Genomic DNA, 273,437 nt, shown 5'->3' on the forward strand with positions numbered 1-273,437 from the left:
CCTTCCTCCCTCCCAGCAGCATCTCAGCTCCTTGTCCTGTCCCCCGTGGGTCCTGGGGTGCTGGCTGACCTTGGCTTCTGGCTGGTGCTCATCTGCTGAACCATCAGGGTACCTTCTACTCTCCCACCTTTGACTTCAATTTCCTCAAAACAAACATGAAATGGGGAGAGCAGGGTCTGTCCACTGAGCCCTAGAAGAGGCCTGGGCTTTCTCATGGTCCACCTGAGATCACCCCTATGTCCAGCCATGGGGAGGAGTTGTAATAGGTCAACAACAAACAAACAGTGGAGCCAGTGGGGAGTCCAAGATTCTTGACAGCTTCAATCTCCTACAAGGCTGGCTCCACACCAGCAGCCCCTTTGACCACCCCAAGCCACCACTTTCCTTTGGCCTCTGCTATCTTCTGCCTGGTCCTGGCTGTGAGGACACAGCCATGGAGCAGGTGAAGCCCTGGTCCTGCTCATGAGCAAATAAATGGAAAAGGAGAGCAACAAACCCAGCAGCAGAAATCCCCATGATGCCCTGAGATGGGATGATCAAAGTCCTTTAAGGTGACCCCAGGGAAGGAAAAGGAGCTGGCATCTACAGCAGAATCCTAAGCAAGAGAGAGACAGACTGAAACTGACCAGTCCCTGTGGTGCTGTCCCTCACTCTGCCATTCTCTTTTTCCCTTCTTAGTTGCCTTAAGGATCTTCTTATTTCCCCTGGGAGCCCACTCTCCTTCTGCCCGCCCCCCCCCACCTCCCCATGTGGCCTTTGTCCTGTAGGCCCAGAACAGCCTCCCAGGGGCTACAAGGTCTACTTCATTTCACCATATCCCCCAGAGCCTCCCTGATGCCAGCTGCTGTCCCAGGGCTATTTTGGGGGAAGGGAGCCTTCTGCTCCAGGGTGCCAGTCCCAGGGCCAACCTGAGGGCTGGAGGGAATCAGAAGGCCACATGGCAAGCATGGGTCTGATGAAGCCCTGCCTTCCACAGAAAAGCTGCTACCATGGCCACAGGAGCTCGGTGGGGGCAAAAAAGATGATGCCAACCCTCTGTTCACATGGTGGACACCAGGTGGCCCTTCTGGACAGGCTGAGAACATGCCGGGCCCTGGGCTGAGTTGGGCATGGGGGTGAGGCAGGCACTCGAGTGTGTCGTTAGTTCTCTCTTTATATAGACTCTGGTTCTACAAACAGCTCATCACAGCCAGCCAGCCGGGGCCAGCACACCAACAGGCAGGGTGGACTATTTACAGGGCCACTGAAGGGCTGTACCATGGCCGCATCTGGCTTGGCGCTCAGCCATGACACCACAATAAGTTAGGGCTGGCTGGGCAGGGCGGGGCGGGGGCTGTACATACAAGTGCTGGGGGCTCAGGGCCTCAATACTGTCGAGGGCCGGGGCTGTAAACATGGCCGGGGCGGCCCTGCCCACCCCTAAGTGGTCTGTAACGACTGGAAGCAGAGCAGCCCAGGCAGGGCCGGGAGGGTCAGGCGTCCGACAGGCAGCTCTGGATCCGGTCCACCCACTGCTGGGCCGAGGGCACGTCCTGGGCACAGAAGTTGTAAACGCGACGCGTCGTCTTCACCTGGGAAGAGCAGGTCACTGACTCCACGGCTCCCACAACCAAGAGCCCCTCCTCCCATTGCTGAGCCCCAGCAGAGGCTCACGTCAAAGAAGGCCTTCTCGTCCACAGTCTTGGGGGCACCCATGGTGGGCGTGCCAGGCACCACAGCCTCCACCTCCGCCAAGTCAATGACACCCTTGCACTCTGTGTCCACACGGTGGTCATAGTAACGCAGCTGGGATAAGGGGTGGGGATACACGGTCAGGGGCAACTCCATCCTATCAATCAGTTATCTCCTCCCCGCCACCCATCACTCACCTGGTGCTTGGTCTTGTCTAGCACAAACCAGCGGGCCTTCCAAGGCTTCATGAAGGCCCCCTTCTTGTACAGAGTACCCTCATAGGACCTGTATTTCCACCAGAACCAAGGCCAGGCTAGACGTCAGGAAGGGGACTATCATCTCCAGAAAAAACGGTCCCTCCTATACCATCACCCCCAATACCAAATACCAGCCTTGGGGTCAGAGAAGCAGCCCCATACAATAGGGCAAATACCCCAAAGATGAGGAACACTCAGCTGTGACCCAGCCTCACTTGGTGCAAACCTATGGGTGCCCCACAGCCCTGCTGCCACACCCTGCTGTGATCACCAGTTAGTTCTACATCCCAAACCCCTTCCAACACTGGTTTATGCTTGGGCAACCTGTCATGGGCTCCCTCAGAAGTCTTTCCACCCAAATACTAGAACCTCCAAAAAGGGAACCTACCCCCTCATCTGAGAAATCACCCCAGGTCCCAGCCCCTAGCCCAGACATGTCCATGCAGCAGTGTTTCTCGTACCTGTTCTCGCTCTCAGCTGTCTGGAACTGGCTGTACAGGGTGCTGGTGCTTCGGCGGGCAGCCTGGCGGGAACTGGATGTGGTTGAGCCACTGCTCTGGTCACTGTCCAGGCTGAGGCTCAAGGTGGAACCCACGGGCCCCTCCTGTAGGTACACACCCAGCGAGCGGCGATGGTGTGGCACACTGGATACTAGTAGGGAGCTGGGGGTACTCTGGTGGCAGGAGTAGGATTTGTGTCAGGGCTGGGCAGCCCTTGCCGCCTCCTGGAAACACACCCACCTGGTCCCTCAGCCTAGCCCCCATGTCCTCCCCTACTCACACGTCCATCTGGCCGGCCTTCAAGGCACTGTGCAGCCTTCACTCGGTCCCAGGTATCCTTCCAGCGCTCAGGGGGTCGACCCAGCTCTGTCTCCAGCCGCTGCAGTTCCTGGGAAGAAACAGCAAACAAAAAGGCAATTCAGAAAAAAAATATCCAGACTGGAGCATAGCAAAGACAAAAGGAAGGAAAATATGGGAAAGAGATAGATAGATACAATTTTTTAAAAAGTCTAACATGGAACTAGAGTACAGAAGGAGGGAATGTGCACAATCAGTATTTGGAGACAGCAGTCTTCCCAATCATCAAATAACATAATAGGAGGCACTACAAACCCCAACTAGAGATTAATCACAATGCACAAACACACCAGGATGTTAACAGAAAAACTGTTGGAAAAAAAGAAAATCCCAAGACCGGGGCTGGGTATGTAGGTCAGTATCAAAATACATGCTTAGCACATATGAGGCCATCAATTCGATCCCCAGTACCACCTCCCCGCCACGCACAAAAAAAAAAAGAAAAACCCAAAACCTAAAACCAGTCAGAAGAAAAAAAGACATGCTTTCCTCAAGAGCATGTCTGACTTTGAAACAGAAACATGGGGAGGGTTTCTGCTTCCAGCCATGACAAATTAGTCTCTAGCTAGCTCTCCCTTTAGATGCAACTATGAAACTGAAGAACAGGAACCAATTGCTTTCAAATGTTGGACAACCAGCAGGGCAGCACTGAGACCCTGAGACAGGCCTACACAAGGTAAACCCTACAATCACCCCCATTTTCTGTCAGGGAGGGAGTCAATCAAAGCACTACACTGTAGCCTTGCTGAGTTGAAGAGGCAGAAATAGAAAATTCAGGGCCCCTAGTGCAGGGGATCTGCTGGGCAGCCTACAAGAAGGGAGGGAATACTGCAGAGAAGCAGTTCCAGAAATCTATAGAAGCTGCCTTGAGACTTTGGCTGATTAAGCTGCCCGTATACAAAGCAGATGTCACAAGAACTGGCAGAGAATAGCTATTAAGAGCCTACATGGTTACATAAGGTGGAAGATGTAGAAATTTCAGATGGCCAGAGTGGTGAGGCCTCACTGAAGACACAGAAACTTCACCTGAAATCCTGGAGAAGCCCTGTTGTAGGAAAGGAATACGCTAAGCCTGGAGCCCAGAAAAGATCAAGCTAAGCCTACAAGGATAAAACCCAAGACTCTAAAGGAAGACAACATAATACTAACCCTCAGCAATGTAGGAACTCTCAAGTCCAGCTTGTAACAAGAGATTAGAAAAGCAAAAAGATAGGAAAATGAAGAAAAAAGTTAAGCAAAACACAGCCAGAAATAAAACCAATGTTAGAATTAATATACAAGAAACACAAAACTTACTGTAAATAAGATTTAAAGAAAAAAAAACAATGGTTGAAAATTTAAGGAAATCTCTAGAGAAATGAAAACTGTTAAAAACAAGACAAAACAAAACGGGCTAGGAATGTAGTTCAGGAATACAGTGCTTGCCTAGAATGCGTGAAGCCCTGGGTTTGATCCCCAACACCTCAAAAAATTAAAAAATATAGCCAGTCACTGGAGGCTCAAGCCTATAATCCTAGCTACTCAGGAGGCAGAGATCAGGAGGATAGCAGGTAGAGGCCAGCCCAGGCAAACAGTTCTCAAGCCCCTATTTCAGGAAAAAAAATCACGAAAAAGGGCAGGCAGAGGGCCTCAAGTGGTAGAGTGCCTGCCTGGCAAGCCTGAGGCCCTGAATTCAAACCCCAGTACCACCAAAAAAAAAGCAGTGGCTTAAAATGTATTTAATAAAAATGATCATCCCAGCAATCTTAAGAAGCTTAAGCAGCTCCAAAGCAGGATAAATACAAAGAAAAAAAAATACACTATAGCCAAACTGCTGAAACCAAAGACAAAGAGAAAATCTTAAAGGTGGAGAAAAAACAGAGTGGCACTGTACAGTTCATAAGAGTTTGAATGAGCACTGATTTCTAGTCAGAAGCAGTGAAAGCCAGAAAATAATCTAATGATATCTCCAAAATGCTGAATGTAAAAAGCTGTTAACCTAGAATTCTGCATCCAGAGAAAATGCCCTTTAAGAAAGAATGGCAGCCAGGTACCAGTGGCTCACACCTGTAATTCTAGCTAGTTGGGAGGCTGAGATCAAGAGAATTGAGACTCGAGGCCAGCCCGGGGAAAATAGTTTGCAAGAGCAAGATCCCATCTCCAAAATAACCAGAGCAAAATGGACTGGGAGAGCACCTGCTTTGCAAGCCCAGAAGCAAACGAACAACAACAAAAAAAGAAATATACCTATAATCCTAGCTACTTGGGAGGATTGAGATTTGTGGTCTGCCCAGGCAAACAGTTCAAGAGACCCCCATCACCAAAATAATCAGAGCAATATGGACTGGAGGTGTGGCTCAAGTGGTAGAGAGCCTGCTTTGCAAGCACGAAGCCCTCCTGAGTAGCTCAGTAACAAGGTGTTTGTCTAGCATGTGTGAAGCCCTGGATTCAAAAAATTAAAAAGTATAGCCAAACACTGGTGGCTCACACCTGTAATCCTAGCTTCTCAGGAGACAGAGACCAGGAGGACTGTAGTTCAAAGCCAATTTTATACAGCCATGAAGAAGAACGAAATGTTATCATTCGCCGGTAAATGGATGGAATTGGAGAACATCATTCTGAGTGAGGTTAGCCTGGTCCAAAAGACCAAAAATCGTATGTTCTCCCTCATATGTGGACATTAGATCAAGGGCAAACACAACAAGGGGATTGGACTTTGATCACAAGATAAAAGCGAGAGCACACAAGGGAGGGGTGAGGATAGGTAAGACACCTAAAAAACTAGCTAGCATTTGTTGACCTCAACGCAGAGAAACTAAAGCAGATACCTTAAAGCAACTGAGGCCAATAGGAGAAGGGGAGCAGGAACTAGAGAAAAGGTTAGATCAAAAAGAATTAACCTAGAAGGTAACACCCACGCACAGGAAATCAATGCGAGTCCACTCCCTGTATAGCTATCCTTATCTCAACCAGCAAAAACCCTTGTTCCTTCCTATTATTGCTTATACTCTCTCTACAACAAAATTAGAAATAAGGGCAAAATAGTTTCTGCTGGGTATTGAGGGGGGAGCGGGAGGGGGTGGAGTGGGTGGTAAGGGAGGGGGTGGGGGCAGGGGGGAGAAATGAACCAAGCCTTGTATGCACATATGAATAATAAAAGAAACAGAAAAAAAAAAAAAAAAAGAGACTCTATCTCGAAAATACCCAACACAAAAAAAGCTGGTGGAGTGGCTCAAATGGCAGAATGCCTGCCTGGTAAGCATGAGGCCCTGAGTTCAAACCCCAGTACTGAAAAAAAAAAAAAAAAAAACAGGAATGAACGAAGCAAGATGCCATGAAGACATTTTCAAATAAACAAAAGCTGTGGACCTGCATTACAAGAAATACTAAAAAGTTCTTCAGGCTGAAAGGAAATAATAACCAGACCTGATCTACACAGAATAGAGAACACTGGGAATGGCCAAAATAGAAAGCTTCTTCCTTGTTTCTTAATTTTTTTAAGACAAAGTTAACTAAAACAAAAATAGCCCATGCTGTGCGTACTTTTACATTTTAGAAAGACTAAGTGATTCTTGATCAGATCAAGATGACTCCAAGACACTAGAGATTACCAGAGATATCACAGGAGTTTCTTCTGTCTGTGCCTAGATCAGCAGGCAGTTCATGGTGGTGGGGAAGGCAGGGCCAGCCCAGCCCCCAAGGGTACTGGACTGACACACATTCATGCACACGTGCACACATGCACTGCACAGGCATGCCCTCAGTGTCTGAACAAGTGGGAAGAGCTGCCAGGCAGGTGCTACGCACCTCTAGCAAGCGTGAGATGGCATCCGGCTGGACTCGAGGACGGCTGTCATAGCACGGCCATACCACACGGCGCCTGCTCTGGGGAGCGCCTCCATCAGGTCGTTCCTCCTCTGGTGGCTCAGGGGGCCCCTGGGCCAGCTCCCAGTCATAGGGAGGGCCCTCAGCCAGCGTCTCCTCAGTATAGAAATCCCACACTTTCAGGTTGGACACATTGCTGTAGGGCCGCAGGACCTGGGGGCGAGCCTGATGTTGAGAAGCTGTGCCAGGCAGGATCTGCCTGCCCCAGCCAGGCCTCACTCACCTCCGTGTCCTCGGGCGCATATGTATAGTTATAGAACACAGGAGTCCTCTTGCTCAGTCGGTCCACATACTCCCACACAGATCTGCATGCCAGCTGGCCCTTGCGGTCACCCTTCTCTTCATACAGCAGTCCTGTGCAGGGGCTGTACTGAGCCTGGGCCCCTCCCACCCAGGGAGCTGATCAGACACACAACCCCCACACCCCAGCCACATACCCAACTCAATACGCTCATAGTCAGAGTCCAGCAGAAAGGTCCGGAAACGGCGGGATGCGTGGTGGTAACCGAGGAACTTGAGGTAGAACTGGCTGAACTCAAACTCCATGGGGAACTGCAGGTGGACCTACATGTTGTAGGGACCAGGGATCAGAGGTCAGGTCAAGGAGCACAGTCCACACCCACCCACAGGGCCAACTGCCCACCTGGTATACACAGTCCAGAAACTGCAGGAACACAGGAGTGAAGCCACTGCTTTGCCCAGCCAGGGTGTGGGCCCCACGGTGGCTAAAGCGATGGCCAAAGGATAGCCACTCCTTCTCCACCAGCAGGCGGAAGCCTTCCAGAGTGCGGTAGAAGGGATCTGAGAGCAGCTGCACCAAGGATACCACCTGCCAGCACCACCAGCTGTCAGGAAGGCACCCAGGGACTCCAGCCCACCCTACCTACCCCTGCACCTGCCACATACCTGGGTGGTGATGTCCCAGCCATCCTCCAGGCTCACCAGGACAGAAGAGCCTGAGTCCAAGAGTTCTACTACCAGCACCGATATCTGCAGCAGCTTATGGATCTGCAGGGACAGGTAGCCCGTGGACCCCATCACCTACCAGCTCTCAAAGGCCATGTGTCTAGAGCACCCGTGTGAAGCTGGCAGTGTCTCCAGCCATTGGGTGGGCAGGGCACTGGATGGACACACGCTGCTTTGGTCATCAAAGCCCACTCCCTCCCAGGCCCCCCAGGACCTGGGGAGGAGGCCAATTTAGCAGAAATCCTGGCAGCCCTTTCCCCAAGCCCTCTAGCATTCATAAGGCACCAGTGATGTAATGCCTAGCCCCACACTCCAAAAGACAACAACGCAGCAGTGGAGGGCCCCGTTCCATAAGCCACATTCCACACTGGCTATCAACCACCTAAGCTCAGCAGGCTGCCCCAGACACCCGTCTCACTGCTGGCCCAGGTCCCCAGCTGCCTCCCAGGCACCAAGAGCCCACATGGAAAATGACCCAGCACTTAGACACACAAACTCAGATCCCTGCCACTCAACTCCAGCCAGGTGGTAGGCCTAGCACTCGTGTGTGGAGGGGCAAAGGGCAGTGGAGAGACCTGGATCAGCCACTCTGAGTCTTCCAGTGAGCGCAGGAAGGAGGCTGGGCTGGGCTCGGCAGCAGGGTAGCCAGGGACGCAGGCCTTTAGCAGTTTCTTGAAGCTAGCCTTCACCTGCCTTGCCTCAAACACCTCGATGGGCACCAGTTCCCACTGCTGCAAAGGATCTGGTCTCACACCCTGGGAAGAGATCAGTCAGGTGTTGTGAGCCACGGCCAGCCCTGTGCCCTCACCTGGCCCCATGCCCCCTATCCCAATCACCTTGAGCTGTGCTTTGTCCCCAATGATGTAGAGGGCTGCACGCTGGGGCCGCAGAAAGCCTGGGTCAGGGGGGGCCCCATTGGCCTGGGGGGGGCTCAGGACATCTCTGCCAGCTAACCGAGAGCCCACATCAGTGCCAAGCCCACTGCTGCGCCCACTGGCCCGGACGCTGCCCCACTTCCCTGCAGAGGAGAGACTATAGGTGAGTGCTGGAGTAGGGCCAGGGCACCACTTACCTGGGGCTGGCTGGGCCTGGCCTCCAGGGAGGGGCTGAGCTCCCAGATAGGGTGGGGTGGTCGACAGGCAGTGCAAGGGAGGGCTGGAACACACAGATGCTGAGGCACATGGGGAGTGGCCTGTGTTAGTGTCTGGGGTGGGACTCAGGTGTCAGGCAGGTAAGTAACCAGGGCTGGAGGGAGGGATCAGTTATACTGGTCTGTCACAAAGGGACCGTTAGTGCCAGGTGTGAAAACAGGTATTAGTGCCCGAGACACCTCAGCTCACACTGGGGACCATCAGCGCCAGGTAAGGGAGGAGCCCCCAGTACGGTACCTCGGGGCGCGGTCCGTCTAGAGGCCGAGGCCGCCATGGGGTTGGACAGCGTGGTAACCCTGGCTCTGGGGCTGGGCACTGGGGGCACAGCAAAGAGAAGGCTCAGACCTGGCCCGAGGCCTCAATTGCCACCAAGCCCCACTTCCAGGGACCCTGGAGCCAGAAGAGGTCAGTGCCAAGTCCTGAGTCTCAAAAGAACAGAGCAAGACGAGCTCTTTCCAGTCCAGGCAAGGGGTGGCCTGGGGACAGCCAGGCAACAGAGGGTTCCATGGTGCTAGCAAGAGTCAGAACCTGGAACAGCTCAGAGCAGCCTTGTCCTGAAAGTCCCTCCTCAAGAGCCCTGCCCCTCAGACCCTCCTCCCTCAGCTCAGGCTAGACCTGTCTAACCCGCTGTGCTCAGACATGCTCAACACACAGTCACACCATGGCCTTGCCAGGACCCGGTATAGGAAGGATCCGAGAGCTGCAGCCTGGAGGCCTGCAGGCTTCTGGAAGAGGGAGACAGCAGGCCCAGAGGGATGGAAAGCAGTCCTGTTCAGAATGCAGGCAGATCTAAGCCCTGGTGCAGCACTGGGAGACCTACAGGCTGGGACAATACGGCCCAGAGGCCTAGCTGTGTGGCCTGAGTGGCAAAGGCTGGGAGGGTCTGGGTCACATGGTGGTCTGAGCACTGGCTTACCTGCCTATGCAGAGGCCTCATGAGAGAGAGGGGCCCAGGTGACACCACCATCTACCACTGTTACTACAGCCAAGCACAAGGCCAGTCAGTCCTGCCCTGCCTTCTCTGACTCTGCGTGGCAGTCACCCAGCTTACAATGAGGACAGCATCGGCCTGCTTAGGATGCTAGCTACAACCTGAGAGTTGAGCTGTGCGCAGCCAGCTGCCCCTCCATTGCTGAACAACAGGGGACGGCCCTACTCCCTAAGCTCAGAACATGGGGAGGCACACACATCCCGAGGGGAGGGCAGACGGCTACAGGCAAGGACTGCAGACCCAGGTGGTCAGCACACAGGAACCAGGTAGGAGAGCAGACTCAAGGACATCCGGGCTGCAGGATGACTCTGCCCATGGGAGGTGCTACCAGTCCATGAAAGCCATCAGTGCATCCACTGTGTAACCAGGAGCTGAGGAAAACATGGCCCCCACACCCTTGAGGGATGACTGAAGGTGGAAGGTAATGGCTGACATGCAGCTACCACCTGGCTGGGCCAGGGTGACTCATTCCCCACACCAGCCCCCAAGGGGATAGGTCACCAATCAGCGGAGTGGACAGGCTTGGCTTGGTTAGGTGGGCTCTGTAGCCTGCAGAGTAGGCTTGGTGCCAAAACAGACATCTAAGCACAGAGAGTTACGTGGGTGGGTAACACGAGGCCTGGTGTGCGAGGTAGCAGCTGGAGTTGCAGTAAGCCTGAGACCAGCCCTCAAGAACCCCAGCATCTATCAGCCAGGCCAAGAGGATCAGCCAGACAGAGCAAGAGCACCAGGACAGAGCTGAGAGGGAGAAGGGGACAAATTGAGGGGTCAGATGGGTCAGTGTTGGAGGAGTCCAGAGGGGGACAAAAGAAGCTGCCCTGGAGATCTCCAAGGAGGAGGACCTCCTTCTGCCCCACATAACCTTCCCTCCACCATTCAGAACTGCCCATGTACCCACCTGCCATGGCCTGGCAGGTCTCATCTCTTAACTGAAAGCTTCTCCCAGCGCTCAGCACCCATGACTCACCTGCTAAACACCATAGGACATGGTGCTAAAAGCAGGACACGTGGCATCATGCTCTCAGCTCTGCAACCTAGCCTAGCCATGAAGACACTGTCCAGTCCAGGGCAAGTACCAGGTATCAAGGGCAAGGCCTCCACCAATGACCTGAACATACACCTGACCTCTGGGCCTGGTTCCTCCTTTGCAAGCTGTGACAATGACCTTATACCACCTTCTAAGGATAGATGGTATCTCACGGGACTATGACAACAGCAGCTCCCAGGCAAGATAATCGTGGGTATCTCACAGGTAGAGTTCAGAATAGAGCAGACACTGGACTAACTACCCCTCAGTGTGCACAGGGCACCATGGAGGTGTGTGTGGAGGAGGGGATGACAGGGAAAGCAAGACCAGCACAGACAAGACCCAAGGAACCAGGACAGATGAAGATGAAGGCCAAGTAGTGGGCAGTGTGATACTCAGAAGTGGACAGGATGGAGGAGAGATAGGAGGGGTGAGTCTGAGGATGTTCCAAGGGCTGCAGGCAACACCAGACACAGCTGTGTATGAACACAGAACCTGGAAGACCTGGAATCCTCTGATGAGTGTCTGGTTTAGAGAAGGTGAGAAGGTGGACAGGCTTATGGTCAGAGCAAGCAGAGCCTCAGAACACTCACCTGATCTGGGCAGGCTTCCTGCCTTGCACCATGGCACCCAGAGGGATCCCTCTCCTTGTCCCATATTCAAACATTCCTGATCAAGGTCACTTCTGCCTATCACTTGGCCTTCCCATCGTAAATGCTGCCACAGTCCCCCCAAAATCCTTTCCCCAGGCCCACTTTCCACCTGCAAGCACCCTCTTACCATGACCACCCATGTGGGCTGAGGAGAAGCCACTGAGCGTGTTTCGTCCCGATGAATCAGCATAGCGGGGCATGGAGCTGACCACTGCCTGCAAGTACTTCTCCTGCTCCAAGCTGCTGGAGTCTGCCTGGGACTGGCCTGGGAAAGGAGCAGGAGCTGGAGGGGGGCAAGTAGGCAGGTGGGACGGGCAGATGCAGGGCAGAACTGAAGAAGGGTACCTGGAGAAGGTGCGTTCTGAGCCTTAAAGAGGCCAACAACACCCTTGCCATGCAGGCCTCCGGAGCGCAGCAGCACAGCCTTGGAGCGCCCACTACGCCAGCAGACCACAGGGAAGCGGTTCTGGCGGTAGCAACGAGACACACGCTGTAGGGCATTGTCCTGGATGCTCTGGGGGACAATCAGCAACCCTGGGTAGCTGCAGGAATTGGAGGCCTTGTAAGGACAACTTCAAGACCCTCCTTGGTCTCAGTCCCATCCTCAGAGCCTCACACAAGGCAGGGAAAAGGAGTCAATGGGCATGGACACATAGGATCAAGTTCATGGCTCTTAGTGGAAGGCCAAAGGCACTTTCCAGACCTTTGGGCTCAGCCAGGTGCCCCCACCAATCCTCTACCCTCCTCCCCTCCGTGTTCTTTGGCCTGGAGCCGTAGTTGGGGCCCATAGCAAGCAGGGAAGGTGACCAAGCACTGCCTACCACCCTAGCCAGCCCTGACCAAATCCAACTGGTATGTCCTAGCCAGTCCTTACCTGCGACAGATGGCATACATGCGGTTGACAGGGGAGATGCGGAAGGGCTCAGACTTGGCCCGGCTCAGGCTGCTGCTCAGGGTGCCCAGGCCAAGGCGCTGGTAGTCACGGCAACATGCCCGTTCTACTAGACTGCTCATGGTCATGCGGTCCGAGGGCTTCAGTGCTGAGGACGGGGTCAGTGTACTGGGCTCGAGCTCCTCTGACACTATAGGCCAATACATGGGGGTCATTACCTAGAGACCGCCCAGCTCAGTCCCCATCCTCTATGGGGGTCATCACAGAAAGAGACCATCCAAGCTGGGCGCCAGTGGCTCACACTATAATCCTCGCTACTCAGGAGGCAGAGATCAGGAGGATTGTGTTTTGAAACCAACCCAGGCAAACAGTTCATGAGACCCTATCTCGAAAAAACCCATCACGAAAAAGGACTGGTAGAGTGGCTTAAGGTGTAGGCCCTGAGTTCAAGCCCAAGTACTGGAAAAAAAAAAAAAAGAAAGAAAGAAAGAACGAGACCATGCAGGTCTGCTTGAGCCTACTCCCACCTGAGATCTCGTCCTCCTGGTCCTCAGGGGGTGGTTGGCCCCGGTGCTCCCAGCTGGGGGGGTTGTACTTCTTCCGAGTTACATATTGTCGCCCGATGGTCTTCTTGGCATTCTTCACCAGGTTCCGGGACAGGGTTCTGGGTGTGAAGGGCCAGCAGAAGTAAGAGGAAGAGACACACGGGCCCGAGTACAGAGGTCTGGGCACAAAACTGATGCCTGGCTGCCCTGACCCTAGGACCCAGCTCCATACCGGAGAGAAGGACCTTTGTCCTTGGCAGCGCGAGATGGACGGCAAGGCGTGTGGGCGGAGCCCAGGGTGAACGCAAAGGTGCCCCTAATGTCTGGTGGGTACCGAAGCTTGTGCAGCTGCTTGCGAAAGAGTTCAGCACTATCAGACCCCACCTCTTCATCAAAGGCCATTTTCAGCAGCTGTATCAGACAAAGAACCTCTCAGGGGTCTGAGTGGCCCCCAGGCCCCTCCACAGCCCCAGTGCTGATGGTATGCTTCTCATAGCAGCTACACCACAGGAGCAGACAATCCGTAAGGAAAAGTCTAAGGCCAATGTAACGCAGAATCCAATGTGTATGTAAACTGTAAATTTCAGTGGCTGCTTGGCAAGGTCTTAACTCAGGCAGTACGCCCAAGACTGGACTCCAAGGAAATGGTAAAGGCAGAAAACAGTCATGTCAAATGGGCAGATTACACCACGTTGAGAACCAAAGTGAGGGCCCCAAACTTAACAACCCATTTACAGGGCCACAGATGGAAAACAGCTTAGAGGGCTCAGTTAGTGCAGTGGATAAGAGCCCCTCCCTACCTGGAACGTGCAGGACCGCAGCTGCAGCCCATCCTGCAGGAGCTGGTCCACAGGAGTCTGAACACTGATGCGCTTCTCCTTGGTCAGAGCAGCCACTGGGAAGGAGCGGACCACCACCTGTTCTCCCACTTACAACAGGCCAAGGAAAGCCAGAATAGAGGAGGAAAAGGAACAAGATCAGTATCTCAGGGTACCACTGTTATGGGGGTCCTTGGTGAATGAGGAAGGAGTAGACATGGTCCTAACTCCCACAGGGTCCCTACATTCCTGAGAAGGGTAGGGAAAGTCCTACCCAAAGATCTGGTGTGGGCAAGGGTCAGGCCAGAAAAAAAGTCTAAAGGCTCACCGAGAGGGTCAGTAGGCATCCCTGTGAAAATGACCCGGTATGTGGTGAGGAAGACAGCACCCTCAGCTGGGAGTAATGCAGGGCCCCCTCCACTGCCCCCTGCACCTTCCTCACGCCCGTCAGGCAGTAGGTAGACTCTCAGGCCATCTAGGACACACTCCTCACCAGGCAACAAGCGTGGCCGCAGCAGCTTAGGCTACTCAGGAAACAGGAGCAACATCTCAGAACACAGTCCATGCCTCTGGCACTAGCAACCCACTGGGCCTCTGCTCACCTTCTGGATGGGGGGCAGCCTCTTGCTCTCACGATGCACGGCCTCCAGGGTCTCAATATGCATCTGGACAATGTCTAGGGGAGAACAGTTCTCATACCCAGGGCCCTAAAACCAGCCACCTGAGAAAATGCTTTCATACCCAGAATCTCCATACCTGGCACCATGACATGCAGCCCCTTGAGGTGGTCGCTGGTGACCCCACTCTCTGTGCAGACCTTGTCCACAAAGCGGTTGATAAAGCGGACCACGGCCCCGGCCACATCACAGGTTTCTGCGTCCTCAAAGCCACTCTCCGTGTCATAGCTCTCAGCCACACTACCCGCCATGCTGGGCCAGGAGGGGGTATGTGGGCACCGGCCCCACCCCCAGTTCCCTCCCACCTCCCTGCCCAAGCCCTACTCCCACCTGTTGGTGACCAGACTGTTACTGGCGCTCTCCAGGTCTCCCAGTCCCGCCCGCTCCCGCAAAAGGCGACTCTTGCTACTGTCCAGAGGCAGCAGGAGGTAGCTCATGCGGTTGGCGTAGTGGATGGCCTGGCTGAACACCGTGCTCTCCTCTTTCTGCACCAACTCCTGCTGCTTCTCACGGCTCAGGGTTGGCCACAGGCGCCGTTGCTCTGAAGCCACATCCAGGGCAGAGCGCTCATCCTCCTGAGTCTGCGTTTCACCAACCTCCTGTCATGGCACCACAGAGGGTGAGCTGGGGCTACGCTGCCTCCATCAGGACAGCAAACGAGCTGGGCCACGTGGGCCCCCATCACAGTGGGTGAACCAGGGCCAACCACGCTGCCCCACACCCTACCATAGCAGGTGAGCTGGGACTACACTGGTCCCCCAGCCCCAGGACATCCTGTTCACCTGGAAGGGGCTCACTGAGTCCTCAGAGGGCTCCAGGTAGAGGGCCCGGATGTGGGTCTGTACATCCCCGTAGAACATGGCCTCCCAGAACTGTGGCGTGCTCCACACCACGTGCTCCTGCACGCAGCTGTATGCAAACTGTGTCACCCCTGGGCTCAGCTTCTGCAGAAGTGGGGTTGGAAAGGTCACATGCATGCGGTTGGAGGGGACCAGAGGGGAGACCTGGGGCCCTCCCAGTACTCACCCGGCAGAAGGCGGTGACCAGAGGCAGCAGGGCAGCAGCGATGCCATGCTCGTCCAGGGAGGTACAGTCCTATAGGCAGACCCGTAAGTCATGAGGACACCTCTCTCCCAGAGAGCACCCATTTCTAGTTCTGTTTCTGTAGCCACCACAAACTGGTGCCTCCCACCACTGTCACCTAGAACCCACTGGCTCAGTTCCCCAGCGTTGCTTCAGGTTTCAAGGTCAGCTCTGAACCTGACTCCAACAGCCTGCTCCCCTGCTCCCCATCATTCCCTACAGACTAGGGACCCTATTACCACAGCAGAGCTCCCCTAAACCCCCGTCTTACTCACCTCAAGATCAAAGTCTCCCCCAACTGTTAAAAGTACCAGGGAGATTCGGGAAGCCTTCCCATCCCACCCACACGCCCCATCACTTGCAGTACAGGGGTGGCCTTACCTGCAGGCAGCAATTCATCATGCGGACGACAAAGTCAAACTGCTGGTGGTCCAGGACTGCCCGGTTTTGCTGCACATGCAGGTGCAACTCCTGGGCAAGGCAGCGGCGGGCAGCTCGCCCCTTCAGGGCCCTGAGCACAGCCGGGAGCAGCTGGGGACAGGGGCAAGGGGAACATGGGGCAGGGGGCAGAGGGCAGCACAGGGGAGATCCCCACCTGGAATTGAGGGAGGACTATAGCAGGTGCCCAGCTGTACTCCAGGCCAGAGCCCCAATTCCAAACAGAAGAAACCCAAAAGTCATACAGGTCAGATATGCCCAGGCTTCACTGACCAAAACAGACAAAAGACTCCAGCAGACCCAGCAACTCCATAACAATAGTTCGTAAGGACAAGGACACAAGGTGCTCATGCTGCCTGCTCCCAAGCCAGTGTTATAGTGGGAAGCCCTCAAAAGCCTGGGAGCTGCTCAGCCTGCCAGGGCTCAGAGTCTGGAAAGCACGGGCTTAAGCAGTGCAGGTATCACACAACATTGGTGGTCTCCAAGACTGTTCTTTTGTTACTCATTCATCATAAAACGAGGGGGAACCCCAGAGAGATATCACACAGCTGTGAAAAACTGAGACCCAAACTGGCTGTGGTGAAAGCTCCACAGGTGTTAAGTGAACACCATGAAGGGCAGAACGGCATGCAAACAGCGTTTTTTTTCTACAAATTAAAAGAACATGACACGTACGGGTCTACACTTTTTTTAGGAGAAGGATGCAGAAGAAACTTGGTAGTTAAAATCTTTAGGATCTTCTAATTTCTAAAAGTTGATGTGAACACCCCCTTGCTGAGCCTTCCCAGAAGGAAATGAGAACTGGGGCTCCCGCCCTCCCTCTCCAACCCAGCTAATGACAGCTACCCATAGGTGAGCAGGGGTCCCAGCACAGGCTCAGCATCCACAACCTTGGAGCTAAGGCCTGAGCCTCCTCTGAGAGCTGGTACACTGACCCAAGCCTCACCTTCTTGGCCTCAAGCATCTTCCCCTCAAACACATAGGAGATGCAGTTCCGTACCACTTCCAGCCGGCGGGCACTGTTGACATGTGGCCCACTGCACCGCTCTAGTATGGCCGCTGAGGAGAGAGGACATGTTCACCCTGACACCATTTCCATCCTGGACCAGGCTTGGAGCCTGCCCTCCCCTCTTCATTACGCACTCATGGGAGGCCCAGAGGGCACGGTGGTCCTCCTCTCAGTCTTTACAGCTGGAGGTGCACCCTGCATCTTGGCTGCAGCCTGGTCGACAATCCACTGCACAGTGCCCTCATCCAGCCGGGGGAAGGGCCGTGGTGCCCGTCGCAGGTGACTAGCTTCACCTGGCCTCTGCACCTTGTGCATCGCCACAGCTGGGTATGGGTTCTCCTGCCGGGGGAACACAGACAGATATTGGCCAGTGAGCAAGGGCTAAGATGGTGCCATGCCCGCCCCGCCCCCCCCCCCCATGTTATCCACCGTACATTCTTATAGAGTTGCTCTGCCAGTTCTTGGACATGACGCAGGACACGCTGAGGGTGGTTCTCATCTGCACGCATCCGTGCCACCTCATGGGCCACCAGCTAGAAGGCGGGGAGAAGGGAGGTGGGGTGAGAGGGATGGTGCGGGAGGGAGGGGTAGGGGTTCAGGTAAGGGCAGAAGGTGCACCTCATCGAACAGGTCTGTGGGGCGATAAGGGACCCCACGTTCTGACACGAAGCCTGCAAAGGCCATGCCCTCCAGCACCTTCATCAGGAAATCATCCTCCACCAGTCCACGCTGGCCCAAAAAGGCTGCCTGGGGGAACACCAGGAAGTCAGGCCCTCAGGGATACACCGAGTATTTACCTCCTGCCCGCAACCCAACCCCCAGGCAGCCCACCTTATGGAAGCGGATGACGGGTTCAGGGTGGATCCGCACGATGTGCAAGCACCAGCGGTAGCCCTGCAGGAGCTGAGCAAAGAGCCGCAGAAAAACAGCACGCAGCTCCTTGTCCTGGGAGCACAGATAAGTGCAGGTGAATGCCTGGCCCACTCACCCCTCCCAGGGACCCAATCCTACCAAAGCCAGGAACAGAACTTCCCAGGAACCTCTGCTGTCCCCTCCTGCCCCTCCCACAGTACTCCATACACAGTCTACAACTGTGACTCCTACAGCTGCTGAACAAGTGGCTCCTGCTCAGGATCCTCAGAGGCCCTCCTAGCCAATGCCGAGTCCCAGTTCCTTGACTGGCTCCCTGCAGCCTGGCATGTGCCCACTGCACAACTGCCACAAAGTTGCTGCAAACAACTCCCAGGCTCCTTTCTGCTTGTGCTGCAGGGGCCTGAGACAGGCCTGGAGGTGGGGCCACAGTGTGCCTACAGCATCAGCTGGGCCATCAGCAGCAGCAGACCTAAGTGAGAGGGCACAGAGGCATGGAGGTCCCCACACCAAAGCAGCAACAACCCCCACCTGCATCTTCAGGGAGGAAGAAGATGTTGTGGGGGGTGGGAAAGCGAGGTCAGCCAACTCCAGCTCTGGATCCAGGACCTGCACAATCAGAAGGAAGCAGAGACAGCTGAATAGTGGTCTTAGGCTTTGGGTACTCTGCCAGAAGATGACTCCCACTGGCCCCAGGCTCCAGCTTCACACTGGCTCCCGCACTCACCATGCTCAGAACACTGTGGGTCTGGCTCTGTAGCGGCTCCGGAAGGGGTGGAATGTGCACACACTCAGGGACAGTAACTGTCCCTCCATCAAGATCAGCAATAATCACGTCCAACTGTGAACCAAACAGAACAAGTGGTGAGGGACCAGCAGGCCTGGGCAGCAAAGCAGATACAAACCATGGTCCTTACCAGCTCCTGGGTCTCTGCCTGGAAGGCTGCGTTGACCCCAATAATGAAGGGTGTGGGTGTGCTGAGGACTTCCAGCAGCTGCGCCGGCAGGATGGGCACATAGGTGAAGCTATAGCAGGCCCAGAGGACACAGTGAGACCCAGAGGACAGGACTGGGTGGAGGGGCCAGGAGGGGCCAGATGAAGGGGCTGGGTAGAGGGGCACCTGTATCTGAGAGGGAACAGCAATGCCAGGAGGCCCCTGCAAGCATCTGCAAGCCGCTGGTAGCTTCGGGACAGGAAGAGGACCTTATGCTCCGTGAGGGCAGCACAGAACAAAGACAACACATTGGTGATACCTATAGGAACAGGAGAGGCTTGGTGAGGGTCCCACCCTGGGCACACAGTGAGAATCCACACACTGACCACCAACCCCAGGACAGGAAACTGAAGGGTGAGTAACAAGAAAGGCAGGCTCACCCAGCTGGCGGAAGAGCAGAGCCACACTACAGCGACTGACAGGCAGCGAGTCTGCCAGTGGGGTCTGAATGACCTGCCGGTCACCAGCCCCCAAAGAGATCGTTCTCTGTGGGAAGAAAATGACCAGAGCTCAGCAGTTTGACCAGACCTGAGTCAGCTCAGAGCTTTTGGCTCCAGGTGGGCCCTACTGGACTGACAGACCCCAGATAGGACTGGCTGGGATGGCTGGAGGGAAAGGCCACACCCTGCCCGTCGGCTGAGCAATGCTGCAGAGAAAACTCAAGGCAGGGGGGTGGCTGCCTCTGACCTGGGTGGGGGAAAGGCCTGGGTGGGCAGAAGAAACAAAGAATCCATACCGCTCCTTCCTCAATAGAGTCCAGCTGCACAGGACAGACAGGCAGAAAGACACGGTTAGACAACCTCAACACAAAGGGCTAGAGCAGGGAGTGGACAGATAAACAGACACCAACATCCATAGACAGGCACACACCCAAGGATTGAGAACACAGAGACTGAAAATGCTACACTCAAAGCCACAGATCAGGAACCAGGTGAGCAGGCAGGACCAAGAACACAAGACAAGTGATAGCATCAAGAGCAGAAAGGAGTGTCCAAAGCACTTGGGCCAGACTCCAAGTGCCAGCTAGGCATGCCCCCATGACTGCACCAGAAGGGTCTGTGACACCAGCTGTCCCCAAGACCCACCTGTGAACCCCCAGCCAAGGGGACAGTGCATGTCAGAAGGTTCCCAATCACATTCTCCAGGCACACATTCAGGCCCTCCACGTGAATAGCATAGATGAGACCAAGGCTATTCTGCAATGACAAGACAGGGAACAATGGTACAGCTGACAGGAGCACCCCACATCCTCTACCTTGCTGCCACGGAGGTCTATCTCACCCTGAACACCTCCGTGTGGTCCAGTCGTGACACCAGCACTAGAGTCTTTGGAGCAAAGAGCTGGCCAGACTGGGCTGGTGCTGTGGGCGACAACTGTGCCTGGCCTCGGTCATCTGCCTCCTCCTCCCTCTCCGTAGCATCCTCGGTGCACACCACTTCCTACAGATAGAAGCCCATTCTGCTGGCTCTCATCAGGTTTGTCGCATGAGCCCAGGTAAAGAGCACAGGTGACTCAGACAGATTCAGTCCTCCATGATGGTGGCCACTACTAGGCAGGAGACCCTCAGAGGGAGCTGGCCATAGCCTGAAGCTCAGCTCACACATGCTGAACCCCAGATAACCCACTGACCTGTGTAGGTTCAGCTGGTTCCCAGAAGGTCAAGCAGGCACAGTAGTGACGCTCGGAGTTGATGTCAGTGAGGACAGCAACAAAGAAGGTCGGTGGGTTCCTTTCGGGACACAGCTGCCACCCACTGGGCTGGCAAAACTGCAGGGAGGGCTCAGCAGTCACTGCCTACGCCCACACCTGCAGCAGGAAAACAGCCCACCTGCCCCCATTAGCTGCCCTCAAGCATCTGCACTGCCAGGGCCCGGAGTTCCAGGTCACATAAGCAGCACCTCACTTTGTCACCCTCGTGGACACCTCACCTCCCAGCCTCAGCCCTCCCTGGTAAGAGGAGTAAGCCTCTGGCCTCACCATCTAGGATAAAGACCAGAAGGGGCATGGTGTCCTCCACCATGGGGAATGACAACGTGAAATAGTGATGTAGGTACCAAGCCACCCTCCATGAAAACCTAAAGCGTCCTATCGCGGGCGGATGCCTCCCCAACTCACCAGCTCAATGCCCTGAGGGAAAGGGTTGTCCTCCCAGTCCTTCTCTGGGAAGCGCTGCAGGATCTGTCCCTGGCCCTCCCCACTCCCTGAAAACAAGAGGAGGTGGTCAGAGCCCCCCATCCTCCGCTCATCTGACACCAGACCAACCTACCTCTGGGTAGAAGGCCACTAGGCAACCACAGACCCCCAGAGCCACCAGAAGGCAGAGATCCCTGTAGGCCCTGCTGCTTCCATCCTCTATCCCAAGCCCAGTTACTGTGTCAGTATCATGTGCCCAGAGTCCTCTTCTCTCCTTCCACAGCAGCCCAACCTCTCACACAAAAGGACCTGCAGCAGTTCTGACTGTTCCACAGCACACTCAGCATCTTCCCCCAATGACCAACCCCTAACTTACACCCTCAGTCTCACTAACTCTCAAAACCTGCTGGGCAGTGAGTGCCATGAAGTGTCTGGTATACAGGACATACTTGGGTAGCCCGGAGCTCCGTCACCTGCCTGCCCTGGGCCCATGCTAGGGGTGCATAGGACTCACACCTGTTATCTGAGTGGGATTTAAGAAGCCTCAGCGCCTTGTGCCTGGGGGAGACCAACTATAGTCTCAAACTGCTACCTATCCCCAGCACCTCACTGACAGCACCTCCCTCAACACAGGTCTCAGAAGACAAGGATTTATTAAGTGTCTGATCCTTGGAACCCCAGAGCCCCCTAAGCCCACTCTGTCTGCACTCCCTCACTACCATCCCAGGGAACTGCTTCTAGGTCCAGTACATATGAGTGGGATGGAGGCCCCTGCCTAGGGCTCACCCCTACAAAGCCAAACAAGAAGGCATGATAAAGGGTACAAGAGTGGCCCTGGGTGGCTCAGGATCCAGTTCCGGCTGGATCCTGAAGCAATGACTTCATTTGCCTCACAGATATGCAGACACCAACATCCGTGTCTCATGGGGGACTCATGAAGGATAAAGCAGAGTATGGTGGGAAGGACAAAGGCCTCCTTACCTTCTCCCATGCACACAACTCAAAGGTCCCCAAAACACATTGCTCCAGTCCTCTGTTTAGACCAGCTTCAATACTGCTGCCCCCACCAGTGGAAGAAGCAGGGGCAGTGAGAGGAGGATGCTCAACATAAAGTCTCCATAGACGCCTATCCTTAAGTTCTTGAAAATTGCAGTGTGCAGCCCCTGAGAGCCTACCAGGATGAAGTCCCACATCCTCCCAGTCTGGTGCATACGCAAGCTGAATCCAGCAGCACAACACCACACAATCCCCAGATTCCTAAAGGCAGAGGAGCTGCTGCAACCTTGGGAGACCACCCAACCCTTCAAGATCATGGAGGCAATGCCAAAGATGTGAGAGCATTGAGCATTGAGCAGGTTGCTGGAGGTGGTGGGGCGTTGAGGGGCCAATTCTGACTCACAAAACCTCAGCTTCCTGCTCCTCCCCCGCCCCCCCCCACACACAGACACCCTGCAGGCGACAGGCGGCAGACAAGGAGGGGACAGGTGTCTGCTGGTACCACGCCTACCTACAACCCCCCCTTCTCCCAATGCATCTGTCCCATCAAAATGAAACCCCTTTGGGGTCCCTCGGGTCCCATCCCCAAGGGCCACCCTTGACAGGCCCAGACAGCTCACAGGCACACACTTGCTGACTCGTGGCTCCTCCCCCTACACCCACTCCACCAAGGGCCTCCTTGTGCTCTGCCCTAAACCACCATCTGGGCCCAGCCCTGGCTGGCACCCAGGGCTCACCCAGTTCTTGCCACGAGGCAGCAGGCAGAGGAAGGAAGAGGGGGTGTGCAGACAGGGACAGCAGCCTCTGCTCTGTAGCCTCTCCTCCAAGGCCAGGCAGGGCCAGCATCCTTCAGAGGGTTGCTCTCTGCAGCCTCTCCTCTAGGGAGTGGGCACAGAGAGGACAGTCACCATCCAGTGCTGCTCTCTCCATTCCACTCATGTGAAATGCAAACTCTCACTTTACACTCAGTCTTAAAGTCCTCTGAGGGCAGAGATCAACAGCCTCATTGGGGTGCATGGATTGACCAACCCAGCAAGCATTCGTCCTGAGCTCTGCGCCTCCATGACTCCAGACTTGGCCTTCAGGTCTCAGTCCATTGTCCCTCTTCTGGGAAGCTCTCTGGTAGATCATGGGGCCTGCAGCGGGACCATGAGAACCAAAGTCCCTCCAGGTGCATCTGTCGGCTGGCTGGGCAAGACGGCAAGCTCCAGCGCACAGCATAAACCACAGCCTAATTAGGGCTTGTTGGATGTATACAGTTGGCTACATCACCATCCTCTCCACACCCAGTCCTACTCACACCCCACAAACAGGTTCCTCAGTTACAAGTGCAGAACAGCTTCCGGACCCACAACACACACCAGGACACAGCGGGTGTTTCCAAAAAAGGCACAGCGTGAAGAGACCCTCCAGTTTCAGCTTGTGAAACTGAGACCCCCCACACACACACACCTACATGTCAGCTCTGTACTATCAGGGACCAGGATGCAGCCTGGATGGCAGGCTGGGCAGCAGGAAAACACAGACCATTCATTCTGCCATCTGCTGGCAGCATCCCATCATCAGTACTGGGCTCTGATGCCTGGAGGACCAGCGTGGGCCAGTGTGCGCTGCAGGGAGGTTAAGACAGCTTCCGCTGCACAGCCTACCATATATGCTGGACTGCACCAGCCAGCTGCTGCCTAGGAAAAGCCCAGCTACAGGAAGAGGGAGAAGAAATGAAGGACAGTACCTTCCTGCTGCTCCACCCACACCTCAACATGCAGGCACACTCCCTCAAGCCAGCTGGAGCACAGAACATGTGTAGAGGGCCTACGGCGTCTTCAGTCATTGTCCCTGACCTACCACCACCCCACAGTCAGACCACAGCAGCTCTGATCCAAGGTCTTGGACCCCTTCAAGCTCACAGGTGAGGGTTGGGAGGTAACTGAGGCCATCTCAAACAGCCCCAACCTGCTCTAGAGGGAGAGTAGGAACATGGGTGGGGACAGTAGATGGGGCCCAAGAATGTGGCCAGCTCATCACCTTTAGGACTGAAAGAGGCCAGGCCACAGGATAGAAGGCCTTTCTCTCAGCCCTTCCTTCCCAGCAATAGCAGGAGAGCTGGGGACCAGGTACCTTAGTATTGACATGCTGTATTCAACTAGCTGACTACTGTTCGGAGTGAGCAGGGGTGATCTATCTGGTCCTTAAGCTGGCCCAGGAGCCAGGCCAGGGCACAAAGAAAGTGCACTCTTAACGCAGCAGGTAAGGGGCCTGCAATGGGCCAGCTGGTACCCTCTGAAATGAAAAGGTCATACACATTCCAGGCATTTACTTTCTCCAGACCCTGTCTACCTTCCCTTACAGGGCACCATCTGGAACCACTAGCAACCAGAATGCTGCCCCAAACAGGACCCTGAACACAATCCAGGCAGCTAAGACAGATACTCAGCACCCAGCAGCTCCAGACAGGATGTTCAGATCAAAGTCAAAGACATCCTCCCACTCAATCCTCAACCTAAAGGACCCTGCATTTCTATCCTGATGACCTAAGCCTACCTACCAGTACACAGAGTACCCTTCACCTCCCTCAGAGGCACCTGTTACATCTATGTCTAGAGGGGTTCACACACATGCTGCTTGACATTAATAAGACACAAAACATTTCCTGGAGCTTCTCCTGTGCTACAGCTTCACACCTGAGTATTCATCACATCCTCACAGCAGCCTAGGAGGTTAGTGTAACTCATCCCATCTCCAGATGAGGAAACTGAGGCAGAGAGAGCCCAATAACTGGCCCAAGGTTGCAGAGCTATGGAGTGGCAAAGCAAGGATAACTGACCAACCACATCGTGCTCCTCTGTTTCAGGTGCCTTTTGGTTCACTGCACCTCCACCTTTACCCTACCATCTAGCTCTGCCTTCAACCCATGGCCAGGCATCCAGCCTATGGGCTTATTCCTCATAGGGATGGATAAATCCTTCTAAGGGATACCCTAAGGCTCAGTGGTCAGCCAGCAGTTGGTCAGCCCCAAGCCCAGAAGGTAGTGGTTAGGGGGCTCCAGGGTCCCCTACCCCTATTGCAGTGAATAGCCTGGGAATTACTCCTTCATACCATTCAAGGTGAGCAGGTACCTTGGACCCCTGCCTTCTATACCCTGCCCTGCTAGAGGCTGGGGATCCTTACCCCTGTGTGGCTCCAACAGTGAGACCACATGTGTTACAGTCAGCTTCTCATAGGGACTACCCTTGCCTCCTTATGTCTCCCTCACATTCTCTCTCAGCTCTTACCCCCACTGACACTGTGCCACTCACCTGGCCTCTGCCTGCATGCTCTGCTTCACAGGCCCTCCCTCCCCACACTGCCCTCACCACCATGGGCCTCTAAGTCAACTGTGCTCCTGCAGCCCTTGTCCTGTCACCCAGTCCAAGGTCCCTCACAGCAGAGCACCCCTCAGTCAACCTAGCTTCCCTGAATCCTTATGCAGCCTCAGGTAGTACTGGCTTCTCACTATTCCCCACATGTTCTTTGGAGCAGAGACTTTCCCTCTGAGGATCCGTATAACACTGACAGCAAGCCTGCTGCCCACAGAGAACATGGGGATGAGGACAATGCAGTCTTTTCCCTTGAGAACTCTCTCTTTGGAAGGAAAGGCAGATGCTTGTGATTGATGGTACCAGAAGACATATACTTAATAGATGAGAGCAGAGAGAAGGAGCAAGTGCTCAGTGAGAAGGCATGAAGAAGGATCTGAAAACAAGGAAGATGTTGAAGAAGCTTCAGAGAGTGTGCAGGGTCCAACAGGTGGACACTGGACAAAGGGACAGTTTAGGTGGAGGCTCAGATTCAAGGAGAAAGACAAAGAGGAAAGTTCAGGTCTTAGATGGTGACAGTGGTAACTGGGCTGAAAAAAAGCACAGTAATGGGGGGAAGAGGACTCAACCTCACCTCTAGGTATTGAGGGCTCGCCCTAGCCTGATCACACAACTTTCCCCAGTGACACACTGCCACTTTGCAGTTGGGATTTGACAGCCTGAGTGCAAGTCTCTGAGCTGGCTTAGACCAGCACTCAACCTCTCTGTGTCTGATTCTGCTCTACAGATAGGGACAACAGCAAGACAACCCAGTGGGTTGTTGGAAGAAGTGAGATCATGCACACAAAGGGTTGTGCAGGGCCTGGCACACTGAGCACGCTAGCCAATACCCCAACACTGCTGTCTCCACGGCTGTTGCTGATGTCATTGTCAGCCTCTGTTTTCTCCCACCCCCGCTGAGCTGAAGGGCTCTCAAACACAGGTGCTGACCCCAAGCCAGGACCTCATAGACATTAGCACAGATCACCACAGGGATCTTCCACTCCGGCAGACCCATCACCAGAAATACTCTTCTATGCTTGACACTTCCTCCAGAAGTTCTTGCTTAAATACCACCTCTCCATGAAGCAGCTCCTGAATCCCTCCGTCTATACCCCACTAAGCCTGTTGAGGCTTCAGACCCAGCGCCTGATCAGAGGAGAGGCTGACAAGTCAACGACCCGCTCCCCCGCCCCAGTACTCCCCAGGCATTAGGCCAAGGCGGGAGCGTCCATCCCACCCAACTGAAAGTCAAGGAGGCTGAGCTACCTCAGAGCCCTCCCGCCTCCCAGTCCGCAGACACACGCCCCTGCCCACCTCCGTGGAGAGACGCAGGTGCCCAGGGCGGCCTTCGCTCAGGCCCAGCGGTCTCGGCTCCTCGTGGGCTGCCCCGGCTGCCGCCTCGGCCAACAGCCACTGCACCTACTTCCCGGACCCTTAGCTCTCGGCCCCCGGCCCCGTCCCTCAGCCCCAGGCCCCATTCCTCGGCCACCGGCCCCGTCCCTCAACCCCAGGTACTCAGTGCCTGTCCCTCAGCCCCCGGTCCCGTCCCTCAGCCCTGTCCCTCGGCGCTCAATCGCGGCACTCACCGCGCGGGTGCGGCCCGAACGCCACCAGCACGAAGTAGTCCGCGAGCCGCGCCATGGCGAGGGGCGCGAGGCAGCCCGAGGGGCGCGGGCGGGCTCCGCGGCTCGGGGACTCGAGGGTGGAGCGCTCATGGCCCGGCGCCGGCCTTGGGCCGCGCACCCCGGACACCCCGGGCCCGCTTCGCCTCGGCGCTGGCCAGGGCTTCCGCCGCCATCTTCCCAGCCAGCCGGCCCGCCCGGTTCCACCGTGCGCCTGCGCGCCGCGCCCCGCCTACGTGGGCGGGGCCCAGGACGACGCGCCTTCATTGGCTCACCCAGCAGGGGCCGGGTCCATAGACAGATGCCCCGCCCACCGCCTCCTGCTCAGGGCCGGGGCACCGCCCCTTGGGCAGATGACGCGGACGGCGGCTCGGACGGGTCAGCGGCCCTAACGCGGCTGAGACGGGAACTACCCGAGGCGCTGTCCTGCACCGGGGCGGACCTTGTGGTCTGGAAGCTCGCCCCTGGGCAAAAAGGTCTAGGCTCAGACCAGTGGGAGATCCCAGTCTTGGAGTTTGGGGTGGGGCCCCCAGGCTCCCGTGCTGTTGGACTGAAGCAAATAGGAGAGTCCCAGACTCTGCCCACTCGGACTTCCAAACTGAAGGACCGAGAAGGGAGGGGGCAGGGCCATCGTCCCAAGAGCTGCCAGCCTTCCATGAGGAAGAGGGAGAGTGCCCAGCCCTGTTTTCGGGCTCCCAGTCAGAGGACGGTTCGGCCCGCCTGGGAGGCACGTTATAGTGGGGTGAGACATCCAACACGCCCCCATCCCTGCGCTGCATGTCTCGCTGTAAAGAGCAGGTGTTCTGAGAATGTGGGGCACCTTCCCAGAAGGCCATCCCTGCCGGGATGGGCAAGGGAGACACATGAGCCAAGGACAGAACATGCTAGAAGGGTCCTTGATGCAACTCCGGAGGCCAAGAGGCAGGGCTGGGCTTGTTAGTACATGAGTTTGGCAGCAGGAACTGACCGGGAGCTGACTACTGGCATCCCAGTTCCCTCCACCTCCACCTGCAGGAGCCAAAGGATGAATGAAACCAAACTCAGACCAGAGTGAGAGAGAAGCCCTTTGTGGTGGTACATGCCTGTAATCTCAGCATTCTGGAGGCTGAGGCAGGAGGATTGTGGGTTGGAGGCCAGCCTGGACTACATTGTGAGCTCCAGGCTAGCCTGTGCAACATAGGCAAGACTCTCCCCCCCAAAAAAGGGGGAGTTGGGCTGGCAGAGTGGCTCAAGTGGCAGAGTGCCTGCCTCGCAAGCATGAGGCCCTGAGCTCAAGCCCCAGTACTGCCAAAGAAAAACAGGGGGTAGGGGGGAAAATATAGACCCCAGGCACCCTCCTTGCCCCTGAAGCACAACTATAGCAACTGCCCTCCTCTGTCACTGTCTAGTTGCATGGGCTGAGAAATCCTCCTTTCTGCCTGAGCTAGCTTGAGTTGCCTTCTATCAAATCACTGAAGGTCCTTTCCACACCATTGAGTATGTGTAGGGGCTGACAAGTATGGTCTGGTGCCTGAGCCCAGGGTTGGTTCTCCTCCAGGAGACTGTGAGGGCCCTGCACCGCATTCCCTCCATGCCCTTCCAACAGGGCCGGTGTCCTTCACCAAGAACCCTTGGCCACTGCTCTACCCAGGCTACCCTCAGGGGCTCCTGTTGCTGGCCCAGCCTCGTCCCCTTCTTAAGGATGTGTGATCTCCCCAGAGCCTCCTACCCACCCAGCAGGTTCAGGCCTCCTCCAGAAAGCCATTCTCCTCAGCCCACAGCCCCTTGGCAACCTCCATCTGTCCTTTGCCCGTACACCCCCTCCCGCTCCCTGCTGCTAGCCACACATACCTACATACCTCCCATGGCTTGTCATCTTGCCAATGCCTGAAGTCTCCTGACTCTCTGAGTTTTGTTTTTTTTTTTTTCACTGTCCCCATCTGGAAAAACCCAGCCACGTACAATCCTGACCATCCATATCCTCCAGGCCTGTACCCACCACCCAGGGCCAAGTGGTCTCAGCCTGGGATGGATGGACAACTCCCATCCCACCCCATAAAGCAGAGAGACCCACAGTGACATCATGGCTACAGCCTGGGATGAATGAACACTACCTCCTACACACTGCACAGCCAGCTGATGTCTGGTCAGCACTTTCCTCCATTCTCTAAGCCTACCTCTTGGGTCTCAGAGATAGTAGCTGCCCCTCTTTCCTAGAAGAAACATATTCATTAAATAGGAGACTTATGGCCCATCACCAGGCCCCAAGTCTGTCTGTCCACACCTGCCCCTCCTTCTCTCCTGTCCACCTTCCACTGCTCCCTCAGTGTACCCACCACACTCAGTCTCTCCCTCTCTTTAGAATCCTTACCATCAGGATCAAACTTCACTCTCCCCACCTTGTAACACTCGAACTATACTTACCTTTATGCAGCTGCCACCCTTTGGGCCCTAAACACACTTTCTAAAGTGTTCTCCTATGTCACCAGCACCAACCAGCCTAGTCCTGGCTCCCCTAGCAACACCTTGTCTACTTTTCACCTGTTTCTATGGCCCATCACTCCCAGAAGCAGCTTTTCCAACTAAGGGTATGAAAAAGATGCTTATGTATCCCCTTGAAGGGAATATGGACAGCTGTATACAAGTACTGTATGGTATCTTGTGCAAGGGACTGGGGGCCTCTAATCCATTGGGAGGGATGGGACAGGGACAGAATAAGCAGCCAGGATGAAGTCTGAGGTTGAAAGGACATTCCCCTATCCTCCCCATGGGCTTTGGGGAGATGGCACTGAAGAGAGAGTGACCAGGTGATCTCTTAGTGGGGGGATGAGGAGATGCGAAGGTTCTCTCAGGCTGACAAAGGAGTAAAGAACCAGTAACACCATATCCATTATGGGTGGACAGTAGATTGGTGCAAACTTGTGACGAATAATTTGGTACATGTATGAGATCACAACAGCAGGGTTCTTGTTCATGGAAAGACTGCACATCACCTAATTTCATATTAAGAAAGGACTTATTAAGTAAATCACACAGTACCTACAATTGGAGTAGGCAGCTCATCAGAGTGGGAGTCTCTGAATAACTGCATATAATTTTTTACATATATTACATAAATGTGTCAGTACATACAACAAATACACCATGTACACATGAGAGTCAGGAATGGGGCTCCCACCAAGAAGTGGGAAAGGGACCCACAGTGGGTGGCACTGTTCAGGAGAAGGGTGTCTTACTTTTTACTTATTTAAATTTTTTACAAAAACCCTATGATACTTTGGTAATAAGAGCTATAGTAATAAGCCACTAAGGGATCAAGAAGAGTATGGGAAAATGACCTGCTGGAATCTCCTGCCATTCTCTACTACAGACCCCGGTGGCTCGGGCGCGTTCCTCAGTCACATTAAGAGGTGGCTGGAGTGGTGGGCACCCTCAGGGTCTGACTGCGCGCCCCCCAACCCAGCACCCACCCTTCAGCCTGGAAGGTCCAGCTTCAACCAGGCTCTGGGACAGTGTCACCCACCAGAAGGCCCCCAGAGTGAGGATGGTAGCTCCAGGGTTCCCAGCAGGGACAGGGAACACAAGGTGACTCTGGTCATGCCGCCCCTTTCCTGAACCCACATGCCCAGCAGACCTGGCAGGTGTCGGAGCAGGAGGGCGGGGCTGTGCAGCCCACCTGCGGGGAGAGGGCGGGGACGGAGGGGCCCCCCTCTGGGAGGGCGCCCCGCCCTGTCCGGTCTCCGCATCCCGTCCCGCCTCCAGCTGGAAAGTCTACTTAGCGCTAGAGGTGCCGCTAGGGTCGGGGTTTGATCCCAGGCAGGACCCCAGACAGCGAACTGACAGAGGAGACTCCTTACCCACTCAGCTCGTTCCTCTCGGTGTTCTAGGGTCCGCCAACAGACCCCAGCCCCGCCTGATCGCTCTGCTAAGACCCGCGCCCCGACGGACACAGGTACCCAACCTGCCCACGCCCACGCCCGGCGTCCCAGGACAGCAAAAGACTCCCCTGTGTGCGGATGGAGGGGCCAAGGCTGCCCCCTATCTGCCTGTTCACCGCCCCCTCCCTCTGCAGCTCCGCCCGCCATGGCCCAGCTTCTGACGGTCACGGTCACCCTGGGTTGCATCAGCCTCCTTTACCTGCAGCTCCCGGGCGTCCTGTCTGGCGGCCTGGGCGTGGGCTTGCGACCCGCACGCCCCAGGTAAGTGCTGGGCTTGGACCAGCCCAATAAGTATGGTCACCACCCCTCCCCATTGGGAGTCCCACCTTGCTAGGGCTTATCTTCCAAATCAAGGGCCAGTCTCCCACCTTTAGCGTTGCCTGATCAGGGCAGGAGGTCTCTCTTTCTTTGCTTTCTCCTACCTGGGGTAGTTCCCGCTCTTCCCCCCAACACACACTGGCAGAGCACCCCCTCAAGCAGAAGGGTCTATTGGAGGAAGGGAGGCTGAAGGCATCCCCAGGTCTGCTGGCCTCTGACCATCCTAAGGGAAGTGCTGAGAGAGGGCTTTCTGAATCCTAAGAGTAGTGGCCCACAAAGCCTGGGGTGCCCCATTACCCTTTGCCCAGGGAGGTGCCATTAATGGGACATGTGATCTGAGCTACTGAGATGGCCAAGCTGCCAGGGCTGAGCTCAGAAGCCATGGTGGGCTTCCCCTGGCTGCCCCAGACTGTGTGTGGGTGAGGGCTGTGGGCTTCCCCTGGACCTGTGCCAGGTTTTTAGGGAAGCTATGGGCTTCCCCTGCCAGTGGCCCCAGGCCTGTGTAGAGAGAAAAGTGGGTGAGTTTGAGGGTCTCTGAAATGCTGAACCATTGGATTTATATTCTCCCTTCCCTTCTGCAGGCAGCCCCCAGCCCGGACTTCCGGTGGCCTGCAGTCCCCTGCACACCGACCTGTGTTTTGGAAGCATCACCAGACCCTTCAGCCACAGGGGAGGTCCCACCTGGCCCCCACTATGGGTCGGCCTCTTCAGGGTGGTGGCTCACGACAATCAGGTCCCCGGCGACACTTGGGCCCCCAGAGACACTTGGGTCCCCGAAGGCCCCAAGCCCAGCTCCTACGGGTGGGCTGTGTGCTGGGCACCTGCCAGGTGCAGAACCTCAGCCACCGCCTGTGGCAGCTTGTAAGGCCAGCTGGTCGGCAGGACTCAGCTCCTGTGGACCCCAGTAGCCCCCACAGCTATGGTTGATGTGGGTCCTGGCCATACCCCTGCCCTTCCCATCCCAGCCGGAGTGCGATACCCTGATCCCAGAGCTGCAGCTGAGTCCCCCTACCCTAGCCCAATCCCCCAGAGCTCCTGTAGGAAGCAGGTCCTACAGCAACAATATCCGCACAGCTCTGGACACATAAACCCATATCACGTAGACCCACTCGGTCTACATGCAGCATCTGAGCACCCAGGAGCCTGTGCACCTGAGAACTAAGCACACTCAGGCAACAGGTGCTGGGCAGAGGTAGCTGGCAACATCAGATGCCAAAAAGAACTTTAGAAGGGAGAGGTCTGCACTAGGAGGCAGGAACAGAAGCCAGGGTCCTGAACACAAAGGGCCACCTCTGAGCAAGCAGAAAAGAGGTTGAAGTGGCCCCAAGTGCCCCCCCCCAACTGGGGACTTTATAAGCTGGGCTGTGGGCCCAGACTTTTGCTGCTCTCCTGCATGGTTTGCCCTTCTATGTATATGTCCTTTATCTGGGGTCCATGGTCTTTTCCTACCTGTGCCCTGAGACAGGAGGGGCAGCAGGGTGGACTGTGATGCTGTGGTCCCCAGGGGTTGAGGTGAGGGAAGAGACTTCCAGGGGTCCCATTGCCAACCCTGGAGCCCAGGCAACGGTAGTGATGGAGTCCCCACTGGATTCCCTTGTGGGCAACCAGAGAAAGGGCACAGGGATTCAGGGACCACTACTGGGTCATTCTGGGGCAGAACATTAGAAACTCCTTCTTATTCCCAGGGCAGAGTAGGGCTGGGGTGAGGGCAAAGTCCCCAGCCCAAGTAAGTCAATTAAGACCCACCCCCAAGCCAGATGTGATGGCACACAACTTAATCATCTTCAGAAGGCTGAGGCAAAATTGGGCTACACAACAAATTCCAAGCCAACCTGGGCGACAGGCCTACATAGTGAGAACCTGTCTCAAAAAAAAGGGTGAGGGGGAAGGGCTGGACATGTAGCTCAAGTGGTAGAGCACCTGCGTATCCCTCGAGAGGTCCTGAGTTCAAACCCCAGTACTACAAAAGCCAAACAAACAAAAACTCCCTACCACCATCTACCCCCCAAAAAGGGGGGAATCCCCCCTAAAAAAGGAAAAGAAGACCCAACCCCATCTAAAGGTGGCTGGGAACATCTAAACAAGGCAGGGCACTATTGGCAGTATAGCTTCCCACCCTTTGGGGACGCCCAGCAAGGAGATTTACAAGCTTATTTCTCTGATTTGGCCAAGGGCCTGGTTAGGGAATACCAGCTTCGCTTGACAATAAAGAGGAGAGCCACAGCCAGGGAGCAGAGTCTTGGTACATGTCTGCCCCAGATGGGGCCTTTGGACATGTTATGTCACCCAAACCTCCTGGCTGGCAGAACACAGGGTTCAGAAGGGTTGTTTGTTTCTTAGCAAGCGCTCCCATGGAATTAAAGTATCGAAAATAGTTCATTTTCAGTGTTCGCTAATTCACCCTCTCTACCACACTGGTGATTGACTTCACTGTTCCAGCTCTAGAGGCAGACACACAGGGGTCAGGAATGTAACCTGGTCACTTCAGGGGCACCAGCAGGCCTGACCCTCAGGCTGCCTAGTCCCCAGGTAGGAGGGTCCTAGAAGTGCCTCTCTGGGCTTCTATCCTTGTGCTTGCCCTTTCAGCTCAGGGGTCACCTAGTTTAGGTAATAACTCACCTTCCCTCCACTGAGCTCTGTGGGGACAGTTCAGGCTGGTCCCTGCCTTGTGGGAGCAGAGGACTAGGAGGTGGTCAGTGTGCTGTGGAGCACAGTAAGGAGGAGAGTCAGACCTTCCTGGAGGAACCTGTGGTCTAGGCTAGGTCTGGAGACAAGGGGCTTACCAAGGCAAGAAGCTGGGAGCACCAAGACCCTGAGCCCATGGGAGAAGTGGGCTGGAGTGTCACCCCACTGTAGCTGAGAGAGACTGGAGGGGCCCCTGGGTCATGTGCCTGTGGCCACTGAAGGGTGGGTCCTGAGAGTGAAGGTAGGAGTCTAAACCAAGCTGGGAGAGGCAGGAGCTCAGTCCTCCCCACTCAGCTCTGCAGGACCCTCCCAGGCTGGGCCATGTCCAGCCTGGCACCCCTCCTGGGCCTTCATGTGGTCTGTCCCTCAGCACAAGACGTTTCATTTTCCAGGAGCATCTTCCTCTTCCCCTCTCCTCACTGACATCCTTTGTCCTTCCTGCCTGAACCCCTGGACTAACTGCAGGTCCCCAGAATCCTACCTGCAAGTGGCTTCAGCCAAGGCCACCAAGCCTCAGGGCTTTTCTGTGAAGTGTCGCTGGTCACAACCTATAGCCTTTTGGGTCTGGTGCGATGCCAGCCCCACACTGCACTTAGCCATGCTTCATTGCCATTCAGTGCCCCCATGTGGAGGTCCAGTGGTGGCATCACTCTCCCCACCCACCCCCAGCTCCACCTTCCAGCCTGTTGGACCCTCTTGGAAAACCTGCCCAGATACAGGCACTTGCTCTGATTTGAGGCCTGTTCCACCTGCTTTTTGGGCAATGGCTGTGGCCTCCTTCTAGTGCCATGGAGTCCTCCAGTGGGTGCTGAGCATACAGCATACAGGACACATTGGAAAGTTCAGCCCTGCCCTCTTGGGGCAGACATTTCAGTGAGAAGAGACAGAGGGAAACAAATCTCAAAGGTAGAGGAGCAAAGGATGTAGCAGGTTACCATTTCCCATTTTGTTTTTTTATTTTAATTTTTTTGGTAGTATTGGGCTTTGAACTCAGAGCCTTGTGCTTGCTAAGCAGCCCTTCTATCGTGTGAACCATGCCCCCTTTGCTTTACTTGTTTTTGTCTAGAGTTTATGCCCCAACTGGCCTGGACCAAGATCCTCCTACTTACACTTTCTGCCATTGCTGGGATGTTAGGCATTCCCCTCCATGCTCTGCGTATTGATTGAGATGGAGTCTTGCTTTTTGCCTGGGCTAGCCCTGAACCACGATCCTCCAGTATCTGCCTCCCAAAAAGCTAGAATTACAGGTATGAGTTGCATCCAGCTTGCAGTTGGACATTCTAAGTTGTGAGGGGGTTGCTGGTGTCTCTCCGACTGTTTTTCTCAGCTCAGCTATGTGGGGATCCCATTGAATGTAGGATCAACTCTATAGGCTTCTTACCCAGACCTCATAGTCCCAATCCTTCAGCCCATATCACTCTGTCCTCTTCACTGCTCTGATGACTCCAAGAGTGCTGCTTCCCAGGCAGGTGTTTCTGTCCGCTTGGTCCTTGCTGCAACTTCAGGGTCTAATGGATGAGCATGTGCTTTGACTCTCAGTCTGTGCTGCCGGCTCTTGCTGCTCCTCCCCTAAGAGTCCAACACCATCCTTGATCAGACTTCAAACAGGTTGCCCTGAGGCCTCTTCTGACCTTGGCCCTGTCCTTGGACCTTAGAGTTTAAGATGTAGCTCAGTAACAGAGCACTTGCCTAGCATCTAGTAGGCCCTGGGTTCAATCCCCATCACTGAAACAAAACAAAACAAAACTCTAAATCAGATTATGGAGAAATCTCTCTCCCACCCCGATATCTGATCACCTGACTGCTTCCAGCAAGAATCCAGCAAAGTCACCTCAGCAAAAGCCCTCCAACAACTTCCCACCCACTGACCCTGACTCTGTTCATTGGCTTGTGAATCCCTAGCTGTCTGGGTTGTATTTGGTCTCATTCACCTTTTGTGATAGTCTTGAATAAAATTTTCCTTACCATTTTAACAAGTGTCAGAATTTCTCTCTCTCTAGGGGGTCAAACATGCTAGCACTGAGTTATACCCCCAGCCCTAGAATAATTTTTTTCTTTAATAAGCCTCTGCCCACCTATAATCCATAGGTGCCGGACAAGTTGTTGTTGCCTCCTGAGATAAAATGCAGGGGATCATGTGCTTTAGGTTGGGGTCTAGGGTCTGCACGCCTGTCAGGAGGGACCAGCTGTAGGATGGAGCTCTTTAAAGCCAGAGGGCAGAGACTGGGCTGCAGAGCAATGCCTGGGCGTCACAGCAGGTCAGTTATTTTGGGACAGGGAACACTGGGCCATGGGGGGGCTGCTCCTGTGCTGTGCTGACACATTAACTTGCTGTAGGCCAGGAGGAGGGTGGATGGTCACTCATTACCGAGGGTCAAGGCCAAGGGGCTAGGTAGTGTCCGGTCGCTTATGTAACCCGTGAGCATATATAGGGCACCTGGTTCATGTGACTCCTACCCATCTGCAAGCTCTGCCACTTGTGCACCGTTCCCTGTCAGGATGAAGGTGGTTATGGTAAGTACCCCAGACCCATATGGGAGTAGCTCCACTGACCTCCTCACCTGGTGGCCAGCTGTTCCCTTTAGGAAGAGGCAGCAGCATTACAGCTTGTTTCTGCTCTTCCAGACTACAGGGCTCCCTCCTTCTTGTTGTGGTCCAGCTGGGGCAGGGGTGAGCAGTCCCTCATGTGGAGTCAGGCCTACTCCTAAAAGCAGCTTCCACCTGTGAAGGTGTCAAGTGGGAGTGCTACTGGCTCTCACCCAGCATCCCCTGGAAGCAGGCATCTGGCCAGCACTGGCAGATAAGGACCCAGGAGGGAGAACTCCTCAGTCTTGGCAAGGCCGGTGCAGGCTAAGCTGACATGCCCATGGGGTGAGGCTGTACTCAGTACTCAGTTGTCCACCACCTGCCTTGAGCAGATCCAAGACTTAGTCTCCAGTCCCCAGGGATGTCCTTGCTTCCTTGTGGACCTGGCATGATGGTAAAATGGGTCAAATTCCCATTCCGACCAGGGCCCAGACCCTTCCCTGGTCTACCGACCTGACGTGAATCCAGAGGTGGCGAAAGACAAGAGCAGCTTCCGAAACTACACTGTGAGCAGTTCCCTGCCCTGCCTCTCTCACCCTGCACAGCCCCACTGGATCTGGGAAGAACAGCTTCGGCCCCTTCCCACAGCTCCGGCAGGGTGGGGGGAGTCCTTTGGAAAGCCCTGGCTCATATCTTGTGGGGCCTGGCCTGGGGGAGGGGAGGTAGTAGCCCCTGCTGTGTAGGGCTGGCCTGGAGCACAGCCTCCACTGACTATCTGGTTTGCAGTCAGGCCCCCTCCTGGACCGTGTTTTCGCTACCTACAAGCTCATGCACACACACCAGACGGTGGACTTTGTCAATAGAATGGTATGTGTTTTCTGCTCCTCCTACAAGTTCTGAAGGTGGAGGGGTCCCCCTGCTTTGGCCCAGAGTGCCCACCAAATGGTAGCCACACTCTGCACACAGGGTGGGTCAGGTCATGTTTCTACAACCCCTGACCCCCGTTCCACCCAGCACACCCAGTTTGGAGGTTTCTCCTACAAGAAAATGACAGTCATGGAGGCCGTGGACATGCTGGATGACCTGGTGGACGAGTCAGACCCGGATGTGAACTTCCCCAATTCTTTCCATGCCTTCCAGACAGCAGAAGGCATCCGGAAAGTCCACCCAGACAAGGGTGCGTCCCCTTGCTGTGGTGGGGGCGGTGCTGCATTTGCCCTGGAAGGGAAGAGCAGGAGCTTGCCCTGCCCCACAGGCTTCACCCAGAGGAGCAGGTCCTGGGTTTCTCAAACGCAGCCCAGAGCCTGCTCACCTGCCTTAGCCCACGCAATTCCAATGCCCATCTATCTCTCTTCTTCAGATTGGTTTCACCTCGTCGGGCTCCTGCATGACCTGGGAAAGGTCCTGGCTCTATGGGGGGAGCCCCAGGTAAGGGTTAGGTTTGTGGGGTGAGTGGAGGCAGCCTCAGTTCTGGGCTTAGATGATCATAAATGGGGGCAGGCCAGTTCAATACCCCCCCACCCTATCCCTTCCTAGTGGGCAGTCGTTGGAGACACCTTCCCTGTCGGCTGCAAGCCCCAGGCCTCTGTGGTGTTCTGTGACTCCACTTTCCAGGACAATCCTGACCTCCAGGACCCTCGATACAGGTACCTCCCTGTCCCAATTGGTCCTCCTCCCTCCCCAGACACCCTGGTTCCTCTCATGCTCATGTCTTGGTCACTACAGCACAGAACTTGGCATGTACCAGCTCCACTGTGGGCTTGAGAACGTCCTCATGTCCTGGGGCCATGATGGTGAGGCCAGCAGGATGCGGGCAGGGGGATGGTGTGCTGAAGGTGGTGAGGGCTGCCCCTCTGGGTGCCTGGCAGTGATGCCTCCTCTCCTGCAGAGTATTTGTACCGGATGATGAAGTTCAATAAGTTCTCCCTGCCCTCAGAGGTAGGTGGAGGGAGGCGCTGGCCCAGAGCCCAGCTCAGCCCAGTTCAGCTGGCCTGGCGAACCTGAGCATGTGGGATGTGGCCTGTGCAGGCTTTCTACATGATCCGGTTCCACTCCTTCTACCCCTGGCACACGGGTGGTGACTACCGACAGCTCTGCAGCCAGAGAGACCTGGACATGCTTCCTTGGGTGCAAGAATTCAAGTGCGGACTTCCCCATGGGGAGGCCAAGGGGGAATAGGACTGGGGCATCCCTCATGAGGCTCACTGTGCTTCCCTATTGCAGCAAGTTTGACCTCTACACCAAGTGCCCTGACCTGCCGGATGTGGACAAGCTGCGGCCTTACTACCAAGGGCTGATTGACAAGTACTGCCCCGGTGTTCTAAGCTGGTGACCAGCCTGCCAACGCTCCCAAACCTCACCCTCTCACCCACTTCCAAACCCCAGCCAACTGCTGAACCAGCCCTGAAACCTGGCTACTGTCAGGTGCAATGACAGCCCGCCCCAGGCTCGCTGGGGACCCCTTCACCAGGCCACAGTCACTACCCCTTGTGGTCACTCACACTAGGTAGCAATAAAGACCTTGAAAGAGCTTGTGTATTTGACTTTTTTTTTTTTTTTTTGGCAGTACTGGGGCTTGAGCTCAGGGCCTTCACCTTGAGCCATTCCACCAGCCCTGTTTTTGTGAAGTTTTTCTAGCTGGGTCTCATGAACTATTTGCCTGGGCTGGTGTTGAACTGTGATCCTCCTGATCTCTCCCTCCTGAGTGGCTAGGATTACAGGTGTGAGCCACCAGAGCCCAGCTCTTGTATCTGACTATTCACTGGAGTGCAAGCATATTGTGGCAGAAGGTGTGGCCCCAGCACAGGAGTACTGCCACTATTAACCTTATGCACATCCTGGCTTCCATCTCAGAGCCTGGGAACGAGTCATCCCAACTCATCTGTAATTCTAGAAATAGTCACTAAGTCCTCTGGGCTCCATCTCCTTTAGCAAAGCAAGAAAAACCCTGGCAGCAAAAGGAGCACATCTGCAAAAAACAAGGTAAGACAACCTGTGAGCACCATGGACAGACTCCCTAGCTCCCTCTGTGGGCCAGAGGTACAGCTCCTTTTGGACTCACAGTCACCATCACTTCCTTATATGTGGCTTTTTATCCATCTGTGCATCCCCACTGTGACACTATAGCCCCGTGACGTTTCTTTTAGTCCAAAGTCCTCCCTTCTGCCCTCTAGAAGTCGTCTCTGAAGAAAGTAGATTTTTGAAATTTCCTTTTGTTGGGCTTTGCCAATTGCATCTCCACTGTATCTATTAATATTTTTCTATTTCCTGCTAACTGAAAATAGAGACTTGAGGCTTAGCCAGATTCATTATGGTCAGAGTGCTCTCAGACAGTGTGAGATGTCACCAGGAGGCACACAGTGCCCAAACCTTCATTTATATGTTGGAACACTTCACCAGAGGAATTTTCTCACCATGTTCATGGTGCTCTTTGCATAGGCGAGGTGGTAAATGCTTTCCCTTGATTTACCAATGTGCAAAAGAATTGCTTCCTCAGCATCTTTCCAAGGTGATACACTTGTTTGTGCTCGTGTTAGAGCATACCAATTACAGTTCAGCTGATGTGCTCAGCTCCTTGCATTCTTTTTCCATCCCTAGTAGCTTCCTGGATGGCTCCCGTGTCCTTCTGACATGACCCCAACAGTCATGTGTTGCTGTTTACTGTAAGACACCAAAGTGTGGTGTCACATACCTGCAATTCCAGCATTCAGGAGGCTGAGGCAGGAGGATCGAGAGTTGAAAGCCAACCTGGGCTACAAAGCAAGAATGTCTAAACAAAACAAAACAAAAAACACCCAAACTGTGTGAATTTCCTAAGGCTAATGTGACAAATTACCACAAGTTAAGTGGCTTATACTAAGAACTTTGATCAAAAAAGTCTTAGTGCTGAGCGCCAGGGGCTCATGCCTATAATCCTAGCTACTCAGGAGGCAGAGATCAGGAGGACTGTGGTTCTGAGCCAGCCCCGGCAAATAGTTCCATGAGACCCTATTTCGAAAAAACCCTTCACAAAAAAGGCTGGTAGAGTGGCTCAAGGTGTAGGCTCTGAGTTCAAACCCCAGTATTGCCAAAAAAAAAAAAAATCTGTGTTTCTATATACTAGCAGCAAAGTATCTGAAAAAGAAAAAGGAATATCTCATTCACAATAGCTACAAAAATAGTGAGGAACAAATTTAACCAAGAAGGTAAGAGTTCTCTACACTGAAAAAATAGAATATTGATGAAAGAAATTGAAGTCACAAATACATGGAATGCTATCCTATGCTCATGGATTGAAAGAATTAATATGGTTAAAATGTCCATACTGATTTACAGATCTACAGATTCATTTCAATCCCTACCAAAATTACAATGACATTTTTCACAGAAATAGAAAATTCTAAAATTTGTATGAAACTACAAAAAAGACCCCAAATAGCCAAGTAATCTTAAGCGAAAGAAACAAAGCTGGAGGAATCATAATAACTGACTTCAAAATATACTGTAGGGCTGGAGATGTAGCTCAGTGGAAAATCACTTGCCTAGCATATGTGAGACCCTGGGTTCCCTCCCCAGCACCAGCACCACACACACACAAATTATAAATATATATCTATATGTGTGTATGTATACATTTATACATACACATATATTTGGCATAAAAAACAGACACACAGACTGATGAAACAGAATAGAGAGGCAAGTAGTAAATCATGCAATTACAGTGAGTTGATTTTCAGCAAAGATGCCAGGAGCATGCAATGGAGAAAGGATGGTCTCTTTAATAAATGGTGTTGGAAAACTATCCAAAAGCAGAGGAATGTACCTGGACCCTCATCTCAACCCTTAGACATGAATCACACGCAATGGATTAAAGGCATAAATATAAGATTTGAAACTAAGAAAACAGGAGAACATTGACCTGGGCAATGAGCTGAATTTGATACCAAAAGTTCAGGCAACAAAAGCAAAAATAGACAAATAGGATTAAAACAAACTAAAATCTTCTATACAACAAAGGAAGCAATCAAATCAACCTAGTAAAGAGATAATTTGCAAAGCATACTTCTAATAAGGGGCTAACAATCCAAAATATATAAGGAACTTTAGCAGTCATCTCTGCCTGCACCTAATCAACTTTCCTGGGTTCTGACAAAGAGCAAGACTCTGGATCCTGAGTACCCCTACCCCCCTGTCATAGGAAGATTTCAGGGTCCTGAGTTTTTTTTGTTTGTTTGTTTGTTTGCAGTACTAGGGCTTGAACTCATGGCCTTCAACACTCCACCAGCCCTATTTTTGTGAAGGATTTTTTGAGATTGGGTCTCTCGAACTGTTTGCCCAGGCTGGCTTGGAACTGTGATCCACCTATCTCTGCCTCCTCAATATCTAGGATTACAGGTGTGAGCCACTGGCGCCTGGCTAGCACAAAGTTTTATGTTTGCATAAGACATGTTTGCATGACTATTAATTGTCCAGGAAAATTCCCTTTTAAAGTTTTTATTTTATTCATTTTGGAAGTATGAATTTTTAGAGGCAAAGAATGGATGTTAGTGTAGACAAGACCCTAAAGACTTGTCAGCAGACGGGTGCCAGTGGCTCACACTTGTAATCCTGGTTACTCAGGAGGATCGAAGTTCCAAGACAACCCCAGGCAAATAGTTTTCGTGACCCTATCTGTAAAAAAACCCATCACAAAAAGGGCTGGTGGAGTGGCTCAAGGAGAAGGCCCTGAGTTCAAATCCAGTACCACACACACAAAAAAAAGACTTGTCAGAAGAAAGTTAAACTTCTGGTTGCTTTATCAAGTTTCATGAAAAGTGTCTGGGGTTGTCTAGGGCATGGGGAACTTTATGTTTGTTGAAAAGGTCTTTCCTCCGTTGCTGTGCATTTGGTAGGTGAACTTGGAGCACCCACATCCAGGAGGAGAAGAGACCTGTAGGAATTAAAAGAGAGTTTGCAAATATCTCAATGCTTACTTTTAATCCTTTTATGTGGTGGAAGTCCATGGTATGTAGTTTAATGCAAAATGAAACCATTTTATTTCAATGTTATTAAAAAAGTTTATCAGGAAGTAAATATTTTGCTGCAGTATTTTGTGCCTATTAAAGGCTTTTGTTTAGCAAAGTGAAGGTAAAATACAGTAAAATGTTAAGATTGTCATCTAAAAAAATGCACTTAAAGCAGAAAAAAATCAGTGTTGTCTTGGTTGAAGCAATACAAATTATTAATATCGTTAAATCTCCATCCTTGAATATGGGTATTTAGCATTCCGTGTGACAATTGGGAAGTGTGCATAAGTGTTCAGGATAGTTGTGCAAAAGAAAGCATAGGTATGACTTGGATACCAGATCAACTAGTCCCTCTATTGAAGTCACATTCTTACTAAAATGATCAGGAACAAACTATAGTGATTCAGTCTTGGGTGTTTGGCAGACATTTTCTTGAAAATGAACACAGTGTGTCTGTCAGGGCAAGGGAAGCAATGACAGCATTTGTTGCCAATGATAAAATGGAGTAAAGGTTTGGACAAAGCTGTGTCCACCACTGTGACCTTGACAGCTTCCCAATACCTAAAGATTTTCCTGATGAGATTAATTACTACGGTTTCTTTGAGAGTGTGTAATGAAACGTGTGGAAGATCTCAAAAATCAATGGACCAATATTTTCCAAATGCATAATATATGATCCTCCAAAATTGTGCATAAAGACTGAGGTGTAGCTCAGTGATAGAGCACTTGCCTAGCATGGGTGAGGCCCTGAGTTCGAATGAATAACCAGGCATGAATAAAAATATGCACTCAGAGTGCCAGACATACCAGTGGATTTTAACATGATGGAAGACAAGAAAGTTTATTTGTAAAGTTTAAGATTCTCTCAGAAGCTGCAATTTAGTATTTGATGTGACATTAAAAAGAATATTCATAACCTGGTACCAGTGGCTCATGCCTGCCTTCTTGAGAGGCTGAGATCAGAAGACTCTCAATTCGAGGCCAGCCCTTCTTTGTGTTGGGTACTTTTGAGATAGGGCCTCTCAAACTTTTTGCCCAGGGCTGGCTTTGAAGTGTGATCCTCCTGATCTCTGCCTCCTGAGTAGCTGGAGGTTACAGGCATGAGCCAGTGGCACATTGCTGCTCTGATTATTTTGGAGATGGGAATCTTGAGAACTATTTGCTCAGGCTGGACTCAAACCTGGATCCTCCCTATCTGAGCTCCCAGGCAGCTAAGATTACAGGCATGAGCCACAGGTACCAGGCTGTGAATATCTTTTAGAAGGTACCTTCTTACTTTTAAGCAGGATTTACTTTTACTAATACAAAATCGCTATGTACACCTTGCAATTAATAAAACCCTCTGAAAAGGACAATTGGGCAATTTTATGATTGGTAAACTGCCCAAACCGCATTTGTAGTGGAGGACACTGGTAGAGGAGCAGACAGTGCAGGGAGGCACAGGTCCTGTCCACACGCTGCCCCAGCACACAGTAGGCAATTATCAGTGCTGAGAGACACAGGGACAGCAGGGCAAGAGTGTCTTCAGCAGCCTTGGGCTGTGTTGACCCTGAAAGCCTGCCTGAGTGCAGCCTCAGAAGCCACCACTGAGAACTCAGAGTGGTCACATCACCCTCAGCAGTGGACAGCACACCCCACTGGGGTCCAATCAGGCCCTGCTGCTCATCAGGACAGAGGGACCGACTGTCCTCACACACAGCTGCTCACTTAGCTGCTAGTGTCACAAACAGTGACAGCCCTGAGTCTATCAGGATTTGTAGAGAGCTCCTAGGGAGCTCTCCTAGGAGCTCCCGGTCCTAGGAGACCCCCCAGTCCAGTAGCTGGGGTTGACAGGAGCTGGCAGCACCTTCTACTGATGGGCACAACAGGCTCAGACAGAATGGAGCGTGAGGTGCCAGCCTGGCCTGGACATACCAGTGTTGCCTTCCTGACTGTCCTGTAAACATTGATCACTCTTTGATTTCTTTCCTGGTGATCAACTTCATAGTTCAGTGCATGAATGCAGAATTTCAAGATGGAATTTTGTGGAACTCAAGGAAGGCAGTGTCCCTAGAACCCAAATGAGCTTTTGGGAACCTCTCCATCTTTTTTTTTTTTTTTTTTGCAGTACTGGGGTTTGAACTCAAGGCCTACACCTTGAGTCACTCCACCAGCCCTTTTATGTGAAGGGTTTTTTCAAGATAGGGTCTCAAACTATTCCTGATCTCTGTTTCTTGAGTAGCTAGGATTACAGGTGTGAGCCACTGGTGCCCAGCTTAAAAGTAGCTGTTTTTTGTTTTTTTCCTGCAGCACTGAGATTTGAACTTAGGGACTCATACTTGCTAAGCAGGCACTTGACCACTTGAGCCACTCTGCTAGTCCCTTTTTTTTTTTTTTTTTTAAGTCTACCTTTTGTGCTACTGGCAATCAGGGCCTTGTGTGTGCTAGGCAAACACTTAATCACTGAGCTACATCCCTAGCCCAGAGCCTCTCATCTTGGCAATGGAGTAAGTGGTTCTTTTGTGGGGGTAAGTCATCGTATCTGTGTTAGGTGAGGTCATTGGAGGGAAAGAGGGAGACAGGGCTAAGTAACCCAACCTCGGGTGCCACAAAGGGCTACATCAGACTTCCTAGTGCCACCTTCTCAAGAGTCTGAGTGGGACACAGGCTGTACCTTCTTGCTGTCTCCCTCTTCCACTTTTCTCTTTGGAAGCCAAGAAGGAGGAGAGGGGAGCCAGGAAATGGTTCTGGAAGGATTGTTTCTTTTCTTTTCTTTTTTTCCATGCTGTGGTTTTGAACTCAGGGCCTCATGCTTGGTAGACAGGTGGCTCTACCACATGAGTCACTCTGACAGTGACTTTTGTGTTGGTTATTTTCAAGATAGGGTTTCACCAAACTCTTCACCTGGATTGGCTTTGAACTGTGATCCTACTGATCTATGTCTCCTGGCTACTGGGACAGGCTGGGTGCTGGTGGCTCATGCCTGTAATCCCAGCTACACAGGAGGCAGAGATCAGGAGGATCATGGTTTGAAGTTGGCCCTGAAAATAGTTTGAGAAACCCTAAAACAACCCCAATGGTGCCAGATGCAGTGGATCAAACCTGTAATCTCAGCTACTCAGGAGGTGAAGACAGGAGGATCATAGTTTGAGGGCAGCCAGAATACAAGTTAGCAAGACCCCATCCCAAAAACACACCTACAAGGTGTGTGGTGGCACACACCTATAATTCTAGTGCAGCAGGGAGGAGAATCAGAAGGAAACAGACTAGGCCTGAGTACTGAGAAAGTATCAGGGAGGTAAGGGATGACATAGCAGAGAGATAAAACCTGAGAAATATGAACATGAGGAAGGTCACATAGCACAAGGGAGGGGAAAGTCACATAGCACTAGGGTAAAGTAGCCAATAAAATTAAATATAACCATATATGGATTAAATCTTGCTTTTTGCTTCTGTAACCTGCTTGCAAGGGTATATAAGGTGAGACCCCTTTGTTCTCAGGGCTCAGCCTTTGGACACAAGTCTGCTGAGTCTGTGCTGGCACAATAAACGTTGCTTCCTGCTAATTGCCTCAAGAGTCCCGTATCTCAGCTAGCAAACTCCTGTAACACTACCAACTCAGGAGGTGGAGGTAGGAGGATTGAGATATGAGGCAAGCCTAGGCAAAGTGCAGGATCCTATCTGAAAAACAAACTAAAAGCACTAGGGGGAGCAGTTTAGGTTGTAGAATACTTGCTTAGCAAGCCAAAGACCCTGAGTTCAATCCCCAGTACAAAAAATAAGATCCCAATGGCATTTCTAGAGAAACAGATTAAAATCTCCAGGGACTCCAAATGCCCAAAATTATATTGATAAGTACAAAGGTGGAGGACTTACACTTCAGAACTATAAAGCTGCAGTCATCAGACCAGTGTGGTGCTGGCATGAAAAGATACATGGACCAATGGAATAAAATAAGAGAGTGCAGAAATAAGCCTTTGCATCTACAGTTAGTTGATTTTCCACAAGGGTACCAAGACCACTTGATGGGAGAATCATCTTTTTAACAAATGAGAAAATATTCATATGCAAAATTATGACCCCTACCACATACATATAATTTAAAATGGATCAATGACTTAAACTTAAGGGTTAAGAAGATAAAATTCTTAGGAGAAACAGAGGAAAAGTTCCACATTGGATTTGGCAATGACTTTTGGAAATGACACCAAAGCACAGGCAGCACAAGAATAAATGAATGGGATTTCATAAAATAAAAACTTTTAGCAGGGCGTGGTGGTACATATCTATAATCCCAGCACTTGAGAGACTAAGGCAGGAGGATTGTGAGTTTGAAGCCAGCCTGAGCTAATAGTGAGACCCTGTCTCAAAACAAAACAAAATCCCTTTTTTTTTTTTTTTTTTGTATATCTTATTTTTTTGTTGTTGTTTTTTTGTTTTTGTGGAACTGGGGTTTGAACTCAGGGCTTTGTACTTGCAAAGCAGGTGCTCTATCTCTAGTCCATTTTGCTCTGGTCTTTTTGCACAGGGGGTTGCATGAACTATTTGCCTAGGCTGGCCTTGACCTGTGATCCCCCCGAATCTCAGCCTCCCAAGTACTAGGATTTTAAGTGTGAACCACTGGTGCCCAGCCCCCCAACTTTTTTGGGGGCAAGGGGTACTGGGGCTTGAACTCAGGGTCTACATCTTGAGCCACTCCACCAGCCCTTTTTTTGTGAAGGATTTTTTTTTTTCAAGATAGGGTCTCTCGAACTCTTTGCTCAGGCTTTGAACGAAGATCCTCCTGATCTCTGCCTCCTGACTAGCTAGAATTACAGGCATGAGCCACCCATGCCTGGCTCATGTTAGAGAGATTGGAAAAAATGACTCACAGAAAGGGAGGGGATATTTGTAAAATCATATATCTGATAAAGGATTAGTATCCAGAATATATAAAGAACTCTACAACTCAACTATCAAAAACCAAAATACCCAATTAAAAAATGGGCAAAGGATCTTTTTTTGCAGTTTTTGAAGGTTTATTTAAGCACAAATAAAACGTGCACGTGGGCCCTCTATTCGTTTTCTTCACTGCGCAGCCTGGCATTGGGGTTAGTGACTGATGGCCAGCTGGGCTGCTCTTTCCTGGATGGCTTTGCGGTTCTTGGAGGAAACACTGCGAGCAATCTCAGCACAGTAAGATTTCTTGCACATCAGGAGCACTTGCAGCTTCTTGACGTTGTGGACCAGGAACTTCCGGAAGCCACTGGGCAGCATGTGCTTTGTTTTCTTTTTGCTCTGTGACCGATGTTGGGCATCACGAGTCGATACCCTTAGGTTTCCGCCAGTTACGCTTAATTTTGACATAGCGGTCTGACTGGTGCGGGATGAACTTCTTGGTCCTCTTTCTCACGATCTTGGGCTTCACCAGAGGTCTGAGGGCAGCCATGATGCCGAGTAGGAGATAGCAGCCACCACGGTAGGCAGTGTTGAGGAAGAGGCTGGGCAAAGGATTTAAATTGTTTTTTTTTTTTTTTTTGGCAGCACTGGGGTTTGAACTCAGGGTCTTATGCTTGCTCAGCAGGCATTCTACTACTTGAGCCACTCTGCCAGCCCCTTGAACTGACTTTTCTCCAAGATACACAGCCACAAATACATGAAAGTTGCTCACAATGCTAGGTGTGGTGGTGCAGGCTTGTAATCCAGCACTCTGGGTGCTGAGGCAGGAGGAGCTCAAATATCATATCAAAACAACATCAAAAACTAAAAACACCAACAAAGGAAAACAAGTGTTGTTATGTGGAGAAACTGGAATCCTTATGCATAGTGGGTGGGAATGCAAAATAGTGTAGATGCTGTGGAAAATCTTGGTGGTTCCTTAGAATGTCAGCCTCAAAATCACCATATAATCTTGCATTTCCACTCCTAGGTATATGCCAAAGAACTTAAAGCAGGAACTTAAACAGATATTTGTACACCGGTGTTCATAGCAGTACTATTCACTATAACCGAAAAGTAGGAACAACCCCAGTGGCCATTTGAGGCACTGCCTATAATCCCTATGAGGCTAAGGCAGGAGGACCACTTGAACCCAGGAGTTCAAGACCAGCAAAATTCACAATAGCAGGAGTCTTTCTTTTGCAATTTTTTTTGGGGGTTGGTTTGAACTCAGGGCCTACACCTTAAGCCACTTCACCAGCCCTTTTTTTTTGTGTTGGGTTTTTTTGAGATAGGATCTATCGAACTATATGCCAGGGCTGTCTTCAAACTGTGATTCTCTTGATCTCTGCCTCCTGAGTAGCTAGGATTAAATGTGTGAACCACCGGTGCCCAGCATGGAACCCTGTCTTAAAAAATAAAAAAGCAATCTATACAAGCAACAGGGCATTATTCAGCCATAAAAATATAAAATTCTGATCTATGTTATAACATGGATGAATCTTGAAAATACCATGCTAAACACACTAGATGCAAAAGGAAAGATACTGTATGATCAACTTATATGAGGTGCCTTGGATAAAAAATTCAGAGACATAACGCAAAACAGAAGTTGTTTGAGCAGAGAGTGGTTGTTTAAGGGAGGCAGGGTTTCTGTTAGGGGTGATGAAAATGTTCTGCAAATGGTGATGGTTGTATCATCACACTGTTAATGTAGTTAATGCTACAAAACTATACTTAAAAATGGTTAAAATGGCAAATATGCTATATATATTTTTCACTACAAACATCAGTTAAAAAGACAAAATTAGCGGGGTGTGGTGGTATGTCTTATCTCAGTTACTCTGGTGGCAGAGACAAAAGGATTGTAGTTTGAGGCAGGAGTTAGCTTCTGGAAGACCCTACCCGAAAAGCAAACTAGAAGCAAAAGCACCGGGGCATGGCCCAAGCGGTAGAGCATTTGCCTAAGAAGTAGAAGCTCCTGAGTTTAATCCCCAGTACTGCTGGGAAAAAAAAAATTACACTTACGAAGTAGTTAAAATGGTAAATGGACTAAAATTTTTTTTTTTTTTGTCCATTTGAAGTTATCAGTTTTAAAAGAGAGAAGCCAGGTGCTGGTGGCTTATACCTGTAACCCTAGCTACTCAGGAGGCAGAGATCAGGAGGATTGAGGTTCAAAGCCAGCCCTGGGCAAATAGTTCTCAAGGCCGTATCTTTTTTTTTCTTCTTTTATTCATATATGCATACAATGTTTGGGTCATTTCTCCCCCCTTCCCCACCAGCACCAGGCAGAAACTATTTTGCCCTTATCTCTAATTTTGTTGAAGAGCGAGTATAAGCAATAATAGGAAGGACCAGGGGGGTAAGGGAGGGGGCGGGGGGAAGGGGGGAGAAATGACCCAAACAATGTATGCACATATGAATAAAATAAAAATTAAAAAAAAATAAAGTGTTGAAAGAAAAAAAATAGGAAGGACCAAGGGTTTTTGCTAGCTAAGATAAGGATAGCTATACAGGGAGTTGACTTGCATTGATTTCCTGTGCATGTGTTACCTTCTAAATTAATTCTTCTTGAACTAACCTTTTCTCTAGTTCCTGGTTCCCTTCTCCTATTGGCCTCAGTTATTTTAAAGTATTTGCATTAGTTTCTCTGCATTGAGGGCAACAAATGCTATCTAGGTTTTTGAGTGTCTTACCTATCCTCACCCCTCCCTTGTATGCTCTTCCTTTATCATGTGCTCAAAGTCCAATCCCCTTGTTGTGTTTGCCCTTGATCTAATGTCCACATATGAGGGAGAACATACAACATTTGGTCTTTTGGGGCAGGTTAACAACCTCACTCAGAATTATGTTCTCCAGTTCCATCCATTTATCAAGACCATATCTTGAAAAAACCCATCACAAAAAAGGGCTGTCGGTGTGGCTCAAGTGGTAAGAGCGCCTGTACAGTAAGTGTGAGGCCCTGACTTCAAATAATTGATAGTGGCCCAGCACTATACTATCAATTATAGTAAAAGGAGGTAGAAACAACCCAAATTATCAAAGGATGAATGGAACACTACTCAGCCATAAAAGAACGGAGTACACATACACATTACAAAGTGGAAGTGCCTTGAAAACATCATGCTGAACAAAAGAAGACACAAAAGGGCCTATATTATTCAATTTTTCTCTTTAGGGATTTCGGGGGATGGAACCCAGGGCTTCCTGCATGCTAGGCCAAATCTTGTACTGCTGGGGGTATGAAGTTTCTTCTTCAGATGAGAAGGTTCTAGAACAGATTGGTGCTGGATGTACAACTGTGAATATACTCAAAGCCATTGAATTGTGTACTTTAAATGGGTGAATTGTATAGCATGAGAATTATCAAGGAAGCTGTCACAGAAAACCCAATGGAGATTCACAAACTGGGCTTAAAAGCCTTAGATAAAGAACAGGTTTTTACATTTCAAATACATTACTCATTTTTTAAGACAAAGCCAGCTTCTAGTTTGTTTATTCTATGTGCAAGAGTCCCTTGAAGGCACCTGGAAGCTCAGATTTTAGGCTCTGGTGGAGTTGGGAGCCAGCCGTCTGTATGGTCTTGGAGGGGAGGTTGGTGATATGAGGGCTGTCAAGGGGGTCTGTGGGCAAGAACATTGGGTGGGGGTGTGGATAAAGCAAGGATGGAAAAGCTGTGCTGTAAGGTCCCAGGGAGGGTGGTGGGTGACCTGACAACCTGACCCCAAGTGGAGACCTGGATGGTATATGCCAATTACCATGCCACTCCTGTCTTCCTTCCAGGATGCGGCTGGAGGTGGCAAGACCCACCTTCCCTCTTCTGCCTGAGACCTAGGACCTCCACTGACCTACCAACCTTTGTCCTCTTCTTCTCCTTCCTGCTTTGTTTCTCCTTCATCCCTGCACACTCTGATCCTTCTGTCCTCTCTTAAGACCAGGAAGTGGAGAGGAGAGGGGAAAGGGCTGGGTTCTGGCAAGTTCTCTGGCCCTTGTCTGGATCTGTCCCCACCTTACACCAATGGCCTCACAGCCCTAGTGTGACAAGTCCACCAAGCTGTGCTGCCCTAAGGTTCCTGTGGCCAGGCCCTCTTGTCCATTTCATAGAGAATACTGAGGAGGGACAAGGAGGTTCCCCATTAAGCTAGGTCAGTAACAAGCATTTGGGCTGTGCCCACTGTCCTCAGGCCTCCCTAGCAGGAAGGAAGCACCAATATAAAGCCATGCACAAAGGATGCCTTTATTGGTGCATGGGTCTGAAGAACAGGTCTGAAGGGCAGGACTGGAGGATGGACAGGCATGTGAGGAGCTGCCATTGTGAGTGACCACCTTCCCTGCTCCTCTCCCCAGTGAGTCCAGCCCCTCCATACTGGGGCTGGGGTGGGGGCTCTAGACCCAGTCTTCTACAAGCTGGTAATAGAGGCAGGGCTCCCATGCTGAATACGATGTCCTAGGAAGGACCTGAGAGGCTGTCACATGCCCACTTCTGGGCCAAATGGTGAGGCAGTGGGGGGTGATTGGGGAGGGATGTGGTTGTCATGGGGAGATGAGTGGGCCCTCAAGGTAGTACTCAGCAATCTTTAGTGGGCAGCACCCCAACCTGTGTTTGCCCTGGCAGGATTGGCTAAGGCACAGTAACTGAGCTGTGTCCTGCTGCTGGTCAGAGTCAGAGCTCTAGGGACCTGATCTTCTTGGGACATGTGGCTAATAGCACATGCAGCTACTTTTTCCTCCGGGTGGCCCGGGTGCCGCTGCTATTGCTGTTTGGAGCTGGGTCAGCCTGCTCAGAGGCAGTTCCAGAATCCTTCTTGGGGGCAGACTTGTGCTTTTCTCCTCGGGCCAGAAGTGAGGACTGGAATGACCAGGGGGTCATTAGGGCCTGCACAATTCTGACAGCTCCCACAGCCCCCAGAAGTCCCCAGAGCAAGGTGGGAGGCTCCAGGGGAGATAGCTGTGTCCGCACCCAGTGGAGGGCCTGGGCCAGGGCTCTTCTGGGGCTGTGGGCCCGGGGTGGACTCTTGTCCTGTGGGGACAGGATTGAAGAAGGCTCTCAGGGCTCGCCCCTGTGGAGGGTTCACCTTGCCACCTCCCCCAGACTGGCTGATACCCTCCTACCTGAAGCCCAAACTGCCTGAGCAGCATCTCCAGCTTTGGGTCACCCAGAGACACAGGTGGGAAAAATTCCTCCACCCACTGGCGGTGCCACCACCTACCGCAATAGAACTGGATGTTCAGTGCATGGCCAGAACCCAGGCCCCAGCACCCCACCTGGAGCCCTGGCCTTACCCCTTCTCCCCAGGCTGTGAGAACCAGTACTTGTAGCGCTGGGCCCGGATGTAGGTAGGCGGCTGCTTGTGAAATGGGTAACTGGCGACATGATTCTGAACCAGGCGGATCACTGTACAGGGGAGGGGACTCAGCATGGCCCTGAATCCTGCATATGCCCTTCCTCAACCCTCCCCCGGCCTGCCCTTCACCTGGCTCCTTGCCCTGCAGTAGGCGAAACACCAGGCTGGTGAACCAGGGGCTATGTGTGTGGGGGCCCAGGGCTGCAAACCACATCTGCCAGTCAAGGCGTGGCTGGTGGGGAACCAGGATGGGGGGTGGTCGGCTCACATTCCCAGGCTTGTACATGAACTCGATCTCCTGCCAGATAGATCTAAGGTCAGCTTAGATGGCTGGAGTGGATCCCTACTACCCCACCCCTTAGGAGGGCTCACTGTCCAGTGATGTCCATCGTAGCTGCCCTCCAGCACCACTTCAGGCCGCCCACCAACTCCAGTCATTCGGCGGAAGAGGCCATATGAGTTGGCCAGCTGCAGGTGCTCCACAGCACTGAACAGGCGGTGGGCCCCGGTCCAAAGATGCCCATGGGTCCCAGCCTCCACATAAGAGTAGGGCACCTGCAGGCAGGTAGGCAGAGGCTTAGTGCTTCCCCCCAGGTTCCTCCAACCCTGATCCTCTCCACTGCTACCCACCAGGCTGATCAAGAACAAGGCCACTGTGGTAACACCCAAAACAGAAAGTTGGACTGCAGCAGTGAGCTTCTGTAGCCATCCTTGCACCTGGATCCACCTGGAAACAGAGCATAAGTATAGTCAGGCCTGAACTGAAAGCTGCCCCGACCCTCCCCCCATCCCACCACTGCCACTCTAGGGCACACACCTCCAGAGGGTGGTCAGCAGCTCCCAGGCCAGGGAAGCCATTCCTAGCCACACAGTGGGCAGAGTCACTGTCTTCAGCCACTGGGAGAACTGGTGGAAGGTGAAGGCTGCCAAAAGAAAGGGATATGAGGAGAGCTGGCCCAACCCTTGCCCTTGGGTTCCTCAGCCAATACTCACTGGTTCTGGATTGGATCGCGTACTTCTGCCAGTCAACCTCCAGGCCAAAGTAGTGCACAGTGCCGTAGGCCAGCAGCCCATAGACAGCCAGTTCCAGCAGCAGGGACAATGCAGCCAGAAGGGCCTTGGGCCAGGCTGTGGGGCAGGACAGTCACAGGTTGGCTTAGGGGCCGCAGCCAGGTTGTCTAGGTGGAGTTGGAGCAGGGGTCCTTTATGGGGTGTTGGAGGGAAGGAGAAACCCTGGGAGGGTAAGGGACCAGGACAGCCAGCTGCCCAGACAGGTTAACACTCACAGGTAGACATCCTCTTGTGGTGGCTGAGGTCAGGCCCAGCGGACAGGTGATGGTCATCCAGGAGGGAAGTGGTGAGTACCAAGGTCAGCAGGTTGAAGAAGTTATAGTTGCCGGTGATAATAATCAGGACTTGCAAAAGCACCTGGAGGCGGGGTGTGTACTGAGTTCCAGAGGCCCCCACGGGGTCCTGCCTTATGGCACACGTTTTCACATGTGAGTAACATCTCTAACTGTGAGGCTTTCCTGACAGTAGCAGTCATCTGTCCCTAGGGGGACCCACTGGCCAGTGATGAAGGCCACACCCTGTCCCCCGCTCACCTGAGTGTAGAAGGCAGCCAAACGCAGGCGGCGAATGGGGGCGAAGAACAGAGGGGGCACTGCAATCTCGATGAGGAAGGTGGCCACCACACTGAGCTTGTGTAGCCAGACCGGCAGGTGGTGAGCGAGCCAGGCGGCTGGTGTGGGCAAGCACTGTGTCTCATAGTGGTAGGTGAGGGCTGCAGGTCATGGGCAGGTGGTCAGGGCTGAGCAGAGCCTCCAGACCACCCCAGGTTCAGGCCCGGATCCTCACCAGTGAGCCCCCACCATGTGGGGCAGCGGCTGGTCAGCTTGACCACACCAGAGGCGAACATGAGGCGAAATAGCAGCCAGCGCACAAGCCAGAAGGGGAGGCCTTCATGGAGTGAGGCCCCTGACAGTCTGCCCTGGGGAGGCTGCTTGTGGTTGAGGGGCTGCTTGAGGGGCGCCACCAGCACAGCCAGGAATCCTGTCTCCAGCAGCAAGGAATCCCTACAGGTAAAGGAAATAGCACAAAGGGCCCCTTCCCATCAAGGCTGCTCCCCTGGGGGGGGTCTTCCCAGGAGAGGCAAACACCCCTGCCCAGCCTCAGTAGCCCTGACCCAGTAATAACTCACCACTGGAAATAAAGGAACACCTGGCCCACCTGCAGAGAGAACAGCTGTCAGGGAAATGGTGTGTGTCTGCCAGGTCAGGTGAGGCAGAGGTGGGTTAGTAGGATGGGGGTGGGGGAGGTAGAGTGACAAGGGTCTCACTTGCCTGGCAAGCTGACAGGTAGGCAGCCCAAAGCAGCAGGTAGATGAGAGGGTGGCGCAGAGGGCGCAGGAGCAGGGCACCTAGGGCCAGCACTGTGCCCAGCAGGGTTAGTAGCTCCAGGCCCTGGGCTGTGTCCAGCCCCAGCCTCGGTGCCTCCCATAAGAGAGTTGGTGTCTCCCACAGCTGCTGCCAGCGCCCCTTGCCCTGAGGTCGCAGCGTCCTCCGTGCAGGTAGGATGCCCTCTGGTCCATACAGGCCTGTTGAGAAGGCATGTCAGGCTAGGCCTTGGACACTGCCCTCCCAGACTAAATTCATCCTGAGTCAGTGCCTGCAGATGTCCCCCACTCCAGCTCAGGACCTTGCAGTCACTGCAGATGTTCTCCCCTAGATTAGAACCTGTTGACACCCACCTGGGACCAGAAGCTACGTGGCTCCTAGGGTTCTGCCCCTACCCCAGTGAGAACCCGAACCCTATGGGAAACGGACGTTGCACGTTCTTCTACCGCCACATCCCCACGGCACGCAGGATAAGAACCGCTGTCCCCTAACCCCGCGTGAAGGCCTGGATGTCACGCCGCCCCAGACCGCGCGAGTGCAGGGTGGAGGGAGATCACACAGAGCCCCGCAAGCGGGTTGGCGGACGTCCCACCCTCGGCGCCCTCACCCGGGATCTGCGTGTAGAGGGAAGCGAAGGCAAACATGAAGACCGCGGCCACGCCCTGGAGGAAAAGCTGCCGCGGGACGTGGGAGCCCGCCATGTCCGCTACGCGGCCAGCTAGCGCAGAGCCCGCGGATCCCGCGGCTCCGCCCAGCCCCTGCATTCCACCGCGTTAGACCCCGCCCACCCGTAGCCCCGCCCCGCGGTAGCCCCGCCCCCACGCTGCAGTCCCACCTACCGCCCCGCCCCTTAGGTCCTCTCACTGCCTCCCTCGAATCTCCGTCCCCGGCACACAGACTCTACCCCTCTGTAGATCTCAGCTTTTCCGCAAGCCTGTGCGTGCGCGTGCGTGCGCGTGCGTGCGTGCGTGCGCGTGCGTGCGTGTTGGTGTGTGTTGTGTGTTGGTGGGGGACGGTGGTCCGCGTTACGTAATAGATGCGCGCTCGGCACCCCGAGTACGTACTTCCTGGGCGGGAACAGCAAAATGGCGCCAGAACCAGTGGCGGGCTGAGCCCGCGGCCCTGTTGGAAGTCGGCCCTGCGGTCCCCGGGCGGCGGGCCCTTGCGGACATGGAGGACGTAGAGGCGCGCTTCGCCCACCTCTTGCAGCCCATCCGCGATCTCACCAAGAACTGGGAGGTGGACGTGGCGGCCCAGCTGGGCGAGTATCTGGAGGAGGTGAGAGCGGAGCGGGAATGGCAGGGGCGGGGGCTGCACGGCTGCCTCGGGTCTGTGGCCATCTGGCCCTTTGGCTGCCCCTACCTCAGGCTTTTCCCGCAACTCCTTCCCTGCTTCTCGAAATCACCCCTCGTTGGATTAGCCTGGGCCTGTCATTGCAGATCTCTACCTGTCACCCAGCCCTGAGATTTGGTGGGTTGTGACCGGCATGTTTTTCCAAGGTGTTGGAATAGAGTAGGAAATGGTGTCGTCTTCGCTTTGTGTGTCGTGGGCATGTTTTGAGAGAGCCGAATCGCGACGTCGGAGAGATTTCTTATCTTGAATCTTCAAGCCAGTTTCAAGTTAGTGCCATGTTTGATTCTGTCAGCATTTAATTCTTCCACATTTAATAGCTGTGTCTAGACCTCTGTTGAAGAACTGTCTGCTTTATTTCTGCGTTTCCTTTCACTCCTGAAAAAGCACAATCTGGCTCCCACTAATGCATACTTTACACATCCCTTGCTCAGTAGTGACCATCCTACTAAATCCGAGGAACACTAGAAATGTCATTCGGCTGAGCTGCATTTGTTGACCACTCCTTCCTTTTTGAAACAGTGTTGCTATGGTTTTCTTCCTGTTTCACTGCCTACTTTTTCTCTTGAAGTGTCGAACACTTCAGCATGGAGCCTTCTTTCGCTTAAACAATTTCACATTTCAGTGATTTAAAATATAACCTGTATAAAGACTCTCAGATTTATGCCTCTTCTCCCAGTCTGTTCTCCGAATCTGCCATCCACTGGGATGTTACTTGAGCCCTTAGATTTAATTTATTTAACGTGGAGTTCTTTGTTTTTCTGCGTTGGTGCTAGTGTTCCCCATCTTGATAAATAGCACCACTGTTAAGAGAGCTTGTAGTTACTCTCCTTACTTTTATTTCAGTTACCATCCCATAGAATTTGACAAGAATTGCTATGACTGAAAGGTTTTTGAGTCCTGATTAAAACTTTATTTATGACAGTATTCATAATTAGCCTGAAATGCATTCTGTAGGTAATCTCTACCAAGTTTCTGGAATGTTTTCTTAGACTTTTGGATGTGCAGCAGCTTACATGTCTGAAATTACTTGAAGGCATCACTTTCCAGAAAGCTTACAGTTGGGCCCTGTACCATCCCAAGTCCTCTGTAATTCCTCTTGGACATTTTTGCTGTAATTATAAAAAGGGTAGTTGAATAAATAGCATCACCATTCTTTGCTGTGGCACAGGTTATAAACTTAAGTGGAGTTTACCGGCAGCATCAAATGTTTCAGCTTTAAAAAATACAAGTAGGGTACAAGTTACATGTTTAGTTCTAGAAAATTTGTGCAATATGTTCATAACGATGGCTGTGGTTGCCACAAAGTGCCTCGTTTACCTTTAAATACAGTTAATGTGTCATGCTTGCAGATGGAAGGGGTGGAACTGTGCACTAAAGTGGGGGCTTTCACTGTAGTATTTGGCAGAGTTGCCTTCTACCTGCCAGTTCAAAAGTTCAATCTGTTTTCATCTAGAATATATATACTAAAAAATGTCAGTCTCTTAAACAGCCTTACTCTGATTCAGCCTCTTCAGACACTCTTGTGTTGTGCAGCAGTGGCTCTGTGTGTAAATGCTGTGCACTGAGGATACAAAAACAAAAAAACACATGTACAGGATCATGCCTACTACCAATCAGATGTCCATTTGTTCTCGTGTTTGTTAACAACCCTTTATCTCTTAGTGTTATAAACTCCACTTAAAACTGATTAAAGTCTCATTCTTGTCAAAAAAAAAAAAAAAGAGAGAGAGAGAGCTTGTAGTGAAACGCCGTACTCCACACCAAGTTTATCCATGAATTCTGTGAATTTTACCATCAGAATATCACTTGAGTTCATCTGTTCTGTTATTTCTGGTCCAGGCTTGGATCTGTTGAAAACCTTCATTCCCATCTGGTTACAGCCTTCCATCTAATTCATGCTCCATCCAGCAGCAAGCATAATTTTTAATTAAAATCAGGCCACAGCACTGCCCTGTCTAAAATCCCACAGTGGTTTTTCATTGCACTCAGCATAAAATCCAAACTTCCTTTTCAGACTCTGGTCCTGTTCACTGTTTCAGTCTCACCTCAGGCTGTTCTCTACCTTGTTCTTTGTTGTTGTTTGTAACTTTATTTTATTCCATATTGTGCAAATCCAAGGTCTTGCACATGTTAGGCAGTGCTCTGTCCCTGAGCCATACCCTCAGCTCCTTTCCCTTGTTCTTTTTGATTGTTTGGTTATTTGTTTTGTGCTGGGTTTTGAACTCAGAGCTCTGTGCTTGCTAGGCAAGTGCTCTACTACTTGAGCCACTCTACCAGTCCTTTTTTGTACTCGGTATTTTTGAGATAGGGTCTCACTTTTTGCCCTGGTTGTTCTGGAACCTCGATCTTCCTCATCTTTACCTCCTGGGTAGGGTAGCTAGGATTACAGGTATGAGCTACTGGTTCCTGGCTCCCTTGTTTTTTTGAACTTGTCAACCTATGGTATCCCAAGCTCATTCTTGGCTGAGGGTCTTTATAATTTCTGTGCCCATTAAGGACTATTCTTTTATGACTTAAGTTTTTTTCATCCTTTAGGTTCCTAGCTTAAACTATCTAAAGTAGTTTTTTCTGTCATAGTACTTTATGTATTTTAGAATGTTTATCACAAGCCCGTCTTTCATTTATTTGTGGTCTGTTTCCACCCTGGAATGTAAATTCTGCAACAATAGGAACCATGCATAAGCTCTTTTCCTTCTGCTTGTAGAGTGCCTGGCACATAGTAGATGCACAGTAAACACTTTTAAGTGAATAGGTGATCTGATGGTCACCTTTCTCTGCTCCGTGCAGTTTGCTGAGAAAATGCAGAGATCTGTGTCCAGTAGACCTACTATGATTTAAGGTTTCCACAGTATGAGGACACCTGGTAACTCTGCTTTCCAGCTTGATCAACTCCCCTCATGCTTCAAAGAAGACGGATCTTTCAAACACCGTGGAGTCCTGATTTCCTAGCCTCTAGTTTTGTCTATGTTCTTTTGTTTTCAGTACATTTACTAGAATGTTCTTTTTTTTCCTAACACAATTTATGTTATCTTTCATTTACTTATTCATTATTGCTAAATATCTATTGTGTATGGTGTACACACCTTTTTGGGTGTGTGTGTTACAAATTGAAGTAACTCACAAAAATAATTTCATAGGCACTAGAGAGATTAAGTGATGTGCCCCAAGTCACATCTACTATGTGTGTCTTTGTGTAGTCACAAACTGGTGATAGGTTTGAAAGAACAGTTTAAGGTTCTATGAAGAGTTGGAGTGTGGAAGCTAATTTTGCTTGGGGTAAAAGGAGTTGCCTTGTCCTAGCTAGCCGAAGAATGTTCCATGCAGAGGGAACACAATGCTTGGAAGATTTTGAGGTTAGAAGGCACTTCTGAAAGTGGGTCAGTGGGACTGCTGTGCATGGGGTAGGGAAGGGATGGTAGGTGGACAGGAAGGCTGGTGAATATGCAGGCCTCCCTCAGGGGCTCTTGTTTTTGTTTTTGTTTTTCTATATAATAGTTGTATAGGGGGATGCATTGTGATATTTACATATGTGTTTAAAATATATCTTAGTTGGATGTACCCCCTCATCATTCTCCCTCTTCCTCCCTCCCCCCCTTCTTAGAACAATTTCAACAAGTTTCATTCTTCTGTTTTCATATGTGGATACAAAACACATCCACCATATACACCCTCATGCCCCCTTGTGCCTATCCCCAGAAAAGATTTATTTTTCCCTCCTTCCCTGCATTTGGGGGCTCTATTGAGGATTTTTGGTTTTTTTTCCTAGGAGTGGCCATTAGGGTCTGAGTAGAATGATGTAAGCACTGGCCAGTGAAGAGTAGGGGAGGAGAATGAGGGGCAAGAAAGGTCCTGTTAGTGCAGAGGTCCAGGTTGACTCAGAGCAGTGGTGGTCACTGTAGAGGAACTTGGAAGTAGCAGGGAATGGGACCAAGATTGAATGGGCAGGGGAGAGAAAAGAGGGAAGGAGCTGAGACCCCTGAGTTTCTGGGAATAGTGGGAATGTCTAGAGCTCAGCATGGATTTGTTGATCGTGAGGCTTGGTTATGACATCTGAACACTAAAGAAGGCAGTAGATGTATGGATTTAAGCTTAGCTGGGAATTCCAGCCTGGAGTCATGAGAGTCAAGCCAGCCTGGGTTAAGGGTCATTGAAAGGAAGAGCTTCCTCCACATTCTCTTCTTTCAAGCCAGGTCCTGGGTACTCCGCAGCTTTCATACTTCTGTAGACTACAGTACTCCTGTGTCTTTCCTCCCCCACACCTGACAATCTCCCTTTGTCCTTCAAGAATTAGTGGAAACAGCTCTCCTTGGTGATGTACTCCCAGATCGTTCCCTTCTTTGTGGTACCACAGTGCCCAACACCTCTCTTTTGCCCCCAGCATACCCTATGCTTCGGCCATTTGGTGTAGTACTCATTTTCCTACATGGTTTTATCCTATCTTTTCATGGGTGATCATTCTTCCTAAAATACCATTTTTTTTTTCACCTGCCTGGTGAGCTATCCATTTCTTAGGCTAGCTCTGACTTCATTTCAGTTCATCAAATATTTATTGGACACCAGCATCAGGCATTGAATAAAGACTGGAATTACCCTAATGCTTCTCACAGTCCACCAAGGAAGAAGAGACTTGAAAATACTGTAACAAGGTCACACTGGGATGTCAAGGAGGTCCCAGACAGCAATGGAGACACTGCAAAAGTTTGCACTGGGGTCAGGCATTCGAGGCAAATGGAAGAACAGGACTTCAAGGTGTTGTTCTTTGAGAGATGTTTAGGAGAGGGGAAATCTTTTATGGTTAAGTGCAGACAGAAAATATTTGGGGGGTTGAGGGTGTCCCTCAGTGGTAAGAGTATAGCATGCCCAAGACCCTGGGTTCTATCCCCAGAACCTTAAAAAAAATTCTGGGGCTATTTTGATGTCTTTGGAGATCTTTAGTGGGCAGCTGTAAATGCAGCCCCAGAGCTTCAGAGAGAAAGCTGATCTAGAGATGAGCTTGGGAGTTGTTGGTATGCAGTCCATTGGTAACTCAGGCTTACTAATGCATGTGGGACAGATGAATGCACAGAGCAAGAGTTTGCACTGGGGAGAGGCATCCCAGACAGGTGGAAAAGCAAAACCAAAGAGCTTGGAAGTTGTGCCAGAGGAAGAGTCAGGGCTGAGAGTGGAGTCCCAGGATGCTGGTGTTTAGGGAGTAACACAGGAGCTGAGGCTCAGAGAGGCCCAAGTGGGTTACAAAGGAAGGAGGATTGCTGACTTCTCTGATTCCTGGGTTCCCTGCTCAAAGGATGGAGACCCTGGCATTTGTCTGTCTCCCTTTCTTTTTCTCTGGGTGAGGGTTTTTCCTGCTAGAGTCTGTCCTACTCGGCCTCAATCTGGGTGAGCTGGTATGCAGTTCTGGCAGTTGTGGACAGTATGGTCTGGGGGCCTTTCTTTCCCAAAACACTAGTCTCAGAGGATACAGGAAGTAGGGGTAATCACAAAGAACTGTCTCTCCCCTCCAGAAAAATCCAGGGCAACTGGTGAGCCCAGAGCAGAACTGGAGCTATCTGTGCATGTGGGTGGTGGGTAGGATTGCCCTGGGAGGACATGAGCACAGACTGGGCCTCAGCTTCCCCTGTACTGGTGTCCTTTCTTGCAGCTGGACCAGATTTGCATTTCTTTTGACGAAGGCAAAACCACAATGAACTTCATTGAGGCAGCGCTGCTGATCCAGGGTTCAGCCTGTGTCTACAGTAAAAAGGTGAGCCCAGTGGGGTCCTGATTGGTACTTTAGTGTCAAGTAACCTTGGTCAACTCTCTTGGGGAAGCAGCAGTGTTTATCTTTCTATGACCTGCCTTGTCAGCACTGCAGCTGCACTCCTGATTCCTTCACATTTTAATACCAAAGATAAACTTGGGTTTAAAATGGCACGGCCATGCTGGCCACAGTGCCTCATGTCTATAATCCTAACTACTCAAGAGGTAGAGCTCAGGAAGGTCAACCCCAGGCAAAAACATGAGACCCTATCTGAAAAATAAAGCGAAAAGGGCTGATGTGGCTCAAGTGGTAAGGTATCTTCCTAGCGAGCTGAAGACCTGAGTTCAAATGCAATACCGAAAAAAAGAAAAAGGTACAACCTGGCTGGGAGTGTAAGTCAGGATCTCATTGGATCCTTAGTACCACAATAAATGAATAAGAAAATAAAATAGCATGGCCAAGAAGAGAGGGTCATGTGTGCTATGGATGCTGTTATCCCTCATGCACGCACTTAGCAGTAGTCCAGCATGTGTATATGCTCTGCCTTTCTTGCCCCTCACATGTGGGTGCTTCATCATCAGCTCTAGTGGTGGGACCTCCTATTCTGTGGAGGAGACAGACAAGAAGCAAGTGAAGTGAAGGATTTGTTAGGCAGGCCCAGCATGGCTGGAGTTGTGACCATCACTGGGTTTCTGTGGATGGGGCAGCCTGGCCAGGACCAGAGAAAGAGGAGGAGAAGGAACTGGTGTGGGGCACTGGTGGGAGCCCATGGGCAGAAGAGAGCAGTAGTTGCCATGTATAAGGAGCCCAATTTGCCTCTGCCAAGGGTTGTGTCAGGCACACAGTAGGCGCCCCATTGTGGTGTGGCCACACCCTCTGTTGAGGAGGCCATGCTTGCTATGTGGAATATGAGGCACAGGAGAGGAGAATTAGGAGCCTTGGTAGTTGGATTAATTTTCTGATCAGACGACTGATTGATTTGACTTGAGAATTAATTTTGAGGGTTTTTCTTTGGTTGGTTTTTTTTTTTTTTGGCAGCACTGGGTTTTGGACTCAGGACCTCATGCTTGCTAGACAGGCACTCTTATCACTTGAGCCACTCTATCAGCCATTTTTCGTGTTGGGTTTATCGAGATAGGGTCTAGCAAACTATTTGCTGACTTGGACCTCTATCTTCCTGATGTCTGCCTCCTGAGTAGCTAGGATTATAGGCTTGAACCACTGGGTACTCATCCAGTTTTGGGTTTTTGAGGCAGGGTCTTGCTTTGTACCATAGTCTGGCCTTGAATTTGAGATCCTCCTACCTTAGCTTCCTAAGTGCTGGGATTACAGGTGTGTACTACCACATCTGGTGAGAATTATTTTTGGTGGCAAAATGGACAGGGCTCATGGAGGTTTGGAAGCGATGGCCAGGCCTCAGTGTATGCCAGCATCTAGTTGGGAAGGTTTCAGGGGAGGCCTGCGGACCATTGAGGGTGGGCCCCTCCTTTCCATGGCCTCATTGCCTACCTCTGGTTTCCAGGTGGAGTATCTCTACTCACTGGTCTACCAGGCTCTTGATTTCATCTCTGGCAAGAGGTGAGTACTAAATGTAAGCCAAGAGACAGAGCCTGGGTTTTGCAGCTGTGCCCTGCTTGCATCTCCAGTGGCTTCGTAGCCTCCCAGGATGCCCATGGGATGTTCTTCTCTCTCAGGCGAGCCAAGCAGCTCTCTTTAGTACAGGAAGATGGGACCAACAGGGCTGTCAACTCGGAGACCCCCCAGGAGGCAGAAGATGAGGTGAGTTGGTATACATGGCCCTGCTCTGGGGGGTTGCCTGGGCTCTGCTACCATGAGCTCTTGCTGTCTCCTGCAGTTCCTGTCACTGGATGACTTCCCAGACTCCCGGGCTAATGTGGATCTGAAGAATGAGCAGGCGCCTAGTGTGAGTGTCCTGATACTTTAGGTTGGGTTGGGGTGGGGTTAGCTCTATACTCAGGGCCACGTTTATGTGGTAGGGTAGGAAGGTGCTACTCTCTGTGGGTACCCACGTGGAGCTCACATAATGCACAACTCACCTCTCCCTATCCTGCATGCAGGAACTGCTTATCATCCCCCTTCTGCCCATGGCCCTGGTGGCCCCTGATGAAGTGGAGAAGAACAACAGCCCCCTGTACAGGTACAGGATTAAGCCCAGCACAGGGAGGGAAGAGACCTGCTTGGGAAGGCCCTCTACAGTGGGGGTGTTTTTGCCAGCACAGTCGTCAGGGCGAGGTCCTGGCCAGCCGGAAGGATTTCAGGATGAACACGTGCACCCCCAACTCCAGGGGGGCCTTCATGTTGGAGCCGATGGGCATGTGCCCTGTGGAGCCTCTGGGTGTGTGCCCCATGCCAAGGAACCAGAAGGGTGAGGGCTTGGATGGGGGGAGGGAGTTGGTGGGAGGGAAGGAGTAGAGTTCTTTCTGTGGATTATTGCCAGGTGCCCACTGCCCTCCAGCTCTAATCTTGGGGGCTGCCTCTCAGTAGGTGCTCCCTCTACTCTAGATAGGTTGGTTGGAGTCCTTCCTGCCTTTACTGTGCCTTGATTGCCAGCCTGAAGGTCACAGCTAGGCTCAGTACTGGGGCCTGACACTGGTCCCCCTCCCAGCCTCAGACTTGCGGCCTGCTGGGCTTTGCCTTCACCTGTCCCCCTGGAGGGACTTGTTGGGCACCTGATTGTGACCTGGGTGTGAGGCTAATCCTGTCTAATCATCATCTTTCCCAGATGCTGGGGGCACTGAGGAGCAGCCAATGGAAGTCTCTGGATGCGGAAGTCCTGGCCCCATACTCGGCTTGTCCCGAGAGCCAGGTAAGAGCAGAGGTCTATGGTGGGACTGACAGGGCTGAGGAGGGGACCAGGGAGGCAGAGCTGGGTGGATAGGCTCTGACAGGGCTGCTCTCAGCTTCCGTAGGCTGACCTACCTGCTCCCCACTCTGCAGCTTGTGCAGGCAAGGTATAGTGGGAATAGACATAGCTTTGGATCTGGCTCCCTGTGCTCAGGGCCCTGGCCTCTCTGAGCCTCAGCGACTGCCCTCTGCCCTCCTGGGCTTCCTCCTCCCCTGGGCAGGCGTAGATATCAACATACAAAGAACATCTGCCAAGATACAATGAACCAAACAAAGTATACCAGTGTAAGAGTATAAGACCCTGCTTATGGGTGAAGCTGAGAAGAGAGAATGACCGATCAGGCTCCTTTGGGTGTTGGCCATGGGCAGCCTGGCCCCACCCCATAGGGCAGCCCCCATCTGCTGTCTGGTTTCTGGGCTCCTCAGGCTGATGGATCTTTTGGTCCCTGCCCAGACGCCTTTCCAGAAGGCCCAGCACCCAGCAGTGGGGACGAGGACACAGAGGACACAGTAGAGCTCCCGGAGGCCACGGTCCCCAAGGCTGCTCTGGAGTCTGAGGAGCCCAGGACCCTACAGCAGGTGGGATCCCACTGAGGCTGGATAGGTCAAGCTGTCAACCAGGCAAGCCCTGGCTCTGGGAGGACAGTGCAGTGGCTTTGGCTCCCTGCATTTTGGTCTCTGCCCCTTCTCTCTGGTCTTTGTACATCAGGCCAGTGGGGTTCTTGCCCAAAAGCCTGGCTGTCTTCCAGCCAGCCCTTTTGATGGCAGCTTCCATGTTCCTCTCCTCCCTGAGTAGAGCAACTGCTGCTCATCAGAGGGATAGGCTGGTGTTCAAGGGTCTGAGCTCTGGAGTTCACAGTACCTGGGATGCCAATTGGTCTCTAAGGCCCACTCCTGTAGTCAGGCTGGATGGGTCTGGAGGTCTTTGCTGCCTACCTCAACCCCCAAGGGTGGGATCTATCCAGACTACAGCTAAGAAACACTTAAAAAGAAAAGAACCTGGGGTTGGGGATGTAGCTTAGTGGTAGAGCATTTATCTAGCATGGAAAAGGCTCTGGGTTTAGCTCCCAGCACTGCAAAATAAAGTTCTAAAAGCCATATAGTATAAAATGTTAACACTTAACTAATTCTGGATGGATGTTTGTCATGTTCTTTTTTTTTTTTTTAATTTTTAAAGAGTCATGATGGCAGTTTGTGTGTATGCTCTAAAATTTTTCTTAGGGTTTTGATTTTACTATTTAGTGCTTTAACAATTTGAACTTCTTGCCTCAAGAGGGCCCTTCCAGGGTTCTTGACATTGGACCTTATGGCAGAGCTGATGGGGTTCATGGACCCTAGGGCAGAGCCTAGGGTAGACAAAGGGCAGGAGAGGGGACCCTGTGGGCTGTTTCTTTGTAGACTACCACCCTACCCAGGAGGTACATGCTGCGGGTGCGAGAGGGAGCCCCAGAGCCTGTTTCCCGGTTGAAGGTGAGTGGTATGGAGGCCTTCGTTCCCCTAGGACCCTGCCTATAATGCCTTTGCCTCCCTTTGGTGCCTCAGTGCCCAAGCTCATAGCCTGTGGTCCTTTATACTCACATTTTTCAGAATCTTATTCCTTCCAGAAATTAAAGGCCCCTCTCCTGTAGCACTGGGTTACCTCTTTCCCTCAGCCATTGCTCTCTGTGACCTTGGGTTGAGTGTGGTCAGCCCCTCACTGGGCTGTCACTGCCTTAGGTATCTGCTGTGATAGGGGAGGGAGATACCTCTCTGTGTGTGTGTAGCTTTCCTCTTGATCAGGATCTGATTGTGCTCTGTGCTTAGGAGACTCCAGACCCCTGGCAGAGCCTGGACCCCTTTGATTCTCTGGACTCTAAGCCCTTCAAGAAAGGTAACTAGGTGGGGGTGCTTCCACTTAGGCTCCCCTGGCCAGGTTTGCTGGGACATGGGGAAGTAGGGTAAGAGTAGACTCTCCTGATCCTAAACAGTCCTTATCTGCCCCCAGGTAGGCCTTATTCTGTGCCTCCCTGTGTGGAGGAGGCTCCAGGACAGAAGCGCAAGAGGAAAGGCACCACCAAGCTGCAAGACTTTCACCAGTGGTACCTGGCTGCCTGTGAGTGGGTGTGATGGGCTGGGGTGGCACATCCCCCATCTCCTCCAATGCAGTGAGCAGCTCCCAGCCTGAGGGAGGTCATGGCTTTGGCTGGGTTCCTGCTGACCCGGTTTCTCACAGATGCTGACCATGCTGATAGTAGGAGGCCTCGGCGAAAGGGCCCAAGCTTTTCAGGTGAGCCTGGGGTCCTGTGTATTTGCTCAGGGAAGACTAATACTGTCTGTCTCCCCAAACCTTTTGCCAGGTCACCCAAGACCCTGGGTAGACTGGTAGGAATCTGGGCAGGATGTGGGAACTTCATCCTTTGTCTACAGACATGGAGGTCTTGTACTGGAAGCATGTGAATGACCAGCTGGAGACCCTCCGGAAGCTACAGAGGCGGGAGGCAAGTACCCACAAGGCTAAGGTCTGGGAAGCCATGGGACCCAAAGAGATGACAGTGTCCTCAGATGCTTTCTCTGGACAGATGGCTGAGCGGTGGCTGCCCAGAGCTGAGGAGAAGCTGTGGCCTGCAGAGGAGGACCGCCTGGAAGATTCTCTGGAGGACCTGGGGGTGGCAGGTATGTGCTTGTGGGGGTGGTTTGCGGGGTGGAGGGGGCTCAGCACTTGGTGCCAGCTGCCAGTTGCCTGTTCCATGTCCCCACAGATGATTTTATAGAGCCTGAGGAGTATGCTGAGCCTGAGGGGGAAAAGCCTGGGGAAGCTGCCAACCTGGGTAGGTCTGAGTTGGCAGCTGGCCAGGGTATTTTGAGGGAGCTAGAGCTGTGGAAGGGGAGAATGTGTGTGATCCCTCAGCTCAGCAACTCATGATTGGCCCTCCCCAGATGCAGAGACCACACCAGAATCTCTGAGCTATGAGGAACTGGTTCGAAGGAATGTGGTAGGCTTGGATCAGAGGGTGGGAGCTGAGTGGGGCACCCAAGGGCTCTGCATGCAAAGTAGAAGCCCCCCCTGGTCATTCCGTAGGAGCTCTTCATTGCCACCTCCCAGAAGTTTGTCCAGGAGACGGAGCTAAGCCAGCGCATCAGAGACTGGGAGGACACCATCCAGCCCCTGCTCCAGGAGCAGGTGAGGTGGACACTCCTTGGCAACTGCAGTCTCCAGGTGTCTGCCTAGCCTTTGTCTGGGCCTTGGCCCTATCCACAGTCAACAGGTCCTTCCCCTGTGTAGGAGCAGCATGTGCCCTTTGATATCCACACCTACGGGGACCAGGTCGTCTCACAGTTCCCCCAGCTCAATGAATGGTGTCCCTTTGCGGAACTGGTGGCTGGACAGCCTGCCTTTGAGGTGTGTCGCTCCATGTTGGCCTCCCTGCAGCTGGTGAGTGGCCCAGGACACATGGGAGGGGGAGATGGCCCTGGACCCTACTGATGCCTTACTCCGGCAGGCTAACGACTACACTGTAGAGATCACTCAGCAGCCAGGGCTGGAAGCAGCTGTGGATACCATGTCTCTGAAACTGCTCACACACCAGCGAGCCCACACGCGATTCCAGACCTACATTGCCCCTTCCATGGCCCAACCCTGAGTGGAGAGCCCTGGAAGTCTTGTCCCCTCATCCTGCGTGCTAAGGGGCTGCTTATCCCTATGCTGCTTCCATCTAATAAAATGGTGTTGCCATCCCACCTACCCCCACAAAAAAACTTTGCAAGTGCTGTGTGCAGAGAAGAGCTGTCTGGATCCTGGCTCCTGAATCCCTGGCTTCCATGGACTGCTGGTACAGATTACACACACACACACACACCATTAAGTACACCCATTTAATGATAAGGCCCAGGCTGTGAAGGCTCAGGGCAGGATGCTGCAGAAGGTAGCCATGTGCTGCCGCACACTGGCTGCAATCTGTTCTGCTGATCTGCTCCGACCATAGTAGTCTGTGAAGAGGCCATCAGGGTTGAGCAGGTAGATGGCAATTGAGTGGTCCACGATGTAGTCCTGGTCCTCATCCTTGGGGCCGGCACTGTAGTATACACGGTAGCTGTGGCTAGCCTGGGCCACCTGTTCTGCAGAGCCAGTCAGACCCAGCAGCCTTGGGTGGAACTCCTGCACATATCGGGCCATGGCTGCTACATCATCTCGTTCAGGGTCCACAGTAATGAAGACAGGCTGCACCAGGGGCAGGCCAGGCTCTGCCTCTAGCTGTTGTACTACCTGCACTAGCTTCTCCAGCTCATCTGGGCAGATGTCAGGGCAGTGAGTAAAGCCAAAATACATCAGTACCCACTGGCCCCGGAAGTCTGCCTTGCATCGAGACTGGCCTTGATGATCCAGTAGGCTGAAGTCACCTTGGCCCACAGCAGCCTGGCGCAGGGCCTCTGTTCGTTGCTGCTGCCGCCGCTGTTCCTTCTCAACCCTTGCAGACAACCAGGCCCAGCCCAGCCCAGCCCCAAACAAGGCAGTGATCAGCAGCCTAGTTCCTAGTCCAGGGCCTTGGGGTGGGCCTGGCCGGGACCAGTGCTGAGACCTCAAATGCATGGTCTCAGCTCCCAAGATCTTAGGGAGGAAGCAGGGCTTGAGCCGAGAGAGCCTGGGCCAAGCTTTGGGTCCCTGAGCCAGCAGCAGCATGGACCTGGTGCTCCTGAAAAAGAACAAAGTTGTCAGAAGCCAGGACAGCAGACAAGAAGGTGCTTGGGCCCTCACTGAGAAAGACCTACTGTCCCACCTTAAGGATTGCCAGTTGTTTGTGCCTGCTCAACTGAGTTCAGAACTGCTCCACCTCTGAAACCAGCTTGTCTGCATCTGGTCTACCCCACACTTACTACTCCTATCCTTTAGCCTTGGCACTTCAGTCTCCTTCACCCTGCCTTGCTAGGCCTCTTGTCTGGCTGACTGGAAGCATTCTCAGCACGCCTTGCTTGGCCTCCTGGGCACATCTGTCTATTTGCAGTAAACCCATTTCTTGAAGGGAAGTGGAAAACCGGTTTGCCACCTTTTAGGGAGTAACTTTTTCCTCCAGCCCTTTCCTTTTACTTCAGGGACCAATTTTACCACACCTTTCTGGCCTTAGCAGCTCGGAAAACCTGTACCACCTCTCCACCGGGTGCTGAGCCCACTGGATTGAGGAGTGGGGTTGGGGTCCCACTCCCCAATCCTATTGATGCCTCGCTTCTGCAGGTCTACTGCACGGTGGAGAATACCCAAGCAGTTCGGGCTGGAGACTGCTTACTCATCAATGAGCCCACACCCAGTTCCAGACCTGTGCTGTCCCTCCATGGCCCAGCCTCAGTGGGGATGAGGGGGGCGATAGAGGGGATTGAGGCCTGCCGCCCCTGTGTGCTGAGGGGCGCTCACTCTGGTGCTGCATCCTGGCTGGCCCAGTTTAATAAAGTGTTACCTGCCTCTGCCTTCCCCACCAAAAAACACCCTAAAAATGATGCTGCCCTGGCATAAGGCCGCCGCCGCTACCGATCGCCCCAGTGGGCCAACGACTACACGATGATCACCATCAGTCGCCATACTCCGGAGGATTAATTTGACCTACCAGGCAGACTCGGGGCATCTCTGGCTGGCACAGCCCTGGCCTGTTGGCCTCCGTGCCTTCTCTGCGAGGCCCTGGGGCTTTGCCAGTTGGAGATCGGGATTCCCCCAGGACGCTTCCTGTCTGGAAGGTGGCTCACAGGAGAGCACAGCGGGGTAGCCGACAATATCCTGATTGCTCTAAGGCTGGGGTCCTCCAGGATCAGTGAGAGAAAGTGGGACCGGAAAGCGCTCACGAGCCAGAGCGGCCTCAACTGGGTCCCCTTACCCCAGAGTCCGCACCTCGCTCCAGGGCGCCGGGCCCCAGAAGCAGCGCAAGTGGGCCCAAATCCGGCCGCCTTGCTTGCCGTCAGGACGCATGTGCCGATGGCGCCGCGCCTGCGCACAAGGCGGCCGCGGGGACCTCGCGTCTGATAGGCCCTGGACCCGCCCGCTCCGCCCTGGCCCTGCACTCACGCGGCTAGGCTGCACCTTTAGGTCCGCCTGGCGACAGGCGGCAGGACCAGCTCCACGAAAGGTGAGGGGGCTGTAAAGGGCGCGCGGTCGGACAGCACGAGCGCCCCCTGCAGGACGCGGCGCTGCGTGCCACTGAGAGCCGGTCCGTCCAAGTGCACGCGGAGCCAGGGTGTTCCTGCCGGGGTGACCAGGAAGGTCAGGGAGACCGCAGGGAACAGCCGGGGGTCTGCGCGATCAGGAAGCCCGGGGTGGCGCTCACCGCGGCGCAGACTCTGGCCGACGTCGACCAGCAGCTCCGCTCCTACTCCTGGCCGGAGCGACTCCCCGGCGCGGCTACGTCCAGCCCCTAGCTCGTGCAGCACAAGCGCCAGCGGCAGGGCCAGGATGCGCTCCACAGTTCCTGCGGGAGAGGACAGGCGCTAGAGAACCACTAGAGGGGCAAGAACGGAGGAAAGGGAGGACGGCGGGGAGGTTTCTGGGACTCGGGATCCCTGGCCCTACCGTCCGCGGGCGCACGCAGCTCCTCTTGCTTCCGGGCGCAGGGGAGCAGCTGGCGGCGCTGCGAGGGGCTCCCGGAGCACAGCGCTCTGGCCAGGCCCGAGTCCACGCCCTGCGCCGCAAGCATCTGCTGGAAGCGACCCCGCGCGGAGCCGTCGTCCAACGCCGCGGCCACCCGAGCGGCTCCCTGGGCTTGGGCTTCTGCCTGTCCGTTCATCCAGAGCAGAGCGCCCCCTGCCGGCGGGCGGGATGGGGCTCAGGTGGGGCTGGGACTGCAGGCACCAGTTAGACAGCGCTGTAGCCGGAACCCCAACCTTCTCTCCCCACTCCTCACCGAGCCTGGTGACCAGGTCCCGCAGGTCTGGCGGCCCCGCACCATCCAGGCAAAGCAGAGCTTCCTCCACCTCCAGGGTGTGGCCAATACTGCGGCCCAGGGGATTGTCCATGGCGGTCAGGGCTGCTGCCACCCTCAGCCCCAGGCCCGCCCCCACGCCAACCTGCGGAGGTACGGCCCAGTGGGGTCTCGTCCAGCTCCTCTCGGGGCTTCTGCTGCCAGCATCAGCAAACTCCATCCTCTCAGGATGAGGTCGGGGAAAGTTTGGGTAGGGACTAGAAGCCAACACTGTGCCAACGCTCAGCGGTGGTCAGGAGGACCTTGTCCCTGACTTGAAATGGAGGGGCCCCCTGACCAGCCTTGATTGGATAGGGTTGGTGAGGTGTAAGGAAGGAGGCACTGCCAGCTGGGGTCCAGCAAGACTGCTGAATGGGCAGAGGCAGGTGGGTGTGTGAGGGAAGGTCTGGCTCACATGGAGAGACTCCCCACGGAGGCCTCAGCATGCAGCTCACCAGTGCCCTTGCCAGCTCCCGGGCCTGCTCCTGGTCTGGGAAGACTGCGGCTCCGCCGAATTTAACGTCCACCACCAGAGCAGACAGCCCCTCCACGACCTTCTTACTGAGGATGGAGGCTGGGAGGTCGGGGGTGGGGCGGGAAGCAAAACATTATCCCAGGGGATGCTGATTGGGGTCAGTAGGGGTCGCCCTTATGATAAGGGTGGCAGTGCCTAGTGGGTTGTACATCAGTCAGACTATCCTATGAGTCATTGGTCAGGCCACCTGTGATGAGTGGTAGGCTGTCCACGGTGGCTGTCACATCCCGAGCAGCATATAGGATTCCATCAGCAGGAACCAGCTTCTCACTCTGGCCCACAATGCAACAGCCCACTCGCTCCAGCAGCAGCTGCATCTGGTCAGACAGCCTCCAGTGACCTCTGATGAAGAGCCCTGTCACTGGCCCTGACCAACAAAGGTCCAAAACCATGGCCAGCAACTCTCACTAACCTGTGGATGATTCTGATAAGTGTCAGCAGTGACTGACCTGTTAAGGATCCCTCAGTGTATATGACCCGTTAATAATTAGCAGCCCATCAGGGGTTTTGACCCCGTCCCCAGTAATGATCCTGATCAAAGTTCTGTTGTTGACCCAAGTCTACTGCCTATCAGTGACCTTTGAATAGTCAATGTTCTCATTAGTGACCCTGATCAATAACCCATCAGTGATTCTGGCCAACACCTCCATCACCCTAGGTCAGTGATAATCAGTGGCCCAACTGTACCTACCTGCTCTGGACTCTGGATAACATTGAACCCAGGAATAGACTCCAGTTTATCCAAGGTGCCACCTGTGTGTCCCAGGCCACGTCCACTGATCATTGGCACCTGGTGGGCAGGGGTACTGAGTGCCCCCATGCAACTCCCCTCACCCCCACGTGCCCTCACTTTCCCTGGTTAGGACTTCAGCTAGATTTTTCTTTTTTCTTTTTTTTTTTTTTTAGCAGTTGTAGTATTTTACAATTTAAAATATTTTAAATAGTTGAAGTGGGTGCCCAGCTGATGGAAAGAATAAATTGTCCTGGCTGGCGGGGGTAGATGTCAATGAGAGAGGAGCTGGCACCCATCCCTGGGGACACAAGTCTGGGGGAAAGGGACAAGAAGACCCAGCTCTCTTCGAGGGTCCTGTCGAGGGTACAGACGGAGAAGAGAGGGCTGCATTCTGTCAGTGGAACTTGGTCCTGTTCCAAGGGGCCTTGGCTGGGGCCTATGGTGGACCCAAGTTATGTACTGGGGGTGGGGTAGGACAAGCCTGGATCCTGTCTTTGGGGGCTCTGGACCAGGCTTCAGGTTAGGAACTGCCTGTTAGAGCTTATAGAGAGGAGGTGGCCTCTAACCTTGCAGCCACACGCAGCCAGGGCTGGTGCCAGGACCAGGCTGACCTTGTCGCCCACACCCCCTGTGGAATGTTTGTCCACAAGCTGCTGGTGCCAGGCTTCTGGCCACTCCAACTGCTGCCCAGACTTGGCCAGGGCCTGGGTCAGCAAAGAAGTCTCCTCCAGATCCATGCCCTGCAGTCGGATGGCCATCAGCATGGCCCCTAGGTGTGGACATGAGAGGGGTGTCTCACAGCAGAGGTATCCTGGGGTCAGTGATGATGGTGGGGTACTTTGAGGCAGTTGGAGTCAGGGTTAAAGTCTGGGTTAGGGGTGCCCAGCCTTCCCCACACACCAATCTGTGTGCCCTGTGCACTCCCGTTCACCACAGCAAGCACAAAGTCCCTGATGTCCGCCTCGCTCAGGCGGCCGCCATCTCGTTTCTTGCGGATCAGCTCTGGTAGCTGCTTGGACTGTGTCAGGGGGTCAGGGGATCCCCCACTCCCTCCTCCCGAGTGGCTACCTGGCACGACTGGGGTGGGTGGGGACGCCATTTGCTCTGGGCCTGTAGGGGAAGGAAGAAACACCTAGAACCTGCCACCAAGCCCACGTTCCTGCTGCCATTCCCACTTGTCTGGCCCCTACTCCTGTATGCCTCTCTGGTGTCCATCACTCAGTCCCATGTCTGTGTTGCCCCTGTTCGTGTCTGGCTTACATCTCAGGATCTCACAACCTGATTCCGGCCCATACCTATTCAGTTCAGCGGCCCGCCCCCGTCCTGCTCCGGATTCTGGTCTGGCTCTGCCCAGAAGGCACAGGGTGAAGACAGCAAGGGACGCGCAAACTGTCCACTGACCACAGCAGACTCAGGTCCGGGATGGTTTATAGTGGCCCAAGGATGGTGTGTGGGTGGGACGGTCCCAGTAGGCGGTGTTCTCCAGGGTCAGGCCAATCGCTGTCCAAGGGGAGCCTTGCTTGTCGCGTGACCAATCTCCGAAGTGTCCCGCAAAAAAGGGACTTCCGGGACCGCGAGGGTCAGGAGCGTGTGGCCTGCGGGATCCGGGCCCGCTCTGCTCGGTTCCCCTGCTGGCTGGGGTATCCCCGAAGTGTCTTTGTCTCGGTCTTGCTCTGTGACGAATCTCTACGTTCGGACGCTGCCCCACGTTTGGACATCTCTGAGACGACTGGGCACTGCCCTGCCTCAGACAAGCTCCCCACTTGCAGCCTCACGTACGGCGCGGAGAAAGAAAGAGGCGGACCCGCGGCTGGCTCAGGAAGCTTTAAGCAAACAGCAATGGACCTGCGCCCTGACGCCCTGCTGTGTCAGTTGTCCACATCGGTCACCATCGGGGCCAGGTAGTCGGAGTGCCGGATCCCAAAGCTCCAGCCGCGAGGCTTCCGATGCTGCGGGCCCAGGAGACACCGCTGACCTCGCGGAACCGGACAGCCGACTTCGCGCGGGGACCCCTGTTCCCCTGGGAACCTTGACCCATATCTCGGACCTCAGCCCCTGCCTCTGACCCTTGCCCCTGAACTCCAGACCACCTGGTCCACGGTGTAGGCTGCGGGTCCCGGCTTCAGAGTGCTGTCTTGGGGTAGCGAGGTCCGCGCCAGCATCGTGAACTGGGGGGCTCGGGTCTTGTAGACCCCCGGGTTCACCACGTGGTAGGCACAGGGTCCAGGGGTCTGTGGGAGGGAAGGAATACTGGGTCGGACGTCGGTTCCCCTTGGACCCTGATTCTCGGGACGCTGAGCCCGCGGCCCCTCCTCACCTTGCTGAGGTCCTCGAAGCAGCTGCCTACTGCGCTGCGGCCGTAGATGGAGTAAGTTGGAGCCGAGACTTTGCCGATGATACGCGGGCCCAAGAGAGAAGGCACAGTGTAGGTCCCGGGGCCTGGGAAGGAGCCAGCTAGGTGTTGGGTGGGGTCGGCCTTTGCTGATAAGAGCAGGGTCTCCTAGCCTTTGCGGGTGGTCCCTGGTCGGGGGTGGGAAGGTTCCCAGTGCCCGGACGGGCCTATCTGGCCTCACCTGGAGTCTGCTGCTTCGAGTGGACACCCCAGTTTCGGGGAGCGATCGTGTGCCGAGGTGCGCTAGGATACGTTGCGTTTCCCGCTCTTTCTGGGAAGTACCTGCCTGCGGGGTGAGCCAAGAGTGTGGGCCAGAACTGGGTGAGGGCCCTTGGGTAACCCAGGCTGGGGTCTTGGAACTAGGGCAAATCGGAAGCACAACTTAAAGCTCTGTGGGGTTAGGGTTCAGGACTTTGACATTCGTATATGGGGTGTTAGGTGGGGGTTCCCGTGGGCCTCCCCAGCGACAGCTCAGTGTTAGGGAGGCTACAGTCCCAGGGTGCTGACCCGGTCCGGGAGTGAGGAAGGGCGCTGAGTGGCGCAGGCGGCCATAGATGGAGTAGGCAGGGCTGCCGTCCCGGCCGCGCACGGTCATGCGGGCGGGCACCAGGTGGCCGGGCCCCGGGCTGCATGATGTCTGTTGCGTGGGGAGGCGCGCACCGAAGGTGAAGGCGGGGGCGCGTGGCCGCGACGGGTCATGCAGGATGTAGCCTGTGGGAGTGTCCCTGCGTCACCCCTGGCCGGGCCCAGTAGCTCTGGGCCTCAGTCCCTCCCTTCTCCCAGCACAGTCCGCTGTACCCTGCACAGACCCTCCCCCCTACACACACACTCCCAACCCGGTCCCGGCACCGGTTTTGTTCCCTGCACTGTCCCTCCTTCCCGCCTCCTCCCGCGCGCCATCCCCGGCTACCGGTGTTCGGCGGCAGCTTGTATTTGGGCCCCGGGCCTTTGTAGAGCGCGGCGATGGGGCCGCGGGGCCGGTGTGGCCGCCAAGGGCCGACCCAGACGTCGGAGCCCATGGCGCGGGCTGGGGCGCTAATGACCCGAAGCACCTGTGGACAGAAGGTGGCGGCCGGGCTCTTCCCCCTCGAGCCCGCGGGGTACTACGCTCCTTTGGCCACCAGCACGACTGGGGCGGGGCCCATCCTGTATCCCAGGAGCCGGGAAAACAAACAGTAGTTTCCCGGCTCAGTGGAGGGCCGGGGCGGGGGGGCGGGTGTCGGACACACGTACCCGCTTCAAGGCCATCTCCGGCCTCCCACCCCAAGGGCACTCAGTAGGACTGTGTACGCGCGTGCCAAGTTTAGACTCTGACCTTGGAAAGAGAATTACCCGGAACTTCTGGGTGAGGGTGAGGAGATTTTAGGGGTGTTGGGAAAGGATGCCCCGGGGAGGGGCCTCGTGGGGGGACCCGGTGTTCCAAAGGAAGGCCCTGAGATGCACTGACCTGCGTGATGACACCCCGGCTTTCTAAAGCAAGGCGAGGTAGCTAGACACCCCCACGCATCAACTCCCAGGCCCCATTATGTCCCGGCCACGCTTCCTGGCAACTGACCGACTGCCCGCTATCCCTGCCTCCGCCCCGCCATCCCTGCCTCCGCCCCGCCCTGCCCTGCCCTCCGAGGAGCCACAGCCTCCAGCCTCTGCTGGGATTCCTTGGGTTGAGAGGACAATAGGCTGCCCACAGACTGGCAAGTTGACTTCAGTACATCCAGTGCAGAATTGACACATCTGCGACAAAAAACAAGGGTAGGATTAAAGGTAATGCTTAGAGCAAGCTCAGTTTATGTGTAGAGAGAGAAGGTTGCATAAATAAGCCCATGGGGGTTTTTTTGTTGGTTTTTTTTGTTTGTTTGTTTTTGTGGTCCTGAGGTCTGAACTCAGGGCTTTGCGCTTGTGAGGCAGGTACTCTACCTCTTGAGCCAGGCCTCTAGTTTTGTAAGTTGACTAAAGAGATACAAAAGGGCACATGACTTTATCACAACACCATTCATTCTAAACAAACCACAAAATGCAGAAAAAGAAACAAATACTTGTAAATTAAATTGTCTTTTTTTTTTTTTGACAATACTGGGGTTTGAATTCAGGAGCTCACACTTGCTTGGCAGGCGCTCTACCACCTGAGCCACATTCCCATCCTCTCAAAAGCTTCTGGATCAAAAAGAAACTCAAGTGCTGTGGTGTAGCTCAAGTGATGGAGCACCTGTTTAGCAAGGCCAGGCTCTGAGTTTAAACCCCAGTACCAGCAAAAAAATTTAAAAAGAAACTCAAATCTGAACTTGCAAACTGTATCTGAAACACTGCAAAGGTAGGTTCTCTTCACACTCTAGCTACAGGATGTAGCTAAAACTATTAAGAGGAAAATTTCTGCCTTAAGAGAAGTTCATTACTAATGACAAATTTAAGAATACTTAGAATCTTTTTTTTTAACAGCTAAAAAGAAACAAAAAGAGTGAAACAATGGCATATACTTTGTAATCCCAGCACTAGAGGTTAAGGCAAGAGGATGAAGAGCTCAAAGACAGCCTCCTCTGCTACAGTAGGTTGGAGGCCAGCCTAGTCTATATATTGAAACCCTGTCTCAAAAAACAAAATAAAAATCCCAGGAACAACACAAAGAAAATAGTAGAAAGAATAAGTAAATAGCTATTTGTAAAAAGAAGACAAACACTTCAATAAGTTTGATCAAAGGAGACATAACAGCATACAAAATAAAGATGAAAATGCAATGTCAATGTAGAAGAGCAGAAAATAAAGCAACCCCATGACAAGTTTTAAATACTAGAAGAAATGGCAGAAATATTTATTTTGGTGGTACTGGTACTCTGAGCCTCATGTTTGGTAGGCAGGTGCTCTATCACAACAATTTTTATATGTATCAGTTAGAAATTACATTTGGTAATGAGTTACAAACTCTCTCTAAACAAACAAAGTCAAACAGGGCTGGAGGCATGGGTCAAGTGGTACAGACCCTGCCTAGCAAACTCAAAACCTTAAGTTCAACCCCAGCACTGAAAAAATATGTTTTTCCTAACTGGGTAAAAGTGGCCCTTGAGTAAATAGCCAGGCTGGAGTATAGCCCCATGAAGCCTTTGTGTACCAGGCTGTGTATTTCCAACCTTAGTCCTCATAGTTATAAGACAGATGCTTGCCTCCAGCCTATGCTTCACATTTCAGAAAAGAGGAGGAATAAAGGGTGAAAAGCACATGTCTACTGAAGGTGGACTTTCCTCTTTACTGAGGAGTTGCCAAGAAACCCTATCAATTTACATTTCTTTAGCTAGAACTGTGTCATGTGGCCTCTGCTCAACTCTTGGATCATACTAACCCATCAAAATTTGGGGGGCAGCAAGAAAGTGTTCTAAAACTTTACTGTTAAAAGTGTCACTCAGGCTGTGTGCCTGTAATCCTAGCTACTCAGGAGACAGAGATCAGGAGGATTATGGTTCGAAGACAGCATAAGCAGCTAGTTCTCAAGACCCTATCTTGAAAATACCTAACACACAAAAAAGGGCTGGTGGTGTGGCTCAGGATGTAGGTCTTGAGTTCAAGCCCCAGTATTGAAAAAAAAAAAAAGTCACTCAGTTTGTAGAACAGATTTCTAAAAGCGGGACTGTTAGAGGAAACTAAGGAAGGAGGAAAAGAAGAAAAGAATACTAGGGAGTAAATAATATTGAAATACATCACATCTGTGTAGAAATAAGACATAGCAAACCACACTGACAACTGTTGAACAATACAAGATAGGAGGAAGAGGATAAGGAAGAGTGACAGAGGGGGTTTGATTGATTAAAGTACAATATATTTACAGGTAAAATACCAACGCAGACCCCTATTGAATAATGAACAGACAGTAAAACAATGAAAGATAGGAGTGTAAAACAGGTCATGTTAAGGGGAGGGTCAATGAAGAGTGAAAGGAAAGTGAAGAAGCTGATAAGAGAGACATACTGAGAAAGAATTTGTGACCTTCATAAGCAGCAGGTCTTTATTAGGGAGAGGAGACCTGAGAGGGACCCTCGGCCATCAGAGTAACACTCTGAGAGGGGCTGGAGCACTCCTTTCTTACAGGCTGGGGATTTTAAACATCCTGTGGCTGGAAGAGGGATGTTGGAGTGGGGTGGGCATTAGGTGAGATGGTTGGGAAGGAGGATTCGGGAGGTGCTGGACATTTGCGGAAAGGTCATTGGGGTTGGGCAGGTATGTGTGTTGTTTTCTCGACATTCTAGCATTTGCATTGTTTCAGTGTTTCTCGACATTCCAGCAAAGAGGGTGAATATGATTGAGGTACTTTCTATACCTGTATGAATATGGAACATTGAAACCTGTTGAAGTCATTTTAAGAAGAGGAATAGAAAAGCGAGATTAATAGGATGAAGCAAACCAGGATACAATATATGTACATATGGAAATCTCACAACAAAACTCCCTGTATAACTATCATATACTAATAATAAGCACTTAAAAATTGTCACTTGGGAGGCTGAGGCAGGAATATTGCAAGTTCAAGACTGGCCTAAGCTACATAGTGAGACCCTGTCTTTAAAAAAAGTCATTGGGGGCTTGGGGATATAGCTCGGAAGTAGAACATGTGTTTAGCATGCTAAAGGACCTGGGTACAATCCCTAGCAATGTGTGTTGAGGGGAAGTTATGGGTCCAAAGAGCTCTGTATGTGACATCTAAACTTCCCTACCATGCTCATACCATGAACAAAGATGAAAAATGGAGAAGGTATCATGGTGCTGGGAAGGCAGCTTGGAGGCTCTGCACTCCTCCCCTCCACACACACACCTTGCCCTGTGCATCTCTTTCATCTGCTGCACCTCAGTTGTGTTGAAGGACAGACCGTGGAAGGTCAAGGAGACACTTCTCCTCCCTAGGGAATGCCCGGCTGCATCTGAAAGGCATCTCTGCCCTTAGGCAATGCAAAAAAGTCTATGAAACCCCATTCCCCACCCTGACCCAGGGGATCACCAGTTTCCAGGTCCCCCTGCATTCCCCAATATGCAGTCTTTCTCTTCTCTTCTCTACAAATAAAATCTTTCCGACCTCTGCTGTTGGAGTCTGTGCTTTCATTCTCAGAGCAGACTCAAGAACCCTGAGCACCTGAAATTCCTGTGCGTTGTCATCCGTGCATCATATTTGGTGATGCACGAAGGGTCCAGCCATCACCTGAGGTCAGTATAGATTGTGCCAAACTGGGAAAGGCTGCCTAGGAATGTGACCGTGAGCATCCGGCACACTGATGGAGTCTGTTTTCCAGGAGAGACCCCCAACTGTGGCCTAGCTACAGTGGAACTCTCAGGTTGACCTTTTCTCTCTCTCTCTCTCTCTCTCTCTCTCTCTCTGTCTTGTCAAGGAGGGTTTTTCCCTTGGGAAACTGAGGAAAAGCTATGAGCCCATCACAGCTGTAAGGCAGGCAATCAGATTTCAGCCGGGGGTTTATACCGAACTGCCAATGCTACGTGGACAGAGCTAGACTTCAGTGCACCGAGGCTTTTTCTTCCTCTCCTTAAACTCTAATTCTCTGTCTTTCAAGATCTGACCCACTTAAGAGGAGGTCCAAAAACACCTGGTAGAAAGGAAAGTGTCTTCAAGCCATAAAAGGTGTTCTGGCGGGGGGGGGGGGGGGGGGGGTGGTACTCCCTGGTGTCACCCAAAGGCTGGAGATGCAACTTCCTGACCTGCCCTGAGGCTCCAAAGGTGGCTAAATCTCATACCCCTCCAGCTATGTCTGCAGCAAACAGACAATCAGATCTCTTACACTTCCTTCATAGTTTCCATGGCCCGAAGTGGAGGTCACACCTTGCTTCCAGTGTTCTAGTACTGCCCTTGGGCAGAATCGACCTGGACATCAGTGATAACCAGTAATCCCTCATGTGTTGACCCTGGAAACTCTTTTTCCCCCAACCCTCAGCCTCTCCTTCCCCTTTCCCAGGCAGTTCAGGGTGAGTGTCCTCTCCCCTCTTTGCTCTAAACAGCAGTGAGCTTCTTTCTTCAGGGAGTTTGGGAAAAATCCCTGCAGGCACCAGAAAGTGCTAGTCTCCAATTTAGGCTTAACTGTCTTTGTCAAGCTTCAGGTTAACTGGTTAAACAGGTTCTGCAGCCTGCCCTCAGGGAACGAAAAAAAAAAAACAGTTAAAAGGCAGAGACTTCAGGCCTTCAGATGTGTGCTCTCTTTTTTCATAAACAGCATATATGCCTCACAGGATATATAGGGGGACAAAAGTCTACTTCATCAGGAGTCCCCATCCACGCCTCTACAGGGGTCCTCCCTCTGGCCATGCAAACCCTCTTGGTTACTTTGATAAAGTTATTTTTAAATTATAAGCCTTCAGCTGGTAGAGGAAAACCAGGCGTACCTGGGTCGCAGGGCAAACAGACAAAATAGATAAGAGACGGGTCAAAGATCATTTCAGGGGGGTGGCTGCACCTGAAATATCTGTAAATCCTCCACAACCTTAGCTACAGGTGGCAGTGGCAGGAGAGCAAGGGAGAGCCGGACGCCTTCTTCCACATACAGTTTCTCCTCATCTGGGGACGCCTAGATAAAAGGAGAAACTGCTGTTAAAGTGACCAGTTTTCCCTTGTTTCCCTTTTTTTAGATGGGGAATCAAGTCTCAAGGATCCAGGAAGGATCCCCCCTTGCCTGCTTATTAAAACATTAGAAAGGCCTTGATCCAGAAAGTCTTCAGCGAAAGTGACTTAAATTTTACTGCACCCAGGCTTGGCCACTGTATCCTCTGGGAGATGAAGAAAGATGGCCAGAAGGAGGGAGCATTAATTATAATACCATTCTTCAATTAGATATGTTCTGTAAAAAGGAGGGAAAGTAGACCAAAGTTCCATATGTTCAACTGTTCTTTATCCTAAGAGACCACCCAGAATGGCTGAACCAATGCAGGCTAGATACCCAGACCATGGTAACCCTTTGCAAAAAGCCCCCAAACTCCCTTGAACAAAAAAACCCATCTGATGCTCCATCAGCTCCCCTTCTCCCCCCTCACCCAGCTCCCTCACACACTAGACGCTGTCCCACAGGACTCTACCTCCCCAGTTAATTCCTGGAGGGGACAGAGCTCATGTTCCTTTTAGAGTGAGTAAATTGAAGAAATAAAAAAGGATTTAGGAAATTACACAGAAAACCCAGATCAGTACATCCAGGCATTTATAGAAGTCAGCCAAAACTTTGAACTGAGCCTGCTATCTCAGACTCTCACTTCTCTGGGGAAACAGTGGGGACTAGATCAGGCAGTCACAGCTGGAGACAAGTATCACTTAGATAAAAGAGGCCCTACAGGCCTGTCTCAGGCTGAGCCCTCACAGGAGGAGGAGGGGGAGGGAGAAGAAAGACAAAGGCATTGGATACCTAAAAGGGAACTCAATTCCCAAATCCAACAGGAGATCAGGCAATATCTAGGTATGACCCTAAGTGGGACCCTGAAAATGATAAGGATGATTAGAGCATAACCATTTCATCCACTGCATTCTTGAGGGTCTAAGGAGAGCCAAGTTAAAACCTCTTAATTACTCCCAAGTCACAGCTGTACAGCAAGGACTCTTAGAAACTCCAGTAGCTTTCCTACAGAGACTTAAGGATGCTTTACAAAAGCATACCAATATTGTACAAGAGTCACAGGAAGAGGAAATCATCCTAAAAGATAAATTTCTAACACAGCACCAGATAGCTGTAAAAAGCTTCAAAAATTGGTGGCTGAAGGGAGCAGAGATCTAGACCAATTGGTCCATGTTGCCACATCTGTAAACTATAATAGGGACTTAGAAAAAGAAAAGAAGGATCTGGAAAAGGAAAAGAGAAAGGATAAATGGTAGGAGGCTCTGATCTCAGCATTCAGAGAGGCTTCCCTGGAGCAAAGTCCAAACCCAAGGACATGCTTTCAATGTGGACAGGCAGGCCATTTTAGGAGGGAGTGCCCCCAGAGAAAGCTACCTCCAGGACCCCATTTATCAGGGAAAACATTGGAAAGCACACTGTCCCTGGTTCCAGGGGGAAACAAAGCCAGAACCTCCCACCTAATGATGGGTCCTGGAGCCTCCCATCCAGGCTCCTGTGACCACCATAAAAGCAGGGGGTCCTGGGTTTTACTCACTATTGAAAAGCACAAGGTCAGCCTGCTTATCGATACTGGAGCCAGCATCTCAGCTATTCCTTTCTCTCCCGGACCCAGGTCCTCCAAGAAAATTACTGTTCGAGACATATCAGGCCAGCCTCTAGAGCGTTATTTCACTCAGCCTTTAGCCTGTACCTGGGGAGATTTCCATTTATGTCACTCCTTTTTAATTGTCCCAGAAACTCCTACTCCTCTGCTAGGGTGAGACCTTCTATCTAAACTGGGGGTACAGCTTCTTTTACCCCCAGGAGAGTACTTTTGATTGCCCCTAACAAAGGAACAAGTAGACCCCACAGTGTGGACTGATGGACACACTGTGGGATGGGCACGAACAGCTGTCCCAGTCCTAATTCATCTCAAAGACCTCTCCTGGTTTCCCCATCAAAAACAATATCCTTTAAAGCCAGAAGTTAAGGAGGGGCTAATTCCCATAATCAAAGACTTAAAGAGACAGGGCCTGAGTTCGGTCCCCAGCACCGAAAAAAAAAAAAGGAAAAAATAGAAAAAAAAAAAAAAAAAAGAGACAGGGACTGCTAATAGAATGCTTCAGCCCATATAATACTCTTATTCTTGGTGTCAGGAAGGGACCTAACAAATGGAGGCTAGTCGAGGATCTCTGCCTGACCAATGAAGCAGTAGTGTCTCTCCACCCTGTAGTTCCAAATCCCTATACACTTTTAGCCCAAATATCTCCAGATACCGCTTACTACTCTGCCCTGGATTTAAAGGATGCCTTCTTTTGCATTCCCTTACACCCTAAAAGTCAACCTATCTTTCCTTTGAGGACCCCACAAGAAAGTCTGGACAGGTCACTTGGACTGTCCTCCCCCAGGGATTCAGAGACAGCCCCACCTCTCTGGGTTAGTCTAACCCAAGACTTGGCAGAATGGTAATATCCACAAGCTACTCTGCTACAAAATGTAGATGACCTCCTGCTCTGTGGACCAAATGACCCTGTCATGTCACGAGCCACTGAGTCCTTACTAAACTTCTTCGCAGACAGAGGTTATAAAATCTCTAAAGAAAAAGCCCAATTGTGTCAGTCTAGGGTTACATATTTAGGTCTTGTCCCAGAGAAAGAAATGAGGGCTCTAGGAGAAGATATAATCCATTCAATCCTGATGTTTCTCTACCTAAAATTCTAAAGCAATTGAGGGGCTTTTTGGGTGTCACTGGATACTGTAGAATTTGGATCCTGGGATATGCAGACCTAGCCAGGCCCTTATATCAAATCCTTAAGGAAGAACAGAAGGATTCCCAGCCCTTTATTGAATGGGATGACAAGTCAGAAAATGCATTCCACAGGTTAGAAAAGGCTCTTATGACAGCTCCTGCCCTGGGTCTCCCAGTATAAGACAAGTTTCAATTATGTCTATGAAAAGGGAGGACTGGCCTTGGGCGTGGTGACTCAGCTTCGGGGCATCACTCCCCAGCCAGTAGGCTACTTAAGCAAAGAGTTAGATCAGGTAGCCAAGGGATGGCCAGGATGCCTTAGAGCAATGGCCGCAGTAAGCCTTCTAATGCCTGAAGCTCAGAAACTTATCCTAAACCACCCCCTAACAGTTTATACACTAAAAGGAGAACTTTGGCTATCTGACAGCCATCTATTTAAATACCAGGCCCAGCTTCTGGGAGGAACAGAAATAAATTTAAGAACCTGTCAGAGCTTAAATCCGACATCCCTTCTACCAGAGGCAGAGGGAAATCCTGAGCACTCGTGTGAGGAGGTACTTATGGAAAATTATGCTGCCCGACCTGACTTAACTGATCATCCCTTAAAAAACCCAGATCTAGAATTATACACTGATGGAAGTTCCTTTGTCAAGAATGGTGTCAGACATGCAGGGTTTGCAGTTGTGACAGAATTTGACATCCTCAAATCAGGTCCTTTTCCTCCTAATACAAGTGCTCAACTGGCAGAATTAGTGGCCCTAACAGAAGCCCTAAGACTGTCAAAAGAACAGACAGTCAACATCTATACAGATGCTAAGTATGCCTTCCTGATCCTGCATGCTCATGCAGCCATCTGGAACGAAAGGGGAATGCAAACTACAACAGGAACAGCTTCCCATAAGGATAAAAGGGAGGTTACTTTAATAGTTTTAGGGATAACAGCATTAGTTACCGCCCTAGTTAAAATCAGCTATGGGGTAATTGCCAATCACGTAACTGCAAAAAAACCTAATCAAAGTGGTAGAGGACACCTCAGACCAGGTAGGCCTTGCCATTAAGGACATGCAAAGGTCTTTGTCATCCCTTGCCTGTATGGTCATGGACCACTGCCTGGCCCTAGATTTTCTTTTAGCTAAACAAGGCGGGGGTGGGGGGGTGCGGTATGTGCCATCACCAATATTTCCTGTTGCACATATATAAACACTTCAGGCATTGTAGAGGAACATGCAGGTTACATTCTCCAACATGCTAAGTGGCTCCAGGAGCAATCTCTTAAAACTCAGGTTTCTACACAGGTATGGGACCAAATAAAATCCTGGCTCCCCTCCAGGACTTGGTTCCTACCCTTTCTGGGGCCTATAGTTGCCATATTCTCTTGCTTGTGTTTGGGCCTTGCCTTTTAAACTTACTTGTCAAGTTTGTTTCTGCTCACCTAGAATCCATCAGACTACAAATGCCTCTGGTGGAGATGAAAACGACCTACTACTGCGGTCCCCTTGACGACCCCTCTCGTGGTCAGCCCTGATGCTGAGGGCCCCTTTATCGCCCCCTGTCAGCAGGAATCAGTTACTGAACAGACTTTGTAGTCCCTATTCCTAACAGTAGTTAGGGCGGTCACTGAGAGGGGGGGACTTGAAGGACAGACCATGGCAGGTCAAGGAGATGCTTCTCCTCCTCCTCCCTAGTCCATATACATCTGAAAGGCATCTCCGCCTTAGGCAATGCAAAAAAAGGCTATAAAACCCCACCCCCCACCCTGACCCGGGGGATCACCAGTTTCCGGGTCCCCCTGCATTCCCCAATATGCAGTCTTTCTCTTCTCTTCTCTACAAATAAAATCTTTCCGACCTCTGCTGTTGGAATCTGTCTGTGCTTTCATCCTCAGAGCAGGCTCAAGAACCCTGAGCACCTGAAATTCCTGAGCGTGTCATCCGTGTATCAGTATCCTTTGTAATAAGCCAGTAAACAGAAATACTGTGTCCTGAGTTCTCTGACCCATTCTAGCAAATGATCAAACCCAAGGAGGATAATAGGGACCGCTGATTTATTGTGGGTGGGTCAGAAGTACTGGAGGCCTGATTTGTGACTGGCCTCTGAGCCAGGACAACATTGCGGGACTGAGCCCCTAAGCTGTGAATCTGCACCAACTCCAGGTCAGTAGTTCCAGAATTGAGTTGTTGGTGTCTTCAGAATTGGAGAACTGTTTAGTGTGGAAACACCTATACCTTTGGTGTTGTACGGGCAGAGAGACCAATTTTCTTTTAGATACAGCTAGTAGTGTTAGCTATTGAGGAATAATGAGTTTGGCCTCCAGGAGGCTGGTACCACAAGGAAAAGCCATCAGCGTGACCCTGGCCCTGTCTTGCTCTCTCTTCCCTAGGAATCCACCAGACCACAGGGGTGTCTGCCTCAGGCTTTGCTTTCTTAGAAACCCAGGCTTACATTGTTGGCAATAATGGCGCCGATAGGTTTCAGTTCTTACTGCACCCTCAAGCTTCTGTTTTCCAGGGTCACGGTCCTGCCTCAAGTCTAGCTTGAATCCTCCTTCTGCCCCAACCTCCAATCAGCATGAACCATAAGATCCTAACCAATCAGATCATGCTGAGTCCCACTGAGGGGTATTTAAGCCCCTGCCCCTCTCTCCCCCTCTTTCTTGGCTTTCTCTGCTCGCTCCCTCTCCCACCCAGCAATAAAGAATCTCTTGGCCAGATCACTCCTCTCCACGTGGTCATTTTGGGGCCTATATTTCCTTACATACATAACCAATTTTTTCAGTCTTTAATTATAGATGCATATAAAACTTCAGCAATTTTTTTCTCTAAATGTGTTTTTGGGTTTTTTTTTCCTCCTTTTTTCTTTTTTTGTGCCATGTAGCCCGGGCTGGCCAGGAACTTCATATGAAGCCCAGATTGGTCCTGAGTTTGCAATCCTCCTGCCTCAGCCTCTGTCACAGGTGTTTGTCACCACTCCCAGCATATCTGGAAGGGATTTTTTGTTACTGTTGTTGAGATGGAGTTTCCCTGACTTTTTTCCTGGGCTAGCTTCTCAAACCTCAATCCTCCCAATCTCTACCTCCTGAGTAGCTGTAATAATTTTTTTTTTTTTTGGTTGAACTTGGGTTTGAACTCAGGTTCAAACCACTTGAGCCACGCCACCAGCCCTTTCTGTGAAGGTGTTTATTTTTTGAGATACGCTCTCACAAACTATTTGCCCAGGCTGGCTTTGAACCACGATCCTCCTGATTTCTGCCTCCTGAGTAGCTAGGATTACAGGTGTGAGCCACTGGCCCCCAGCTTTGTAGCAATTTTTAATAGAATTCTTAGTCCTCTTTTTGGGGGGGTACTAGGGTTTAAATTCAGGGCTTCATGCTTGCTGGGCAGGCACTCTACTACTTGAGTCACATCTCTAGCCTTAAAAGTAGTGTGACTGTTAAAAATAACTATGCTATGAACATTTGTGTTGGTTCCCATGTAGATGTAAGCTTCCCTTTCTCTTGGATAAGTGCCCAGTTATGTAAATGCAGGGTTGTGTTTCAAGGTAATGGCCAGACTTTTCCAGAATGGCTATACCACCTCATGGTTCTCATCACATGACTCCTCCTGAAACTGGAGTTTTGGACCCCAGGCCCGAACTCCTGGGATTCCACATGTCAGGTCTGGCCATTTGTCCTTATAAGCCAAATAAAGAGACATGGTGAAGGACAGAGAAAAGAAACTTATCACCCGGCCCAGGACACACCATGGGAAGAGGCAGAGTGAGCACTCTGCTCATCTTCAGCCATCTTTGGGGTACAGACATGAGCCAGACAAAGAATTAGGGCAGGGGACAAAAGGTGTGCATAGTTACTGTAAGAAACTCTGTCTTCTGACCTTGTACTGAAATTCCTCACGCGGGCCATGGATCACAAGCTTTGAAACATTTTACACTGCCCAGCCCATACAGACAAGCCTGGGAACCTTCTCCACTGCCCAGCCCACATGGGCAACCTTGAAACATGCTGCATTCCCAATCCTCCCGCCTTTGTTCCTGCCTCTGGCCTGTCTCCTAAAAAATCTCAAAACCCTGGGTTTAACCCCCAAACTTAAATCAAAAAACTATTAACCTCTCTGTTCAAATTTGGCCACAATATCAATTAGATTACCAACATCACTGGCCTGAGTATGGCACCTTTGACCCCATCATATGGACAACTTCCTACAATGGGTTGGCAAGTGGTTAGAAGTCCCCCTACATTCAGGACTTTCTTCTGCTCCATTCAATACCCTCCCTTTACTCCTCCTGCTCTGCTTATCAACTCCTTCTCTCAGGCCTTCCCCCACCTGCTGATACCTCTCACCTGGAAAAGACATCTCCTCCTGCCCAGGGTTTCTCAATTCAAATCCCCTCTACTATTCCCCTCCCTGATACAGACACACATGACCCTACAGATAAACCCCGTCCTTTGTTCAAACTGCTGGGGCATATAAGTTTGACTCCATCTCTCCACAGCCACAACCTAAAAAGCAATAAACAGCAACAGATCTTCCCAGGTTCACTCTCAGGCCCTAAATGGAGCTGGAATCTTCCTCCCCCATTCCCTGCTGCCTATCCCTCCCTTTTCACTGCTCTATCTCTCCCACCCTTTCCTTCCTTTCCTTTCTTTGACCACTCCCCATCACTGGAGGCCTTTACTTATCTCCCCTATAGACTCTCCCTCTGTCAATCTTGTTCGCCTCATCATATTCTCCTCCTAAACAAAAATGCTTCTGGGGTTCCTCTGTCTTCCATTAAAAAGCCCCCTCCTCCTCTGACTGTGCCCAACTCTATGTAATCCTTCCTCTTCCCTCATCTCACTGAATATATATATATAAAAACTTTAACTTGAAAACTCTTTCTAAATCTGTCTCAGCCATCATGGAGGTTTCTTTCACCCCTCCTACTCCATAGCCTGCTCCTATCTCCTCTCCCGGACTGGACTGGCCATCCAAGTGAGGACAACAAAGACAGAAATAATCAAGAAAAAGAAAAAAGTCCTACTCAAATTATATTGTAAATTTTCTTAGCCTCCTGAGTGACTCACATGATCCCAGGACTACAAATATTGAAATGGTTCATAACTTAGCCAGAGGGAAGCCATCTTAGGATCAAGTGCCATTTTAGCTTTCTAGCTATAAGGAGGTTCATGAAAAGGTCAGGTTCCCATGAGAAAAATAAGTAACTAAAATAGGGGTGCAGATAAATGATTGTATTCACTCAAGCTTCTAGCTAACCACTATTGTTTTGCTGCTGTACTGGGGCTAGCTTGCTTCGTGAACAGGATGTGGTTTTTGCCTTTATAAACCCCGATAAAAACTGAAGAACTGCTGCTCTCTGAGACCCAACAACCTGTTGGTTGGAGTAGTCGCCAGCTGGCTAATAAAGACTCTCCTTTAAAGTCTTTCTTGGGTGGTCACGCCTCAGTTGCCTCATAAGATATTCACGCAAAGGTCTCTTAAATGACCACCTTATAACTGTGTTTGATGTCTAGACTTTATCTAAAGATTGTACAGACATTTTCAAAGTTAAAAGTGTCAATTTAATATTTGTAAAATGACCAGCTAAAGCTCTCTTCTACCCAACAGAATTCCATCTAAACCTTTGCATATAAAATGGTTAATAAAACTTTTGGCAGTTCTGCTATTTGTAATCAGTAACATTCAGAAACGACCTACCATTTGGGCAATCCTGCTACTTAAAACCTGGCCTATATTAGTTTTAGTCAAATAAGTGTTACTGTATATGTATGAAATGTACTTGTACATAAAAAATAAGGGTATTTGGGATCATAGGCATTGTCTCCCTAAAGTTAACTTTTGCAGGCTTTTGTCCATGTGTTCCTAATTACAACAAGGAGCACTCAGTGCTACTGTCAGTCATAATTATCTTCCTAAAAATGCAGTCTACAATGGAAATAACTAAGTGTTCTCACAGTTCCCAAACTACTTTTCAGTATTTTAACCATGGCTATTCTAAATCTTTTTGTTCTCAGTCTGGGTCCTCCTTCGGAGCATTTGCAATTACCTAGTACCTATTTTCAATTGAGTCAGCCTTCTAAATTTTGTTGGCTTTTGGAAAACTTTTAACTGTTATCTGTTGATGTTCTGCAGCATTTTTAAGTTGTCAGGATATCATCTATAGTCCAGACAGAACTAAAAATGAACACCAGGTAGGCCCACTTCTTCTAAACCTCTTTTGTTGCTTATAATTTGGCCAAAGGGTCTTTTTAAAAATTTTTTTTATTGTTTTATTATTCATATGTGCATATAAAGCTTGAGTCATTTCTCCCCCCTGCCCCCACCCCCTCCCTTACCACCTACTCCGCCCCTCCCTCTCCCCCCCACCCCCTCAATACCCAGCAGAAACTATTTTGCCCTTATCTCTAATTTTGTTGAAGAGAGAGTGTAAGCAATAATAGGAAAGAACAAGTGTTTTTGCTGGTTGAGATAAGGATAGCTATACAGGGAGTTGACTCACATTGATTTCCTGTGCATGTGTGTTACCTTCTAGGTTAATTCTTTTTGATCTAACCTTTTCTCTAGTTCCTGCTCCCCTTTTCCTATTGGCCTTAGTTGCTTTTAAGGTATCTACTTTAGTTTCTCTGTGTTGAGGGCAACAAATGCTAGCTAGTTTTTTAGGTGTCTTACCTATCCTCACCCCTCCCTTGTGTGCTCTCCTTTTTATCTTGTGATCAAAGTCCAATCCCCTTGTTGTGTTTGCCCTTGATCTAATGTCCACATATGAGGGAGAACATACGATTTTTGGTCTTTTGAGCCAGGCTAACCTCACTCAGAATGATGTTCTCCAATTCCATCCATTTACCAGCGAATGATAACATTTCGTTCTTCTTCATGGCTGCATACAATTCCATTGTGTATAGATACCACATTTTCTTAATCCATTCGTCAGTGGTGGGGCATCTTGGCTGTTTCCATAACTTGGCTATTGTGAAAAGTGCCGCAATAAACATGGGTGTGCAGGTGCCTCTGGAATAACCTGTGTCACAGTCTTTTGGGTATATCCCCAAGAGTGGTATTGCTGGATCAAATGGCAGATCAATGTCTAGCTTTTTAAGTAGCCTCCAAATTTTTTTCCAGAGTGGTTGTACTAGTTTACATTCCCACCAACAGTGTAAGAGGGTTCCTTTTTCCCCCGAATCCTCGCCAACACCTGTTGTTGGTGGTGTTGCTAATTATGGCTGTTCTAACAGGGGTGAGGTGGAATCTTAGTGTGGTTTTAATTTGGCCAAAGGGTCTTAATTGGCACTGATTCCCACCTGACCTGCCCAAAGCTTTCCCTCTAATGCTGAGAACATCCTACATGTTAACCAGAATGGTTAACTAACAAAATCTTCAGAGGAAACTCTTCAGAGACAGTTTGGAGACAAGAGGGGAAAAGCTGTCACAATCCAAATGGACTCACCTGTGCAGACCCCACAAAATTTACTAAAGCCAAGAGGTTTTAAAGAAGTGATCTTACACAGGGATACTGGACATTCAGTCACCTCTGACAGAAGGCAAACTTATTTTTTGGCCAAGGCCTTCTATTTAAGTAAAGACAAATTATTTTGCTGGCTCCAAACTTATCTTTTTAGTAGTCCATGCTCAGTGTTATTATCCCTTAGAGAGTCTATTTAACTGGGAGTCTTCTGACTTTTACTTACTCTGTATTCTACTTTATAAAAATGTTTCCAGTTTTAAACTTAAACTGATTTAGCTGTCAGTTATCTGTCCCCTTCTCTGGTATTTGTCACTGGCCAAAAGACCCTAATTCCCAGGTTCCCCAGGTACTTGGACTGCTTTTATTAAAGGGTACTGACTCTCTGCTTTGGCCCACAGATTAACTAAGAACAGAAAACATACCATTTCTCCATTTTATCTATTGTCCTTTGCTCTGAGCCATTCTCTCCTGCAGCCTCCAGATAACAACTCCAGAACCTCTCCCAAAACCAAAACTGAAATTGTGACCAACCCAGTCTCACCTGTGGTTGGGATTGTTTACTGTGCATGCCTTTGTCCCCTGTCCCTAGTTCTTTTGTCTACCTAGTCCTATAGCTGATGTCTGTATCCATGATCCCTTGGTTTTCTTTCTTATGCCGATAACCACTGGCTGTGTGTATTTAACTATGTCTCACCTTATCTCCCAAAGCCTACATTCCTTTATACAGGTTGCCACTCAAAACCATGCTGCCTCTACAACAAAAATGCTGCTTTTATGTCAACTAGTCCAAGATTGTTTGTAATACCTAAGAGTCCTTGAAATGTGCTGCCAACCTCGGACAACAAACAATGGACAGCTGGGGACAGTGGTCTTCCTGGGCTAAAGGCTCCAGGCTTTCACCCAGGACATTACCCAGATCAACTCAATCCTGTTCCTCCAACAGGCCTGCTATAGCAAGAAGACCCTACTGATAAGAAATCTCCTTAAGAAATCTCAGCACCACCACCTCACTATACTGTGTTGACTAGACATAAAGCTATTCCAAAATACAAAATACTCATTCCCTGCCAATAACACCTGCAAACAAGTTGCTACTCCAGCAAACACCAAACTCTTCCTCCACTCAAAATTAGGGACTCTAAATCCGAAAACCCCAAACGCTACAGACTGGAACCCAATTCCACGCATCAGGATGCCTTCATTTCATTTCACTTTAGGACACTTTTGGGTATGCAGGACGAATAGCTACATCTGTTTGCCAACCAATTGGACCAGAACCTGCACCCTAGTTCTTATGTCCCCCACACTTGAGTTCGAACCTCTGGACACTCCATTCCCTGTCCCCACCCAGGTTAATACTCAGATAAGGGCAAAAAGAACAGTACAACTGGTCCCCCTCCTGGTAGCCCTGGGGATTACTATTGGGGTGGGAACTGGCTTAAATGGCATAGGAATATCCATTTCTGAATTTTCCAAACTTTCCAAAGAATTTAACAGCCTCAAAGACATCTCACAACAGATAGATTATCTATAAAACCAAATGGACTCCCTGGCTGCAGTAGTCCTAAAAACGGACATGGCCTAGACTTTCTTACAGCTGCACAACAAGGCATCTGCACCCTGCTGGAAGAACACTGTTGCTTTTTCACCAATAAATTGGGATTGGTATGAGATGGAGCACGATGACTCAGGGAACAGGCAAATGGCCTCCAACAACAGCATTAACCTCATGTCTCCCTACTTACAATGGCTGCTCCCCTTCCTTACCCCCCTTTTCCTGGTTATTATAGGACTAACCTTTCTTCCCTGTTTCATCAATCTCTTCTAGAGATTCCTACAAGAAAGAGTAACAGCGATCTCCAATGCTACAATAAAGGAACAATTCAGGACCCTACTGCTATTACAAGCTATTTGCCCCAAGCCCCCACTCTGCCCTGAATCAGCAGGAAGTAGTTAAATGAGAACACAGCCCCCCCCCACTCCCGGTTCCCTTGCTTTTTTTTTTTCTTTAATATTCCTTTAGGGTCTGGAAATGTAAGAAACTCTGTCTTCTAACCTTGTACTGAAATTCCTCACGCGGGCCATGGATCACAAGCTTTGAAACATTTTACACTGCCCAGCCCATACAGACAAGCCTGGGAAACTTCTGCACTGCCCAACCCACATGGGCAACCTTGAAACATGCTGCATTCCCAATCCTCCCGCCTTTGTTCCTGCTGCTTATCTTGGCTCTAAAAAACGAAGCCTAGCCCCCGACACCCCCACTCAGTGCATTCTCATCCCTAGAGATTGCCAGATGCCCTTCTATCTTGCTAATAAAGTGTGATTCAACTCCATTGTGGTCTCTGTTCTTTCCAGCCTTTGCCTAACAGTTACACAGTCCCCTGGTTGGCCATTATGTCAGTCCTTGTTCAAGGGTTCAGTCCTTGTTCTTTGACTGTTCTGGAGAAGTTGCTATTACTGTCATCACTTGAGGGGAGCAGTCTGGTTCCCAGGAGATGCCTGCTCCTGCTCCAGGGCGCAGCCTCCTCATTATAGACAAGTGTCCTCATTTGGAGGGTTGTCTGTTCTGCAAGTCTCCACTGTTCCTTAGGGAATTTCTGTCCCTTGTCATGAAGATGTTATCCATCATTCCTGTCCTTTCTTGATTCCAAGGTGGCTGCAGGAGAGAATGGCCCAGAGCAAGGGACAATAGATAAAATGGAGACAGAGATGCCACTCTTCTGGTTTTAGTCAATTTGTGACTCAGGTAAGGAGTCAATGCTTTTCAGCAAAAGCAGTTTAAGTTCCTCTTACACTCAGCTCCACCATCAGAGGGCCTCCACACTTACTGCTCCATTCCTGTGGCTCCCGTGTCCTTGCCTGCCCCATTGCTCAGTTAATTACAGTATTAGGATTTGTTTATCACCAGTGAAAATCTTTGCTATTTTACCAAAGAAGCAATCCTCCTACCTCAGCCTCCCCAGTGCTGGTATTATAGGTATGCACCATTAGCTTTTCTTTTGTTATACTTTGTTCTTATTTTTAACAAATTTTGAAAAATGCATGTATGGGGTGTGTGACTTCTTAAATTTATTATCATCAATTAGTATTATCCTTGGAAGCACCCTCATTTGGGAAGAGACCCCTGCCACTGTAGTAAATATTTCTAAATAAAACACGGTAGATTTTGTTTTCTGAATGGCTGTTTCTCTATTTACTTGTTTATTATTTAATTGGCTGTTCATGTTAGTGATTCTCACTAGGACTTCTAAACTGTAGGCATGAGTGTTCATTCCTTGCCTGTTTTGCTGGGAACAGACCTATCTGGCCTGCTGTCTGTGGGCCGTCAGTGTCCTGCTGCCTCACCCTTCTGACTCCTCTGTGCTCTTGGCATTGCTTCCTCCCAGAGGCTGCTCCTGAAAATTCTTTCATCCATTTCTTCTAGTTAGAGAAACTAGTTAGCCTAGAGTGTTGTTTCACTTGGTCACTGCCCTGGGCAACCTCACTGTAGAAACTTTACATGATGGTTCTTCCAGAATATGCATGTCCAGGGTATGGCAGAGAGTAAAGACAGGATGGGGACAGTGTGATCAAGTTTACCATTTTAAGTGCACAATTCAGTAGCATTAAATCATTTACAATGTTTTGCACTCATCACTACTTCTTGTCCATTTCCAATAAACAGTACCTCCCAACCCTTCCAGCCCATGGTAATCGCTAATCTACTTTCTGCCTAAATGACCTGGTGTAAGTGGAGTCACACAATATTTGTTCTTTTGTGACTGGCTCGTTTCACTCAGCATGATGCCTCAAGGTTCACCCACTTAGCATGTGTCAGAAACTTCCTTCTTTTTATGGCTGATTTATCGGATGTATACCATGATTTGTTTATTCATCTGCTGACAGACATTTGGACTATTTCCTCCTTTTGGCCATTGTGAATAGCGTTGCTAGGAACATACGTGTGCATACACTTATTCAAGTGCCTGTTTCCAATTCTTAAGTCTATATCTAGGGCTGAAATTGCAAGGTCACACAGTAAATTTGGTAGCTTTTTGTTTTGTTTTATCTTGTATTTTGGACAGGGTCTCACTGTGCAGCCCAGATTGGTCTCAAATTCGCCATCCTCTTGCCTCAGACTTCCAAGTGCTGGGATTATAGACATGTGCCATCACACTTGGCAATTAAGGATGCCTTTCTAAAGAGATGATGCTAATTAGGAGCTTGCCGTTAGGACTAATCTGGAGTGCTTTCATTTAAGTCCAAGGATCAAGGATCCTTGGATCACCTGTCTCATGAATCTATGCTTCAAATTTATATGGGGTCAATTTATTTTTTACTTACTCTAACTCTGAAAGACGATCCTTATGATGGAAGCTCAAAAAAAAAAAAAGGGCGGTTGTCAGACTCCCTGTGAGTGGGGCTCTGGCCTTTGTCTGTTTTGCCCTGTGAGGCCCCCAAGCCACAGCAGGGTTTCAAAGCTGCTTGTTCTGGGTCTGTAATGCCTCCAGACAAAGCAGATTTGAGGGATGCACTTCTTCCCTGGTTCTCAGACCTTGTTCTATTTTGTCTGCCTGAAGCTGTTAGATGCTTTTTAGAATATCCCAGCTCATCTCTTTTAGTAAGTCAGTCAGTCTGTCTGTCTGTCTGTCTCTCTCTCTCCCTCCCTCCCTCCCCCACCCCAACCCTCCTGCTGGGATTTTGATTGAAATTACATTGACTTCTTGGAGGAGTTTAGGGATAATTGGTATCTTACAATAAGAAGTTTTCCAATTCATGAATACTGTAAATACCCATTTAAATTTAGACTTTTTCTTGTTTTCTTTATTTGTGTGTGGGGGATGGGTTTGAACTCAGGGCTTTCAAGCTTGTAAAGCAAGTGCTCTTTCTCTTGAACCACACCTCCAGTCCATTTTGTTTGGTTATTTTGGAGATGGGGTCTTGAAAACTATTTCCCTGGGCCTCAAACTGTGATCCTCCTAATCTCAGCCTCTCAAATAGCTAGGGTTACGGGCATGAGCCATTGGCACCTAGCTTAAACTTTTTCTTAAATTTTAAACTTTACAGTGACCTGAATTTAGCCAGTGACCACAAGATTAATCAGTGTACATTCTCACTCTTTTATTATGCTTTATAGCTTTTTTTTCTTTCTTTTCCCCAGAAGGTTTTTTTTTTCTTTTCTGTTTCTAGGGTTTGAACTCAGGACCTACACCTTGAGCCACTCCAGCAGTCCTTTTTTTGTGATGGGTTTTTTCGAGATAGGGTCTCATGAACTATTTGCCTGGACTGGTCTTCAACCACAATCCTCCTGATCTCTGCCTCCTGAGTAGCTAGGATTACAGGTGTAAGCCACTGGCACCCAGCCATAATTTGTTCTTTTTAAAGATTTTTTATTTTTATGCCCCTTCTATTTTAAAATTCTCTGTTAATATTTGCTTTAAACTTCACAGCCAACTTACCAGTAATTATTTATATAAGTTTCTGAATAACACATTTTAAAGACATATGCTGTAAATCACAGTGGTTGTTACCTGTAATCCTAGCTACTCAGGAGGCACAAATAGGAGGATTGTTGTTCAAGGCTATCCCAGGCAAAGAAAAGAATGAGACCTTACTTCAAAGAACAAGCTGGGTGGGGGATTCATGCATGCCTGTAAACTCAGCACAGTCTTAGGTAGAAAGATCACTGTTGGAGGAGTTAAAAAAATGTGAGACCGTATCTGAAAAATAACTAAAGCAAAAGGGGCTGGAGGCTCAAGCGGTAGAGCGCCTGCAAGCATAAGGCTACCAAAAAAAAGCCATGTGCCAGTTTTCTTCATTATTCCTATATTGTCAAACACATTTTAAATTTTTTTCTAAGTCATATTTAGTTGTTGCTCCGAAAAAGAATTTTTTTTTGGCAGTGTTGGGAATCAAACCCAGGGGACCTTGCATATGCTAAGCCCAGCTCTGCCACTGAGCTGCACCTCTTTTTTCTTTCTTTTTTTTTTTTTTTTACACAAACAAAAAAGAAACCTTTAATATTGCCAGCAAATATAAAATGAATGTAGTATGTCTGACAGGATAGCAAGAAGGCATTTATACATTTATATTTGACACCTGACCATATTTTCAGTCACCATAATATCTTCTCTCCAGATTTAAAAAAATAGTATGCTGATTTCTATAACAAAGCTTTTTTTCGTACAAAAATCAAATAATGGCCAAGTTACAACAGTGCAATAGGCAGAGGACAAAAACCACATCAAACAGGTGATGAAAATAAATACTAACTAGGAGGTGGAGGGTAGAGCCCTCTGTGTCTTCAGAGCCACAGGTTTGACCTCTCCTGGGTGCCACTCATATGACAGAGGGTGACCAAATCAAGTTGCCTTAGAGCCTGGCTTCTGCCTTGGAGCAGCCACCTGATCTGATGGACCAGAAGCAAAAACAGGGTAGGGTGAGTCGCAGCTATCATTAAAAGGAGTCATTTTTTTCCATTGCTCACTCTTGTCAATTGGGAGGCCCTCAGTAAGTTCTCTGAGATGACAGGGATAATTTAAAACTTGTTTAAGAGCATATATATGGCTTATTTAGGCAGAGACGTGTACATTCTAGCCCTAGCAAGCAATTCTGTTTTACTGGAAGGTCAGTCATGTGAAAGGTTTCTGGTTTGAAAAACATCTTTTGTGTGGATGCCTTAGGTCAAGGTGGCCACCTTCAACCACCCCAGTGGGAACGCCTTTGCTGATCCCTGGCAGTGAGTAACCAGGGCCTGTGCTACCACGGGTGGCAGCAGGCTCCATGGGCAGCCTCTGTCTGCAACCAAACAAGGCCGTCCTGGTGACTCAGGCTGACGGACTGTGGTTTAGAACTGTTCAGTTATTGGGTGAGTAAAAGAACATCCAGCAGAGCCATTTTGGCCAGTCAGAAAATAGGAGGCAGCTCCCCACTGAACAATCTGCACCGAAGAGGCATGAAAGGCACAAACAAGAGTGGCCAAAAACCTGCAGGGCACAGGGGCTCGCTGTAGAGATCCTGCAGGGCAGGCAAGACAATGGGCACCCACAAGGCAGGCGCAATAGTGACCTGGTTTGGTTCCCCCCTTGTATGAGAAAGAGATCCTGATTCTGCTGTGAATAAAAAGAAAAGAAAGACTGATTTTTGGTTTAAAAAGAAGCCACTCAAGGGTTAAAATAGTTATTTTAACAAAGAAAATTAATTTTCAAATAAGCTGACACTATCTGGAAAACTCATGTGTCCCCTATACGCCCACAATGTATCCATTGCTTCATCCTCCCAGAACCTAAGCCTGACAAGGAGAAGTCAGATGTGTGAAAGAGGAAATCTCTGAGAAGAAGAACCTTTACAGAATGTACAGCAGGAAAGCCGCGCCGACTCTCAGGATTTTCTTTTTTTAGCACTGCGGTTTGAACTCAGGGACTCAAGCTTGCTAGGTAGGCACTCTTACTGTTGGAACCACTTTGTCAGCCCTATTTTGTGATTTTTTTTTTTTTTTTTGAGATAGGGTCTATTTGCCTGAGGCTGGCTTCAGTCCTGATCTCTGCCTCCTGAGTAGCTAAGATTACGGGTGTGAGTCACCAGCACCCAGCATTGACCTACACTTCTTGCCCCCAGAAGAATTCTTTAAGATGGATTTCCTGATGTGGATAATTATGAAGTCTGGGGTTAATAAATGATATTTTCTAAGTCTTAAAATTATTTTGTAATTATTTGGGTATATAAATGTGACATCATGACATTGCTTCATATCATTTTTATTGCACAATATTTCTTATTTTTAAAAATTCTAATAATAGAGGAACTTTAGATTTGATACTTTTTACATATTTTATGTGTATTAGCAGCCCATTTGTATTTAGTTCTCCATTGGAATTGTCTTGCTTTTGTCATACTCTCTTCCACTACATGTTTCAGACAGGGTACAGTGGTGGCTGCAGCCAGCTTCACCCTGTCACCAGGCAGTACAGGTTCTTCTTGTGATGCTGCAGTGGATTGGCTATTGCCAGGATGAAGCTGCCCCACGCTGTGTACTTGTGCTGCTCTGTGTCTGGGGAGACTGGCTCTTGGTGTGCAGTTACACGTCCTCTCTGCTCCTGTGGAAATGGAGACAGGGGACTGCAGCAGACATCAGAAAGGAGGCTGCTAATAGTCCTCCTGGAACTGCTAATCTCAACTTTTAATGTTTTCCTTAACGGCATTTGTGCTATTTATTGCCATCCCAGCACACTTAGACCAGTTGTGTGTGTCTCACAATTTGTGTAGGTGCTTTGAAGCTCTGTTGCCTTTCTAGCAGTGCCACACTTTAACTCTCTCCAGGAGGAACTGAAGACAGCAAACAGCTACCCTTTGGGGAGGTAGCATGTCCTCACACATGGAGTCTCTCCACACAGGGCAAGGTTTTGCCCTCTGACTGGTTTTGGCAGAGGGGATTCCCTGCTGTAGGACTGAGCAGCCCCCATAGTGACCCTCACACCTTATGGTGTTGTTTGGGGTAATTGCTGTGCTCATCTTCCACACTGTGGCATCCTCCGTTATCTGTAACACCTTCTTCTCCTTCTCTGCCTGACATGAGTCTTCAGAAGCTGGTTTGGAGCTGCTGATACAGTGCTACATGGCCTCTATGGAGGTGCAGGAGGGTGTTAGCTCCATCCTCTGAAGGTCTTGGCCCTAAGCATAACCAAGAGGCAGAGCCTGGAACTGGATCAGAGTAAGGGCAAGAAAACCCTCTCCAGCTTGAAGTCCACCTTAAGGCCTGAGGCCCACTCCAGCCTCTCACTGTTATCTAATAGTCTTGGAGGAAGCTGGAAGGGGACCAGGCCAAGTGAGACACTTGAGACTCAGCAGTCCAGGCTAGGTGCCAGGGAGACTCTTGACATCTCCTTGCTGCCTGAGTGGACCCAGAAGTCCCTGGGTCCACTGTGACCCAGAGGAAGGAAAAAGCCCCACTCTGTGTGTGTATGTGTGTGTGTGTGTGTGTGTATTTCCTAGCAAAGGCTCTTTTTCATGCCTGGACTTCCTCTGGCACCTGTTCCAAGACTCACTCCTGATAGGGGCTTAAGTGATGAACAGATGGAGGAGACAAGCCTCCTCCCTAAGTAACTAAACCCAGTGGAAGCATTCACATATTTTCCTGGGAGGCCTCAACTCGGCAAGAAGTTGAGGTGGAGTGTGATTGGGAGCGCAATACTTCATCTTAGATAGGAAGGGCTGAGGACTGAGAGAAGGACACCCAGGAGTCAGGTAGAGAATATAAAGCCAAGCAGGTTTCTGGGTGCTGGCTGATACCGTGACTGGAACAGGGGCAGGCCAGGCCCAGGACTCTCTGGGGGCATAGTGGAGCCGCACCTGGACAGTCTGATGTGTTAAGAGATGATTGTAATTAGGAACCTGGTGTCAAGACTAGTCTGCACCACTTAATTCTAGTCTAAGGATTGAGGTTCACTTGTAGTCCTCAAGTGAAGGGTTTTAGCCTTAGGTGAATTGGAATAAGCCTGGCCACAAAGGGGGAGAATATAACCTTTAGATTGTCTTTTTTATTTCATCTTTTTTTTTTTTTTTTCCTCTGTTGACTTAAAGCTCTACTTATCTCTGAGGTCTCAGGGCAAAGAAAGTCCAGTAGCTGCTGGAGGAGGGGGAACTCAGACGCCTATGCTTGGATGCAAACCTCCACTCACACCTGCCATGAGTCTCATTGCCAGTACTCCCCCTCCCAGATTCTCCCTCCTCAGCCTGAGAGACCACCCTGAGATCTGTCCCAGCCCGCCCCTCCCTGAGGGCCTCTCTGGTTTCTGGTAATTTCATCAGGGCTGCATCATGTTCCTAAGGCTAGAGATAACATCTCCCCATGGGTAACCCTTCCCTGCCAGAGCCCCCTGTGGCTGGACCCAGGTTCAAAGGAAGGAGTCCAGAGTGTGGGGTGAATTTGGAGGTGTAAGGGCCTGTCTGGCAGAAGCAGGTGGGCTGGAATGCTGTCAGTGTCCACAAACAGTGCCATTTGACCCTGGGAGACCTGGAAAAAGGAGAAGGGGCAGGAACTGGTGGGTAGTCTAGGATGGCTCTTGACAGCTCCAACTGTGCCTAGTGACAAACCCGCAAGCCTGGGTGCAGGCACAGACACCACCCCCACCCAGGCCCTGGAGAACTGATCCACCTTAACTGGGTGGCTCTGGGTGGGGAGCTCAGGATGCCATCTGTGCAGAGCGGGTGTGGGGCACCTACACCTTCCAGCGACATCAGGCCTGCACCCTGCACCATGATCTGGGGCACCATGGAGGCTGGTGAACCCCTCTGGGGCTGGGATGGGGATGGTGATGAGGACTGGGATGGGGCTGTGCTAGCCTTGCTAGCACTGGCTGTGGTGGCTGCCACAGCGCTTGCTTTGCACTGGTTTGGCTCTGGGCAGGAGGAGGAGGTGGTAGTACCAGCGTCAACAACTCCTGGTACCCAGCTTCCTCAGGCAGGAACCAGGCTGGCCCTGCACCCAAAGTCCAAGGTCAGTGGTGGTGGCTTTGAGGGTCAGAGTCCAGGGCAGGGTAAGCTAGACCCTCCAGGACAAGGCCAGGAGAGCCCTGCTACAGCTGGAACCCAGGACCAGGAGTGCCCCAGAGGTGGAGGTATGGCCTTCACAGCTGGGCTTCCATTTAAGACACCTATGGAGGTGACCAGCAGAGGGGTCTTGGGACAGCAGCATGGTAACTCCACCCCAGGAGCACCTCGATATGAAAAAAGGAGACTTCTCAGGCTAGATACTGCTCTCCTGGGCAGGAGCAATGCAGGGGATACACCTGCTCCTGTCCTGATCCACTTTACCCCTCGGAGTCCTGGCAGCGAAGCTGAACTTCAGGTGGAAGCAGGTGGCACTGGTGCCAAGGGGCCAGCTCGTCAGGCCCCCTTCCATACCGAGCAACAGGACATTAGTCCCTGGCACCTGGAAGCGGCGAGCCCTGGCTCTCTGGGAGGAACCCCGGGCAGCCTACGGCGTATGGATCCCAGCTCGAAAGACAGAACCCGCCGCCCGCCGAAGCCGGACCCCCTGCGCCTGGGCGCTGCCGTGAGTGTGTGGGACTCTGTGGACGCTGCTCTCGCGGCCGCTGCCCGGGATGCCCCGACCCACAGCTCCGGCGCAGGCCCCTCGCTGTCCCGCTCCACCCTGGAGCCCGCCCAGCAGGAGGCACCCCGGGCCTGCACTACGCAGGGCGGTCCCGGGACAGACAGTTCAGAGGGCGGGAGCGGGAGGAGCGGCCCCCGGACCGCCCGGGCCCGCGCTCTGGGCTCCGGGACCAAGGCTGAGAGCAAGAGGATCCGGTCCCCGGGCCCCAGAAAGTCTCAGGGAGTCCCGAACCTCGAGGAAGACCTGGTCTGGGCGAGGGATGCAGCCCTCTGCACCCGCAGCTCCCTGGGCGCGTCGCCGGAGGGGCCGTCCTGGGAGCTCTGCGACGACGCGGACCAGGCCAGGACCGAGAAGCGAGGGGGCCACAGCGCGGGAGAAGAGAGAGGTTCCCCGCAAGGCCAGCGTGGTGAGCAGGCGGGCGGCGGCGCGGCTGCTGACCTGAGGCCCTCGCGGCCGCTGGACAGAGGGAGGCCCATTGCGGGTGGCAGCCGCACCCCCTTGCGCAGTAGTCCGGTCTTGCCCCCGCCTCACGGTCCACCCTCTACGGCAGCTCGGCACTGTACTGTCCTACCCGCAGGCCACACTCCCTCTCCCTCAAGCTCTTTACCCCTGGGAGTTAGCCAGGTACCTTCTGAGGGTGAAAATCTCAAAGCCGTGCCAGTCCCCTTGTCAACTCCAATTACAGCCTCAACTCAAATCTCACCTGCAGCTCCAACATCCTTGTCCCCATCCTCAGGTACAGTCCCAACTCTAACTCCAGCCTCAACTACAGCCTCACCCCCAGCTCCATCCCCATCCCCAGCTCCACCTCCAACATCACCTCCAGACCCATCCCCAGCACCACCTCCAACCCCATCCCCAGCTCCATCCCTGGCCCTAGCCCCACCTCCAACCTCATCTCCAACTTCACCCCCAGCCCTATCCCAAGCACCACCTCCAACCTCATCCCTAGCCCCAGTCCCACCTCCAACTTCACCCCCAGCCCCAGCTCCAACCTCACTTCCAGCCCCATCTCCAGCCCTATCCCCAGTTACAGCCCCAACCCCAATCTCAATGCCAATCCCATCCCCAACATCACCCTTAGCCCCAGCCTCAACTCCATCACCACCCTCAGCATCAGCCCCAACCCCAGCCCCTGACTCAACCCCAGCCTCTGCCTCAACCCCAGGCTCTGGCTCAGTTGCAGCACCAGGCCCTTCAGTAACCAGTGGGTCAAGGTCTGTATCTGGGGAGCCTTTTGTGCATCTGTCCAAGGGCTCCCAGGAAGGACAGATCTCAACTAGCTGGGGAAACCTTATTGCCATGGTTCTTAGAAGCCATCCCTTCCCCAGGCAAGAGAGGCCCAAAGGGAATGCTTCCAGGGCAGTTCCTGGGAACTCTTCAGGGCTCAGCACATCCACAAATTCTGAGGATAGGCAGTCTGGCTCCAACACTGAAGAGGCCATCCCCAGTCTCCAGGACAGGCATAGATCTTCCTTGGGGTTGGTCACACTGGTAGGCTCAGGGGGCCTGGTTGAGGCTGAATGTCAACAACAGCCAATGAGCTTTGAGACCAACAGAGTTCCCACTCCTGGTCCACCCTCCGGCCCAAGAGAAGATAGAACCAAGGAAGAAAGTATAGACTTGCTGCCTCCAGTTGCAATGCCCACAGCCCCCTCACAGCCTCCTGTGCAGATGCAGCCTGGCCCTGCACCATCTCCTGCTATGAGGTGGGATTCTCAGCCCATCCTGAAACCTCGGAAACCCAGCATTTGTGAAATAGCCCAGAGCTCTGAGCGAGTGATCACCCAGGCAGTCCCAGGGCAGTCCCAGGGCCAGGTGCCAGGGGAGGGGACCAGCCTGGCAGGCAGCAGAGGGGTCCTCACAGAAAAGCAGAAAGAGGCCCAAAAACTCATGTTTTTTCTGCAGAGGCCTGGGAGCTGGGGGGTGGTGGCAGGGCCCCAGAAGCCCCACTCAAAGGTCTTGCAGCCTGCCACAGTGCTGTGGCCCCAGCAGCTAGACCTGGGCAGCTGCCTGGAGGTGCTGGCTTTCGCCCAGCAGCACGGCAAGCCTGGCCTGGCTCAGGAGACCTACACCTTGATGAGCGACAACTTGTTGCATGTGCTGGGCAATCCGCACCTCTACAGACAGCTGAGTGGGGTTGACCGGGAGCGCATCATAAGCCTGCGGACCAGCCAGGGCCAGGCGGTGCTGGGGGTCCTTGTGCTGCCCAGTCTTTACCAGGTGACCCGCTCAGGGCTCACAAGGAGCCCTCCTGGAGAGGAGGCTTCTGCTGCCCGGCCTTCGTCCTTGCCTCCTCGCACCCACCTCCACATGTTCAACCCCCGAGAGAATTCGTGGTGGCCTCTGACCCAGGTGCCAGAGGAAGCCCCACTCCGGGGCTGTGGTCTCTGTACCATGCACAACTATCTGTTCCTGGCTGGTGGCATCCGTGGCTCTGGTGCCAAGGCTGTCTGCTCCAAGGATGTTTTCTGCTACAACCCTCTGACCAACATTTGGAGCCAGATTCAGCCCATGCAGCAGGCCCGGGCCCAGCTCAAGCTGGTGGCCTTGGATGGGCTGCTTTACGCCATTGGGGGTGAGTGCCTCTACAGCATGGAGCGCTATGATCCACGCACAGATGCTTGGACCTCACGGGCGCCCCTCCCAGAGGGTACCTTCCCTGTGGCCCATGAGGCTGTGGCCTGCCGTGGGGACATCTATGTCACGGGGGGTCACCTCTTTTATCGACTGCTCAGATACAGCCCTGTGAAGGACTTGTGGGACGAATGTCCTTACAGTGCCAGCCACAGGCGCTCTAGTGACATGGTGGCACTGGGGGGCTTCCTGTACCGCTTTGATCTGTTGCGGGGTGTGGGCGCTGCAGTGATGCGCTACAACACAGTGACTGGCTCTTGGAGCCGGGCTGCCTCCCTTCCACTTCCTGACCCTACCCCACTCCGTTGTGCTGTGCTGGGCAACACCATTTACTGCCTCAACCACCAGGTCACTGCTACCTTCACAGTTTCTGAGGGGACTGCCCAATTCCAGGCCAAGGAACTGCAGCCCTTTCCCTTGAGGAGCAAGGGGGTCCTCTGTCCATTCACTCTGACTCTTCCCATTGAGGCCCAACTGCAGACTGTGCTCTGAGTGCAGGCAGAGAACTGCACTGCACTGCTCTCCAGGGAGACCCTCTGTCTGGGTGGGTCTGAGGGGTCATGGGACGTGGGAGGAGACTTGGGTCAGAACTTTCTGTTTCTGTGAGCCTTTTCCTCTGTTTTGTCTCTTGTCTTAAAGGTTGTGACTTATTTGGGGAGTGGAATACCTGCCTCTTGCCTCACTTCCTTCTGGTCCTTACAACATCCTGCTGGTTATTGTCCCAGGTTCCTACCTATTTAGGATTCTCAGCTAGATCACAATCACCCCTCTGTCTGCAGGATTCTCCTGAGCCCCCAGAGGCAGAGAAAGAGATGATGGGAAATGTGTTTGTGTTTCCTATGTTCTGTCAAGACAGAAGAGGAAGCAAAGATGTCCCCAGGAAATGCCCTCACCTCTGGGACTTTTACCATCCTGGGGCCTTTTGGGAGCCAGGCTTAGCTCTCCTTTCCTGGGTCTGATTTGTATCTGGAACCCTTGCCTGTGAAGCTGGGTTAGATTGGCACTTTGCCAGTCTGCCCCTGCCCATGATCTCAGCCCAGACAGGACCAGGACCACTTGGTTCCTCTGCAGCTTGTGAGGTCTCTCTCAGCTCCTCCAGACTTCCCACCAATCCTCCCCTAAATAAGTCTGAGTTTTACTCTAGTTCTTCCCCTTGTTAGCTCTGTGAACTTGGACAAGACATTTAATTCCCCTTTATCCTTGTCAGTAAAAGTGGATAATGGACACTTGTCAAGCAGGAGAGCTGTGAGAACACGACTACCAATGGGGCACCTGGCACAGTGCTTGGGGCACACAGCACAAGAAATTATGTGCTTTATGCCTTCACTCACTGTGAAACACACTTTAGACAGGTAGATAAATCTGATTGACTACTGCTGCCTGTCCCAGCCATTGACCTGGTCTGTCCCCATCTAGGCCCTTTTTTGCTCTTTAATTCTATGCTTAGCCTGACTGGCACCAAATACACATCTGATCCATTGAAAGCATCCATGTCTTACACTTGTCATACCTTGTTAACAAGGTTCAATATGCAGCTGAGTTGATCACAGTGCTGGACAGAAAGGGGTCCTTGGGTTTGCTTGAAAATAAGTTTATTGAGAAACAAGTACTGTGCATACAGCTATATTTCTGGGGTGCTGGCTCCATTCCCTTGGCTTCTGCACACAGGCAGGTGGCAGATAGCAGCTATGGTGCTCAGTGGGCCTATTGCTTGCGCTTGGTCTCACTAAGCAGCTCTTGCCAGTTCTTCTCCATCTCTTCCTTGCAGTTGAGGAAGGCATCCTCCAGCCGGCGCATGGACTCTGCCAGTGTGGGGTTGGTACGCATGACCACCATGTCGTAGGCCATCCAGGTTGCCTGCACTGCAACAGCCAGACAGACCCAGTCAGGCCACAGGTGCTAAAGCTCTTGGGCCCCACCTGTGCTCAGTACCCAGGGGTCAGACACAAAGGGACAATTGCTCCAAGAAGTGAAAGCTGATGGGATGCATGTTATAGGGCTATAAAACCCCCTGTAAGAACTCTCAGCAATAATGACACTTCCTAATCTCCTGTAAGTCTTAACTTCTGAATATATCAGCCCATTAGAGTGAAAGGCCAGTTTGATATGAAATAGAAGGGAAATTAGAGCAAATCACAGGTCTTTACCTACATGCAGTCCATAGCTAGTGGCTGCAGGGGTACCCCCCCCAAGGAGTTGTAACATCTATCCAGGTAGGCTCACCATTTCCAGACCTACGTGACCTACAGACCTACATGGGCTTCACCTTTCCTCAGGCTCAGTGGCCTGGGGCACCTGTCCACCTGCACCAAGGCACTTCTGTGCTTTCAGTAGGGCTCAGGCCTGAACAACTCCTTCTGGGAAGGTTTTGATCCCTCCCTGTCAAGCATCCTTGAGCATTCACCACTGTACTGATGGCTTTTTTGCTCTTCTCTCTGAGAGCAACTTGAGGAAGCATCCCCTGAGCCACTAGGAGAATATATGTTTCTTGTGCAGACTTGGTGAAAGTGTGTGTGCAAAACCCTCTTGGCAGCAATCCCTTCTGGTGTGACTCTGCCCTCCAGAGCTGCAGCACAGAACACTGTCATTCCTCCCTGCATGACAGCCAAGCACAGTAGATACGTCCCCTTAAAACTTCTCTTTGTTGGGCTAAAAAATACCAGATACTCTAGTCAACTGTCCTCAAGGAAATTAACATCCGAGGCTATAGGCAGAATGATTAGGTATCTATGTACAACCAAGGGCACTATATGGCAGACTTAAAAGTTTTATAGAAAGCAACATCTGTTTGGAAAAATTGCTAGAAAAGGTACATACAGTGTCTCGACAACATCACCACTCTTATTGTTAGGATAGGGATTCTTTCTGGTTTTTGTGGGACTGGGATTTTTGCTCTTCTAAAAGAAATGTGGGGGCTTGCTCTTGGTCATGGAAGGACACAACTCAGAAGGTGGCTATTTGCAGAGTAGGAAGAGACTTCTTACTGAACACCAGATCTACTGGTTAGTCTTCCTAGCCTCCAGAACTGAGAAATAAATGTTCCTTTTTTTTTTTTTTTTGGTGGGATTGGGGTTTAAACTCAGGGCTTTAGAATACTTGCAAAGCATGCACTCTATCGCTTGAGCCACACCTCCAGGCCATTTTGTTCTGATTATTTGGAGATGAGGTCTCCCGAGCTATTTGCTCTGGCTGGCCTTAGCCTTGATCCTCTCAAGTAGCTAGAATTACAGGCATGTGCCACAGGCACCCAGCTAAATGTTCATTTTTCAAGTCACCTCATCTATGGAAATTTGTTATAGTTGTCTAAAATAAGTAAGATATAAATTGGTACCAAGAAGGGGGTGTTGCAGTAATAAACACCTGAAAGCGTAGACGTGGATCTGAAGTGCATGATAGAAGCTGATACAGTATTTGATTTCAAACTTTTTCTATTTTGATTGAATTTTATTTTGGTTGTATTTTAAAAATGAACATGTAACATTTCTTTAAAAAATCATTATTATGTATTTAGTGCTTATAAAATGAATAATTATTTATTTTGAAGTGCTAATGTTCGTATCTGAAAATTCCTACTGTATATGGTAACATGCTAATAAATTAGGAAATGGATAAAATGATTTGGAAGAAAATATGAAATATCTAAATGAATACAATTTTAACAAAGCAATAAGCAAAGAAGAAACTGAAAAAGTTATCAAAAACTATCTCTAGTGATTTAGCCATTGAGGTCTTTGAAGTATTAAAGAAATTGTTTTCAAATACAATTCAAATAGTATTTTACACTATTCATATAATTTCAGAATATACAAAAGATAAAAGACCCTCAAAGTTGTTCAGCCCAAGCACCTCTAAATAGTTAGTTAACTTCTCTAAGCTCTAGTTTTCTCATCTATAAAATGAGGATAATAAGAGTGTATATACCCCACAAATTTGTTAACAGGAGTAAATGAGATGATGTGTGCAAAGTATGTGGTAAAGAGACCAACATAATAAATATAAACTGTTACTATTTCCTCAGTGACATTAGAATAGTTCTAAATACCCAAGAGTTTACAGCTTTCAGGTATGACAGCATTAATTATTTACAGACAAAATGGAAAAAAATCTCATTTATAATAGGAACAAATATCACAGAAGTAAATGCACTGTAATATTTACAGAAAAAGATTTCAAAACTCTCTCTCTTTTGATTTTTTGAGTCAGTGTCTCACTATGTAGCCCAGGCTGGCCTCAAACTCACTATGTAGTCCAACCTGCCCTCAACTCTTCTGCCTTAGTCTCCTGAGTGCTGGGATTACAGCGCTCAGCTCCTGCAAAACTCCTTTGAGAAATCTTAATGAACATCTGAATGATTTGGAGAGCCATACCCTAGTCCTGAATGAGAACACTTACTAAAATAGTGTCATTACACTAAATCAATGTGTAGGTTTAAAGGGGCTAGGGCTGAAGCTCAGTGGTAGAGCACTCAAGTATGAGCAAGCCCTATGTTCTAGCAAATACTATAATGTATAGGTTTAACACAATTCCAAGTAGAATATTAAATAAATGGATCTATTATTCCTCTGGAAGAACAAACATCTGAGAAAAGCTAAAAATCATAAAATTAAAAAAAGAATGATGAGAGGAAACATCTTGACTAAATAGAATAATAATAATGATGACAATAATAGTGTGACACTGTACTCTTTCACATTATGAAATAGAATATTTATCTCTGTGCTGCTAATATACAAGAACCTCATGAATAATAAACAAATCATTTGAAACTAATGGGACAGGGTGGGGTAAATTTGGGGCATAAAAACAAGTTAAAACCACTCCTTGGGAAGCTGTAGGTAGGAAGATCATCATCTGAGGCCAGCCCAGGGCAAAAACAGATCCTATATGAAAAATAACTAAAGCAAGAAAGGGCTGGGAGTATGACTCAGATAGTAGAGTGCCTGCCTAGCAAGTGTGAAGCCCTGAGTTCAAGCCCCAATACCATCAAAAAAAGAAAATAAATAAGCAAACAAAAGACCACCAAAAAAAAAAAAACAACAAAACCTTCTCCTTATCACTTGAGGAATTTTGCATTCCCAGGCTCACTCTTAGGAAGCGTATGCCAGCTAAACTTGTTCCAGGAAAATGGTCCTAGGCTATGTCTTGACTTAAGTTGAAGAGTATAAAAAGAGAAATTTAATTCTTGGAGTCAACAAGATCTTGACTTTTAATATTGTTTGAAGTGTCTGTGTATGTGTATCTTTTACATTTTTTATTGTTCCCACCTGTATGGTCACTGGATCAACTAGACAAAGGTCTTTCCATGGGTACTGGAAGCCAAGGGTCACATGCTGGGCCTCACTTAACATCTGATTTAGGTCAGGATAAAAGATGATTTCATCCTGCTCCAAAATTATCCTACTTCTGCTAGCATTAATTGTTTGTCCTAAGGACATAATGAAGAAATTATTTTGCTGCTTATGTTTCAGGTGCAAAACTATTTTAATGTTTGAACCACTGGAGTTGAGTCTCTGGGCCCAAGAACATATATTGCTTAAGAAATCACAAAATGTAGCGGGCGCCAGTGGCTCACGCCTGTAATACTAGCTACTTGGGAGGCTGAGATCAGGAGGATCATGGTTTGAGGCCAGTCAGGGCAAATAGTTCTCAAAACCCTATCTCCAAAATAACCAGAGCAAAATGGATTAGAGGTGTGGCTCAAGTGCGCCTACTTTGTGAGCTCATAGCCCTGAGTTCAAACCCAGTTCCACCAAAAATAAAAAATTGTGTTCATTTGAGTAACAAATATGCTTTCCATAGTTTGTTTTACATCATTATTTTCCTCTAACAAAACTTAGGCTCACAAACTGTAAGGATTATACATATGATGAATTAATAGAAAACAAATGAAAGAAACTAAAATGGTGTTGATACTACTGCTGAGTAGAAACATAGTTATTTATTTATTTATTGGTGTACTGGGATTTGAACTCAGGGCTTCATGCTTGCTAGGCAGATGTTCTACCACTTGAGCCACTCCATCAGCCCTAGAAACATTGAATAAAACAACAAACTAATGTTCCTTTCCAAAAATGGAGAAATATGCCCAACTCCATTGCTGCTTTCTTAGACTGAGCTGTACCTCCCATTTCAGCACTGTATCTATTTTATCACTGTTACTCTAAACCTTTCTATTTAAATGATTCACAGAAAGAATGCCAGCTCTGTTCACAGGTGTCATACTCACCTGCATTTGTCATTTGCTAAGCATGTGAGGTAGGATTTGGTGCTGTGCCAATTACAAGTCACTATTTCTGTCCTCAAGAAGACAATAGTCAGATAATAGAAATTAGATATAAACACAAGTAAAATAATGAGAAAACAATTCAAGGCAATTGAAAGTAAATGTCAAATTTTGTGGTTCAGCAGTTATAGCATATAGTTATACACTATAAAAGTTGGAAGGGGTTCAGGGAAAACCTTGTTAGAGAAGGTACTTAATATGTGTTCACAAGTTCAGGAAAGATTGGGGAAGGCATCTTGTCTGGGAAAACATCCTACCTGAGATTTTTTCCATCTCTTCCAATAGCTTTTCTAGGTCCTTATTGAGGTCAGATAGCATTTTCAGCATGTTATCATAGTTTCTTTCCCCAGGGTCAGAATCAGCCATCTAGGCAGTACACAGAAAGAAACTGCTGTGAGATAGACTGACATTCCAGTTCCAGCTTTATAGCTCACAGTTGAGGGTAACTCTTTCCCCATCTCTCAGGTTTGGACACTACTCACTTCATAGGACCATGTGATGGTTAAATGACAATGTGTGTAAAGGGTCCACATAGTGTTTGGCACATGTTAGTTATCCCTCACTTTCCTTTGATCCTTACTTCAAAAATGCTTCTTCAAACACAACCGAGGACTGGAATGATTAAAGCAAAAGACATTTTTACTGGTCGTAAAGGAAAAAAAATGGTATAATAGTAACACAATAGTGAGTTTAAATCCACTAAAATGCAAGTTTTGTGAGGATGTGAAATGAAGATACAGTCCTGCACCCAAGGATCTCCAGTGTGATATGAAGGTAAGTCATAGACCACATGACAAACAAGAATGTGACAGGTGTCAGAGGAAACATACAAGCAGTATTAACACAATGCAGATACAAAGCTGTGGACCTTGGGTTAGTTTAATTGTAAAATATGAAGTGAGTTCTGGTGGAGTGGCTCAAGTGCATGCCTGCCTAGGAAGTACAAGGTCCTGAGTTCAATGTGGCTCCCCCACATATTGGGCAAATCACTTACCTTTTCAACAATACAATTTTGTAACTTGTAAAAAGCAATTGCTAATAGTACTTGTATCTTATGGGATAGGTTTTTCTGTGAAGATTAAATGATATTAAAAAAAGATTAAATGATATAAATTACATAATGTTTGGCACAGAAACTATCATAATAAGCACTTAACGAATCATACTTGTTGTTATTTAAAATATTGAACTCTAATTAAATCCCTTGAGATCCTTTCCTGATCTTTATAAATATACATTAATTCATGGTGCATATTTGATGCTCATCTATTTATCTACAGGGCCCTGGGCTAGGTAAGATGAAAGAAAAATAGGGGCTGTCAGGGAATTTATAACCTCATGAGATGAAGGAATATCCAAATGACCATAAAATAGGGAAAGGATGAGTTTCAGATATGGTGTGTTGTTCTCACTGTACATGTGGATAGATGGGGACAGCCTTCCTGGCCCGCTCAGTGGAGTTAAAGGCCTCTACTTGGTCTCCTATAGCTCCAAGTTCTCACCCATTATGGTGTCTCTCAACTGACTTGGTGATTGTGTACTTGTCTGCCTTGTCAACTAGATTGTGAGGCCCTGAAGAGTAGGGGTTGTCTTTCCAATGAACTATTCCTAGTGTTCAGGACTAGAAAATAGTGAGTGCTCCATATATGTTGGCTGGATAAAGGAATAAAATGAATGACCATTGCAAAGTTCTGATCTAAAAGAAGATTCTGGACTCTTCCCTCCTGTCATTTTCCTTGTTAAGGGCAAGAATTCTGAAGAGGATTAGAGGGCCCTTTAGCAGTCCTGAGGCAGGTCTGAGAACTGAGGTGTTATGATCTTTTGGGACCTGTAAATGTGCCACTTATCTGGGCATGGAGCCATCTCTCATTGGGGTTCATCCTTTCTGATGAACTTTTTTCTTTTGGCAAGTAGGGATAGTTTACTAAGAGTAAGTGGGGATGTGCAGGCAGGGGTCAGGGCAGGGGGTCAAGAGTGAGTGACAGAAGGAAGAAATGTCTGGGAAAACTCCCTTAATTCTTCATAATATAGTCACTTTCTCCCTTTCCTTTCCAAGTCAGACCTCACACATTTGCCTGCCCTGCATTTCCTGCCTACTTGTCATCTGGGATTCTAACCCTCTCACTCATAACTGGTGCATCCAGGCCACCTTCTTGTATTTAACCTCTTTGTGGCACCTGACAGCTGGACGTTTTCTACAGCTCAAAATCCTTGTCTTGGTGTATTCTAACCTTGTTCACTCTTAAACTCTGCCCATTTCTCTGGTGGCTCCTTCCCTGCTCTTTCTGGCCCACTCCCTTGCTGGCTCTGGAGTCTGGATAAGGATCCTCACAGCATTTTCTATCTGCACCACACAGTCTCAGTGGTGATGCTCTCCCTGCTAACAACTTCACCATCCTGTTTATGCTTAGGATTCAGATCTTGCTCCTAAACTTCAGGTCTGCACATCTACCTGCTTATTGCACTTCTCCTTATGGATGTTTTGTAAGCATTTTGAACTCAACAACCTGAGCTAATTTATTATTTCCCTTTTTTCCCCCAATTCTCTCTCTTTTTGGAGGTATTGGGGTCCAAATCTTCTCTTCTTCTATTCTATAGCCCAATGGATGGTATCACTGTTCACCCAGTAGCCTGAGTAAGAATCATAAAGTCATTTTAAGTCCTCCCTCTCTTATCTTCCTGACCTGCGGGATCACTGAAACTCACCAATTTTTATCTGTTCATTGAATAAATATTTATTATTTTTAAGTATTTATTTACCTATGGGTCAGGAAAGGCCAATGTTTGGGAGCCACTGGCAAAGTAAACCTTACCTTTGTGGAGCTCATAGCCTGGCCCAATTCTTTTTGTTTGTTTATTTGCTTAGACTGTATTAAGAACTTAGGGCTTTGCACTTACAAAGCAGATGCTTTACTGCTTGAACCACACCGCTAGTCCATTTTGCTGTGGTTATTTTGGAGATGGGGGTCTTGAGAACTGTGATCCTTCTGATTTAGCCTCCAAGTGGCTAGGATTACAGGTATCAGCCACTGTGCCCGGCTGTCTGGCCCAATTCTTTAAAGTCACTCTTAACTGCCATTTCCCTTTCCCCAAGAAAAGGGAGGTCCATTTTATGGAGCTTTAATTGAGATCGATTTCATCATCTACCTCTAATTATACATTTACTGAACATCTACTATGTGCCAGACACCTGTTAGCACTCTGTGGACACTGCAGTGTATCTGTGGGTCCAGAGAGACAAAACCCATAGAAATTCTCAACTAGGAGAAGAGACAGATAACAAACAAGTAAGCAGTTCATAAAGATACCTTCACTTTGTGATAAATGTTACAGAGAAAATAACACAGACTGGTATGATAAGGAGGATCTTTCATGTGGAAGGGGACCTTTAACTTGAAAAATTAGCAAGTCTTCTCAAATGAAGTTACTCTTTGGTGTTTGAGATTGAACCCAGGGCCTTGTGCATGCTATGCAAGTGCTCAACCTCTGAATCCCACCCCTAGTCTCATGAAGTGACATTTGAACTGACACTTGGATGACAAAAAGGTTGGCTATGTAAAGATCTGGGGGAAAGAGTTTAATGGGAATTAAGAAAAAGTAGAGTGGCCCTAGTATGTTTAAAGGGACAGAAAGTGTAGAAAGGTGCTGAAGAGAAGAGTGGTATGAGATGAGACCAGTTAAGTAGGCAAAAAATTTGGCAAATTTTGAGTATGAGGAATACCTTTGGGGGTTCAGAGCAAGGGGTTGTGTAGTTATGTTTTTAGATGCCTTTGGCTGCTGTTTGGAGAATGGACTGTTATAGAAGATTGGGAGGAGACAAGAGCAGGAAGACCAGTTCAGTTGGGAGAGCATGGACTGGATGCTGCTTGAATGAGGGTGGTAAGGATATCAACGTTAAGAAGTAGAAGTATCCAGTGTATATTCTGGAAGATGAGAATCTTCAAACAGAACTAGGCAGAGGATTTGATGAGTCTAGATTTGTAGGGACAAGTGATAGAAAATTACTTCTAATGTTGGTGAGAGCAACCTGGTAAATGGTGGCAATATTACTGAAATAGAGAATACTGGATGGGAGTTGGTTAGAAGGAAAACTAAGAGCCCTGTTTTTTGTTTGTTTTGGTTCTTCGAGACAGGGTCTCAATATGTAGCCCAGGCTGACTTGGAACTCATGATCCTCTCAACCTACTGAGTGCTGGGATTACAGGTGTTTGCCACCATGCCTCGCTAAAAGTCCTATTTTGAACATGTTAATATGAGATGTCTAATATGTAGGCCTTCAAATCTACATTTAAATAGGCAGCTGAATACATGGACTTGAAGAAAGAGGTCAGGCTGAAGATATAGTTTGGAGTTAACAGTGCAGGCTGTCTTTACCTTTCACCTGGACTATTTCAGTAGCCCGTAATTGTTCTTCCTGTAGCTTCATCTTGTCCAGACCAGCACCAGGGTGATCTTTTCTGACATGCAAATCTGACCATTATCATGGTTTTAAACCCCTTAATAGCTCCCTATTTCTTTCAAGATGAAGTACAATCTTCCTGGGCTGGAGATATGGCTCAGTAGTTAGAGCACTTGCCTAGTGTACATGAGGTCTGGGTTCGATCCCCAGCACCACATTCTTACTACAGATGAGAACAGCTTCCAGTCTAGTTCCTGACATCAGCCAGTTGTGAGTTGTGAACACATAAATGAACAAAGCTTTGAGAGATCCAGAACTTAATTAGGTATTACTTAAAAAATCTATGAGTTGTGTATTGGAGACATGATGAAAAGAGATCCATGAAAAGAATATAAGAGAGTTAGTGAAGTGGCTCAAGTGGTACAGCGCCTGCCCAAGTTCAACCCCCAGAACTGAAAAAAAGAACACAAGACTATAAAAGTAGCCAGGTGCTGGTGGCTCACACCTGTAATCCTAACTACTTAGGAAGCATAGATCAGGAGGATCGTGGTCCGAAGCCAGCCTGGGCAAATAGTTCTGCCAGACCCTATCTTGAAAAACCCTTCACAAAAATAGGGCTGGTGGAGTGGCTCAAGGTAAAGGTCCTGAATTCAAGTCTCAGTACCTAAAAAAAAAAAAGACAATAAAAGTTAAAAAGCCTTGCAAGAACCAAAGAACTGCAAAATAGAATAGAATAATTCTCTCATGTGGGTGGTGGTTACAAACATCTGTGTGAATGTAGAAATAGGTTATGACACAATTCATAACTGAGTTGTATGTCCTACGTGCTCACTTCACTAATATAAAATTCCAGTTATATTCATGTGTTTGTATGTGTGTTGCTGGGGATTGAACCCAGGGCTCAAGTGAGCTACAATCTGAGCCCCAATGATTATATTATTTACTTATTTAGAAAGATCTTGTGGTATAGCTCAGGCTGCCCTTGAACTTGAGATCTTCCTGCCTCCCCCTCTCAAGTGCTGGAATTACAGGTATGTGCTACCATGTCTGGTTTTGGTTATATTCTTTTATCCATACATCTGACACAGTTATTGAGATTGTTTTATATTTGGAGGATACAGCAAAACATTAAAAATCCTTGACCTGATGGAATTTATATTCTAGTGGGAGAAGCAGACAATAAATAAGATTCACGAGTGAAGTGAACATAAGACAGGATAAGTCCTAAGAAAAAAAATCAATCAGAAATGGAGTATGAGGGAGAGTGTGTGTAGCGTGGTGGCTGAAATTTAACAGCTGTGTAGGAAAGTTGAAGTGATTTTTACTAAAGACCTAGAGGAAGTGAAGGAATGAGTCATGCAGGTAACTTGGGAAAGCTCATCCTAGGAAAAAGTAAGAACAAAGGTTCTAAGCTAGGACTCTGCCAGATAACCTGGATGAAGATAACAAGGACAGTACAGTTGGTGTAGACACTGAAGAAGAGAATAGTAGGAGATGAAGTTAAAATGTGGGGGCTGGAATTATGGCAGATCAGAAGACTTTGGCTTTTGCTTTGAGTGAGCTAGGAGCTTGGAAGGTGATAATCTGACTTACATATTAAGAAATAACTAGGTTGCGAGTAACTTATATGGGCAAGGGTAGAGGCAGAAACTATTTTAGGAAGCTATTGGAATAATGCAGGTGAGAGATAATAATAGCTTAGACCAGCACAGGAATGGTGGAAGAAGTATGACGTAGGATGATTCAGAATGTATTTTGAAGGCAGGACTGATAAGATTTGCTAAACCAATGTGGAGCATGAGAGAAGGAGAGGAGTCAAGTATGATGTGATAGCTCTTGGCTGGGTAACCAGAAATGGAAGTGCCATTAACTAATTTAGGGGAGACCAGAAGAAGTTGGTTTCTATGAGGAATAAATAATCAGTTTTGAACATATTAAGGCTTTGTGTGTGTGTGTGTGTGTGTGTGTGTGTGTGTATGTGGAGGGGGACTAGGATTTGAACTCAGGCTTTACACTTGTAAAGCAGGTATTCTATCACTTGGGTCATACCTTCAGTCTATTTAGCTCTGGTTATTTTGGAGATGGGGTCTCAGGAACTATTTGTCTGGGCTAGCTTTGAACCTTGATCCTCCTGATTTCATCTTCCCAACTAGTTAGGATTATAGGCATGAGCCGCTAGTGTCTATGTAACATTTTAAGTTTAATGCCTATTAAGTGTCAAAATGGGGTGTTAGTAGGCAGCTGGATAAATTAATTCAGGGGAGAAGGTGAGATATTTAAAGACATGGATGAGAATGCCATGGGAGAATACAGATGGAGAAGAGGCCTAGCACTGAGACTGGGAAATTGTGAAGGAACCAGTGAGTCCCTCTCAGTGAGAGAGACTATGGAAAAGGAGCCAGGGAGGTAGAAGGAGAACTAGGACAATCATAACCAGACTCCCAGAGGGTCCAAAGCATCTCAGTCAGTGTTTTCTGATTATGACGAACCTTAGTGAGCTCTAAAAGTACAAGTTCTAGGGCTGAGGGTGTGGCTCAGATGATAGAGCTCCTGCCTAACAGAAGGCCCTGAGTTAAAATCCCCAAACCACTTAAAAAAAAAATACAAGTTTTAAACAGTACAAAAGAAGAGAACTCCAAAAAAGTAGATTTCTTAGTAAGTGAGCAACTTAACAATCCTGGGAAGGTAGCAAATTAAGATGAGAAATGTTTACAAGCATAAAAAAGCTAGAATTACTGTGAATATTTGGGATTTTAGGCATTTTCATATACAAGAGAATTTGACAGATCAGTTTTGCCATTATAGTTTAAAGTATATAATTGATTATGGGTTGTAAATTGTAGACAAAAGTCTTACTAAGTTTATACAAACTTTTGGGGGCATTTAAGAGAACTCAGAGCTCACTGTAAGTTTGACATAATAGTTATAAGAATTATTAAGGAAAGTGGGAAGGTTATTAAGACAACTGAGGTGCTTAAAGAAATAGAATATATTAAGTTTATACTTAAATGTGTTTTAAGTTTGTAAATGGAATAAAACTAAAACCTTCTCAGAAGTCATCACTAAATTTTGTTAGTCTTAGAATACTATTTGCAAACTAAACTTAAATGCTTATGAGAGAACTAAATCTTAAATACCTATTAATAAAATAGGTGTTAATTTTAAAAGCCAAAGTAAATACTCAAAGTCTTCTTTCTGCCTAAATAATGCCTTTAAGGGCATCAAAGCTCATATTAAGCAATATTTAGCCATGCATGCTATAGATTTTATGTTTCAGTCATACAACAGTAATTTGGTAAATTTGTAAGTCTACTATATACCAAGAAATATTACAGAAGCTTGGGACTAAAAAATAAATAAGCACACAGTCTCTTCTATCAAATAAATCAGTTTGGTAAAAAAAGAAAGTTGTTATAAAGCAAGATTCTTTGAAGATCAATAACCATTCATCCAAGTGTCCTTGCTCAGTTTTCAACTAGTCTTCACATGTAAAATGGCTGTTACAGCAATGCTATTTAAAAACACCATTAGCTGGGTGATGGTAGTTCGCTCACACCTGTAATCCTAGCTACTCAGGAGGCAGAGATCATGAGGATCACGGTTCGAAGTCAGCCTGAGCAAATAGTTCAAGACCCCATCTTGAAAATCCATCACACACAAAAAAGGCTGATGGAGTGGTTTCAAGGTGTGGGTCCTGAGTTCAAGCCCCAGTACCACAATCAATCAATCAATCAATCAGTCAATAAAATAAAACAGCATGTTATCTCTTCCCTTTATGGTTTTACACAAAAACACACACAATAATTGTATTGCCTGAAATGCCCTTCTTTCCCTCTTGTTTTTTTAAGACTCAGCTCAAGGGTCACTTCTTCCAGAACTCTTTCCTTATATTTCCTATCAGCTAACTCCAGTTAGGAGGTTGCTGAAAACTCCAGGTAAGCGATAATGGTGCTTGGACCAGAATATTAGAAGTGGAGATAGTGAGAAGGGACTAGATTCTGCATATGTTATAAAAATAGAGCCAATGGTATTTGTTAACATATAAGTGGAACTATGAATCCAGACTGCAGTGAAAAGCCTGGTTGAACATAGATATTTAGGAGTCATAGGTGTATAGATGACATTTAAAGCCATGGTACTACTCAAAATCATTAAGAAAGTGAGGGTAGATAGATAGGAGATCTGAGCTCCTCAATGTTTTCAAAGTCTGGGAAGATGAAGAGGAATTAGCAAAGGAAACTGAAAAAAAAAACATCCAGTGAGGTAGGAGCAGAACCAGGACAGATTGATGTCTTGGAAGTCAAGAAAAGAAAGTATAGTGTCCTTTATCAAGAAGTATAAGTAATAAAAAGTGATCACTGGATTTGACAATCTGGAGGTCACCAACAATCTTGACAAGTTTTCAAGCAATGGCGGGGACAAAAGCCTGATTGAAATGTTTTAAGAAAAGTGAAAAAGAAACTTGTGTTGCTTCAGAGAAGCAGAGAAATATTCCACTACTGCAATATAATGTGGAGTCACATGCATTAAACTGGGAGGTATTATGCCAGTGTCAAATACTACAAAAGGACTTGTCACTGGTAATCTGAATGGAATCTTTTTCAGGGGAATCAATGAAAATAGCAACAAGATTTCTGTGAATTAAAGAATTAATGGATCAGTACAGGAGGCCAGGTTGGGCAAAAAATGAGAGACCTTACCTGAAAAACAAACTAAAAGCAAGAGGACTGGGGTGTGTGGCTCAAGTGTCAAGCCATTGCAAGTGTGAGGCCTTGAGGTTCAATCCACAGGACCACTCCCCCAAATTAATGGATCAATATACAAAGCAGATAGGGTGTCCGAATTTAGATGATGAGGATAGGAAAAACAGGATATAGCTAGAAGGGATACAAAGTGAAGATTTTTTGTTTTTTCATTTTTCATTTTTGTAGGAAGTGTGGAAAAAGCTGGTTGAGCACACACAAAAAATAACTGGTAGTGCAAGGACTGGTCTCAGGCAAGTATAGGGTCACCTTACCCTTGAAAGTAGGGGAAGATAGGGAAGGTAAGGTGTGATAGCAAGGGAGGAATTCAGGGCTGGTATCTTCTAACTCCCTTATAAATGACAATGAAAAGTTTTTTCCTTCGAAGAATGGACTTTCTTGGTTTGAGGAGAATGAAAAATGTTACGGTGAATCTGTGTGCCTCCCTAGAGGTGCTTAGGTGTGCACCAGAGAAGCAGTGGTAGTATGGAATGATGCAGTATCCTCAGAACCTACGATGACCAGAGAAAACGGATTGAGCCTGGGAGTGTAAAACATTTATGTGGTGGATGGAACAAGGTAAGGACATCGAGGGCACGAGTAAAAGATAAGTTTAAGGGGCAGGCATGATGATGGGTAAAGATAAGGCAGACAGACATGGTTCTATGAGCTGAGAGGCAGGTAGATTGGGAAACAGAGCGTGAAACAGCTAGGACAGAGGCTGTGGCCACATGGTTTTGTATCTCAGAGAAAGAGTGGATGTGGAAAGTACATCCAGGGAGAGGTTGTGATTGCTGAGGTGGAGCAAGGATTCGGTATTAGAGTTCACAGTATGGTGGGGGATCGTGAGGGTGAGAGATGCAGGATATGTGGAATGAAAAGTGCAGGGTGCACAGAATTAGGACCTGGGAAGTATGGTGTAAGTTTGGAGGTGAGGTGTCAAGGTATATGCGCTGAAGAAACTGAGGTTAGGAGTTTTAGGGTGTGAGGAAACTGAGGTGAGGGGTGTGAAGTGTGGGATGCTAAAAATGAGGTGAGGAGTGTGAGGTGAGGGGTCTGGGGTGTGAGGTGAGGAGTGTGAGGTGAGGGGTCTGGGGTGTGAGGTGAGGGGTGTGAGGTGAGGGGTCTGGGGTGTGAGGTGAGCGGTCTGGGGTGTGAGGTGAGGGGTCTGGGGTGTGAGGTGAGGAGTGTGAGGTGAGGGGTCTGGGGTGTGAGGTGAGCGGTCTGGGGTGTGAGGTGAGGGGTCTGGGGTGTGAGGTGAGGAGTGTGAGGTGAGGGGTCTGGGGTGTGAGGTGAGGGGTCTGGGGTGTGAGGTGAGCGGTCTGGGGTGTGAGGTGAGGGGTCTGGGGTGTGAGGTGAGGAGTGTGAGGTGAGGGGTCTGGGGTGTGAGGTGAGGGGTGTGAGGTGAGGGGTCTGGGGTGTGAGGTGAGGAGTGTGAGGTGAGGGGTCTGGGGTGTGAGGTGAGGAGTGTGAGGTGAGGGGTCTGGGGTGTGAGGTGAGGGGTGTGAGGTGAGGGGTCTGGGGTGTGAGGTGAGGGGTGTGAGGTGAGGGGTCTGGGGTGTGAGGTGAGCGGTCTGGGGTGTGAGGTGAGGGGTCTGGGGTGTGAGGTGAGGGGTCTGGGGTGTGAGGTGAGGGGTCTGGGGTGTGAGGTGAGCGGTCTGGGGTGTGAGGTGAGGGGTCTGGGGTGTGAGGTGAGGGGTCTGGGGTGTGAGGTGAGGGGTCTGGGGTGTGAGGTGAGGGGTCTGGGGTGTGAGGTGAGCGGTCTGGGGTGTGAGGTGAGGGGTCTGGGGGGGTGTGAGGTGAGGGGTCTGGGGTGTGAGGTGAGGAGTGTGAGGTGAGGGGTCTGGGGTGTGAGGTGAGCGGTCTGGGGTGTGAGGTAGGGAGTCTGAAGGGAGCGATCTGGGTGTGAGGTGAGGAGACTGAGGTGAGGACTCTAGGGTGACAGATCCGGGGTGTGGAGTAGGTAGGCATGCGGAGGCAGAGCAAGGGATGAGGAGTCGGGACGAAGGGTCTGGTTTGCCGCCGGTACTTCGCCGCAGGTGGAGCCCGTGGGTCGGGGCGCGCTGGGAGGGTCCGTGCCCCCAGGCGCGCTGGTCTCGCTCACCTTGGGCTGGGCCCGCGCTCTGGTCCGCTCGGCTGCCCCGGCGGCCCTCCCGAGGCAGGAGGCGGTTCCTGGCAACGACGCCCTGCCCCTTTCCGCTGCTAGACCCGCCCCTGGAACTGGCTTCTCGCCTTCATTGGGTGGCTTCCGGGGCGGAAGGGGCGGGGAATTGGCAGGCGTGGCCGGTAGCTGGACTTGAGGTCTGTGATGGGCAATATCCTGGATTGAAGCGGGTCTGAGGTTGAGCGGGAATAAAACCGAAATGAGAGGCACCCGCCTCCCCCAGTGCGCTGCCTGACAGTGTATTCCTCTCCTACCTGTCTGTAAAGCCATGAGCCCAGGGCCTGGCTCACCACAGTGCCGCTAGTGTTGAGGACAGTACCTGGCTCAGAAGGTGCTTGTAAACTTTGGTTAAATCTTCAGTATATCCAGTGTGCACAGCTGTGCCTGTGGCCGACATTGTCGCACCTGCCTTCCAGAGGAGGACGCCCAGGTCGGCCTGGCGCTCCTCGTCCCCCCGCAGCAGGTGCTCAGATCAAGCAAGCACAGGCCACAGACCAGCCCAGCACTTGGCCAAGCACAGAAGGCCGTGGTGGGGAGGAGGATAGACAGGCCAGTTCAAGACCAGTCTATTCGGGGGCCGTGAGCATCTTGGAAGCAGGGTAAGCAGAGGAGTGAAATGGCTCCTGGAGGCAGGCTGGAGATGGAGTAGGCTGTTGCTGTTGTTTGGGTGAGTAATGATGGACATGTGGACAAGTGGGGGCACGGTCACAGAGGGAGGACAAAGCCATTTAGAAGACAGATTTGACGAGGCTTAGTAGTGTGGGAGGTGAGGGAGAAAACCGTTAGTGGCTGATGGCGATAGCACAGGCAGAGATGGGGAAGAGTGGGTGAGAGGCCAGTTTGAGAATATTGCATACCTGTGACCTGCTGAGTTTTCTCTCAGGGATTCTGACCCTTAGCAGTTGCAGAGGAGGAAAACAGCTGGCATGGAGCCAGAAGTTGTGGGCACAGAGTGAGCGTTCACATGTTTATGGAGGAGACTGCTGTCTGGGCCACATCCTCCCTAAGCTGCCCCTTTACAGCTTGGTTTAACGGTTGTCATTTCCAACCTGTGGGCTGTTTTTCACACTTAAAATCATTCTTTCATATGCTTAAGACAGCCCAGTATTGATTTCTTTACAACACCCCAGGAAAACACGGATCAGGATTAACTCCAATGGGTAATGAAGTCAGCATTGGGAAAGAGTAGAATTCTCCTGACTGAGAAAGGGACTAAGATTCCAGGAAGAATGACCACTGAAGGCAAAGACAAGGGTTTGGATAGGCCTGTCTTCTTTGAGGAAATGGACGATTATTTTCGATGGAATGTGAGTGGCCTCGAGTACTCTGCCTGGCAGATTTAGGTGTCCTGTCTGCAACACTGTGCAAAGCCATGAAAGTTTGGACTCTCAGGAAGCCCAGAAGATGTCAGTCTGGTAGTGGCCATGCTCTTGTGTATCTGAGACCAGCTGACTGTCATCAGATGTTCCCAAATGTATCTTGGGCATACAGCTAGACTTACTTCTTAGATTGTCTTGGAATATGAGTTCTGGCTAGTAGGACGTAAATAGTGAGCTTTGTACAGGTGGCCCTCTCTCTCCTCCTGTGTACTTGTTTGATGTTGATTCTGAAGGCAGGATTCTGTCAACCTAGGTCCTCAAATAATGGTATGGAGCAGAGCCCCTTCAGCTAATTGAATTTGATCTGAGCAAGAATTAAACTTCTATTTTATTGGGTTAAACCATTGAGACTTTAAGATTCAGGCTTCTAGTCTTAACTAATGCAGATTTTCAAACACACATGACATAAAGGAGCTTATTTGGGTCAGACGGATGGTCACCAGTGTATGATTTATACTCTTGTGTAGCTATAGTTTCTATTCTCACTTATTTCAACTAAGAACAAACCTGATAACATTAATTTGACATTAATCAAAAGCCAGCTTTTTGGAAACTCTGTTAACTGTTCTCCTGGGATTGGGTGAGCTGGTGTCCCCCCAAACCTACTGAATTCCAGACACTTTCACAGGAGAGGTTCCACTGACCCCATGAGAGGCAGAAGCCTGTGGAAATATTTTGGATTCCACAACACTGGAATGCAGCAGTGTATGAGCAGCATAGTTATGCTTTTTTTTTTTGGAGTGCTGGAGATTGAACCCAGGTCCTTGCACATGTTAGGCAAGTGCTCTACCACTAAATTACATCTTCAGCAAATAGTTATACTTTTATAAGCTCATACAGGCCAGGTGTGTAATCCTTGCTATTTGGGAGGTGGAGGCAGGAGGATTGCAAGTTCAAGGCCAGCACAGGCAAAGTTAGTAAGACCCTATCTCAAAAATAAAGTAAAAACAAAAGGGCTGGGCTGGGGGTATAGCTCAAAATGGTTAGAGTGCTTGCCTAATGAGGCCCTGGGTTTAATCCCCCATACTAAAAAAAAAATCATGGAGATGCTCATGTGCTCTCAAGGTCTTAATAACTTTCAAAATTTCAAAACTGTTGTCAGGAGCCCAGATTTCTTCTTAGCTTGTTTTTTTTTTTTTTTTTTTGGCAGTACTGGGGCTTGGACTCAGGGCCTCACATTTGCCAGGTAGGTGTTCTACCATGTCAACCACTCTGCCAGCCCCTTTTTTTATGACTGGTTTTTTTCAAGATAGGGTCTCAGGAACTATTTCTTGGACTGACTTTGAACTGCAATCCTCCTGATCTCTGCCTCCTTAATAGCTAGGATTACAGGTAGGAGCCATCAGTGCCCAGCTTCTTCTTAGTTTTTAATTTATATTCTCAAGAATCTATGAGACATTTTCATGGATTTTTTTAATCTTTTTTTTTTTTTTTTTTGTAGTACTGGGGTTAAACTCAGGGCTTCAGTGCTTGCTAGGCAGGTGCTCTACTGCTTTAGCCATGCCTCCAGCACATCACAGATATTTCTTTTCATTTTTTTTTTTGGTGGTACTAGGGTTTGAACTCAGGGCCTCATGCTTGCTTCACAGGTGCTCCACCACTTGAGCCACTCTAGCAGCTTCAGATATTTCTTATAGGCTAGTTAAATTTAACAGCTAGTCATTCAATCACCCAAAATTTAAAAAAATGTGAGTTTTCTTTGAGATCTCCTTATCAGGCTTATCAGTCCTATCTTTTACATTCTCAGCTCCCTAATTCTCAAATCCTATGCATGGGGCTGGCTTAGTTTAAGCACTGCCATTTCTCCCATCTCCACTACCACCATAAGCACCACCTTCCAACTGGCCTCCTGATTCTTCCCTGACTGCACCTCACTTTGTTCTGTCACCTGTTGGCCAGGGCAATCCCTTTAAAATTAGGAGAGATTATATTCCCCTCTGCTCAAAACCCAGTGGTTTCACCCATTTGAAGATGTCAGAGTCTGGTCTTCAAATCCATTCCACCTGCCCTTCCTAGTCTTCTCCCTTACTTTGCACAATGACACTGGCCTTCCTGTGTTGATCCTCCACCACAGCAGGTGCTTCCTTCCACACAGATTTGGCTCTCGATGTCCCTCAAGCCAGGAATGTCTGCCTTCAGGTATGGGACATGAGAGACATAGCTTGCTCCCTCTTTTCCAAGTCTGTAGTCAACAGTCACATGCAGAAAGGCTTGCCTTGGCCACTACCCCTCCATTTGTCCCTTCCCTCACTTTCTTCTGAGTGCTTGCTTCCATCTGACTTACTATATAATATACACATTCTTCTTAGCTGTTGTCTGTGTCCCTTCCCTTGCACCATGTTTGTTGAGCACAGACTCTAAGCCCTGAAGGGATTGTTTGCCAGTTTTGTTCATTGCTACATCACAGGGCCTTGCACACTGAAGGCACGCAGTAAGCACTTGCTAAATGGGTCATTCCAAAAGCTTCCTGGTTTCTACCAGCTGCTGTGTTCCCTGCTCATGCCTGCTTCACCTAGTAGTGAATTCCATGTTGCTAAATATCCAGCACAGGGACATGTCTGGGTTCAACAAACATGGTCTCTAAATGAAGGCCCAGAACTGAATCTGATTCACTTCTAGGTTCTTAGCACCTAGAGAGCAATGAAATCTAGATTCACTCAAGTAGCAGTAATTTGAGTACCTACTCACACTTTTCATAAAAAATTATTTTTGGTTTACTCTTAAATGTTCTTTTAACAGAAAAGCCTATTTAAGTGAAGAAGCATGTTGTTCCAGACTATCCTGTGTGCCTTCAAAGACATAATCTCCTGGCCTCCTGACCTTGGGCCTGGGAGGATGCCAAGGACCTCGGTAGGGATGTGCTCCAACCCAGAGGGGTGCAGAGGGCACCTAGTCATGGAAGAGCCAGGTAGATCAAAATCTATGGCAGACAAACAGAAATAGCCCCATCGAACAGGTAAAGATTCTCTAAGTAAGAATTTATTCCAAGGACACATGAGGGTTTGAGCAGGAAACTCAGAACCTGCATCACTCAGCAAAGACACACATTTCAAGGCATGTCACAAGTTCCTCATGAATAGACACCTAGCCCCAACTCTTTCTGGCTTGAGTTGGGACAAGGAGAGGGCCTTCTAGTTCCCAAACAAAATACAGGCACCTAAGGGCTGAGAGAGAATTACACAGTCTTATTTTTATTAGTATCTAGCAAGGAAAAAAAATCAAAATTCCCTACCTGCTACAACCCCACGTCCATCTAGGCCCTAAGGGAGCAGCATCTTTCTGGGGAGTGCCTGCTGACTGAGCTGTCCTCAGAGCTGGGCATCCATGCATGGCTACCCCTTATGCCTGCATGCTGGCCACAGGCCCCTTCCTCCACAATGTGGGGACACAAGGGCAGCTGGCATTTCTTTAGCTCTCAGCTGTCAGTCTTGGGAACTTGGAAAAGATCAGCGATATCCAGCAGGGCTTGGCGGATGTGGTTCCCAAAGCGCTGGGCATTCTGTGGGAATCGAGAGCTCAGACACACCTTCAGGCCAGTTGCCACCCCTGTCCCTATAAACAGGACTCTCTTCCCCAGCTACAGACACAGTGTGATCCTGGGCTGTCCCAGGTGGCACCCCCTCCTCAGGCCATCCAAGTGGGGGTAGGAAGACTCACTGTCTCTGAACTTGAGAACTTGCTGGAAACGTGGAAGAAGATTGTGTTTTCACCTGCAATCATGTACGAAACCCCATAGCCGTCATCTGCCACCTGACAAGAGGTGAAGGAGAAGACATGAAACCTAAGCTGATGTTGTATTTGTCCTTCCCACAAGATTCACAGGAGGAGGCCCAGCCCCTGAACACTGTATTCTTGAGTCAGAACCCCTACCTCCCACTCCAGGAAACAGTGTGAAGACCAAAGAATGCTGCCCTCCTGTGGTTCTGGGATCTACGACTCCTGTTTCCCTCATACTCTAGACTACCTCTATCTTTAGTGGAGTCTGTTCTTCTGAGAAACTAGCCCAGTGTTTCAGTGGGATGATACTGGATTCCTTGGTGAATACACTTCTGAAGGGCCCAATGTATTGTCCTGTCTCCTGTAGACTGGCCCTGGGCATGGTCATACTCCAGTATGGAGATGTGTAGGATGAGTGTATCCTAGTACCTTTCTGCTGGGCTGACAGATATCATTCTGTTTTCACACATGCCCCTGTAAAAGAGGCGCTCTATCTGATCTGGTCAAGACCCTTAATCCTCCCCTGCTCTCCCTGAAACCCCAGGGTCCTAGTGTTGCCCACTGCCACCTTTCAAGGGCACTCACAGGGCCAAAGCCACCTCCAGCACCCAGGTGATTAGGGTACTGGTCTGGATCAAACATGCGGATCTGGGATTGAGGGATCTGGCTGGTGGAGAGGCGCCAGGGTTCTGAGAGCACCTGTAACGGAGGTCAAAGCCTGTCAGACACTAGGCACTCAGTGTGCACCTGTCTGACCTTTGGTGCTAGAGACCTGCTCTGAGACAGGCACTATCTGCTGAAGACTCAGGAGTGGACATGCATGCAGGATCTCCCTGGGGTACAGTTCCGTGGTTCCCCTTTCCCCCCACAGCCTGTTTGCCTTACCTCAGCATCTGCACAAAACCCTCCCCTGGGTTCTTGAGGTCTATCTGACCTGCCCCTCCCTCCCTCTGCCCTGCCCCTTTTACTCTTCTCACCAGTACCATCACCACCTGACAGACTATACATTTGTCTGTCTCCCATCATGAGAAGAGTGATTCCATGTAAAGGCCCTGTAGGAACAGTCCTCAGTTCCAGGACTGCAGGCCTGGTATGGTGTGGTGTGGTGTGATGTGGCAAAGCTGACCCTGCCCTCCAGGGCAACTTCAGGGGAGTTGGCCATACACAGAGCCCCATCTTGAGAAGGTTAGAGCCCTTGGGCTGGGAGGCAGGAGGATGAGGACACATCCAGCAACAACACTGACCTTATCCAGGAAAGGGGAGCTGACTCCCAAGTACTTGGAGACCACATAAAGGCAGAAGAGGTGCCTGTCAATACCAGCCCCAGTCATTGCCAGACGGTACATGTTCTGATGCTTCTCAGAAGCTTTCCGGAAGAGATCTCGGAGGTCTTCCTTCTGGTGGGCAGAACCAGTAGGGTAAAGAGTGGTCCTGCCCCTTGAAGTGGAGGAGGGTGAGGAACAAGAGGCAGGGTGCTCACCATATGGGACCCTTTCACCATGGCCTGCACAAAGGCTGTGGACTCACTGGTACAGGAACGCACAGTCTCAGTCCGTCCTTCTCGGAACATTCTCGTCATTGAGGCCTCATAGGTCAGGCAGAACTTGCCCTTGTCCTGGGATACACGGGGGTGAATCTGTCAGATCGTGGGGCTTCAGCAGCCCTTGGGGGCTCCTATCTGGAAGTGAGCCAGGTGGACCGTGGGGCTGCCCTGTCTACTCAGCAGCCCATGGGGGTTCCTACCCGGAAGTGAGCCAGCTGTAAGGCAATCTGCACAAAGGCATCAGGGCTGGTCCGACACTTTTTGATGAGGCCTTTGCCAAAGGGCAAGAACTGGAAGCAGTACAACTCTACATCATCTGCCAATGCTTTGGCCACCTGGTAGGAACTCTCGATGATGGCCTGGCACTGCCAAGACATGGAAAAGGTCAGCTGGGGGCATAGCCCTCTAAGCAGTTCTCCAGGACACAGCAAGGAGGTATGAAGTTCAAGTGATGAAAGGCAGAACAAGCCCAATGTTTTCAGGAGGAGGGGACATAAGGGACAACATGAGGGAGGGGTCTCAGCACAAGGACAGAATGAGCCTGGGTGGTGGGAGGGAGGAGGCACTACCAGGAGCTTCATGGATGCAGGCCATAGACATGAGTCACACATCTCAGTCTTTCTCTAACCAGATAGCTCTGGAGTCTGCTTTCCCTGTGGCCAGTCTGAAACCCACATGGTGCCCTGAGAAGTTCCTGTCTGCTCCCCTTGAGGGCAGGTATAAGTGATAGGAGTAGGAAGGGAGGGGAGGAAGAGCAACTCAGAGGCTCATCACTCTCACACCTGCCCTGCCCCTTCCTGGCCAGCACACCTGCTCAGGAATGTTCCATTGCAGCCGCTGAGGAGGCGCCAGCATAGGGTTTGGCTTGCCCAGGCAGTGCCCAGTCTCTGTGTAGCCCAGGTGAAAGGTGTCAGTGCCCAGGACAAACTGAAGGGAGAAAGTCAAGCTGAGAAACAAGCCTCATTGTCAATGCCTGCCCTACAGGTCCCCTCTTCAGTCCTGTTACCTCCCAGAGGTGCCCAATGATGGGGGCGTCTGCCCATGCGTGTTCTGTGTTGAGACCCAATAGGCCATTCTTGAAGGAAATAAGAGTGAAAGACTTGTCGAACCATCTGCAGAAGGAGTAGATGCATGGATAACCCAGAGCTGGAATGTACATCTTAGGACCCATAATCTACAACCCGAATCCGAATTGAATAACACTAACTCTTCAATTCTAATCATCATTCTAACTCAAAACCTAACTGTAACCTTTATTCCTAACCTTCAACTCTAACTCTGACTATAACCATTAACCCTAACCCCTAAACAATAATACTACCTATGATCCTAACTTCTGTCTTAAACTTCTAACCATAACTGTAACCTCTATCCCTAACCCTAGCCTCCAATCTTAACCCTAACCTCTAATCCTAAACCCTAATCTCTAACCCATGGGGCTGGGGGCACGTGCCTGTTGTAGCAGTTGCCATGCAGTAGGGCCTTGCCATAGAGGCTGAGGCTGGCTTCATCGTCAGGATTGTAGCAATGGGACTCTTCATCCAGGGACACAAAGAAAGCAGCACGCTCGATGGTATCCAGAGCAGCCTTGTTCCTGCCAGAGCTAAAGAAGGCCTGGCGTGCCTGTGCCCATTCCATCCTGAGAGCACAAGGTCAGATGAGTAGTGGAGCAAATGTGAACTTTGGTTCAGGGCACCTCCCAGGACCTAATTTGTCCTGGAGATGGGGTGAGGTGGGGGTGCCTGGAATCCTAAATGTCCCACCCTCCATGTACTAACTGTTAAGGGTGGATATGCCAGATTTCCACTGCTCTTCACTATGCAGGTCCCATGTGCCCCACTCCTTGGTTGCACCTCTGACCTCTAGTCCTAGGATGACAGGCAGAGCCAAGCTCCTCTTTCTCCTCATGGGCCCTTGAACCTAGGTAAGGACAAGCCCTCTCCACAGGTCCAGGTACCTTCCCCCTGCAGTGAGGGCTGCCAGCCTTTCCTCTCCAGGCTGAGGTGGGGAGGGGTCATCCAGGATCCTTTGGAACTGCATCTCCAGGTCCTGAGGCTTGAGCAGGCGGGATCCCTCATACAGCCAGACTTTGAAGAAGCGGCCCTTGTGATACACAGCCACGTGCCTGCTCTCGGAGAGGTGCTGCAGCACATCTGTGACAGAGGCCAGTGGGCAGGCTGAGAGACAGGCTTGGGGAGCACTTCCCTTCCCACAAGAGCACTGGACAGGGCCCACCTCCTATGCAACAGGTGGCCCATGTGACCCCTGCTTTGTCCAGCCTCTGTTCTAGGCCTTTTGTCCCCCAGGGGCAGATCCCTGTGTGCTAGGCAGGTCCTGTGCTGTGTCCTTCTGTCACCTCTCACAACAATGGCTAGGAGGTATTCCATAGAGAAGAACACCAAAGTGTTAAATACTGCAAACTGCCTGAGGTGGCAGTGTCAGAAACAGGAAAGGCTGCCTCCTCCACCAAACCTCAGGCAAGCCCCTCCCTCCTTCTTTGCAGGTTCCAAGAGGGGTAGCAGCACTTCCTCTGAGCTCCACTAACCTAGCAGTACTTCTCTTGTTTCTCTTTACTATCTTCTCATGCACAGAGAAGCCTTGGAGGAGTCTTGTTCTGGGCCCCTTGGGGTCCAGCACAATGCCTGTAAATACAGATGTCTAGTATCTGTGACAAAGTGACAATTTTTCACAGATTCATGGTCCCGAGACACAAGGATGCTTAGTGACAAACATTATTTGGACACCTGGTTATGGTGGGTCCACAGCTGGGAGGGTGGGCTTGCTCCCAACAGGTGCCTGGCTGTGACCTGGTACCTGTCTCCTTTCCCGGGATGCGAGTGGTGTTGAACATCCTCTCCATCTGATAGGAGCACATGGGCACAATGCCCAACGCCATCACCTGGTAGAAAGGCCCAGCATGACTCAGACTCAGCGTTCCCCTCCCATCCCACCTTCAACCTCGATGCAACTCACAGGCTTGATCTCTTCACGGTCCAGTTTGCGGCGATACATGATCATGGCATGTATGGCATTTCCTAGGCGTGCTGCTTGCACATTTGTGTTCTTGATAAGCACAAGGTCCTACAGACAAAGCAGAGGCTGCAGGATGGACACCTCTGTCTGGGTGTCACCTGAGCATCAGGGGCTCAAGGACCAACTTATTCAGAGGCCCGAGGTGTTGCACCTCTTCTGTCCAGCCCATCCTGCATGCTGTCAAGGTGAACTTCCAGAAATGTGTGACTGACATTTTACTCCTCTACTACAGCTTCTACTAGAGCTGCCTTTTTTTTTTTTTGGTGCTGGGGATGGAAGTCAGGGCCTTGCACTTGCCAGGCAAGCGCTCTTCCACTGAGCTAAACCCCCAACCCTAGAGCTGCCTTTTTTATGCCTATTTTATTTGTTTATGTTTTGCTTATTTTATTTCAAGGAAAGGGTTCCATCACTAAAAAACAGCTTAAAACCTTTGGTTTGAAACATTGTGTATAAGTTTCTAAAAGTTTGTGGAGGAGGGGAACTCCAGCAGGCTGGGATACTGTGACATGGATAGTGGGAGAGGAAAGTTTGGGTGCTAGGTAGCAGGGAGACCTGCTGACTGTGCACAGGTACATGCTGAGGGCAGTCAGGAGAAGGGCTTAGTCACATGAGGTATGATAGACAGTGACTTCCTGAATGCTAAGAGTAGCAGCTAGGTGTTCATCACGTGGTATGGTTCCACAGAGGGATAAAAAAACAAGGTATGTTTTAGGAAGGTCCCTACAAATGGTGTTGGGACAGCTGGTAACCTGTGTGTGGCTGGGAAACCAGTGAAGGAATGGATGCAGACAGTGAGGGAGTCTGACATAGTAAGCCTGAGAGACTCAAGCAATGACAGATTGGGTTCTCAGAATTCTCCTTGTCCTCAAGAGCCCCACTGCCCCTAAGCTGCTTCTGGACTGTACTTTTAGGATCTCCCCTCCCTCTTCCCTTTCCCTCAGTCCTCACTCCATGACCCTCACTAACTGCCACAAGGCCTCTGGGCTGTCCTTGCCCCAGAGCACAACAAACCTTGGGAAGTTCTGGTTCTTACCATGACATAATAGTTGCTATTCACCATGAGGGAGCTCCTGCCACGGAGGTAGATGTACTCTTCCCACCAGTCACTCACCTGTGGGTGGGTGGAAAGTTAGAGCTAGGGAGGGAATAGGACAGCCAGTACACACGGGTGAGGACAAGCCCAGGAGAGCAAACTTACATAGTTAGTTGCCCACCAAGACTTCAGTACCAGGTATTTCTGCAGTCTGGGGGCAGTCTTGTCCTGGAATTCTTTGGCCAGTATCTCCATGCGGTAATATTCCTCATCATCCAACAAGGGCTGCACAGATTCCAGGTACTGTCCAGTCAAGTTATCATTACCATGGGATCAGGCACCAATGACTGCCTCTGTCTTAACCCTCTTCCCAAATCTCTCTCCTCGGACCTCATTATTCTTTAAGGTAACTATCTATAGAAAACAATCCTTTATGTTTGAATTAGTCCTCTGAATCCAGGCTCCCATGCCCACTGATATCCAGGCCCTCACCCGTTGAACTGTGGCTGGCACACTGGGTACAGGAAGCTTGGGCAGAGATGTCTGGAAGCTGTAGAGCATGGGTCGCCGGCTGGACAGAAGGCGGACACAGATCTATAGGCACAGAGCAGGGTCAGGGTGGTAACGGGAAGAATGGACACAAACAAGCAAATGACTTGAGACCCTCAGAACTATTCTTCCTGGCCCCTTGAGGACAAATCCTTGCACACATGGCACCAATGCCCAGTCTGCCTCTCCCCTCTTGCTTAGAACTCTAAATGAGCGTCTCAGGGTCTCAAACCAGATGCCTGCACCCTCCAATGCTTCTGCTCACAGCCCAGATCTTGGTAGTGTGGCTGGTCTTGCCGTGCATCTCAAACATCCATCCATGGTAGGAAAGCAGCAGCTTCAGGGTTTGTCGGAATAAGAATATGCCTGTCAGCCAGACCCCCGTGGAGAAGATGGCCATGCTGAGAAGTGTCCGAGTTTGTGGGGTGTGGTAGGAGCCATACCTATTAAAGAAGGAGGGAAGGCTGCAGGGGGGTCCCCTTGAGGCCAACTTTGGGAGAATTCTGAGTTGATGACTATGAACTGTCTTGGGGGAGACACAAAGGTGCAAGAACCTCTCTGGGCACACTCAGGTCTGAGTGCATCAAATACAATCTGACAGACTGATCTCATGATGGCCTTGGGGTAGGGCTGCCCTGTGGCTATCAATGGCTGTTATCCTGTATCTGTTCGATTCAGGAACTCTGGCTTTGAGAGCTAGTCTAGCTCTCCTTCCTGATATGGCGCCCTTCTGGCTTCTTACCTTTCAGGGAGGCATCTCTGGATACAGCAGACTAGCCCCATGGAGATGTCTACTTTGCAGTAGGAGGAACCCACTGTTGCCATGACAACGATCAGCCAGCTGGTGGGGCTGCCAGGGTACACACCCCTAAGGATGCCATTCTGTGGGGCAGAAACAGGCAGGAGATGAGGTAATCAAACACCTGTGAAGTCCTGGGAAAGGGTCTTTGCCTCAACTGCCTGATTGTGTCTTCTTACTCCTTCCATATGCTCACACCTGGAGCACCTATGTGTCCCAGTACACCTTAATCACCCCCCTCAGATTTCTGCACCACTGAAGCCTGTACCCACGGCACTGCTGGCAAAAGTGGTAAGAGACCCTGACAATAGGGCAACAGCTGACACTTAGCCTTTGCTTTGCACCTGCTAGGAGAAAGAGGCCCTGAGGACCACCTGTGCCCACCTTGATGCGAATCAGGCGTTTCTTCCAGGAGTTGATCCCAGACAGGTAGATGTGTTTCAGGGCCTCCCGACTGAGCCGGAAGTCAACCCCATCTGGGGTCACAGTGAACTGGAAGGCCACAGCCTGGTGTGCTTCTGCCATCCTGGGGGTTGGTCGGCACCTGGGAGCGGCGGCAGGAGTGTGCGTGGCGCGCTCAGGCCAGCCCCACCCAGGGCCACTCCCGGCGCTGAGGCCCCGCCCCCGGACCTACCCCCCCCTCCCCTCGCCCCCGGTTCCCCTAGCGGCAGACCCCCGCCAACACTGCGCGCCCCTGTCCGGCCCTCCTCGCCTGGCCAACCGCCACAGAACCCTCGCGGCGGTGTTCGGACCGGTCCAGCCACAATGATGCAGGGATTGGAAGGGGTCAGGAACTTTCAAAGCTCCAGGAAAGCCTCAAGGACAGCTAAGAGCAGCCTTGGGATAGGAGAGAGGGGCCCTGGCCTGGACAGAGGCAGGGTTAGGCGCCCCCAGCTCGCCTGGGCTTCTGCGGTGGGCTGGGGCGCCGTGGGGGAATTTGGGTGGGGTGGGTCGCCCTTCCCTGGTCTCTACTCACAGCTCAAGTTCGCTCCTGTCAGAGTATGGGGCTGGCCACTCTGGCCCGTGTCCCCACGTCCTTCAGGCCTGGCCACCCCGCCCCACCCTCACCGGGAACCTGACACTTACTCCCAAATTGGGATGGAGAAAACAGATGCAGGGCGGAAACCAGAACCCCCTCCCCTATGTGGTGGAAATCCGGAGAGGCCAGCAGGGTTCCTGCGAGCAAGCTGAAGGTTGCTCAGAGGTCTGGGAACCTGGTTGTGGTGGTGGGGCAAAGGGTCTCACGTGAAGATGGTGGCATTAGAGCTAAAAATAGCTAAATGTAGGGAAAAGGTCACCGTGGAGTCAGCTGTGCTGATCTGGGTGCTCAGAGCTGGCAGCTGCACCCCAGGGCTCTCTTTGTACCTCTACCACTCTCTAGTCCTTTCCCCTCCTAGTATTTGTTACTTCTAAGAGGGAGGCAGGGAAGGGTGGAGAGGTAGGGGGCGCCAGTGGGCAGAATGCACCTGCAACCTTTTTTTTTTTTTTTTTTTGCAGTACTGGGGTGAACTCAGGGTCTACACCTTGCACCGCTCCACCAGCCCGTTTTTGTGATGGGTTTTTTCGAGATTGTTGCCCAGGCTGGCCTCAAACTTCGTTCTACCTGATCTTTGTCTCCCAAGCAGCTAAGATTACAAGCATGAGCCACCAGCTGGCTTGCAACTACTTTTAAACCCAGAAAACTGAACAGTGCAGTGGTTACTTCATCAGTCTGTGTGATCCTTGGTTTGGTATTTCTGCCTCTGAACAGAGCCAAGACAGGTATGAAGGAGAAGCTCATTTATTAAGGTACACAGCTCAGGAACTCCCACCTGCCCGCCTTGGGAACCTACTCAAACTGGGGGAGAGGTCATCCTTCTCAACCAGTCTCACTTTGGGGCACAGCCCAGTCTCCAAGGCATCCTGGCTTTTATCCCTCCAAGGTCCTGCCCTGGAAGCTCCAGGAGAAAGCCAGGAGTGGGGGTCAGACAGTCAGGATGATGGATGGAAGCTGGTCAGCTGCCCCTTCTGCTGGAAGTAGAACTGGAACCGAGACTGGGCATACTCCTAGGGAAAGAAACCCACCCCACAAAGAATGCTTGGTGAGACACTTGGGACCAGCACTCTACACCTGCCTTGGTCTGCCCAGATTTCCTGGAGGACATATAGCCACTGCTGCTCCCTAGCCCTCACCTAACATGCCCACTCTCTGGGTTACTTACCAAGTAACCAAATTCTATGGTGGACATGGATGCCTGGAGGATGGACCACAGACCCCAGAAGAAATGAGATGCCAGAGCATACCTGGGGGAAGGTAGGGAGCAGGAAAAGTGTGCTTAAGAGCGCATTTGGCATTGCCTGGATCCCCTCCCACAGACTGGTCATTCCCCAAAATTCTTAATGTCTTCCCCATTGTCCTAATCCCTACCCAGTCCTGATTTTCCACTCTCAAACTTTCCTTGCTTGCCAGCCTCACACCTCATCCTCCATCTCTGCCCATTTTGTACTAGCTCCTTGCCTACAATGAACTCCCTCCCCACTCCCACCCTGCCCCTCCTTCCTCACCGGTTGACCTCTACAAGCAAATCTTCTTCTGCTTTTCTCTGTTCCTCTAGAGAGAGGGTCTCGCCTTTCTTTACCTCTGCCAGGTAATGGCGAATAAAATGGAGCTGAGATCAATGGACAAAAGTCAAAAACTGGAAAGACTATGTTATTTCCCAATTAACATCTTCTCTGGACATTCCTTCCAAAGGTGACCTCCCTCTTCTTCTCCCTCATAGCTTCCTAGCCTCCAGCCCACATACCTGCTGTTCCCGATTGGGGTAGTCTGTGGGTTGTGCTTTGTAGAAAGGCCATTCCTCATGAGTATAATCATAAACCCACTCACAAAAATGGTTCCCAATGTCAAAGCCCCTGGGGGAAAACAAGGTGGACATTCAGTCCCCAGATACCCTGGGCAGCTGGGAGGCAGACATGAAGGATTGATCTGTTTTTCCAGGTCTCTGTGGAGCATCCACAGGAGGCTGCCCTCCCACCCTCACCTGTAGTTATAACTGCTGTACTCAAAATCAACCAGCATGAGGTTGTCGACGTTTTCTGGCTCAGAGAGCAACAAGATGTTCCCTAAGGGAATGAAGTAGGATTCTGGTCACTTTAGGTGCCCCCCCCCCCGCCCCTACAGCTTGGACTGGGAGACCCAAATGCCTTCTCCTACCTTCCTGGATGTCATTATGACAGAAGACCACTGGTGATGGAGTAGAGTCTAGCAACTTCCTGAAGGGGTAAGGGACATGGATCCTGAGTTAAGAGTGACTACAGCCACCCCCATAGGCTCAACCCTGACTCCAGCCATCAGCAAATCCTGGGAGGACACTGCTAGATGCCTGGTGCCACCCCATCTTGCCTGTCTTCACCTGAGGATGCCCATCTCATCCTTCAGGCTGTACATTTCCAGCAGGTTCATCTGGGGGATGCCAGTGGAAGGCAGGTCCTGGATCTGCTTTAAGTACCTGAAGCCCCCAAAATAGGATAATTCACTCTGCTATCCATTCCCACCCCCTCTCCTAGACACCCTCAGGCCAGATTATCTCACCCACTTTCCTGTCACTGTGTGGTTTGAGAAACATGAGAGCCCAAGCTAGACAATGGGACACCAACTGGAGGGCTGGACACACCCATGGTTCAGTTCAGGTGTCATGGACCCAAACTTAACTCACCGCTCCATGGTCCCAAACAACCAGTGGGGCTCCTTGGTGAAAGGCATCTCCATACCATGGAAGCGGGCCATCTTTGTGGCAATGGCTGCTGACAACACTGGTTCTCGAAGCTCTCGAGTCTTCAATGGCCGGCTCTGCACCCAGGAACCTATCAGGGTGGTGAGGGGGCTGGGGCAGGAGGGGGGAAGGGATGGAGGGATGGGGGGAGGTCAAGGTCTTGGGGAAAATTCCCTACATGGGAAGTGAAGGCAGACATGGGGCCGGGGGGGGGGGGTGAGGGCAGAAGGTAACTTGGAGAGTAGAGGGCTGGGCTCATACTGGGAGATACTGTTCCAGCCGGCCTTCTGGAAAGACTCCATAGAGCTGGGGCCCCAGCGACCGCTCTGCAAGGATGGCAAACATCACACTTTCTAGGACCAAGGAATCCACACCCTGAAAGAAGATAGATAGCAAAGGAGCCCAACTCAGGAGAGGCCAGAGGTAAGGGGCACTGGCATACACAGGAGGGTTTGCTTTCTGCATCCATCCATCCATTCATCCATGTCCATCCATCCATAGCTGTGGCTTTGGTCTCACTGCCTGGAAGCTCTGGAGCACAGGCTTTATATCATAAGGCTTAGCCCCTAAGCCTCAGGGTACTCAACTGCACAACGGTGACAACATTGCCTGCAACCACTTAATCGAGAGTCCTAAAGTCACTGGCCCCTCCCTCACCTGCAGGATGGCCCCATACAGTCGTAGCAGCACCTCGCGGGGCTCCTCACCAACGCTGGGCAGGTGGTCCGGGAGCGAGCAGCGGAACAGCAGGTTGCTGAGGCCTCCACTGCAGACCCACACCGGCGCGCTCAGCCTGCAGTCGTCCCCCACCGCGGGACCGGAGCCGGTCGCCTCCCCTCTGTGGTTTCCCACCCAGTCCCACCCCCAGTAAGGATCCGCCCCTATCGCGGGACCCCGCCCACGGCACAGGATCTCTGCGCGTGCACAACTGGGGGCTCTGAGACTGACCCCTGGCCCTGACCCGCGCACAAGAGGGGCTGACCCCTGACCTCCCACCTCACGGGGCAAACCCTCAGCTCCTCGGGCCGCACTCGACGCCAGGCCCCGCCCAGGTACTCCCGGCACCACTGATAGGCTCGGCGCTCAGCGTCACGAGACAGCGACGAGGCACGCCGTCGGTTCGGGGTCGCGTCCTGGCACTTAGACTGCCGCAAGCTGTCCTTGGCCAGGTGGCCACCGGCAGCCCCACCTCCGGCCACAGCTGCCCCCTCCGCAGCCATGGCATGGACTCCACCGGGCCCAACGCCCAGCGGTGCTCAGCTCCCTTCGGGCGGGCTCGGCTCCTTCCGGCCGCGCTCGACTTCGCTTCCGGCTGGCCAGCGCTTTCCCGTGCGTACTCGGCTCTTTCCGGTTCTATTCGGCTTTTTGCGGCGGCCTTCGGCTCTCTCCGTGGCTCCGGTTTGGGGCCTGTTTCTGAAGTACAAATGCTGCGGTTCTCTGCCGCGCCCGCCCTTGTTCAAGTCAAAGGCCAATGACCTCTTTTCTTGGGTGGGCGCGCCTTGTCACGCTCTTTGGGCGGAGCCCCTCGAAACGCAGTTGTGTGGATGGTGGCTCGGAACCTAGAAAGTGGCGTGGGCCAATCAAGAAGCGTCCTGGGTGGTTGCGCTCTACGCTCTGCGGCCAGTTTTCGGGCGCGTCACGTGGGCGGGCGTATCCTCAGTTAGCGTCCGCCCGAGGTACAGGAGAGCACAGGTGGTGAGAGCTGTGGCTCTGGCTTCCGCATAAGGGCTGTTTTCCTGGGGCAGTGTAGGTAATACCGGGGTGTGTGAGAGACGTGCGTCAGATTGTAGAGATTTTAGGACTTACAGTAGATGCCCAATGAACATTTGCTAGTGAGTGACAGGAAGTACGGAGCCGTTGGGACAATTCCTGCCCAGACCTCGGCCCAATTACAGAATCAAACCCTGGAGCAGACCGCCGGGGGCTTGTCAGCCCCGACAGATTGGAGCGCTCAGAATCCCCCTTCCCAGGAGGGCATCCCGCATCAAGTGCGTGTGGGAGTGACAATCAGGTATCTGTGGCAGCAGAGGGAAGGGATGGGGGGAAAGGGGGAGGTGTGTGCTGGACCCTGGTGCTCTTTGGGGTAAAACATAAACAGCTAACTAGCTAATTGGAATAGTCACAAAGATATCAATTGGTGTTGGGGACCCTAATGTCACTTGCTGTAGCAGAAAATCATGATCCTTCACTCCATTGAAATCTGAGCTAGAATTCGCAATAGCCAAGTTATGGAAACAGCCAAGATGCCCCACCACTGACGAATGGATTAAGAAAATGTGGTATCTACACACAATGGAATTTTATGCAGCCATGAGGAAGAACGAAATGTTATCATTCGCCGGTAAATGGATGGAATTGGAGAACATCATTCTGAGTGAGGTTAGCCTGGCCCAAAAGACCAAAAGTCGTATGTTCTCCCTCATATGTGGACATTAGATCAAGGGCAAACACAACAAGGGGATTGGACTTTGATCACAAGATAAAAACGAGAGCACACAAGGGAGGGGTGAGGATAGGTAAGACACCTAAAAAACTAGATAGCATTTGTTGCCCTCAACACAGAGAAACTAAAGCAGATACTTTAAAAAGCAACTGAGGCCAATAGGAGAAGGGGACCAGGAACTAGAATTTAGAAGGTAACACACATGCACAGGAAATTAATGAGTCAGCTCCCTGTGTAGTTATCCTTATCTCAACTAGCAAAAACCCTTGGTCCTTCCTATTATTGCTTATACTCTCTCTTCAACAAAATTAGAGATAAGGGCAAAATAATTTCTGCTGGGTATTGAGGGGATGAGGGGGAGAGGAAGGGGGCAGGGTGGGTGGTAAGGGAGGGGGTGGGGGGAGAGGGGAGAAATGACCCAAGCATTGTATGCACATATGAATAATAAAAAAAAGAAAAAGAAATAAATAAATAAAAATAAAAATAAAAAAGCAAAAAAAAAAAATCTGAGAGTCAGTGGTGGTGGTGCACATCTGTAATCCCAGCACTAAGGAGGCTGAGGCAAGAAAGAAAAATTTCTATAGCAAAGCAGAAATTCCTCAAGATAGTAAATCAGAAACAACTGCATTCCAGTGGAATTGCAGGGATTGTTTCACCTCAGGGGCTTAAAGTGATGGTCACCATTTTATCCTTTCACTTCATCCTAATGGCACCTGAAAGGTCTAGGTGGATTGAAGTAAGTGATGGTGGACCTTCATAAATTTAGCCAAGTAATATCCCCAATCACAGCAGCTATGCCAGGTATAGTATCTTTTTTAAAAATTACGGTTTTTCTGGCAGTACTGGGGTTTGAACTCAAGGCTTTGCTCTTGTTAGGCAGGCACTCTGCTGCTTGAATGACATTTCCAGCCTAGGTATATAATATCTTAAAAAATTTTTTTTGAGACAGGGCTACATAGCCCAGACTGGCCAGACTCTTGATTCTTTGGCCTCTGCCTCCTGAGACCTGGAATTATAGGCATGTACCATCGTACTTGCCTCAGGTGTAGTCTTTTCTGGGACTGATTAATGTACCTCTGACACTTTATAATGAAATTATTGATGTAGTGAACATTCTTTTTAATTCCCAATGGTAAAGAGGATCTAAAGCAGTTCAAATTTATATATGGGAAGGACAGTAATACATATTACCTTGCCTCAAGGCTGTCTTAACTCTCAAGTTCCCTGTCACAACGTAGTCTATGGGAACCTTACCATCTGGACATTCCACATAGTGTTGGTAACATCATACTAAGTGGACATAGTGAAGAAAGAACTGACAAGTGCTTTGGCCTTGGCATGGGGGATAATCAGTAGTTTCTGCTATGGTCCAGTCCTTCAGCTGTTTACATGTGTGTAGTCTTTTACCACATGTGGAACACACTCTTATCCCTAAGGGGACCACTGTGAAAATCCCAGCAGTTGCAGCATCTAGCTCACAGTGTAGGTCTCTGAGTTCTACATAGTTTACTTCCACAGGTTTATCCTTGTGGTCCAGTGTGTTAGCCAGTTTTCTGTTACTGTAACACATACCTGAGATAATCAACTTATAAAGAGAAAAGGTTTATTTTAGCTTACAGTTTTATAGGTCACAGTTCATGGTTGGATGGCTCTGTTGCCTTTGGGCCTGTAGTGAGGCAGCACAACATGGCAGGAGTGCATAATGAAGCCAAACCACTCAACTCATGGTTGGGAAGTGAAAAAGAGCAGAAGAGATGGGGTCCCCTTTGAGGGCTCACCCCCAGTGACCTAAAACCTCCCTCTAAGCCCTACCTCTTAAAGTTCTCATCACCTCCCAACAGTGCCAAGCTGGGGACCAAGCCTTTAACACATGGCCTTTGGGGAATATGCCAGATCCAAACTGTAGCATCCAAGGACTTGTAAGTGAGAAGATAGACTGTCATTTGTCTCCAGAAAATGACACTAGTTTATAAATCCAGTGGCTTATAAAAATACAAAAAATAGTTCATGGATCTCAAAATACAATGAAAGAGTAAAAATAAACACAATAAAACCTGTATTTAGAATAAGCAACATAGAAAACTCAGTAATCTAGTCGGTGGCACTTGCCACATTTTCCTGAACATGAGCAATGAAGAACTTTTTCTGTGTTTGGCAGTTCCCAGCTCAGGGCTCTGGGATGTTTTTCCCTGTCCATTATGCTTGTGCCCACATCTAAGGACGGTACTGAACAGACCACATAGCTTCTATGGGTGGGATGCTTGCTGGATTTGGTACTTTATGAGTTGAATGGTCACAGGGCCTGGCAAATCAGGGTTATCGTTCTTTTGGATACAAGTTCCCCGCCCCCCCCAATTGTCAATGTTGAGAAATTCCAGTGTAAAAGCATGAGCTGGGAAAGCTTTTGCCCCTGTTTTCTGCAATGGTTCATGCAGGATTGGCATTATTTATCCCATAAGTGTTTGCCAGAATTCACCAATAATGAAATCTGGGCTTGGAGTTTTCTTTGTGGAAAAGATTTTTTTTAGTTGGGCATTCCCTTTCTTAAATAACTATGGGGCCAGTCAGTTTTTTTGTTTCTTCTTGTTTCAGCTTTGGTAATTTGTGTTATTCAGGAACTTGTTCATTTAATCTAAGTTATTAAACTTATTGGCATAAAGTTGTTCCTAATTTTTTAATAATCCTTTTAATCTCTACTGAGCTGGGTGCCAGGGGCTCATGCCTGTAATCCTAGCTGCTCAGGAGGCAGAGATCAGGAGGATCATGGGTTGAAGTCAGCCTGGGCAAATAGTTCATGAGTCCCTGTCTTGAAAAACCCAACCCAAAACAGGGCTGGAGGAGTGGCTCAAGTGTTAGAGTGCCCATCTAGCAAGTGTGAAGTCCTGAGTTCAAACCCCAGTATTACCAAAAAAAATCTATTGAATCTATAGTAATATTTCTGTTTCTATCTCTGATACTGATGACTTACATGTTCTCACTTTTTTCTTGATTAGTCTTGCTAGAAGTTTATTATTTTTGTTGACTTTTTTAGTGAACCAGATTTTTGTCTATTGATGTTCCTCAATTGAATATGTTTTCTATTTCATGGATTTCAATTGAATATGTTTTCTATTTCATGGATCTCTAGTCATCCCTTATAATTCATTCACTTTTCTCTTTCTTCCCTGACTTTTACTTTTAGCTTAACTTTTCTTTCCTTCCTCCCTCCCTCCCTTTCTCCTCCCTCCATCCTTCTTTCCTTCCCTCCCTCCCTCCCTCCTTCCCTCCTTCCTTTGAAAGGTTATACCCTCAATGCAAAGGTGAATTAGAGGTAAACTGACCTTTAGAGACTGCAAGGAAATCAACTTTCAAATTTGGGGGCAAAGTGAAGTATGTATGTGGGATAGATCTTGAAAATGTATAAGCTATCCCTCACCTGGGTTGGCAATCAAATTCATAGCCATGGTGATCAACACTTATATAGTCTGTGGAACATTTAACATATATTAGCCTCAGGATGTAATATCTAAAGGTGCTTGGTGGAAGCAAACACAAAATTCTCTCTGAAGGTACCCACTGCTATGGTTTGAAAGTTGGTGTCCTTCCTCCCCAAATTCATATGTCTAAACCTAACTCTCAATGCACTAGTATTAAGAGATGGGGTCTTTAATTGGTGATCACATTGGGCTGGGTGTGTGGTTCAAGTGGTAGAACATCTACCTAGAAGGTGATTATGTTATTAGGGCTTCACTCTCATTAGTGAGCCCATAAAAGAGGCTTGAGGGAGCCTGTTTGCCCTTTCCATCATGTGAGGACACAAGAAGATGATACCATCCGTGAGGAATGGGGCCTCACCAGACAGTGAATCTGCTGGCACCTTGATTTTGAATTTACCAGCCTCTAGAACTGTGAGCAGTACATTTCTATTGTTTATAAACTACCTACTTAAAGGGTATTTTGTTAAAGCAGTCCGAATGGACTAAGACATCTACTTTGTTTTCTCTGCAGGTACCCACCTTCTTCCTAGACCTTAGAATTTTCTGTAAATACAATCCCAAGAGGTATAAGCAGCTCTCGGTTTACAAAGACAGCTAAGAAACAAGGTAATGAGGTATCACGAGAGCAAACCAGCTACTACCACAGACAGCTTATTTCAGATAATAGAATCATCAAACAAGATTATAAAATGCCTATGTTTAATATAGTTAAAGTAGTAAAAGACAAGGCTGAAAATAGGTGTAGAAACCAAGAAACTATGAAGAATAAGCAAGCAGTTTGAAAAGAACCAAGTTGAAGTTCTTTTTTTTTGGGTTTTTTTTTTTTTTTTTTTTTTTGTGGAACTGGGGATTGAACCCAGGGCCTCATGCATGCTAGGCAAACATTAAACCACTGAGCTATATCCCCAGCCCCAAGTTGAAGTTCTAAAAGGAAAGTTTTAGTGCATGTCTGTAATTCTAGCACTCAGGAGGCTGGAGAATTCAGAGTTTGAGTTTAAGGTCACCCTGGGCTACAAAGCAAGACCCTGTCTCAAAATATAAATAAATAGATAAATAAAGAAAGCTTTAGTTGAGTTTTATTTTATTTTAATTTATTTTGGCAGTTACTGGGGTTTGAACTCAGAATCTCACACTTCATATGCAGGCACTCTACCACTTGAGCCAAGTCCCCAGCTCTTGGTTAAATTTTAAGTTTAGTGACATGTAAAGCTTAATATACAGCTTTCTTGGCAGATTACAAACAGCTGGAGAGGAAATTAGTGAATTAAAAGATAAATGTGACTGGTGGAGTGGTTCAAGTGGTAGAACTCCTGCCTAACAAGTGTGAGGACCTGAGTTCAAATCCTAATACCACCATAAATAATATAAATAGAAGAGGGAGGGGATGAACCAATTTGGGATATAATACATGTATACATGGAAACGTCATGATGAAACTCTCTGATCCGGGCACTGGTAGCTCATGCCTATAATCCTAGCTACTCAGGAGGCAGGGATCAGGAGGATCATCAGAAGCAGCAGCCTGGGCAAATAGTTCAGGAGACCCTGTCTCAAAAATATCCTCCATAAAAAAGGGCTTGAGGGAGTGGCTCAAGTGGTAGAGGACTTGAGTTTAAATCCCACTACCGCCAAAAAAAAAAAAAAAAGAAATGAAATTCTCTGTATAGATATCTTAAACAAACAAAATAGATAAAGACAAATGTGAATAGATTATCCAGAATATTGGATGAAAAGACATAGCTATGGAAAACATGAGAAGATAGGAGGATAGAGCAATAAAATTCAACATGAGTCTAACTGGAATGAAGAACAGAAGGGAAAAACAGATGGAACTCTTTTTTTCTTTTTCTGTTGTTTTGGGACAGTGTCTCACTGTGTAGTCCAGGCTGGTGTCAAACTCAGATCTCTTGCCTCAGCCTCCTGAGTGCTGGGATCACAGGCATTACCCTACCATGCCTGGCTCAGAGGTAGTATTTCAAGATAATGATTGTGAAATTTCTACATCAATGAGAGATTCATATAGTTAAGTTCAGTGAACTTCAGGCAGAAAAAAATGAAATAAATCCACACCAATATTCACCAAATTGAAACTTCAGAATGCCAGAGATGCAGACATTGTATGTACAGCTGGCGAGGAAAACACCACTGGGGTGCCTGAGAGGCACCTTCTCACAGCAGCCACAGAAGCAGAGAACAGGGGAATGAGACCTGGACATGATGGTGAACAGTAAATATTTGACCTAGATATCTTTTTTCTCTTGAAACAAGGATAGTCTGTGCAGCTCCACAGTCTTGAGGCCAGAAATCTGAGGTGGTTTCTTTTGTAGCCTCTCTTCTTGGCTTGCAGACAGCTGCCTTTCTCTCTGTTTTCACGTAATTATCCCTCCGAGTGTGTCTGTGTCCATACTTTCTCCTCTGCCCTCCTGGAGCTTATAGTCTAACGAGGAGAGAAAGTAAATAAGATTAATCACTAGAATGCATGAAGTGGCATGTCAGATGGCAAGAAGCAATGTGAAGAAACAGCAGGCCAGAGCCAGGGACCAGTGACTTATGACTGTAATCCTAGCTACTTTCGAGACTGAAATGGGGAGGATTGCAGTTCAAGGCCAGCCTTAGCAAATAGTTTGTGAGACCCCATCTCCAAAATAACCAGACCAAAATGAACAGGAAATGTGGCGTAAGTGGTAGAGTACCTTTGTTGCAAGTGTGAAGCCCTGAGTTCAAACTCCAGTTCTACAAAAAAGTAGCCCAGGTGTGATAACTCACACCTGTAAATCTCAGCAGTTGGGAGGTTGAAACAGGATTGCAGGTTCAAGACTACCCTGGATTACATAGCAAGACCCTGTCTCAAAAAACCCACAAAAACAAAAAGGCCACCATTGTCTTAAAGGTCTCAGAAGTGTCTGAGACAAGGGTTCAAATACAAAGAGTTTATTTGGTGGTACAAGAAACTTCAGTGAGTGGGTGGGAAAAATGAGGCAAAAACAGGAAGGACTGCTGTTTTGCCAACTGCCGGAACATTATCTAACCTGTGGTCTATGTAGCATGATTGTACCTAGAACCTATTAGCTCAGAGGATATAGCTGATAAAGGCAATTTTTGTTTACCAAATGAGGTAATCATGCTGGAGTTCTAGAATGATAATTTTGTGAGCAGATTATATTTTCAGTTGGGATTTCCTACAGCCTACCAACTGTCCCTGCTAGGCAGCACACCATGTCCATCAACTTTACATCTTTGGGAGGAAACTGGGAAACTTGAGAAGTCATGCTCTCCAACATTCCCCAGCTTGGTATCTCCTGGAATGCTTTGCACTTACCATAGTATTTCTCTGAGATTCATAATTTTGAGAGTAATTTTTATCAAGGTGCCAATGCATACCTCTTTGGAACTATGACATTGGTGCAGTGAAGACTATAAATGTCCTATTCTTTATTAAACAAAACTGTCCTTGGGGCTGGGCACCATGGTTCACACCTATAATCCTAATTACTCAGAAGGCAGAGATCAGAAGGATTGAGGTTTGAAGCCAGTCTGGGCAAATAGTTTTTGAAATCCTTTCTCAAAATTACCGAACACAAAAAAGGGCTCGTGGAGTGTCTCAAGTGTAGAGTACCTACCTAGCAGGTGTGAGGCCATGAGTTCAAATCCCAGTACCATAAAGAAAAACTTGTCCTTAGGCATGTACTTTTATGTGAAGGAGTCTTAAGAGCAAGCTGGGTGCTGGTGGCTCATGCCTGTAATCCTAGCTTCTTGGGAGGCTGAGATAGGATCATGGTATGAGGCCAGTCCAGGCAAAAAGTTCATGAGAGACCCCCATCTCCAAAGTAACTAGAACAAAATGGGCTGGAGAGATGGCTCAAGTGGTAGAGCACTTGGCTTTGCAAGTGTGAAGCCCTGAGTTCAAACCCCAGTCCCACCAAAAAACAAACAAAGCAGATTTCAGGGATCACTCTCCATGGTAGCAATCTCTTTAAAAACTTCAGCTCTCATTCATTGTCATAATAGTCTTCTTCTCCTCTTCCTCCACCTCCTTCTTCTTTGTGGCACTGGGGTTTGACCTCAGGGCTTCTTGTTCGCTAGGCAGGTGCTCTATGCTTGAGCCACTCTGTCAGCTCCACAATAGTCTTCTGCACTAGTAGAAATCTGTTTTCTGAAAGGTGTAATTATTTGTGAGATTTATCTCTTAACCCATATTCTGTTGATATTACACAGAAATCACAAAATACCAGTGGTTGAAACTGCAAATAGAAGTGTTTAATAAAGATCAGTGAGACATTGTGTCAGGGCTGCTGTCATTTACTCAATGACTTCACCACCTTCTGAATCTTGATTTTAACCACTCAAGATACACCCCTAATCCTTTTGCTTTTAGTTTGTTTTCCAGATAGGGTTTCAAGCTTTTGGCCCAGGCTGGCAAAAATGTCTCCCATATAATGGGGATTACATCTGCATACCACACTCCAGGCTTATTTTTGAGATAGGGTCTCAACACGCTGGTTTGAGCCTTGACCCTCTTTCCTCTGCCTCCTGAGTCACTGGGATTACAGGTACGCACCAAAACTTGGGCCCTTTTCTTGCTCTGTTGCTACAGTACAATGACACCCACAAGTCTTTGACCCCATAAGAAACATGTTCCAATCACCATTGCTGTGTAACAAATTATCCTCAAATTTAGTGGATCAAACCTCCATTTTACTCTGATTAGAGTTTGGGATCAGAGACTCTGCAAACACTGATGGGGATTCTTGCCTGAATCTCTCTTGAGGTTTGGATGCAGTCAAAGGTGAGCTAGGCTGGGTATCTGACATGGCTTGATACCAAGTGTCTGTTGGGAGTTCAGACTATCTCCAGCACCTTCAGTGGCTTCTCTCCAAGTATGGTGGTCTGAGGGTGGTCAAGGTCCAGGTCAAAGCCACATGGCCTTTTCTGACCTCGGCATATGCTGTAATTTCTGTCATATATATTGCCAAAGCAGTCATAAATCTATGCAGGTTCAAGAGGAGTCCTAGAATCACATCTCACTGGGAGGAGAGCACTTGGGGGCTGTCTTTTTGAAATCACCACAGATGTCCAGTCCTTCGATCCTTTTACCTCTCATTGCCCACCCAACTCCCTTCTCTCTTTCTCTTTTTAAAGTCTTTATTATTATTGTTTCAACTCCCCTCTTGAAACTAATCCTCTCTCTTGCATCATCATCTTTTCTGGATTGCCACCAGCAAACAAGCATAATATGGTGTTAAGTAAATGGTATTTTCCTATCTCCATTTGCATAAGGAATCCAAAGTCATAGGTTAAGTTCTGTTATGCCTTAAAGGAAAGAACAGTAAAAGAAATCCTTATGAGTAAAGAAAGAAATCTCACAAATAATTACACCTTTCAAACACTTTTCATCATGAGAAAAAGGGAAATTTCATTGCACTTGATATGGAAACTCGGGACAAACCACCTTCTTAGTTCTTCCTCCCCAACTTGTCCCTCTCTACCCTGATCTGCCCTCCCTCACTTTCACAGCTAGCTTCTCTCACCACACAGAGAGTTCCTCACTAAGCTGGAGCTTCAAGCCAGAGCTTGTTGATCGCCTAAATAGAGCCAAGAACATAGATGGTCTCAAGAAACAGTGTTTCAGTTGAATGAACATAGCCTCAGGATTATAACATCTAGCGTCCAGCAATACACCTGTCAAGACTGCAGTCTATACCATGCATGGAAAGTTCAATGCTTGCCGCTGGCTGGCGGACTCTGAATCCAGAGCTCATCGGCACCCATTGGGCAGACGTATGCCCAGTTGTGGTCAGCACCGGTCGGGGAAATGGATGGTCTGGCTCTGGTCTGCATGTTTTAGGGAGAAAGCTCTGTCGGCCCAATCAGCACCCATTGCGGGACAGCTCCATCCGTCCCCGATCAGCACTCAGGGGCGGACAGCTCCCGCAGCCCTAGCTGAGCTGTGAACCTGGCGAATGCGCTCGCGTTGCACCCGCAGTCTGCTCTACCCGGTCCGTGGGGTGTTCGCGAGCTCTTAGGGCCGCACCCACCCTGGGCGAGCCGCCCCCCTTCAACAAACAGAGCACGCTGCAGCCTCGTTTAAGGCCCTCACCCACCCCTCCCCGCCTGCAGACGCCGGGTCCTCGAGCCGCTCCCGCCCCTACCTTCTTTCTCTCCTGCCTCGCGCCCCGAAATCCAAACCGCGCACCACTCCAGTCCTCCTCGCCAGAGCCCCGGCCAACCCAGCCCACCTCCAACTCCCCGCCCTGCCTCAGCCCAACACCCACAGCCTCGGCCCCGGCCCCCATCCTCCGCGCGACACCTCCATCCACCGCTCGATCCCCCCCGCCCCGCATCCTCCGCCCGACGTCCCCCAAGCCTCAGCCCGGGCCCCCATCCTCCGCACGACACCTCCACCCACCGCTCGATCCCCCCTAGCCTCCTGCAGGCCCCCAGGTCTTCCGCTCGGCGTCCCCCCAGCCTCAGCCCGACCTCCCCGCCCCCCGCGCTGGCCCCGCCCCGCGCCGCTCCCTCCTCTCGCCCCTGCGGCGCGGGAGCTCGCTGCAGCGGTGTCCTGGCAGGGCGACGAGGTGTGTCGCGGGAGGGTGTCGCAGGGCGTGTCACGAGGTGAGTGGGGAGGGCCGAGGCCGCGGGCGGGAGCGCCAAGGGCGCGGGCTGTGGCTCCTCACCCCTCCCCCCCATAGCCGGCCGGCCTTTCCCGGGAAGATGGCGGATCGCGCGGAGATGTTTTCTCTCTCCACCTTCCACTCGCTGTCGCCGCCGGGCTGCAGGTACGCGCTCGAGGCCCCAGGCCTCGGCCGGCTCTCGCCTTCCCAAGCCCCCTCGGACCCAGTCTCCAGGCTTCTCTGCCCCGCCCTGCCACCCCACCCCACCGCCTTCGCCCACCCAGGCCCAGACCTCTCTTTGGTCCCGAGGCCTCGGACTGCCGCCGCCCATCCCCCACCCCTGGGGTCTCTCCGTTTTTGTCACTTATCGTTCAGACCCAGTGCCCTAAACCCCTCATTTCCAGTTGGGATACTGAGCGGCACCAAGCCCGGGCAGCTGACCTGTCATGGGTGGGATCCCTGGACTGACCCTTTGAGGGGAGCAGCCTCTTAGGCAGTCTGTGCCTGGCTGTGTCCTTTTGGCCTTGTTGGCCCCCTCTGATGGAGGCCAGGGCCTAGCCGGTTGGGCCCAGGCAGCGAAAGAACTGAAATCAAGCTTGGAGCCCGGAGTGGGGGTGGGGATGAGACTGAGGTGGGAGAGGACCGGACCTCTAGAATTATAGGCCTGCCTGGTGGGTGCTGTGGGGACACCAACTGACCAGAGCAAACTGGACCCCTCCCTCCCCTTCTGCGCAGCTTCAGCTCCCCTTCTCCCTGCTGGCTCCTGCTGACTCCCCTGAGGCTGAAGCTGTGACCCACTAGGGCCTGCAGCTCAGCAGAGGCCGATGGGAGGAGGGGGAGGGGTAGTTTCTCTGGGCTGCCTGAGGAGATCCACTGGAGAGCAGTGCTTTGGGGTCATGATGATGTCAGAATGTGGACCTGGGAGTTGGGAGTTTAGGAAGTGGACATCTCCCTCCCAGTCTCTCAGGACCAGCTGCCAGGCAGGGGGAGTCCAAGGTTGTAGGCTCTCTGACCCTGGCATCCTCTCCAGGCCTCCGCAGGACATAAGCTTGGAAGAATTTGATGATGAAGACCTGTCTGAGATCACTGATGACTGTGGCCTGGGCCTCAGCTACGACTCAGACCACTGCGAGAAGGTGGGGAAAGGGTTGGGTGTAAAGAACCCAATCAATGGAGAGCCTCACTTAGGCTCTGTTTGCCTAGTGTTCATTTGAGTTTTTGGGTGAGTCTGATCTCAGCCCTGATGCAGGAAATCCTTTGATTGCTCTTGCTATTAGCCCCCTGGCCTAAGGGTTTCCTCAGCATCAATCCTCTTTCTACCAGAGTGTATGCCCTCCAGAGGGCCTTCCCTAGCACTTTCCCTGATCACTCTGGGGAGGGAGGTGTGCCTTGAATTTGGGTACCTGCTGTGCTCAGATCACTTCCCACAGAGATCAAACCCCTCCATCTGCTGTCTCATTCAACTCTACAGCCTGTTTCTGTCTCAGGTCTCCCCCTGAAATATTTTCTTCCCTGCCTCCTGGTTATTCTCTCTGCCTCTCCATGTTTCTATTTTCATTCATCCGAGTAACTGCTGTGTGGCAAGTACTGGGGGCTTTCAGGTGCTAGGAGTAGAACATGACAGCTATACTCCAGAGCTTGCCGCTTAGTAGGGGAGAAACACATGTAAGAGACAGTGGCCACCCAAATGTCATGGACTGAATTCCCAACAGAGACAAAGTGAAACAAGGGGCGAAGGGAATGCAGTTCAGGCTGAGGGAGTCAAGAAACTTCACAGAGGAAATGTCAGCTGTGCTCTGAGGTTAGCAAGAGCCAGGCAGATGGAGAATATAGGAGACAGTGGAGAAGAGAAATTGTCAGCAGAAGGATTGCCAAAAGCCCTGGGGTTTGTGCAAGCTTAGTGAGTCCTCAGAGAGCAGTTTCATTTACTACTTACTGAACATCACTAAGCCCTAGGTGCTGTGCCCAGGGGTGGATGCACCAGTCTACAATATGACCCTGCCTTGGTGAGGCTTGCACTATGATGGAGGAGACAGACCAAAAAGCCATTAACAGAAATTGTGAATCGTGTGTTAAAATGCTTGAAGGACACAGTGCCAGTGTTGAATGTGATGGAATTTGGGGGTGAGATGGTTGGGGTCACTCTGAGAACAGTCTCAGGAATTTGGCCCCTTATCAAAAAAATGGAGTGATTTATATAGTCTTAACATATTTTTTAAAACTTTGCTTTGTTGGTGGGGGCAGAGTGAACTGGAGGAGGCTCTCCCTTGATTTCTGCTCTCTGCTTTCCCCTTTCTTGGCATCTGGAACTGGGCACTCTGGTCCATCCCTGCCATCTCCCTCCTTTCTGCAGGACACTCTTTCCCTGGGGCGCTCGGAGCAGCCGCATCCCATCTGCTCCTTCCAGGATGACTTCCAGGAGTTTGAGATGATAGATGACAATGAAGAAGAGGAAGAGGACGAGGATGAAGAGGAGGAGGAAGAAGATGAGGAGGAGGGAGATGGGGAAGGAAAGGAGGGAGAAGGACCTCACACAGAGGCACCTGCTGGAAAGCCCCTTATCCCCTCCCCTTCTCTGGAGGAGCCCCACAAACACCGACCCACCACCCTCCACCTGACTACACTGGGAGCCCAGGTGAGCCTCCTGACCCACAGCATCTAAGAGTCAAACCTGGGTTAATAGCACCTGGACTATACCCCATGACTTAGGTTCCTCCCACCCCTGGTTTCTGGAACCCTCCTCAGAGCTCTGTCTGTCCCTCCAACCCAGGACTCCCTGAACAACAATGGAGACTTTGCTCCGGAGCCCACAGCCTCCTGGCAGGAGACAGTGCTGTGTTCACCAGCCCAGGAGCCCCTCAGAGGTGAGGGGTTGGGGGCTGGCAGGGGCATACCGGGGAGGAAGGGAGAACAGGCTGACTGCTAGAAAGTGGTCTGGCTTGTGGTGACAGTGACCTGTACCCCTGCCCTGCAGAGCTCCCAGGCCCCCTCCAACCCATGGAAGAGGGGCCCAGAGAAGCACAGTCTCTGGTGTGCCCAGGTTGCGACTGTGAAGGCAACCGACCCCCAGATCCCCCAGTGCCAGGTGGGGTATCACCCTCCTCTGATCCTGGCATTGAGGCTGACCTGAGAAGCCGCTCAAGTGGGGGCCATGGGGGTCGGCGCAGCAGCCAGGAGCTGTCATCGCCAGGGTCGGACTCAGAGGATGCCGGTGGCGCACGCCTGGGCCGAATGATCTCCTCCATCTCGGAAACTGAGCTGGAGCTGAGTAGCGACGGTGGTAGCAGCAGCAGCGGTCGCTCCTCACACCTCACTAACTCCATTGAGGAAGCCTCATCTCCAGCCTCGGAGCCAGAGCCCGAGCCTCCCCATGAACCCCCGCGTCGCCCTGCTTTCCTTCCTGTGGGCCCTGATGACACCAACAGCGAGTATGAGTCAGGCTCCGAGTCTGAGCCCGACCTCAGCGAGGAGGCCGACTCGCCTTGGCTGCTCAGCAACCTGGTGAGCCGCATGATCTCTGAGGGCTCCTCGCCCATCCGCTGCCCTGGCCAGTGCCTGTCTCCGGCGCCACGCTTGCCGGGGGAGCCTGCATCACAGGCTGGCGTGGCCACAGAGGACTCCCAAGACCCTGCGGCAGCAGCGGGTCCTGGTGTGGAGTTGGTGGACATGGAGACGCTGTGTGGGCCGCCACCGCCGGCCCCCGCAGCGCCTCGGCTGGGCTCTGCACAGCCTGGGCCCTGCCTTTTTCTCAGCAACCCCACCCGAGACACCATCACTCCGCTGTGGGCCGCACCTGGCCGCGCTACCCGCTCTGGCAGCGCCTGCTCTGCCGCCTGCTCGGAGGAGGAGGAGGACGACGAGGAGGATGAGGAGGATGCCGAGGACAGCGTTGCCCCACCCAGGAGCAGGGGTACGGGCCCCACTGCCCCGATGGACGCCTCGCTGGTATATGACGCAGTGAAGTACACGCTGGTGGTGGATGAGCACACACAACTGGAGCTGGTGAGCCTGCGGCGCTGTGCAGGCCTAGGCAACGACAGTGAAGACGACAGCAGTGGAGAGGCCAGTGAGGAAGAGGCAGGGGCTGCACTGCTAGGTGGCGATCAGGTCCTGGAGGATGCCTCTCCCGACAGTCCCGACCTCACTTTCTCCAAGAAGTTCCTCAATGTGTTTGTCAATAGCACATCTCGATCCTCCAGTGAGTGGCAGGTGGGGAAAGAAGTGGTAGCCCCAGAAGAAGAAGCACTGCTCCAGTCTTAGGTCCCATCTGGTCTCCCAAAGTACCCAGGAGGTCTGAGGGTCTGGGGATGGTCAGGGCTGACTGCTACCTTTTTTCCTGAAACATAAGCATTGATCTTCCTCAGATACCCCTTTGAGCCAGAAATTAGGGGTTGCTCTGCCCCAGCCTCCAGTGGGCTGGTCCTCCCTCCCTGCTTGACTTAGAACACCTCACAACAGCTTGTTAGGGGAAGGGGACTTAGCTCTAGCCCAAGGCCAGTACTTTTCATTTCATTTCTCCCACCTCCCTCTAGCCCCTCCCTCTCTTCATCTGTGCCTCTTCTGTCTCTCAGGCACCGAGTCCTTTGGCCTTTTTTCCTGTCTGGTCAATGGGGAGGAGAGAGAGCAGACCCACCGTGCTGTCTTCAGGTATAGCTACACTCTTGCTCCTGGTGATCCCCAGCCTCATTCCACAGACACTGCCAGACATAACCCAGCCAGGTCTATCTCAGTGATCTCTCACCTGTCCTCAGGTTCATCCCTCGCCATCCTGATGAGCTAGAGCTAGATGTGGATGACCCCGTGTTGGTGGAGGCTGAAGAAGATGACTTCTGGTTCCGAGGCTTCAACATGCGCACTGGCGAGCGTGGCGTGTTTCCCGCCTTCTATGCCCATGCTGTGCCTGGCCCTGCCAAGGACCTGCTGGGTAAGACTCCGTCCCTTGGGGGGCTTGTCACCCCAGACTTTTCCCTACATCACCCCTTAACCTGAGTCCCTGTGACCCCCACCCACCTGCAGGGAGCAAGCGGAGCCCTTGCTGGGTAGATCGCTTTGACGTGCAGTTCTTAGGCTCTGTGGAGGTGCCGTGTCACCAGGGGAACGGCATCCTGTGTGCAGCCATGCAGAAGGTCAGTGCGGGGCGGGGGGTGGGACAGGCACAGGCCATAAGCCCACGTGAGGCCCACAGCAGTACCAAAGACTGGCACAGCTTCAGGGCCTCCAGCCTGCTCCAGGGAGGGTGCAGGTGATGTCACATGCTCATGCTCTCAGGGTGGGCAACCCTGGCCCTGATTCAGAGGTCTGCGCAGACAGACCTAGGGCAGAACATAGCAGGTGTTTCCTTCACCTCTGGGTCTCTTGGCCAGTTCAGTGAGGCCTTCACCTTTCTGCTGACTCCTCCTCTCCTTCAGCCCACCCTCCTCCTGTCTGAAATTTGAGAGCAGTTCTCACAGCCCCTTTCCTGGGAGTCATTTGCTCATTCATTCATTTACTCTATGGACACTTAACGAGCACCTGACTATCTGCTCAGCCTGGGACTGAGGCTGGTGAGCTGCAGGGAGCAGGGTAAACCAGCCGCCATCTGAGCGCTCCTGTCAATTTATGGGACCAGGCAGTGAGGAGGCTGGAGGTGGGGGTGGGGCAGGTTCTTGGCACCTGAGCCAAGAGAAGCAGCTTGAATGGAGGAACAGAAAGAAGATGAAGCAGGCTCGGTGCAAAGAGTGACTTGCTTGTTTTGCGAGCAAGGGTGGCCAAGGTCACCCTCTCATCTTCCAGAATTGCATCTTAGAGGGTCTTAGGTGCCAAAAATATTCAGATAGTCTGAAATGAACAGAGGCATAGTGGTACTAAGGAGAGAGAAAGAGTCTGTGGCAGTCCCCTCAAAACCCTCTTTTTCCCTCAACTTCAGATTGCCACTGCCCGGAAACTGACTGTCCATCTGCGTCCTCCTGCCTCCTGTGACCTGGAGATCTCTCTGCGGGGGGTCAAGCTGAGTCTGAGTGGAGGAGGGCCCGAGGTGGGGGTGGGGAAGACTGGGCTGGGGGAGTTTGGGGGTGTGGGGTAAATCAAGGCCAAGAGGGCCTCGTCAAAGGACAGGTTAACAGAGACATCCAGCAAGCTGGTGGCAGTAGTGGCCACAGGCCTCCTCTGTCCAACTTAGGATGATGCCTCTGTCCACCTCTATTCTAGTTCCAGCGCTGCAGCCACTTCTTCCAGATGAAGAACATTTCATTCTGTGGCTGTCATCCCCGTAACAGCTGGTAAGAACCTCCTTCTAGGCCCTCATAAACCTTGAGGGTTGCCTGTACTCCAGTCCCCACTCCCTGAGGGCTCCACCTGCACTAACCTGATGCTCATTTTGTGCTGGACTTGGGAGACATCAGACTGGCTCCTGTCTGGTGTAGGTGTGGAGACAGACACATAGATGAGGAAGTAGAGGAAACATAGTGGTTTGGCATTTTCTGAATAGGCACTCCAGGCAGAACTGCAGCAAGGGAGGCAAGTTCTCCAGGACTCAAGAAGGCAAAGCTCAAAAAATGAGCTGGTGACTAGAGTAGGAGAAGTAGGTTGTCTTATCAGGGAACTGGTAGAGGCGAGGCATAAGGGGAGCAGCTGGGATGCTGGGGAGCAGCTCAAGTGTCAGTGGAGACCTGGGCCCTTTTGACTGTGTTAAGGAGCTTGTGTTTCATCCCATTGACCATGGGTCCACAAAAGGGTTCTTGTGGGAACATGTGATCCAGGCATGCAGACCAGCCATCTCTGACTGTTCTGTAGAATAGATGATGCCAGCAAGAGATCAGGTGGCCTTTGAGGTATCCAGGTGCAGTGTTGTGATGGGAAGTGTGCAGATGGAGGAGGCATTTAAGAGGTGGGACAGGCAGGCCTGGGTTGATGGGCCATAGAGACTGACCTAGAGTGAATCAAGAACAATGACCCACATACAGAGGAAATGCAGGACCAGTTATGGGCAAAGTGAGGCTGAAATTTAGGAGGAAGACCTCCTGCTCATTTTGGAGCAGGTAGATAACTGAGACCATTAAATTGACAAAATAGTCAGGGAGAGTGAGAAGAGGAGAGAAAAGGAAAGAAGAGTTGCTGTGGTGGGAGCAACAGAAGGTAGGGGGCTACTGTCTTCTTCCCCAGGCACAGACCCCTGCCCACTAGGTCCCAGCATCCTAGATGAAGGAGAGAGGAGGAACCAGAGATAGAGCCAACTAGAGGCTAATGATGACTGGCAGTTGCTGGAGGAGCTCCCAGCAGGTGGGATGCAGGGTGGACGCAATGCTTCCAGGGCTGAGGATTGTAACAGGTGTCAAGAGTGTCACTGGGTCATTTGAACTCATGTGTAAAGAGAATAGGAGAGTTTCTACTGACTAAAAATGGTGAAGTGCAGTTTTGCCTCTTTTCCATTGAGGAGGGAGATGGTTTGATGGGATCCATTGGTTCCACTGTTGGGACAATGCTCAGAGGCGTAAGTGCCAGGGCAGATTGCAGGGGTCATGCCAGACTCTGGAAGCAGCCCTGGGAGTCATAAGGACAGTGGGCTAGAATGGTACTGCCAACAGAGAAAACAAAACCATGAGTGCTACAAGCTCAGGCTTCCAGGCTGGACACTAGCCCACCTAAAATTCTACCATAGAAGATGTCAGACAAGTGGTCTGGGGTCAAGATGTGCTTCAGAACCAAGCCCAGTTTCTCAGTGAGGAGCACTAAGGAAACACGTGGTGGGTGGAGCATCATTGGGAATTGGGTGGTGGCTCGGGAGTGTCTGGTTGTGCTGCATTTGGATGAGGTAGGAATGTGTGGTGTTGAGATCAAGCTGCCTTTTTTTACTACATTGCTGCCTCAGACTGGCTGTGTGTCCTTGGACAAGATACTGACCCTTTCTGTGCTTAGCTGTCTATCAGGGCACCTACCTCATAAGTCTGTTGTGAGGTTTATGTGAGTTAATAAGATAAAGTCCTTAGGATAGTGCCTTAGTAACACTTAGTAACCAATATCTAAGTGTTAGTGATTATCATCATAATTGAGATGGATCTTATAATATGTCCATAGACAATAGGCCACATTACCCTAGCAATGAGACTATTGAGTGGCTTCCCATATGGTTGAACTACAAAACCCCAAAGCCATGGGGCAGTGTATTGGATTGGCCACAGTTTTAGCCTGGGGTAGAGTGTAAAGTCTCATTCTGTGGGCTGACTCCCCCTCTCCTGGACCACAGTTGTTATTAATGTCTTAGAAAAGGGGGACAATACATACAGGAAGGGCATGAGTGATGGGAGCAGCTAGGTGTATGCTTCTCTAGTTGAGAAGAGATGGAATCCAAAAGGGTATTAGAGATGCAGAGGTATTTAGTCCTGCATCTGAGCTTGGAAAAGACCTGTGTTTGCAGGACCAGATGTGGGGTTGGATGGGCTCACAGAGGCTTGAGCAAGGCAAGGCCAGGGGAATAGTCCAGACCCATGCTCTGTGATGTTTGGGACAGGCTCAGGGTATATGTGTAGGGTGTTCAGGAAGGGAGCCTCCAGCTCCAGTATAGGGTGAAGGCCCTGGTTGAGGAATTGACTAAGCTCCTTTTGGTGCCCAGCCCTGTACTTGAGCTGGAACCCCCAAAAAGTTACCTTCAGGTCTTGAAATCATGTGGCTACCATACTCCTCTCCCCTACTCTCTCTCCAAAGCCTTCGTTCATGCCTTTTCTCTTTAGATCTTGAGTGGGGAGGGGGCGCCCAAGGTTGGGTCAGTACTTTGATGCTACCCCCACCAACTTCCCTGCAGCTATTTTGGCTTTATCACTAAACACCCGCTGCTGAGCCGCTTTGCCTGCCATGTCTTTGTGTCCCAGGAGTCCATGAGACCAGTGGCACAGAGTGTGGGGTAAGTGGGGAAGGAGCCTGTGGAGTGAGGAGGAGGGATGGAGAGGCACAGTCCATTGCTGTGGGGGTGTGCAAAGGGTGGTATGGTGTAGATACAGTCTCTAAGTAGGATGGTGGTGCGTGGCTGTCGAGGAGGAGGAGGGAGCACCGGACTGAGAACTGCCTTTCTCTGCAGCCGCGCCTTCCTGGAGTATTACCAGGAGCACCTGGCATTTGCCTGCCCCACAGAGGACATCTATCTGGAGTAGCTGCCACAGGCTCTGGGTGTCTCAAGGCCACTGCGTCTTGGGCAAGGACTGGATTGGGGGCACATGGTACCTTATAATGTGGGAGGCTCCAGGCTAGGAACTCTTGTCCTCCATCCCCAGGGCACAGCTTTGGAGTTGCTGGGGAGTGGAGCCCCAGCACCCCCACTTTTCCTCTGATGCATCCTTTTTCTCTGTCATTCTCGTTTGTCCTGTCCCTCAACCTCCCTTTCTCTCCTCTGTTTCTTGTTTTTTTTCTGTGCCTGCAGACCTTGCCCTTTGCTCTCTCCTTTGGGGTCAGAACTTGGGTGTGGAAGGCTCAAGGTGACTAGTGAAGTCAGGTTCCCCAGTGATCCATTCCTGCCCTTCCCTGTGATTTATAAAGGAATTTTAATTTTTATAGTGAATCTCAAGGGATCATCTCATCCTTGACCAGAGGGACCCCATCCCCACCATAGGAGCCCGGGGAAAGCAGGGAGAGGTTCCCAAGAGAGCCTTGGGGCAACTGGGAGTGATTCTTAATGCTCACCGAAGCCCCCACCCCCATGCTGCTAGGAGGAGGGTGCCCATCAGGCACCCCCTACACATTGTCTGCTTTGCCGCTAACATCCCCGCAGTCCAGTGCGTACCTGCTCTGCGTGCGCTGCCCACTGTAAGTGGGCCCTGCCCATGGCCTCAATAAACTCTGCTTGGTGTGATACTGGCTGTTTCTAAGGTAGTGCCCAGGGGTGGGCCAGGTGCCCAGGTGCTTACTGTGGTTGTTGAAATGGAGGACTCATGGTGGTGGGGTCATGGGACTTGGGAGAAGCCTCAGTGCTTTCTGCAATCATGCTGGGGGTAGGTCACTGCCACACTGCACTGTGGCCTCCATAGAGGTGGTGTCTGGACACTCTACAGAGATTCTCTCCAAACACACTTGATTGGCCCCAGAGGAAGCCGAGGCCAGAGCAAGAGAAAACACTAGCCATAGCACTCTGTGTCCTTCCTGTGCTGGGGCGAGGTATGGCCCAGATCACTGGGGGTAGCACGGACACAATGAGAAATAATCTACTTAGATCTTAAAATTGGTATTTAGAAAGTTCTCTGTAGCTGGGCGCTGGTGGCTCGCGCCTGTAATCCTAGCTATTTAGGAGGCAAAGATCAGGAGGTTGCAGTTTGAAACCAGCCCAGGTAAATAGTTTGTGAGACCCTATCTTGAAAAAAAAAATCATGAAAAAGGGCTGGTGAAGTGACTCAAGTGATAGAGCTGCCTAGCAAGCATGAGGCCCTGAGTTCAAATCCCAGTTGCTGCCAAAAAATAAGTAAATTTTAAAAAGTTAAAAGTTCTCCACAGATGGCCAGAAGAAAGTAGGTGAATCTTTTTCACTGTGCCTTGTAGATGATTGTAGATGCTTACCACATTTTTCCCTGGGTAACCACCAACTTGGGGCAGGTGTCAGCATGGCAGTGGGTGCCCCTGGAGGCTGGGTCTGTGTCATTCCCCCTAGCCTGGGCAGTGATAACAGCAGGATAAGAGGTGAGGGTTGTGAGTGAAAGAGTGAGCAAAGGGAAGTACTGACAGTTGCACATAAAGATTAACAAGTATTGTTTAAGCTGGGCCTGGTGGTGTGCACCTATGCGCCTGGAATCCCAGCATTTGGGAGGCTGCCAGCGGGGATCACGTACTGAGGCCCTGCCTCAAAAAAAAGTAGTATCTAAGAGTCACATCTATGCCCAAATGTTGCTTCAGTGCACCAACAAACAGAAAAATATTATGGTACGTGTGACTGTAACATGTGACAACACAAACTGATCCAAGTGAATGTGCCAAGTCTCCACCAACAGATCAGGGACATAGATAGTTGCTGTGGAATTGCAGCTTCACTTTTACTTATTTTTGGCAGCACTGAGATTTGGACTTAGGGCACTACCACATGAGCTGTGTCCCCAGTCCTTTTTGCTTTGTTATTTTTTAAATAGGGTCAGAGAAGGAGGGAAAGTCAGTATAGGGGAATTTCTTTGAGGCCAGGTGGCCTGCCTGAAACATCCACCTGAAGGTAGGTACCTACTGGTTCTTGGTCCCTGAAGGTTGAGGGCTGACTCCAGGGTTGTTCACCCTCTGCCACATGCCAGCTGGGTCCTGGAGCCACCCACCCACACCCAGGCTTTCGATCCATCAAGCCTAAGTGATGGTTCTGACATCCTTGAAAGAGGCACAGAGCAAAAGCCACGGCCAGGAAGCCTGAAAAACATCCTCCACCCAACAAGCAGGGGATCCCAGAGTTCCCAATGCTAGGGTGAGGGTGATGGGAAGTGAAGGGAGCACATCAGGGAACGTAGCCTTAGAGCTGAGCAAAGCCCACTACAACCCTGAGTTGGCCTCACCTTGTTTGCAGGTGTGGACATAGGTATGGTGGGAACATGTACAGGTGTGAGATTTGTGCAGAATGGTAATCACTGTGCAGCATGGGGCTTCTCCCAGAATTTGAGTCATATTTTATGGGACTGGCATAAAACTCAACATTGAACTCCCCTGGCAGCTGGCCCTGGGGCCTCTCTGCTTTGAATCTTTTCCTCCCAAGAAGAGGAGGGACCCAGCTGTCCTTGAAATGGGGTGCAGGACTGCAGGGGTACAGTTTGTGGGTAACTTAGTGGCACCTGTGACTAACAGCTGGTGCCTTGGGCCCACATGGCTGTGTCCACCTTGAGGAGGGGGATTTTTCATCACATTGAAGGAGCCAAGAAGGCTAGAGGGAACATATGTAAATGCATCCTCCCTTTTTTACTGCTACCCCTGCACCAGACCCAGGGTTGTAGAGGTCACAGGACCTCTAAGTGTCCACGGTGCAACAAGGGTGAGGTTAGGTTGAGCACAACACCTAGGGTTGAAATATATTATTTCATCAGGCACTGGTGACTAATACCTATAATCCTAGCTACTTGAGAGGCTGAAATCAGGAAGACCAAGGTTTGAGGCTAGCTGGGGCAAGGACATAGAGTTTGCAAGACTATGTCCAAAATAACCAGACCAAAATGGACTGGAGATGTCGGTCAAGGGGTAGAGTGCCTGCTTTGCAAGCATGAAGTCCTGAGTTCAAACCCCAGTAGCTCCACAAAAAACATGATTTGCATTACACGAAGAATGCATTACTGCAGGTGGACACCCACCTGGCAGTATTGCCTACCCAAACTGAAGTTAGCAGACTGTCTGGATTGCTCTGGTGAGGACACATTTTAGGGCAAAAGCCCTGGCTTAGAGTCCCAATATACCATCAAAGAGCCAAAGAACTCTTTGATATAGAGATGTAGGGAAAAGAGAATTAATCACCATGGCCATGCTGGAAAAGAACAGATAAAGGAGTTCAGTGACTCCAGTCTTCCAGGGGCTAACAGAAACTTGAGATTTTATAGAAAAGGGAAACAGAGGAGGAGGTTGGGGTATGCATAGCTGACAGCAGTAATCTTGTTCAGGCTGGTGGTCTGACTGATCATTATCTCAGTTCTAGTTCTGCAAGAGGTTCTGGAGAAGTTGTTAATGCTGTCATCACTTCAGGGGAGCAATCTGGTTCTTAAGATTGCTTCTGCTACGTGGTGGTTTCACCATCATAAGTAATAGCCCTCATTTGGGAGGTGATCTATAAGGCTCACTGTTACTTGGGAGTAGTTTTGGACCCTTTTCATAAAGATGTTTTTCAATCAGTCCTGTCATTCCTGGAATCTAAAGAGGAAAAAAGTTAATAGAGGCAAAAACAGCCAGTGAGGGATAAAGTAGAGTTAGGCCAGTGATTGGTGTCCTCCAGCATTACTTCTGTAACTAAGAATATTCAGAAAAAAGATGAATTTAAACATTATTTCATGAAACATTCCCTTTTGCTCCCCCTTCTGGCCACTTGAGGGACAGAAATGGGACAAAAGTTGTGGAGGGGATGGAAGAGGCAGTTTCCCTGTAGGCACCCCTCTTCAGCCAGTCTGGTTAGGTCACTTGGGCTCTGGATATTTCCTCTTCCTGATGCATCTGAAGGGGAACCTTGGAGCCAACATGTTTTTGTTCTGCCAGTTCAAAACACTCTCAACTCCATTCAGAGGATGCTGACTTCCTGAGGAAGCTTCTCTGCAAGAATGGAGAGCCACCAGCCTGGTGAATGGAGATGTTTTTAAAATCAACAGTAACACTGGGCATTGGTGGTTCATGTCTGTAATCCTAGCTACTCAGGAGGCAGACATCAAGAGGACAGCAGTTTGAAACCAGCTGCGGGCAAATAGATCTCAAGAAAATACCCAACACAAAAATAGGGCTGGTGGAGTGGCTCAAGTGGTAGAGCACCTGCCAAACATGAGTCCCTGAGTTCAAACCCTAGTACCACCAAAAAACCTAATCAACAGTAACAAGAAAGGGAAATGTGGGGATGCAGACAGCATTTAGAGCCACAATAACTAAAATGCCACAATAACTTTGTGTCTACTAATGTGCATGTGTGTGAACCCATTTGTGTCCAAACACGTGTTCATGTATGCATGCACACACCTGTATCTGTGCCTATATGTGTGGGCACATACTTGTGTATGTATGCACAAGTCTGTGCTTTGCATGTGTGAATAAGTACCTATATTGTGCACGTCTGTCTGAGTGCATGTGTACTCATGTTTATGTGTGCTCATGTGAGTATACACACATGTACTTTTAAGGAGGGTGCATTGAGTTAAACAGCTAAAATGATAAGCAACAAGCATTTCTGCATGCAAAAAAAAATTATAGAGAAACAGGAATGGGAGGGTGGGAGGACTGGCTTTTCTTTCCAACCTTGGGTGCAAAAGGTGGTTTGAACACCTCCTCTGATATTAGCTGACAGAGAAGCATCCCTGACTGCTCAATTGTCCACCCCCACCATGTACTATTCCTCTGGAGCACTGGCTCAGGTTTTTATTTTTATTGAAGTATAAAATGCGCAATGCCAATAATGTATGCAAATCCTGTGCACATCTTGTTTTATTCGTCTGTATGCCCCAAGTCACCACTCCTAATATAGAGAACATCTGTAGCATCCCCAGGTTTCCTGGTGTCCCTATCCAGGCAACACCTACATGCCCCACCCTTCCAAATGCAGTGACTTCTACTGCACTGAAATCCCATATGTCTGACATCCCATCTCCTTTGCTAGACTATAAGCACTGCAAAAGCAAGGTTGGGTAGGTCTCCTCTGAGGAGACCTTGCCCCAGCACTGTGCAGAATAGCAGATAAACATGGTGGAATAAGCACATAGCACACACTAACTCAGAGAGGGAGCAGAAGAAGCTACCTGCAGACTGTTCCCAGGTGTTGGTATTCACTGGTTTGCTGTCAATGTGACACATGCCTCTTGCAGTTCCCCTCTGCCCTCACCCTGGATTGAGGCACCATCTGCCACCTCTAATCCGATGAGTGCATGTAGGTAGGGCTCAAGACATAACAGTTGTGGTCAGCACAGTTCCACATCAAGATCAGAAGTGATTGGAGAGTTGCATGGAAAATGTGGAGGTGCCCCAGAACACATGATGCCATGAATCACACATGCATAAGTGCCTGTACATAATCCACTCAGGTCTCATTTCAGCAAGGCCACTTTAGCTGCATGTGATTTGCAGCTCACCAGTAGAGTATAAACAGGCAGGATTTACTTTCTTATTCTTGGTGCTCTGCAAGCAGGCAGCTGGAGATGCTGGTTTAGCAGCTGCACAGTGTCCTTGCAGGGCCAGCTGCTCTGCTGAAGTCAGAGCCTCACCTGGAGGACTGCCCTGACTTTTCACTATCAGGACTCATGTCACATGCCACTCCTGGACCAATCACCGGGTTGTGACCAACTCAGACTGGACATTACCTTTCTGAATCAGAGAGAGGCTGCCTCCTCAAGGTCAAGGGGCCTCTCCCTGCAAAGAAGTGGGGACCTGTTAGTAAGGGAGGCAATGGTTTGCCAAGGAAAGGTATTGGCACACCCACATAGCACTGTTCTCAGGTGATCAGAACTGAGGAGCACCTAGAATGTCTGGGCATGTCAGCACAATATGCTGTGCAAACTCAAGCAGGTGGTCAGGAGGTCCCTCTCTGCAGAGGTCCACATCAGAGGCAGAACATAGCTGGTAGAGGAAACAGGCCAGCCCACCAAGACTGAGGGGCAAGGAGAGCACTGGGGCCTGAGGGCAGGGTGGGTCAAAGAAAGGAATTTGATTTTTTGTTCAAAACACAGCAGACCCCAAACTGAATTTTTAAGAGATTACTTGAGGCCTCATAGGGCTGTCTCAGGAGTAGCTAGTGTACCTTCTTATGAGCTGGCAGGGCCTCCAATCCCTTAACCCTACCTGGAATGTACAGCTTATCACCCAACTCTAGACAGATTTCTGATGAAAATCAAGGTGACCACCTCCTGTCCCTCTAAGAATGCTTCTTCCTGGGGAAAACCTGTCTCCTTGGGGCTTTGCATCTTCTAGGACTTCTGGCCACCATACCCTCTCCACCCCACTGGTTCCTGGAACAGAAGCACTTGTTGCTCCTGTGAATGGATGTGACCACACTAGGGCTGATGTATGCTCAGACACATGCAGATCACCAGGGTGGGGGTAGCTGCTGGAGCTAGGACACTTCCTAGGTTCAAATCCTAGCTCAACCTCTTTTTGGTGGAGTGACCTTGGACTTGTATAGGTCCCTGAACATCCCTGAGCCTCAACAGCCTCATTTGTAACACTGGGGAATGGCACTGGCCTCACAGTTACAAGGACTAGATGAATTATCACACCTGCAAGTCTCAGCTGGTGTTATAATATTATTAGGTACAAACTATCTCCACACCCTTGCCCTTTCATGTTGGTGAACCATCACACACCCAGAGGGCAGGGATATGAGTTTTGGGCTGGCCTTGGAGGACCCCCTGTGACTTGGCCAGTGCCCTCAGGCCTGGCCAAGGTCTGGGCAGTAGCAGCAGGTTGGGTGGGGGGTACAGCTGGGCTGGCAGCAGATCTGCAGGGTGGGGTCCTCACCACGGGCTATCTGGCTGGGACCAAAGGTCATGGCTGCATCATACTCAGCCTTGAGCAGCTGGAGGTGCTTCATCACTTGTAGGACTTCTGGGGTGGCTTCATCCACATTCCCCAGAAGGTTGTAGTTCTCACCAGGATCCTTAGACAGGTCATAGAGCAGTGGGGGCTCATGAGCAGTCAGAGGGCTGGTGGCATGGCAGGCAGCATCCGGGGTGGTGTCGCTGTGGGCAGAGCCTGGGGAGAGGTCAGTTCTGTGCACAAGGTAAGAGCAAGAAGAGGGGCCAGGGCTTGGACTACAGTGGGTCTGGGGAGAAGAGGCCAAGGAGAAGGAGTTACCCTGGGTGAAGAAGTGAGCTTTGTACTTCCCACTCCGCACAGCAAAGACCCCATAGACCTCGTCTGGGTAGGCCGGATAGAAGAAGAGAGATCGCCGAGGGCTCTGGGGGGGTGCAAAGTCAGGGTCATAGGATAGGAGAAATCCCTAAGAGCTATCAGCCCTTGTGGTAGGTCCTGGCTGTGCACCTCCTTTTGGCCCACCCAGGAACATGAGAGGTGGCACCACTCAGAAGCCACTCATCAAAGGAGATGTGAGGCATAGACTCTCAGGCACTGTTCCCATTCACCCAAGGGGAGGACAAGTATGAGGTGGAGGAGCTGGGGTCAAGAGGCCATTGGCCCTACCTTGCCTATGCCCAGAAACAGAGGGCTAAGGTCAACGCCATCCAAGGTGATATTGGGCAGTGGGGCTCCAGTCAGGGATGCCAGGGTGGGAAACAGGTCCAGGGAGCTGGCCAGCTCGTGGGTCACACCTGAGGACAGAGGGTCATTCAGTGCACTATCAAGGTTGGGTCAGGAGTCTGCAAGGAAACGGCCAGAGGACTGACCAGGAGCAATGTGGCCTGGCCAGAAGGCCAAGGCAGGCTCTCGAACACCACCCTCGAAGGTTGTTCCCTTTCCACATCTCAGGAGGCCAGAGCAGCCGCCACTGGACATGCGCATCGTCTCTGGTCTGGGACACACAAAGAGGTCATCAGCAATGAGGGGCCCAGGGCTGGTAACCACCAGCCCCACACTTCGAAGTTATAAATCTTCCCCAGGATGACTACTACATGCCTTCCCTCTTCCTGCCCTGCTAGTACCCTTGTGAACCTCTGGTCCCCAGTCTATGACCGTCAGGCCCCTGTAACATAGCTAGCCTCTCCTAAGATCCAGTTATCCCCCAAGTTCTCAGCTAGCAACTAGGGTGGAAGAACTCCAGGGCCCTGGTCTATGTAAGAGCAATGAGTATCTCCTGCCCTGGCTCGTACCCGTTGTCTGCAGTGAAGATGACCAGTGTCTCCTCAAGCAGCCCCAGGTCTTCCACAGTGGTCATCAGGGCCCCCACAGCTGCATCCAGCTCCATCAAGGAGTCTCCAAATGGCCCGCGGCCTGAGCGCCCTGTGAAGCTGCGCCCACTGAACTGAGGGTAGTGGGTATGCTGGGGGCAAAGACTGGAGTCAGCACTGGGTTGGGGTCTCAGACAGTCAGGAGGGTGGTACCAGGGTCACTCACGTGGGAAGCGAAGTACAGGAAGAATGGGCGACCCTGGATCTGGGCGTCAGCCATGAGATCTCGAGAGAAAGCCACATAGCGGGACTCTAGTCCAGGCAGCCAGGGGGGTTGAGCCTCCACAGTTAGGTTGGCCAACAGTGGGATGGGAACTAGGTCCTGGTCACAGCCACCATCGCAAGGGGTAGCCGGCGGGAAGCAAGTCAGGTTCTGGCAGGGGCCCTAGGGAGGGGCAGCTGCAGTGAGGAATCTGGGTTGTAGGGTGGGGATAGGGAAGGGTCAAGGGTTAGGGGGCTTGGATGTGGTGGTGGGGCAGCTGAGGGCCTCGGTGGTTTGTACCTGATCGTGGGAATATGGGATGCCCAGGAATCGATGGAAGCCCTGATGCGGGGGCAGGAAGGCCCCCTCTGGCCCCACCCCAAGGTGCCACTTGCCAGCCATCCCTGTAAGGTAACCGTGGGCAGCAAGGACCTCAGCCAGGGTCACCTCCTCTAGGGGCAGGCCCCCCCGGGAGCTGGGCCTTAGGACTCCAGGGTACATGCCCATCCGAACAGGGAGCCGGCCAGTCAGGAGGGCAGCCCTGTAGGACAAGTCACAGAACACATAAGTCCCACAGAGATGAACAGAGGGAGGAATGGAGAAACAGGAGGAAGAAACACAGACTTCCCCATAGAGAGACAGATCCCTTCCTCTCCCAATGTAACCCACAGTGAATCTGAGAGGAATGGGACAGGAAGGGTTAGGAATAGGGTGAAGGCCTCTCACTCACCGGGAGGGTGTACACAGAGACACAGGAACATAGAAGTCTGTGAACCGCATCCCCCCTGCAGCCAGGTGGTCCAGATTGGGGGTGGTGGAACTAGGGTGCCCATAGGAACTCAGGTCTCCATAGCCGAGGTCATCAGCAAAGATCAGAATAATGTTAGGTGGTCTGGCAGTGGCCAGGCCTGAAGCCAAGGCCAGAGAGAGTGCCCAGAGTGCCCCCATGGCACAAGTACAGATGGGCCCGTCTCCAGAGACCCTTGGAAAGGAAGACAAAGTGACTCCAGCACTCTCCCCCCTAGCCTCCAAGCCCAGACCCTGACCCTCCCCTCCCCTGAGACCCCAGGCCCTGACCCTGACCCTCCCCTCCTCTGAGACCCCAGGCCCTGACCCTGACCCTCCCCTCCCCTGAGACCCCAGGCCCTCACCCTGACCTTCCCCTCCTCTGAGACCCCAGGCCCTGACCCTGACCCTCCCCTCCTCTGAGACCCCAGGCCCTGACTCTGACACTATCCTCCCTTGAGACCTTAGACCCAAATACTCCGATGGGACAGCCCACTTCCGGAAGCCCCAGCGAACCTGACAGAAGCTGGGGGGCCCGAGGCCTGGGGTGCCACTCCCCAGAGACCCTCAAGGACCAGGACACCTTCAGGCTCAGGCCTGGGGATCTGACCCTGTTCGCCTAGAGGCCCTGACCAGGCCTGGGGTCGAGGACAGAAATCACACGAAACCGACCCGCGGCCTCGGGCGCAGTGGGCCAAGGGCTGTTCAGAGCCGAGGTGTCCCCAGCGGGCGCTTCCGCCTCAGGCAGTCCCGTGATGCTGGGTGGCGCGGGACGCGCGGGGGCGGGGCCGCGGTGGGCGGAGCCGGGCCAAGGCTGTCACTGGGCCGGCAGGGGCGGGGCTGCGCGCGCTCGCTCGGCCGGGTCTGCGCCGGTTGGCTCCCGGCTCGTGCGTGGCCGCGGGGTGAGACTGGGTAACTCCAGAGCTGGGCCTCCCAGGGGAGGGGTGACTGGGGCTACCCTGACCTCCAGAGTTGGGAGGAGTGTGGGTGCTTATTGAAAACACCTGAGCCTCCAGGGTGTTGGGGAAAAACCGAGGAGCCGGAGGAGCTGCAGCTTTCGTGAAACAGGAGAGAGCAAATTCTTCCCCTTCACGTGTGCTTGGAGTTTGAAATGGAGTGTGGTGGGGTGTGTCTGGTTTTTGTGGTTACTTGATTTTTGGCTTTTGAGACAGGTCTCCATAGGTAGCCCAGAGTAGACTGGAACTCGCAATCCTGATGCCTCAGCTTTCCATTGCAGGAGTTGCCATGCTGGCTGGTTTTGTAGCAGGGAAAGGAGGGGTTGGGGGGGGGCGGATTTCAGAAAACAGCCTGTGTTCTGACAATGAGACAGGGAGAGGATGGCAAAGCAGAGAGAGAAAACTTAAAGAATTGAAACATGAAGGTCACATAGCACTGGGGAAATGAAATAGCCAATAAAGTCACGTGCAGCCATATGTGGGTTGAGCTTTGCTTTCTGCTTCTGTAACCTGCTTGCAAGGGTATGTAAGGTGAGACCCCTTTGTTCTCGGGGCTCAGCCTTTGGACAGGAGTCCGCTGGGTCTGAGCCAGCACAATGAAATGTTGCTTCCTGCTAATCTGCCTCAGTGTCCTGTATCTCAGTTTGTAATTTCCTGCAACATTTCTTGGGGGCTTGTTTGCCAGGATTGCAGAGGGGGTGAGTTATCACCTCCCTTCCACCAGGCGCCAACGGACAGCTTGATCTGGAGGGGATTCGTCCTCCTGGGGAGTTGGGGTGAGGGCCTCAGATGCACTAGGGAGCCCGATGAGGCGCAGGAACCAACTTCGGAGAACCGCTCCTCAGACTGGTAAGAACCCGAGTTCAAATTCAGACCTGTCACCTCCCAGAGACCAATAGTAACTGCCTTTTGGGGTGAAGCTTTGTCTCATGTTGGGGGAGCGGGCCGAAGTACTGTGCTATACAAAAGTGTGTAAGACACCTCTGAGAGTTAATGGGGGTTTGAGTTTTTCCTGGGAAATAGTCATGACTGAGATTAAGGGATGGATAACAAAGAATTCAGTTCCAAAGGGGGAGACTCCCAAGAGAACAGATGCATCATCCACCATTCCACCAGATAGCCCTCTGGGTATAATTTAAATGGTTTCTTTCTTTCTTTCTTTCTTTTTTTTTTTAAGCGTGCACTCTAATTGTGTGTGTGTAAATTTTTTTAAAGCACTGGGCAAAATTTAATTTGCTCCTGGAATTTCAGCTCATCTTCTGCACACTTAAGTTGACATTTTTTCCTGGCATATTTGATTTATAAAACTTTTATGTGTGTGTTTGTGTGTGTGTGTGTGTATGTGTGTATATGTAAGCATCTTCAAAATGGTTCTTAAACTGCTGTTATAAGGCTAATATATTCAAAGTAACAAAAAACCAGGGTGTTTGTTTTAAAGATCTCTGTTACAAACTACTTAAACTTTTTACATTTAAATATGTAACCATTTTGAGGATGGTTCTTATTATAAAGTAAATTTAAAAAAAACATTACTCTGTTCTGCTACTTTTAAGAAAACAGGTTTTCAAACTTATTTCAATGAAGTCTCAGTAGGATTCAGGCATTCAGGGGTTAACACTCTGGCTTAGACCAGAAGAGAGAGGGAAAAAAAAAGAAAGGCTACAGTCTGCAACAGAAATCTTTTTTTTTTTTTTTTTTTTGGTATCTATACACAATGGAAGTTTATGCAGCCATGAAGAAGAACGAAATGTTATCATTTGCTGGTAAATGGATGGAATTGGAGAACATCTTTCTGAGTGAGGTTAGTTTGGTTTCTTTATCAGGCATTTCTTAGATTTCCTTCAAGCGAGTATGTATTTCTGGAGGACTACTGTGTTTCTGTGAGGTGTCCTTTTTTCATGTTTCTTATGTTCCTGCTTTGATGTCTGCACATCTGGTGTAAGAGTTTCTTCTTCCAACTTTGTGCAGCAACTTATGTGGAAAAAGATTTTTTCATTTAGATGGGATATTTGGAGTCAGTGGTAGGTACTTTAGCTTTGGTTATATGTGAGCCCAAATATGTAGCCTCTGTGTGATATCTTCAGCTATAGTTGATGTTAGCAGCCTCTATGGATACCTCAATAGTCTACACTGCAGTAATTCATCACAGTAGTTATACTACTTTGTAGTTGACATAGACTTGCAAAAAGCTCATGTCCTTTCAGCCCCACAAAGTCAAGCCTAATGTCACTGGGACATATGATGGTAACAGTCATGGTCTTGGTTGTGTGGGATGTGGAGCTATAGTATAGAACCATAGTTCTGCAACTAGTTCTAGGACTCATTTCCTAGATCCCATGGATGATTATGAGTGATATTGGGGTCTGCAAAAATGGTAGCAATAGGTTCATGTTTGTGGGATGCAAAACAGTCTTTCCCTGTCTATGGGGTGACTGTGAATGAACCTAGGGCTTGTCATGTAATGTTAATGTCCCTTGAAACATGGTGAAGTATTCACCCAGGTCCTACGGTGACAGGAAAGACAAGTATGGGTGATTTTGGGGCTTGGCAGCATCAGCTGTATATCAAAACTGTAAGCTGTGGAGGATACTTTCCTTAGATCCCACAAGGCATGTGCTGGTACCATTAGAGGGCTGGTATCCATGTTTCTAGAGATGCAAGATATGGAAAAGACTGAGTCCTGCAGAGTAAGTATGGGTGACACTGACATTTGTGCCTTTGGTATCTGTGGTCCTGAGGCTCCAGAACATTGATGGGAGTGTCCCCACATCATGCAGGGAAGGTGCTGGTGGAGTGGGGACTCATGGTGTTGGTGGGTATGGTCTTAGAGTTGCAGGTATAAATGGGACACCTCCAAGTCCCAAGGGACAGGTGGCAGTGATGCCAGGGTTTTAGCACCAGTAACCATATCCCAAGGCTGCATGCTGGGAAGACCTGTTCCTTTGAGGCAAGTAAAGGTAGGCTCAGGCTTTTAGCTCTGGCAGCTGCCTGGCCTGAAGTTGTAGGATGCTGATGGCTTCTGGTGATCTAAGAGGCCAGCTGCTGGCAGCTAAAACAGGATGGAGTCTCACCATGTCTTGCAACAGAAATCTTAAAACTTGGGTAGTTAAAAAATGACCTTAGCCTGTTAGATTCTGTCATAAATAAAATCTGGGATTTAATTCTCTCTTATAATACATGGGTCTATTAACAAAAGGGCTTTCTGTAAGTTGTTTTTATACAAAAAATAATTTTAAGGTTGCTTTCTGGTTTTTTCCATACAAATATAAAGTTCTAAGTTAAAAGGTTTTATAAGTTAATTTCAACAAGTAACATATATATATCATATAGATGTGATATTAAAGATATGGTTTTTAAAATAAAAGGATTAAAAATACTTTTAAATTTAAAAAAAAGATAAAGACAAGCTCCCCCAGTGAATACAAAATAAGTTGTCATAAAGGTACAGAGTAAGGTGTCATAAAAGGATAGAGCTTATAAATGCTTATGTAAGTGATTAAGTTGACTAAAATCCAGTTACATTAAAGGTTTTATAAGGTCAAAATTTAATGTACTGATGTTAAACTAAAACTTAATTCTCTAAGCTCATAACAAGACTATCTTAAAAATACTATTCTTAATATTTACAAAAACTGTCTTAAAATGTTATTTGTTTTGTCAGGATATCTGTCAAAAATTTTTGGTGCTACAGGTTAATCCACAAATTTGTCAAGACAACAAGAGTTTATTAAAACACAGAGACAATAGGCAGCTGAGCACAGGGAGTACTGCTATACTGATAATGAGGGTTGAGACAAATTTACTTATGTAAAACAAACAAACAAAAAAGCCAAAGTGAACCCTCCAGATAGGATAAAAAATAAAAACTCAAAAAGGAGCACTACACTGAAAGTCAAGACCTCCAGTTTTTATTGGAATCAACAGAGTGGAAATGTTAGTCCTACTCCTTCCACATGTCAGGCAGAGGAAATTTTTGGCCTGAGATGGCCAAGTTGGACCTATTATTTTAGGGGAGCTCCATTGACTATAGGTAGAGGAGATCTTGCTGTGTCATGAACCATCTGTTAATGTTGTTAATCTGTTAATGATAAGGGATGTGATCCCTTATCAACATCTGAGCCATGATTCTTGGTCATTAGGTTTCCTAACTCCATGCTTAGTCCCCATAAATATTTACCTGTGTTCTCTGGTGATTTTTGTCAGGGTTTTAACTACTAAGGTAACTGAGTCATGTTCATTTAAGAGTTGGCTTATGTTGGGGTAATAATGATGACAGCCATGTTAGGACCATATCCCCTCCCCTCTTGCAGATGGCTTACTAGAAACTCCCCACTCAACCCCAAAGACTGACAAAGAGACAATTGTTAACCTTTATCTCCCCGGATGGCTGCCAAGGACAGTTGGGCACACAGAGACCTAACTACAACTTATCTTTCTTGGTTGCCCAGCAACAGTATCCCTTAGTGACCTTCCTGATACTTTTCCACTAGCCCCCCCTATATCTAGCCCAAGCCTGTGTATGACAGTGGGCTCTAGCTGTCTTGCTGGGATCCCCCTACACAGGGATCCTGCCTAAATAATAAACCCTGTATTGGTGTTTGAGCCATCTCTCTGCCTCTTCCATGCCTCTTATTTTCTAACAGTTTATATAAAATTTTCTAGATGACCTCATAGTTAAACAACTGTTGTCTTGGGTAATTCTAATACAGTCGATACCCTATATGTGTCCGTGACTGGGCTATTTGGGTTTACTAAAACTGTTTTCCCCCCTCACAACTGATAAAAATCTAAGGTTTTACCTCAACAACAACTAAACTAATATGTATATATAACCTCTATAGAGCTATGATGCTATTTCTGGTTCCTTATACTAAATATACTTATGTTTTTCAAGTATATCAAGCCTTCTACAATACAAAATTTAGATAAACACGATAACAAAAGTTAATGGTACTGATATACTGTTCTGTTAGTTGCTAAATTGTCCATCAAAATTTTAACCACGACTCTTTTAAGTTTTTGTCACTACAGTTCTGATCCTTCTGGGGCATTTACACTCAAGTCCGTAAATATTGACTCTAATAAGTGCTTATTTGTCAACCAGGTTAACTTTTTAGACATCTGCTTTTGTTGGGTTTTGTTTTATATTGTCCTTGTCTAAAAGCCTATTGCCTAAGAGCCACTCCTTCTAAGACTCTTTTTTGCTTAAATTTGGCCAAGAGGATCTAGTTGGCACTAACTCCCACCTGATCTGCTCATTATTTCCCCCTACATGGAACCAAAACCAAACAAACAAACAAAATCCAGAAAAGAACAAATTCTCATGAGAAAGAAAGAAAATGACCAATCAAGAAAGATCTTCAGTCTGAGGCCATACCACCCTAAACATGCCCAATCTCATCTGGTGTCAAAAGCTAAGTCAGGGTCGGGCCTGATTAGTACTTGGATGGGAGACAGAGCTTCAGAGGAGACTGCTCAGAGATAGTTTGGAGACAAAGGGGGAATGCCATCAAAGTTCAAATGGAGTCATTCATGCCAGATCTCTCAAAAATAACCAAGGCTGAGAGGATTGAGAAAATGGTTCTTATACATGTGTGGCTATCTGGCATTAAAGCCAGATACAAACTCATATTTTTTTACACAGGGTCTTCTACTTAGAGACAAAATGACTATTTTTACTGGCTCTAAACATGTCTTTTGATACTTAAAAGATGGTAGTTTTAACTTTTTTTAAAATAATGCATTTTCTTGGACATATATACTGATAGTATATTGTTGCCATGGTAATTCTACTCAGTTGAAAAAAAAAAAAGCAAAAGACATTGTCTGGGTAAAAGAATCAAATGTCCAACCATTAAAATCCCATTAGAGGGGCCCTTTTGTTGTTTGTTGTCTTGTCTGTCCCCACTACAGTTAAAGTAGCAGAGATTGCTCTTTGGATCTACCACAGTTGAGTCAAGCCAGCTTCTCTCCAGTGGGAATGCATCCCTGATCCAGCTTCACTGTGTAGGATCACCCTCCAGAACCTGAGCTCCCTTCCTCCTCGGCAGGACTCCGCTTCCCAGGAAACAACAGGGGACCAAGAACGGCAGAACAACTGCCCTGCTCTGGTCACCCTGGGAAGCTGACTAGTCTACGCATGGCAGAAGCTTGAGGAGTCAACTCTCCAACGGGACAAGTGAACTGTTTTCCACACCAGTTATTTCACTGTAAGTGTATTGTCACTCCTTGTCGGTATCTGTTGCTGTAGTTCTCACCCTAGTCTTCGCCATAGGTTTGGCAAAAACCACTCTTGCTGATTGGATTCACGATGAAAGGCTTTTATTAGCTCTCTTCTATCTCTTTTGGGCAGGATGCATCATTACTGTTTATTGTTACTGATATGGTCTCCCTTCATTGTCCCAGAGCCCTCCTGTGACCCAATGTATGCATACTACTTGCACAGGAAATGTTGTCACTAGGACTTCGCTTTTCCATATTTACTATTCTTGTGCAGACTCTGTCTTTGGGTCATGCACTCACAACCTTACCACTTATCTAGTGTGCTCCCATGGTAATCAGCATATCTGCTTCAACCCCACTTTAGAGATCCAGGGCATCCTCGTTAGCAGCACCCAGGTGTTTAACCCTGATAAACCAGTGTCATTGCTCTTTGATGCATGTGCGGCCATAGACCAGGATGGATGTAAAGGTAAAGGCTGTGACTGTGGGGGCCTAACTTGGGAGAGAGCCTATACATCCAATGGAAAGTATATGTGCAGGAGAGACAACTCTTGGCCATGTGATGATGTAGGTTCTTATTATTGCCATTATTAGAGTTGTGTTTCATGGGCTACATGGAAAGGATAAAACATGCAGCCCTCCTTCACAAGAGGACAGCTGCCCCAAACTGCACTCCTGGGACCTGTAATCTTGAAAATTTCACTGTACTTAAGCCATTTGATTGGACAGAGGGACATGTAACTGACATAAGGGCCTTGACCCTGGACTCTGATACACCTCAAATTAGTAATTACCCATGAGAGTTCCTCATACCAAGCTTTTCACTCCTTTTATGAGGAAATGAGGAATGAATTTTACATCTCTGCCAAAGCTAAAAACTTGTTCCTCTCACTGGTTGAGTCTATAGCCCAGACACTGAATGTCACTTCATGCTATGTTTGTGGGGAGACCAACATAGGAGACTATTGGCCTTGGGAAGCAAGGGAGGTGAACCCACAAGAGTCTTGTACTGAGAGTGCTTTTCCAAAACACAGGAAAGGCATCTGGCTCCTAAAAACTTCCATCATTGAAAATTATTGTATCTCCCGCCCAGAAGGCCAATTCTCCACCTCAGTGGGGGATTTAACTTTAGGAGAGAAGTTTTACAGTGACACTGCCCAACACACCCATTGATGGGGAAATCTTAACCATACAAAACCCCAGCCCCACCCACTGGCCAGCTTCTCTAATTTCAGGAGAGCTTGGGACAATCTTACTGCAAACAGATCGCAAGCACCCAGGGGGCTATATTTGATCTGTGGGAAGCAAGCTTATACAGTGCTACCTAGTAGTTGATTTGGGTCTTACATACTAGGCTCAATCAGACCATCCTTTTTCCTGCTTCCCCTCAGACAAGGTAAAAAGAACTGGGAGTCCATATACATACATATATATATATATATATATATATATATAAAATAGACAAAACGGGGTGCCCTACAAATTGGCAATTGAAAAGATGACAAATGGCCTGCCACTTGGGCAGAAAATGGGCCTTGGGGGCTATTGCACCCTTACATGTATGCTCAATTGCATAATCAGGTTACAGGCTATTGTTAAAATTATAACTAATAAAACAGCCAGAGCTCTCAATTTGCTGACAAAGCACTGAGATGTGCAATGCCATCTATCAGAACCATTTGGCTTTAGACTATTTGCTGGCTTCTGAAAAAGGAGCTTATAAAAAGTTTAACCTAAACAACTGCTGCTTACAGATCGATTAAAAAAAAAAATCACAGACAAAATGAGAAATCTTGCCCATGTCCTGTCCAGACTTAGAGAGCATGGGATGCCAATGACCTGTTTGGGGGATGGTTTTCTGCCTTAGGTGGATTCAAAACTCTGATAAGGGTAATGGGCCTAATCCTAGAAGCATGCTTAATATTGCTCTGTCTGCCTTCCCTGGTGCTACGGTCTATCAGGACTAATATGGAGGCCATAATAGAAAGGAAAATGGCTGTGCATGTAATGATGCTATGGAAATACAATCCCCTAGATCAAGATGATGCTCTTTGACCCTGGGTGGGTCCAAGCATCAAAGAGGGGAATAATGTAGCAGGAAAGGGGGAGCAGAAAAAAAAACAATAGACTGTTCTGACGAGACCGGGAGGGGATGGCAGAGCAGAGAGATAAAACTTAAAAGAATTGAAGCATGAAGGTCACATAGCACTGGGGAAATGAAACAGCCAATAAAGTCACATGCAGCCACAAGTGGGTTGAGCTTTGCTTTCTGCTTCTGTAACCTGTTTGCAAGGGTATGTAAGGTGAGACCTCTTTGTTCTTGGGGCTCAGCCTTTGGACAGGAGTCCGCTGGGTCTGTGCCAGCACAATAAAATGTTGCTTCCTGCTAATCTGCCTCAGTGTCCCGTATCTCAGCTCGTAATTTCCCACAACAGTCTGCCTGAAGTGTCTGAGGTGGGATGTGTGTGGGTGTGAGGTGTCTGAGGTGGTGTGTGAGTGCTGTCTGACATGGGGTGTGTGTGTGTGAGGTGTCTGAGGTGGGGTGTGTGTGAGTGAGGTGTCTGAGGCAGGGTGTGTGTGTGTGAGGTGAGGTGTGTGTGAGTGGTGTCTGATGTGGGTTTGTGTGTGAGGTGTCAGGCAGGGTATGTTTGTGTGAGGTGTCTGAGGTAGGGTGTGTCTCAGTGTGGTGTCTGAGGTGGTGTGTGTGTGTGTGTGGTATCTTAGGTGGTGGAGGTTTGTTTGTGATCCGTGAAGTCCCGCATATGTTGATGGTGTTTGAGGTAGGAGAATTGTTGGTGAGGGGTGGGGTCCAGTTGTAGTCTAACTTTGTATATTAGTGGTGAGGAGCCCTTCTTAGGACATGATGGTTTCCTAACTTCCTCTCTGGACAGCCTTAGACTTAATGGTTTTGGTCCCCAGTTTGTTTAGGTGTCAAGTAGAAATGATAAACAGGCTTTTCAGTTTAAGTGCCTCAGAAGGTGGAAAGGTATGCACTTCACTCACTGTACCTCAGTACCTCCAGGTTAGTGCGGTAACTGGACCTTCACCTTCCCATAGCACCCACTATCAGCCCCTACACACTTGGTAGTTCCCCTGGGGCAAATCTCCCTCAGGATATGACCCCCAGGACAGTTCCCTGGCTAGATTCTTGACCTTGGGTTGCCCCACAAGCTAGGGTTCCTCTCTGAGACCTTTGGCCCTAGGAAGAGCAGGATCTAAGCACCCAAGGGGGAAAGACTCCCTGATTGTGGCAGGAAGGCAGGGAGGGGAAGAGAGCTTAAGAGTGCTACAGTAAAACAAAGGAAAAACAGAGTTGGGGAATGTTCCCTGGAGACCAGAGAAGAGTCACCTCGCCCCAGAGGTTAGAGTGGTTAATGAAATGACATGTGATTATGTATGGGACAAGCTGTTACTCCCCCCTCCCCATCCTCCTGCTACCAGAAAGAGCAGGTCTTTCTGTAACCTGCTCTAAATGGTATATAAGAAAAGCCCCCCTTTGTTCTCAGGGTTCAGCCTTTGGATTCAAGTCTGCTGAGTCGCTGCCAGCTTGCTTAATAAACTTGCTTCCCAAAAGTTTTGGTGCCCTCTCAGTCTCTGAGCCCTCCTGCAACATTTCTAGGGGCTCATCTGGGAGCTCTGGCTACCATAACCCTACATGCTTTTTCTAGGTGGGACTTCAGCCATGTGGGCTGATTGAGGACTGCATCCTGCAAGCAGTCAATATAAGGAGCCATGTGGGTGTTTCAGGCTCCCCTACAACCACTATTGACTGCTTTATCTAATGACCCCTCTGAGGGCCATCCTACACCAAAAGCAGGCCAGTCTTTCTCAGAAGGTTCTAAGCTTGCCAGGAGTCAGTTTGACTCTGTAATCTCTATTAAATCCCCTCTTAAAGTTGTTAAGCATGCATTCTAGAGGGATATTCTTACTCTGACCTCCTCCCATTCCTCCCATTTGCCAGACGCCTAGACAGAGATAAAGACGGTAGGGATAAGGGCTGTGGAGAGGAGGTATGGGGTTCTCCTTTCTGGCACCTAGGGGAAAACAAATAATACCACTCACTTCCCCATTTACACATCTTTTGCCCATAGTTAGTCCATATAAGCCCCAGACTGGAGGCCCTGTTAGGGCTCACCCTAGACCATATGAGTTCACCACAGACGCATGGATTAGGACACTGCACTCGCTTTGTAACCAGGCTATGTCTCAAACTCACAGTTTCACACACTCTCACACAGCACAGTACTTCCACTCTGCTCCCTGAACCTGAAAGACACGGTCTCACCCCCAAAAAGGTGGTTACTAGGATGCCTTTTGAGAGTTTATCAGACTCCCCTTCTGCCTCCTGAGGCAGGCCTGAATTTGAACCCAGATTCTTACTAGTCAGATGAGCGGGGCTCCCAGGTTGGTTCCTGAGCCTTTCCAGGTTCCGTTGTGCAACCAGAAATTGTGCCTCCTCAGCTCACTGGGAGAGAGGCTCCCTCCCCTGGATCAACACAGGTCTGGTGGTGCCTCGCAGGGGTGACCCTCCCAGTGGGCCGGGGACATTGAGCCAGTGACAAGGAGGTGAAAACACCACCCTTCAAATCCCAGGTGGGCCCCCAGAAATGTTGCAGGAGGGCTCAGACAGAGACTGAGAGGGCACCAAAACTTTTGGGAAGCAAGTTTATTAAGCAAGCTGGCAGTGACTCAGTGGACTCAAGTCCAAAGGCTGAGCCCCAAGAACAAAGGGGGCTTTCCTTATATACCATTTAGAGCAGGTTACAGAGATGGGGGAGTAAATCTTGTTCCATACATAACCACATGTTATTTCATTGGGTGTTTTACCCTCTGGGGCAAGGTGACTCTTCTCTGGTCTCCAGGTAACATTCTCCAACTCCAGTTTTTCTTTGTTCCACTGTAGCACTCATTAATCTCTCTTCCCCTTCCCTGCCTTCCTGCCACATGATCACTAACTGCAGCTAGGGAGGAAGTAGTCAGGATCCTGGCCTCCAGACCAGGGTCCAGGGTAGAGGGACCAGGACTCTACTTTCACCGAAGCCCAGTTCTGCCCAGCATTTTCATGATGAACATGAAAACTCCAAGATGAGGGACCCAAGGCTGACTCTGTGTGTGTGTGTGTGTGTGTGTGTGTGTGTGTGTGTGTGTGTGTGTGTGTGTTTCCAGCAAGTGATCCCCTTAGTATCACATTCAAGCCTGTGCAGGGATGTGTATTAGAGTTCTCCTGGCCCTCCTATCTGGAGTGAGGACAGAAAGTTCCTCTGTGGCCCAGAAATCTTAGAACCTGTAATTGGAGCTCTCACAGCTGGTTGGCACTGTGAATTGGAATTTAAAAGGAGTCAACCAAAGCACTTTCTTCTCTTTCAAGAGCAAGCTGGGAACTACCCTAGGACCTGCCCATTATTCTCTGGGGAGCCAAGTGGAGTTGTGATGTTATGCAAATGGTGGGCACATCCCCTCCTTCAGGAAGTCCCTCAGGTGTGGGCACATTGAAGGCTGCCTCGACACAACCCTGACCTCAGGCCTGGGGAAGGGGGTGCATCTGCTGCGGCAGCTCTGTTTGTTCAAAGCTGCACCCTACAGGCCAACCTGTCTTTTGGAAATGTGAGTTCTTTTTCTGCATCAACACAGCCCCAATTGGAAGCAGCCTGCTGGGGTTTGGGAAGTGGTTCTGGCCACCTGGGGCATAGCTAATTTGGGACAACCACCTACAGTTGAGAGAGGTGCCTTGCAATAAGTGGCAGGTCTCTTCTTTCTGCATCATGAAAAAGGATGGGACAGGCCTCTGCATTGGGGATGTAGGCTGGCTGAGCAGCATCAGTGGGAACACTGGCATTGGAGAAGGAATTCTGCCCCTGTTCTTATATCAGCTGACCTAGGGACCCAGGACATGAAGCATCCCCAGCAGGCCTCCACCTCCCCTATCCCTATGGCCTGCTTCATAATGTCACTGTCACTGTGTAGATGCTGAGATAGGTGGTGCTGGAAAGGTCAATGAGAACCACCAGACAGGATGGTTCTCCCAGAACAGGGAGCATTGTAGCTGAGAACAGAGGCCTGATGGAGATTATCTGGGCAACAATGTGGAGATGTGGGCTGGTGGAGTGGCTAAGTGGTAGCGCACCTGCCTAGCAAGGTGAAGTGAGAAGACTGCTGAAGACAACTTTTCAGTTGAGTTTTGAGCAGGAGGTGTGTTTTGTTATTATCTTGAACGCAAGGGGAAGCCCTGGGAGCCCCTTCAGATTCAGGGAAGGAAGAAGAATCACTGTCAGAATAGACACGGAAATAACTTCTGATAACGGATCACTTGACCTGTTAAAGACAGCCAGCTGGGCAAATAACTCGGTCCCAAGGGCAAGTCCTACCAACATAGTTCACAAAATTCTGTAAGCATTTTATCAGGGATACTGGTTCTGTCTCAACCAGGTTCTTTTCCAATGCTTTCAAGAAGCTAAATGAAACTCATGAGGAGGAGCTTTTTGATCAGATCCAGGCTTCAAAGTGACTGCAGACAGCAGACACTAGACCTGGCATCAACAGCAGCCAGGAATTGCTATGCAGAGCCCAGGGCAGCTATGGACAGGCTGGGCTGAGGGGCAGCTGCCATTTTAGATCACACAGGTCCAAGGGCCTGAAGAATGAAAGGGCTGAGAAGTGAACCATGGCTAGGTCACACCTCAGTCTTCTAGGACAGGGCAAGAGCCATTTAAAATAAGTTCAAGAAGAGAAGAGTAGAACATAAAAATAATTGCATCAATTTGCAAATCTTGTTCACAGTCCTAAGGAATGGATACTTGAGTAATATAGTCCTAAATCAAGTGGATTGATGCAATTACCACAGAGTTTTGGATTTGAAGGGCAGGTAGAATGCCTGAGAGAAGCTGTTTGGTAATTAAAAGCAGGGTTCACAGCTGTGAGAATGAAGGTGAAATATTAGAAACTCCTTGATTTAATGGAGAAAAAGTCATCCAAAGACTGGAAGAGCAGACATGTACTGTGGTTCATCTGCTTCACAATGTCCTCTCATTATCCCTTGAGAAGGCCTGGAGGACAACCCTCACCAAGACATTAAGGGGTGTACTGTGGAAAGGAAGGGAGATCACAGTAATACTCTTGAGAAGCTCTGGGGTGGTTGACTGCTGTAGGCCAGGCAAAAAGGGGCAATACAAGGAATAATGGGGGGGATACTTTCTGCTCCATATAGTCATTGGGACCCAGACTAAATGAACCACTACCATTTTGACATGTGGATTTAAAGGGCATGCTGGTCTACAACCAGCTTCAAGAGGGTGAACAGAGAGTATGTAAGACTGAGTAGGGCGTATCAGTGAGTCAGACTCAGTGATCATGTCTACCCAAATCAATTCCATGTCTGTGCCTCCAAGCAAAAGAGGCTGGGCGATACAGATCTTGGCTGAGTGATATTGTCTGTCTGGAGCCAGTAGTTGGAGTATCACTTTCTGACTCCTCAGTTTGCTGACTGGAAGAGAGTAGCTCCCCAGAAGACTAGTTCAATAGTATTTTTTTGGGGAGAATGTATTTCTAGAAGGTCAGACTATAGACACTTGTCTTTCAGTCCTTCCAACAATGCCACAGGCATTAATTTCCTATATTGAATCCCTTCCTTTTCAAACTGGCCATACATGGGCCTGCAATCTATATCTGAACCCTGACTTTTGTAGTTGGTAAGACTTTGAGGTACCAAAAGGTTGAGCTACAGGATATCACTTGGAGGGACATGGTGTCAGAACTTGAGGTGAGTGAGGGCTGGGCGATAAGTCAGTGGTAGAGTACTTGCCTAGCATGTGTGAGGCCCTGTGTTTGGTCTCCAGCACTGCAAAACAACAATAATACAAACAACAACAACTTGAGGTGATTGGGCGACCTGTGATCCAGATGCTCAAATACTCAGTGAATGATAGGACATGCTGACAAAGTCAGACACATGTGGTCACTGTTATATCACTGATTTATCCTTTGGAGTATGTATAATAAATGCTTTAAAATGCAGAATGTGGGCTGGGGCTGTAGCTCATGGAAGACCACTTTCCCAACACAAAGTATGTTGGAAGCACTGAATAAATAAATAAATAAAATGAAGAATGTTCTTCTATTTATGAATTCATTTGTTACCTGTCCAACAAACAATCATTAATCACTTACATGTGATGAATGCCATGACTGAATAAGAAAAACAGATTTCTAGCAATATCTAAAACTCTTCTGGGCTGAGTGTGGTGTCTCACATCTGTAATCCCAGGTACCTGGGGACAGAGATCAGGAGGATTGCAGTTTGAGGCCAGTCAGATTAAAAAAAAAAAAAAGTCAGCAAGATCCCATCTCAACAAATAAGCCAGGTGTGGTGCACCTCGTGCCTGTGATCCCAGCTACTGGGGGTCCAGGCCAGTCGGGCAAAAACTTGAGATCCTATCAGAAAAATAACTAAAACAAAAATGGCTATAGGTGTGGTTCAAGTAGTAGAGCATCTGCCTAGCAAATACAAATTCAACCCCTAGTACTGCAAAAAACAACAAAAATCTTGCAGTGCAAAACACCTGGAAATATAATTTAAAATATAATAGACATTCTTTTATATTCATAGCTGAGCTTAAAAGAAAACAAGGGATATATCCCCAGAAGCACAAAATGAAGAGGATATTGAAGTCAAAAGGGTAAACTAGTATGAAATCTGGAACATTCTCAATAACAGGAACCTAAAAACTTTTTTTTTTTTTTGTGGAAAAAAAATTTTTTTTGGGAAAAAAAATTTGATGAAATCAAATCTCTCTTGAGAATGTTTGAGTATAGCTACATCTTCAGATGGGTAGATTGGAAGCCCAAGGGGGGGTTGGCAGGAGCAAATGCCAATCACAGGTGGAGGAGTATACACTCAGGTTGACTCCTCAAGTTTCCCATAGATGAAGATTGCCAGACATGAGATTATAATCTAAAATCCCAAAACATGTAAGTAAGCTTAAAATGTTCTATTAGATAAAAGATGCAATTAAAGACAAGACCAGGGAATGAGAAACTATCAGAAAAAGGTAAGAAAAAAAGAGAAAAGACTGATATACTTGAAAATGAACAAAATATAAGTTCAGAAGTGAAAAAATATAATTGAAATTTTTTTCTTTTTCTCTGGAAAATATTTTCTCATCAGTCTTTTTTTTTTTTTTTTTTGGTCTCACTATGTACCCCAGGCTGACCTTGAACTTGTTATCTTCCTGCCTCACCCTTCCAAGTGCTAGGATTATAGACATGTACCACCATGCCTGGCCATCAGTCTTATTCTTAAATGGATGAGGACAATAATTCTGAGTTAATGATTACTTATTTATTTTTGGTGGGATTGGGGTTTGAACTCAGGGCTTCATGTTGCAAAGCAGGCACTGTACTGCTTCAGCCATACGTCTAGTCCTTTTTGCTTTGGTTATTTTGGAAATAGGGTCTTATGAACTATTTCTCTGAGCTGGCCTTGAATGGAGAGCCTCCTGATCTCAGCCTCCCAAGCAGCTAGGATTACAGGTGTGAGTAGTGCCAAGCTGTTAATGGTTATTTTAAACCTCTTTCTTGACCACCATTGTTACTCTCATATTCCTTTGGGAGATGTTTGTCTTTCTGGCTTTTTAAAGTTAACAAATGAGAAATTTATATACATATATATTTATCTTGTACAACTTGTTGTTTGGAAATATGTATGTACACCTGGAACAACTAAATGGATCTAATCAGCATATGTGTATTATGTCACATGCTTATTTTTTGTGGTGAGAATACTAATCTACTCTTAGCAGTTTTCAGATATATAATACATTGTCATTACCTGTAGTCACCATATTGTACAATAAATTTCTTAAACTTATTCCTCCTATCTAACTGAAATTTTATAACCTTTGGCCAACATCTTCCCAATTCCCTCCCTACCCCTAGACCTTGGAAATCACCATTCTAAACTCTTTGCTTACACGAGTTCAATATTTTTAGATTCCACATGTAAGTGAGATCACATGGTATTTGTCTTTCTGTGCTTGGCTTATTTCACTAAATGTCCCAGGATCATCCATGTTCAAGCAAATGACAAGATTTTCTTCTTTCTAAAGACAGAATAGTGTTTAATTGGATATACATGCCACATTTTCTTTACCCATTCATACTTGATGGACACTTAGGTTGATTACATACCTTGGCTATTGTGACTAATGAATAACTGAAATTTCAATGGGCATGTTAAAATAGCAGATTAGACACAGCAGAGCCTGACATGGTGACACGTGCCTATAATCCTGGCTACCCCAGAGGCTGAGGCAAGAGGGTTGTTTGAGCCTAGTAGTCTAAAGATATCCCAGGAAACAGTGAGACACCGTCAGGGGCAGGGGGATGTTGCAGAGACTCAGAATCACTAGACTAGGGCTGGCGGAGTGTTTCAAGTGAGAGAGTGCCGCCCACCTACCAAGTTCAAACTTGCTATTACAAACCTGTTCAAGTCTCAGTATTGGCAAAATAAATACATAAATAAAAGTAAAACACAACAACAACAACAAAACAAATTACTAAACTAGAAAATGGTTCTGAAGAAATTATACAGAATATAAGATAAACAGATTAGGAGGCCAAACATTTTACAGAAGTTAGAATGAGAAAGTCTAATGTATTTAAAAAACTTTAGGTGGGGGCATGGCTCAAATGGTAGAGTGCTACCTAGAAAGTTCATACCCCTGAGTTTGAACCCCAGTACCACCAACAAACCAAAAAGTAAACAAATAAAACCCTTTAAATCTTTTAAAAATTTCATTAAGTATATTCACAGTGATATGGGACTATCATCACTGTCCATTTCCAAAACCTTGTCATCATTGCAGACAGAAACTTTGTACCCATTGAGCACAACTACCTTTCTGTCCCAGCCCCATCTCCCACTAACTTTCATTCTTCTTCATCTCTATGAATTTGTCTATTCTAGATATCTCACATAAATGCAGCCTATATTTGTCCTTTTATATCTGACTTATTTCACTTCACATAAGATGTTCAAGATTAATGTGTGTGTGTGTGTGTGTGTGTGTGTGTGTGTGTGTGTGTGTGTGTTGCTGGGATGGAACCCAGGGCCTGGCACATGCTAGGCAAGTGCTCTACCACTGAGCTACATGCCCAGCCTAACAATTTTTTCTTTTTTTTCTTTCTTTCCTCCCTCCCACCCTCCCCCCATTCCTTTCTTCCTCCCTCTCTCCCTTCCTTTCTTCCCTCCTTCTTTCTTTCTTCCTTTCTTTCTTTCCTCTTTTTTTTGAATACAGGGTCTTCCTACATTGCCCAGGTTGGACTTAATCTCCTGGGCTCAAGCAACTTACCCTCTCAAGCAACTAGGGCTACAGGCTCTAAGTCTAGCATTTTTAATAGAAGATACAATATTCAAAAAGATAATTGCAGAAAATTTCCAGATTTCATGAAAGACATAAATCTTCAGATTCTGGAATCAACAAATTGCAAATAAAATCAATAAAACTAGCTAGGTACTGTGGCTCACTCCTATAAACCTAGCTACTCAGGGAGGCTGAAATGGGGAGGATTGAGTTTTGAGGCCAGCTCAGATAAAAAGTTCAAGAGATCCCATCTCAACCAATAGCTGGTTGCAATGTTTTGTACCTGTCATCCTGGCTATTCGAGAGGCTGAGACCGGGAGGATCTCAGTTCTAGGCCAGTTCAGGTGAAAAAATTAGCAAGATCACATCTCAACAGACAAAGCTGGGTGTGGTGGCATGCACCCTGTCATCTTAGCTACAGCAGGAAGAAGGACTAAGATCCAGGCAGCCTGGATAAAAACTGAGACCCTATCTCAAAAGTAACCAGAGAAAAAAGGGTTGGAGATGTGGCTCAAATAGTAGAGTGCCTGCCTAGCAAATATGAGGTCCTGGGTTCAAATCCCAGAGCAGAAAAAAAATCAATAAAACCAAAATGACACCTATAAGCATCATCTTGAAACCAAATAAACATTAAAGATAACATGGTCTTAAAAGTAGCCAGGGCATGGTGGTGCAGTCCTGTAGTTGTTGCTATTTAGGAGGCTGAGGAAGGAGGATTGTTTGATGCCAGTCTGGTAAAACCCATCAAAAAAGAACAAAGTAGCCAAAATCTACCTTTAAAAAAGCTATTAGAACTCAGCAAATTTTAAAAAGTCAGAGACTACGTTTATATATAAAAATTGGTCGTATCTTTCTATGCTACAATTAGAAAAATGAAATAAACATTAAATAAAATTTAAAATTCACTTGCAGTACATAAAATGGACCAAATCAAAGGAATAAATTTAGCAAACATGTGTAAGAGCTCTGCCTTGCTGAAATAGATTGAAGAAGACCAAATAAACCATAAAGCATACCATGTTCATATTGGAGATTAAAATATTGTTAAAATGTACATTCTTGTAAATACTTTTATGGACTTAATGCAGTACCAATCAAATTCTTAGAAAGATTTTTTGGTGGGTAGAAACTGACAAACTTATTCTAAAATGTATATAGAAATGAAAATGACTTAGAATAACCAACAAAATTTAAAAAGAACAAAGTTGTTGGACTTACACTATTTGATTTCAAAACTTACTACAAAGTTTCAGAAATTAAATGGTGGTATTGAAGAAGGTATATAAATATAGGTCAATGGAAAAGAAATAGAGAATCCAGAAATAGATCACACATATGTGGTCGACTGATTTTCCACAAAGGTGCAAAGGCTATTGAATGTGAAAGGAAAGTCTTTCCAAAAATGGTGCTGAGAGGCACCTAGAAAATACCTGGAGGCAAAAGTGGAACAGTGTTACCAGGGGCTGAGGACAGAGAACAGGGAGTGATTATTTAATGGGTAAAGTTTTTGTATGACATGATGAAAAAGTTCTGGACGTGGACAGTGCTGAGGGTTGAACACATATGTGTGAACTTAATATCACAAAGTAGACACTTTAAAATGTTATGCATATTTCACCATAATACATTTTTTGAGACAATCTCCATATGTAACCCAGGCTGGCCTCAAACTCACAATCCTGCCTCAGTCTCCCAAGTACTGGGATTACAGATGTGTGCAGCCACTGGCGCTCAGCTTTTTAAAGATTTTAAATGATTCTGGCCGGGTGCCGGTGGCTCATACCTGTAATCCTAGCTATTCAGGAGGCAGAGGATTGAGGTTCAAAGACAGCCCAAGCAAATAGTTTGAGAGATACTATCTCAAAGAAAACCCATTAAAAAACAAAAACAAAACAAAAAAAAGGCTGGTGGAGTGGCTCAAGGTGTAGGCCCTGAGTTCAAGCCCAGTACCACCAAAAAAAAAAAAAAAAGATTTTGTAACAATTGGATATCCCAGAGGGAAACCATGAACATCAACATTTTTGACACCCAAACCAGAAATTAAGTTAATCATGGCCCTAAATGAACAGGTAAAACTGCTAGGGGAATATTTCAGTGGTAAACATTTGCCAAGCACAATCAAAGCCCTGAGTTCAATGACAGTATCATGGGTTTAGGGGAACAAAAGCTAAAACTACGAAACATAGGGAAAAGTTTTGTGATCACATGGTAGGTAGGTGTCTTAGATAGGACCCAAAGAATATTAACAATGAAAGTCTCGAGAACTGTTTGCCCAGGATGGCTTTGAACCGTGATCCTCCTGATCTTTGCTTCTGAAATAGCTAGGATTACAGGTGTAAGCCACGGCCCCAACTACCTTTTTGGGTTTTTTTCTTGATAAGAGTCTGCCCTGGAACTCTCAGTCCTTCAGCTTCCCAATTGCTGGGCCCATTTTTTTTGGTAGCGGGGCTTGAACTCCTGGCCACTCTACCAGCCCTTTTTCATGATGGGCTTTTTCAAGATAGGGTCTCTTGAACTATTTGCTTGGGCTGGCTTGCAACCATGATCCTCCTGACCTCTGCCTTCTGAGTAGTTAGGCGCAATTACAGGCATGAACTACCAGAGCCCCGCCTGCCTGAGTCCATTTTTTAAGAAAGGAACAATAGACTAGAACAGAAACTTCACAAAACAAGATTCTTGATGGTCAATAAACACATGAAAAGAAGATCAATTTTGTTATTCATCAAAGAAATGTAAATTTAAAGCTATGGGAATAGCACCACACAGCCACTAAAATGACAGAAGTTAAAAGTCTGACAATGGTAGGAAATGTGCTACCATTCTAGAAAACTGCTTTCAGTTTCTTGAATTGAAATGCATCCACCCCAATGCTTAGCCTTTCTAAATATTTATCAAGAGAAATGAGATTATAAATTCACACAAAACATGCACAGCAATTTGATTCATAGTTGTTTCTAACTGGGAATAATCCAAACATGCATATCGACAGATGAATTGATAAGCAAAATGCACTATTTTTCTTCTTTCTTTTTCTTTCTTTCTTTCATTTCTTTCTTCTTTCTCTCTCTCCCTCCCTCCTCCTTCCTTCCTCTCCTCCTTCCTCTTCTTCTTCCCTCCCTCCCTCCTTTCTCTCTTTCTCTCTTCTTTCTTTCATCTGACATAAGATCTCACAAAGTTGCCCAAGGCTGGCCACAAACTCTTATTATCTTTTTGTTGTTGCTTATTTTGTTTTCTTTTGCTCCTTCAGCAATAAGACTGCCATTCAAGTTATAGGGCTGACTCTAGCTTTTGTTGGCATCTCTACCTCTGATCCCATCTGCATCTGTCTTCCAGAAATCCCTCTAAGTTCCATTTACAGTCCATATCTCTATCTTCTCACACAGGGATTGATTTATTATTTAAAAAATGTTTGCGGTTCTTTTTTATCCCTACTCTACTGTAAACTTAGAAATGGTTAAAGTGGAAGACTGGAGGTGTGGTTCAATATAGAATACCTACTTTGTGAGCACAAATCCCTGAGTTCAAACTCCAACCCCACAAAAAAATGGTTAAAGTGGTAAATGTTATGGGGGGGGTGTATGTGTGCATGTGTATATGTTTGGTAGTGTTGGGGGCTGAATTCAGGCCTTAGCCACTTTGTACATGTTAGATAGGCACTCTACCACTGGTCCACATTGTCAGGTCCCCCTCCTTTTTTTGGTGGCCATGGCAGTACTGGGGTTTGAACTCAGGGACTCCCACTCAATCACTTTTTGTGTATTTTTTGAGATAGGGTCTCGCTTTATGCTTGGGCAGGCCTGGATGGCGATCCTGCTATTTATGATTTCCTGCATAGCTGGGATGACAGGCATGAACCACTGTCCCCAGCTTTCTCTATTGAGACAGGGCCTTGAGAACTATTTGCCCAACCTCGGCAAATAGTCATCATTCTTCCAATCTCTGCCTCCAAAGTATTTAGGACCACAGGCATGGGCCGTGGGTGCCAGCAGTTCTGTTTCTTATTACAGTCATAAAAATGCATACATAGATCATAAATTGTCAGAGGCCTTGGGAAGGAGATATGGTAAATGTGGGCAAAACACAAGATTTTTTCACTTTTTTTTTTCTTCTTTTGGTGCTGGGGATGGACCCAGTGTCTCACAGAGGCTAGGCAAGTGCTCTGCCATTGAACTAAAACACACCAGTCTTGAACAAAAAGGTAACTAGAATCCCAAACGTGAAATTAACTAGACAGATATTTCTCACGATTAATTTCACATTTCAATGTGAAGATAGTATTATAAATCTAATGCTCTAAGAATATGCAGTGAAGATCAGCCAGCCATGCCTCTATACTGCTGTCTTGCTATCATATGTGAAGAGTGTTCACTAGAGCACACTTGCTTGGTTGATATGACAAATCTGAACCAGATTTGTGATAATAACATTCAGTGTTTACTATGTACCTTGCATGTGCTAAGCATTTCGTGTCCACTTACTTCATTTAGCCCACATGACAGCCCAGGAGGCTGAGAGCTGATTGTGACTCTCTGAAGGCAGAGAGTCAGAACGAATTAGGAAATAAAACAATTCCTATTATTGTCCCCAACTTAACTGAGCAGGTATAGAGACACAGGAAGGCTAAAAAGATTTCCTAGGCTACCTGGGTGCTTGATGGCTAAACTGAGATGCATGCTAATCAATGCACTTGTTTCAAGCCCAGACCGGCACCTCTCTATGATGTACATCTTCAGCCAAGAGGTAGGGAATTGTATTGGTTCTTGAAACAAAAGTGAGAGAAAAGCAGAAGTGCTGTTGGATTTCAGGACCTTTCAGAACTGTTCCTGTCTCCTATGTCTGTATTTCTCTGGGTAGCTTTCTTAGGCTGCAAACTTGATAACCAGTTCACATTTTGCCTATATGTGGAAAAGTCTCTTGTCTGTTAGACAGGAATCCCAGGACAGGAGTCTCATGCATCTCTCTCTTCCCACGACCCCACCCCGGGGTGTTACTACATAAGTATGTAATCCAGGCTGGCCTGAAACTCACACTTGCTATCCTCCTGCCTCAGCCTTCTGAGTGCTGGGATTATAGACCTACACCAGCTTCTACTGACATTTTTGTTGACTAGCCATGCATAACCTTGAGGAGGTTAAGTGACTTAATCTTGTTTATTAATTGAGGACAATAACAGAGGCTTGCTCCATGACTGAATGAGTTAATACCTGTAATACACTTAGAATGGCATGTAAGTACTCAAAATTCTTACCGAGTTACCTATTTTCGAAACTGCTACTGCATATTTCTGTTTAATTTAAGCAGTTTTCATAAAGCTTTGTCATGATCAACCAGGGAAATATTTTCCCTGTGAAATTGTAACCATTGTCTGTCCCTACAAATTTTAGGGTGTGAATTATATTATCCTTTGTTTTCCTCACAGCCACATAAAAGTAGTCCTGAACAAATGGTACTCTCCTGAAGGAACAATCTTCGTTATTCAGGATCCCACACAATCTAGATCTGATGTGAATTGATAACCCTCACTCAAACAATGTACCACCAGTAAGAGTTTGGAGAAGCCATGGACTACCATTGCCCAAAAGCTCACATGATGAAACTACTGACTAAAATTTTTTAAATAAATACATTTAAAAAGATTAAAACCAAAGCTGAGCACTGGTGGCTTGTGCCTGTGATCCTAGCTACTCAGGAGGCAGAGATCAGGAGGATCGTGGTTCAAGGCCAGCCCAGGCAAAATAGTTCAAGAGACCCCCATCTTGAAAAACACTTCACAAAAAAGGGCTGGTGGAGTGGCTCAAGGTGAAGGCCCTGAGTTCAAACCCCAGTACCTTGAAAAAAAAAAAAAAGGTTAAAGCCAAAAGAAGATATTTAAAATTGCATTAATTGAAAACAAAAACAAGGCTGGGATGGCTCAAGTGGTAGAGCACCTGCCTAGCAAGCACTGGGCCCCAAATTCAACCCCCAGTACAACAACAAAAAGTAAATTAAAAAAATTAAATTAAAATTTAAAAATACCCCAAAAAGTACACATAAAAAAGAGCAAGCTGATTTATGAATGTACTAAATATGGAAATATGGTCACTGAAATCAGAAATTTCATGGACAGGATTAATAGCAGATTAGGCACAGTCAAAGAGAGAATTAGTGGCATGACAGTCAGAATTGTGAACATCACCTAGAACACAGCACACAGAAACACAGCTTCAAAGAACTGAAAGGAACATAATTATCAATTTAGAATTCTAAGCTGGATCACTTATCATTCAAGAATAAGGATGAAAAGCCAGGCATGGTTGTACATGCCTATAATCCCAGCACTTGGGAGGTAGAGGCAGGAGGAGTACAAGTTTGAGTCCAGCTGTGGGCTACATAGAATGTTTGAGGTTAGCTTGGGCTATATAGTGAGACCCTGTCTCAAAACAAAACAAAACAAAACAAAGGGATAAATAAGGGTGAAATAAGACATTTCAAAGAAAGACAGAAAGGTTTTTGCTACTACTAGACATTCACTGAGAACATTTTTAAGGGCTGTGCTTTCAGGAAGATGAAAATTGGCACCAGAGAGAAAGAAATAAGAAAGAATAGTGAGTAAAGAAACTTAACATGATGAACTCTAAATTGTCTGGCAATGAGAGCAATAATAAGAATGGCTAATGTAGGGCTGAAAGCATGGCTCAAATTGTAGAGCACCTGCCTACCAAGCATGAGACCCTGAGTTCAGATTCCATACTGTCCCTCCTGACACCAAAAAAGAATGGCTAATTTAGAGGTAAAGACAACATAAACAAAACCCTACAGAATGAGAGGAATGACTGGAACTAAAGCATTCTAAATTCTTTTTATTACAGGGGAAAAAGAGATGCTAATTAGTTTTAGGTTTTAATTATGCATGCTGAAAATTTAAATGTAATTATAAAAATTATAAAAAGGGAATACGTAACTTCAAACCAATAAAAGATGAGGGAAAGGAGAATAAAGTACACTGATTAATTCAGTGGAAGGCAGAAAGGGAGAAAAGATGCACGGGGAAAAAAGGACAAATAGACAAGCACAAAATAGAGGTAAAAACCAGTTAAAATGTGTCATTAATCACAATAAACATATTATTACAGTTTAAATGGCCAGATTGTTTTGTTGTTGTTGTTTTTCTTTTTTTGAGACATGGTCTCATTATGTAATCCATCATTTGAGCTACACCCCCAGCCCTTTCTTACTTTTAGTTGTTTTTCAGGTAGGGTCTTATGTTTTTCATTCAGGGAACTGGCCTTGGACTGTGATCCTCCTACCTCATAGGTGTGCACCACTATGCCCAGCTTATTGATTGGGATGTTTTGCAAACTTTTGCTCTGGCTGGCCTTGAACCTCTATCCTACTATCTCTGCCTCCTGAGTAGCTGGGATTATAGGTTTATTAAGTCACTGAACCCAGTCCTCTACAGTAGAGACTTTAATACTCTTTCTCTTTGGTTGGTGGAGTGGTACAAGCAGTAAGACTGCCTGCCTACCAAGTGTGAGGCCCTGAGTTCAAACCCCGTTCTGCTAAAGAAAAAAAAAAAGAAGAAAAGATATACAATCTCAGTAATTTGTAAACCAAGCAGACAAAATATTAGAAAGCGATAGAATATTTGGACATAATTAACAAGATTGATGTAATAGAGATTTTGTGTATGTATATATGAATTTATATGTACATATCAAATATATGAGTTGTTAGATACAAAGATATATGTACCGGCATCTAACAATTTCTATTGAACAGACAGAAAATCTTCACAAAAATGGGATGTTAAAAGATACAAAGTTGCCAGGCACCCCTACAATCCTAGTTACTCAGGAGGCAGAGATCAGGAGGATCACAGTTCAAAGCCAGCCTGAGCAAATAGTTTGTGAGACCCTATCTTGAAAAATCCCATCACAAAAAAGGGCTGGCAGAATGGGTCAAAGTGAAGGCCCTGAGTTCAAACCCCAGTACCTCAAAAAAAAAAAAAAAAAGAACAAAAAACCCCCCACCCAAAACAAACACAAAAAAAACCCAGTCTTTACAAATATCAATGTTGTTCAGAACTTCTTTTCTGACCATAATGCAATAAGATATCAGTAATGAAGAGTTAGTCCACAAAAAAACGAGTACATGTTTGAAAACTTAAGCATAACTCTTTATTAATTCCCAAACCAAAACATACAATTGATGTTAAAAAGTCAGAACAAAATGAAATTAAAAAATACTGTTTTTCAACACATAAAGGACATAATAACGCAAGTGGTATTTGGAAATTTATAGCCTCAAATGCTTATGGAGAAATAATTTTAAGAAGGGGAAAAGAGAAACACTAAAAACTAATGTGATAAGTATCCAGCTCAATTAATTTAGAAAAGGAATCATAACAAAACCAAAAAATGTAGAGAGAATAAACTTAATAAAGTGAAATAGAAAACAGATGATCAAAAATGAAAGGCTGCATGCACAGGTGGTACACTCAGCACTCAAGAAGCTGAGGCAGGAGGATGGCAAGTTCAAGGTCAGTCTAGGCAACATAGTGAGACCCTGTCTCAAAAAAGCAAAAACTGGAGTGGCTCAAACAGTAAAAGCGCCTGCCTAGTAATCGTGAGGTCCTGAGTTCAAACTCCAGTGCTGCCAAAAAAAAAGCAAAAGCAGCAAAAAACTGAAAAGTCAAATCCAAAGTGTTAGAAATAGCTTTAAGATATTGGGGTGTTAGGAGACAGAGATGACACAACTCAGAAGTCAACAGGCAAGGCAAAATTTACTTCTGTAGAATGATGTACCACAAAGCAAGCACACCCAGCGGGGAGTCTGCTGGGGTTTATCTCTAATGTGATGCTGCCCCTCTCCTGTATTGGACAGGTTTTGGGTTTACAGTCTACATGGTTGCTAATTGGAAAGAGGACATCGGGAGAGGGCTTTGAAGACAAAGAAATTTAAAAGCTTAGGGAAGCAATAACTGTTTTAGGTTATCCATTCCAGAACCAGGGCATCTACCAGAATTTTGTCTGTTTCAGAATAACAACCCTTTATTCTTAACAGAAACTTTTATCACATTAAGCAGAGTCCATGAAGCGCAAGTATGGGAAGCTAGTGAGTGAGACTAACATTTGTAACATGGTTACTGATTAAATCCTTTGACAGAAAAGACCCAACCTAAGCTGATTATCACACAAAGAAATATTCTTATTTCTAGAAAAATTAGACTCAAGGTGAAATAGGATCTGAACTTACTTTTAGATATTACATAACTAGAAGCAATAGAAAACCTACTCACAAAAAATATACCATATCCAGACAGCTTTCCAGTCAACCTAGCATTCCAGAGTTCCTGTCATATGCAGATGCTGGAGAGAGGTTCTGAGCTGAAGAGAATGTTGGGTGTGAACTTGTGGATGAAGTTTTAAGCTTTGACTCATCCACCCAGCAGACAAGCAGAGCCATTCTGTGTGGGGCCAGGAGGTGGGGGCGGGCTTGGACAAAGCAGAACCAGACAGGCCAAGACACGCCTCCACAGGGAGCCCACCTTCTGGCAGGGAAAGACAGATGCTAAGCAACAAATAAGTGAATCAGAGTTTGTTAGAAGACAATAGCACGGACTGGAGGTATGGCTCAAGCAGTAGAATGCTTGCTTTACAAAGCATGAAGCCCTAAGGTCAAACCCCAGTCTCACCAAATAAATTAAAATTAAAAAATAAAATAAAATAAAGACAATAGCAGCCTCAGAAGATATTAAGTAGGTCAGAGTGTGTCCGTATGGGGAGAGCAGTAGATTGTAGGAAGAAAGCAGCCAGGAGATGGCCTGGGAGCAGGAACCGCCCACCCCTACTCCAGTTGTCATTGGATCAAGGGAATAGGGCTCCAGGAGAAGCCAGGTGAGATTAGACAGAAGCATGCCTTCAAGGCTAACAGCAAGGAGTCCGTGATTTGGTGACCCAGGTGGCAGGCCACCGTGGGCTGAGGAGCAAAAGGAGGGTAGGGTTGGGATTTGTGTGAGGAAGCAGACCTGCAGGAGCACTGGAATGCAGAAAGGGACACCTCCCATTGAAGCTGATGAGGCAAACCACCTCATTAAGACAGGAGGCCAGTCAGGCACCCGGTGGCTACTTGGGAGGTGGAGACTGGGAAGATGGAGGTTTGAAGCTAGCCCAGGCAAATAGTTCATGAGCCCTCATCTCCAAAATAACCAGAGCAAAATGGACTGGAGGAGTAGCAAGTGTGAAGCCTGGAGTTCAAATCCCAGTCCCACCAGAAAAAGGCAGGAAGCCACCCAGAGGGCCAGAAGGTGGGGCTGGGAGTGTAAACCACTAGCTGGAGGGTGCTTAGGACGGAGGAGGGCCAGGGCATGGAGGGAAGTTCTCCCCCAAGGTTTTGGGGGCATCTTTGAGCAAATGCTTAAGTACAGAGGGAGAACTTACAAGGTAGTGAACCCTTGGCAGTAGCCTTCAGGGTGCAGGGCAGTGGGCTGGAGTCTGTCAGAGTGGTTCATCCCCATTTCAGTGCCAGGCACTATTTTGGGCACATTGCCCACATATTCCCTCCAAATCCCATGAACCTGTGTTTCTGAAAGAGTGGTGGGAGGTGGAGAAGTAGAGATAGTGAAAATGAGACTCTTTCCAGTATTTTGGTTTTGATGGAAAGAGGGTGTAGGCAGAAGGTTCTGGTATCTGAAAGTGGGGCCAGGTTAAGGGTACCCCTGCCTGGGCCTGAGGGAAGGCAGCTGGGGCTGCTCAGGAGGCTTATGGGAGGCAGGGAGGAACCTGGGGTTCTCAACAAAATAAGGGAGAAAGACACCCCGTGCTCCTTGACTCCCTCCTCCATGAACCCACCAGGAGGCATTCATATGCATAAGTGCTTCTGGGTATTGTTATTTTTGCTGTTCGTCAGGCCGTACAGAAGTCAGGTCTGGGATTCATGCACTGTGGCCAACCACTGTACAGAACACAGGCCTGGTAGCATGACGGCTGATGGCAGAGACCATCAGTCTACTAGGTAAAGATGTGAGACTTTCCCAAAAGGCTCAGCAGCAACAGCCAAGGGCCTAGAGGGGATGGCTGAATTTGTCTGGCAGGCAGGTTGGAGGGTCAAGGGCTCCATGAAGTCCAGCCTGAGACAGCCCACCTGCGGGAGTAAGGCCTGGGGCTCTGGGTCCACCCAGGACAAGGGCAGGTTTCAGGATACCCAAGGAACAGTGGGAAGGTCTGTGGTTGGTCTGCTGCTCTGGTTGGGGAGATGTGAACCTCCTCCCTTCCAGCTCCATCATTGGTGGACTATAGTGAGCACTGTCCACCAGGTGGGAAAAGAAGCTGGGAGTAAACCAGGTGGAGGGTGTGGTAACAGGGGTGGTGGGTAGCCAGGTAGGAACTGGGGCCTAAGAGAAGGGGGAGGAAAACAATATAGGGCAGGAAGAAGGTGGAGTCATCAAGGCCGGGAAGCTGAATTTCCTCTCCTGGGCTGGGCCACAGGAAACCCAGCCTTGTGTTTCCCAATGTGCTTCCTGCAGATAAGGGAATCCCTTCCTGCTCCCAGCTTCTACCCCCTCCTCCACCATCCTGCCCCATCCCCTAGGGGACCCTCAGCTGCACCACTCTGACAGACCAGTGGCCTTGGAAAAGGCGGGAAGGGGGGCAGGGAGCATGCTGGCTTCACTTCCCCTGACAGGGAGGGTCCACCCAGGCTTGAGGACAGGCATGACCAGATTCACAGACGCTGGAGACAGATTTGATCGGTCAGTGGCTCCTGGGGAAGCTGAGATTGTTCTTCAGGTGGTGGGGTGCAGGAGTGAGCCTGGGAGGAGGGCCCTGCTCTGGGGTTGGGGTTGGTCAGACATACACTATATGGAGTCAAGGAGTGCTTTTTGTAGGGGAGGGTGGTGGTTAGGTGAATCTGTGGGGAGTGGAGGCTGGTGTTGGGGGTGTGTGTCAATCACTGTTGTGTGGTGTGTGGTCAGGGTTTTTCTAGGTGATCCAGATTGTCATGGGGTAGGGAGGTTCTGTGTGTATGAAGTCCCAGTCAGTTTAAAGTTATTTCCGGAAGGCTCAGGAATGACCAGTTTTGTGGGGGATCCAGGACTGCTTGTTGAGAAGGTGGGGGAGGCTGGAACTTAGGGGCTGCTTTCCACCACAGGCAGAGGGCTCCCGCCAGGCTGTTCCGTGAAGGCTGTCAAGTGTGTGCCACTGCGGGTGAGTGGCTCGCTGAGGGGGTCAGGGGCGGTTTGAGGGTGGGGTGTCTGTCAAGACAGTTGGGAGAGTGCAATGGGAAGCAGAAGCAGACCCTCGGGGCTGTAGGGCAATTCTTTCCTTCAGTGGCTGAGCCTGCTCTCTGCTAAGGGCGCCCGCGGGCTGGGCACTTCCGAGGCTGTGCGGGGCGAGGCTGGCACGCCACACGGGCAGCGCCTGAGCTGGTTCCCTCGCCGCGCTCCCCTCCCCGCCCACTCGTCACCCCCTCCCGCGTTGCCAAGACAACGCGTGAAACTAAAATTCACTTCCCCGTCGCAGGTGGAGACTAGTGGCGCCCCCTCCCCTAAGCCCTTCCTCGTAGGTCGCGCCCCCATCCTGCTGTCGCTAGGGTGACGGGGAGGGGGCGACTGGCGGTGGAGCCCAGACGATCGGGGTCGGAAGTGCCGCAGGAACGGGGTCTGGGGGTCCGGACGAACTCCCAAACTCGGCCGCGGTGGGGGCCACGGGGAATCCGCTGGGTGCGGTCGGAAGAGCTGGTTTGGGGGGGCGCTCTCGCCCCGGGCCAGCCCCCTCCCTCCCCGATCTGGAGTCTGCAGCCTTCCGACCCCCAGGTCTGGGGCACCGTTGACCCCGCCACCTCCTAGGGGCTTGGAGTGGGGGTCGGCAAAGTGGGGAACATTGTGGGGGAGACTTCCACCCCCGGAAATCAATTTTCCTGCTCCTCTTCCTCCCACCCTGCCTGTGGTCCTCTTGCCCCGACGCGGCCCCCACCCAGCTCCAGGACACGCCGCCGCCCCAGCTCGGTGGTCTGCGACGCTCGCTCACGGCGGAAGGGCAGTGTAGCCCTCGCCGCTCAGCCACTCCCCCCCGCGAGGCCCAGGGCGCCCCCATCCCCGGCGCAGCACCCCCGGCCCTCCGCGCCGACCGCCCACGCCACCCGGACCCCAGGAGGACCCCCGCCAACTGGCCCCGAACCCTCCGGTCCCCGCCTCCGGCGCGGCCCCCTCGCCGCCCCCGCTCCGCTCCCGGCTCGGGCCCCCTCCCCCCGCCGCCCCCGCCCCCGGGGAAGGCAGGCGCCGCGCGGAGCCGGGGCCGATGCAGCTGAGCCGCGCCGCCGCTGCCGCCGCCGCCGCCGCGTCTGCGGAGCCCCCGGAGCCGCTGCCCCTCGCGCTGGCCCCGGCCCCGGCCCCCCCCGGCCCCCTCCCGCGCAGTGCGGCCGGCGGGGTTCCGGCGGGGGGTCAGGGGGGGCCGGGGCGCCGCGCGGAGTCCCCGTGCGCCCCGCTACCGGCCTCGAGCAGCCCGGGCCCCGGCCCCGGCGCGGGGATGGACGGCCCCGGGGCCAGCGCCGTGGTCGTGCGCGTCGGCATCCCGGACCTGCAGCAGACGGTGAGCCCCCGCGGTCCCGCTGTTCCCCTGCACCGCCCGCTAGTTCTGCCCCCCGCCAGGCGCTCCCTGCGCCCGGACCCCCGGCCGCGGCCACTCACCCCTCCCCCGCCACCTCCACGGGACCCTCCCCATCGCCGGGGCGGGGCTCGGGAAGCCCAGCCCCGGGGCGGGGCCTCGGCCTCAGAGCACCGAGGCGGGGGGGTCCCGGCTCCGGCTCCGGCTCCGGCTCCGGCTCCGGCTCCGGCTCCGCAGCCTGCACTCCGGCGTGCTCGGGTTGCGGCGCCCGGTGCGTGCGGGGCAGGCCTGTCCATGCTCACGACTCGCTCCGCCGCAGAAGTGCCTGCGCCTGGACCCGACAGCGCCTGTGTGGGCCGCCAAGCAGCGCGTGCTCTGCGCCCTCAACCACAGCCTCCAGGACGCGCTCAACTACGGGCTCTTCCAGCCGCCCTCCCGGGGCCGTGCCGGCAAGTTCTTGGATGAGGAACGGCTCCTGCAAGACTATCCGCCCAACCTGGACACGCCCCTGCCCTACCTGGAGGTGCTGGGCAGGCTCGGGCGGGGGTGGGAGAGAGCACGCAGGGTGCTCCTGAGCTCGGTGGCAAGAGCAGTAAACGGCAGGGCAGTAAGAAACACCCAGGAGAGAGCTGGGGACAGGTAGCCTTGGGGGACTGTTACAGTCCGAGCCATGTGCGGCAAGGTAGAAATGGATACAGTTGAGTGCAGTGGTCAGGGTGTGTGCAGTGAGCCGTGCTTGCAGCACGTGGGGTGTGAGCAGCGAGTGTGGTAAGCGATTGTCCAGAGTTGCAGTTAGGCCAAACAGCATTGTAAACAGTACACAGTGAGCAGAGTATGCAACGCACGCAGTCTGCATGCGTGCTGTGAGTAATTTGAACACAGTGTGCAGTGAGCACAAGTATTGTTCTGAAGGGAGGAGTGTGAGGAGTGAGTGTCGAGAGGGGTGTGTGGTGTGAGCAGTGTTATCTATGAGCACATTTGTTCCCTATCTCCCGTCCCGTCCCCCAATCTTCTGAAGTTGTTCTGTGCACCATTCATGACATAAAAGTGCTTTGAATGCCCTTCCAGGCATGGGGGACACAGACTGAGGCCTTGTAGTTTGGGGGGAAGGTGAAAACAATGATGGGCATTGACCCCCATGGTGGCACCAGGAAGTAGATCAGTTCTACTTGGAGAGGGGTGTCTAGGAAGGTTAGCCTGATACCTGATCCTGGGAGAGCAGTAGGGCTTTCCAGGTAATCCTGGGTATGGCAACGAGACAGGGTGCAGGCCAGGCTATGGGGTACCCAGGCACTGTGTTTCCTGTACCATGCATCATGTCTGTGGTGAGTAGGCAGCAGCTGTCAGCTCTGTCTACCATGGTAGTGTGTCTGGGACCTGTGTGGCTGTCAGGCTTTGCTGCATTGAAGGTATGTGCAGGAGGGCCTAGTGCGGTGAGTGTGGTGAGCAGTGTGCATGTGAGCAGGATTTTGGTAGTCACCACTTGCTCACTGAGCCTGCATGAGTGTCTTCTCTCCACCTTCTCTTTTATCTGAGCAGTTTCGATACAAGCGGAGAGTTTATGCCCAGAACCTCATAGATGACAAGCAGTTTGCAAAGCTGCACACAAAGGTAAAGAGGAAGTCGTGGGAGGGGACTCCCATAGCCACTGCCCCCTACTCCAGCTTGGGCTGACCTTGCTCCCTCCAGCTTTGGACCAGTATGCTTTCTCCTACTGTCAGAGCTCTACAACCATCTATATTGGAGGGCTGGGCATAGATTCCAGGCTTATGACTGGTCTAGTGATGGGCTCTATTTAAATCAGATTCTGACAAACCTGGCAAAGAGGTTGGACTGTCCTTGTGAGAGACTGGGTGGGAGAGAAGCAGATAAGCATCTGCTGTGTTGGCCGTTGGGAGCAGGAGGCCCAATTGCTTAGTTTCCCAGTGCTGGGAATAATTAGAAATCTCACTAATTCTCTCCTAAAAGGGACTATAATCACCCCACTCCACAGGTGAGGAAACTGGGAACAAGGAGGGTTAAGTTACTTGCTTATGACTGTGTAGCCAGTGAAGCTGGGCTCAGATCTGTCTGTACTAGGGTATATCTGTGAGGTGTCTTAATTGCTGGATACCGCTCTCAGGCGGGCCTGACCCTGTTTGCTCTGAATGTCCTGGGGCAAGATGGTACCATAGCACCTTTCCATGGGTAGACTTCCTGAGCTCCCCTACCTCAGCAACGTGGGCCAGTAGACCTTTGCTTGCTTGCTGGACACTACATTAATGGTCTCTGGAATCTAGGAGAGGCCCCTGTCACCCTGTCTGTGGTCCCAGATCCTCAGACTTCTTTGTTACACATTTCTGCTGTTCCACGGCAGGTGGCGGTCAGTGGCTCTGGTTCTGTGGCTGGGTGGAAACCTTATCAGAAAGGTTCCCATCTCCTTCCACTGGCCCTTTTATTGACCCTGTCACCCTGAGTCCTTCCAGATCTCTCCCCAGGGACCCATAGGACATGAGTAATTTTCTCTTCAGCGAGTCCTATTTGTAGGATGAATCTGAACTCTTTACCACAGCCCTGTACTCCTGCTTGCTGGGGGTCCAACTGGCCCTGCCCTTTCCCACCAACCCTGGAGGCTTTGCACAGGTTCTTCCCTTGGTTGTGAACATCCTTCCTTTGGTTTTATCATATTACCCATGATAGTGGTCCCCAAGGCACCCTCTTCCTGTCTCTGATGCATGCTGAGTGTTTCTAGAGGCCTGGTCTGGGGCACCTTGCCTTGTGTGTGTATGGTGTCCATGACACCAGCAGGAGCTAGTGGGGCTTTCCTGGTGACTTGATTCATGACTGGATGAGGGAGTAAAAGGGAAAATCATGTCACTGGGACCCCAGAAGTCTGCCTTAGGGTAGGATGTGCTGGTGAGGAAAATTGGACAGAAAAGAATGAAGATCCAGGATTGAAAGAAGATTCAGTATTACCATAGGCCTGGCTGCTGCCTGAGTGGACTCAGGGCTCTTCTAGGCTATGCAGGTTGGGGCTCTAGGGTTAGGCAGAGTCAGGGCAGCAACTGAGGTTGAGGGGCATGAACTTGCTTGGGGGCATGACCAGAGTGATCTGGTGTGGTGAGCAATGGCTGGCCTCCGGTTGACAACTGTGGTGGGTTTGGATATCAGGATGCAGGGAAGGGCTTTGGTGCATGGGTCCAGTCAAACTGGAATCAGCTGGGGTGGGGAGTTTGGGGTTGAAGGTGAGTAAAGCTAGATAGTAGGTCAGGCTGATGGGGCCAGTGGGTGCCCTCTAGGTGGCCTAAGGCTTGCTGGAGACAGGTAGGGAGTGAATGACAGATGGCTATCATCAGGCACTCAGCTGACCAAGATGGCTGGTGTTCTAGGCAAACCTGAAGAAGTTCATGGACTATGTCCAGCTGCACAGTACAGACAAGGTGGCCCGCCTGCTGGACAAGGGGCTGGACCCCAATTTCCATGACCCTGACTCAGGAGGTGAGTTACAGAGCAGGGAGATGCTATCCTGTTATCCTTTTTTTTTTTGTTTTTCTTTTTTTGGTGGTAATGGGGTTTGAACTCAGGGCCTCATGCTTGCTAGGCAGTTGCACTACCACTTGAGCCACTCTGACAGCCCTTTTTTGTGATAGGTTTTTCAAGATAGGGTCTCATGAACTATTTGCCTGAGCTGGCTTTGAACCGTGATCCTACTGATATCTACCTCCTGAGTATTTAGGATTACAGGCGTGAGCCACTGGCACCTCACTGTCCTTTGAGTGGCTGGGACGCTAACCATCATCTCTCCCCAAACCCAGAGTGCCCTCTGAGCCTTGCAGCTCAGCTAGACAATGCTAGTGACCTGCTAAAGGTTCTGCGGAATGGTGGTGCTCACCTGGACTTCCGCACCCGAGATGGGCTAACTGCTGTCCACTGTGCCACCCGCCAGCGAAATGCAGGGGCATTGACGGTCAGTGAGGGCATGGCCTTGACCCGGAGGGGCATGTGGGCTGGTGGGGCAGGAAGCTAGGCCTGGCATGGATGATGAGGTGCCTCACCTTCAGACCCTGCTGGACCTGGGGGCTTCACCTGACTACAAGGACAGCCGCGGCCTGACGCCCCTGTACCACAGTGCCCTGGGGGGTGGAGACGCCCTTTGCTGTGAGCTGCTTCTCCATGACCATGCACAGCTGGGGACCACTGATGAGAATGGCTGGCAGGAGATCCACCAGGTGGGCAGGGTGCCTGGACTAGGGTCCCAGGCTATGGTGGGGTCCTCAGCCTCTGTCTGGGATGCTGTAGCACCTCTCTCTTCTTCAGGCCTGCCGCTTTGGGCACGTGCAGCACCTGGAGCACCTGCTATTCTATGGAGCCAACATGGGTGCCCAGAATGCCTCGGGGAACACGGCTCTGCACATCTGTGCTCTGTACAACCAGGTGTGCCCCTGTGCTCCGCACTTGTGTGGGCACACTACACATTCTGTGTGTGGTGAGGTGTGATTATATGTAACACGGGCTGCTATGAACAGTCACCTGTGTGCCCCTTCACATGTGTGTTTTGTGCCCTGCAGTAAGTTGTGCTTACTGGGCAGCCTTGTGGGCATACATGTGCACATCTATTCCCTGAATACACATTTGTGTCACATGTGTGTACATGTGCATTCTGACATCTAGGTATGAATTGTGACCATCTAGGTCCTCTGGGCCAGATGAAACTTGCTCACATGTACTTAATCTGGTCCAAGTGTGCAATGAATATGTAGGTGTGAGTCTATGTGTCTGTGTGTGATTCCTGTGTCCTGCACATCTGTGTGCACCTCTTTGTGTACACCTGCCATGGCCTCCCAGTTGCATCTCTCCAGCTTCCCAATGTGACTGTCTCTGTCTCCCAATAGGAGAGCTGTGCTCGTGTCTTGCTTTTCCGTGGAGCCAATAAAGATGTCCGAAATTACAACAGCCAGACAGCCTTCCAGGTATGGTGATTTATAGGAGTGTGAGGCTGCCCAGGGGTTTACCTGTCCTTCTCCTTGGGACTTGGCTTTTCTAAACCTTGCTTCGTCCTTGGAAGGTAAGAAGGGACTGCCCACTCTCAGGACTGCAACAAGAGGAGTGGAGGCAGGTGGGCCAATAGGTTTCAGTAGGGTTATTCAGTGTAGTGGTTCCCTCCCTCCTCTTTCTAGGGAGAAAGGAAAGAGGGCTCCAGGATGGGAGAGGGGCAGATAAGAGGACAGGGGAGACAAGAATAGGCCTGACCCCTGGAAGCTGGCAGGGATGCAGAGGACAAACCTGGGAGGGGTGTGGTCCTAATCTCTGACATAACCTAAGTGGTGTTTCTGAGCCCTTTGTTCATCCAGGATGGGTGGTATTGGATGACCAGGTGGATGGAGTTTTGGGGGAGTTAGGGGATGTCATGCAATTTGTGGACCATGGAAAGAGCGGGAGGTCTGTTCTTGATAGGAACTCAGGCCCCTGAGAATGTAAGGTGGGCTGCTGTGATTGTGTGAGGATGAGGCTGAGGTGGAGGGGTTTGGGCACATCTGGAAGAAGATACACCAGGGCCTGTCAGAAGACTAGGTGTGGGGGTATGAGGAGGAAGAACAAGGGTGACAGCCATGAGGCCGTGGCTGAGACAGGAAAGATGGCTGTATGAAGGGGCAGATTAAAAGTTTCAGAAGTGTGCCCCAGTGTGCTCCAGTGTGCTCAGGTCTATTTGCTTTTAGCTTTGAAAGTCTAATGTCTGGGAAGGCAGATTGGAGCAGTAGGCCCCCTTAGTTGCAAAATGTAGTGAAGTGTCCTAACTCCTCTGTAATGAGTCATATCCCAGTAGACAGGAGTGCTGTTACTTGAGAAAAGGGTGACTTGGCAAGGAAGATCTCCTACAGAAGAGCCCAGAAGGAGTACCAGGGGTTGGGGCAAGCCTGGGCCCCTGAGTGTCCCTCCCTGCCCTCTACATCTTGGTCTGCTCTTTCTCCCAGGTTGCCATCATTGCAGGAAACTTTGAGCTTGCAGAGGTCATCAAGACCCACAAAGACTCGGATGTTGGTGAGTGTTCCCCATCCACAGGTTCCTGTTCAATGTGGATTTATGTGGTCATCAGAGACACTGGTAGTGTAACAAGGGTCCCCAAACCCAGCCAAGGGCCTGCTGGTGACCCTCACAGGCATGGAGAATGTGCCAAGGAAGGGTTTGTTTGGATTGGACAGAGGTCTTCTTAGTCAGAGCCAAGAGCTTGGTTAGGTTTGGCCTATCTGGGATAGTGCTGGGCTTAGGGGTCAGGGTCTGTGTTTCCTGTTAGGTTCTAGGAAGAGCCAGCTAGGGGTACCTGGTGGTAGATGTCACTCCAACCTAAAACATGAATGTGTTTATGTGGCCATGGTTTTCCATATGACAAGATCCCATGAACATACATATAGAGAAAATAAGACACAACGCTAAGGATGAACACTGAGGATTGAGATGAGAATAGGGCAGCAGTCATCCTCTGGGCTAGTGGTTTTGCATTCTTGATGGTCAGCATATTTGGCATGTGTGAGTTGTCCTAAAAGGATGACCAGGAGCTGCATGTGTAGTTTCAGTCCCAGGACAGGCAGGAGGAAGGCCCTCACCTCTGCTCCTTCACCTCTGGATGGGGGTGTATGGTTCCAGGCTGGACCGTCCTGTGTGCAAGTAGCTGGGCTGCAGGGGACTGTGGGCCTCCCTTCCTGGAAGCCATGTTGTCTGGCCGGGACTGTGCTCTCTAGCCACCTGGACCCCTCCATGTTCTAGGTGGATTAAGCTTCCAAAAAAGATTTGGAACATGGCCCCCATCCTTCTTTCCTGCCAGGAGTATTTACTTGGGGTATTTCCATTTTTTTTGTTTTTGTAGCTTGTGTTAGGGCTTTATGCTTGCTAGGTAGCAGGCGCTCTATCATTTGAGCCATACTTCTAGTCCCTAGGGTTAGTTTCCAGTCAGGGCTGAGGTTGGACTTTGGATAGAGGTTAAGATTAAAGTCAGTTTCATGTCTAGGGTTCCTTCCTGTGTGGAATTTCCCCTGAGCCACCCTCATAAAGCTTGGTTATGAGCCCCTTGAGCAACAACCAGGGTGAGGGTCACCATAAAGGTTGGAACTGGATGTAGGCAGCTCCACCAGGGGAACCGGTGCAGCTGTGCCTAGTGACTTACTAAGCAGTGATGAGGTGTAAACCTAGGGTGCAGACTCAGGTCAGGAGAGAGCTGTGGTAAGGTTTGGAGTGTGAAGTAGGAGCAAGAGACATTTGTAGTCTGGTTGGGACTGGCAGTGTGTTGGAGGTGGTGTGAGCTGGGACAATCCTGCTTGTAGATGTGTAGGGCTTTTGTTCTGCTTGATTGTCTAACTATGGGAGAACTGCTGATGTCTGTGGTACCTCACTTTGTCTTAAATTAAACATGTTCTCTCATGGTGATTTGCATCATCCCCTTCCTACCTGGGCCTCCTATAGCGTTTGGTTCTGGGGTTAGATTTTGTCTAGTTGATAGGGGAGACTTGTTTGTGATCCAGGCTGAGAGGAGGGAGACCCCACTGCCCCTCATCCTAGGAGGTCGCCAATAATGAGGCTCCATTCTACCCAGGCATGCTGACTCAGCTGAAGTTAGGCACACTGTCCCTGAGCAATAGAATGGGCATCTGTTTCACCTAGTCTTTGATTCTGCTGGCCACACACCCTTACCTAGTAGGTGTCACACACTTGGATGGTACAGCCAGATGTCCCTGTATAGAGGGTGATGCATTTTTGAGATTCAGCCTCTTAACAACCTCCAGGGAGTGATTATCATCCCAAGGCTCAGAGGGGTTAATGGCAGGGCCTATTTGCAGTCCTGGGGATTCAGGTTCCTTGTTATCCCTCCCCCTGCTGCACTTACTCGAAGACGTTACCTGAGTTACAGTCGTGAGTTACCGTGTCCCACTCCAGATCCGGGATGGGCCCTGCACAGAAGAGGAGCTGGAGAGGGCTCTGCCCATCTGTCTTTCTTCTTCTTCAGGGTAGTGTCTGGTAGGGACCAGTCCTCCTTCAGGGGACAGGACACCTCCTGTCTCCCAATAGCTGCTCTTGGTCTCTACACCAATAAGCCTTTGGTGGGATCCTGGCTTGGCAGTGGCCACCTCTGCTTCTTGCCTCTGTCACATTCTCTCTTAACCTCGCTCAGGCACATACCCATGTACATTGAACATGCTATGCACATGTGTGTTTTCATGGATTTGCTGTCCCACAATGCTTTTGATGAGTGCCATGGTACATCACCTGAAGAGCTTGTTCAGTGTGCGTTTTGACTGAGGGCCAGAGCTTCTGCACTGGTCATCAGCTTGAGCTGAGGCCAGAGGTGAGACCTGCACTGCTGGTCCTGGCTCTACCTTTGCATAACAGGGGCCTGGACATGGCTCTGCAGATGGTGCCCTGCATTTTTGTTTTTAAATTGAGGTAAAGTATATTTAACATAAAATCAACCATTTTAATTCACAATCCAGTGGCATTTCTTACATTCACAATATAATGCAACAAATTTTATTGAGTCCTCATTTTCATTGCACCAAAAGAAAACCTCATACACATTAAGCCATTGTTCTGCATTACTCATTCTCTTTTGCCTATCAGCCATGAGCATACTTTCTCTATGTGTTTACCTATTCTTCTTGTTTCATGTCAATGGAGTCATACAATGTTACCTTTGTGTTTGGCTCCTTTCACTCAACGTGTTTTTAACTTTCATGTACCTTGCAAACTCACTCCTTCATTCCTTTTTGTGGCTGAATAATATTCTGTTGTCTGTATGTAAGACATTTTGTTTATACATCCATCTGTTGATAGATAAGTGAGTTGTTTCTACCTTTTGGCTATTGTGAATGTTAGTGCCATGAACATGTATGTACTTGCATGTATATGAATACCTGTTTCCAATTGTTAGGCAGGTACTTTATCACTTGATCCACTCCACCAGCTCATTTCTAATTCTTTTGGGTATGTATCCAGGTGTGGAATTGCCAGGTGATATGATAATTTTGTTAGGCAAGTGCTCTACTATTGAGCTATACCCCCAGCCCTAAATCAATTCTGTTTAATGTTTTGAGGAACTGCCAACTATTTTCTACCATTTCACATTCCTACCAAGTTCATCACACTCTCTCCAATGATTGTTATTACTTGGTTTTTTTTTTTTGTTTGTTTTTTTGTTTTGTTTTGTTTTTGATGGTAGCTATCCTGTTGGGCATGAGATGGTATTTCATTGTGGTTTTGATTTGCATTTTCTTAATACCTAATGATGATAAGCATCTTTTTATAAGCTTGTTGGTCATTTGTGTCTGCAGAAATGTCAGGCCTTTGGCCCATTTTTCAATTGGGCTGTTTATTTTTTTCTTGTTGAGTTGTAGGAGTTCTTTATATATTCTGAATACTTTTATCAGATAAGTGATTTGTAAATATTTCCCCCATTTGGTCTTACCACTTTTTTTCTTTTTGTGAGGTTGAACTCAGGGCCTCATGCTTGCTAGATAGGAGCTTTACCACTTGAGCCATTCCACCAGCCTTTTTGTCACACGTGTGTGTGTGTGTGTGTGTGTGTGTGTGTGTGTGTGTGTGTGTGTTTTGTGTGTGTGGTGCTGGGGATTGAACCCAGGGCTTCCTGTGTGCTAAGCATGTCCTTTCTTGTCAGTGAACTATACCCTCAGCATGTCACTGTCTTGATAATATCCTTTGATGTACAGGAGTTTTTAATTTTATGAAATACAATGTATTTCTTTTTTGTTGTTGTTTTTCCTTCCTTACTTCCTTTTTTCCTTCATTCCTTCCTTCCTTCCATCCGTCCTTTTTTGCGGTACTGACATTTGAACTCAGGCCCTATACCTTGAGCCACTCCACCAGCACTGTTTGTGTTGGGCTTTTTCAAGATAGGGTCTATTTTCCTGGGGTTGGCTTTGGACTTCATTCCTCTTGGTCCCGGGGGAGTAGCTGGGATTACAGGTGTGAGGCACTGGCACCTGGCAAGAGAACAGAGTCTTATTGAACTTTTGCATGTAACTATACAGCCATATAATAAAAATATCCATGATTAGCTTTCCCGCTTCTTGAGGACTACATAAGGAGAAAAAGTAAGCATTTCAATTTTTATTCTCAAAAATATAATGTGCCAAATTGCTGTAAAGCCATGGATTGCTTAAAAAGAAAGGAAAAAGTGGCTTTTTGAATCTGGAAAATAAAACATTAAAGTAAAAGATGAATAAAATTTCAAATAAAAACTCACAAAGAATCATTGACCCCAGTTTTTCAGTCCCATGTACGGTTAGCAGTTTACCAGGCCACCAGTTTCTGCTTTTTTTTTTTTTTTTTTTTTGTGGTGCTTAGGACCTACACCTTGAGCCACTCCACCAGCCCATTTTTGTGAAGGGTTTTTTGAAATAGGGTCTTGTGAACTATTTGCCAGGGCTGGCTTCAAACTGCAATCCTCCTGTTCTCTGCCTCCCAAGTAGCTGGGATTACAGGCATGAGCCATCGGCATCTGGCTAGTGGTATGATCTAGCCAGGAAACCAGTATTCTAAAGTACTTGTCTTTGAAGGACAACAATTTTGGACTGTAGCTGACTGCAAATGCTTTTAGAGAAGAATGAAAATATTAAGTCTCTAAGAACGACAAGACTGAAAATAGCCATAGTCAAATGCTGATGATGCTGTTGGCAGGAAATTTGGTTATCTTTTATGGTATACACCCTTTTAACATAACTGAAATTATGATTGATAGCATTTATACCAAGACATAGCAGATTTCTAGAAATGTCATACCATTTTGGAATTCTCATACCAATAGCATACTTGCAAATGTAACTGGAAGAAGATTTAGGGCCCAGGTATGGTGGTGCATGCCTGTAATCCCAACACTCTGGAGGTTGAGGTCAGCCTTGGCTACATAGTGAGATACTGTCTCAAAAAAAAAAAATGAGAGAGAGAAAGAAAAAAAGAAAGGATTATCATTACTTATCATATGACAGTGCTTCTTTTACAATTTAGCATATCAAACAAGTCTAATTTGTTAAATATCTCTCCAAAGTTACAGGGTCCCTTCTGGATTACTCCAAAGTTTGTTTACTTTAGAATTTGCTTTTGGGAAGTTTATCAACAATGTAAAAGGTTTCAAACACTGGATCAGTTGGGGCATGGCTCAAATGGTAGAGACTCTTAGTTCAAACTCCAATACCACCAGGAAAAAAACAAACACTGGATCAAAAGAAGTTCACAAGTTACTGTGAAATAATTGTCACTCATTTAACCAGTGATAATTGAAAGACTTCAAAGGCAAATACAGAAAGTTACATATTTTGTTTGTTTGTTTATTATTTATTTTTGCGGTACTGGGGCTTGAACTCAGGGCCTACACCGCAGGTTATCCATCAGCCCTTTTTTAGTGATGTTTTTTTTCATGATAGGGTCTTTGAGAACTATTTCCCTGGGCTGGCTTCAAACCTCAATTCTCCTGATCGAGCCTCTTGAGAAACTGGGATTATAGGTGTGAGCCACCAGCACCTGGCTTATTTTTCTTTTCCTTGAGGCAGGGTCTTGCTGTGTAGCCCAGGCTGGCCTTCTGGGTATTGGGATTACAGGCATGTACCACCACACCTGGTTGAAAGTTACATAGTAATAGGAAAACCTTAGGTCTTTTAACAGCATGGGGGAAGGAGACATGGCTCAAAGTGAGAAGTGACACAAAAACCCTCATAAAGATGATGCAATATACACAAATTACCTTGATAAAACACAAAGCCTGTTTCCTAGGCCAGTTAGTTAAAAGGTAAGGAAAATCTTTCCCTAAGTGAACTTTCTTCTTTTGATCTGTGTTGTTTCTGACCTGTGCTGGTTCACCCTTCCTTCGGTAACCTGGTGGTTCCCTGCTGGGGGCAGGGGATGGTAATCACCACATTGATACTGAACTTAGTGTAGCACCTGATCCGCACAACGTACTACAGCCTAGAACTCCTGGACTCAAGTGACCCTGGTGCCTCAGCCTCCAGGGGCTGGACTGGACTGTAGGTGCTTGCCCTTATGCCTGCTGAACTTGCTGCTTATTTTGTTTTTTGATGGTACTGGGGTTTGAACTCAGGGCCTCATGCTTGCTAGGCTGGCAGTCTACCACTTGTGGCACTCCACCAGCCCTGAATTTTGTTCTTTTAACAAAGAAAAGCCAGCTTCTAGTTTCATACCATTGTACTTTTGAGATTAAGGTTCAGTTCTGAAAACCTTTATAATAAATTCATTCAATTTTAGCTGGTTGACTACACATGAAATCCCTGTTCCAAATTTTCTCTTTTATAAACTTCTATAATTTTTTTTATAGCCACTTAGTTTGTCCCTACTCTCCTGTCCCATTTAGAACGGTCACTCTACTTTAGTATAAAATTGCTCTTCTTTCTCTAACGAAAAATCATCCTTCCACTTGTAACTTCCTTTATAAAAATGCCCACTTTCCTCACATGGAATGGTTTCCCTTATGGTTTTTTTTTTCTTTTTACTCAGGGCCACATCATGCTTGTAAGGCAGATGCCCTCCCTCTTGAGCCGCTCCACCAGCCTGGTTTCCTTATGTTTTTAGAAGTTTCAGTTATATATATTAATTAGAATTTTTGACTTTTAGTAACCTTAGTTTCTAGTGAAAACTTGTAAGCATTGTGCACTGTTTTATATCAGCATTTTGTAGATGAATGTCATCTCATGATACAAATTTCCATGTCTCATTAAAAGACCCAATGTAGTTAACTTCTCTTCCATATAATGACAGGGTGCCAGAGTATATTTACTTCAAACTTACATTCAGCAATTGATATTTTAGTATTTTAACTTAGAAATAACCCAAGCGTTTAATGAATATTTATTATTTAACTCAACATAGATAAGATTTCAAGTTACCAAAGAAATAGTTTTGAAACTATTTTAAATAGAGACAAAACAATTACTTTCGAAAATTTTACTGATAAGCTTGTATTTCATTTACATTTACCTAACTGTACTTTTGAGGACCTTATGCATGCTAGGCAAGTGCTCTGCTATGAGGCATATCCCCATCCCCAGCATATTAGCAGTTGCACTTGAATTGCTCAAAAAATTGAATGAGACATTGGACAGAGCTTGCCGTTCAAGGAGTTCAGGAAATGCTACTTCAGATGGTGCTGTGCTGGCACACTGATCGCTGATGACAAACAGCGAATGCCCCCTTTTATGTCTAAATGAAGATGCTCCCGAGGAGCTCAGTGTCATCTGTCTTGCCCTCTGCATCTCATGTTGCTTTTTTTTTTTTGTTGATAAATCAGGCAAGAGTCAAAAATATCAGAGAAGCTAAAAAGTTAAACATGGTACTGCCCTCTTTTTTCTTCCTGTGACTCTCATGCATAAAGCAGTTCATTTTTATTGCATATTTTGCTTTAAGTTTAGATTATGGGTTTATGGTCTTAAACATCTAGCAGAGACCACTTGAGCTTGTCTGACCAGCAACCCAGGGGAAACTGCCAATTGTGAGACATTCATATTGTTTTACTAATAATTTAAAACCTGTCTTTATTTATAAGAAAGCTACCTTAATCATGTGAACTTAGGGAAAAATACTACACATTTTTCGTAACTTTTTCTGTTTCTGACAGCTTTAGGAATAATGTACATGAGTTCTCATTTATCCCTAAGCCACTGTGAACTCCCATAAAACATTTTATAGTCAGATATCAGTGGCACATGCCTGTAATCCTAGCTACTCAGGAGGCAGAGATTAGGAGGATCCAGACTCAAAGCCAGCCAGGGCAAATAGTTCGTGAGACCCTATCTCGAAAATATCCAACACAAAAAAGGACTGGTGGAGTGGCTAAAGTTGTAGAGTGCCTGTCTAGCAACTGTGAGGCCCTGAGTTCAAACCCCAGTACTACCAAAACCAAAAAACCCAAAACAAAGATTTTTGTCAGTTGTTTTAGTAATGCCTGTAAATAGCACATCCATAATATTCATGCAAGGATATACATAAAAAGGGCTATGCATGTAAGGGTTTGTAAGGGTAAGAGCACTTGCCTAGCATGTAAGGGTTTGAGTCCCAGTACCAGGGGGGAAAAAAGTGACAGCTGGGACTGATCAGATTCACTGAAATCTCATACAAAAAAACCTGGTAGGCTCTGAAGTCAGTAACAGGTCTGGTTGATTTACCAGTCAGCATGGGTGGGAAACACTTGGAATACTCTCAACAGGTTATCTGAGCTTTTCTAGCTTTTTCTGGTTCATGTATAGCCCATATGTGGACCTTATAGGGGCTCATGGCCACATGTATGATCCTCAGGGTGACACCTAGGTCTGTCAATGTGTATTTGGGTTACATGCATGCTCAGGGTGGAACTTGAGTAAGACAGACAAAGCATGGTGGCACATGCCTCTAATCTCAGTGCCTAGGAGGACAGCAAAGTCAAGGTCAGCCTGAGCTTCATTAGTGACTCTCTGTCTCAAAAAACCCAAAAGCACAACAAGAAAATTGAAATGGAACTTGGAATTTTGGTAGGGATTGAATCAAGTTTGTAACCAGTCTGGGTAGGATTGGCATCTTTTTTTTTTTTTTTTTTTTTTTTCTGGGCTTGGGCTTGAATGCTGTACCACTTTAGCCATGTCCTCAGCCCTTTGCTTTTCAGATAGAGTCTCACATTAACTTTTCCCAGGCTGACCTCCACCTCCTGAGTAGCTGGTTTTATAGACAATGATTGGTATCTTGGTCCACTTAACGGACATGGAATATCCTTCCATTTATTTAGGTCTTCTTTGAGTGATGTTTTGTTATTTTCAGTATATAGATCTTTTACTTCCTTAGATAAAATTGTGCTTGGGTGTTATATTCTTTTGGATGCTAATAGAAGTGGAATTATCTTCTTAATTTCCTTTTTTGGGTTGTTCATTGCCGGTGTATACAAACATCACTGATTTTTGCACATTGATCTTGTATAGTAGCATTTTTGTTTGTTTGTTTTTGTGGTACTGGGGTTTGAACTCGGCCTACACCTTGAGCCACTCCACTAGCCACAAAAAAGTTTATGCTGTGTTTTTATTAAGATAGGGTTTCACAAACTATTTGCCTGGGGCTGGCTTCGAACTGTGATCCTCCTGATCGCTGCCAGCTAAGTAGCTGGAATGACAGGCGTGAGCCACTGGCGCCTGGCTATAGTAGCATTTGTAATGGATTCTTTGGGGGATCATGCCATCTGCTAGTGTAGATAGAGTTACTTTTTCCTTTCCAATTTGGATACCTTTCATTTTATTTTCTTGCCTAGTTGCTCTGGCTATAATTTCCAGCACAGTGTCGAATAGCAGTTATGAGAATGAGCACTCTTTCCTTGCTCCTGATCTTAGGAGAGAGCTTTCAGCCTTTCACCATTGAGTGTGATGTTAGCTGTGTGTTTTAAATAAGTGTCCCTATCATACTCAGTAAATTTATTTCCATTACTAGTTTTCCAAATGTTTTTGTAATGAAAGGATGTTGGATTATGGCAAATGCTTTTTATTCATCAACTGAAAAGATCATGTGGGTTTCCCCCTTTTCTTATTAGTGTGATGTATTACATTGATTACAGTGTTTTCTAGAGTTCTCCTTATAATGCCTCTATCTGGCCTTGGCATAGGGGTGATGGTGGCCTTACAGAATGCGTTAGGAAGTGTTCCCTCCTCTCCTGTGTTTTGGAAAAGTTTGAGAAGGGTTAATTCTTTAATGTTAGTAGGATTTACAGTGATGCCATCTGGTAGTAGACTTTTTTTTGGGAGCTTTGCTTTCTGTTTTGTTTTGTTTCTGGTGGGATTGAAGTTTGAGCTCAGGGCTTCACACTTGCAAACCAGGTGCTTTACCACTTGAACCACACCTCCATCCTGAACTTTGTTTTCTGAATCATTTTCTGCTTGTTTTAGGTCTGTAGATTTTCTATTTCTTTTTGAGTCAGTTTTGATAGTGTGTTTTTCTAGGAAATTGTTCACCTCATCTAGCTTACTTAATTTGTTGGCATACAATTGTTCATAGTACTATCTTGTAGCCCTTTTTTTTTTTTTTGTGGTACTGGGATTTGAACTCAAGGGCCTCACACTTGCAAGGCAGGTGCTCTTACCAGTTGAGCCACTCTGCCAGCCCTGTTTTAGTCCATCTTTTTTTTTTTTTTTTAAGTCAGTCTAGCTAAAAGTTTGTCTATTTTGTGGATATTTAAATAAATACAATACTTTTCATTGATTGTTGTTTTTTCTTTTGTTTACCTCTGCTCTAATCTTATTGTTTATTTTCCTCTACTACTTTTCCTTCCTTTTACTAGTTTGTTTTGGTCTTCTTTTTCTAGTTCCTTAAGTTATATAATTAGATTATTAATTTGAGGTCTCTCTCTCTCTCTTTCTTATTTATTTTTGTGGTGCTAGAGATTGAATCCATGTCCTTGAGCATGTTAAGCATCAGCTGTACCACTGAGCTGTACCTACAGTCCCCACTCTTTTTTTCGTTCAGTGCTGGGGTTTGAACCCAGGGCATTGAGCTTGCTTGGCAAGCACTCTAGCACTGAGCTATATCCCCAGTCTCCCACTCCTTTTTTTTTTTTTTTTAAACATTTAAGTAAGTTAGATCAGCTATTAAGATTTCAGAAAGCATCTTATTTCTGAATCTTTTGTTTACTTTTTATTTTATTTTATTTTATTTTATTTTTTTTCTTTTTTCATTTTTCTTTTATTATTCATATGTGCATACAAGGCTTGGTTCATTTCTCCCCCCTGCCCCCACCCCTCCCTTACCACCCACTCTGCCCCCTCCCTCTACCCCCCCCCCCAGTACCCAGCAGAAACTATTTTGCCCTTATTTCTAATTTTGTTGTAGAGAGAGTATAAGCAATAATAGGAAGGAACAAGGGTTTTTGCTGGTTGAGATAAGGATAGCTATACAGGGCATTGACTCACATTGATTTCCTGTGCGTGGGTGTTACCTTCTAGGTTAATTCTTTTTGATCTAACCTTTTCTCTAGTACCTGTTCCCCTTTTCCTATTGGCCTCAGTTGCTTTAAGGTATCTGCTTTAGTTTCTCTGAGTTAAGGGCAACAAATGCTAGCTAGTTTTTTAGGTGTCTTACCTATCCTCACCCCTCCCTTGTGTGCTCTCGCTTTTATCATGTGCTCAAAGTCCAATCCCCTTGTTGTGTTTGCCCTTGATCTAATGTCCGCATATGAGGGAGAACATACGATTTTTGGTTTTTTGAGCCAGGCTAACCTCACTCAGAATGATGTTCTCCAATTCCATCCATTTACCGGCGAATGATAACATTTCGTTCTTCTTCATGGCTGCATAAAATTCCATTGTGTATAGATACCACATTTTCTTAATCCATTCGTCAGTGGTGGGGCATCTTGGCTGTTTCCATAACTTGGCTATTGTGAATAGTGCCGCAATAAACATGGATGTGCAGGTGCCTCTGGAGTAACAGTCTTTTGGGTATATCCCCAAGAGTGGTATTGCTGGATCAAATGGTAGATCGATGTCTAGCTTTTTAAGTAGCCTCCAAATTTTTTTCCAGAGCTCCCACTCCTTTTTTAAGGTAGGTGTTCATAGTTATAAATTTGCCTATAAGTACTGCTTTTGCAGCATACTATAACTTTTGTTATGCTGTATTTTTGTTTTTATTTGTTTCAAGACATTTTGTAATTTTCCATGTGACTTCTTTTTAGACACCATGGTTGTTTAAGGGTGTGGTAATTAATTTCCACATACTGTTCTTGGTTTTTTTTTTTTTGGTGGCACTGGGATTTGAACTCAGGGCTTTTTATTTGCTAGGCAGGTGCTCTACCACTTAAGCCATGCCCCCAGTCCTTTTTGCTTTAGTTATTTTATTTTTGGTGGCATTGGGGTTTGAACTCGGGGCCTCACACTTGCTAGGCAGGTGTTCTACTGCCTCGTGCCTCCAACCCTTTTTGCTCTGGTTATTTTGGATATAGGGTCTCACTTTTTTCCCAGGCTGACCTGGATTGAAATCCTCCTGTTTTACCCTTCCCATGTACCTGGGATGACAGGCATGCACCACCATGCCCAGCTATTGGTTGAGGTGGAGCCTTTCAAACTATTTGCCTGGGCTGACTTCTAACTGTGATCCTCTGATCTCTACCTTCTCAGTAGCTAGGATTACAGGAGTGAGCCATCATGCCTGGCCTGTATCATATGTTTGATCTCACCATTGTTTTTTTTTTTTTTAAATAAAATTTTATTCAACAAAGACACACTGATATCCTTACATATTATTTGTTGCTGTTTTCATGTTACCGTGGCAGAGTTGAGTCATGGCATTTGAGGCTATATGGCTTGCAGAGCCTGAAATAATTCCTCTCTGGTTTTCATAGGAGAAGTTTTTAGACCCCTGGTTTAGAGTGTCTTTTTCGATTTCCATGGCTATAGTTAACTATAAATTGGCTCACATTGCAGTAGTCTGGTGAGATTTGACACATGTAGCCTGCTTTGTGTTTTCTGAAGCTTGTGAAATGGGCAGTTCTGACAACAGATCTGGGCATCCTCAAGGCCTCAGCTAGCTGAGAGGAGGAGCAGTCTTCCCCCTCTGAAGCTAGGGTGGAGGCAGCGGGACTGGGATGTGGCCATTCAATGGTGACTTCATGCATAGGATGGCCAACTGTCTTGGTTTGCCTGGGACCGAAGGCCGTTCTTGGAACCTAGGATTTTAGTTTTAATATCTGGAAAGCTGGGTAAACTGACACAGTTGGTTCTCCAGCTGGTTTTCAGAGTCTTACTTTTATCCCTCCACCCCAGTACCATTCAGGGAAACACCCAGCTATGCGAAAAGGCGGCGACTGGCTGGCCCCAGTGGCTTGGCATCCCCTCGGCCCCTGCAGCGCTCAGCAAGCGATATCAACCTGAAGGGTGAGGTACAGCCAGCAGCCTCTCCTGGGCCTTCGCTCCGAAGCCTCCCTCACCAGCTGCTGCTCCAGCGACTGCAGGAGGAGAAAGATCGTGATCGGGATGGTGAACAGGAGAATGACATCAGTAGCCCCTCAGCCAGCAGGAGTAGCCAGAGCAAAATCAGGTAGGAGGAGGCTGCGAGGCCTGGGATTGTAGAGTGCCAGGACCAAGCCAAGGAGGAGCCAGACTTGGGGAGGCTGGGAGGGGTGGTGCCTATGCAGTGATGGGTTGGGACTTGAGGTGGGGGACTCCCAGGACCCCAGACAGTCCTCCTTGGATGGAGCAGGGAAGAAGGTGAGGCCCTATAGATGGGTGAGCTTACCCACACTGTTTCTGGTTGAAACTGGGGCTTGCTCAGTGGGCAGCAGAGGGAGTTTTGTGTGAAGAGGGTATGGTCCAACCTGTAGTTAGCTCACTGCAGTATCAGGGCTGGTGGTAGGGGGAAAGGGGTGCCTCTTAGTGAGGGCCCAAAACCTATAGGTGACAACTAGCTCTGCTTCCATGGGGCAGTCTTGGCTTCCCCCCAGCCTCAGCCCTGTACACCTACAGAACTCTCCCCCACCCTTGCCAGCCCTAGGACCCTGAGAAACCATGGGCATTTGAGCAACTGGATGTCCCCAGAACTGGTGGGGGCTGGGGGTGGGCACTGGTTCTCAGATTGCCATTGTGCACCTTTGTCATCCATAAGACGAGACTAATCCTCCCAAGGCATTTTCTTTGGGAAGTCCTCCAGGATACCTGGGCAGGTGAGTGTGCTGGGACCCTGGCATACTGCAGGTGCCAGACACTGTGATCATGGGGTGTGTGTTCCTTGTGCTTTTAGAGCAAAAGTTGTCTTTCTTGCTTCTTTAGCCAGGTACATAGAATGTGTTTGGGAGACATTATTGGATGAAAGTGTTACATAAGCAGAGTGTTATTTCACAACGGCAGCTAACTTTTACAGTTCTATGGTCCCATGTACCACTGGGCTGAGCAGCAAATGCATGACTTTGGAGGCTGTACCTGCTAACCCTAACACTGTGTTAGAGGTGGGGGTCCTGGCACTCAGGTTGGGTCAGAGATTTGTCTGAATTCATAGAGTTAGGAATCAGTTTTCTGGAGTTAGAAATCAACTTACCTGGGTCTAGGTGTCTGGCAAAGGGAATGGGGTGTGTCAGGAGCTTATGCAAAGCCTTCTTTCCTGCCCCTATTCCCCTGATCATGCAGCCCGATCTATCTCTGTGCTGCCTTATGTCTGTCTCCATCTAGATTTGTTGGACCCCCCCCCCCATTATCTGTCCTGTCCCAAATCACAATTTTCCCCTGAAGCTTTTGCATAGTTTGAATTTTCTAAAGGTTGAATGGCCTGGTGGCTGAAGGAACACAATGTTGCTGTTTTCCAAGAGGGCTGCCTGGGAGTGGATGTCTGTGGTGGCTGTGGCCATGGGTTCCTGCTTGTTTGTTCATTCACCCTTTATAGCAGACAAAAAAGAAAGACCCGCATGCCAGGGTTCCAGCTGGGCTTGCTCTGTGGGAGGGCAAAATTTTTTCTTTCTTCTCCACAAACATTTACTAGGTACCTGGAGTACCAAATATGGTGGGATTTTACAGCAGGGGTCCTGACTGGATCTCAGGGTATGGACAGCTGGGCCCAGGACTGAAAACAATTTAGGCGGGCTGTGATCCAGGTTAGAGAGCTTGCCCTGGATTGACAAGAGTTCTGCAGCCCCGAGGAGATGGCTGGGGAAGTCTGGTGCAAGGAGGAGGGAGAGACCGTGGGGCAGAGGGTCCTCTGTTGCCAAATGAAATTGGTTCTGGTGGACTGTGTGGGATTGCAGCGGCTCGCTGGTGCCCCCTGTTGGCCAAGCTTGGGACAGGACCCTTGGCAGCCCAGGGTAGCCCCAGAAATGAGGTCTTCAGGGTCTGGACCCAGCACCATAGCAAACCTACAAGAGCAAGTTTGGAGCTGAGAGTCTGTGAATGAGCAGGATTACAGTAGGTTGGGGAGTCAGTAATAATGTAGCAAATTCCCATGTCCCAGAGAGCCTTTCCATTGGCCGAAAAAGTGTTTTGGCCTGCCTTGATACTAGGGAGCCCAAGAAAGCTTGTGAATAGAGGAGGTGGAGAACTGATACCGCAGGCTTGGTGCCCAGGCCCAGGGAGTAGTCTGGGGAAGGTTGTCAGCATGGAGTGGGCATGGGTAGCAGGGACAGGTGTCTAGGACACAGGCCCAGGCACCCCAACTGCCCTTCCTGGAGAGCCAACGCGGCTTCTCTGGTGCGCTAGACCCTACGCCAGCCCTTCCCCAGCTTCCACCTGGCTGCTTCGGCACCGCTCCCCTCATCCGTGCGCCCACCTCCCGGCTAGCGCCCCTCTACAGGCTGCCCGCGTGGGGTCCACGGGGGGCGCCGCGGGTGGAGGGCGCGTCGGCCGCCGCCGCCCGCAGAGGGAGGAGCCCGCGCGGAGGAGGCGGGGCGCGGAGCGGCCGCGGCATGGAGCGAGCCCGGCGCGCCTGGGAGCGCAGCCCCGCGGCCCCGGAGCCCTGAGCGGGCGCGGCTCGTGCGCTGGCGGGAGCGGGCCGGGCGCGGCGGCGCGGCCCATGGAGCGGCCCCGGGCCGGGCCCCCGGCGGGCGGGCTGGCGGCGGGCGGGCGGCGGGCGGTGCGGCGGCGGCTGCGGTGAGGCCGGCGGCGGGGCCGGGCCGTGCGCCATGGAGGCCCCGGGCGCCGGCTTCGCGTGCCCGCTGCCCCCCGGCATCGCGTCTGTCACCTACGTGTTCGTCTACAGCCCGAGTGGGCCAGGCGGTCCCGGCCCCGCGCCCGGTCCTGGCCCAGCGCCCCCCGCGCCCCCCGCGCCGCCGCCCCGGGGCCCGAAGCGGAAACTTTACAGCGCCGTCCCCGGCCGCAAGTTCATCGCTGTGAAGGCGCACAGCCCGCAGGGCGAGGGCGAGATCCCACTGCACCGCGGCGAGGCCGTGAAGGGTGAGGGGCGCGGGGAGGGGGGGCGGGGCCAGGTGCGCAGCGAGCCGATGCCATTTTGGGGTCTCTGTGGCTGGGATGTCCCCGGGTCATTAAGGGATGCAGCCACCAGGACCAGTATCTCTGGCCATGGCTTCATGGGCTCCTGTCATGTGGCTCCCTCTGTCATGATAGAGGCTCTGGTCTTGTCTTGGGCGTTTCTGTGTCACGATGGGGGGGGGGTGGTCCCTCCATTGGAAGGACCCTATCCCGTTACAAAGCTTCCTCGTATTGTGGGGTTACTGGGTTTTGTTTGTTTTTTTTTTTTTTAACTGGAAATCCTTGGGATATTGGCGGGAGGGGGGGCTTGCTATTCTGGGGGAGATGTGTGACAATTGTGGGTGTCTTGTGTGCTATGCACATCTCTCTTACCCGTGCTGCCTATATTCTCGGGGGGACAGTACCCTCTCATTTTGGGGCTTTCTATGTCATCATTGGGGTCCTACCTGGATGCCTCTTGTCCATGGGCCTGAGGTAGAAGCAGTTGTGAGAATCAGTCCTCCTGGTATATCGTGGCTACAGCGCAATGACTGCGCTCTTAGCAGTGACCCCTGGGTGGGTGACAGCAGAGAGTGGTTAATAGGGACAGAAGCAGGAGTGTGGCACATCTCTGTCCCTTACACACCCACCCTGTGCCTGGCCCATGTGTTCATTTCTCCCTTCTGTGTGGGTTCCACAGTCTTCCCAGGGAAAAATCTGGGAGGTTGTGGTTAAGGGAAGGAGATCGAGGATTAGGATAGTGAGCAGAACTTGTGTCCAAGGTGGGGAGACGGGTGCCCTGCATCTACTCTGTCCTGACAGCCTGTCTGGCTTCTGTCCTCCAGTGCTCAGCATCGGGGAGGGCGGATTCTGGGAGGGAACCGTGAAGGGCCGCACAGGCTGGTTCCCAGCTGACTGCGTGGAGGAGGTGCAGATGCGACAATATGACACACGGCATGGTGAGTGACCCCAGGCTCCCCCCAGGCAGCTCCTGAGGGGTGCACCCTTCCAGCCTCCCTTTGATCTTCTTGATGATAAATCTGGATGTTCACAGAGAAAAAAGAAGTGAACTCAAACACACCCAAAAAGTACAGGCAAACCTACACACAGGATGCAAACATGGCACACATACAGCATGTATGTACATACGAACATGTGTGCTTGAATCCAACACTTCATACACAGTGGAGAACCTGCGACATGCCCACAGGAGGTACATACTCATGACTGTCCTCTGTGTGTTCTCATACGTTACTCTGGTGACTGTGACCACCCCTCTGGCACAGTCTTCACAGAAATACCAGGTGCTTGGAGCTTGCAATTCATGTGCGCTGGCAGACAAGTAAGGAGGTCAATGTGAAAAAAGAGGCGTTTTTCCAAAGTGGACAGATTGTCCAAGTGGGCAGAGCAGGAGGCCTGGACAAGCCAAGAGGAAATGAGGCCATTTGGGCCCCAAGGGGTGGTTATGGATACCCTGGGGCTGGAATGGTCTGAGGGCAGCTTGTGAGGGATGATCCCTGTCCTTAGCCAGTAGGGAAGCATGTGAAGGTGAAGGCTGCAGCTCTGGGACTGGTGAGCAGTCATAGTCTAACCCTGCTGAACAACTGGGCTTCTAGAAAGGACCCATCTGGGTGCTGGTAGAAACAGGTTAGTCCTGTGGAGCCCATCGGATGGGCTGGCTGCATGTCTTGGATGTACTCTTGCAATGAGCCCTCAAGAGTCCTAGGAGGCTCTAAGATCCATTAGTGTTACTTCTGGCTCAGAGTGGGTATGACAAATGAGTACTTCCTGTGTGGTGGTCATCAGTTGTGTGTCTGGATTTAGGTACATGTGTCTCTCTTTTAGTATGTGGAGGGCTTGGGCTCAGGGTTGTGGTGTCTCCTACCCTGGGTTGACAGTTTCTCAGGAGAGCTCATCCCTATGTGGCCAGGACCTCTGCCCAGTGCCAAACTTGGTGGAGGCTTAGGGAAGTGTGAGCCTGGCTGTTGATCAACTGTTGGCCAGGTGTCTTGTTCCCTCACTTGGCTAATCCTTGCCCTGCCCTGTTGGCTTAGATCATGGAAGGGATTGGGCTCCCTTTTTCTTTGCTTGTGGAGAGTGGTGGATAGAGTGGGGTCCAGGAGGTAAATGATGTCAGAGGTTTGAACTCTAATTCTGACAGGATGGAGGAAGATAATAGGAAGGGATGGAGACTCCATACCTGTTAAATAGGGGCCAGGGCTGTGTTCCCCCACAGGAAGAGTAATGTGATTCTGGTCTGAGAACTATGAATCTAGGGACATTTGGACCTTGGTCTGAAGTAGAGGAGGGAGGGAAGTTTGTGTTGGAGTCAGAATCTGAGAGGAGCTGATGTTGTCAGGTTTGCCCTTGTTGGACCCGTGCTGCTCCCATTGGCTATTGTGGGTGCACCAGTGTGCTGTGGCAGAGGTGGTGTAAGTACAGGAGCTCCCTGAGTTGACCTGAAGGAGTCAGAGTGGGCTTCAAAGTAGAAGTGTTGTTTGGTCTGAATCTTCTAGGTGATCTGAGGTGGATGTCCCCATGTTTGCAGGGATCTGGCACAGTGTTCTGGAGCTATATGTGTCAGCAATTCATGTACCCGATCATAGTTTTTAGCATTTTTACATGTTTGAAGTTGTTGACATGTCCCAGCAATCCTGGGAGGTGAAGCCAGTTGTTAGTACATTTCTAGGGGATCCGTAGGCAGTGAGGGGTAGGGTGTTTTTTCTGTGTAGGCACTCAGCTTTATGAGGAGTGGCAAGGCTAGGGTGGGGAGTGTGAGGCCAGTCAGGTGTCCTTGGGTAGTACAAGGGAAAGGATGGCCTTATGGTGGGAGCTGACCAGGGCAGGGTTGCTTGATTTTGCAGTTCCTTTTTAGGGTCAAGGTCAAGATATAGTCAGGGCAGAACAAAGAGGTGGACAGGGTGGGCCAAGATCATAGAGAAGCAGGTGTGCAAGAAATGGAGCTGGTGGCCTCCTGGCAATTGCAGGGATGCTAGACAAAGCTGCAGCTAGGGTGTGTGACCCAGGGGAGTGGGATGGGGACAGAGGATGAGGGGCCTTCTGTGACTGCCCGTAGGGAGTAGGAGTAATAGTGGCCTTCCTCTGACCTCAGTACAAACCTGGCCAGCCACTCTGGGCAGAACCTCCCATATCTCAGACTCAGGCTGAGTTCTGCCAGAAGCCAGAGGGCAGTCCAGCAACAGGAACCTGATTCCAGTAGGCTCAAATCCAAAAAAAAAAAAAAAAAAAAAATCTGGTTCATGGATTGGAGTGGGGACAGAGAAGAGAAGGACTTAAAGGCCAAGGAGAGGACACTATGCTGAGGTACACAGATAAGGCTGGTGGCCAGGGTTGGTACCTGCCACTGGACCAGAAAATGAATCTTGGCCACTCAAGAAGCAGAGAGCCAGTCTCCTGTAGCACTGGTGCAGGAGATGTGAGGGGTAGAAATGCTGAGGCCCAGTATGTGCTGTCCTCTCTCCTTATCTGCCCCTTCTTTCTAGTGTGTTCCTTATTTTGGCGGTGGGAACTGGTGCTGGGCCTGTTTCTTCAGCTGTATTTTATGTGTCTGATTAATAAGCCTGGAAAATGAATGTGTATTATGTAATAAATACAATTTGGTTGGCAAAAAATTAAAGCTGAGATGTTAGTGATTGCAAGTTTGGGGATCCTTTTGCAGGCTGGCACTATGAGTGTTTCTGTTTACTGGGTTGACCTGGAAGAGGGTGTTGTAGAGGCAAGGAAGAGTGTGAGGTCCCACCTGTAGGGTGATGAGGACTGGCCTGTGCTGGTCTTGTGAGTCGGGGATGGCAAATGTGGGCATGTCACAGGGTCTCAGCTGTGGTAGGCAATGTTGGAGGAGAGAATTGAGTTGATGAGTGGTTGGGGAGGGCCAGGATGATAACAGGCCACCAGAACCCAGGGGCCCTCTCTAAAAGGTCCTACTCTGTAAGGAGAGGCTCAAAGAGGGCACCTACTAGTAGGAATTTGATGTCTGAACCAGTACTTTCCTTAATAACTGTCTTCTGATGTGAACTGAAACTCTTTCTTCCTCCCTTCTAGCCCCTACCTCCATCTCTGTCTGTATCCATCTATCCTTTTACTAGCCTACCCACCCCACTATTGATCTACTTACCCAGCAACCCACCCAGCCCACCCAACCTCTCCCATTTGCCATCCATCCTCCTACTCGCTGTGTACCCACCCAGTCTATCTGTCCATCCATCCATCCACCCACCCATCTATTTACATATCTATCTATACTTTGACCCATCCATTTCCTCTCCTCTCCAACCTCCCATCCGTTTGTACATCCATTTGCCTTTGGATTTGTTTTCTCTCCATCTCTTGTTCCTTTATCCTTCTGTCTGTGCAGCATCTGTCCACCTGGCCAGTTGTATACCATCTCCCCTGTCTGTGGTACCTACCTTCAAGGAGCTTACAATTATTGGGGAGACAGGTTGTAAAAACTCAGGTTTAAGCTAGATGTGGTGGTACATACTGTAATCCCAGTACTGAAGAGGCTGAGACAGGAGGATCATAAGTTTGAGACCAGCCTGGGCTATATCATGAGATCCTGTCTCAAAAACGAAAACCAAAACAAAACAAAAAAACCACCCACCCCCCTGCCACCACACACACTGCAAATTGTAAATTCACTCTGATCTTCTTGCCACTTTCTTGCTCCTTCTGCTGCACTTCATGGGCTGCACACTGCCCTTGGCATACTCGAGGCTGATGACTGCTGTGTGTGTTGGCTGCCCTATTCCTGGAAGACCTTCACCCTTGTACCCATGTGCAGTTCCCTCACATCCCTGGGGCTTCGGTTATCTTCGCTTGTTGATGAGACTATTATACTATCCTTAGAGCTTCACTTTTCTATATCCTTGTTCTACCTTTTTTTCTCTTAAGCACTTACCAGCACTTACTTATTTTCTGTTTATTCCATCTCCCAGAGTAGCTTATTAACACAAGGGCGGACTCTGTTCTATCCTCAGAGCCTAAAACATATAGTGTCTAGTACATAGTAGGAGCTCAAAAATGCTTGTTGAAGTGAAAAAATGAGTCTTGAGAAGTGGTACAGTAAGAGAATGGGGGAGGGAGGCCTTGAGAGATGAAGTGCAAATCAGTGGTGGCGCCACCTTGGGGGCCCTCCCAGGCTCTGAGAGTGGAGGAACCCTCCATTCTCCAGAGGTGTGAGGAATCCTGAAGTTCAGGTAGCCAGAGGAGCCAGCCTGAAGCCTAAGGTCACAACTGCGGGTGTGGTAGGACATCTGCAAGGCTCAGATGGGGCAGCAGGTAGACCCTGGCCAACTCCACAGGGCCATGAGGAACTTTGAGATCAAATGACAGATGAAGACAATGTTCTGTGGGCCACAGTGAAGTCAGAGAAAGGGACCCAGATCTTGGCTTCCCTTCCTCACTGAGACACTGAGGTTGTACCTTGTGCCATTGTAAGGAATTGAGTGAAGACATTCACTTCCACAATGGTGTACGTGGGCAAATAGCACAGAACTCAGGCATGTGCTTGCACATGGTACTTGCACACAGTTGTGGATCACAGATATACATGCACATTACCTGTGACTAGGCTCACACACAGATCACAAGTATGAACACAGCACTTGTACACACTGCATAAATAAGCATCAACACAGCATTTAGACACTATTGTAAGGCACACACACACATATGTACGTACACTTTCCTATACTCTCACTTTTGTGGCTCACTGACTGTATGGTCCTGGTCTTGTTTGGTCTCCCGTGTCTAGCTGCATGGTTCTCAGGAGAAGTGAGCTGTGGTTGCTGTTCTTCTTGGGCCCCAACTCCAGGAGGCCAGAATTCTCTGCATGGTCCCCTTAGACTTCCTACCTTAGGACCTCTGGACCCAGGACCTCAGGATTCAGGGTCTTCCACTCCTATCTTGGCACAACCATGCCCATGTATGGACAGAGACTGTGACCACAGTTAGGGTAGATGAGCCAGTTGGAGGCCATGGCCTTTCCTCAGCTCCTGATACTCCCTCCAGAAACCCGGGAGGACCGAACGAAGCGGCTTTTCCGCCACTACACTGTTGGCTCCTATGACAGCCTCACTTCACACAGGTACTGACAGGTGGGGCATGGGTGTGGATATACACTGGCTGGATGTGGCAGATGTGGTGTGGGTTAAGAAGGGAAGCCAGGGTTTGGGGAGGTTGATAGAGAACAGCCACCAGCTGCCTTCTACTGTCACCCTGGGGTAGCCTGTGCCTCTGGGACCCTGTGGGGTCAACCTGTCTGCCAGACCTCCTGCAGGGCTCACCTCACCCCTTCCTGCTTTCCTCCATCAGCGATTATGTCATTGATGACAAGGTGGCTGTCCTGCAGAAACGGGACCACGAGGGCTTTGGCTTTGTGCTCCGGGGGGCCAAAGGTAATGGGTTGTGAGGGATACTGCACTGCTGGGGATGTGTTCTGTGTCTGGCCTCTGCCCCTCCCTTTTTCCTGCCCTCTCCTATCCTCTGCTGTGACTGTTTTGGTTTGGAAAGTGCAGGTACAAGGCAGCAGTTCCCTCCCTTTATTGACTTTCATTCTCTTTGCTTGGGGAGCCTAACAGAGTAGGGGCCTTTAGTAGAAGTGAGTAAGGGGCTTCACAGAGGAATGTGCACTGCTTTCCTGGGCTAGGTGTCCCTGGGTAGCTGTCCTCCCTGCCTTGGGTTAATCTGTCCCTTGTTAGTCATGTACTCCTCAAGGCAAGCCACATGGAGGTTGTTGTGTGGCAGCTTCCACCACCTGAATCACATTTATGAGTACCTACCTGCTCCCCCCCATCTGCAGCAGAGACCCCCATTGAGGAATTCACGCCCACACCAGCCTTCCCTGCACTCCAGTACCTGGAGTCTGTGGATGTGGAGGGTGTGGCCTGGAGGGCTGGGCTGCGCACTGGAGACTTCCTTATTGAGGTGAGGCAGGCCCTGACCTGGGGTTAGGGTGGGTTGGGGGGGTGCTGCTTCCTGAGCCCCGAGGGAGTGTACATGAGCATCCCACCCAGTTGACTGTCTGTCTCAGGTGAATGGGGTGAACGTGGTGAAGGTTGGACACAAGCAAGTGGTGGGTCTGATCCGCCAGGGCGGCAACCGCCTGGTAATGAAGGTCGTGTCTGTGACCAGGAAGCCAGAAGAGGACAGTGCTCGGCGCAGAGGTGAGGGCTCAGGCTTCTGGCTCTGTCCAGATTCTTCTCTTGCCTCCTGATCTTAGCCCTTTGACTTCAGGTCAACATTCTTCTCTCACCCTTAATGCCACACTTCTGGCATCAGATTCCTGAACTTAGAGGAAATGCTGACATCTGTGGCCTGGTTCCTTGTGTTAGACCCAGTGGCCCCTGGCTAGGCCTCTGACCCCTGACCCTAGATTGCCCTCCTCCAATTCCCGCCCCCTTCTTCCATGCGTCCCCCAGCCCTGGCATGGCATAGCCCTCCTTCCCAACTCCAGCAGCTGCCTGGAGGCCGGGTTGCCATGGTAACTGTGAGGTTGACGCTGCTGCTGCTGCTGCTTATTGTGTGGGGAAGGGGGAGGCGGCACCTGAGGGAAGAGGAAAAGCGTCTTCTCCTAGCAGCCGCCACCGACCGCTGTTCGGCCTGGGCCCAGGAGGCTTTGCTGCCTAGCCCAGCCCAGGCCTTTGGTTTGCCTGACCACATCCTGGTCCTTTAAGGGACAGTGGTACCTGGGCCCTGGAAGCTCTGGGCAGCAGGAAGCAACCTGGCAGGAGACCTGCCCAGCCCCCCATGGCTCCGGTGCCCCCTTGCTGGACCCACACAGCCTGTAGGGTGGGTGCTCAGACCAGAGCCAGCCAGCACTCTGACCCCTACTAGTACCCTTGACTACCATCTGAGGCCTTGGCTCTGGGAGTCCAGAGGGCCCCAGAGGCCCAATCACCCTGGCCCCAGTGCTCCCTGAGCTTGCCACGCCATGAAGAAGTTTGCATCTAGCCGCAGCCTGAACAAGATCCTGGCACAGTGTGACTCGTCCTCACGGGAGTACGAGGAGATCCAGGCGGTAGAGCGCAAGTGGCACTTGCACCTGGCCACGCCGCGCCGCCTGCTGCTGGATAGGAGGGCCAAGGCCTCCCTCTTCTTTGCAGCCCCACCGCCCCCGAAGAGGGCCCCCAGCACCACACTGACCCTGCGTTCCAAGTCCATGACGGCGGAGCTTGAAGAACTTGGTGAGCACTGGGGTTGCTGTGGGAGTGGCCCACAATTGAATGGCCGGGGTTGAGCAGACTAAGGCAGTGTGGGAAGCCAGGGGGACTAAGCTAGGGCTGAGGCCAGGCAGTGATAGCAGGGAGGGAGGATGGACGGATGTAGGAGTAAGTCAAAAGTTAGGGTAGGTGCTGGAGTGGCAAGGAAATTCGGCACCTGTAGGTCAGGAGGAGGGGAATGGCATCTCTATATGTGTGCATGGTATGTGTGTGAACTGCCCTTGGCTCTTTATTCTTGACTTTGCTCTTGCATTTCATCTGTTTTTTGGGAAGAGCAATGGTTGGACATCTGGGGTCTGTTTCCAGCTCCGTCGGACAATAGCTGGGTCATCCTTGTGTTTGTTTTACTCTGTTGGTGCTTGTTTATTGCTCAAGCAAGCCTGCTGACCTCACAGGCCATTGTGAGAAACTATAGTTCAGTGATAGGATGGGGTCTTGTGAGCTGTGGGAGGTTAGCAAAATATGTCAGACTTTGATGGGCACAATCCTAGGCTGACCACTAATATCATGGGTATGTCCCGACATACATGACCTCGATCTGATATCTGTGACAGTTAAGAGCCTTATCATAGGATGTCTTGATATACATGATCATGTCCTGACATGTGTGGTTGTTACAACCTTGTCATGGGCATGTCCTATATATACAACCACATCCTGACATGTGTGGCAGCTGACAACCTCATCATGGGCATGCCACGATATACACGACCACATCCTGACGTATGACATTCAACAGCCTGAAGAGTCATGATATAATGATCATGTCCTGACATGTGTGACCATTAATAACCTTGTCATGAGTGTGTCTTCTATACATGACCATGTCTGACATGTGTGACAGTTAGCAGCCCTGTCATGGGCATATGCTGACTGTTATTCTTATTGTGGGCATATGCTAATACACGTGACTATTAAGAACCTTGTTGTGGGGGTATCCTGACCATCACAGCTTCATGATGGGCATATCCCAGTACATATGACAGTTGACACACTCTTCACTTGCATAGTTTGAGCCCAATCCCAGCCTTTTTCTCTGGCTACAGCCATAGAAGGAGCGTGTACCTAGTCCACAGAACTATCCCTGCCTTTAGTCAACCCTGATCCTGTCCTGGTCACCGGATGAGTTGCCCCATTCCAAGAAGGAAAACGGCTACTAAGACAGACTGGGCTGACATGGTCAGGAAACTTAAAAAAAAAAGTACACAGACTTCAAAATGAAGAATACTCAGGTTTCAAAAAATGAAGAGGGAAATCAATGCCAGAGGAGAGCCCATGATCAAGTTTCCAAGGGCAGGGTCAGGTTCTGAAGCCTCCTCAAGGCTAGGTTAGGAGGCTGTGGGCCTGTGAGAAGCAGGAAAGCCAGAATCAAGCACAGGATCTGGAATTAGCATTAAAAGAATTGGAAGTCAGAGAAGAATATGAGACAGTAAGATAAAATGTTATTACAAATGTAAAAGAACTAGCAGAGCTAATGAAATAACAGGACAGGACAACAAAGAACAAGCACATTTATAAAGTGTGGTACTGGGGTTTGAACTCAGGGCTTCATGCTTGTTAGGCAGGTGCTCTACCGCTTGAGCCATTCCACCAGTGCTAAGAACTGTTACTGATTAAAAGGATCCATGGCTTGGATACACAGTATTCCAGACCCAGCTGAAAATGAGGCAGTAAGTAAGATCAGACTAAGATTACCCAGAAGCAGCTCAGAAAGACTAGGTGCAGACATCAAAGAGTAGTTAGGGGACAGAAGGACAAGAAAGGAGACCCCAGCGTCTACCTGGTAGAAGTTCCAGAGAGAAAGAATGAAAAGAAAGGCAACGTTTGAAGAGTAAGTAAGAATTTCTCAAAAGTGAACAAAGGCATGAGATTCCATTTTGAAGAAATAGGAGTCACAAGCAAGGAAATAAAAACTCATGTATATCTGGATCTGTCAGAATAAAAGTTTAGAATACCATAGACATATAGAAAAATCTTATGACTACGGTTGCAGGTGGAGGAGCTGGTTAGCTTAGAAAGGAGTGATAGTTTGACTGACAGCAGACTTCTCATCAGCAGTGGTAGAAGGCAGAAGACGATGGAATGTGGAATCACGATGCCTTACCACCTAGATTCTGCACCCAGCCATATCTGCTCACTTGTGTGAGTACAGAGTTCTGGTCCCAGGGCTATCAGACCCGCAGGTCAGTCACAGAGAGCTGGTATCAATAAGCCAATACCAGTAGGCAGATGGGTCTGGTTAGACACCAGATAAAACTGGTGGGTGGTCCCTGGAGAAACCTGAGCTCTGCAATCCAGGACTCTGCCCTATGAGAGTGGAAGAGCTGTCTTTAGCCTGGGCCTTTCTATCTGTAGAAACAGGAGTGGAAGAGGCAGATCTTCCTCTCTGCTTCACAAGCTTTGGAAGAGGATTACTGTAGTTGCTCTGCAGACCCTGGTGGTCCAGAAGAGTGTTCATCAGCTGATCCTGAGTAGACTCGAGGAGGACAAGGGGACAGCTCCATATGGTGTAGCCTCTACCTACACTTCTGGGCCCAGGATCACAGCTGTTGAAGCTGATACGAGGCTCTAAATGGGGCTGTGTTCAGAGAAGGGCTAGGCACCCAGCAGTTCAGAAAGTTGTGCTGCCTCAGAAGACAGTTGTCCTGGAAGGCCAGGACACTGCCCACTTCCTGACATGTTCTCTCTGGGAAGGCCTGGTTTGAGGAAGCCAGGCCAACATTGGGTTCCCCAGGTGCCTAAGGGACTATCCCACAATCCAGCATTTGTGCTTTCAAAATGTAGACATAAGATGTGTTGAGTCACCACTGGCAGGAACATTTTCATTCTGTCAGTCACAGTCAGGAGCTGATGGAGCCCTTTTGGATCCATAGTCTATTGAGAAGATGACCTTAATACCTGGAAAGAAAAGAAAAGAAAGTTTGAGGTAATGGGGAAACAGGCTTCAGGGGTGAAGGCTCACATCCAGGTGGCCTGTGCTCAGTGGTAGTTAAGGCAAATCCCAGTAGGAGGAAGAGGAGGAATGGACTCCTGTGGGTCAATGGGGTGAGCAAAGGCTGATCCCAGAAAATGAAGGTTGTGGTGGTTGGAAGTAAGGAATGAGAGGAAGGGGTCAGAGTAAGGACCCTCCAGAGAGGGGGTGGAGGGAGGACCCTCCCTGGTCTGTTCTTTGTGGGAGCTCTTCACCTCATCATGTGCACGTCCACTGAGCTTGAACCAGGGACATGCTAGGGCTAGAGGACAGTGAAAACCTAGGCCAGGGGGCCTGGTGGGTCCAAGCCCCTCTTGTTCATCTACTTCCTCAGGGGGAAATTGGAGCTTCTCTGTAATTTCTGGTTTCCTTTTTCTTTTGTGATGAGAAGTCATGGTAGGTGCCGTACCATGTCCCTGCCTCTGACCTCAATCTGGAAAAAGGGTTCTCTCAAGCAAGTGTCTTGCCTGCCATTAAAAACCTGTTTTGGGTGTTGGGGTATTCAGTGGTGGAGCACTTGCCTAGCACGCTCAAGGCCCTAGGTTCCATCCCCCGCACTACAAAAACAAAACAAAAACCCCACCAAAACCCCTGCTTGTGCACTCTACTCAAGTGTGACTGTCTTGGTTTTCAGTGGCCAAGTGTTTAGTTATGCATGTCTCCGTGTGTGCATTTGTGTGCATGTACATGTATGTACATTGTGTGTGTGTGTGTGTGTGTGTGTGTGTGTGTGCGCGTGCACATACACACAAGTGTATTTACTGCTTGTGCTTGTTCCCTCCTCAAGTTTCAAGGCATTGGCAGTTTGCACTTCTGGTGTAGGCAGGGGCAGATCTGTGAAGACTGGGTGTTGGGGAGGTGGGGGTGGAAGGAATGGGGGTAGGGAAACCAGTGTGGAGAACAGGCCCAGGTGCCATGGAATGAAGCCTGCCTCTTACCCCCTTTGCTCTGTTTCTTAATTTCAAGCCTCCATTCGGAGAAGAAAAGGGGGTAAGTCATCTACTGTGTCCCTAGGCCCGGATTGCCTGCTCTATCAAGGGGTGCTGGTGTGTGAGGAGGCTCCAGTTCAACTCAGGGTGGTCTGGAATCCTGACACACCCTTATGTTGGCCCTTTTCCTTGGGAATCTGGTAGCAGTATGGTGAAGGGCCTGGGAAGAACAGATGGGGAGTGTTCAGGGATGTGACCATCGGGGAACCACAAGGAGGCACAGTCTCTTTGGGGACTCAGGTGAGCTGGAGAATATGGAGATAGCCTAGGGTGGGGGAGGAGTTGGGAGAGCTTAGCAGTGGCCACTGTATGTGCTATAACCTAGAGTTGGTGAGGGGAAGGGTTCCAAAGACCCTGCCACGGACCATGGGGGAGCCAGATGGCTGGGCTATGTTGGGACTGTTAGGTGTTTTCAGTGCTCCTGTGCTGTTTCTCTGCCTGTTTCTGGGGCTGCCTCTGCCTGGGTTGTGGACTCCAATCCCATGCTAGCTGGTGGCAGGGCAGAGCCTAGAGTAGACAGTCACTTCAGAGCAGGGGTCAGAGTCCCACAGCACTGGTAAGGGATCTTAGAGCTCCCCTACCCAGTATGACCTTCAGGATGTTGACTTCACCACCTCCTCCTCAGGGGCCCCCCTACACTCCTTCCCCGCACCATGCGTGTCCTCTGAGGCTCTTCCCAATATGTCTTATGTATCCAGCTTGGCTGACTTGGCTGTGGGGGATGTAGTGTTTGGGTTTGGATAGCCTCCAGTGTAGCTGGGATTACAGGCATGTACCACTATGCCTGGCTTATTGATTAAGATGGGAGTCTAACCAACTTTTTGCCTGGGCTGACCACAGACCTTCCCAATCTCTGCCTCCTGAGTAGCTGGGATTACAGCCACTGCACCTGGCCCTGTTTTTTTTTTTTTTTTTTTTGTGGTATCAGGGGCCTTGTGCTTGCTAGGCAGGTGTTCTGCCACTTGAACCACTCTGCCAGCCTCTAGTTTCTTTTCAAAAGTAATTCTCAACCCCAGCTTCATGATCCCTATCAGTGTGCACATTGCTTTGGGTCTTTGGGAGAAGGTTCTAGCATGCTATGCTAGGAGACATGCCACCACTATCCCACGGAGTTTTCTTTCCACTTACTTTACTTCTGCTGTTTCTGGAAAATGTGGCAGTGAAGTCTCTTCTTTTACTGGGTCTGTGATGTGGGCCAGTTTATCTCTCTCTCTGCTTTAGTTTGCTCTTGGGCAAAAAAAAAGTTATATGGGATCTTCTTTATGTGACTGCTGTGGGATTTGTGTAAAGTCCAGCATATTGTATAGTCACCAAAAGGAAATTATTCACTTCATACAAACAAATGAGAAAACCCTTCAGACCAGCAGTCCCTGGTCTGCTCTGTCACCTGGTGATGTTAGAAGCCACGCTCAGGCCCTGAAAGTTGTTCCATAATGGGAACATGTTTTGCTGGTGAACTGCTGTGTTGTTCAGGGCAATAGTCTGGGCTCTGATGGAACAGAGTGTTTGTTCTCCTGAGAACTCACAATTTGTTTGGGGAGGCAGGGTGCAAATGTCTTGAGTCTGTGCTTATCTTCTGCATTGGGTCAGCATGATTGTGGTTCCGCTGTGCTAATTCTCCCTAGAGCCACAAGGTGCAGGTACTGTTTATGCCTGGTTTCACAAAGGGTTCACATCTGGACATTCAGTGTACAAGATGGGTCTAGTCTAGTCTTGGTTGGGTACAGGACATATCAAGAATTAATTTACATCCCCACAGCAATTACCAAACAATTGCAGGTAGAATCAGCAGGTGCTGGTGAGCAGTTGCAGGTTGGGACTGGAAAGAATAGTAAGTGTTAAGGCTGACCACATTTGTCCAGCAGGGGCACTTTGAAAGTGGAAGGGTGCCAGGATAAGTATCCACTGAGCCTAGGCATAGCCTGCAAGAGTTGAGCAGGGCCTGGGAACAAGTGGAGCCTAAAGGACAGGTGGGGTTTGGCGAGGCCCTGAATGAAAGAGGGCTGGTGTAGCAACCAGATGGACACAGGTGCTATCCCTAACCCCTTCCTGTATGCCAAGTGCTCTGACCCTAAGAGAACTTGGTGTGGACCCACCAGGGCAAGAGTGCTTCCAGGGAAAGCACACCAGGGAAGTCAGCTAATCATAGCTCTTGACAGCCCTTAGACACATGTTAAACATCTCCAAATACTTTTGATAAGCAAAAGTACCACTTTTTAAACAGTAACTTCACTTTAATAAAAACAGGGAAAGTTTTCATCTATAATGGACTTGAAGAGAATGTACCTGAGTCCTACTCGTGCCTTTCCTCTTCTTACTAGGCCTTGTTCAGGCATCAGCCCTTGTGTGAGTCTCCTAACCCTAACTCTTCTCTGCTCCCACTGGTTTTCCAGGGGCTAAGAGAGCCCGTCAGTGAGGAGGGTCTCTTTTTAGCATTATCTCCCATTCCTCTTTTCCCAGCACCTCCCACTCCAACTAGAGCTGCCTTTCCTCAGGGCAAGGGAGGAAGGTTCTATGGCTTTGTGCTCTGTATTGATCTCCAACTCCAGCTTTGTTCTCAGGAAGTATCCCCCACCTATTGGTTCATTTGTTGATTATCGGCTTATTCACTCATTCAGACATCTCTTGTGAACACCTACTTGAACAACAGGGTCTGTCCCAGGGCATTGATTCCACTAGGAACAGCTTGCCTTGGAGAGTGATGGCAGACAGGCGAGGTGCTAAGAATAGGTCTAGAATACAGGGGAAGGGAAGCAAAAGAGAGATAGCTCTAAACGGTCTGTTCTCTATCATTGTCTCCTCCCTACTCCTTGAGTGGGGTCCACAGGGACCCTGGGGTCTTTTCAAGGACAGAGACTGGCTGGGGCAGAGTCTAGGTCTTGGGGTGTGAGCAGCTGTGATGGGATGCAAGATCTAGGACGTCATCTTGGTGTTCAGGTTGTGAGCCTTAGGCAGTCAGGTTGAGGAGCCTGAGGTTGAGTGTGTCCCAGTAGCCCCTATTAGTATCATGGGGTGGATGGGCCTTGGAGAGTGAGTAGTGAGGCAGGCCAAGAGGCTGAGGTGTCATCTCCTTGACTGTGCAGAAAAACTGGATGAAATTCTGGCAGCTGCTGCAGAGCCAACACTGAGGCCAGACATTGCAGACGCTGACTCCAGGGCAGCCACTGTTAAGCAGCGGCCCACCAGCCGGAGGATCACCCCTGCTGAGATCAGTGTAAGCCATCCTTGGTCTGGGGCTCCCAAAGGTTGGGTGTGGGTCTGAGGATCAGAGGGTCATGCATCTCTTTTCTGAGGTGAGAGTCCAATCATTTGGGTCCCTTCTTCAGAGGGAGTGGAGGCCCCCCCCCCCCAATAGCCTCTCTTGGAGATACTTGGGACTATCTCAGCTCCGAGAATGACCACCTGAACCTGCAGGTTCTCACTCCTGTAGCTGCAGCTTGCATTACCTTTTGACCTCAGGCAGTTTCTGTGTCATCCTGGAACCACCTGGATCCCTAGCCTTGCTGAGGCCACAACACAGTGTGTCACTCTCCTGCCTATTCCTGGCACCTTCTGGACTCCTTCCCCTCCTTCACTAAGCTGTGCCTAGGGTCTGCACTTACCTTCTACACTATGTCACCCTCCACACTGCTCACAAAACCCAAGTTCCAACTGCATCCTCTGTTATTTGAACACAAGGCCCAGATCCAATTCCACTGTTGTTGGAGGGAGTGCATGGGGTGTCTGATCTCCAGCTTTGGAGGAGGATGGGTGGGGCTGGATGGAGAACCGGGGGCCCCAGTGCCCTAGAACCTCCATGTTCCCCCCTCCCCAACCCTCACAGTCATTGTTTGAGCGCCAGGGCCTCCCGGGCCCAGAGAAGCTGCCTGGTTCTCTGCGGAAGGGGATTCCACGCACCAAGTCTGTAGGTACGGCTGGGCTGAGGGGCTGCGTGGGGCTGGGAGGGCTGGGCTGGATCGGGTGGATTCAGGGTTGGAGGACCTCACCTCTCCCTTCCCAGCTTAGGGATCTCATTTCTTTGTGGACATAGTTAGTCCTTCCCCTGCCCCAGAGATGTGCTGCTGGAAGAGAGACCCTTGAGATTTTTTTCCCTAGCCCACCTCTCCTTGTTCACTGGGTGCCCCAAGTTCACCTCTCCCCATCCAAGGGCACCCCCCCAACACTTCTGCCTCCCATAGGCACCAGCATCCCTGTCTGCAGGTTAGCTGTCTCCTATCCTGGCTGTTGCCCTGCAGCCTGAGTGCAGGTCCAATTTCCGATTCTAAAATTACCCTCTCCTTGAACCTGCCCCACGCCAGATATTGTGCTTTATCCTCCCCATCACAGCTACTTTCCCTGAAAAGGTCACCTACACTTGCTCTCTGGCTCCTGTCTCCACCTGCTTCTAACCCTATGAAGATGAACTTTCTCCACAGGGTCAATAGTGGTCTCCAGGGCATCCTCCTAATAGACACCACTACCCCTCTTCCTGACCTGAGTTGGGCACTGGTTTCTTTGCTCCCTCCTCCATGAAACTCCTCCCAGCAATCTGGGCAGTGCTTCCTGTTCTCCCCTCCTTTTCTGACTACCCCCCCTCCCCCACCCCATTCAGCCCCTAACCCTAGCAAATGTGGGATTAGCTCAAGGCCAAGTCCTCAGGGTCCTTTCCTTGTGCATCTCATCACCTCAGGGCCTCATCATCCTCCAGCCACCATCCTACCCTAACCTTGGCCGTCTTCTTTCCTAACCCCAGGCCTTGCCTACTGTGCATCTCTGCAGGCATCCAGTCTCCCTCACCTGCTGACCTGTGCATTTGTCCACCTGCAGAGCTGCCCGCTTGTTGGTTCACCTATCCATATTCACCCCACCACACCCACCATCTGTTCCACATCAGAGTAAGCCCCTGCTCTTATTACAGGTCAGACACTGAGCCTTTATACACATTGATCCATTTAATACTTACAGTAACTATATGGAGGGAACTCTATTTTGTTGAGGCAAGGAAAGTTAAAATGACTTGTCTAGGGCCACACAGCTACCTTGCCTGCACCTCCTATCCAACCTCAAGCCAACCAGCTGCTCAAACTCTGATCCCTCAACCCATCCCAGGACCTCTGCTTGCTCTAGACTGATTCTGGGCCAGGTCTGGGGCTCAGCTGGGGAAAGTAATATGTCTTCAGTTACATGGTGGGTGTCAAAGCACACATAAATGGGGACTGACTGAGGAGCTTCAACCACACACTTGGGCATCACAGAAGGCTGGTTGTGGGTATTTGAGCTTAGAATGCAGGGTAAGTGGGAGTTTCTGGGGAACAATGGGGTAAATTGTTGACAGATGCCAGTGTATAAAAGACACAGGTGTATGGCAAGGTCCTTTATGGGCTGACAAGATTTTTTTTTTTTTTTTGTACTGGGGTTTAAACTCAGTGCCTTGTCTTTGCTGGGCAGACACTCTACCACTTGAACCATGCCGTAGCCCCTTTTTTTGCTGTAGTTATTTTTTGAATAGGGTCTCCCATTTTTTTGCCCAGGCTGGCCTAGATCATGATCCTTCCATTTATGCCTCCCAAGTAGCTGGGATGGCAGTTACTTGCCACTCTCCCCAGGTTTTTGTTTTGAGACAGGTTCTTACTAACTTTTAGCCCAGGCTAGCCTTGAACTGCATCTTTCCTCTCTGCCTCCCAAGTACAGTGGCGTTACAGGCATGAGCCACTGTGCCCACCCAACAAAGATCATTTCTATAGGTAGGAGAGTGGGGAAGGCAGCTGGTAAAACTGCAGCTACTTTGGACCCAAAAGGTGCTCCTTATTGCTTTCCCTGGCCCAAGCCTTGGGCATTGTCTATGGTATGGGTTCTTCTTTAGCCTCTGCCTCATCTGGCTGCCTCCTCACATGTCTCATAGCTCTGCCCAGCACAGGCCTCACTGTCTTACATCTAGTCCATAGCTTTGTCCTTCCCATGATCTCCTGTCCTGGATTTGCTCTCTACCTCATCCCTCTGGCAAAGGAGGCTTTCTGCAGCACAAGTTATCACCTTCCATCTCTCCAGCTAACCCTCTATGGGCTCCTCATTGTTTCAGGGTCCTTGGGACCAACACCAGCCCTCTCCTGCTTCATCTGGGGACATTTATCACTGCCTTTCTCTGACTTGGGTCTTCCCACACTCCCTGTTCCCCACTTCTCCTCACTCTGGCTACATGGCTTATCTGTCAGACCTGCCCAGACCCAGAACTAATCATTGCAGGTCCCAGACCTATGTATTTGCTCTGTAGGCCTTGAGCCTCTTGGTAGGCCTGCTGGCTCCTCCCACTGGTTCTTCCTGTGCTGAGCTGATGAGTGGGCCACTAGGTGCTCATATTAAGTCCTCCTGGGTCTAGAATGCCACCAATTGCCAGCATAAGCGTTGCCTGAGTTTTTAAGCTCCTAGGGCTCTCATCCCATGTCCTGGCTATGTGTCCCTGGGAACATAATGCAACTCTGGGGATCTCTGATACAGAAACATGGAGACTGCCTAATACCTATCTCCAAGGACTGATCAGGCTCCCCCTTAGGCACACAGTGACTGTGCAGCAGCTATGACAGTCAGTGGAACCTGCATTTTTTTTTTTTTGTACTGGTGTTTGAACTCAGGGCTTCACACTTGCTTAGGCAGGTGCTCTACTGCTTGAGCCATGCCTCCAGCACATTTTGCTCTGGTTATTTTGGAGATACAGAGTCTCACTTTTTGCTCAGGCTGACCTAGCACCATGATCCTCCCAATTTCAGCCTCCCACATAACCTGGAGATGACAGACATATGCCACTGTGTTCAGCTGTTGGTTGAGATGGGGTCTTGTGAACTTCTTGCCTGGTCTGGCCTTGAGCTGCAGCCCTCCTGATCTCAGCCTCCCATGTAGCTGGGATTATAGGAATGAGCCATCAGCACCTGGTTTAGACCCTATGTTTTAAGCACACATTGAGTGCTCAGGAAAGACTTGCTGGTGTCTGAGCAGAGAGGATCTTTTTTTGCCCTGACAGTGTCAGCACAGCCTCCATTCTGGGCTGAGGCATGTGACGTTTCCTTACCCTTAGGCAGAACTTGAAATGCCATTAGCATTAAATTTTCCCTTTTTCATCTTCACACGTCACTCCCACTTTGTACCTCCTCAAGGTGTGTGAGTTCTTCCTGGGTAGCTCCATCTAATGCACAGGCTTGTGGGTGTTCACTGTATGTTCATGTGCTGTATAGGAATGCTGCCAAAAAGGTCCTGGATCAGTTGTGCACAGATCTGACCAGTGGTGGGAGGGAAGGCAGACCTAGATGTAATGATGACCTCAGCCACCTTCCTGGGTGGTGCTGCTGTGGCCCTGCACTGTACTTTAAGTGGCCCTGTGACAGAGGTAGGCATCCTGAGATGAGACGGTTTGCTGGAGGTGAGCTGGTAGACCTGAAATTCAAGCCTAAGTCTGCAACAACAGCCTGTCCTTGGTATGCATGATGCAAACATATTGTGAGGCCTCACCAGTGCTGTGGTGGCTGAGGGATGATGTCAGACTGAATTGTGGCAAGTTCTTGAAAATGTTCTCAAGCCCAGAATGAGGCCAGGTGTAGAGTACTGCCAAAGACTTGGTGTGTCACCATAAAGCCAGTCTTCTACTCCTTAGGTTGGGCCATCTAGCACTTGCAGCCTCACTGTACTTGCCTCAGCACAGGTGTCCACATTATGTCCAAAAGGACAGGATGTTCTAGCTGGATACTGGAGCCTAATGACATGTGCATATGGGAGTAGGGGGTTCATTTTAAGCCTGTGTAGCTCATGAGAGAATAGGCTCAGAGGGGCTCATGGTCTGGTTTGGGATCACGCAGTCAGTAGGTGTGAAACTGCAACATATCCTGGGTACTTGACCAACAATTCCACTTTAATTTATCCATTTATCCTTTCACCCACCCACCCAGCCTCATTGAATTCCAGCCACTGGCTATGCCAACAGCTTCCTGGTAGCCTCTACCAGGATGGCCCCTTGAGGGTCACCCCTGTAGCCTGCAGGGCTTCCCTCCCCCACCTCCCCCCAGCCATCTGCAGGTAGTGTTTCACTCATGCTCCTGGGTCCTTCCTTTTTGGCCATCTCCCTTCCTCCCACCTCTGGTTGTCACCTGAGCTTCCCATTGACCCATGCTTATTCCACAACAGATTATTTCTGAGCTGGCCTTGCTCAGGAAGCCCTTTATCACACCCTTAGGGTTAGTCTCGACAGTTTTGTTAGTTCTTTTAGGTGGGCTGCCACTACTCTCCTAGAGTTTCTTCTCATGTCCTGCTCCATGTCTGTGGTTTTTGAGGAGATCTTGGCTCCAACCTGGTGGAGTTTAGGTCCTGTCCCAGAGCATCCATTAGTGGAACCCTCCTTCATCCCTTAGCTGGACATAGGAGTCCTTCCTGTACTCTTCACAAGATTCCCATCCTACCTGCACAAGGCCTGTGGTGCAGAGCTTGGGTGCCCTGGGATGAGCCCAGACTGGCTTCTTAGTCAGACCTCCTGCTTTGAGTACCCTTCACTTCCCTGCCGGCTATCCCTGGTCCCCACCTTCCAAGAGACCCCATCTGAGGCTACTTTGGGGCAGAGGTGGGGCAAGGCCGTCCTCTGTGGGAGGAGGTGCTGGGGTCCAGAAAGAGTGCTCTGAAGGCCCAGGGCCCAGGTCAGTCTCACCAGGCCCCTCCGTCTGCAGGAGAGGACGAGAAGCTGGCGTCCCTGCTGGAAGGGCGCTTCCCACGGAGCACATCAATGCAGGACTCCGTGCGTGAGGGTCGTGGCATCCCGCCTCCACCACAGACCGCACCACCCCCTCCGCCTGCGCCCTACTACTTTGATTCAGGGCCGCCCCCCGCCTTCTCACCACCCCCGCCACCGGGTCGAGGCTACGACACGGTGCGCTCCAGCTTCAAGCCTGGCTTGGAAGCGCGCCTGGGCGCGGGGGCTGCTGGCCTGTACGAGACCGGTGCGCCCCTTGGCCCTCTGCCCTACCCTGAACGGCAGAAGCGCGCACGCTCCATGATCATCCTGCAGGACTCCGCGCCTGAGGTGGGCGACGTCCCTCGGCCCGGGCCCTCGGCCACACCACCTGAGCGCCCCAAGCGCCGGCCACGGCCTCCAGGCCCAGACAGCCCCTACGCCAATCTGGGAGCTTTCAGTGCCAGCCTCTTCGCACCATCCAAGCCGCAGCGCCGTAAGAGCCCACTCGTGAAACAGCTGCAGGTGGAGGACGCGCAGGAACGCGCGGCTCTGGCTGTCGGCAGCCCTGGTCCAGGCGGCGGCAGCTTCGCCCGAGAGCCTTCCCCGACACACCGTGGGCCCCGGCAGAGTGGCCTCGAGTACAGCACGGGGGATGGCCTGGGGCTTGCATTCAGCGGTCCTAGCCCGGGTAAGGAGAGGCGGCTGGAGGAGCGGCGCCGCTCCACTGTGTTCCTGTCCGTGGGCGCCATTGAGGGCAGCCCTCCCAGTGCGGACCTGCCGTCCCTACAGCCCTCCCGCTCTATAGATGAACGTCTCCTGGGAGCTGGTGCCACCGCTGGCCGTGACCTACTGCTCCCCTCCCCTGTTTCTGCTCTGAAGCCATTGGTCAGCGGCCCTACCCTTGGGCCCTCGGGCTCCACCTTTATCCACCCACTCACCGGCAAACCCTTGGACCCTAGCTCACCCTTGGCTCTTGCACTAGCTGCCCGAGAGCGGGCTCTGGCTTCCCAAGCACCTTCCCGGTCCCCCACACCCGTGCACAGCCCTGATGCTGACCGCCCTGGACCCCTGTTTGTGGACGTGCAGGCCCGGGATTCAGAACGAGGGGCCCTGGCCTCCCCAGCCTTCTCTCCACGTAGCCCAGCCTGGATTCCTGTGCCTGCTCGCAGGGAGGCAGAGAAGGCTCCCCGGGAAGAGCGGAAGTCACCAGAAGACAAGAAGTCAATGATTCTCAGCGTCTTGGACACGTCCTTGCAGCGGCCAGCTGGCCTCATTGTTGTGCATGCTACCAGCAATGGGCAGGAGCCCAGCAGGCTGGGGGCTGAAGAGGAGCGCCCAGGCACTCCGGAGCTGGCCCCAGCCCCCATGCAGACAGCAGCTGTGGCAGAGCCCTTGCCTAGCCCTCGGGCCCAGCCCCCTAGCAGCACCCCAGCTGACCCTGGACCAGGTCAGGGCAGCTCCGAGGAGGAGCCAGAGCTGGTGTTCGCTGTGAACCTGCCACCAGCCCAACTGTCCTCCAGCGATGAGGAGACCAGGGAGGAACTGGCCCGAATTGGGTTGGTGCCACCCCCTGAAGAGTTTGCCAATGGGATCCTGCTGGCCACCCCACCTCCTGGCCCGGGCCCCTCACCCACCACGGTGCCCAGCCCGGCCTCAGGGAAGCCCAGCAGCGAGCCACCCCCTGCCCCTGAGTCTGCAGCTGACTCCGGAGTGGAGGAAGCCGACACTCGAAGCTCCAGTGACCCGCACCTGGAGACCACAAGCACCATCTCCACCGTGTCCAGCATGTCTACCCTGAGCTCGGAGAGCGGGGAACTCACCGACACCCACACCTCCTTCGCCGATGGACACACTTTTCTACTCGAGAAGCCACCAGTGCCTCCCAAGCCCAAGCTCAAGTCCCCGCTGGGGAAGGGGCCGGTGACCTTCAGGGACCCGCTGCTGAAGCAGTCCTCAGACAGTGAGCTCATGGCCCAGCAGCACCATGCCGCCTCTGCCGGGCTGGCCTCTGCCGCCGGGCCTGCCCGCCCTCGCTACCTCTTCCAGAGAAGGTCCAAGCTGTGGGGGGACCCCGTGGAGAGCCGGGGGCTTCCTGGGCCTGAAGATGACAAACCAACTGTGATCAGTGAGCTTAGCTCCCGCCTGCAGCAGCTGAATAAAGACACACGCTCCTTGGGGGAGGAACCAGTTGGTGGCCTGGGCAGCCTGCTGGACCCTGCCAAGAAGTCACCCATCGCAGCAGCTCGGTGAGCAGGGCAATGTGGGAGGGACCTGTCCCCTGTCTTCTGTTCCTCTTGTTCATCTACAGGCTCTCCTCTGTTCCTTCTCATTCTTTACCATCTCTCACCTATCCATACTCTCCTACCCCAAGCCGTCCACCTCTTTATCTTGTCTGGTCTTGCTTTGTTGTCTGAGATAGAAAGTTCTTTAAGCTTTCCACATCCCTGGTGGTGCTGACGGTGCTTGGGTGCATCAGAAACCTCTGGGGCATGAGCAACCCCTGGGCCCTGGTGGAGGCTGTGCCCCAGGGTTTCTTTCTGCATGTTCACACTCTAGTTCCCGACCCTCATTACTTTTACTACAAGGGTCATTTCCTGCTCCACTTTGGAGCCATGCCTCCCTCTCCACAGCTGTTTGGCTCTTCTGTGGCTCCTGCATCTACCCTCGATGCCTGCATTCTTGTCTTCTCTGTGGGTGCCCCATGTGGCTGGTGCCACCTGTTCGGGAGTTGCCTCTTGTCTTGCTTCCATTCGAGACATGGAGTACACTGGCTCCTTTTCTTTTGGGATTTGCTACAAACTTCATATTTTTCTGATACAGAAACATTTGTTTTATGGCACCCCATTGAACACAGGTTTCTGGGTTCTCATTTTTACTAGGCAGGCTCTCTACCATTTGAGCCACATCCCTAGTCCCTGGGTGTGATTTTTAAAGTGCTTCAAATAGATATATGAAAGTCACACCATCTAGCCTCTCACCTTGTCTCTGCCTTTCCTGTCCCTCTGTCCTGCCCCCCACTGTGGAGACTTGGGGTTTGGAGACACTGAGCTGGGGTCTGGGTGCTGCTGAGGCTGCTGCTGCTGTCTGGCAGAAGCTGCCAGAGCACTGTGCTGATCCCTCAGGTCCTCCCCAGGGTTTCCCTGTGGGCTGCATGGGTGCTGGTGACGGAGCTGGCTGACTACTGGGCCAGGCTCTTGTCTGCTTTTCTCAAGCTGCTTTTGCCTCTACCCTGAGTTCCCCCCATCCTGGGTTTGGGTGGGATGCTACCTTCTGACTCCCCTGCCTTGATCCCCTGCAGACCCATGCTAGTGTGCCCTTCACTATCAGCCATGAAAGGCAGAGTTCAGAAAGTCATGAGTGGTAACAGTTTAAGGACTTGCAGGTCTTACCGGAGGACATGCCCCTCCTACCTTCTTTCAGGTTAGGATTCAAGAGATAAATGGGAGCTTGAGAAGTTCACAGTGCCTCTCCTAAGAGACCCAGGAATGCTGCTCTGGCTCCCAAGAGCTCCTGCTTGTGGGGGCTTGCTCTGGGACCTTCTCCCTTTTTAGCCTCTTCTAGTTCCCAGCTGAATTTGAAAGTCTCTTACTAACAGTGCAGTTTGGAAGGCACCCTTAGAGTGGGCATAGTGGGTGTGGATTAGTCTTGCCAGCCGCTGAGGTCCCAGGCCTCTCTGTAGAACCAGATTCCCAAGGATAGGATCTTCTGACCCAGCCTCAACAAGCCCCTGTCCTCTCTTCCCTTACCAGACCCTCTGTTTCTTTTTGCCTCTTGGTCTCCTTGAAAATCCAAGATACTTAAGGTGTATAGCACAGTGGCTGGCCCAATGCAGTGCCTCAATAAACATGCATTAAATGGATGAAAGAATGAAGCTCAATGCAAGTGCAGTCTTTTGTAATTTGACATCCAAGGAGATGGTTAAGGGCAAATTCCATGGAAGGATGACCCGACATGAGTCTGGTTCTCATCATTGGCTTTGGCTCCCATTGGGGCAGTTGGGCAATTTCAGGGCAGGATCTAGGTGATTCCTCAGCCAGAACCACTGGCATACCGTTTCTTTAAAGTCATTCTCCCACTATGGTCTTTGGCAATCTCCTCAGTTGGAATAAGGTTTTCTTATCCTTCCATTACACCTCTCTAGGCCTCTGTGTTTTTCTTTCTCAGACAGACATGGGACTGGAGAAGCAAGACCAGAACTCTTACCTTTGCCCTCTGTCTGTCTGCAGGCTTTTGGGAAATAAGTCTCATTTACTTGATAATTCCTGCAAAGTTTTGGCCTGTGTTTGTCTTTGTATGACCCTGCTGTCCTGACTGATCACTGAGGTCATTGACTGGGTGTGAAGCAGGGGGTGGGGCCAGCCCCTGGCAAACAGGAGCAAGAGTGAGGGAGGGTGGCTTTCCAGAGACAAGCCAAATGCTGGACAACCTAAGGTAGCAGATGTCTCTCATGGCATAGCCCTTGCCAACCTCAGCAGCTTACTTCTTTGCCTGACTCTGGCTCGGGGCCACCAAATGGTCCTGGATTTCAACCCTTAGCAGGTCACACCTCAGCTTCATTTTCTTTGGACAGGCCCTTTAGCCTCTGTGAACTTCTATTCCTCCTCAGTGAAATGGGAACTGGAATAGGTGGCAGCATCAACTATGAAGCATGGAACAAGCACCAGGCTGGGGTATAGTGAACCCTCTTGCATGTGAGCTAACATTACCTTTCCTGCCACTGACACCCAGGTGCTTAACCTAGGTTAAGTCTTAGAGTCCTTTGTGAGAAAGTAATGGTACTAGAGAATATTACATCCTATTATTTCATCTTAACAACTATTCAGTTAGGTGGTCAGTATTTTCCAAATAATAAAACTGAGGTTCCAGAGAAAGTCACTCCATCAGTAAGTAGTGGTGTCTGTGTGATCCCAGGCTTTGTCTGCTATACTTGGAGCCTCTTACCTTAAGTCCCTTCTGATGACATACATTGGGTTTATGCTTAGTAATCTCACATTGAAAAGGAAGAGGGTCAGTGTTACTCACATGTACCAGGCATGTGTGTAGTAAAGAGCACCAAGTGCCCCCCAGACAACCCAACTGCATTAAACCACCCACCAGCCTTCTCCACTAGCCTCTGAATTCTCTTCTGTTTCCATCCACTCTTCTTCTACTTCTTGGGTTCCTTCTTGCTGTCAGACCTGGGGAAAACCACAGCCCTCTGGGGTGTGCCCTGCAGCCCACCACAGCCTCTTTGTTTCTGACTGTAGGCAGGAAGCTGAGCACAGGATGCTGTGGCCATATCTGGGTCCATCCTGTATTAGGTCTGGTCTTTTGTGAGGTATGTGCATCAGCTCTCACCCTATAACCACTGGTGTCTGGAGTCTGGTGCTCACCTTTCCCTCAGGGATAAAACTGCTAGTGAACCTGTCTTTTAGAGCAGTGTCCAAAGTATGGGATGTTCAGATGTCTAGGTGTGGCTGCTTCCTTTCTAGGACCTATCCTGGCAGAGGTCATGCCTTTGAGTCACATCCCCTGGAACCTTGTGTGGTCCCTGAGTTTTGCCACCTAGGCTCATCTCTCTCTTGCCTTGATGAACGCCCCCAGAAATGAAATGCCCCTTTCTGTCCACCTTCTCCGCAGATGGGCCCACCTAACCACAGGTGCTCTGCAGCTTGAGATCTTTCTGGGATGCTAATATATCATGGGGCCAAAGGTTGGTAACTTGTAGAAAAATGATCAACTCATTTACATTGGGGCCATTTTTGGTTTTGGGGTGGTAGCTTGAGGGTACAGGACAGTACCCTCGGTGCTGCCTCTGAAGTTAAGGACCACTGGCTTTCTAATCGATGATTGCAGGAAGACCATCTTCTCTGTGCTCCCAGCTTTGGTTCTAGTCCTGCTGGGTAGACAATTTGTACCTGTCTCTGAACTCCATTGGTCTTCTAAGCCCCATGCTTGAACCTCAATCTCACATGTGGTTTGAGTTCCACAGTAATGCTCTATTAGGCCTTGGCTCTTTCAGGGCTTTTTTTTTTTTTTTTTCCAGTGCTGGCGATAAATCCAGAGCTTTGCACATGCTAGGCAAACACTCTACTATTAAGCTACATTCCCTAGCCCTTGGTGTATTGAGACAGGGTCTTGCTATGTAGCTCAGGCTGGCCTTGAACTCACTATATTGCCCAGACAGTCTTTGAACTCAACATTGCCCTGCCTCCACCTCCTGAGTGCTGATATTATAGGCATGAACCACTACACTCAGTGGCTCCCAGTTTTATGCCTGTTTGATTCTCATGTCTGAACAAAGTTCGTGGTGAAATAGCTTTGGAAACACAAAAGTGGTTCTTTGCTGCAGTACTTCTCAGAGCCTTTGGTCACTGTGGAGAAGGGCACAGTGTACTGTGTTCTCTAGACCTGTTAGGGTCACTAATTAGATCTCACAGGAGATCTGCTTTCTTCAAGATGGTTAAGAAACTCTGCCCTGGCTGTTTGCTATAGGCCCTACCTGTTAGCATGTCTATACTTGCAGATGCTTGATGCCAGCTGGCCACTGGAGCCAGCATTCCCTGTGTCCCACATACAGGTTACATACAGGTGTGGGCACATGCAGGTATCTTCCCAGAGTCCTGAACTCTGTTGGGTAATAGGAATGGGTTACAGAGTAGACATCGGAACACTGGAGCACACAACGGCTAGAGCCACGAACAGGCCTGGGTGGTGAGCAGAGAGGCCATGGCAACAGAGAGGATGCACACAAAAGCTTCAGAGCCCCGACTGGTTCAGTGCTCCTACTGTGATCGTTTCCCTTAATGAGGCTCCCAAATTACAAAAGGTCACAGGCCTAGACCTGCCCCATGGAAGTAAAATGGCAAAAGGCCCAAGGTGGAGACCAGGTCTGAGTATGGACTTCTTCCTGCCAGTTTGTACCAATGGCCTGACAGAGGTGGGCAAGGCCAGGAGGGAGATGCTATTATTTTTATAGGATGACTTTTTTTTCCAGTGCATATTCCTGGCTTCGTGCCAGGTACAAGACATCAAGGAGAGTAGTTTAAGAAGGAAATGTGGAACTGGGGATAGGCCCTAGGTTTGATCCTCAGCCCGTATGAGTAAGTGAGGTATTAAGTAAGGAAAGAAAGAAAGAGAGAGGGAAAAGGAGAGGGAGAAAGAAAGAAGTGAAGTGAAAGGTCCTGAGAACATGAAAAGCCTGGACCCAGAGGTAACGAGGAGGGCCTAGAATAATGTTGAGAGTTGGTGACTTGTTGACAGTAGGGACGAAAAGATGGGGGAGCTGACAGTGACTCCCAGACAGTGGGGTGCTGTTCACTGGGGAGAGTTGGCATGTTAGGAGATCCCAGTAGAGGTCATGAGCTAAGAAAAGAGTGGTGGGAATCTCGTATGTGACATTCCTAGGCACTCCAACCATAGCAGAGGCTGGGTGCAAATAACATGGCTCAGGAAAGTACAGACTATAAAGAGCATGGACAGAAAAACCCGTCCAGGATGAGGAAGGAATGACTCCAAGGGAGCCCTACTAACAGCCTTGGTGAGTGCCAAGAGGGAGACCAGACCTCACTGGCCAGGAATCCCTGGAGACAGAATGGGACAAGACCAGATGTTGGTGGAAAAGACTTTGGGGGTAATGGATACTTCACTGAGTGATATGAACGTCATGTATGGAGGGAAGCTGCTGAAAGCATTGGTGGTGATGACACCTGGTAAAGTATTGTGTCTTAGAGGGTGAGTGCCGAGGCAGGTGCTGTGAGGTGGCAGTGTGGTGGCCAGACCCTGGCCAAGGAGGTGATCAGACAGGCAGGAGTGGCAATTGACAGATATGGGGGTGCTGAGATGTGTGTGGAAGCATGTAGAAGTCAGATTTGGACACTTTTGGGGTTCCTGCCCTAGGGGCCATGTGGGTAGTACTTTTCCCCAAGAGTAGGGTGAGGAGAAGACACCAGGCCCTGGGTATCCTGCCATTCCCTTCTGGGTCCTGAAGCTTTGGAGGGCACAGTCTGCCATGGGCTTTTCTTCTAGGCTTCCAGACATCTTCAACATGGGTGGGAGGTGGTGGGCATATGACTGGCCTTCTTCCGTAACTCAGTGGCTCCTCCGACTCTTGTCCCCTGGCCTCTGGGGACCTCTGGAGGGTACATGCCTTCATCCTAGGAGTCCAAATTACCTCTGCCGGGTCATAGGACTTCAGTGCCACCCAGATAGACACAACTCTGCTCTGCATAGCTTGGACCTCCTGGACCCAGACCCTGTGCTAGGCCTTGACTGAACCTCCCCACTATTGCCCAACAGCTGCCTTGTACCCTCTGCCTTCCAGTGCTTGGCTTTGATCCCACTGGCTTAGCAGTGTGCTTCTGTCTCACCTGAGATTCCAAGTATATGTGATATCATAACATGGAGCCTTAACCTTTGAGGTGGGCCCTGGGTAGGCATTCCATCCTGTGATGGTCAGTGTGTGAATCCTGGGATGGGGCAAGATGACATTTCTGGTCTTGCTCCTTTGTGGGTGTCTACATTCTGGCCCCACAGGTATGAATCTCTCATAGTCTCAGCCAGTTCCCTCCAGAACCCTCCCATCCCCCATGGGAACCCCATTGTCTCCCCCCTGGCTGCCACCCCACTTTGCCCTGAAGCATGGGGCCGGGTTCCAATGGGAGCAGCTAGAGTTTCTTCTGGTGGTTTTGCCTGTTCCCACCTCAGGTGTTCCTGGAACCCCTCTCTGTTGGGGGTTTTGTTTGGCCTCTTGAGGAAAGTCTGCTCTGGGTTTGAGCAGTTAGGAGAAGGCAGTAGGAATGGGCTGAGGAGAGATCAAAGGTGGAAGGGATGAAAATGAGGATGAGTGGAAGAGAAAGCTCTCTGGAGAGGGGCTGAACTTGTACAGTGGGAGATGAAAGATGAAACCTACTTTGAGGTTTATGTTGGTTTTCTCATCACCAGCAAAATACCTGACATAACTTAGAAGGAAGAAAGATTTATCTTGACTCATAGTTTTAGGGGTTTCAGTCCATGGTTGCTTAGCTCCATTGCTGTGGGCCTGTGGTGAGGCAAGGCAACATGGTGGAGAGGACATAGTAGAACAGAGGTGTTCTTCTCATGGCAGTTGAGAAGCAGAGAGAGGGAGAGATAGAGGAACCTGGGATGAGATAAAGCCCCCAAGGACACACCCCCAATGACCTACTTCCTGCAACTACCCTCCCCCCTGCAAAAGCTTCCATCACCTCCCAATAATATCAACAAATTATGAATCCATTGGTGGATTAATCCATTGATTAGGTCAGAGCCCTCATGTTCCAATCACCTCTCGATGATTAGATCTACAAGCTGGGGACCAGGCCTTCAATACATGAACATTTTTGGGACATACTTCATGTCCAAACCACAATGAGGAGAGCAATGTTGAGGAAGCCCATGCTGGTGGGACAGGCACTGGTGATACTTCTTGGTTAGGCCAGCACCAAGATGGACAGGAACCCAGAGGAGGGATCCTTAGGCCAGCCAGAATAGGTAAGGCATTGTGGAGGTGGGATGGCATCTGGAGAGAAACCAGTCAGACAGCAGAGAGGACTCCACACTGTTGATTGCCAAGTGCTTGCTAAGCAACACTTGTGGTCTACTCTGCTTTAGACAGAGCTAGAGAGCTGCTCACATGCAGGCAAGTCAAGGACCCTGTCAGATCTGCCCAAGTCCACCTGTACTGTCCAAGTACCTGTAGATGCTTCCTCAGCACCTCCACATCAGCTGGACCCACCTCCTGAGTTCCTTCCTCCACCAGGTGTCCAGCAGGGGTCCCTGCACCTGGCTGCCCATTGTGTGGTTGTGACTGAAGGCCTTGTGAGCCTGGCCTGCTAACACTCTCTTTCATTGCTCTCTCCTGCCCATCTGCATGTGGCTGCTCTGTCTAGCTGTGCGGTGGTTCCGAGCGCCGGCTGTGTAAGTGAGCATGCCCATCCCATGCCTCTCACAGTCCATGTGCTGTGCCTGGTTGCCCCAATCCGCTCTGCATGGCTGTGTGGAGCTTTGGTGCTATTGACAGCCCCTGAGACTATCCCTGCCATAGTAAGGGGTAGAGATGGGAATGAAGGGATATAGGACTGGAGCAGCCACCCTACGCTGGCCTCCCTCAGCCAGGCAGGATTGAGGCAGTGCTAGAGGTTCAGGCAGGTGAGACTGGGAAGTGAGGCACCATATGTCCTTCTGAGTCTGTGTGTATGCTGCTGCATCATGCCACTGCATGTGTGCAACCTATGTGGGAACCATTGCTGCTGTCCCATGCTGTTCAGGGAAACTGTCTTCCTGTTAAGGGTATGCTGCTTCCTCATACTTGCATGTGCTGTATTTTGTATGGGCATGACTGCTACCTGGTGTGTGTCTCCACTGTCATGGACCCGTTTGGTCTTGTGCCGTTGCCAGTCCTTACTGTAACCCAGCCATGCCTGAAGCTAGCTTAGGTTCCATTGGGTCTCCTCAAGAGAGCAGAGCTGTGTGTGTGAGGAGTGGCTTAAGAGTATTGCCAAATCTTGCCGTCCAGGCTGTCTGTGGATGGGGCCATGCCTCTGGCCAGTGTTGGAGGCTGGCAGGAAGGCAGCCAGCCCTTAGCCATGAGAGACTGTTCTTTCCCCTGGTGGGCTCTCTGTGGAGTCTGCATGGAGTGGGGGTGGGGAATCAGTCATAGTCCTTATATTCCAGCCTATCTATGGGTACCCAAGAGCAGGGCACTCACTAACTCAGGGCGTCAAACACAAGGATCAGAGTTCCCCCAGCTCCAGGCCTCCTAGCTCCTTTAGCTCCTTGCCCTGTTCCCCTCTGCGTACCCCCACTTTACTCGGCGCCCCTCACCTGGCCCTGACCCCCTCTCCCTCCGCAGGCTCTTCAGCAGCCTCAGTGAGCTGAGCACCATCTCAGCGCAGCGCAGCCCCGGGGGCCCGGGCGGCGGGGCCTCCTACTCTGTGCGGCCCAGCGGCCGCTACCCCGTGGCGCGACGCGCCCCAAGCCCAGTGAAGCCCGCGTCGCTGGAGCGGGTGGAGGGGCTGGGGGCGGGCGCGGGGGGTGCGGGGCGGCCCTTCGGCCTCACGCCTCCCACCATCCTCAAGTCGTCCAGCCTCTCCATCCCGCACGAGCCCAAGGAGGTGCGCTTCGTGGTGCGCAGTGTGAGCGCGCGCAGCCGCTCCCCCTCGCCGTCACCGCTGCCCTCTCCTGCGCCTGGCCCTGGCCCCGGTGCCCCTGGCCCGCGCCGGCCCTTCCAGCAGAAGCCACTGCAGCTCTGGAGCAAGTTCGACGTGGGTGACTGGCTGGAGAGTATCCACCTAGGCGAGCACCGCGACCGTTTTGAGGACCACGAGATCGAGGGCGCACACCTGCCTGCGCTCACCAAGGATGACTTCGTGGAGCTGGGCGTCACGCGCGTGGGCCACCGCATGAACATCGAACGCGCGCTCAGGCAGCTGGATGGCAGCTGACGCCCTACCCCTACTTGCGCTCCGGCTGCGCCCTGCCGGCAGGGCCCCCACCCAACCCCGGGCCGCGGGCTCGGCCCGCCCCCTACGACGGCGCCCGGGCCAGGAATGTTGCATGAATCGTCCTGTTTGCTGTTGCTCGGAGACTTGCCCTGTACATTGCTTAGTGCCCCCCCTGCCGCCGAGCCCCACCCAGCACACAGGGCGCGGACCAGGGAGGCTGGGGCGGGAGGGGGTTAGAGGCAGGGTGATCTGGCCTGACCACCTCCTTCACAGCTCCTGGTGGCCATTTTCCCAGAGGGGGAACCTAGTCCAGCATGCGAGGTCAGGACACGCCTTGGTGACTCGGGGGGAGGGGGGAGACATTGGGGTTCTCGATGGGGGCCAAGGAGCCCCCTGTTTTGCATATTTTATTCCACTCTATATTTGGAACGAGAAAAGGAACAAATATCTCTGTCCGTAATAGTTCCCACCACCCCTTCCCCTCAAACTCTCCCGCTGATCTCGCCACAGCTGCCCAGTCTTCCATCTCCCGCCCCTCACTGCCACTCCGTAAGGGGCAGGGGACGCTCCAGCTGGTCTGGGGTTGGCCAGGGTCCTGGTGGCCCACCCTGGGGCCCAGGCTCAGCCCCTTTCCCTCGCTGAGCTATAGTGTGCCCCACCCACCCTTCAGGTGCTGCTCGGGGGGAGGGAGGGAGGGTCAGCAGGCATTTTCCTTCTGGGCACTAGCAGGGCCTGGTGGCCTGGGAGACCATAGCCCTGGGGCTGGGACTGGGCCCAGGCCCTGGCACTCCAGTCCCAGCCATTTTCCTCACAGGGTCTCTCCCCAAGGAGGGGTCCATCCTCCTTCCCACTTTCTTGGGCAACTACAGCAGAGAAGCCCCCGGCCTGGGACCCCAAAGTCTCCTGTTTTTGCCCTGTGTGTGTGCACGCCTGTATGTGCGTGTGAAAATCTGGGTGCGGCTGAGCACGTGGGAGCCCGGTGTGTGCCTGATTGTGGAGTGGCCCTGAGGGTCCTCTGGATTGGTGTGAAGACTGTGGAAGGGGTACAGGATGTATGTATGGGTGTGAACCTGTGAAAGCACCCTGTCTCCTATTCCAAACAAAGGCTGTCCTGCCCCTGGGTCCTGCTGTTTGCCCAGCCTGTCCTCCCAGAGCCTCTCCCAGCCTAAGCAGGGTTCCTTGGGGGAAACCCTGTGCTTGGAGAGGCCAGAAGGGGTCCCCTTGGAGGCAGTGCCCCCTTTGGGCTTCTGAGGGGATTGTGGGGAACAACCCCTAGAGTCAGGCCACATGGGTCTTGGGGAGAGTCAAAGACCCCTGGGGTGCCCCAGCCCCCTTACTGTGACTCCTCACACTCAGCAATGACCTGTGGGGTGGGGGGCCCTTGGGGCATTTTTAAATCTAGGGTTTGGAGTCTGGACTAAGCTCCATCCACGTCACTCACAAGTTTCTGTTTATATTTCTAGCTTTTTTTAATAAAAAAAAAAAAAAAAAGAAAACAGATGTTTTCACAGCCCAGGGGCCTGGCACGCCGGTCTGTGCCTGCCCCTCCCTGGCCCACCGGCCCCATTCCCTGGGCACAGAGTCACACTCACTAACCCTCTCACTAACAGACCAGGTCACACACACAGCAGCAGTCATTGTAACAGACTGCCACATACACACTCAGTCTCACACTCACCTGTGGGTTTTTGGTTCCGTTCAATTTGGGTTTTTAACTTTACAGGGTCAGTTCCACTTCACCCCTCCTTTTGTATGGAGTTCCATCCAGGGGCTTTCACCCCTGCTCCAGTCCCGAGGCCTCCTGACCCTGACGTTGTGATACACCCCACAGAGATCTATGTTTCTTATATTATTATTATTATTATTGATAATTATTATAATATTATGTAATAAATTTATAAGAAATGAAGCTCTGTCTCTGTTGCCTGATTGAGGGGATGTTGGGAGCAGAATCTGTCACTGTCACTGTCCCTCAGACAGGTTATACAACCCCCCAGGCTTGACTGCATCCTCTGGTGACTCAGCATCATCTCTGATCTCCCTGCCCAGGTACCGGCTTCTCCCCTAGTCTGCTGGACCCCAGCCCAGGTTTCCTGTGCTGATGTAGCTCACTGGGTGGCATGACCTAAATTAGAAATCTGGTGGTCCTCCGTGGTCTCTGTCACTTCTGCATGTGTGTTCCCCCCACATCCCCCAGTGGTGTTGGAAATGAAACCCAGGGCTTCCTTTATGCTAGGCAAAGTGCTCTACCACTCGTAGCATGGTATACCCCTCTAGAGAGATACCCCCTGTCCCCTAGGATTTAAAACTCTTTATAGTGTCCAGGTGTTTATAAATAAGTTGCTCTTGATTTCCAACTTTCTCATGTTTTTCTCCACTGTCCTATCCCTGCTGACTATACCTGGGTCGTCTTCTCCCTGAGTGATATGGTGATTTTCTGTCTCCACTCCTACTCCTGCTCACCAACACCAGACTAGCTGTACAAATAAAGAAGACGCTCATCTGGCCTCACCTGTACCATCCCAGGCACACTTCTTGCCCCCAGCCCCTTGTAAGTCCCTGAGCCCACTGTGGTGGTGCTTCAAGGCACTTTGTCCAGTCATTCCCACCTCATGCCTGGATCACTTACCTACCTATCACCGCCCTTGTTGACTGAGCTCTATGTCTCTTTTTGTCCAGGAAGTCCTCCCTGCCCTACTCTCCCCAGACTCTTGAGTTGGACGTTAGGCTTTGCAGTATCACAGCTTTTGGGTCCATCTCCAATTAGAAGCTGGTGCTTCTAACCTTGGGGTCCCTCTAGGGGTTGGAGCTCTTCAGGGCATGAGCTTCACTTTTTCCTGCTACCCTGAGCCAGGTGTCAGACTCAGACGTGTCTTACAAGAGCACACCAGCAGCAAGTGAGCAGACAGCTGCCATTAGGCAATCATGTGGTAGAGCCCTGCCTAGCAAGTGTGAGGACCTTAGTTCAAACCCAGTACCACCAAAAAAAGAAAGAAAAAAGTAAAACCTTTATTATTTTGCAGTGCTGGGAATAGAACCCAGGGAATACAAGTGCTCTATCACTGAACTATATTCCTAACAGTCAAAGCTTTAGTATCACTCCTTGAATGCTTTTTTTTTTTTTTTTTGGTACTAGGGTTTGAACTCAGGGCCTTAGCACTTCCTAAGCAAGTGCTCTACCACTTGAGCCATTAATTCTTATTGCCTTTTTTTTTGGCAGTACTGGGGGCTGAACTCAGGGCCTCATGCTTGCTAGGCAGGTGTCACTCCTTAAGCTACACTGCCAACTCTTTTTGATTTTGGTTATTTTTAAGATAGGGTCTCACTTTATGCCCAGGGGGTCTTGGACCACAATCCTCCTATTTATGCTTTCTCATAGCTGGGATGACAGGCATGAGCCACCATGCTCAGCTTTTATTGGTGGAGATGGGTCTCTTGGACCTTTTACCTAGGCTAGCTTCAAACTACAATGCTCCTGATCGCTACCTCCAGAGTAAATAGGATTTTACGCTTGAGCCACCATGCCTGGTTTGTTGCTATTTCTTGAACTATCCCAAGTGTCCCACTCTCTTTCTGTCTCTTTCTCTCCCTCTCTCTCTTTTTAGGTGTAACCTGACACCCAGTTAAAATACGTGAGGCCTCCTAATATTCAGTAGTTAAGATGAACCCTGTCCTGTTAACACCCAGCTTGATAAAATAGGTCAGCCTGACCTTCAGATAGAGAAGATGAGACCATTGACATAAAAGTTGAAAAAGAGAGATGTTACATAATAGGGGAGAAGAATCTTCCTGACACTCAGAAGAAACACATTCTGTGATTCAGGTATGGGAGGCAAAAGTTTCTGATACTCAAAGTACTCAAGAGCCCTGAAACTGACATAGGGAGACAAGTCCTCCTTATACTCAGGTAGGAAAGGAGACCTCCTGGCATGCAATCAGCAGAAATAAAAATCTCATGACATTCAGTTGCTATTATTGAGACCTGTTTACATTCACTTAGGGTAAATAAAACCTCTTGCTTAGCAGATAGAGAAATACTACATCTCAATACTCAGGTGAGGGAGTTAAATCGTCCTGCGCTCACGTAGAAGAATGAGGCCTTGTTGTTCCTTGATAAATAGAGATTAGATGACCTGGTCCAGTAATAGACAAGAACTTTAGACCTACAGGGAGAGTATTGGGACTCTCATATGTAGAAAACAATAACTCTTTTAAGAATTAGTTATAGGAGATGAGAGTTCTGAATATTCCTCTAGAGGAAATGAGATGTCCTGATGATCAGTAAAAGAAATGGGAATTCCTGAAAGGCAGGGAAGATAAGATTTTGTAACATTCAAATAGAGGAGATGAGATATTCAGTAGGGGAGATGAGACCTCTTGATCACTTAGAGAAGAAGTGGAACTTCCAGACTTACCTCTGAAGAGATGAGACTCTAAGGAAGGAGCTGTGACACTAAGGAAGAGCATATAAAACTTCCTTGTACTCAAATAGAAGAGATGGGATTTCATGACCCTCAGGTAGGGGAGGTGAGACCTTGGGGCAGATGGGCAGGGAGTTGAGAACTTTGGACATTCAGAGTAGATGAGACAAAAGTTCATGACATTCAGGTGGGATGATGAGACTATATTAAAGTATAGGAGAGGAGACTTCCTGGCAGTGAGGTGGGAGGAACTGATACTTCATTATGGCAATTGAAACTTCAGAACACTCACATAGGTGAGGTGCAGCCTTGAAACATACAGGCAAAGGATACAAGATCTCAGGTAGAGAAGATGTGACAAGGTGACAATCAGATGGAAGAGATGAGGACTCTGGTCCTGAAGTGGAAGATAAAGAGATGTTCTCACATACAGGAAGAGGAAATGAGAGTTCCCTGATACTCGGGTAAGATATTCAAGACCTACTGAACATTCAGTTGAGGGAGATGTGACCTTCCCAAAATTATATGAGATGGTAAAGTATGACATTCAGTCAGAGAAGTTACTGAGAGAAATCAATACCATCCCATAATCCAAGAACTCAGCAATCAGGAAGTTGAGGTGAGAAGTCTTGATAGGTAGGAGAGATGGGATCTTGTGACACTCACAGGGAAGATATAACCTTCAGATCCTCTGATAAGCTGGAAACATACTCAGGTATAAGAGATGATGCTCTTAGGGAGGTGAAACACTGTAACATTCAGAAATATGTGATGAGTGTTTGTCACAGTCTGGTAGGCAAGATGCTACCTTCTGACAATCATACAGGAAAAAAAAGACTTCATGATACACAGGTAGCTATGATGAAAGTTCCTGACTTTCAAGTATGGGAGATAACACCTTGCTGCCCTTAGGTCCCAGAGAGAAGACCGGGAGATATTCAGGAGGGAGACCTTGTGATATTCAGCAATGGACAAGAAGGTGAGTTTATAGGAAATTCATCTCAGCTACACCAGAGGCGATTAGGAGGATTGCAGTTTGAGGCCAGCTTTGGCAAAGTTAATACAAGACTCTCCCTGAAAAACTAAAAACAAAAAAGCTGTGGGGTTAGGGTTGTGGGCTTGTGTGACCTGTCTGCTGGGGTGGGGGTGGGAGGTCACCCTGCTGATTGGCCAGAAGGCCATGGAGCCTTGTGAGGTCATGATTTGTAGGTCAGGTTGGGGCAGGAGTATGGTAGAGATGCTGCCAACTGCCATTCTGCTCGCCTTGGCAGTGCCTGTAGTTGCCAAAGATAACTCCACGTGTGAGTAAGTGTTGGGAGCCTTGGTGGGGGAAGAACATCTTCTGAATAGCAAGGCCCACCCAGACTCCTTCTGTCTAGGGCTCAGGAGGGGACTAAGCTTGAGTCTTAGCATACCCCGGATGGTCTCATAGCTCCTATGACGCACATCCCTAACTCAGACCCTCCCAGATCACAGACCTATCAGCCCTAAACCCCTGGGTCCCTAAGTTCCCTTGAGAATAATCTCTCAGCTTCTAGATCTGTGACTCCCTACTCTCCCAGGGCTGCCTCTCAGACATTGAGTCCTAATTTTTAGGAGTCCTGTCTTCCTATGGACAACTGAAGTATCCCAGCTATGCTTGATTCTAAAGGCATCATGTGCTACCTACAGACTCTCTCGCCCCTGAGGATCCCACAATGCCAACAAATCCTGAGCTACCGGTGGCTTCCTGCCTGTGACACAGTTACCAGGCCTTCTACCTCTGGACCCTCACTGCTCCTAATGCTCCCCCCATGTCTGTAGGCTGTGCTATCTGTTTGCAGCTACTCTCTCCTCCTGTCACTCTCTAACCCAATCCCGATGCCCCAAGACCCCCTTAGTCATCTAACTCCCTCCTGAGTCTTCCACCAAGATTGGTCCTGAAGGCTCCAGACTATTTAATACCCCTCTACTTCCAGACCCTCCACTCAACTTCTGACTCTCACTCTGCCCAGAGATTCCCCCATGCCTCTAGGGCCCATACAGCCTGTCCTAGCTACATATGACCCCCTCTTTCTTCACTTTGTGATGATACCCACAAGAGTCAAGAAATCATAATGCCTGTGACTTCTTGCACACCCTAGGCTGCCCCTCTTTCCCAGAAGTCTGCCCCAGCCCCATATCCCTGCCTTCCCCTAGGTATGGCGGTACAAGGACAAGATATACCTATTCTTTGTTTGAACTGTGTCCTGGTCTCTTCTCAGTGGCCCCTGTGGGTTACGGTTCAGGCAGAACCTGCAAGGGGCTCTCCGGGTTGTTGGAGGGCAGTCTGCGCAGCACGGGGCCTGGCCGTGGATGGTCAGCCTCCAGATCTTCATGATCCACAACAGCCGCAGGTACCATGCATGTGGAGGCATCTTGCTGAATTCCCACTGGGTGCTTACAGCTGCGCACTGCTTCGATAACCAAAAGTACGTGTGGGGACTTGCAGAGGGAGGTCTCCAGAATGCTCTTTTTGGAAAGGGACATTCCCTAGGGGCTCTGTGCAGGGTCTCCATGGGGCTTTGAGTCAAGTGGCAACTAGACCCTGGCTGAGGGGAGGCTCTGAGGGTCACTCTCACCACAAGCTTCTGTCTAGCTCATCTGTAAATGAGAACGACTAGCTTACCTTTGTGCCCACAGAAAAATCTATGACTGGAGACTGATTTTTGGAGCACAGGAAATCGAATATGGGAACAGTAAGCCAGTGAAGGCACCTCTGCAGGAGAGATATGTGGAGAAAATTGTCATCCATGAAAAATACAGTGCTGTGACAGAAGGGAACGACATTGCTCTCTTGAAGATCACCCCTCCTATCCCATGTGGTCGTTTCATTGGGCCAGCCTGTCTGCCCCATTTTAAGGCTGGCCCTCCTAAAGTTCCCCAGACCTGCTACGTGGCTGGGTGGGGATACATAAAAGAGAACGGTGAGTATGGGAGGGGCTCCATTCTTCTGGCTGTCTTTGTGGAGTAGGGTTATATGCTGATACCTGGTTGAGCAAGTTTAGTCCTCTTCATGGTGTCACAAATAGAGTCCATCATGGTGTCCTTTCACAGCTGGAGAATTTAGTATGAGAGAAGCTGAGTCCCCTGTCCAAGGTCACATGACTGGTGACAGCCTGGCTGCCTAAGGGAAGACTATGTGGCAGGCACAAGTAGAACCTTGGATAAGTTCAAGGTATGACTGTTTTGGTGTCTGGAGCCCCAGATGCTAGACGTTGAACATTGGGAACATACCTGAAAGAGCATTTGGAGAAGAACTTTGGATGTGGCTTTGTGACTTTGGGCCGGTTTTTCTTAACTGTGAATGGAAGGGCCAGATCAAGATGGCTTCCAAAATGACCATTTCCAACTCTGTGATCCAGGGCTGTCTTTATCCACCATCAGCAGCAGACTCTGAGACTCATGCCCCATCTTTGGGCAGCCATAGTACCAGCCTCTGGAGACTGGGAAGGGAGTCAGGTGGTGGATATAATTTTCTCTGAGTCATAGGTATTTAGAAGTTCAGGTCCCTTGGAGCTGTGTAGCTGCTTCTCTAGATGTCTCTGTGCTTTGTCAAACTCTCTGCCTCTTCCCTGGCCCAGACCTCTTACCTGTCCAACACTCCCTGGCTCGTTTGGTACCAGATGAGTAGCAAGGGAGTAGTAGTATGTCTTCCACAACAGACCAACTCACAGGGCCCAAGGTATGGTCTACAGCAACTGTCATTGCTGGCCTGCGTCCCAGACACCCCTCACCACATGTTTGAAGCTTACAGGCACTCTTTATTCTAGAAGCAACGGGACACCCAAGTTTCTATCCAAGTAGAACTTGGTCTCTGCACATGACCAGTGATTTCAGCTTTAAGTGGTTGCATGAATTTTTATTGTGGATATGAAAATGTGACTGAAATTAACCTAGCTTGCTCTCTCTAACCCGCCACCCCCCGCCCCGTTTTTTGCAGTACTGGCATTTGAACTCAAGGCTTCCCTGAGTTCAAATTCTAAGTAGTGCAGTCATTTGAAGTTTAAAACTAAGTCTTTTTTTTTTTTTGTAACAAAACAATCAAAAATTTTGGATTCTTTATTTCCCTTTTATTCCCTTCTCCCAGAGGCCGATCTAATTCCTGGCAGGTTGCCACCTGTCCTGTTCTTTAGAGAAGGGGGTCTTGTCCTAGCTACTCTTGTTTTCACAGGCCTTTACTGACATGTGACTGTTGCTTGCTTTCTGGCCTGGGGTGCCTAGTCCCATCCCAGCTGCTGATGTCTATGGCTCTGGCCTAAGAGTGAGGACATGCATTATTCTGGTCTAACCTCCTATCTGTCCTCTGCCCATGTCCATAGCTCTGGGACCATGTCCCAGTCTCTGAGAGGCTGGTGTCAGGGTTCCCACTTTCACCCCCACCTTTACTATCTTGTTGCTCAGGAGTATTGTGGCTCCACCTTGGATGTCAAAGTGTCAGCTACACTTTGGATGTCAAGTAAGACCTTTTTGTTCTGAAATCCCCCTAAATTAATGGGGTATGTTAAATTTTTGTTTTGTAACCCCCCTCCTAGTTTTAAAGAATCCCCTTATGTTCCAAACTCCTGTGACGTATCTATTTTGTTCTGCCTCTTTCTGGAGTTCATCTGCTTTAGGGCTGGAGGAACTCTCCAGGTATTGCTCCTTTGTCTTGAATTTGAATTTTGAGTTCCTACAGGCTTCTCCCACCCCACATTGGCTACTTAAAGCCAAGGGCCTGGGATTGAAAGAACATAGTTTTCTATTTCAGGACACTTGGCTCTTCATAATTAGACCCATGACTTTCATGACTATGGGCTCTGCCATAGATTTAAAAGTCTCATATTGGCTCACAAGTCAGGATTGTTGTCACTGTTATCTCAGTGTCATTCCTATGCCAAGTGCAGTGCACACACAAAACTCTCACTGCTACTTGGATGGGAAGAAAGGTGGAGGCTAAAGGGATTACCAAAAGAACCAAAGTCAACAAATATGTATACAGTAGCCATCTACTGACTGCCTCTGAGAGCTCAGCGCTGCATATGTGGCTTCATTGCATTTTCTATCTTACATCCTGGGCCTGCTTGGCTATGTTCCAGATCTGCCCTACATCAGGCTTGCTCTCCACCAGTGCTGTTGGTAGGGTCTAGACATGCCCACTAGGCTGATGTGGGAGGGGAACAGCACAGCTGCTGACAGGGGAGACCCTGCTGGCTGCATGTGATGAAGAGGCACAGCTGCACTGGTTCTGGGACTGTGTCTAAGACAGATACGTGTTGGCTGCATGAGTGACAGCCTAGCCAGATCCAACCTCAAGATTGTGATTGATAGGGTGTGGGGAGGTGAAGGAGGCCCTGATTCAGCACTCTTCTTCCTAAAATCTCAGAGCATATTTGAAGCATGTGTGGAGGATTCTGTCCACAACTGGGTGGAGGAATTCTGCTCAGTGATAAAAAGCAGGAAATGTGACTTGTAGCCATATTGTGGGGAACAAAAGGTGTGCCTCAGACTTGGGTCTAGAGAGGGGCAATTCTAGCCAGATTCCAGTTACCCTCATTCCCATTCCAGACTCAAAATGGAGTAACAACCCTTCAGACTCAGAGTGAGCACTTGGCACATGCTATGTTTTTGTTTTTGTTTTTTTGGTTAATGCCACAAGCAACATCTGGAATCCTTCATCTACCATTAATACACAAACCCATTCACCCTTCCTTCTTTCTGCTCTTTCTCCAGGTAATAGTCCTCCACTGTCTGCTCTTTCACTTTGTATTTCTTCCTTTCAGGAGTGTATTAGGAGAGCCTGAGGGATCTAGGTTTAACTAGAGCGTTAAAGAGGATGGGAATTCATGGAGGGAGGAGGCAGGGCTTTTCCTCCACATCTTCCTTGATCACTGACCACTGTGTAGCCTGGCTGCAGTCCCCAGGCCATCACCTCTCCTGCAGGAGGCACGCGTGAATCTCATCGACCTTGACCTGTGTAACTCAACCCAGTGGTACAATGGGCGTGTCATGTCAACTAACGTGTGTGCAGGGTATCCTGAAGGAAAGATTGACACATGCCAGGTAAATTCCTTCTAGTGTCCAGACCTCTGGGTCCCTCCAGGGGCTCCTCAGCCCCTGAGGATACCTCCTTTTGGGTCCCTCAGCTCCTATCTCCACTTCCTGCCCAGGGCCCTACTTTAGTGACTCCTTCCCTGGTCCCTTCTCAGTCACAATGAGGATGGGAAGTAACATCCATACCAACTGACCCCACAAAGGACTAGTCACTGCATTTAGCACTTGATCCCAACGTCAGCACACAGAACATATCACCCAAACCTAAAATACAGCGCTTACCTGTTCCCTAGAACAAAAGCCATATGCATGCACATGCATGTTCGCTCTTCTCATTTTAATAAAACCCATGATAATCTACACCCCCTTCACACCCCAGTGGAGATTGTTGGCACCACCTCAAACTTTACCACAACCATTTGTGTTTCCAGCAACAGGAAACCACGTGGCTGCAGAAATTGTCTGTCCAGAGCCCCATGACCCCCTCTGGGCAGGGAGAGTGGCTCAGGCTAAGAGTGACCCCTTGTATCTTTGCGGGCAGGGGGACAGCGGTGGGCCTCTCATGTGCAGAGACAATGCAAACAGCCCTTTTGTGGTCGTGGGGATAACAAGCTGGGGAGTAGGCTGTGCCCGTGCTAAGCGCCCTGGAATCTACACAGCCACCTGGGACTACCTGGACTGGATTGCTTCCAAGATTGGACCTAATGCCTTGCACATGATTCAGCCGGCCACCCCTCCCCCACCTACTACTCGACCACAACAGCCCCAAGTCCGACCACTTTCCTCCCGCCCTCCCTCTTCTCGCCCTCCTTGGTATTTCCAACGGCCAAATCGCCCTCCTCATCCTCCTCATCCTCCTCTTCCACACCCTTTTCTGCCACTTCAAACCCAATCCCAAACTCCTGCAGCTCAAGCTCAATCCCCACCCCAATTTTTACCCTCACCCCCACCTTCACCTCCACCCTCATCTCACACCAATCTTCCCCAAGGACTTTCTTTTGCCAAGCGCCTACAACAGCTTATAGAGGCTCTGAAGGGGAGGGCTTATTCTATCTCAAAGAGCTCTTACTATGAGATCACAGAGCTTCCAGAAACAATCCCCTCCTAATCTAACTCTGTTCTTAAAAAACCTGTGAGCCCTTCAACTCCCAAGAAAAAAAGAGAAATGAAATAAACATATATATTTATAAATAAATAAATGTATAAAGAGATGCTTTCTGGACTTCTATCTGCCTGTCCCAACTCAACTGAAACTTTCATCAAATCTACCCCCTCCCTATTTCACCTTCCAATAAAGTGAAATTGCTTATGAATTCATGTGTCTATATTTTTTTGGTACTGGGGATTGAACCTAGGGCCTCATGCTTGCTACGTAAACAGTCTACTACTTAAGCTATGCTTTTGTATTTCTTTTGTATTTGAGATAGGGGCTTGCTAACTTTGCCTTTCTTGGCCTCAAACTTGCAATCCTCTCTGCCTCTGAGTAAATGGGGTTATAGGTGTGCACCACTACATCTGACTCATGGTTTATTTTTTTATTTTGAATTTTAATGCTTGAATAAGGTGACCTGGGGCCATAACTCAGGTATGGTGTTTGTTTCATACTTAGTGTTAGAAATAAGGTACTGTCTTTGCATATGCAGTAGGGGATGATTGAACATTACCTATTTAAGTTCATTAACTGGCTTGTGGTAAACCTATTAGTTCCTGAATTCAGGAAGGAAAAAAAATATTTACTAAATCTTTCTAGGAATCACATTGGCAGAAGGGGGTATCTTTTGGGTACACCTGAGTTTTGAATGGCTTTCTACCATTTGTGGGTATGTAAGATTGTCTATTGCAAGGAACAGAAACCAGTTTGAGACCTTTTTTTGATAGGACTGGAGTTTAAACTCAGGGCTTCATGCTTGCAAAGCAGGCACTCTACTGCTTGAGCCCTACCTTCAGTCCATTTTGCTCAGGTTATTTTTGGGAGATGGGGGGTCTCATGAACTATTTGCTAGGGCTGGCCTTGAGCCTTGATCCTCTGATCTCAGCCTCCCAAGTAGCTAGGATTACCGGTGTGAGCCACCAGCATCCAGCCAGTTTGAGCCATTTAAATAAGGATATAAAGATATCTCACACAACCAATAGGAAAGTCCAGAAGCAGACACAAGAAATGGTGAGAAGTAGCTGATTGCCAGTGGCTCACACCTGTAATCCTAGGTACTCAGGAGGCAGAGATCAGGAGGATCATGGTATGAAGCCAGCCTTGGCAAATAGTTCATGAGACCCTATCTCAAAAAAACGTATCACAAAAAAGGGCTGGCTCAAGGTGTAGGCCCTGAGTTCAAGCCCTAGTACCACAAAAGAAGGAAGGAAGGAAAGGAGGGAGGGAGGGAGGGAGGGTGAGAAGTTCAGCCAGGCATGGGCAAAGTCAAGTTTTTCAGAGTGGCTGCTGATTGCTGGATCTGACAGAATCTGCCTTAGGTTGGGGTTGGCCCTCAGCCATACTGATCTGCTTGTAAAGTCCTGGAAAAAGAAATACTGATGGGCTCAGACCAACTGCCTTACTTCAGTCAAACTTGGTTGGTGGATGTGAGTCAAATACCCTGCTTCAAGCAGATAGGTCTTTTGATTTGAGCAAACCCAGAGTTCAAATAGGAGCCAGGAAGGAGTTTATATTAGTGAGCCCCTATTGTTACTAGCAGCAGTAGCTCAGTGCAATGGGTTTTATACCAATATAGACAAAAGTGGCATCCAGTCAAGTTATTACATCTACTGCACAGGAGAATCCAGCCATTAATTCACAACTAGTTATCCTTAAGTGGTTACTAAGTAGCAGTGTACTTATCTCCAGAGTGTGCCTGTGTACAGGTGTTAGTTTAATAATCACTTTCCTTACACTAGATTAACCACATGTGGGATTAAAGATGGTAGAGAAGAGAGAGAGAAAGAGAGAGAACCCTGGCTTCTGACATTTACTTTTATGTCTGTTCGCCAAACTGCTTATGTGTGAGTAATATGTTCTGATGCCCTGGCTGCAAAGGCAGAGAGAAGGTACTGTGGCAGGTGGGAGGAGTCATGGGTAAGAAAGTCTGAGGGACAAGTCACTTTCCTGCCTGGTGAGACAGGGACAATGAAGTCTTCAGTTTTGGGATTCATTGATCTGCTTGGGTCCAAACAAAGCCGTGCTCTACTTTGCTTCAGGTCTGTGCCCTTGGGAAGATGCACCACAGGTCTGCATTACCATGAAATAAGGACAGGTGTGAAGCATTCAGAGCAGGGTTTGACATGCTACAGATGGTCACAAGTGTGGGCTGTCATATAGGAGTCCACTGGTAATGAACTGCTGGTGAATAAGCATATGCTTATCTTCAAGGGCCACTTTGGGGCCACCTTTTGCCCCTGTGTTACCCTTGAAATGCTTTGGTTATATAGGAGGGTTTTAATATCAGTCTGAGTGGCCCATAATTCTGTAGCATAGCAATATTAGGTTGCTCTTTAAAAGCCAAATTTTATCTGTCTCAGCTAAGAACTGGCATTGCTAAAACTGGAGTTGGAAATTAATTTTGTTGGCTTTTGGGCTCTCTCCCAGAGCCAGTTTCTTAATCTCCCTACTTGATATATCATCTTTGTACTTGGTGTCAGACAATACTTATCTCTAGATTCTAAGCAAATAAAATGCAAAGCTCTGGTCACAGAGCAGGAAAGAAAGCATTGTACAGGCCACATGATCCAGAGAGCAGAGACAGAAATGGCACTCTGAGCCAGACACAGAGCCGGGGGTCTTACAGGTGTGAGTGGTGGGGCAAGGTGTGCTCAGGCTAGCAGCAGAGTGAGCATGATCATCCCTTCTTTATGAGCTTTCTGTGGTCCAGAATGGGTTCTCCTACTCCTCTTCCTTCTAAGTGCTCTACCCTCTACCCTGCTCTGGACTTGCCACTGATAACTGACACCCGGGTCTCCTTCTTGGAGAGGTGGCCTATTCTCTGGAAAACCAAATTTGTATAGCTCTTAAAGTGCTATCATCTCTGATTCTAATTTTTCTTTTCTTATGTGGTATTGGGTTTGAACTCAGGGTTTCATGCTTGCTTAACAGGTACTCTATCACTTGAGCCATGCCCCAACTCATGATAGCCTGATATGCAGGTGGCCACAGAACTGGTAGAACATGGAGAGTCTAGGTGATGGCTTCTTGTTTACCTTTGGAAACTTCCCAAGCATATGAATATGTTGCTACATCATGGAATTCCCTCATTTTTCATTTCATACTACTTTATGATTTCTTTTCTATTTAGCAAATATAAAGATATTTCTATATGAACATGTACAGACCTGCCTTAGTCCCTCTAAATTGATGTTCCATTTGGTGGAGAGGCTCAAGTGGTAGAGCACCTGCCTAGTTAGCGTGAAACCCTGAGTTAAAACTCCAGTGGCCCCAAAATGAAAATGATAAAGGAAATTGATGTTCCATAGTAGGGCCACTTATAAGATACAGTGCCCTATTTCTTTCCTTGGAAGGAATATTTAACCTTCTACCTTCAAGAATGTTCATTTCTCTACTTGTCAACAGTGGTTCTTCTCAAATGTGTTGATATTTGCCAATGTAATAGATGTTCGGATTTTAGTTAAAGATTTGAATGAATTTGTTTATAAGTGAATTGAAGCTGTTTGATCTACCTTCATGTTCCTGTGGATATTTGAATCCTAAAAATGGTTCACAGACCTTGGAACAGATGTTTCCTGCAGGAGAAACAGAGGAAAAAATGGACCAACTTTACAATAAACAAAAACCCAGGGACCTGGGGTCAGAAGAATGTGCTGTTTCTCATGGGATGGTTGAGTGAAAGATGTCCCCAACTCCATGCTGAGGATCAGACCCTGGACCTTTTGTATGCCAAGTAAGTACTCTGCCACTGAGCCTTAACCCTAGTCCCCATAATAAGAACTTTTAAACATTGAATTCATAGTGAATCTTAGATGCCAGCCAGTCTGTTGGTCACCTCAGTGCTCACTCAGGGACTCATGAGCATAGTGGCCATAGTGGCTGAGTTAGAGTCTGTGCACAGGTTCCAAGGCTGAGAGACTAATGATGTTACATGTTCAATAGAGAGCAACACTGAACCCCAGTGTGCATGATCTTCTGAAAAGGCCAACTCGCTGTTTGGTGGCAAATTGATCATATTGGTCTATTCCACCCTAGAATTTACAATGTCTCATGCTTTAAATGAAATTTGTTGAAGTATGTTCTAGATGTGGGCTTGCCTTCTCCACCTGCAGAATCTTATCCAGCAGGTTCTTGTTTTCTCTACCAATGCAGGATCTTGCAAAGTATCACCTCAGGTCAAGACAACTACTTTATAGCTTATAAGTGCAATGGTAGCACATGGCTACAGGGCACACCATCTAAAAAGCTACAGCAATGAAAGTCCTTTTAAAGACCCAGATGAGGTACCCATTTGGAAGTGACACTGGTAGGGTGGGGCCCTTCAGTATGTGGTATACAACTCAATAGTCAATATATGGTTCTGTGTACCTTATCTAGTAACCAGGGGTACATGTAGGAGTACCCTGCTCACCATCTCTCAATGACATACTTAGAGAAATTGCTTCCTGCCTGTAATTGTAGGGTCTGTGAGTGGACGTCTCTGTGTGTGTGTTTGTGTGCTTTCTGCTAAGTGACAGAGTTAAGAGTTTCATGAAACATAAAAGCCATGGCTGCTTTCTTAACACTCTACATGCTAGTAAATTGGTAAGCAAAGAAAGAGGTAACTAACCCTGATCATTAGGAGGGAAGGATGTTGCTATATAGCAGAAGGAGAGAGGAATGCACTTGGTACTCAGGTGATTCATGCTATCCAGGCACTTGCATGTCCAGCTCTAAGTGCAACCACAGCCTCATAAGAGCTCAGACCCATCAGGCAAGAGGAGGAAGATCTACCCATCAGACAAACCACTTAGCCCAGAGAAGGGTGGTAAGAAAGGGATATGATGTTTTGATCTCCAAGAGCAGCAAGGGCTCTGGTTTTCCTTTTCCACTGACCATTCTCTTTTACACTTCTCCAAAACTTGTAACCAGTCAGCTCTGCCTAGATGGAATGAACTATTTAAGCAGGTGGATCTCAGCAATGTAAAGGAGGACAGTTGTGGATACTGTTGGCACCCTGCCTGAGCATCTATTCTGCAATTGCTGTGTGTTGGTGAATAAAATGTACAGCTTTACCTTTCCCCAGAGAAGTAAGTGCCCTCGCTAAAGGAGGCTGTGTGCTACCCCTCCACTTTACACATGTGGCTGACAGACAAAAAAGGTCCCC

The 273,437-nt window shown here is 49.5% G+C and overlaps 16 protein-coding genes, 3 long non-coding RNA genes and 1 pseudogene across 51 annotated transcripts; 10 read left to right on the plus strand and 10 right to left on the minus strand.

Annotated features, from left to right (window-relative positions):
• Positions 1-1,135: 1,135 nt before the first annotated feature.
• On the minus strand, positions 1,136-27,043 carry Sbf1 (SET binding factor 1). Of its 4 annotated transcripts, none has more exons than XM_074084757.1 (42): positions 26,819-27,043; positions 20,881-20,966; positions 20,395-20,532; positions 20,046-20,204; positions 19,850-19,960; positions 19,501-19,524; positions 19,145-19,250; positions 18,891-19,023; positions 18,687-18,795; positions 18,497-18,610; positions 18,301-18,378; positions 17,731-17,844; positions 17,518-17,646; positions 17,334-17,432; positions 17,034-17,238; positions 16,837-16,949; positions 15,834-15,983; positions 15,396-15,464; positions 15,152-15,313; positions 14,700-14,968; positions 14,449-14,621; positions 14,295-14,368; positions 14,021-14,216; positions 13,675-13,802; positions 13,107-13,285; positions 12,857-12,993; positions 12,312-12,519; positions 11,783-11,979; positions 11,565-11,702; positions 9,004-9,081; positions 8,452-8,633; positions 8,191-8,370; positions 7,556-7,657; positions 7,293-7,478; positions 7,087-7,213; positions 6,873-7,003; positions 6,572-6,802; positions 2,709-2,816; positions 2,390-2,601; positions 1,869-1,956; positions 1,654-1,785; positions 1,136-1,571 (listed from the first exon to the last, which is right to left on the minus strand). In XM_074084757.1, exons 1-42 carry the CDS (start codon positions 26,871-26,873, stop codon positions 1,473-1,475), a joined length of 5,709 nt encoding a protein of 1,902 aa, XP_073940858.1. In that variant the 5' UTR covers positions 26,874-27,043; the 3' UTR covers positions 1,136-1,472. The 4 variants fall into 4 exon arrangements, with proteins under 4 accessions (XP_073940858.1, XP_073940857.1, XP_020036833.1 ...); XM_074084756.1 differs by lacking the exon at positions 26,819-27,043 and adding an exon at positions 22,632-26,460; XM_020181244.2 differs by lacking the exon at positions 19,501-19,524 and having other exon boundaries at positions 26,819-26,990.
• A 3,488-nt stretch (positions 27,044-30,531) lies between these two features.
• Positions 30,532-35,733, plus strand: Adm2 (adrenomedullin 2). 2 transcript variants are annotated; one of them, XM_074084769.1, is made up of 3 exons: positions 30,535-30,785; positions 30,906-31,032; positions 31,671-35,733. In XM_074084769.1, exons 2-3 carry the CDS (start codon positions 30,917-30,919, stop codon positions 32,014-32,016), a joined length of 462 nt encoding a protein of 153 aa, XP_073940870.1. In that variant the 5' UTR covers positions 30,535-30,785; positions 30,906-30,916; the 3' UTR covers positions 32,017-35,733. The 2 variants fall into 2 exon arrangements, with proteins under 2 accessions (XP_020036543.1, XP_073940870.1); XM_020180954.2 differs by having other exon boundaries at positions 30,532-31,032.
• Positions 35,734-36,136: 403 nt separating this feature from the next.
• Miox (myo-inositol oxygenase) lies at positions 36,137-38,830 on the plus strand. 5 transcript variants are annotated; one of them, XM_074084770.1, is made up of 11 exons: positions 36,259-36,288; positions 36,400-36,444; positions 36,786-36,866; positions 37,087-37,167; positions 37,315-37,477; positions 37,661-37,728; positions 37,837-37,946; positions 38,026-38,093; positions 38,189-38,238; positions 38,329-38,441; positions 38,524-38,830. In XM_074084770.1, the coding sequence occupies exons 1-11, from the start codon at positions 36,274-36,276 to the stop codon at positions 38,630-38,632; spliced, it is 903 nt and encodes a 300-aa protein (XP_073940871.1). In that variant the 5' UTR covers positions 36,259-36,273; the 3' UTR covers positions 38,633-38,830. The 5 variants fall into 5 exon arrangements, with proteins under 5 accessions (XP_020036520.1, XP_020036529.1, XP_073940871.1 ...); XM_020180931.2 differs by lacking the exon at positions 36,400-36,444 and having other exon boundaries at positions 36,137-36,288; XM_020180940.2 differs by lacking the exon at positions 36,400-36,444 and having other exon boundaries at positions 36,239-36,288; positions 37,091-37,167.
• An 8,490-nt stretch (positions 38,831-47,320) lies between these two features.
• Positions 47,321-49,445, minus strand: LOC109697363 (large ribosomal subunit protein eL32-like; annotated as a pseudogene).
• A 1,217-nt stretch (positions 49,446-50,662) lies between these two features.
• Lmf2 (lipase maturation factor 2) lies at positions 50,663-55,687 on the minus strand. 2 transcript variants are annotated; one of them, XM_074084774.1, is made up of 14 exons: positions 55,532-55,687; positions 54,871-55,124; positions 54,729-54,757; positions 54,386-54,603; positions 54,133-54,269; positions 53,815-53,956; positions 53,522-53,656; positions 53,346-53,451; positions 53,159-53,255; positions 52,901-53,083; positions 52,658-52,826; positions 52,467-52,578; positions 52,296-52,389; positions 50,663-52,203 (listed from the first exon to the last, which is right to left on the minus strand). In XM_074084774.1, the coding sequence occupies exons 1-14, from the start codon at positions 55,623-55,625 to the stop codon at positions 51,901-51,903; spliced, it is 2,073 nt and encodes a 690-aa protein (XP_073940875.1). In that variant the 5' UTR covers positions 55,626-55,687; the 3' UTR covers positions 50,663-51,900. The 2 variants fall into 2 exon arrangements, with proteins under 2 accessions (XP_073940875.1, XP_020036719.2); XM_020181130.2 differs by having other exon boundaries at positions 54,133-54,311.
• Positions 55,688-55,891: 204 nt separating this feature from the next.
• Positions 55,892-68,596, plus strand: Ncaph2 (non-SMC condensin II complex subunit H2). 3 transcript variants are annotated; one of them, XM_074084776.1, is made up of 20 exons: positions 55,892-56,202; positions 61,916-62,017; positions 63,537-63,592; positions 63,709-63,793; positions 63,870-63,938; positions 64,093-64,172; positions 64,255-64,400; positions 64,758-64,841; positions 65,334-65,458; positions 66,278-66,349; positions 66,683-66,749; positions 66,864-66,971; positions 67,092-67,145; positions 67,286-67,356; positions 67,438-67,531; positions 67,618-67,686; positions 67,796-67,851; positions 67,938-68,039; positions 68,125-68,291; positions 68,359-68,596. In XM_074084776.1, the coding sequence occupies exons 1-20, from the start codon at positions 56,095-56,097 to the stop codon at positions 68,375-68,377; spliced, it is 1,734 nt and encodes a 577-aa protein (XP_073940877.1). In that variant the 5' UTR covers positions 55,892-56,094; the 3' UTR covers positions 68,378-68,596. The 3 variants fall into 3 exon arrangements, with proteins under 3 accessions (XP_073940877.1, XP_073940876.1, XP_020036730.1); XM_074084775.1 differs by having other exon boundaries at positions 55,893-56,202; positions 64,255-64,370; positions 68,142-68,291; XM_020181141.2 differs by having other exon boundaries at positions 55,895-56,202; positions 68,142-68,291.
• Positions 68,597-68,717: 121 nt separating this feature from the next.
• Sco2 (synthesis of cytochrome C oxidase 2) lies at positions 68,718-69,536 on the minus strand. Its single transcript, XM_020181200.2, has one exon. It carries the CDS (start codon positions 69,534-69,536, stop codon positions 68,760-68,762), a length of 777 nt encoding a protein of 258 aa, XP_020036789.1. The 3' UTR covers positions 68,718-68,759.
• On the minus strand, positions 69,413-74,738 carry Tymp (thymidine phosphorylase). Its single transcript, XM_020181153.2, has 11 exons — positions 74,357-74,738; positions 73,962-74,171; positions 73,628-73,830; positions 73,020-73,118; positions 72,516-72,645; positions 72,249-72,367; positions 71,737-71,899; positions 71,406-71,636; positions 71,164-71,304; positions 70,920-71,079; positions 69,413-69,549 (listed from the first exon to the last, which is right to left on the minus strand). The coding sequence occupies exons 2-10, from the start codon at positions 74,158-74,160 to the stop codon at positions 70,922-70,924; spliced, it is 1,443 nt and encodes a 480-aa protein (XP_020036742.1). The 5' UTR covers positions 74,161-74,171; positions 74,357-74,738; the 3' UTR covers positions 69,413-69,549; positions 70,920-70,921.
• A 134-nt stretch (positions 74,739-74,872) lies between these two features.
• Positions 74,873-77,001, minus strand: Cimap1b (ciliary microtubule associated protein 1B). 2 transcript variants are annotated; one of them, XM_020180913.2, is made up of 7 exons: positions 76,901-77,001; positions 76,364-76,505; positions 75,961-76,164; positions 75,635-75,739; positions 75,379-75,500; positions 75,152-75,292; positions 74,873-75,010 (listed from the first exon to the last, which is right to left on the minus strand). In XM_020180913.2, the coding sequence occupies exons 2-7, from the start codon at positions 76,470-76,472 to the stop codon at positions 74,930-74,932; spliced, it is 762 nt and encodes a 253-aa protein (XP_020036502.1). In that variant the 5' UTR covers positions 76,473-76,505; positions 76,901-77,001; the 3' UTR covers positions 74,873-74,929. The 2 variants fall into 2 exon arrangements, with proteins under 2 accessions (XP_020036502.1, XP_073940878.1); XM_074084777.1 differs by lacking the exon at positions 76,901-77,001 and adding an exon at positions 76,208-76,229 and having other exon boundaries at positions 76,290-76,634.
• Positions 77,002-102,451: 25,450 nt separating this feature from the next.
• On the plus strand, positions 102,452-106,438 carry Klhdc7b (kelch domain containing 7B). The gene has a single exon (XM_020180900.2). It carries the CDS (start codon positions 102,452-102,454, stop codon positions 106,436-106,438), a length of 3,987 nt encoding a protein of 1,328 aa, XP_020036489.2.
• Positions 106,439-107,531: 1,093 nt separating this feature from the next.
• Positions 107,532-123,555, minus strand: Syce3 (synaptonemal complex central element protein 3). 2 transcript variants are annotated; one of them, XM_020180888.2, is made up of 3 exons: positions 123,475-123,555; positions 112,487-112,595; positions 107,532-107,808 (listed from the first exon to the last, which is right to left on the minus strand). In XM_020180888.2, the coding sequence occupies exons 2-3, from the start codon at positions 112,593-112,595 to the stop codon at positions 107,651-107,653; spliced, it is 267 nt and encodes an 88-aa protein (XP_020036477.1). In that variant the 5' UTR covers positions 123,475-123,555; the 3' UTR covers positions 107,532-107,650. The 2 variants fall into 2 exon arrangements, with proteins under 2 accessions (XP_020036477.1, XP_073937893.1); XM_074081792.1 differs by lacking the exon at positions 123,475-123,555 and adding an exon at positions 112,712-112,855.
• Positions 123,556-123,655: 100 nt separating this feature from the next.
• LOC141425875 (uncharacterized) lies at positions 123,656-136,065 on the plus strand. The gene is made up of 3 exons (XR_012451071.1): positions 123,656-124,201; positions 135,538-135,699; positions 135,939-136,065. It is a non-coding gene; the product is annotated as an uncharacterized lncRNA (long non-coding RNA).
• Positions 127,871-136,112, minus strand: Cpt1b (carnitine palmitoyltransferase 1B). 3 transcript variants are annotated; one of them, XM_074084781.1, is made up of 18 exons: positions 135,972-136,112; positions 135,531-135,670; positions 135,054-135,231; positions 134,732-134,833; positions 134,405-134,542; positions 134,240-134,317; positions 133,147-133,254; positions 132,988-133,072; positions 132,131-132,326; positions 131,627-131,812; positions 131,180-131,285; positions 130,984-131,100; positions 130,374-130,538; positions 130,111-130,245; positions 129,875-130,027; positions 129,216-129,329; positions 128,571-128,663; positions 127,871-128,077 (listed from the first exon to the last, which is right to left on the minus strand). In XM_074084781.1, exons 1-18 carry the CDS (start codon positions 136,110-136,112, stop codon positions 128,045-128,047), a joined length of 2,268 nt encoding a protein of 755 aa, XP_073940882.1. In that variant the 3' UTR covers positions 127,871-128,044. The 3 variants fall into 3 exon arrangements, with proteins under 3 accessions (XP_073940882.1, XP_020036692.1, XP_020036709.1); XM_020181103.2 differs by having other exon boundaries at positions 127,871-128,412; XM_020181120.2 differs by lacking the exon at positions 129,216-129,329 and having other exon boundaries at positions 127,871-128,412.
• Positions 136,113-137,351: 1,239 nt separating this feature from the next.
• Chkb (choline kinase beta) lies at positions 137,352-140,559 on the minus strand. 2 transcript variants are annotated; one of them, XM_020181085.2, is made up of 11 exons: positions 140,336-140,559; positions 139,997-140,105; positions 139,601-139,714; positions 139,283-139,416; positions 138,980-139,075; positions 138,781-138,839; positions 138,608-138,689; positions 138,371-138,479; positions 138,132-138,235; positions 137,789-137,870; positions 137,352-137,633 (listed from the first exon to the last, which is right to left on the minus strand). In XM_020181085.2, the coding sequence occupies exons 1-11, from the start codon at positions 140,557-140,559 to the stop codon at positions 137,559-137,561; spliced, it is 1,188 nt and encodes a 395-aa protein (XP_020036674.1). In that variant the 3' UTR covers positions 137,352-137,558. The 2 variants fall into 2 exon arrangements, with proteins under 2 accessions (XP_020036674.1, XP_073940886.1); XM_074084785.1 differs by lacking the exon at positions 138,980-139,075.
• LOC109693083 (C-Jun-amino-terminal kinase-interacting protein 2) lies at positions 140,538-161,688 on the plus strand. Of its 3 annotated transcripts, none has more exons than XM_074084778.1 (13): positions 140,961-141,350; positions 151,948-152,034; positions 152,900-153,005; positions 154,223-154,504; positions 154,640-154,733; positions 154,844-156,067; positions 156,441-156,516; positions 156,621-156,793; positions 156,886-156,995; positions 157,775-157,882; positions 158,056-158,126; positions 160,646-160,744; positions 160,919-161,688. In XM_074084778.1, exons 1-13 carry the CDS (start codon positions 141,151-141,153, stop codon positions 160,989-160,991), a joined length of 2,703 nt encoding a protein of 900 aa, XP_073940879.1. In that variant the 5' UTR covers positions 140,961-141,150; the 3' UTR covers positions 160,992-161,688. The 3 variants fall into 3 exon arrangements, with proteins under 3 accessions (XP_073940881.1, XP_073940879.1, XP_073940880.1); XM_074084779.1 differs by lacking the exon at positions 140,961-141,350 and adding an exon at positions 151,643-151,870; XM_074084780.1 differs by lacking the exons at positions 140,961-141,350; positions 151,948-152,034; positions 152,900-153,005 and adding an exon at positions 140,538-140,668.
• Positions 161,689-165,880: 4,192 nt separating this feature from the next.
• Positions 165,881-171,133, minus strand: Arsa (arylsulfatase A). 3 transcript variants are annotated; one of them, XM_074084783.1, is made up of 9 exons: positions 171,022-171,133; positions 170,294-170,545; positions 169,864-170,104; positions 169,528-169,746; positions 169,284-169,453; positions 168,861-168,985; positions 168,658-168,785; positions 168,313-168,415; positions 165,881-168,210 (listed from the first exon to the last, which is right to left on the minus strand). In XM_074084783.1, exons 2-9 carry the CDS (start codon positions 170,509-170,511, stop codon positions 167,888-167,890), a joined length of 1,527 nt encoding a protein of 508 aa, XP_073940884.1. In that variant the 5' UTR covers positions 170,512-170,545; positions 171,022-171,133; the 3' UTR covers positions 165,881-167,887. The 3 variants fall into 3 exon arrangements, with proteins under 3 accessions (XP_073940884.1, XP_073940883.1, XP_073940885.1); XM_074084782.1 differs by having other exon boundaries at positions 170,866-171,113; XM_074084784.1 differs by having other exon boundaries at positions 168,010-168,197; positions 170,866-171,113.
• A 33-nt stretch (positions 171,134-171,166) lies between these two features.
• Positions 171,167-179,917, plus strand: LOC141425874 (uncharacterized). Of its 6 annotated transcripts, none has more exons than XR_012451066.1 (4): positions 171,167-171,251; positions 171,991-172,154; positions 173,027-173,106; positions 177,219-179,917. It is a non-coding gene; the product is annotated as an uncharacterized lncRNA (long non-coding RNA). The 6 variants fall into 6 exon arrangements; XR_012451069.1 differs by having other exon boundaries at positions 171,188-171,261; positions 172,030-172,154; XR_012451068.1 differs by having other exon boundaries at positions 171,199-171,261.
• Positions 179,918-200,231: 20,314 nt separating this feature from the next.
• Positions 200,232-202,070, plus strand: LOC141425876 (uncharacterized). Its single transcript, XR_012451072.1, has 3 exons — positions 200,232-200,612; positions 201,011-201,066; positions 201,839-202,070. It is a non-coding gene; the product is annotated as an uncharacterized lncRNA (long non-coding RNA).
• Positions 202,071-202,158: 88 nt separating this feature from the next.
• On the plus strand, positions 202,159-262,112 carry Shank3 (SH3 and multiple ankyrin repeat domains 3). Of its 7 annotated transcripts, XM_074084791.1 has the most exons (23): positions 202,159-202,449; positions 202,784-202,987; positions 204,004-204,075; positions 205,833-205,941; positions 206,259-206,410; positions 206,505-206,672; positions 206,761-206,877; positions 207,336-207,413; positions 208,416-208,482; positions 221,220-221,493; positions 224,134-224,327; positions 225,188-225,301; positions 230,373-230,448; positions 230,676-230,758; positions 231,163-231,287; positions 231,394-231,526; positions 232,466-232,546; positions 236,520-236,543; positions 239,626-239,756; positions 240,366-240,450; positions 245,224-247,474; positions 255,116-255,143; positions 256,078-256,225. In XM_074084791.1, exons 1-23 carry the CDS (start codon positions 202,159-202,161, stop codon positions 256,096-256,098), a joined length of 4,878 nt encoding a protein of 1,625 aa, XP_073940892.1. In that variant the 3' UTR covers positions 256,099-256,225. The 7 variants fall into 7 exon arrangements, with proteins under 7 accessions (XP_073940892.1, XP_073940893.1, XP_073940887.1 ...); XM_074084792.1 differs by lacking the exons at positions 255,116-255,143; positions 256,078-256,225 and adding an exon at positions 262,003-262,112; XM_074084786.1 differs by lacking the exon at positions 255,116-255,143 and having other exon boundaries at positions 256,078-258,578.
• A 1-nt stretch (position 262,113) lies between these two features.
• Positions 262,114-268,406, plus strand: Acr (acrosin). Of its 2 annotated transcripts, none has more exons than XM_020174126.2 (5): positions 262,114-262,395; positions 263,334-263,540; positions 263,752-264,035; positions 267,005-267,150; positions 267,683-268,406. In XM_020174126.2, exons 1-5 carry the CDS (start codon positions 262,271-262,273, stop codon positions 268,247-268,249), a joined length of 1,329 nt encoding a protein of 442 aa, XP_020029715.2. In that variant the 5' UTR covers positions 262,114-262,270; the 3' UTR covers positions 268,250-268,406. The 2 variants fall into 2 exon arrangements, with proteins under 2 accessions (XP_020029715.2, XP_020029716.2); XM_020174127.2 differs by having other exon boundaries at positions 267,691-267,923.
• Positions 268,407-273,437: the final 5,031 nt, after the last annotated feature.

The sequence above is a fragment of the Castor canadensis genome, chromosome 8 (assembly GCF_047511655.1).
Source record: "Castor canadensis chromosome 8, mCasCan1.hap1v2, whole genome shotgun sequence".
Lineage (NCBI taxonomy): Eukaryota > Metazoa > Chordata > Mammalia > Rodentia > Castoridae > Castor > Castor canadensis.

What these genes read in the sequence shown, in the direction of transcription:
- Sbf1 (XM_074084756.1), bottom strand. Translation starts at nt 22,740, where the DNA reads ATGCTGGCCCTGCCTGGCCTTGGAGGAGAGGCTACAGAGCAGAGGCTG. An exon ending in TTCTGGACTGTGTATACCAG is followed by an intron (nt 7,214 to 7,292) that starts GTGGGCAGTTGG and finishes TACAACATGTAG; the next exon opens with GTCCACCTGCAGTTCCCCAT. An exon ending in AAGGCCGGCCAGATGGACGT is followed by an intron (nt 2,602 to 2,708) that starts GTGAGTAGGGGA and finishes TCCTGCCACCAG; the next exon opens with AGTACCCCCAGCTCCCTACT.
- Adm2 (XM_020180954.2), top strand. Translation starts at nt 30,917, where the DNA reads ATGGCCCAGCTTCTGACGGTCACGGTCACCCTGGGTTGCATCAGCCTC. An exon ending in TTGCGACCCGCACGCCCCAG is followed by an intron (nt 31,033 to 31,670) that starts GTAAGTGCTGGG and finishes TCCCTTCTGCAG; the next exon opens with GCAGCCCCCAGCCCGGACTT.
- Miox (XM_074084770.1), top strand. An exon ending in TGGACTTTGTCAATAGAATG is followed by an intron (nt 37,168 to 37,314) that starts GTATGTGTTTTC and finishes CGTTCCACCCAG; the next exon opens with CACACCCAGTTTGGAGGTTT. An exon ending in CCTTGGGTGCAAGAATTCAA is followed by an intron (nt 38,442 to 38,523) that starts GTGCGGACTTCC and finishes TCCCTATTGCAG; the next exon opens with CAAGTTTGACCTCTACACCA.
- Lmf2 (XM_020181130.2), bottom strand. Translation starts at nt 55,625, where the DNA reads ATGGCGGGCTCCCACGTCCCGCGGCAGCTTTTCCTCCAGGGCGTGGCC. An exon ending in TGGCTGCCTTCTACACTCAG is followed by an intron (nt 53,957 to 54,132) that starts GTGAGCGGGGGA and finishes CCCCGCCTCCAG; the next exon opens with GTGCTTTTGCAAGTCCTGAT. An exon ending in CGCGATCCAATCCAGAACCA is followed by an intron (nt 53,452 to 53,521) that starts GTGAGTATTGGC and finishes TTCTTTTGGCAG; the next exon opens with CCTTCACCTTCCACCAGTTC.
- Ncaph2 (XM_020181141.2), top strand. Translation starts at nt 56,095, where the DNA reads ATGGAGGACGTAGAGGCGCGCTTCGCCCACCTCTTGCAGCCCATCCGC. An exon ending in TGGGCGAGTATCTGGAGGAG is followed by an intron (nt 56,203 to 61,915) that starts GTGAGAGCGGAG and finishes CCTTTCTTGCAG; the next exon opens with CTGGACCAGATTTGCATTTC. An exon ending in CCCAGGAGGCAGAAGATGAG is followed by an intron (nt 63,794 to 63,869) that starts GTGAGTTGGTAT and finishes TGTCTCCTGCAG; the next exon opens with TTCCTGTCACTGGATGACTT.
- Sco2 (XM_020181200.2), bottom strand. Translation starts at nt 69,536, where the DNA reads ATGCTGCTGCTGGCTCAGGGACCCAAAGCTTGGCCCAGGCTCTCTCGG.
- Tymp (XM_020181153.2), bottom strand. Translation starts at nt 74,160, where the DNA reads ATGGCGTCCCCACCCACCCCAGTCGTGCCAGGTAGCCACTCGGGAGGA. An exon ending in TGCACAGGGCACACAGATTG is followed by an intron (nt 73,831 to 73,961) that starts GTGTGTGGGGAA and finishes GTCCACACCTAG; the next exon opens with GGGCCATGCTGATGGCCATC. An exon ending in GGACCTGGTCACCAGGCTCG is followed by an intron (nt 71,637 to 71,736) that starts GTGAGGAGTGGG and finishes GCCCGCCGGCAG; the next exon opens with GGGGCGCTCTGCTCTGGATG.
- Cimap1b (XM_074084777.1), bottom strand. Translation starts at nt 76,472, where the DNA reads ATGGGCTCCGACGTCTGGGTCGGCCCTTGGCGGCCACACCGGCCCCGC. An exon ending in AAAACCGGTGCCGGGACCGG is followed by an intron (nt 76,230 to 76,289) that starts GTTGGGAGTGTG and finishes CTGTGCTGGGAG; the next exon opens with AAGGGAGGGACTGAGGCCCA. An exon ending in CTTCCTCACTCCCGGACCGG is followed by an intron (nt 75,740 to 75,960) that starts GTCAGCACCCTG and finishes CTCACCCCGCAG; the next exon opens with GCAGGTACTTCCCAGAAAGA.
- Klhdc7b (XM_020180900.2), top strand. Translation starts at nt 102,452, where the DNA reads ATGATCTGGGGCACCATGGAGGCTGGTGAACCCCTCTGGGGCTGGGAT.
- Syce3 (XM_074081792.1), bottom strand. Translation starts at nt 112,762, where the DNA reads ATGTGGACCCTTTACACACATTGTCATTTAACCATCACATGGTCCTAT. An exon ending in CCATCACATGGTCCTATGAA is followed by an intron (nt 112,596 to 112,711) that starts GTGAGTAGTGTC and finishes TGTACTGCCTAG; the next exon opens with ATGGCTGATTCTGACCCTGG. An exon ending in AGAGATGGAAAAAATCTCAG is followed by an intron (nt 107,809 to 112,486) that starts GTAGGATGTTTT and finishes TGGCTGTTGCAG; the next exon opens with TGCAGGCAACCTGGATGGCC.
- Cpt1b (XM_020181103.2), bottom strand. Translation starts at nt 136,112, where the DNA reads ATGGCAGAAGCACACCAGGCTGTGGCCTTCCAGTTCACTGTGACCCCA. An exon ending in TGCCAGCCACAGTTCAACGG is followed by an intron (nt 134,543 to 134,731) that starts GTGAGGGCCTGG and finishes TTGACTGGACAG; the next exon opens with TACCTGGAATCTGTGCAGCC. An exon ending in AATGGAACATTCCTGAGCAG is followed by an intron (nt 130,539 to 130,983) that starts GTGTGCTGGCCA and finishes ATGTCTTGGCAG; the next exon opens with TGCCAGGCCATCATCGAGAG.
- Chkb (XM_020181085.2), bottom strand. Translation starts at nt 140,559, where the DNA reads ATGGCTGCGGAGGGGGCAGCTGTGGCCGGAGGTGGGGCTGCCGGTGGC. An exon ending in GGCTGGAACAGTATCTCCCA is followed by an intron (nt 139,417 to 139,600) that starts GTATGAGCCCAG and finishes TCCTGGGTGCAG; the next exon opens with AGCCGGCCATTGAAGACTCG. An exon ending in TCATAATGACATCCAGGAAG is followed by an intron (nt 138,690 to 138,780) that starts GTAGGAGAAGGC and finishes TCATTCCCTTAG; the next exon opens with GGAACATCTTGTTGCTCTCT.
- LOC109693083 (XM_074084778.1), top strand. Translation starts at nt 141,151, where the DNA reads ATGCCCAATGAACATTTGCTAGTGAGTGACAGGAAGTACGGAGCCGTT. An exon ending in CGTGTGGGAGTGACAATCAG is followed by an intron (nt 141,351 to 151,947) that starts GTATCTGTGGCA and finishes TCCCCCCCATAG; the next exon opens with CCGGCCGGCCTTTCCCGGGA. An exon ending in TGTGTGCAGCCATGCAGAAG is followed by an intron (nt 156,996 to 157,774) that starts GTCAGTGCGGGG and finishes CCTCAACTTCAG; the next exon opens with ATTGCCACTGCCCGGAAACT.
- Arsa (XM_074084783.1), bottom strand. Translation starts at nt 170,511, where the DNA reads ATGGGGGCACTCTGGGCACTCTCTCTGGCCTTGGCTTCAGGCCTGGCC. An exon ending in TCCCATATTCCCACGATCAG is followed by an intron (nt 169,747 to 169,863) that starts GTACAAACCACC and finishes GCCCCTCCCTAG; the next exon opens with GGCCCCTGCCAGAACCTGAC. An exon ending in GCCAGGCCACATTGCTCCTG is followed by an intron (nt 168,786 to 168,860) that starts GTCAGTCCTCTG and finishes CTCTGTCCTCAG; the next exon opens with GTGTGACCCACGAGCTGGCC.
- Shank3 (XM_074084786.1), top strand. Translation starts at nt 202,159, where the DNA reads ATGCAGCTGAGCCGCGCCGCCGCTGCCGCCGCCGCCGCCGCGTCTGCG. An exon ending in TCCCGGACCTGCAGCAGACG is followed by an intron (nt 202,450 to 202,783) that starts GTGAGCCCCCGC and finishes GCTCCGCCGCAG; the next exon opens with AAGTGCCTGCGCCTGGACCC. An exon ending in GGCGGAGCTTGAAGAACTTG is followed by an intron (nt 232,547 to 236,519) that starts GTGAGCACTGGG and finishes CTTAATTTCAAG; the next exon opens with CCTCCATTCGGAGAAGAAAA.
- Acr (XM_020174126.2), top strand. Translation starts at nt 262,271, where the DNA reads ATGGAGCCTTGTGAGGTCATGATTTGTAGGTCAGGTTGGGGCAGGAGT. An exon ending in CACTGCTTCGATAACCAAAA is followed by an intron (nt 263,541 to 263,751) that starts GTACGTGTGGGG and finishes TTGTGCCCACAG; the next exon opens with AAAAATCTATGACTGGAGAC. An exon ending in GGGATACATAAAAGAGAACG is followed by an intron (nt 264,036 to 267,004) that starts GTGAGTATGGGA and finishes GCCTGGCTGCAG; the next exon opens with TCCCCAGGCCATCACCTCTC.